Raw genomic sequence first — 288,358 nt, forward strand, 5'->3', positions numbered from 1 at the left:
CCGGGCCCTCCACGCCCGGGGCTGCTCGCCCCGGGCCCTCCACGCCCGGGGCTGCTCGCCCCGGGCCCTCCACGCCCGGGGCTGCTCGCCCCGGGCCCTCCACGCCCGGGGCTGCTCGCCCCGGGCCTCCACGCCCGGGGCTGCTCGCCATGGCTCACTATGACTGAAGCCGTTCCTGTACCTTAGAGAAGGGGTCACACAAACACAAACACCCTCCAGGCCCTCGGTTCGCTGCTCAGAAAATCCCGGGCAAGTTCCGAGGGATCGGATTCGCCAAATGGGTAGTGCTCCTGGTCGACCCGGGCCTCCACGCCCGGGGCTCTATCTTTCCATGGCGCATCAGGGCTGAAGCCTCTCCCTGTCAGTGACAGAAACGGGCCAGTGTTTCCCACACAGAGTCCAGACTTTGGGGTCTCATCTAAGAAACTTACGGGGAATTATGGAGAAGTGGGAGACACAGAATTCCAAGTAGCCCTACCAGGGACTATACTACAAGCCTAAAATCCCAAGGAGACATATGCCTCAATCCAGAAAAGCCAAAAACCCATCCTCTCCACTCCGGTACTCCCGGGTCAGGACCGAGGGATGCGAAACCCAGAATCCCAAACACCTGCTAGGAGCCCCGGCCTCCAGGCCCTGAGTCATTACGATGGCTCACCATGGCTGGAGCCTGAGAGAAGGCAGTCACCCTGTACCTGAGAGAAAGGGGTCACAGAACCCGAAACAGCCTCCAGACACTGGGGTCTCAGCTCAGAAACTCCCCGGAAAGTTCCGAGGGATTGGAGACACAGAATGGGAAGTGCCCCTCTCGCCCCGGGCCTCCACGCCCGGGGCTACTCACCATGGCTCACGAGGACTGAAGCCATTCCTGTACCTGAGAGAAGGGGTCACACAAACACAAACACCCTCCAGGCCCTGGGTTCCCTGCTCAGAAAATCCCGGGCAAGTTCCGAGGGATCGGATTCGCCAAATGGGTAGTGCTCCTGGTCGACCCGGGCCTCCACGCCCGGGGCTCTATCTTTCCATGGCGCATCAGGGCTCAAGCCTCTCCCTGTCAGTGACAGAAACGGGCCAGTGTTTCCCACACAGAGTCCAGACCTTGGGGTCTCAGCTCAGAAACTTACGGGGAAGGATGGAGAATTGGGAGACACAGAATTCCAAGCAGCCCTACCAGGGACTATACTACAATCCTAAGGTCCCAAGGAGACATATGACTGAATCCTAAAAAGCCAACAACCCTTCCTCTCCACTCCGGTACTCCCGGGTCAGGACCGAGGGATGCGAGACCCAGAATCCCAAACACCTGCTACGAGCCCCGGCCTAGGGCCCTGAGTCATTACGATGGCTCACCATGGCTGGAGCCTGAGAGAAGGCAGTCACCCTGTACCTGAGAGAAAGGGGTCACAGAACCCGAAACAGCCTCCAGACACTGGGGTCTCAGCTCAGAAACTCCCCGGAAAGTTCCGAGGAATTGGAGACACAGAATGGGAAGTGCCCCTCTCGCCCCGGGCCCCCAGGCCCGGGGCTGCTCGCCCCGGGCCCCCACGCCCGGGGCTGCTCGCCCCGGGCCCCCACGCCCGGGGCTGCTCGCCCCGGGCCCCCACGCCCGGGGCTGCTCGCCCCGGGCCCCCACGCCCGGGGCTGCTCGCCATGGCTCACTATGACTGAAGCCGTTCCTGTACCTTAGAGAAGGGGTCACACAAACACAAACACCCTCCAGGCCCTGGGTTCCCTGCTCAGAAAATCCCGGGCAAGTTCCGAGGGATCGGATTCGCCAAATGGGTAGTGCTCCTGGTCGACTCGGGCCTCCACGCCCGGGGCTCTATCTTTCCATGGCGCATCAGGGCTGAAGCCTTTCCCTGTCAGTGACAGAAACGGGCCAGTGTTTCCCACACAGAGTCCAGACCTTGGGGTCTCAGCTAAGAAACTTACCGGGAAGGATGGAGAAGTGGGAGACACAGAATTCCAAGCAGCCCTACCAGGGACTATACTACAAGCATAAAATCCCAAGGAGACATATGCCTGAATCCTGAAAAGCCAACAACCCTTCCTCTCCACTCCGGTACTCCCGTGTCAGGACCGAGGGATGCGAGACCCAGAATCTCAAACACCTGCTACGAGCCCCGGCCTCCAGGCCCTGAGTCATTACGATGGTACAGCAAGGCTGGAGCCTGAGAGAAGGCAGTCAGCCTGTACCTGAGAGAAAGGGGTCACAGAACCCGAAACAGCCTCCAGACACTGGGGTCTCAGCTCAGAAACTCCCCGGAAAGTTCCGAGGGATTGGAGACACAGAATGGGAAGTGCCCCGCTCGCCCCGGGCCTCCGGGCCTGGGGCCGCTCGCCCCGGGCCCTCCACGCCCGGGGCCGCTCGCCCCGGGCCCTCCACGCCCGGGGCCGTTCGCCCCGGGCCCTCCAGGCCCGGGGCCGCTCGCCCCGGGCCCTCCAGGCCAGGGGCCGCTCGCCCCGGGCCTCCAGGCCCGGGGCCGCTCGCCCCGGGCCTCCAGGCCCGGGGCCGCTCGCCCCGGGCCTCCTCGCCCGGGGCCGCTCGCCCCGGGCCTCCTCGCCCGGGGCCGCTAGCCCGGGCCTCCTCGCCCGGGGCCGCTCGCCCCGGGCCTCCTCGCCCGGGGCCGCTCGCCCCGGGCCTCCACGCCCGGGGCCGCTCGCCCCGGGCCTCCACGCCCGGGGCCGCTCGCCCCGGGCCTCCAGGCCCGGGGCCGCTCGCCCCGGGCCTCCAGGCCCTGGGCTGCTCGCCCCAGGCCTCCAGTTCCGAGGGAGTTCCGAGGGATCGGATTCGCCAAATGGGTAGTGATCCTGGTCGACCCGGGCCTCCACGCCCGGGGCTCTATCTTTCCATGGCGCATCAGGGCTGAAGACTCTCCCTGTCAGTGACAGAAACAGGCCAGTGTTTCCCACACAGAGTCCAGGCCTTGGGGTCTCAGCTCAGAAACTTACGGGGAAGGATGGAGAAGTGGGAGACACAGAATTCCAAGCAGCCCTACCAGGGACTATACTACAAGCCTAAAATCCCAAGGAGACATATGCCTGAATCCTGAAAAGCCAACAACCCTTCCTCTCCACTCCGGTACTCCCGGGTCAGGACCGAGGGATGCGAGACCCAGAATCCCAAACACCTGCTACGAGCCCCGGCCTCCAGGCCCTGAGACATTACGATGGCTCAGCATGGTTGGAGCCTGAGAGAAGGCAGTCACCCTGTACCTGAGAGAAAGAGGTCACAGAACCCGAAACAGCCTCCAGACACTGGGGTCTCAGCTCAGAAACTCCCCGGAAAGTTCCGAGGGATTGGAGACACAGAATGGGAAGTGCCACGCTCGCCCCGGGCCTCCAGGCCCGGGGCTGCTCGCCCCGGGCCCTCCAGGCCCGGGGCTGCTCGCCCCGGGCCCTCCAGGCCCGGGGCTGCTCGCCCCGGGCCCTCCACGCCCGGGGCTGCTCGCCCCGGGCCCTCCACGCCCGGGGCTGCTCGCCCCGGGCCCTCCACGCCCGGGGCTGCTCGCCCCGGGCCCTCCACGCCCGGGGCTGCTCGCCCCGGGCCCTCCACGCCCGGGGCTGCTCGCCATGGCTCACTATGACTGAAGCCGTTCCTGTACCTTAGAGAAGGGGTCACACAAACACAAACACCCTCCAGGCCCTCGGTTCCCTGCTCAGAAAATCCCGGGCAAGTTCCGAGGGATCGGATTCGCCAAATGGGTAGTGCTCCTGGTCGACCCGGGCCTCCACGCCCGGGGCTCTATCTTTCCATGGCGCATCAGGGCTGAAGCCTCTCTCTGTCAGTGACAGAAACGGGCCAGTGTTTCCCACACAGAGTCCAGACCTTGGGGTCTCATCTAAGAAACTTACGGGGAATTATGGAGAAGTGGGAGACACAGAATTCCAAGTAGCCCTACCAGGGACTATACTACAAGCCTAAAATCCCAAGGAGACATATGCCTGAATCCAGAAAAGCCAAAAACCCATCCTCTCCACTCCGGTACTCCCGGGTCAGGACCGAGGGATGCGAAACCCAGAATCCCAAACACCTGCTAGGAGCCCCGGCCTCCAGGCCCTGAGTCATTACGATGGCTCACCATGGCTGGAGCCTGAGAGAAGGCAGTCACCCTGTACCTGAGAGAAAGGGGTCACAGAACCCGAAACAGCCTCCAGACACTGGGGTCTCAGCTCAGAAACTCCCCGGAAAGTTCCGAGGGATTGGAGACACAGAATGGGAAGTGCCCCTCTCGCCCCGGGCCTCCACGCCCGGGGCTACTCACCATGGCTCACGAGGACTGAAGCCATTCCTGTACCTGAGAGAAGGGGTCACACAAACACAAACACCCTCCAGGCCCTGGGTTTCCTGCTCAGAAAATCCCGGGCAAGTTCCGAGGGATCGGATTCGCCAAAAGAGTAGTGCTCCTGGTCGACCCGGGCCTCCACGCCCGGGGCTCTATCTTTCCATGGCGCATCAGGGCTGAAGCCTCTCCCTGTCAGTGACAGAAACGGGCCAGTGTTTCCCACACAGAGTCCAGACCTTGGGGTCTCAGCTCAGAAACTTACGGGGAAGGATGGAGAATTGGGAGACACAGAATTCCAAGCAGCCCTACCAGGGACTATACTACAATCCTAAGGTCCCAAGGAGACATATGACTGAATCCTAAAAAGCCAACAACCCTTCCTCTCCACTCCGGTACTCCCGGGTCAGGACCGAGGGATGCGAGACCCAGAATCCCAAACACCTGCTACGAGCCCCGGCCTAGGGCCCTGAGTCATTACGATGGCTCACCATGGCTGGAGCCTGAGAGAAGGCAGTCACCCTGTACCTGAGAGAAAGGGGTCACAGAACCCGAAACAGCCTCCAGACACTGGGGTCTCAGCTCAGAAACTCCCCGGAAAGTTCCGAGGAATTGGAGACACAGAATGGGAAGTGCCCCTCTCGCCCCGGGCCCCCACCCCGGGGCTGCTCGCCCCGGGCCCCCAGGCCCGGGGCTGCTCGCCCCGGGCCCCCGCGCACGGGGCTGCTCGCCCCGGGCCCCCACGCCCGGGGCTGCTCGCCCCGGGCCCCCACGCCCGGGGCTGCTCGCCCCGGGCCTCCACGCCCGGGGCTGCTCGCCCGGGGCTGCTCGCCATGGCTCACTATGATTGAAGCCGTTCCTGGACCTTAGAGAAGGGGTCACACAAACACAAACACCCTCCAGGCCCTCGGTTCCCTGCTCAGAAAATCCCGGGCAAGTTCCGAGGGATCGGATTCGCCAAATGGGTAGTGCTCCTGGTCGACCCGGGCCTCCACGCCCGGGGCTCTATCTTTCCATGGCGCATCAGGGCTGAAGCCTCTCTCTGTCAGTGACAGAAACGGGCCAGTGTTTCCCACACAGAGTCCAGACCTTGGGGTCTCATCTAAGAAACTTACGGGGAATTATGGAGAAGTGGGAGACACAGAATTCCAAGTAGCCCTACCAGGGACTATACTACAAGCCTAAAATCCCAAGGAGACATATGCCTGAATCCAGAAAAGCCAAAAACCCATCCTCTCCACTCCGGTACTCCCGGGTCAGGACCGAGGGATGCGAAACCCAGAATCCCAAACACCTGCTAGGAGCCCCGGCCTCCAGGCCCTGAGTCATTACGATGGCTCACCATGGCTGGAGCCTGAGAGAAGGGAGTCACCCTGTACCTGAGAGAAAGGGGTCACAGAACCCGAAACAGCCTCCAGACACTGGGGTCTCAGCTCAGAAACTCCCCGGAAAGTTCCGAGGGATTGGAGACACAGAATGGGAAGTGCCCCTCTCACCCCGGGCCTCCACGCCCGGGGCTACTCACCATGGCTCACGAGGACTGAAGCCATTCCTGTACCTGAGAGAAGGGGTCACACAAACACAAACACCCTCCAGGCCCTGGGTTTCCTGCTCAGAAAATCCCGGGCAAGTTCCGAGGGATCGGATTCGCCAAAAGAGTAGTGCTCCTGGTCGACCCGGGCCTCCACGCCCGGGGCTCTATCTTTCCATGGCGCATCAGGGCTGAAGCCTCTCCCTGTCAGTGACAGAAACGGGCCAGTGTTTCCCACACAGAGTCCAGACCTTGGGGTCTCAGCTCAGAAACTTACGGGGAAGGATGGAGAATTGGGAGACACAGAATTCCAAGCAGCCCTACCAGGGACTATACTACAATCCTAAGGTCCCAAGGAGACATATGACTGAATCCTAAAAAGCCAACAACCCTTCCTCTCCACTCCGGTACTCCCGGGTCAGGACCGAGGGATGCGAGACCCAGAATCCCAAACACCTGCTACGAGCCCCGGCCTAGGGCCCTGAGTCATTACGATGGCTCACCATGGCTGGAGCCTGAGAGAAGGCAGTCACCCTGTACCTGAGAGAAAGGGGTCACAGAACCCGAAACAGCCTCCAGACACTGGGGTCTCAGCTCAGAAACTCCCCGGAAAGTTCCGAGGAATTGGAGACACAGAATGGGAAGTGCCCCTCTCGCCCCGGGCCCCCACCCCGGGGCTGCTCGCCCCGGGCCCCCAGGCCCGGGGCTGCTCGCCCCGGGACCCCGCGCACGGGGCTGCTCGCCCCGGGCCCCCACGCCCGGGGCTGCTCGCCCCGGGCCCCCATGCCCGGGGCTGCTCGCCCCGGGCCCCCACGCCCGGGGCTGCTCGCCCGGGGCTGCTCGCCATGGCTCACTATGACTGAAGCCGTTCCTGTACCTTAGAGAAGGGGTCACACAAACACAAACACCCTCCAGGCCCTGGGTTCCCTGCTCAGAAAATCCCGGGCAAGTTCCGAGGGATCGGATTCGCCAAATGGGTAGTGCTCCTGGTCGACCCGGGCCTCCACGCCCGGGGCTCTATCTTTCCATGGCGCATCAGGGCTGAAGCCTCTCCCTGTCAGTGACAGAAACGGGCCAGTGTTTCCCACACAGAGTCCAGACCTTGGGGTCTCAGCTAAGAAACTTACCGGGAAGGATGGAGAAGTGGGAGACACAGAATTCCAAGCAGCCCTACCAGGGACTATACTACAAGCCTAAAATCCCAAGGAGACATATGCCTGAATCCTGAAAAGCCAACAACCCTTCCTCTCCACTCTGGTACTCCCGTGTCAGGACCGAGGGATGCGAGACCCAGAATCCCAAACACCTGCTACGAGCCCCGGCCTCCAGGCCCTGAGTCATTACGATGGTACAGCAAGGCTGGAGCCTGAGAGAAGGCAGTCACCCTGTACCTGAGAGAAAGGGGTCACAGAACCCGAAACAGCCTCCAGACACTGGGGTCTCAGCTCAGAAACTCCCCGGAAAGTTCCGAGGGATTGGAGACACAGAATGGGAAGTGCCCCGCTCGCCCCGGGCCTCCAGGCCCGGGGCTGCTCGCCCCGGGCCTCCAGGCCCGGGGCTGCTCGCCCCGGGCCTCCAGGCCCGGGGCTGCTCGCCCCGGGCCTCCAGGCCCGGGGCTGCTCGCCCCGGGCCTCCAGGCCCGGGGCTGCTCGCCCCGGGCCTCCACGCCCGGGGCTGCTCGCCCCGGGCCTCCACGCCCGGGGCTGCTCGCCCCGGGCCTCCACGCCCGGGGCTGCTCGCCCCGGGCCTCCACGCCCGGGGCTGCTCGCCCCGGGCCTCCACGCCCGGGGCTGCTCGCCATGGCTCACTATCACTGAAGCCGTTCCTGTACCTTAGAGAAGGGGTCACACAAACACAAACACCCTCCAGGCCATGGGTTCCCTGCTCAGAAAATCCCGGGCAAGTTCCAAGGGATGGGATACGCCAAATGGGTTGTGCTCCTGGTCGACCCGGGCCTCCACGCCCGGGGCTCTATCTTAACATGGCGCATCAGGGCTGAAGCCTCTCCCTGTCAGTGACAGAAACGGGCCAGTGTTTCCCACACAGAGTCCAGACCTTGGGGTCTCAGCTAAGAAACTTACCGGGAAGGATGGAGAAGTGGGAGACACAGAATTCCAAGCAGCCTTACCAGGGACTATACTACAAGCCTAAAATCCCAAGGAGACATATGCCTGAATCCTGAAAAGCCAACAACCCTTCCTCTCCACTCCGGTACTCCCGGGTCAGGACCGAGGGATGCGAAACCCAGAATCCCAAACACCTGCTAGGAGCCCCGGCCTCCAGGCCCTGAGTCATTACGATGGCTCACCATGGCTGGAGCCTGAGAGAAGGCAGTCACCCTGTACCTGAGAGAAAGGGGTCACAGAACCCGAAACAGCCTCCAGACACTGGGGTCTCAGCTCAGAAACTCCCCGGAAAGTTCCGAGTGATTGGAGACACAGAATGGGAAGTGCCCCTCTCGCCCCGGGCCTCCACGCCCGGGGCTACTCACCATGGCTCACGAGGACTGAAGCCATTCCTGTACCTGAGAGAAGGGGTCACACAAACACAAACACCCTCCAGGCCCTGGGTTTCCTGCTCAGAAAATCCCGGGCAAGTTCCGAGGGATCGGATTCGCCAAAAGAGTAGTGCTCCTGGTCGACCCGGGCCTCCACGCCCGGGGCTCTATCTTTCCATGGCGCATCAGGGCTGAAGCCTCTCCCTGTCAGTGACAGAAACGGGCCAGTGTTTCCCACACAGAGTCCAGACCTTGGGGTCTCAGCTCAGAAACTTACGGGGAAGGATGGAGAATTGGGAGACACAGAATTCCAAGCAGCCCTACCAGGGACTATACTACAATCCTAAGGTCCCAAGGAGACATATGACTGAATCCTAAAAAGCCAACAACCCTTCCTCTCCACTCCGGTACTCCCGGGTCAGGACCGAGGGATGCGAGACCCAGAATCCCAAACACCTGCTACGAGCCCCGGCCTAGGGCCCTGAGTCATTACGATGGCTCACCATGGCTGGAGCCTGAGAGAAGGCAGTCACCCTGTACCTGAGAGAAAGGGGTCACAGAACCCGAAACAGCCTCCAGACACTGGGGTCTCAGCTCAGAAACTCCCCGGAAAGTTCCGAGGAATTGGAGACACAGAATGGGAAGTGCCCCTCTCGCCCCGGGCCCCCAGGCCCGGGGCTGCTCGCCCCGGGCCCCCACGCCCGGGGCTGCTCGCCCCGGGCCCCCACGCCCGGGGCTGCTCGCCATGGCTCACTATGACTGAAGCCGTTCCTGTACCTGAGAGAAGGGGTCACACAAACACAAACACCCTCCAGGCCCTGGGTTCCCTGCTCAGAAAATCCCGGGCAAGTTCCGAGGGATCGGATTCGCCAAATGGGTAGTGCTCCTGGTCGACCCGGGCCTCCACGCCCGGGGCTCTATCTTTCCATGGCGCATCAGGGCTGAAGCCTCTCCCTGTCAGTGACAGAAACGGGCCAGTGTTTCCCACACAGAGTCCAGACCTTGGGGTCTCAGCTAAGAAACTTACCGGGAAGGATGGAGAAGTGGGAGACACAGAATTCCAAGCAGCCCTACCAGGGACTATACTACAAGCCTAAAATCCCAAGGAGACATATGCCTGAATCCTGAAAAGCCAACAACCCTTCCTCTCCACTCCGGTACTCCCGTGTCAGGACCGAGGGATGCGAGACCCAGAATCCCAAACACCTGCTACGAGCCCCGGCCTCCAGGCCCTGAGTCATTACGATGGTACAGCAAGGCTGGAGCCTGAGAGAAGGCAGTCACCCTGTACCTGAGAGAAAGGGGTCACAGAACCCGAAACAGCCTCCAGACACTGGGGTCTCAGCTCAGAAACTCCCCGGAAAGTTCCGAGGGATTGGAGACACAGAATGGGAAGTGCCCCGCTCGCCCCGGGCCCCCAGGCCCGGGGCTGCTCGCCCCGGGCCCCCAGGCCCGGGGCTGCTCGCCCCGGGCCCCCACGCCCGGGGCTGCTCGCCCCGGGCCCCCACGCCCGGGGCTGCTCGCCCCGGGCCCCCACGCCCGGGGCTGCTCGCCCCGGGCCCCCACGCCCGGGGCTGCTTGCCCCGGGCCTCCACGCCCGGGGCTGCTCGCCATGGCTCACTATGACTGAAGCCGTTCCTGTACCTTAGAGAAGGGGTCACACAAACACAAACACCCTCCAGGCCCTGGGTTCCCTGCTCAGAAAATCCCGGGCAAGTTCCGAGGGATCGGATTCGCCAAATGGGTAGTGCTCCTGGTCGACCCGGGCCTCCACGCCCGGGGCTCTATCTTTCCATGGCGCATCAGGGCTGAAGCCTCTCCCTGTCAGTGACAGAAACGGGCCAGTGTTTCCCACACAGAGTCCAGACCTTGGGGTCTCAGCTAAGAAACTTACCGGGAAGGATGGAGAAGTGGGAGACACAGAATTCCAAGCAGCCCTACCAGGGACTATACTACAAGCCTAAAATCCCAAGGAGACATATGCCTGAATCCTGAAAAGCCAACAACCCTTCCTCTCCACTCCGGTACTCCCGTGTCAGGACCGAGGGATGCGAGACCCAGAATCCCAAACACCTGCTACGAGCCCCGGCCTCCAGGCTCTGAGTCATTACGATGGTACAGCAAGGCTGGAGCCTGAGAGAAGGCAGTCACCCTGTACCTGAGAGAAAGGGGTCACAGAACCCGAAACAGCCTCCAGACACTGGGGTCTCAGCTCAGAAACTCCCCGGAAAGTTCCGAGGGATTGGAGACACAGAATGGGAAGTGCCCCGCTCGCCCCGGGCCTCCAGGCCCGGGGCTGCTCGCCCCGGGCCTCCAGGCCCGGGGCTGCTCGCCCCGGGCCTCCAGGCCCGGGGCTGCTCGCCCCGGGCCTCCAGGCCCGGGGCTGCTCGCCCCGGGCCTCCAGGCCCGGGGCTGCTCGCCCCGGGCCTCCAGGCCCGGGGCTGCTCGCCCCGGGCCTCCAGGCCCGGGGCTGCTCGCCCCGGGCCTCCAGGCCCGGGGCTGCTCGCCCCGGGCCTCCAGGCCCGGGGCTGCTCGCCCCGGGCCTCCAGGCCCGGGGCTGCTCGCCCCGGGCCTCCAGGCCCGGGGCTGCTCGCCCCGGGCCTCCAGGCCCGGGGCTGCTCGCCCCGGGCCTCCAGGCCCGGGGCTGCTCGCCCCGGGCCTCCAGGCCCGGGGCTGCTCGCCCCGGGCCTCCAGGCCCGGGGCTGCTCGCCCCGGGCCTCCAGGCCCGGGGCTGCTCGCCCCGGGCCTCCAGGCCCGGGGCTGCTCGCCCCGGGCCTCCAGGCCCGGGGCTGCTCGCCCCGGGCCTCCAGGCCCGGGGCTGCTCGCCCCGGGCCTCCAGGCCCGGGGCTGCTCGCCCCGGGCCTCCAGGCCCGGGGCTGCTCGCCCCGGGCCTCCAGGCCCGGGGCTGCTCGCCCCGGGCCTCCAGGCCCGGGGCTGCTCGCCCCGGGCCTCCAGGCCCGGGGCTGCTCGCCCCGGGCCTCCAGGCCCGGGGCTGCTCGCCCCGGGCCTCCAGGCCCGGGGCTGCTCGCCCCGGGCCTCCAGGCCCGGGGCTGCTCGCCCCGGGCCTCCAGGCCCGGGGCTGCTCGCCCCGGGCCTCCAGGCCCGGGGCTGCTCGCCCCGGGCCTCCAGGCCCGGGGCTGCTCGCCCCGGGCCTCCAGGCCCGGGGCTGCTCGCCCCGGGCCTCCAGGCCCGGGGCTGCTCGCCCCGGGCCTCCAGGCCCGGGGCTGCTCGCCCCGGGCCTCCAGGCCCGGGGCTGCTCGCCCCGGGCCTCCAGGCCCGGGGCTGCTCGCCCCGGGCCTCCAGGCCCGGGGCTGCTCGCCCCGGGCCTCCAGGCCCGGGGCTGCTCGCCCCGGGCCTCCAGGCCCGGGGCTGCTCGCCCCGGGCCTCCAGGCCCGGGGCTGCTCGCCCCGGGCCTCCAGGCCCGGGGCTGCTCGCCCCGGGCCTCCAGGCCCGGGGCTGCTCGCCCCGGGCCTCCAGGCCCGGGGCTGCTCGCCCCGGGCCTCCAGGCCCGGGGCTGCTCGCCCCGGGCCTCCAGGCCCGGGGCTGCTCGCCCCGGGCCTCCAGGCCCGGGGCTGCTCGCCCCGGGCCTCCAGGCCCGGGGCTGCTCGCCCCGGGCCTCCAGGCCCGGGGCTGCTCGCCCCGGGCCTCCAGGCCCGGGGCTGCTCGCCCCGGGCCTCCAGGCCCGGGGCTGCTCGCCCCGGGCCTCCAGGCCCGGGGCTGCTCGCCCCGGGCCTCCAGGCCCGGGGCTGCTCGCCCCGGGCCTCCAGGCCCGGGGCTGCTCGCCCCGGGCCTCCAGGCCCGGGGCTGCTCGCCCCGGGCCTCCAGGCCCGGGGCTGCTCGCCCCGGGCCTCCAGGCCCGGGGCTGCTCGCCCCGGGCCTCCAGGCCCGGGGCTGCTCGCCCCGGGCCTCCAGGCCCGGGGCTGCTCGCCCCGGGCCTCCAGGCCCGGGGCTGCTCGCCCCGGGCCTCCAGGCCCGGGGCTGCTCGCCCCGGGCCTCCAGGCCCGGGGCTGCTCGCCCCGGGCCTCCAGGCCCGGGGCTGCTCGCCCCGGGCCTCCAGGCCCGGGGCTGCTCGCCCCGGGCCTCCAGGCCCGGGGCTGCTCGCCCCGGGCCTCCAGGCCCGGGGCTGCTCGCCCCGGGCCTCCAGGCCCGGGGCTGCTCGCCCCGGGCCTCCAGGCCCGGGGCTGCTCGCCCCGGGCCTCCAGGCCCGGGGCTGCTCGCCCCGGGCCTCCAGGCCCGGGGCTGCTCGCCCCGGGCCTCCAGGCCCGGGGCTGCTCGCCCCGGGCCTCCAGGCCCGGGGCTGCTCGCCCCGGGCCTCCAGGCCCGGGGCTGCTCGCCCCGGGCCTCCAGGCCCGGGGCTGCTCGCCCCGGGCCTCCAGGCCCGGGGCTGCTCGCCCCGGGCCTCCAGGCCCGGGGCTGCTCGCCCCGGGCCTCCAGGCCCGGGGCTGCTCGCCCCGGGCCTCCAGGCCCGGGGCTGCTCGCCCCGGGCCTCCAGGCCCGGGGCTGCTCGCCCCGGGCCTCCAGGCCCGGGGCTGCTCGCCCCGGGCCTCCAGGCCCGGGGCTGCTCGCCCCGGGCCTCCAGGCCCGGGGCTGCTCGCCCCGGGCCTCCAGGCCCGGGGCTGCTCGCCCCGGGCCTCCAGGCCCGGGGCTGCTCGCCCCGGGCCTCCAGGCCCGGGGCTGCTCGCCCCGGGCCTCCAGGCCCGGGGCTGCTCGCCCCGGGCCTCCAGGCCCGGGGCTGCTCGCCCCGGGCCTCCAGGCCCGGGGCTGCTCGCCCCGGGCCTCCAGGCCCGGGGCTGCTCGCCCCGGGCCTCCAGGCCCGGGGCTGCTCGCCCCGGGCCTCCAGGCCCGGGGCTGCTCGCCCCGGGCCTCCAGGCCCGGGGCTGCTCGCCCCGGGCCTCCAGGCCCGGGGCTGCTCGCCCCGGGCCTCCAGGCCCGGGGCTGCTCGCCCCGGGCCTCCAGGCCCGGGGCTGCTCGCCCCGGGCCTCCAGGCCCGGGGCTGCTCGCCCCGGGCCTCCAGGCCCGGGGCTGCTCGCCCCGGGCCTCCAGGCCCGGGGCTGCTCGCCCCGGGCCTCCAGGCCCGGGGCTGCTCGCCCCGGGCCTCCAGGCCCGGGGCTGCTCGCCCCGGGCCTCCAGGCCCGGGGCTGCTCGCCCCGGGCCTCCAGGCCCGGGGCTGCTCGCCCCGGGCCTCCAGGCCCGGGGCTGCTCGCCCCGGGCCTCCAGGCCCGGGGCTGCTCGCCCCGGGCCTCCAGGCCCGGGGCTGCTCGCCCCGGGCCTCCAGGCCCGGGGCTGCTCGCCCCGGGCCTCCAGGCCCGGGGCTGCTCGCCCCGGGCCTCCAGGCCCGGGGCTGCTCGCCCCGGGCCTCCAGGCCCGGGGCTGCTCGCCCCGGGCCTCCAGGCCCGGGGCTGCTCGCCCCGGGCCTCCAGGCCCGGGGCTGCTCGCCCCGGGCCTCCAGGCCCGGGGCTGCTCGCCCCGGGCCTCCAGGCCCGGGGCTGCTCGCCCCGGGCCTCCAGGCCCGGGGCTGCTCGCCCCGGGCCTCCAGGCCCGGGGCTGCTCGCCCCGGGCCTCCAGGCCCGGGGCTGCTCGCCCCGGGCCTCCAGGCCCGGGGCTGCTCGCCCCGGGCCTCCAGGCCCGGGGCTGCTCGCCCCGGGCCTCCAGGCCCGGGGCTGCTCGCCCCGGGCCTCCAGGCCCGGGGCTGCTCGCCCCGGGCCTCCAGGCCCGGGGCTGCTCGCCCCGGGCCTCCAGGCCCGGGGCTGCTCGCCCCGGGCCTCCAGGCCCGGGGCTGCTCGCCCCGGGCCTCCAGGCCCGGGGCTGCTCGCCCCGGGCCTCCAGGCCCGGGGCTGCTCGCCCCGGGCCTCCAGGCCCGGGGCTGCTCGCCCCGGGCCTCCAGGCCCGGGGCTGCTCGCCCCGGGCCTCCAGGCCCGGGGCTGCTCGCCCCGGGCCTCCAGGCCCGGGGCTGCTCGCCCCGGGCCTCCAGGCCCGGGGCTGCTCGCCCCGGGCCTCCAGGCCCGGGGCTGCTCGCCCCGGGCCTCCAGGCCCGGGGCTGCTCGCCCCGGGCCTCCAGGCCCGGGGCTGCTCGCCCCGGGCCTCCAGGCCCGGGGCTGCTCGCCCCGGGCCTCCAGGCCCGGGGCTGCTCGCCCCGGGCCTCCAGGCCCGGGGCTGCTCGCCCCGGGCCTCCAGGCCCGGGGCTGCTCGCCCCGGGCCTCCAGGCCCGGGGCTGCTCGCCCCGGGCCTCCAGGCCCGGGGCTGCTCGCCCCGGGCCTCCAGGCCCGGGGCTGCTCGCCCCGGGCCTCCAGGCCCGGGGCTGCTCGCCCCGGGCCTCCAGGCCCGGGGCTGCTCGCCCCGGGCCTCCAGGCCCGGGGCTGCTCGCCCCGGGCCTCCAGGCCCGGGGCTGCTCGCCCCGGGCCTCCAGGCCCGGGGCTGCTCGCCCCGGGCCTCCAGGCCCGGGGCTGCTCGCCCCGGGCCTCCAGGCCCGGGGCTGCTCGCCCCGGGCCTCCAGGCCCGGGGCTGCTCGCCCCGGGCCTCCAGGCCCGGGGCTGCTCGCCCCGGGCCTCCAGGCCCGGGGCTGCTCGCCCCGGGCCTCCAGGCCCGGGGCTGCTCGCCCCGGGCCTCCAGGCCCGGGGCTGCTCGCCCCGGGCCTCCAGGCCCGGGGCTGCTCGCCCCGGGCCTCCAGGCCCGGGGCTGCTCGCCCCGGGCCTCCAGGCCCGGGGCTGCTCGCCCCGGGCCTCCAGGCCCGGGGCTGCTCGCCCCGGGCCTCCAGGCCCGGGGCTGCTCGCCCCGGGCCTCCAGGCCCGGGGCTGCTCGCCCCGGGCCTCCAGGCCCGGGGCTGCTCGCCCCGGGCCTCCAGGCCCGGGGCTGCTCGCCCCGGGCCTCCAGGCCCGGGGCTGCTCGCCCCGGGCCTCCAGGCCCGGGGCTGCTCGCCCCGGGCCTCCAGGCCCGGGGCTGCTCGCCCCGGGCCTCCAGGCCCGGGGCTGCTCGCCCCGGGCCTCCAGGCCCGGGGCTGCTCGCCCCGGGCCTCCAGGCCCGGGGCTGCTCGCCCCGGGCCTCCAGGCCCGGGGCTGCTCGCCCCGGGCCTCCAGGCCCGGGGCTGCTCGCCCCGGGCCTCCAGGCCCGGGGCTGCTCGCCCCGGGCCTCCAGGCCCGGGGCTGCTCGCCCCGGGCCTCCAGGCCCGGGGCTGCTCGCCCCGGGCCTCCAGGCCCGGGGCTGCTCGCCCCGGGCCTCCAGGCCCGGGGCTGCTCGCCCCGGGCCTCCAGGCCCGGGGCTGCTCGCCCCGGGCCTCCAGGCCCGGGGCTGCTCGCCCCGGGCCTCCAGGCCCGGGGCTGCTCGCCCCGGGCCTCCAGGCCCGGGGCTGCTCGCCCCGGGCCTCCAGGCCCGGGGCTGCTCGCCCCGGGCCTCCAGGCCCGGGGCTGCTCGCCCCGGGCCTCCAGGCCCGGGGCTGCTCGCCCCGGGCCTCCAGGCCCGGGGCTGCTCGCCCCGGGCCTCCAGGCCCGGGGCTGCTCGCCCCGGGCCTCCAGGCCCGGGGCTGCTCGCCCCGGGCCTCCAGGCCCGGGGCTGCTCGCCCCGGGCCTCCAGGCCCGGGGCTGCTCGCCCCGGGCCTCCAGGCCCGGGGCTGCTCGCCCCGGGCCTCCAGGCCCGGGGCTGCTCGCCCCGGGCCTCCAGGCCCGGGGCTGCTCGCCCCGGGCCTCCAGGCCCGGGGCTGCTCGCCCCGGGCCTCCAGGCCCGGGGCTGCTCGCCCCGGGCCTCCAGGCCCGGGGCTGCTCGCCCCGGGCCTCCAGGCCCGGGGCTGCTCGCCCCGGGCCTCCAGGCCCGGGGCTGCTCGCCCCGGGCCTCCAGGCCCGGGGCTGCTCGCCCCGGGCCTCCAGGCCCGGGGCTGCTCGCCCCGGGCCTCCAGGCCCGGGGCTGCTGGCCCCGGGCCTCCAGGCCCGGGGCTGCTCGCCCCGGGCCTCCAGGCCCGGGGCTGCTCGCCCCGGGCCTCCAGGCCCGGGGCTGCTGGCCCCGGGCCTCCAGGCCCGGGGCTGCTGGCCCCGGGCCTCCAGGCCCGGGGCTGCTGGCCCCGGGCCTCCAGGCCCGGGGCTGCTGGCCCCGGGCCTCCAGGCCCGGGGCTGCTCGCCCCGGGCCTCCAGGCCCGGGGCTGCTCGCCCCGGGCCTCCAGGCCCGGGGCTGCTCGCCCCGGGCCTCCAGGCCCGGGGCTGCTCGCCCCGGGCCTCCAGGCCCGGGGCTGCTCGCCCCGGGCCTCCAGGCCCGGGGCTGCTCGCCCCGGGCCTCCAGGCCCGGGGCTGCTCGCCCCGGGCCTCCACGCCCGGGGCTGCTCGCCCCGGGCCTCCACGCCCGGGGCTGCTCGCCCCGGGCCTCCACGCCCGGGGCTGCTCGCCCCGGGCCTCCACGCCCGGGGCTGCTCGCCCCGGGCCTCCACGCCCGGGGCTGCTCGCCCCGGGCCTCCACGCCCGGGGCTGCTCGCCCCGGGCCTCCACGCCCGGGGCTGCTCGCCCCGGGCCTCCACGTCCGGGGCTGCTCGCCCCGGGCCTCCACGCCCGGGGCTGCTCGCCCCGGGCCTCCACGCCCGTGGCTGCCCGCCATGGCTCACTATGACTGAAGCCGTTCCTGTACCTTAGAGAAGGGGTCACACAAACACAAACACCCTCCAGGCCCTGGGTTCCCTGCTCAGAAAATCCCGGGCAAGTTCCGAGGGATCGGATTCTACTACAAGCCTAAAATCCCAAGGAGACATATGCCTGAATCCTGAAAAGCCAACAACCCTTATTCTCCACTCCGGTTCTCCCGGGTCAGGACCGAGGGATGCGAGACCCAGAATCCCAAACACCTGCTACGAGCCCCGGCCTCCAGGCCCTGAGTCATTACGATGGTACAGCAAGGCTGGAGCCTGAGAGAAGGCAGTCACCCTGTACCTGAGAGAAAGGGGTCACAGAACCCGAAACAGCCTCCAGACACTGGGGTCTCAGCTCAGAAACTCCCCGGAAAGTTCCGAGGGATTGGAGACACAGAATGGGAAGTGCCCCGCTCGCCCCGGGCCCTCCAGGCCCGGGGATGCTCGCCCCGGGCCCTCCAGGCCCGGGGCTGCTCGCCCCGGGCCCTCCAGGCCCGGGGCTGCTCGCCCCGGGCCCTCCACGCCCGGGGCTGCTCGCCCCGGGCCCTCCACGCCCGGGGCTGCTCGCCCCGGGCCCTCCACGCCCGGGGCTGCTCGCCCCGGGCCCTCCACGCCCGGGGCTGCTCGCCCCGGGCCCTCCACGCCCGGGGCTGCTCGCCCCGGGCCTCCACGCCCGGGGCTGCTCGCCATGGCTCACTATGACTGAAGCCGTTCCTGTACCTTAGAGAAGGGGTCACACAAACACAAACACCCTCCAGGCCCTCGGTTCGCTGCTCAGAAAATCCCGGGCAAGTTCCGAGGGATCGGATTCGCCAAATGGGTAGTGCTCCTGGTCGACCCGGGCCTCCACGCCCGGGGCTCTATCTTTCCATGGCGCATCAGGGCTGAAGCCTCTCCCTGTCAGTGACAGAAACGGGCCAGTGTTTCCCACACAGAGTCCAGACTTTGGGGTCTCATCTAAGAAACTTACGGGGAATTATGGAGAAGTGGGAGACACAGAATTCCAAGTAGCCCTACCAGGGACTATACTACAAGCCTAAAATCCCAAGGAGACATATGCCTCAATCCAGAAAAGCCAAAAACCCATCCTCTCCACTCCGGTACTCCCGGGTCAGGACCGAGGGATGCGAAACCCAGAATCCCAAACACCTGCTAGGAGCCCCGGCCTCCAGGCCCTGAGTCATTACGATGGCTCACCATGGCTGGAGCCTGAGAGAAGGCAGTCACCCTGTACCTGAGAGAAAGGGGTCACAGAACCCGAAACAGCCTCCAGACACTGGGGTCTCAGCTCAGAAACTCCCCGGAAAGTTCCGAGGGATTGGAGACACAGAATGGGAAGTGCCCCTCTCGCCCCGGGCCTCCACGCCCGGGGCTACTCACCATGGCTCACGAGGACTGAAGCCATTCCTGTACCTGAGAGAAGGGGTCACACAAACACAAACACCCTCCAGGCCCTGGGTTCCCTGCTCAGAAAATCCCGGGCAAGTTCCGAGGGATCGGATTCGCCAAATGGGTAGTGCTCCTGGTCGACCCGGGCCTCCACGCCCGGGGCTCTATCTTTCCATGGCGCATCAGGGCTCAAGCCTCTCCCTGTCAGTGACAGAAACGGGCCAGTGTTTCCCACACAGAGTCCAGACCTTGGGGTCTCAGCTCAGAAACTTACGGGGAAGGATGGAGAATTGGGAGACACAGAATTCCAAGCAGCCCTACCAGGGACTATACTACAATCCTAAGGTCCCAAGGAGACATATGACTGAATCCTAAAAAGCCAACAACCCTTCCTCTCCACTCCGGTACTCCCGGGTCAGGACCGAGGGATGCGAGACCCAGAATCCCAAACACCTGCTACGAGCCCCGGCCTAGGGCCCTGAGTCATTACGATGGCTCACCATGGCTGGAGCCTGAGAGAAGGCAGTCACCCTGTACCTGAGAGAAAGGGGTCACAGAACCCGAAACAGCCTCCAGACACTGGGGTCTCAGCTCAGAAACTCCCCGGAAAGTTCCGAGGAATTGGAGACACAGAATGGGAAGTGCCCCTCTCGCCCCGGGCCCCCAGGCCCGGGGCTGCTCGCCCCGGGCCCCCACGCCCGGGGCTGCTCGCCCCGGGCCCCCACGCCCGGGGCTGCTCGCCCCGGGCCCCCACGCCCGGGGCTGCTCGCCCCGGGCCCCCACGCCCGGGGCTGCTCGCCATGGCTCACTATGACTGAAGCCGTTCCTGTACCTTAGAGAAGGGGTCACACAAACACAAACACCCTCCAGGCCCTGGGTTCCCTGCTCAGAAAATCCCGGGCAAGTTCCGAGGGATCGGATTCGCCAAATGGGTAGTGCTCCTGGTCGACTCGGGCCTCCACGCCCGGGGCTCTATCTTTCCATGGCGCATCAGGGCTGAAGCCTTTCCCTGTCAGTGACAGAAACGGGCCAGTGTTTCCCACACAGAGTCCAGACCTTGGGGTCTCAGCTAAGAAACTTACCGGGAAGGATGGAGAAGTGGGAGACACAGAATTCCAAGCAGCCCTACCAGGGACTATACTACAAGCATAAAATCCCAAGGAGACATATGCCTGAATCCTGAAAAGCCAACAACCCTTCCTCTCCACTCCGGTACTCCCGTGTCAGGACCGAGGGATGCGAGACCCAGAATCTCAAACACCTGCTACGAGCCCCGGCCTCCAGGCCCTGAGTCATTACGATGGTACAGCAAGGCTGGAGCCTGAGAGAAGGCAGTCAGCCTGTACCTGAGAGAAAGGGGTCACAGAACCCGAAACAGCCTCCAGACACTGGGGTCTCAGCTCAGAAACTCCCCGGAAAGTTCCGAGGGATTGGAGACACAGAATGGGAAGTGCCCCGCTCGCCCCGGGCCTCCGGGCCTGGGGCCGCTCGCCCCGGGCCCTCCACGCCCGGGGCCGCTCGCCCCGGGCCCTCCACGCCCGGGGCCGTTCGCCCCGGGCCCTCCAGGCCCGGGGCCGCTCGCCCCGGGCCCTCCAGGCCAGGGGCCGCTCGCCCCGGGCCTCCAGGCCCGGGGCCGCTCGCCCCGGGCCTCCAGGCCCGGGGCCGCTCGCCCCGGGCCTCCTCGCCCGGGGCCGCTCGCCCCGGGCCTCCTCGCCCGGGGCCGCTAGCCCGGGCCTCCTCGCCCGGGGCCGCTCGCCCCGGGCCTCCTCGCCCGGGGCCGCTCGCCCCGGGCCTCCACGCCCGGGGCCGCTCGCCCCGGGCCTCCACGCCCGGGGCCGCTCGCCCCGGGCCTCCAGGCCCGGGGCCGCTCGCCCCGGGCCTCCAGGCCCTGGGCTGCTCGCCCCAGGCCTCCAGTTCCGAGGGAGTTCCGAGGGATCGGATTCGCCAAATGGGTAGTGATCCTGGTCGACCCGGGCCTCCACGCCCGGGGCTCTATCTTTCCATGGCGCATCAGGGCTGAAGACTCTCCCTGTCAGTGACAGAAACAGGCCAGTGTTTCCCACACAGAGTCCAGGCCTTGGGGTCTCAGCTCAGAAACTTACGGGGAAGGATGGAGAAGTGGGAGACACAGAATTCCAAGCAGCCCTACCAGGGACTATACTACAAGCCTAAAATCCCAAGGAGACATATGCCTGAATCCTGAAAAGCCAACAACCCTTCCTCTCCACTCCGGTACTCCCGGGTCAGGACCGAGGGATGCGAGACCCAGAATCCCAAACACCTGCTACGAGCCCCGGCCTCCAGGCCCTGAGACATTACGATGGCTCAGCATGGTTGGAGCCTGAGAGAAGGCAGTCACCCTGTACCTGAGAGAAAGAGGTCACAGAACCCGAAACAGCCTCCAGACACTGGGGTCTCAGCTCAGAAACTCCCCGGAAAGTTCCGAGGGATTGGAGACACAGAATGGGAAGTGCCACGCTCGCCCCGGGCCTCCAGGCCCGGGGCTGCTCGCCCCGGGCCCTCCAGGCCCGGGGCTGCTCGCCCCGGGCCCTCCAGGCCCGGGGCTGCTCGCCCCGGGCCCTCCACGCCCGGGGCTGCTCGCCCCGGGCCCTCCACGCCCGGGGCTGCTCGCCCCGGGCCCTCCACGCCCGGGGCTGCTCGCCCCGGGCCCTCCACGCCCGGGGCTGCTCGCCCCGGGCCCTCCACGCCCGGGGCTGCTCGCCATGGCTCACTATGACTGAAGCCGTTCCTGTACCTTAGAGAAGGGGTCACACAAACACAAACACCCTCCAGGCCCTCGGTTCCCTGCTCAGAAAATCCCGGGCAAGTTCCGAGGGATCGGATTCGCCAAATGGGTAGTGCTCCTGGTCGACCCGGGCCTCCACGCCCGGGGCTCTATCTTTCCATGGCGCATCAGGGCTGAAGCCTCTCTCTGTCAGTGACAGAAACGGGCCAGTGTTTCCCACACAGAGTCCAGACCTTGGGGTCTCATCTAAGAAACTTACGGGGAATTATGGAGAAGTGGGAGACACAGAATTCCAAGTAGCCCTACCAGGGACTATACTACAAGCCTAAAATCCCAAGGAGACATATGCCTGAATCCAGAAAAGCCAAAAACCCATCCTCTCCACTCCGGTACTCCCGGGTCAGGACCGAGGGATGCGAAACCCAGAATCCCAAACACCTGCTAGGAGCCCCGGCCTCCAGGCCCTGAGTCATTACGATGGCTCACCATGGCTGGAGCCTGAGAGAAGGCAGTCACCCTGTACCTGAGAGAAAGGGGTCACAGAACCCGAAACAGCCTCCAGACACTGGGGTCTCAGCTCAGAAACTCCCCGGAAAGTTCCGAGTGATTGGAGACACAGAATGGGAAGTGCCCCTCTCGCCCCGGGCCTCCACGCCCGGGGCTACTCACCATGGCTCACGAGGACTGAAGCCATTCCTGTACCTGAGAGAAGGGGTCACACAAACACAAACACCCTCCAGGCCCTGGGTTTCCTGCTCAGAAAATCCCGGGCAAGTTCCGAGGGATCGGATTCGCCAAAAGAGTAGTGCTCCTGGTCGACCCGGGCCTCCACGCCCGGGGCTCTATCTTTCCATGGCGCATCAGGGCTGAAGCCTCTCCCTGTCAGTGACAGAAACGGGCCAGTGTTTCCCACACAGAGTCCAGACCTTGGGGTCTCAGCTCAGAAACTTACGGGGAAGGATGGAGAATTGGGAGACACAGAATTCCAAGCAGCCCTACCAGGGACTATACTACAATCCTAAGGTCCCAAGGAGACATATGACTGAATCCTAAAAAGCCAACAACCCTTCCTCTCCACTCCGGTACTCCCGGGTCAGGACCGAGGGATGCGAGACCCAGAATCCCAAACACCTGCTACGAGCCCCGGCCTAGGGCCCTGAGTCATTACGATGGCTCACCATGGCTGGAGCCTGAGAGAAGGCAGTCACCCTGTACCTGAGAGAAAGGGGTCACAGAACCCGAAACAGCCTCCAGACACTGGGGTCTCAGCTCAGAAACTCCCCGGAAAGTTCCGAGGAATTGGAGACACAGAATGGGAAGTGCCCCTCTCGCCCCGGGCCCCCACCCCGGGGCTGCTCGCCCCGGGCCCCCAGGCCCGGGGCTGCTCGCCCCGGGCCCCCGCGCACGGGGCTGCTCGCCCCGGGCCCCCACGCCCGGGGCTGCTCGCCCCGGGCCCCCACGCCCGGGGCTGCTCGCCCCGGGCCTCCACGCCCGGGGCTGCTCGCCCGGGGCTGCTCGCCATGGCTCACTATGATTGAAGCCGTTCCTGGACCTTAGAGAAGGGGTCACACAAACACAAACACCCTCCAGGCCCTCGGTTCCCTGCTCAGAAAATCCCGGGCAAGTTCCGAGGGATCGGATTCGCCAAATGGGTAGTGCTCCTGGTCGACCCGGGCCTCCACGCCCGGGGCTCTATCTTTCCATGGCGCATCAGGGCTGAAGCCTCTCTCTGTCAGTGACAGAAACGGGCCAGTGTTTCCCACACAGAGTCCAGACCTTGGGGTCTCATCTAAGAAACTTACGGGGAATTATGGAGAAGTGGGAGACACAGAATTCCAAGTAGCCCTACCAGGGACTATACTACAAGCCTAAAATCCCAAGGAGACATATGCCTGAATCCAGAAAAGCCAAAAACCCATCCTCTCCACTCCGGTACTCCCGGGTCAGGACCGAGGGATGCGAAACCCAGAATCCCAAACACCTGCTAGGAGCCCCGGCCTCCAGGCCCTGAGTCATTACGATGGCTCACCATGGCTGGAGCCTGAGAGAAGGGAGTCACCCTGTACCTGAGAGAAAGGGGTCACAGAACCCGAAACAGCCTCCAGACACTGGGGTCTCAGCTCAGAAACTCCCCGGAAAGTTCCGAGGGATTGGAGACACAGAATGGGAAGTGCCCCTCTCACCCCGGGCCTCCACGCCCGGGGCTACTCACCATGGCTCACGAGGACTGAAGCCATTCCTGTACCTGAGAGAAGGGGTCACACAAACACAAACACCCTCCAGGCCCTGGGTTTCCTGCTCAGAAAATCCCGGGCAAGTTCCGAGGGATCGGATTCGCCAAAAGAGTAGTGCTCCTGGTCGACCCGGGCCTCCACGCCCGGGGCTCTATCTTTCCATGGCGCATCAGGGCTGAAGCCTCTCCCTGTCAGTGACAGAAACGGGCCAGTGTTTCCCACACAGAGTCCAGACCTTGGGGTCTCAGCTCAGAAACTTACGGGGAAGGATGGAGAATTGGGAGACACAGAATTCCAAGCAGCCCTACCAGGGACTATACTACAATCCTAAGGTCCCAAGGAGACATATGACTGAATCCTAAAAAGCCAACAACCCTTCCTCTCCACTCCGGTACTCCCGGGTCAGGACCGAGGGATGCGAGACCCAGAATCCCAAACACCTGCTACGAGCCCCGGCCTAGGGCCCTGAGTCATTACGATGGCTCACCATGGCTGGAGCCTGAGAGAAGGCAGTCACCCTGTACCTGAGAGAAAGGGGTCACAGAACCCGAAACAGCCTCCAGACACTGGGGTCTCAGCTCAGAAACTCCCCGGAAAGTTCCGAGGAATTGGAGACACAGAATGGGAAGTGCCCCTCTCGCCCCGGGCCCCCACCCCGGGGCTGCTCGCCCCGGGCCCCCAGGCCCGGGGCTGCTCGCCCCGGGACCCCGCGCACGGGGCTGCTCGCCCCGGGCCCCCACGCCCGGGGCTGCTCGCCCCGGGCCCCCATGCCCGGGGCTGCTCGCCCCGGGCCCCCACGCCCGGGGCTGCTCGCCCGGGGCTGCTCGCCATGGCTCACTATGACTGAAGCCGTTCCTGTACCTTAGAGAAGGGGTCACACAAACACAAACACCCTCCAGGCCCTGGGTTCCCTGCTCAGAAAATCCCGGGCAAGTTCCGAGGGATCGGATTCGCCAAATGGGTAGTGCTCCTGGTCGACCCGGGCCTCCACGCCCGGGGCTCTATCTTTCCATGGCGCATCAGGGCTGAAGCCTCTCCCTGTCAGTGACAGAAACGGGCCAGTGTTTCCCACACAGAGTCCAGACCTTGGGGTCTCAGCTAAGAAACTTACCGGGAAGGATGGAGAAGTGGGAGACACAGAATTCCAAGCAGCCCTACCAGGGACTATACTACAAGCCTAAAATCCCAAGGAGACATATGCCTGAATCCTGAAAAGCCAACAACCCTTCCTCTCCACTCTGGTACTCCCGTGTCAGGACCGAGGGATGCGAGACCCAGAATCCCAAACACCTGCTACGAGCCCCGGCCTCCAGGCCCTGAGTCATTACGATGGTACAGCAAGGCTGGAGCCTGAGAGAAGGCAGTCACCCTGTACCTGAGAGAAAGGGGTCACAGAACCCGAAACAGCCTCCAGACACTGGGGTCTCAGCTCAGAAACTCCCCGGAAAGTTCCGAGGGATTGGAGACACAGAATGGGAAGTGCCCCGCTCGCCCCGGGCCTCCAGGCCCGGGGCTGCTCGCCCCGGGCCTCCAGGCCCGGGGCTGCTCGCCCCGGGCCTCCAGGCCCGGGGCTGCTCGCCCCGGGCCTCCAGGCCCGGGGCTGCTCGCCCCGGGCCTCCAGGCCCGGGGCTGCTCGCCCCGGGCCTCCAGGCCCGGGGCTGCTCGCCCCGGGCCTCCACGCCCGGGGCTGCTCGCCCCGGGCCTCCACGCCCGGGGCTGCTCGCCCCGGGCCTCCACGCCCGGGGCTGCTCGCCATGGCTCACTATCACTGAAGCCGTTCCTGTACCTTAGAGAAGGGGTCACACAAACACAAACACCCTCCAGGCCATGGGTTCCCTGCTCAGAAAATCCCGGGCAAGTTCCAAGGGATGGGATACGCCAAATGGGTTGTGCTCCTGGTCGACCCGGGCCTCCACGCCCGGGGCTCTATCTTAACATGGCGCATCAGGGCTGAAGCCTCTCCCTGTCAGTGACAGAAACGGGCCAGTGTTTCCCACACAGAGTCCAGACCTTGGGGTCTCAGCTAAGAAACTTACCGGGAAGGATGGAGAAGTGGGAGACACAGAATTCCAAGCAGCCTTACCAGGGACTATACTACAAGCCTAAAATCCCAAGGAGACATATGCCTGAATCCTGAAAAGCCAACAACCCTTCCTCTCCACTCCGGTACTCCCGGGTCAGGACCGAGGGATGCGAAACCCAGAATCCCAAACACCTGCTAGGAGCCCCGGCCTCCAGGCCCTGAGTCATTACGATGGCTCACCATGGCTGGAGCCTGAGAGAAGGCAGTCACCCTGTACCTGAGAGAAAGGGGTCACAGAACCCGAAACAGCCTCCAGACACTGGGGTCTCAGCTCAGAAACTCCCCGGAAAGTTCCGAGTGATTGGAGACACAGAATGGGAAGTGCCCCTCTCGCCCCGGGCCTCCACGCCCGGGGCTACTCACCATGGCTCACGAGGACTGAAGCCATTCCTGTACCTGAGAGAAGGGGTCACACAAACACAAACACCCTCCAGGCCCTGGGTTTCCTGCTCAGAAAATCCCGGGCAAGTTCCGAGGGATCGGATTCGCCAAAAGAGTAGTGCTCCTGGTCGACCCGGGCCTCCACGCCCGGGGCTCTATCTTTCCATGGCGCATCAGGGCTGAAGCCTCTCCCTGTCAGTGACAGAAACGGGCCAGTGTTTCCCACACAGAGTCCAGACCTTGGGGTCTCAGCTCAGAAACTTACGGGGAAGGATGGAGAATTGGGAGATACAGAATTCCAAGCAGCCCTACCAGGGACTATACTACAATCCTAAGGTCCCAAGGAGACATATGACTGAATCCTAAAAAGCCAACAACCCTTCCTCTCCACTCCGGTACTCCCGGGTCAGGACCGAGGGATGCGAGACCCAGAATCCCAAACACCTGCTACGAGCCCCGGCCTAGGGCCCTGAGTCATTACGATGGCTCACCATGGCTGGAGCCTGAGAGAAGGCAGTCACCCTGTACCTGAGAGAAAGGGGTCACAGAACCCGAAACAGCCTCCAGACACTGGGGTCTCAGCTCAGAAACTCCCCGGAAAGTTCCGAGGAATTGGAGACACAGAATGGGAAGTGCCCCTCTCGCCCCGGGCCCCCAGGCCCGGGGCTGCTCGCCCCGGGCCCCCACGCCCGGGGCTGCTCGCCCCGGGCCCCCACGCCCGGGGCTGCTCGCCATGGCTCACTATGACTGAAGCCGTTCCTGTACCTGAGAGAAGGGGTCACACAAACACAAACACCCTCCAGGCCCTGGGTTCCCTGCTCAGAAAATCCCGGGCAAGTTCCGAGGGATCGGATTCGCCAAATGGGTAGTGCTCCTGGTCGACCTGGGCCTCCACGCCCGGGGCTCTATCTTTCCATGGCGCATCAGGGCTGAAGCCTCTCCCTGTCAGTGACAGAAACGGGCCAGTGTTTCCCACACAGAGTCCAGACCTTGGGGTCTCAGCTAAGAAACTTACCGGGAAGGATGGAGAAGTGGGAGACACAGAATTCCAAGCAGCCCTACCAGGGACTATACTACAAGCCTAAAATCCCAAGGAGACATATGCCTGAATCCTGAAAAGCCAACAACCCTTCCTCTCCACTCCGGTACTCCCGTGTCAGGACCGAGGGATGCGAGACCCAGAATCCCAAACACCTGCTACGAGCCCCGGCCTCCAGGCCCTGAGTCATTACGATGGTACAGCAAGGCTGGAGCCTGAGAGAAGGCAGTCACCCTGTACCTGAGAGAAAGGGGTCACAGAACCCGAAACAGCCTCCAGACACTGGGGTCTCAGCTCAGAAACTCCCCGGAAAGTTCCGAGGGATTGGAGACACAGAATGGGAAGTGCCCCGCTCGCCCCCAGGCCCGGGGCTGCTCGCCCCGGGCCCCCAGGCCCGGGGCTGCTCGCCCCGGGCCCCCAGGCCCGGGGCTGCTCGCCCCGGGCCCCCAGGCCCGGGGCTGCTCGCCCCGGGCCCCCAGGCCCGGGGCTGCTCGCCCCGGGCCCCCAGGCCCGGGGCTGCTCGCCCCGGGCCCCCAGGCCCGGGGCTGCTCGCCCCGGGCCCCCAGGCCCGGGGCTGCTCGCCCCGGGCCCCCAGGCCCGGGGCTGCTCGCCCCGGGCCCCCAGGCCCGGGGCTGCTCGCCCCGGGCCCCCAGGCCCGGGGCTGCTCGCCCCGGGCCCCCAGGCCCGGGGCTGCTCGCCCCGGGCCCCCAGGCCCGGGGCTGCTCGCCCCGGGCCCCCAGGCCCGGGGCTGCTCGCCCCGGGCCCCCAGGCCCGGGGCTGCTCGCCCCGGGCCCCCAGGCCCGGGGCTGCTCGCCCCGGGCCCCCAGGCCCGGGGCTGCTCGCCCCGGGCCCCCAGGCCCGGGGCTGCTCGCCCCGGGCCCCCAGGCCCGGGGCTGCTCGCCCCGGGCCCCCAGGCCCGGGGCTGCTCGCCCCGGGCCCCCAGGCCCGGGGCTGCTCGCCCCGGGCCCCCAGGCCCGGGGCTGCTCGCCCCGGGCCCCCAGGCCCGGGGCTGCTCGCCCCGGGCCCCCAGGCCCGGGGCTGCTCGCCCCGGGCCCCCAGGCCCGGGGCTGCTCGCCCCGGGCCCCCACGCCCGGGGCTGCTCGCCCCGGGCCCCCACGCCCGGGGCTGCTCGCCCCGGGCCCCCACGCCCGGGGCTGCTCGCCCCGGGCCTCCACGCCCGGGGCTGCTCGCCCCGGGCCTCCACGCCCGGGGCTGCTCGCCATGGCTCACTATGACTGAAGCCGTTCCTGTACCTTAGAGAAGGGGTCACACAAACACAAACACCCTCCAGGCCCTGGGTTCCCTGCTCAGAAAATCCCAGGCAAGTTCCGAGGGATCGGATTCTACTACAAGCCTAAAATCCCAAGGAGACATATGCCTGAATCCTGAAAAGCCAACAACCCTTATTCTCCACTCCGGTTCTCCCGGGTCAGGACCGAGGGATGCGAGACCCAGAATCCCAAACACCTGCTACGAGCCCCGGCCTCCAGGCCCTGAGTCATTACGATGGTACAGCAAGGCTGGAGCCTGAGAGAAGGCAGTCACCCTGTACCTGAGAGAAAGGGGTCACAGAACCCGAAACAGCCTCCAGACACTGGGGTCTCAGCTCAGAAACTCCCCGGAAAGTTCCGAGGGATTGGAGACACAGAATGGGAAGTGCCCCGCTTGCCCCGGGCCCTCCAGGCCCGGGGCTGCTCGCCCCGGGCCCTCCACGCCCGGGGCTGCTCGCCCCGGGCCCTCCACGCCCGGGGCTGCTCGCCCCGGGCCCTCCACGCCCGGGGCTGCTCGCCCCGGGCCCTCCACGCCCGGGGCTGCTCGCCCCGGGCCCTCCACGCCCGGGGCTGCTCGCCCCGGGCCCTCCACGCCCGGGGCTGCTCGCCCCGGGCCCTCCACGCCCGGGGCTGCTCGCCCCGGGCCCTCCACGCCCGGGGCTGCTCGCCCCGGGCCCTCCACGCCCGGGGCTGCTCGGCCCGGGCCCTCCACGCCCGGGGCTGCTCGCCCCGGGCCTCCACGCCCGGGGCTGCTCGCCATGGCTCACTATGACTGAAGCCGTTCCTGTACCTTAGAGAAGGGGTCACACAAACACAAACACCCTCCAGGCCCTCGGTTCCCTGCTCAGAAAATCCCGGGCAAGTTCCGAGGGATCGGATTCGCCAAATGGGTAGTGCTCCTGGTCGACCCGGGCCTCCACGCCCGGGGCTCTATCTTTCCATGGCGCATCAGGGCTGAAGCCTCTCCCTGTCAGTGACAGAAACGGGCCAGTGTTTCCCACACAGAGTCCAGACTTTGGGGTCTCATCTAAGAAACTTACGGGGAATTATGGAGAAGTGGGAGACACAGAATTCCAAGTAGCCCTACCAGGGACTATACTACAAGCCTAAAATCCCAAGGAGACATATGCCTGAATCCAGAAAAGCCAAAAACCCATCCTCTCCACTCCGGTACTCCCGGGTCAGGACCGAGGGATGCGAAACCCAGAATCCCAAACACCTGCTAGGAGCCCCGGCCTCCAGGCCCTGAGTCATTACGATGGCTCACCATGGCTGGAGCCTGAGAGAAGGCAGTCACCCTGTACCTGAGAGAAAGGGGTCACAGAACCCGAAACAGCCTCCAGACACTGGGGTCTCAGCTCAGAAACTCCCCGGAAATTTCCGAGGGATTGGAGACACAGAATGGGAAGTGCCCCTCTCGCCCCGGGCCTCCACGCCCGGGGCTACTCACCATGGCTCACGAGGACTGAAGCCATTCCTGTACCTGAGAGAAGGGGTCACACAAACACAAACACCCTCCAGGCCCTGGGTTCCCTGCTCAGAAAATCCCGGGCAAGTTCCGAGGGATTGGATTCGCCAAATGGGTAGTGCTCCAGGTCGACCCGGGCCTCCACGCCCGGGGCTCTATCTTTCCATGGCGCATCAGGGCTCAAGCCTCTCCCTGTCAGTGACAGAAACGGGCCAGTGTTTCCCACACAGAGTCCAGACCTTGGGGTCTCAGCTCAGAAACTTACGGGGAAGGATGGAGAATTGGGAGACACAGAATTCCAAGCAGCCCTACCAGGGACTATACTACAATCCTAAGGTCCCAAGGAGACATATGACTGAATCCTAAAAAGCCAACAACCCTTCCTCTCCACTCCGGTACTCCCGTGTCAGGACCGAGGGATGCGAGACCCAGAATCCCAAACACCTGCTACGAGCCCCGGCCTCCAGGCCCTGAGTCATTACGATGGTACAGCAAGGCTGGAGCCTGAGAGAAGGCAGTCAGCCTGTACCTGAGAGAAAGGGGTCACAGAACCCGAAACAGCCTCCAGACACTGGGGTCTCAGCTCAGAAACTCCCCGGAAAGTTCCGAGGGATTGGAGACACAGAATGGGAAGTGCCCCGCTCGCCCCGGGCCTCCGGGCCTGGGGCCGCTCGCCCCGGGCCCTCCACGCCCGGGGCCGCTCGCCCCGGGCCTTCCACGCCCGGGGCCGTTCGCCCCGGGCCCTCCAGGCCCGGGGCCACTCGCCCCGGGCCCTCCAGGCCCGGGGCCGCTCGCCCCGGGCCTCCTCGCCCGGGGCCGCTCGCCCCGGGCCTCCTCGCCCGGGGCCGCTAGCCCGGGCCTCCTCGCCCGGGGCCGCTCGCCCCGGGCCTCCACGCCCGGGGCCGCTCGCCCCGGGCCTCCACGCCCGGGGCCGCTCGCCCCGGGCCTCCAGGCCCGGGGCCGCTCGCCCCGGGCCTCCAGGCCCTGGGCTGCTCGCCCCAGGCCTCCAGTTCCGAGGGAGTTCCGAGGGATCGGATTCGCCAAATGGGTAGTGATCCTGGTCGACCCGGGCCTCCACGCCCGGGGCTCTATCTTTCCATGGCGCATCAGGGCTGAAGACTCTCCCTGTCAGTGACAGAAACAGGCCAGTGTTTCCCACACAGAGTCCAGGCCTTGGGGTCTCAGCTCAGAAACTTACGGGGAAGGATGGAGAAGTGGGAGACACAGAATTCCAAGCAGCCCTACCAGGGACTATACTACAAGCCTAAAATCCCAAGGAGACATATGCCTGAATCCTGAAAAGCCAACAACCCTTCCTCTCCACTCCGGTACTCCCGGGTCAGGACCGAGAGATGCGAGACCCAGAATCCCAAACACCTGCTACGAGCCCCGGCCTCCAGGCCCTGAGACATTACGATGGCTCACCATGGTTGGAGCCTGAGAGAAGGCAGTCACCCTGTACCTGAGAGAAAGAGGTCACAGAACCCGAAACAGCCTCCAGACACTGGGGTCTCAGCTCAGAAACTCCCCGGAAAGTTCCGAGGGATTGGAGACACAGAATGGGAAGTGCCACGCTCGCCCCGGGCCTCCAGGCCCGGGGCTGCTCGCCCCGGGCCCTCCAGGCCCGGGGCTGCTCGTCCCGGGCCCTCCAGGCCCGGGGCTGCTCGCCCCGGGCCCTCCAGGCCCGGGGCTGCTCGTCCCGGGCCCTCCAGGCCCGGGGCTGCTCGCCCCGGGCCCTCCACGCCCGGGGCTGCTCGCCCTGGGCCCCCACGCCCGGGGCTGCTCGCCCCGGGCCCCCACGCCCGGGGCTGCTCGCCATGGCTCACTATGACTGAAGCCGTTCCTGTACCTTAGAGAAGGGGTCACACAAACACAAACACCCTCCAGGCCCTGGGTTCCCTGCTCAGAAAATCCCGGGCAAGTTCCGAGGGATCGGATTCGCCAAATGGGTAGTGCTCCTGGTCGACTCGGGCCTCCACGCCCGGGGCTCTATCTTTCCATGGCGCATCAGGGCTGAAGCCTCTCCCTGTCAGTGACAGAAACGGGCCAGTGTTTCCCACACAGAGTCCAGACCTTGGGGTCTCAGCTAAGAAACTTACCGGGAAGGATGGAGAAGTGGGAGACACAGAATTCCAAGCAGCCCTACCAGGGAGTATACTACAAGCATAAAATCCCAAGGAGACATATGCCTGAATCCTGAAAAGCCAACAACCCTTCCTCTCCACTCCGGTACTCCCGTGTCAGGACCGAGGGATGCGAGACCCAGAATCCCAAACACCTGCTACGAGCCCCGGCCTCCAGGCCCTGAGTCATTACGATGGTACAGCAAGGCTGGAGCCTGAGAGAAGGCAGTCAGCCTGTACCTGAGAGAAAGAGGTCACAGAACCCGAAACAGCCTCCAGACACTGGGGTCTCAGCTCAGAAACTCCCCGGAAAGTTCCGAGGGATTGGAGACACAGAATGGGAAGTGCCACGCTCGCCCCGGGCCTCCAGGCCCGGGGCTGCTCGCCCCGGGCCCTCCAGGCCCGGGGCTGCTCGTCCCGGGCCCTCCAGTCCCGGGGCTGCTCGCCCCGGGCCCTCCAGTCCCGGGGCTGCTCGCCCCGGGCCCTCCACGCCCGGAGCTGCTCGCCCCGGGCCCTCCACGCCCGGGGCTGCTCGCCCCGGGCCCTCCACGCCCGGGGCTGCTCGCCCCGGGCCCTCCACGCCCGGGGCTGCTCGCCCCGGGCCTCCACGCCCGGGGCTGCTCGCCCCGGGCCTCCACGCCCGGGGCTGCTCGCCCCGGGCCTCCACGCCCGGGGCTGCTCGCCCCGGGCCTCCACGCCCGGGGCTGCTCGCCCCGGGCCTCCACGCCCGGGGCTGCTCGCCCCGGGCCTCCACGCCCGGGGCTGCTCGCCATGGCTCACTATCACTGAAGCCGTTCCTGTACCTTAGAGAAGGGGTCACACAAACACAAACACCCTCCAGGCCATGGGTTCCCTGCTCAGAAAACCCCGGGCAAGTTCCAAGGGATGGGATACGCCAAATGGGTTGTGCTCCTGGTCGACCCGGGCCTCCACGCCCGGGGCTCTATCTTAACATGGCGCATCAGGGCTGAAGCCTCTCCCTGTCAGTGACAGAAACGGGCCAGTGTTTCCCACACAGAGTCCAGACCTTGGGGTCTCAGCTAAGAAACTTACCGGGAAGGATGGAGAAGTGGGAGACACAGAATTCCAAGCAGCCTTACCAGGGACTATACTACAAGCCTAAAATCCCAAGGAGACATATGCCTGAATCCTGAAAAGCCAACAACCCTTCCTCTCCACTCCGGTACTACCGGGTCAGGACCGGGGGATGCGAGACCCAGAATCCCAAACACCTGCTAGGAGCCCCGGCCTCCAGGCCCTGAGTCATTACGATGGCTCACCATGGCTGGAGCCTGAGAGAAGGCAGTCACCCTGTACCTGCGAGAAAGAGGTCACAGATCCCGAAACAGCCTCCAGACACTGGGGTCTCAGCTCAGAAACTCCCCGGAAAGTTCCGAGAGATTGGAGACACAGAATGGGAAGTGCCCCGCTCGCCCCGGGCCTCCAGGCCCGGGGCTGCTCGCCCCGGGCCTCCAGGCCCGGGGCTGCTCGCCCCGGGCCCCCAGGCCCGGGGCTGCTCGCCCCGGGCCCCCAGGCCCGGGGCTGCTCGCCCCGGGCCCCCAGGCCCGGGGCTGCTCGCCCCGGGCCCCCAGGCCCGGGGCTGCTCGCCCCGGGCCCCCAGGCCCGGGGCTGCTCGCCCCGGGCCCCCAGGCCCGGGGCTGCTCGCCCCGGGCCCCCAGGCCCGGGGCTGCTCGCCCCGGGCCCCCAGGCCCGGGGCTGCTCGCCCCGGGCCCCCAGGCCCGGGGCTGCTCGCCCCGGGCCCCCAGGCCCGGGGCTGCTCGCCCCGGGCCCCCACGCCCGGGGCTGCTCGCCCCGGGCCCCCACGCCCGGGGCTGCTCGCCCCGGGCCCCCACGCCCGGGGCTGCTCGCCCCGGGCCCCCACGCCCGGGGCTGCTCGCCCCGGGCCCCCACGCCCGGGGCTGCTCGCCATGGCTCACTATGACTGAAGCCGTTCCTGTACCTTAGAGAAGGGGTCACACAAACACAAACACCCTCCAGGCCCTGGGTTCCCTGCTCAGAAAATCCCGGGCAAGTTCCGAGGGATCGGATTCGCCAAATGGGTAGTGCTCCTGGTCGACTCGGGCCTCCACGCCCGGGGCTCTATCTTTCCATGGCGCATCAGGGCTGAAGCCTCTCCCTGTCAGTGACAGAAACGGGCCAGTGTTTCCCACACAGAGTCCAGACCTTGGGGTCTCAGCTAAGAAACTTACTGGGAAGGATGGAGAAGTGGGAGACACAGAATTCCAAGCAGCCCTACCAGGGACTATACTACAAGCATAAAATCCCAAGGAGACATATGCCTGAATCCTGAAAAGCCAACAACCCTTCCTCTCCACTCCGGTACTCCCGTGTCAGGACCGAGGGATGCGAGACCCAGAATCCCAAACACCTGCTACGAGCCCCGGCCTCCAGGCCCTGAGTCATTACGATGGTACAGCAAGGCTGGAGCCTGAGAGAAGGCAGTCAGCCTGTACCTGAGAGAAAGGGGTCACAGAACCCGAAACAGCCTCCAGACACTGGGGTCTCAGCTCAGAAACTCCCCGGAAAGTTCCGAAGGATTGGAGACACAGAATGGGAAGTGCCCCGCTCGCCCCGGGCCTCCGGGCCCGGGGCCGCTCGCCCCGGGCCCTCCACGCCCGGGGCCGCTCGCCCCGGGCCTTCCACGCCCGGGGCCGTTCGCCCCGGGCCCTCCAGGCCCGGGGCCGCTCGCCCCGGGCCCTCCAGGCCCGGGGCCGCTCGCCCCGGGCCTCCAGGCCCGGGGCCGCTCGCCCCGGGCCTCCAGGCCCGGGGCCGCTCGCCCCGGGCCTCCTCGCCCGGGGCCGCTCGCCCCGGGCCTCCTCGCCCGGGGCCGCTAGCCCGGGCCTCCTCGCCCGGGGCCGCTCGCCCCGGGCCTCCTCGCCCGGGGCCGCTCGCCCCGGGCCTCCACGCCCGGGGCCGCTCGCCCCGGGCCTCCACGCCCGGGGCCGCTCGCCCCGGGCCTCCAGGCCCGGGGCCGCTCGCCCCGGGCCTCCAGGCCATGGGCTGCTCGCCCCAGGCCTCCAGTTCCGAGGGAGTTCCGAGGGATCGGATTCGCCAAATGGGTAGTGATCCTGGTCGACCCGGGCCTCCACGCCCGGGGCTCTATCTTTCCATGGCGCATCAGGGCTGAAGACTCTCCCTGTCAGTGACAGAAACAGGCCAGTGTTTCCCACACAGAGTCCAGGCCTTGGGGTCTCAGCTCAGAAACTTACGGGGAAGGATGGAGAAGTGGGAGACACAGAATTCCAAGCAGCCCTACCAGGGACTATACTACAAGCCTAAAATCCCAAGGAGACATATGCCTGAATCCTGAAAAGCCAACAACCCTTCCTCTCCTCTCCGGTACTCCCGGGTCAGGACCGAGAGATGCGAGACCCAGAATCCCAAACACCTGCTACGAGCCCCGGCCTCCAGGCCCTGAGACATTACGATGGCTCACCATGGTTGGAGCCTGAGAGAAGGCAGTCACCCTGTACCTGAGAGAAAGAGGTCACAGAACCCGAAACAGCCTCCAGACACTGGGGTCTCAGCTCAGAAACTCCCCGGAAAGTTCCGAGGGATTGGAGACACAGAATGGGAAGTGCCACGCTCGCCCCGGGCCTCCAGGCCCGGGGCTGCTCGCCCCGGGCCCTCCAGGCCCGGGGCTGCTCGTCCCGGGCCCTCCAGGCCCGGGGCTGCTCGCCCCGGGCCCTCCACGCCCGGGGCTGCTCGCCCCGGGCCCTCCACGCCCGGGGCTGCTCGCCCCGGGCCCTCCACGCCCGGGGCTGCTCGCCCCGGGCCCTCCACGCCCGGGGCTGCTCGCCCCGGGCCCTCCACGCCCGGGGCTGCTCGCCCCGGGCCCTCCACGCCCGGGGCTGCTCGCCCCGGGCCCTCCACGCCCGGGGCTGCTCGCCATGGCTCACTATGACTGAAGCCGTTCCTGTACCTTAGAGAAGGGGTCACACAAACACAAACACCCTCCAGGCCCTCGGTTCCCTGCTCAGAAAATCCCGGGCAAGTTCCGAGGGATCGGATTCGCCAAATGGGTAGTGCTCCTGGTCTACCCGGGCCTCCACGCCCGGGGCTCTATCTTTCCATGGCGCATCAGGGCTGAAGCCTCTCTCTGTCAGTGACAGAAACGGGCCAGTGTTTCCCACACAGAGTCCAGACCTTGGGGTCTCATCTAAGAAACTTACGGGGAATTATGGAGAAGTGGGAGACACAGAATTCCAAGTAGCCCTACCAGGGACTATACTACAAGCCTAAAATCCCAAGGAGACATATGCCTGAATCCAGAAAAGCCAAAAACCCATCCTCTCCACTCCGGTACTCCCGGGTCAGGACCGAGGGATGCGAAACCCAGAATCCCAAACACCTGCTAGGAGCCCCGGCCTCCAGGCCCTGAGTCATTACGATGGCTCACCATGGCTGGAGCCTGAGAGAAAGCAGTCACCCTGTACCTGAGAGAAAGGGGTCACAGAACCCGAAACAGCCTCCAGACACTGGGGTCTCAGCTCAGAAACTCCCCGGAAAGTTCCGAGGGATTGGAGACACAGAATGGGAAGTGCCCCTCTCGCCCCGGGCCTCCACGCCCGGGGCTACTCACCATGGCTCACGAGGACTGAAGCCATTCCTGTACCTGAGAGAAGGGGTCACACAAACTCAAACACCCTCCAGGCCCTGGGTTTCCTGCTCAGAAAATCCCGGGCAAGTTCCGAGGGATCGGATTCGCCAAAAGAGTAGTGCTCCTGGTCGACCCGGGCCTCCACGCCCGGGGCTCTATCTTTCCATGGCGCATCAGGGCTGAAGCCTCTCCCTGTCAGTGACAGAAACGGGCCAGTGTTTCCCACACAGAGTCCAGACCTTGGGGTCTCAGCTCAGAAACTTACGGGGAAGGATGGAGAATTGGGAGACACAGAATTCCAAGCAGCCCTACCAGGGACTATACTACAATCCTAAGGTCCCAAGGAGACATATGACTGAATCCTAAAAAGCCAACAACCCTTCCTCTCCACTCCGGTACTCCCGGGTCAGGACCGAGGGATGCGAGACCCAGAATCCCAAACACCTGCTACGAGCCCCGGCCTAGGGCCCTGAGTCATTACGATGGCTCACCATGGCTGGAGCCTGAGAGAAGGCAGTCACCCTGTACCTGAGAGAAAGGGGTCACAGAACCCGAAACAGCCTCCAGACACTGGGGTCTCAGCTCAGAAACTCCCCGGAAAGTTCCGAGGAATTGGAGACACAGAATGGGAAGTGCCCCTCTCGCCCCGGGCCCCCACCCCGGGGCTGCTCGCCCCGGGCCCCCAGGCCCGGGGCTGCTCGCCCCGGGCCCCCGCGCACGGGGCTGCTCGCCCCGGGCCCCCACGCCCGGGGCTGCTCGCCCCGGGCCCCCACGCCCGGGGCTGCTCGCCCCGGGCCCCCACGCCCGGGGCTGCTCGCCCGGGGCTGCTCGCCATGGCTCACTATGACTGAAGCCGTTCCTGTACCTTAGAGAAGGGGTCACAACAAACACAAACACCCTCCAGGCCCTGGGTTCCCTGCTCAGAAAATCCCGGGCAAGTTCCGAGGGATCGGATTCGCCAAATGGGTAGTGCTCCTGGTCGACCCGGGCCTCCACGCCCGGGGCTCTATCTTTCCATGGCGCATCAGGGCTGAAGCCTCTCCCTGTCAGTGACAGAAACGGGCCAGTGTTTCCCACACAGAGTCCAGACCTTGGGGTCTCAGCTAAGAAACTTACCGGGAAGGATGGAGAAGTGGGAGACACAGAATTCCAAGCAGCCCTACCAGGGACTATACTACAAGCCTAAAATCCCAAGGAGACATATGCCTGAATCCTGAAAAGCCAACAACCCTTCCTCTCCACTCCGGTACTCCCGTGTCAGGACCGAGGGATGCGAGACCCAGAATCCCAAACACCTGCTACGAGCCCCGGCCTCCAGGCCCTGAGTCATTACGATGGTACAGCAAGGCTGGAGCCTGAGAGAAGGCAGTCACCCTGTACCTGAGAGAAAGGGGTCACAGAACCCGAAACAGCCTCCAGACACTGGGGTCTCAGCTCAGAAACTCCCCGGAAAGTTCCGAGGGATTGGAGACACAGAATGGGAAGTGCCCCGCTCGCCCCGGGCCCCCACGCCCGGGGCTGCTCGCCCCGGGCCCCCACGCCCGGGGCTGCTCGCCCCGGGCCCCCACGCCCGGGGCTGCTCGCCCCGGGCCCCCACGCCCGGGGCTGCTCGCCCCGGGCCTCCACGCCCGGGGCTGCTCGCCATGGCTCACTATGACTGAAGCCGTTCCTGTACCTTAGAGAAGGGGTCACACAAACACAAACACCCTCCAGGCCCTGGGTTCCCTGCTCAGAAAATCCCGGGCAAGTTCCGAGGGATCGGATTCGCCAAATGGGTAGTGCTCCTGGTCGACCCGGGCCTCCACGCCCGGGGCTCTATCTTTCCATGGCGCATCAGGGCTGAAGCCTCTCCCTGTCAGTGACAGAAACGGGCCAGTGTTTCCCACACAGAGTCCAGACCTTGGGGTCTCAGCTAAGAAACTTACCGGGTAGGATGGAGAAGTGGGAGACACAGAATTCCAAGCAGCCCTACCAGGGACTATACTACAAGCCTAAAATCCCAAGGAGACATAGGCCTGAATCCTGAAAAGCCAACAACCCTTCCTCTCCACTCCGGTACTCCCGTGTCAGGACCGAGGGATGCGAGACCCAGAATCCCAAACACCTGCTACGAGCCCCGGCCTCCAGGCCCTGAGTCATTACGATGGTACAGCAAGGCTGGAGCCTGAGAGAAGGCAGTCACACTGTACCTGAGAGAAAGGGGTCACAGAACCCGAAACAGCCTCCAGACACTGGGGTCTCAGCTCAGAAACTCCCCGGAAAGTTCCGAGGGATTGGAGACACAGAATGGGAAGTGCCCCGCTCGCCCCGGCCCTCCACGCCCGGGGCCGCTCGCCCCGGGCCCTCCACGCCCGGGGCCGCTCGCCCCGGGCCCTCCACGCCCGGGGCCGCTCGCCCCGGGCCCTCCAGGCCCGGGGCCGCTCGCCCCGGGCCCTCCAGGCCCGGGGCTGCTCGCCCCGGGCCCTCCAGGCCCGGGGCTGCTCGCCCCGGGCCTCCAGGCCCGGGGCTGCTCGCCATGGCTCACTATGACTGAAGCCGTTCCTGTACCTGAGAGAAGGGGTCACACAAACACAAACACCCTCCAGGCCCTGGGTTCCCTGCTCAGAAAATCCCGGGCAAGTTCCGAGGGATCGGATTCGCCAAATGGGTAGTGCTCCTGGTCGACCCGGGCCTCCACGCCCGGGGCTCTATCTTTCCATGGCGCATCAGGGCTGAAGCCTCTCCCTGTCAGTGACAGAAACGGGCCAGTGTTTCCCACACAGAGTCCAGACCTTGGGGTCTCAGCTAAGAAACTTACCGGGAAGGATGGAGAAGTGGGAGACACAGAATTCCAAGCAGCCCTACCAGGGACTATACTACAAGCCTAAAATCCCAAGGAGACATATGCCTGAATCCTGAAGAGCCAACAACCCTTCCTCTCCACTCCGGTACTCCCGTGTCAGGACCGAGGGATGCGAGACCCAGAATCCCAAACACCTGCTACGAGCCCCGGCCTCCAGGCCCTGAGTCATTACGATGGTACAGCAAGGCTGGAGCCTGAGAGAATGCAGTCACCCTGTACCTGAGAGAAAGGGGTCACAGAACCCGAAACAGCCTCCAGACACTGGGGTCTCAGCTCAGAAACTCCCCGGAAAGTTCCGAGGGATTGGAGACACAGAATGGGAAGTGCCCCGCTCGCCCCGGGCCCCCAGGCCCGGGGCTGCTCGCCCCGGGCCCCCAGGCCCGGGGCTGCTCGCCCCGGGCCCCCAGGCCCGGGGCTGCTCGCCCCGGGCCCCCAGGCCCGGGGCTGCTCGCCCCGGGCCCCCACGCCCGGGGCTGCTCGCCCCGGGCCCCCACGCCCGGGGCTGCTCGCCCCGGGCCCCCACGCCCGGGGCTGCTCGCCCCGGGCCCCCACGCCCGGGGCTGCTCGCCCCGGGCCCCCACGCCCGGGGCTGCTCGCCCCGGGCCTCCACGCCCGGGGCTGCTCGCCATGGCTCACTATGACTGAAGCCGTTCCTGTACCTTAGAGAAGGGGTCACACAAACACAAACACCCTCCAGGCCCTGGGTTCCCTGCTCAGAAAATCCCGGGCAAGTTCCGAGGGATCGGATTCGCCAAATGGGTAGTGCTCCTGGTCGACCCGGGCCTCCACGCCCGGGGCTCTATCTTTCCATGGCGCATCAGGGCTGAAGCCTCTCCCTGTCAGTGACAGAAACGGGCCACTGTTTCCCACACAGAGTCCAGACCTTGGGGTCTCAGCTAAGAAACTTACCGGGAAGGATGGAGAAGTGGGAGACACAGAATTCCAAGCAGCCCTACCAGGGACTATACTACAAGCCTAAAATCCCAAGGAGACATATGCCTGAATCCTGAAAAGCCAACAACCCTTCCTCTCCACTCCGGTACTCCCGTGTCAGGACCGAGGGATGCGAGACCCAGAATCCCAAACACCTGCTACGAGCCCCGGCCTCCAGGCCCTGAGTCATTACGATGGTACAGCAAGGCTGGAGCCTGAGAGAAGGCAGTCACCCTGTACCTGAGAGAAAGGGGTCACAGAACCCGAAACAGCCTCCAGACACTGGGGTCTCAGCTCAGAAACTCCCCGGAAAGTTCCGAGGGATTGGAGACACAGAATGGGAAGTGCCCCGCTTGCCCCGGGCCCTCCAGGCCCGGGGATGCTCGCCCCGGGCCCTCCAGGCCCGGGGCTGCTCGCCCCGGGCCCTCCACGCCCGGGGCTGCTCGCCCCGGGCCCTCCACGCCCGGGGCTGCTCGCCCCGGGCCCTCCACGCCCGGGGCTGCTCGCCCCGGGCCCTCCACGCCCGGGGCTGCTCGCCCCGGGCCCTCCACGCCCGGGGCTGCTCGCCCCGGGCCCTCCAGGCCCGGGGCTGCTCGCCCCGGGCCTCCACGCCCGGGGCTGCTCGCCATGGCTCACTATGACTGAAGCCGTTCCTGTACCTTAGAGAAGGGGTCACACAAACACAAACACCCTCCAGGCCCTGGGTTCCCTGCTCAGAAAATCCCGGGCAAGTTCCGAGGGATCGGATTCGCCAAATGGGTAGTGCTCCTGGTCGACCCGGGCCTCCACGCCCGGGGCTCTATCTTTCCATGGCGCATCAGGGCTGAAGCCTCTCTCTGTCAGTGACAGAAACGGGCCAGTGTTTCCCACACAGAGTCCAGACTTTGGGGTCTCATCTAAGAAACTTACGGGGAATTATGGAGAAGTGGGAGACACAGAATTCCAAGTAGCCCTACCAGGGACTATACTACAAGCCTAAAATCCCAAGGAGACATATGCCTGAATCCAGAAAAGCCAAAAACCCATCCTCTCCACTCCGGTACTCCCGGGTCAGGACCGAGGGATGCGAAACCCAGAATCCCAAACACCTGCTAGGAGCCCCGGCCTCCAGGCCCTGAGTCATTACGATGGCTCACCATGGCTGGAGCCTGAGAGAAGGCAGTCACCCTGTACCTGAGAGAAAGGGGTCACAGAACCCGAAACAGCCTCCAGACACTGGGGTCTCAGCTCAGAAACTCCCCGGAAAGTTCCGAGGGATTGGAGACACAGAATGGGAAGTGCCCCTCTCGCCCCGGGCCTCCACGCCCGGGGCTACTCACCATGGCTCACGAGGACTGAAGCCATTCCTGTACCTGAGAGAAGGGGTCACACAAACACAAACACCCTCCAGGCCCTGGGTTCCCTGCTCAGAAAATCCCGGGCAAGTTCCGAGGGATCGGATTCGCCAAATGGGTAGTGCTCCTGGTCGACCCGGGCCTCCACGCCCGGGGCTCTATCTTTCCATGGCGCATCAGGGCTCAAGCCTCTCCCTGTCAGTGACAGAAACGGGCCAGTGTTTCCCACACAGAGTCCAGACCTTGGGGTCTCAGCTCAGAAACTTACGGGGAAGGATGGAGAATTGGGAGACACAGAATTCCAAGCAGCCCTACCAGGGACTATACTACAATCCTAAGGTCCCAAGGAGACATATGCCTGAATCCTGAAAAGCCAACAACCCTTCCTCTCCACTCCGGTACTCCCGGGTCAGGACCGAGGGATGCGAGACCCAGAATCCCAAACACCTGCTACGAGCCCCGGCCTAGGGCCCTGAGTCATTACGATGGCTCACCATGGCTGGAGCCTGAGAGAAGGCAGTCACCCTGTACCTGAGAGAAAGGGGTCACAGAACCCGAAACAGCCTCCAGACACTGGGGTCTCAGCTCAGAAACTCCCCGGAAAGTTCCGAGGAATTGGAGACACAGAATGGGAAGTGCCCCTCTCGCCCCGGGGCCCCCAGGCCCGGGGCTGCTCGCCCCGGGCCCCCACGCTCGGGGCTGCTCGCCCCGGGCCCCCACGCCCGGGGCTGCTCGCCCCGGGCCCCCACGCCCGGGGCTGCTCGCCCCGGGCCCCCACGCCCGGGGCTGCTCGCCCCGGGCCTCCACGCCCGGGGCTGCTCGCCATGGCTCACTATGACTGAAGCCGTTCCTGTACCTTAGAGAAGGGGTCACACAAACACAAACACCCTCCAGGCCCTCGGTTCCCTGCTCAGAAAATCCCGGGCAAGTTCCGAGGGATCGGATTCGCCAAATGGGTAGTGCTCCTGGTCGACCCGGGCCTCCACGCCCGGGGCTCTATCTTTCCATGGCGCATCAGGGCTGAAGCCTCTCTCTGTCAGTGACAGAAATGGGCCAGTGTTTCCCACACAGAGTCCAGACCTTGGGGTCTCATCTAAGAAACTTACGGGGAATTATGGAGAAGTGGGAGACACAGAATTCCAAGTAGCCCTACCAGGGACTATACTACAAGCCTAAAATCCCAAGGAGACATATGCCTGAATCCAGAAAAGCCAAAAACCCATCCTCTCCACTCCGGTACTCCCGGGTCAGGACCGAGGGATGCGAAACCCAGAATCCCAAACACCTGCTAGGAGCCCCGGCCTCCAGGCCCTGAGTCATTACGATGGCTCACCATGGCTGGAGCCTGAGAGAAGGCAGTCACCCTGTACCTGAGAGAAAGGGGTCACAGAACCCGAAACAGCCTCCAGACACTGGGGTCTCAGCTCAGAAACTCCCCGGAAAGTTCCGAGGGATTGGAGACACAGAATGGGAAGTGCCCCTCTCGCCCCGGGCCTCCACGCCCGGGGCTACTCACCATGGCTCACGAGGACTGAAGCCATTCCTGTACCTGAGAGAAGGGGTCACACAAACACAAACACCCTCCAGGCCCTGGGTTTCCTGCTCAGAAAATCCCGGGCAAGTTCCGAGGGATCGGATTCGCCAAAAGAGTAGTGCTCCTGGTCGACCCGGGCCTCCACGCCCGGGGCTCTATCTTTCCATGGCGCATCAGGGCTGAAGCCTCTCCCTGTCAGTGACAGAAACGGGCCAGTGTTTCCCACACAGAGTCCAGACCTTGGGGTCTCAGCTCAGAAACTTACGGGGAAGGATGGAGAATTGGGAGACACAGAATTCCAAGCAGCCCTACCAGGGACTATACTACAATCCTAAGGTCCCAAGGAGACATATGACTGAATCCTAAAAAGCCAACAACCCTTCCTCTCCACTCCGGTACTCCCGGGTCAGGACCGAGGGATGCGAGACCCAGAATCCCAAACACCTGCTACGAGCCCCGGCCTAGGGCCCTGAGTCATTACGATGGCTCACCATGGCTGGAGCCTGAGAGAAGGCAGTCACCCTGTACCTGAGAGAAAGGGGTCACAGAACCCGAAACAGCCTCCAGACACTGGGGTCTCAGCTCAGAAACTCCCCGGAAAGTTCCGAGGAATTGGAGACACAGAATGGGAAGTGCCCCTCTCGCCCCGGGCCCCCACCCCGGGGCTGCTCGCCCCGGGCCCCCAGGCCCGGGGCTGCTCGCCCCGGGCCCCCGCGCACGGGGCTGCTCGCCCCGGGCCCCCACGCCCGGGGCTGCTCGCCCCGGGCCCCCACGCCCGGGGCTGCTCGCCCGGGGCTGCTCGCCATGGCTCACTATTACTGAAGCCGTTCCTGTACCTTAGAGAAGGGGTCACACAAACACAAACACCCTCCAGGCCCTGGGTTCCCTGCTCAGAAAATCCCGGGCAAGTTCCGAGGGATCGGATTCGCCAAATGGGTAGTGCTCCTGGTCGACCCGGGCCTCCACGCCCGGGGCTCTATCTTTCCATGGCGCATCAGGGCTGAAGCCTCTCCCTGTCAGTGACAGAAACGGGCCAGTGTTTCCCACACAGAGTCCAGACCTTGGGGTCTCAGCTAAGAAACTTACCGGGAAGGATGGAGAAGTGGGAGACACAGAATTCCAAGCAGCCCTACCAGGGACTATACTACAAGCCTAAATACCAAGGAGACATATGCCTGAATCCTGAAAAGCCAACAACCCTTCCTCTCCACTCCGGTACTCCCGTGTCAGGACCGAGGGATGCGAGACCCAGAATCCCAAACACCTGCTACGAGCCCCGGCCTCCAGGCCCTGAGTCATTACGATGGTACAGCAAGGCTGGAGCCTGAGAGAAGGCAGTCACCCTGTACCTGAGAGAAAGGGGTCACAGAACCCGAAACAGCCTCCAGACACTGGGGTCTCAGCTCAGAAACTCCCCGGAAAGTTCAGAGGGATTGGAGACACAGAATGGGAAGTGCCCCGCTCGCCCCGGGCCTCCAGGCCCGGGGCCGCTCGCCCCGGGCCCTCCAGGCCCGGGGCCGCTCGCCCCGGGCCCTCCAGGCCCGGGGCCGCTCGCCCCGGGCCTCCTCGCCCGGGGCCGCTCGCCCCGGGCCTCCTCGCCCGGGGCCACTCGCCCCGGGCCTCCAGGCCCGGGGCCGCTCGCCCCGGGCCTCCAGGCCCTGGGCTGCTCGCCCCAGGCCTCCAGTTCCGAGGGAGTTCCGAGGGATCGGATTCGCCAAATGGGTAGTGATCCTGGTCGACCCGGGCCTCCACGCCCGGGGCTCTATCTTTCCATGGCGCATCAGGGCTGAAGCCTCTCCCTATCAGTGACAGAAACGGGCCAGTGTTTCCCACACAGAGTCCACTCTTGGGGTCTCAGCTAAGAAACTTACGGGGAAGGATGGAGAAGAGGGAGACACAGAATTCCAAGCAGCCCTACCAGGGACTATACTACAAGCCTAAAATCCCAAGGAGACATATGCCTGAATCCTGAAAAGCCAACAACCCTTCATCTCCACTCCGGTACTCCCGGGTCAGGACCGAGGGATGCGAGACCCAGAATCCCAAACACCTGCTACGAGCCCCGGCCTCCAGGCCCTGAGTCATAACGATGGCTCACCATGGCTGGAGCCTGAGAGAAGGCAGTCACCCTGTACCTGAGAGAAAGGGGTCACAGAACCCGAAACAGCCTCCAGACACTGTGGTCTCAGCTCAGAAACTCCCCGGAAAGTTCCGAGGGATTGGAGACACAGAATGGGAAGTGCCCCTCTCGCCCCGGGCCTCCACGCCCGGGGCTACTCACCATGGCTCACGAGGACTGAAGCCATTCCTGTACCTGAGAGAAGGGGTCACACAAACACAAACACCCTCCAGGCCCTGGGTTCCCTGCTCCGAAAATCCCGGGCAAGTTCCGAGGGATCGGATTCGCCAAATGGGTAGTGCTCCTGGTCGACCCGGGCCTCCACGCCCGGGGCTCTATCTTTCCATGGCGCATCAGGGCTGAAGCCTCTCCCTGTCAGTGATAGAAACGGGCCAGTGTTTCCCACACAGAGTCCAGACCTTGGGTTCTCAGCTAAGAAACTTACGGGGAAGGATGGAGAAGTGGGAGACACAGAATTCCAAGCAGCCCTACCAGGGACTATACTACAAGCCTAAAATCCCAAGGAGATATATGCCTGAATCCTGAAAAGCCAACAACCCATCCTCTCCACTCCGGTACTCCCGGGTCAGAACCGAGGGATGCGAAACCCAGAATCCCAAACACCTGCTACGAGCCCCGGCCTCCAGGCCCTGAGTCATTACGATGGCTCACCATGGCTGGAGCCTGAGAGAAGGCAGTCACCCTGTACCTGAGAGAAAGAGGTCACAGAACCCGAAACAGCCTCCAGACACTGGGGTCTCAGCTCAGAAACTCCCCGGAAAGTTCCGAGGGATTGGAGACACAGAATGGGAAGTGCCCCGCTCGCCCCGGGCCTCCAGGCCCGGGGCTGCTCGCCCCGGGCCTCCACGCCCGGGGCTGCTCGCCCCGGGCCTCCACGCCCGGGGCTGCTCGCCCCGGGCCTCCACGCCCGGGGCTGCTCGCCCCGGGCCTCCACGCCCGGGGCTGCTCGCCCCGGGCCTCCACGCCCGGGGCTGCTCGCCCCGGGCCTCCACGCCCGGGGCTGCTCGCCCCGGGCCTCCACGCCCGGGGCTGCTCGCCATGGCTCACTATGACTGAAGCCGTTCCTGTACCTTAGAGAAGGGGTCAGACAAACACAAACACCCTCCAGGCCCTGGGTTCCCTGCTCAGAAAATCCCGGGCAAGTTCCGAGGGATCGGATTCGCCAAATGAGTAGTGCTCCTGGTCGACCCGGGCCTCCACGCCCGGGGCTTTTTCTTTCCATGGCGCATCAGGGCTGAAGACTCTCCCTGTCAGTGACAGAAACGGGCCAGTGTTTCCCACACGGAGTCCAGACCTTGGGGTCTCAGCTCAGAAACTTATGGGGAAGGATGGAGAAGTGGGAGACACAGAATTCCAAGTAGCCCTACCAGGGACTATACTACAAGCCTAAAATCCCAAGGAGACATATGCCTGAATCCAGAAAAGCCAAAAACCCATCCTCTCCACTCCGGTACTCCCGGGTCAGGACCGAGGGATGCGAAACCCAGAATCCCAAACACCTGCTAGGAGCCCCGGCCTCCAGGCCCTGAGTCATTACGATGGCTCACCATGGCTGGAGCCTGAGAGAAGGCAGTCACCCTGTACCTGAGAGAAAGGGGTCACAGAACCCGAAACAGCCTCCAGACACTGGGGTCTCAGCTCAGAAACTCCCCGGAAAGTTCCGAGGGATTGGAGACACAGAATGGGAAGTGCCCCTCTCGCCCCGGGCCTCCACGCCCGGGGCTACTCACCATGGCTCACGAGGACTGAAGCCATTCCTGTACCTGAGAGAAGGGGTCACACAAACACAAACACCCTCCAGGCCCTGGGTTTCCTGCTCAGAAAATCCCGGGCAAGTTCCGAGGGATCGGATTCGCCAAAAGAGTAGTGCTCCTGGTCGACCCGGGCCTCCACGCCCGGGGCTCTATCTTTCCATGGCGCATCAGGGCTGAAGCCTCTCCCTGTCAGTGACAGAAACGGGCCAGTGTTTCCCACACAGAGTCCAGACCTTGGGGTCTCAGCTCAGAAACTTACGGGGAAGGATGGAGAATTGGGAGACACAGAATTCCAAGCAGCCCTACCAGGGACTATACTACAATCCTAAGGTCCCAAGGAGACATATGACTGAATCCTAAAAAGCCAACAACCCTTCCTCTCCACTCCGGTACTCCCGGGTCAGGACCGAGGGATGCGAGACCCAGAATCCCAAACACCTGCTACGAGCCCCGGCCTAGGGCCCTGAGTCATTACGATGGCTCACCATGGCTGGAGCCTGAGAGAAGGCAGTCACCCTGTACCTGAGAGAAAGGGGTCACAGAACCCGAAACAGCCTCCAGACACTGGGGTCTCAGCTCAGAAACTCCCCGGAAAGTTCCGAGGAATTGGAGACACAGAATGGGAAGTGCCCCTCTCGCCCCGGGCCCCCACCCCGGGGCTGCTCGCCCCGGGCCCCCAGGCCCGGGGCTGCTCGCCCCGGGCCCCCGCGCACGGGGCTGCTCGCCCCGGGCCCCCACGCCCGGGGCTGCTCGCCCCGGGCCCCCACGCCCGGGGCTGCTCGCCCGGGGCTGCTCGCCATGGCTCACTATGACTGAAGCCGTTCCTGTACCTTAGAGAAGGGGTCACACAAACACAAACACCCTCCAGGCCCTGGGTTCCCTGCTCAGAAAATCCCGGGCAAGTTCCGAGGGATCGGATTCGCCAAATGGGTAGTGCTCCTGGTCGACCCGGGCCTCCACGCCCGGGGCTCTATCTTTCCATGGCGCATCAGGGCTGAAGCCTCTCCCTGTCAGTGACAGAAACGGGCCAGTGTTTCCCACACAGAGTCCAGACCTTGGGGTCTCAGCTAAGAAACTTACCGGGAAGGATGGAGAAGTGGGAGACACAGAATTCCAAGCAGCCCTACCAGGGACTATACTACAAGCCTAAATACCAAGGAGACATATGCCTGAATCCTGAAAAGCCAACAACCCTTCCTCTCCACTCCGGTACTCCCGTGTCAGGACCGAGGGATGCGAGACCCAGAATCCCAAACACCTGCTACGAGCCCCGGCCTCCAGGCCCTGAGTCATTACGATGGTACAGCAAGGCTGGAGCCTGAGAGAAGGCAGTCACCCTGTACCTGAGAGAAAGGGGTCACAGAACCCGAAACAGCCTCCAGACACTGGGGTCTCAGCTCAGAAACTCCCCGGAAAGTTCAGAGGGATTGGAGACACAGAATGGGAAGTGCCCCGCTCGCCCCGGGCCTCCAGGCCCGGGGCCGCTCGCCCCGGGCCCTCCAGGCCCGGGGCCGCTCGCCCCGGGCCCTCCAGGCCCGGGGCCGCTCGCCCCGGGCCTCCTCGCCCGGGGCCGCTCGCCCCGGGCCTCCTCGCCCGGGGCCACTCGCCCCGGGCCTCCAGGCCCGGGGCCGCTCGCCCCGGGCCTCCAGGCCCTGGGCTGCTCGCCCCAGGCCTCCAGTTCCGAGGGAGTTCCGAGGGATCGGATTCGCCAAATGGGTAGTGATCCTGGTCGACCCGGGCCTCCACGCCCGGGGCTCTATCTTTCCATGGCGCATCAGGGCTGAAGCCTCTCCCTATCAGTGACAGAAACGGGCCAGTGTTTCCCACACAGAGTCCACTCTTGGGGTCTCAGCTAAGAAACTTACGGGGAAGGATGGAGAAGAGGGAGACACAGAATTCCAAGCAGCCCTACCAGGGACTATACTACAAGCCTAAAATCCCAAGGAGACATATGCCTGAATCCTGAAAAGCCAACAACCCTTCATCTCCACTCCGGTACTCCCGGGTCAGGACCGAGGGATGCGAGACCCAGAATCCCAAACACCTGCTACGAGCCCCGGCCTCCAGGCCCTGAGTCATAACGATGGCTCACCATGGCTGGAGCCTGAGAGAAGGCAGTCACCCTGTACCTGAGAGAAAGGGGTCACAGAACCCGAAACAGCCTCCAGACACTGTGGTCTCAGCTCAGAAACTCCCCGGAAAGTTCCGAGGGATTGGAGACACAGAATGGGAAGTGCCCCTCTCGCCCCGGGCCTCCACGCCCGGGGCTACTCACCATGGCTCACGAGGACTGAAGCCATTCCTGTACCTGAGAGAAGGGGTCACACAAACACAAACACCCTCCAGGCCCTGGGTTCCCTGCTCCGAAAATCCCGGGCAAGTTCCGAGGGATCGGATTCGCCAAATGGGTAGTGCTCCTGGTCGACCCGGGCCTCCACGCCCGGGGCTCTATCTTTCCATGGCGCATCAGGGCTGAAGCCTCTCCCTGTCAGTGATAGAAACGGGCCAGTGTTTCCCACACAGAGTCCAGACCTTGGGTTCTCAGCTAAGAAACTTACGGGGAAGGATGGAGAAGTGGGAGACACAGAATTCCAAGCAGCCCTACCAGGGACTATACTACAAGCCTAAAATCCCAAGGAGATATATGCCTGAATCCTGAAAAGCCAACAACCCATCCTCTCCACTCCGGTACTCCCGGGTCAGAACCGAGGGATGCGAAACCCAGAATCCCAAACACCTGCTACGAGCCCCGGCCTCCAGGCCCTGAGTCATTACGATGGCTCACCATGGCTGGAGCCTGAGAGAAGGCAGTCACCCTGTACCTGAGAGAAAGAGGTCACAGAACCCGAAACAGCCTCCAGACACTGGGGTCTCAGCTCAGAAACTCCCCGGAAAGTTCCGAGGGATTGGAGACACAGAATGGGAAGTGCCCCGCTCGCCCCGGGCCTCCAGGCCCGGGGCTGCTCGCCCCGGGCCTCCACGCCCGGGGCTGCTCGCCCCGGGCCTCCACGCCCGGGGCTGCTCGCCCCGGGCCTCCACGCCCGGGGCTGCTCGCCCCGGGCCTCCACGCCCGGGGCTGCTCGCCCCGGGCCTCCACGCCCGGGGCTGCTCGCCCCGGGCCTCCACGCCCGGGGCTGCTCGCCCCGGGCCTCCACGCCCGGTGCTGCTCGCCCCGGGCCTCCACGCCCGGGGCTGCTCGCCATGGCTCACTATGACTGAAGCCGTTCCTGTACCTTAGAGAAGGGGTCAGACAAACACAAACACCCTCCAGGCCCTGGGTTCCCTGCTCAGAAAATCCCGGGCAAGTTCCGAGGGATCGGATTCGCCAAATGAGTAGTGCTTCTGGTCGACCCGGGCCTCCACGCCCGGGGCTTTTTCTTTCCATGGCGCATCAGGGCTGAAGACTCTCCCTGTCAGTGACAGAAACGGGCCAGTGTTTCCCACACGGAGTCCAGACCTTGGGGTCTCAGCTCAGAAACTTATGGGGAAGGATGGAGAAGTGGGAGACACAGAATTCCAAGCAGCCCTACCAGGGACTATACTACAAGCCTAAAATCCCAAGGAGACATATGCCTGAATCCTGAAAAGCCAACAACCCTTCCTCTCCACTCCGGTACTCCCGGGTCAGGACCGGGGGATGCGAGACCCAGAATCCCAAACACCTGCTACGAGCCCCGGCCTAGGGCCCTGAGTCATTACGATGGCTCACCATGGCTGGAGCCTGAGAGAAGGCAGTCACCCTGTACCTGCGAGAAATAGGTCACAGAACCCGAAACAGCCTCCAGGCACTGGGGTCTCAGCTCAGAAACTCCCCGGAAAGTTCCGAGGGATTGGAGACACAGAATGGGAAGTGCCCCGCTCGCCCCGGGCCCTCCAGGCCCGGGTCTGCTCGCCCCGCGCCTCCACGCCCGGGGCTGCTCGCCATGGCTCACTATGACTGAAGCCGTTCCTGTACCTTAGAGAAGGGGTCACACAAACACAAACACCCTCCAGGCCCTGGGTTCCCTGCTCAGAAAATCCCGGGCAAGTTCCGAGGGATCGGATTCTACTACAAGCCTAAAATCCCAAGGAGACATATGCCTGAATCCTGAAAAGCCAACAACCCTTATTCTCCACTCCGGTTCTCCCGGGTCAGGACCGAGGGATGCGAGACCCAGAATCCCAAACACCTGCTACGAGCCCCGGCCTCCAGGCCCTGAGTCATTACGATGGTACAGCAAGGCTGGAGCCTGAGAGAAGGCAGTCACCCTGTACCTGAGAGAAAGGGGTCACAGAACCCGAAACAGCCTCCAGACACTGGGGTCTCAGCTCAGAAACTCCCCGGAAAGTTCCGAGGGATTGGAGACACAGAATGGGAAGTGCCCCGCTCGCCCCGGGCCCTCCAGGCCCGGGGCCGCTCGCCCCGGGCCCTCCAGGCCCGGGGCCGCTCGCCCCGGGCCCTCCAGGTCCGGGGCCGCTCGCCCCGGGCCTCCTCGCCCGGGGCCGCTCGCCCAGGGCCTCCTCGCCCGGGGCCGCTCGCCCCGGGCTTCCTCGCCCGGGGCCGCTCGCCCCGGGCCTCCACGCCCGGGGCCGCTCGCCCGGGCCTCCAGGCCCGGGGCCGCTCGCCCCGGGCCTCCAGGCCCTGGGCTGCTCGCCCCAGGCCTCCAGTTCCGAGGGAGTTCCGAGGTATCGGATTCGCCAAATGGGTAGTGATCCTGGTCGACCCGGGCCTCCACGCCCGGGGCTCTATCTTTCCATGGCGCATCAGGGAATGAAGCCTCTCCCTATCAGTGACAGAAACGGGCCAGTGTTTCCCACACAGAGTCCACTCTTTGGGTCTCAGCTAAGAAACTTACGGCGAAGGATGGAGAAGAGGGAGACACAGAATTCCAAGCAGCCCTACCAGGGACTATACTACAAGCCTAAAATCCCAAGGAGACATATGCCTGAATCCTGAAAAGCCAACAACCCTTCCTCTCCACTCCGGTACTCCCGGGTCAGGACCGAGGGATGCGAGACCCAGAATCCCAAACACCTGCTACGAGCCCCGGCCTCCAGGCCCTGAGTCATTACGATGGCTCACCATGGCTGGAGCCTGAGAGAAGGCAGTCACCCTGTACCTGAGAGGAAGGGGTCACAGAACACGAAACAGCCTCCAGACACTGGGGTCTCAGCTCAGAAACTCCCCGGAAAGTTCCGAGGGATTGGAGACACAGAATGGGAAGTGCCCCTCTCGCCCCGGGCCTCCACGCCCGGGGCTACTCACCATGGCTCACGAGGACTGAAGCCATTCCTGTACCTGAGAGAAGGGGTCACACAAACACAAACACCCTCCAGGCCCTGGGTTCCCTGCTCCGAAAATCCCGGGCAAGTTCCGAGGGATCGGATTCGCCAAATGGGTAGTGCTCCTGGTCGACCCGGGCCTCCACGCCCGGGGCTCTATCTTTCCATGGCGCATCAGGGCTGAAGCCTCTCCCTGTCAGTGATAGAAACGGGCCAGTGTTTCCCACACAGAGTCCAGACCTTGGGTTCTCAGCTAAGAAACTTACGGGGAAGGATGGAGAAGTGGGAGACACAGAATTCCAAGCAGCCCTACCAGGGACTATACTACAAGCCTAAAATCCCAAGGAGACATATGCCTGAATCCTGAAAAGCCAACAACCCATCCTCTCCACTCCGGTACTCCCGGGTCAGGACCGAGGGATGCGAAACCCAGAATCCCAAACACCTGCTACGAGCCCCGGCCTCCAGGCCCTGAGTCATTACGATGGCTCACCATGGCTGGAGCCTGAGAGAAGGCAGTCACCCTGTACCTGAGAGAAAGAGGTCACAGAACCCGAAACAGCCTCCAGACACTGGGGTCTCAGCTCAGAAACTCCCCGGAAAGTTCCGAGGGATTGGAGACACAGAATGGAAAGTGCCCCGCTCGCCCCGGGCCTCGAGGCCCGGGTCTGCTCGCCCCGGGCCTCGAGGCCCGGGTCTGCTCGCCCCGGGCCTCCAGGCCCGGGGCTGCTCGCCCCGGGCCTCCAGGCCCGGGGCTGCTCGCCCCGGGCCTCCACGCCCGGGGCTGCTCGCCCCGGGCCTCCACGCCCGGGGCTGCTCGCCCCGGGCCTCCACGCCCGGGGCTGCTCGCCCCGGGCCTCCACGCCCGGGGCTGCTCGCCCCGGGCCTCCACGCCCGGGGCTGCTCGCCATGGCTCACTATGACTGAAGCCGTTCCTGTACCTTAGAGAAGGGGTCAGACAAACACAAACACCCTCCAGGCCGTGGGTTCCCTGCTCAGAAAATCCCGGGCAAGTTCCGAGGGATCGGATTCGCCAAATGGGTAGTGCTCCTGGTCGACCCGGGCCTCCACGCCCGGGGCTTTTTCTTTCCATGGCACATCAGGGCTGAAGACTCTCCCTGTCAGTGACAGAAACGGGCCAGTGTTTCCCACACGGAGTCCAGACCTTGGGGTCTCAGCTCAGAAACTTATGGGGAAGGATGGAGAAGTGGGAGACACAGAATTCCAAGCAGCCCTACCAGGGACTATACTACAAGCCTAAAATCCCAAGGAGACATATGCCTGAATCCTGAAAAGCCAACAACCCTTCCTCTCCACTCCGGTACTCCCGGGTCAGGACCGGGGGATGCGAGACCCAGAATCCCAAACACCTGCTACGAGCCCCGGCCTCCAGGCCCTGAGTCATTACGATGGCTCACCATGGCTGGAGCCTGAGAGAAGGCAGTCACCCTGTACCTGCGAGAAAGAGGTCACAGAACCCGAAACAGCCTCCAGGCACTGGGGTCTCAGCTCAGAAACTCCCCGGAAAGTTCCGAGGGATTGGAGACACAGAATGGGAAGTGCCCCGCTCGCCCCGGGCCCTCCAGGCCCGGGGCTGCTCGCCCCGGGCCCTCCAGGCCCGGGGCTGCTCGCCCCGGGCCCTCCAGGCCCGGGGCTGCTCGCCCCGGGCCTCCACGCCCGGGGCTGCTCGCCCCGGGCCTCCACGCCTGGGGCTGCTCGCCATGGCTCACTATGACTGAAGCCGTTCCTGTACCTTAGAGAAGGGGTCACACAAACACAAACACCCTCCAGGCCCTGGGTTCCCTGCTCAGAAAATCCCGGGCAAGTTCCGAGGGTTCGGATTCTACTACAAGCCTAAAATCCCAAGGAGACATATGCCTGAATCCTGAAAAGCCAACAACCCTTATTCTCCACTCCGGTTCTCCCGGGTCAGGACCGAGGGATGCGAGACCCAGAATCCCAAACACCTGCTACGAGCCCCGGCCTCCAGGCCCTGAGTCATTACGATGGCTCACCATGGTTGGAGCCTGAGAGAAGGCAGTCACCCTGTACCTGAGAGAAAGGGGTCACAGAACCCGAAACAGCCTCCAGACACTGGGGTCTCAGCTCAGAAACTCCCCGGAAAGTTCCGAGGGATTGGAGACACAGAATGGGAAGTGCCCCGCTCGTCCGGGCCTCCGGGCCCGGGGCTGCTCGCCCCGGGCCTCCACGCCCGGGGCTGCTCGCCCCGGGCCTCCACGCCCGGGGCTGCTCGCCCCGGGGCCTCCACGCCCGGGGCTGCTCGCCCCGGGCCTCCACGCCCGTGGCTGCTCGCCATGGCTCACTATCACTGAAGCCGTTCCTGTACCTTAGAGAAGGGGTCACACAAACACAAACACCCTCCAGGCCCTGGGTTCCCTGCTCAGAAAATCCCGGGCAAGTTCCGAGGGATGGGATACGCCAAATGGGTTGTGCTCCTGGTCGACCCGGGCCTCCACGCCCGGGGCTCTATCTTAACATGGCGCATCAGGGCTGAAGCCTCTCCCTGTCAGTGACAGAAACGGGCCAGTGTTTCCCACACGGAGTCCAGACCTTGGTGTCTCAGCTCAGAAACTTATGGGGAAGGATGGAGAAGTGGGAGACACAGAATTCCAAGCAGCCCTACCAGGGACTATACTACAAGCCTAAAATCCCAAGGAGACATATGCCTGAATCCTGAAAAGCCAACAACCCTTCCTCTCCACTCCGGTACTCCCGGGTGAGGACCGGGGGATGCGAGACCCAGAATCCCAAACACCTGCTACGAGCCCCGGCCTCCAGGCCCTGAGTCATTACGATGGCTCACCATGGCTGGAGCCTGAGAGAAGGCAGTCACCCTGTACCTGCGAGAAAGAGGTCACAGAACCCGAAACAGCCTCCAGGCACTGGGGTCTCAGCTCAGAAACTCCCCGGAAAGTTCCGAGGGATTGGAGACACAGAATGGGAAGTGCCCCGCTCGCCCCAGGCCCTCCAGGCCCGGGGCTGCTCGCCCCGGGCCCTCCAGGCCCGGGGCTGCTCGCCCCGGGCCTCCACGCCCGGGGCTGCTCGCCATGGCTCACTATGACTGAAGCCGTTCCTGTACCTTAGAGAAGGGGTCACACAAACACAAACACCCTCCAGGCCCTGGGTTCCCTGCTCAGAAAATCCCGGGCAAGTTCCGAGGGTTCGGATTCTACTACAAGCCTAAAATCCCAAGGAGACATATGCCTGAATCCTGAAAAGCCAACAACCCTTATTCTCCACTCCGGTTCTCCCGGGTCAGGACCGAGGGATGCGAGACCCAGAATCCCAAACACCTGCTACGAGCCCCGGCCTCCAGGCCCTGAGTCATTACGATGGCTCACCATGGTTGGAGCCTGAGAGAAGGCAGTCACCCTGTACCTGAGAGAAAGGGGTCACAGAACCCGAAACAGCCTCCAGACACTGGGGTCTCAGCTCAGAAACTCCCCGGAAAGTTCCGAGGGATTGGAGACACAGAATGGGAAGTGCCCCGCTCGTCCGGGCCTCCGGGCCCGGGGCTGCTCGCCCCGGGCCTCCACGCCCGGGGCTGCTCGCCCCGGGCCTCCACGCCCGGGGCTGCTCGCCCCGGGGCCTCCACGCCCGGGGCTGCTCGCCCCGGGCCTCCACGCCCGTGGCTGCTCGCCATGGCTCACTATCACTGAAGCCGTTCCTGTACCTTAGAGAAGGGGTCACACAAACACAAACACCCTCCAGGCCCTGGGTTCCCTGCTCAGAAAATCCCGGGCAAGTTCCGAGGGATGGGATACGCCAAATGGGTTGTGCTCCTGGTCGACCCGGGCCTCCACGCCCGGGGCTCTATCTTAACATGGCGCATAAGGGCTGAAGCCTCTCCCTGTCAGTGACAGAAACGGGCCAGTGTTTCCCACACGGAGTCCAGACCTTGGTGTCTCAGCTCAGAAACTTATGGGGAAGGATGGAGAAGTGGGAGACACAGAATTCCAAGCAGCCCTACCAGGGACTATACTACAAGCCTAAAATCCCAAGGAGACATATGCCTGAATCCTGAAAAGCCAACAACCCTTCCTCTCCACTCCGGTACTCCCGGGTGAGGACCGGGGGATGCGAGACCCAGAATCCCAAACACCTGCTACGAGCCCCGGCCTCCAGGCCCTGAGTCATTACGATGGCTCACCATGGCTGGAGCCTGAGAGAAGGCAGTCACCCTGTACCTGCGAGAAAGAGGTCACAGAACCCGAAACAGCCTCCAGGTACTGGGGTCTCAGCTCAGAAACTCCCCGGAAAGTTCCGAGGGATTGGAGACACAGAATGGGAAGTGCCCCGCTCGCCCCGGGCCTCCAGGCCCGGGGCTGCTCGCCCCGGGCCTCCAGCCCCGGGGCTGCTCGCCCCGGGCCTCCACGCCCGGGGCTGCTCGCCCCGGGCCTCCACGCCCGGGGCTGCTCGCCCCGGGCCTCCACGCCCGGGGCTGCTCGCCCCGGGCCTCCACGCCCGGGGCTGCTCGCCCCGGGCCTCCACGCCCGGGGCTGCTCGCCCCGGGCCTCCACGCCCGGGGCTGCTCGCCCCGGGCCTCCACGCCCGGGGCTGCTCGCCCCGGGCCTCCACGCCCGGGGCTGCTCGCCCCGGGCCTCCACGCCCGGGGCTGCTCGCCATGGCTCACTATGACTGAAGCCGTTCCTGTACCTTAGAGAAGGGGTCACACAAACACAAACACCCTCCAGGCCCTCGGTTCCCTGCTCAGAAAATCCCGGGCAAGTTCCGAGGGATCGGATTCGCCAAATGGGTAGTGCTCCTGGTCGACCCGGGCCTCCACGCCCGGGGCTCTATCTTTCCATGGCGCATCAGGGCTGAAGCCTCTCTCTGTCAGTGACAGAAACGGGCCAGTGTTTCCCACACAGTGTCCAGACCTTGGGGTCTCATCTAAGAAACTTACGGGGAATTATGGAGAAGTGGGAGACACAGAATTCCAAGTAGCCCTACCAGGGACTATACTACAAGCCTAAAATCCCAAGGAGACATATGCCTGAATCCAGAAAAGCCAAAAACCCATCCTCTCCACTCCGGTACTCCCGGGTCAGGACCGAGGGATGCGAAACCCAGAATCCCAAACACCTGCTAGGAGCCCCGGCCTCCAGGCCCTGAGTCATTACGATGGCTCACCATGGCTGGAGCCTGAGAGAAGGCAGTCACCCTGTACCTGAGAGAAAGGGGTCACAGAACCCGAAACAGCCTCCAGACACTGGGGTCTCAGCTCAGAAACTCCCCGGAAAGTTCCGAGGGATTGGAGACACAGAATGGGAAGTGCCCCTCTCGCCCCGGGCCTCCACGCCCGGGGCTACTCACCATGGCTCACGAGGACTGAAGCCATTCCTGTACCTGAGAGAAGGGGTCACACAAACACAAACACCCTCCAGGCCCTGGGTTCCCTGCTCAGAAAATCCCGGGCAAGTTCCGAGGGATCGGATTCGCCAAATGGGTAGTGCTCCTGGTCGACCCGGGCCTCCACGCCCGGGGCTCTATCTTTCCATGGCGCATCAGGGCTGAAGCCTCTCCCTGTCAGTGACAGAAACGGGCCAGTGTTTCCCACACAGAGTCCAGACCTTGGGGTCTCAGCTCAGAAACTTACGGGGAAGGATAGAGAAGTGGGAGACACAGAATTCCAAGCAGCCCTACCAGGGACTATACTACAAGCCTAAAATCCCAAGGAGACATATGCCTGAATCCTGAAAAGCCAACAACCCTTCCCTCCACTCCGGTACTCCCGGGTCAGGACCGAGGAATGCGAGACCCAGAATCCCAAACACCTGCTACGAGCCCCGGCCTCCAGGCCCTGAGTCATTACGATGGCTCACCATGGTTGGAGCCTGAGAGAAGGCGGTCACCCTGTACCTGAGAGAAAGGGGTCACAGAACCCGAAACAGCCTCCAGACACTGGGGTCTCAGCTCAGAAACTCCCCGGAAAGTTCCGAGGGATTGGAGACACAGAATTGGAAGTGCACGCTCGCCCCGGGCCTCCAGGCCCGGGGCTGCTCGCCCCGGGCCTCCACGCCCGGGGCTACTCGCCATGGCTCACTATGACTGAAGCTGTTCCTGTACCTGAGAGAAGGGGTCACACAAACACAAACACCCTCCAGTCCCTGGGTTCCCTGCTCAGAAAATCCCGGGCAAGTTCCGAGGGATGGGATACGCCAAATGGGTTGTGCTCCTGGTCGACCCAGGCCTCCACGCCCGGGGCTCTATCTTAACATGGCGCATCAGGGCTGAAGCCTCTCCCTGTCAGTGACAGAAACGGGCCAGTGTTTCCCACACAGAGTCCAGACCTTGGGGTCTCAGCTCAGAAACTTACGGGGAAGGATGGAGAAGTGGGAGACACAGAATTCCAAGCAGCCCTACCAGGGACTATACTCCAAGCCTAAATTCCCAAGGAGACATATGCCTCAATCCTGAAAAGCCAACAACCCTTCCTCTCCACTCTGGTACTCCCGGGTCAGGACCGGGTGTGCGAGACCCAGAATCCCAAACACCTGCTACGAGCCCCGGCCTCCAGGCCCTGAGTCATTACGATGGCTCACCATGGCTGGAGCCTGAGAGAAGGCAGTCACCCTGTACCTGAGAGAAAGAGGTCACAGAACCAGAAACAGCCTCCAGACACTGGGGTCTCAGCTCAGAAACTCCCCGGAAAGTTCCGAGGGATTGGAGACACAGAATGGGAAGTGCCCGGCTCGCCTCGCCCCGGGCCTCCACGCCCGGGGCGGCTAGCCCCGGGCCTCCACGCCCGGGGCGGCTCGCCCGGGGCCTCCACGCCCGGGGCGGCTCGCCCCGGGCCTCCACGCCCGGGGCGGCTCGCCCCGGGCCTCCACGCCCGGGGCGGCTCGCCCCGGGCCTCCACGCCCGGGGCGGCTCGCCCCGGGCCTCCACGCCCGGGGCTGCTCGCCATGGCTCACTATGACTGAAGCCGTTCCTGTACCTTAGAGAAGGGGTCACACAAACACAAACACTCTCCAGGCCCTGGGTTCTCTGCTCGGAAATTCCCGGAGCAGTTCCACTGGGTAAGATACACCAAATGGGTAGTGCTCCTGGTCGACCCGGGCCTCCACGCCCGGGGCTCTATCTTACCATGGCGCATCAGGGCTGAAGCCTCTCCCTGTCAGTGACAGAAACGGGCCAGTGTTTCCCACACAGAGTCCAGACCTTGGGGTCTCAGCTAAGAAACTTAAGGGGAAGGATGGAGAAGTGGGAGACACAGAATTCCAAGCAGCCCTACCAGGGACTATACTACAAGCCTAAAATCCCAAGGAGACATATGCCTGAATCCTGAAAAGCCAACAACCCTTCCTCTCCACTCCGGTACTCCCGGGTCAGGACCGAGGGATGCGAGACCCAGAATCCCAAACACCTGCTACGAGCCCCGGCCTCCAGGCCCTGAGTCATTACGATGGCTCACCATGGTTGGAGCCTGAGAGAAGGCAGTCACCCTGTACCTGAGAGAAAGAGGTCACAGAACCCGAAACAGCATCCAGACACTGGGGTCTCAGCTCAGAAACTCCCCGGAAAGTTCCGAGGGATTGGAGACACAGAATTGGAAGTGCCACGCTCGCCCTGGGCCTCCAGGCCCGGGGCTGCTCGCCCCGGGCCTCCACGCCCGGGGCTACTCGCCATGGCTCACTATGACTGAAGCCGTTCCTGTACCTGAGAGAAGGAGTCACACAAACAAAAACATCCTCCAGGCCCTGGGTTCCCTGCTCAGAAAATCCCGGGCAAGTTCCGAGGGATGGGATATGCCAAATGGGTTGTGCTCCTAGTCGACCCGGGCCTCCACGCCCGGGGCTCTATCTTAACATGGCGCATCAGGGCTGAAGCCTCTCCCTGTCAGTGACAGAAACGGGCCAGTGTTTCCCACACAGAGTCCAGACCTTGGGGTCTCAGCTCAGAAACTTACGGGGAAGGATGGAGAAGTGGGAGACACAGAATTCCACGCAGCCCTACCAGGGACTATACTCCAAGCCTAAAATCCCAAGGAGACATATGCCTGAATCCTGAAAAGCCAAGAACCCTTCCTCTCCACTCCGGTACTCCCGGGTCAGGACCGGGGGATGCGAGACCCAGAATCCCAAACACCTGCTACGAGCCCCGGCCTCCAGGCCCTGAGTCATTACGATGGCTCACCATGGCTGGAGCCTGAGAGAAGGCAGTCACCCTGTCCCTGAGAGAAAGAGGTCACAGAACCCGAAACAGCCTCCAGACACTGGGGTCTCAGCTCAGAAACTCCCCGGAAAGTTCCGAGGGATTGGAGACACAGAATGGGAAGTGCCCCGCTCGTCCCGTGTCTCCAGGCCCGGGGCTGCCCGCCCCGGGCCTCCACGCCCGGGGCTCCCCGCCCCGGGCCTCCACGCCCGGGGCTCCCCGCCCCGGGCCTCCACGCCGGGGGCCCCCACCCGGGGCCTCCACGCCCGGGGCTGCTCGCCATGGCTCACTATGACTGAAGCCGTTCCTGTACCTGAGAGAAGGGGTCACACAAACACAAACACCCTCCAGGCCCTGTGTTCCCTGCTCAGAAAATCCCGGGCAATTTCCGAGGGATCGGATACGCCAAATGGGTAGTGCTTATGGTCGACCCGGGCCTCCACGCCCGGGGCTGTATCTTACCATGGCTAATCAGGGTTGAAGCCTCTCCCTGTCAGTGACAGAAACGGGCCAGTGTTTCCCACAAGGACTCCAGACCTTGGGGTCTCAGCTAAGAAACTTAAGGGGAAGGATGGAGAGGTGGGAGACACAGAATTCCAAGCAGCCCTTCCAGGGGCTATGCAGCCAGCCTAACATCCCAAGGAGACATATGCCTGAATCCTGAAAAGCCAACAACACTTCCTCTCAACTCTGAAACTCCTGGGTCAGGACCGAGGGATGCGAGACCCAGAATCCCAAACACCTGCTATGAACCCCGGCCTCCAGGCCCTGAGTCATTACGATGGCTCACCATGGCTGGAGCCTGAGAGAAGGCAGTCACCCCTGTACCTGAGAGAGGTGGGTCACAGAACCCGAAACAGCCTCCAGACACTGGGGTCTCAGCTCAGAAACTCCCCGGAAAGTTCCGAAGGATTGGAGACACAGAACGGGAAGTGCCCCGCTCGCCCCGGCCCTCCACGTCCGGGGCTGCTCGCCCCGGGCCTCCACGTCCGGGGCTGCTCGTCCCGGGCCTCCACGCCCGGGGCTGCTCGCCCCGGGCCTCCACGCCCGGGGCTGCTCGCCCCGGGCCTCCACGCCCGGGGCTGCTCGCCCCGGGCCTCCACGCCCGGGGCTGCTCGCCCCGGGCCTCCACGCCCGGGGCTGCTCGCCATGGCTCACTATGGCTGAAGCCATTCCTGTACCTGAGAGAAGGGGTCACACAAACACAAATACCCTCCAGGCCCTGGGTTCCCTGCTCAGAAACTCCCCGGGAAGTTCCGAGGGATAGGATACACCAAATGGGTAGTGCTCCTGGTGGATCCGGGTCTCCACGCCCGGGGATCTATCTTACCATGGCTCATCAGGGCTGAAGCGTCTCCCTGTCAGTGACAGAAACGGGCCATTGTTTCCCACACAGACTCCAGACCTCGTGGTCTCAATAAGAAACTTACGGGGAACGATGGAGAAGTAGGAGACACAGAATTCCAAGCAGCCCTTCCAGGGGCTATGCAGCAAGCCTAAAATCCCAACGAGACATATGCCTGAATCCTGAAAAGCCAACATCCCTTCCTCTCCACTCCGATACTCCCGGGTCAGGACCGAGGGGTTCGAGACCCAGAATCCCAAACACCTGCTACGAGTCCCGGCCTCCAGGCCCTGAGTCATTATGATGGCTCACCATGGCTGGAGCCTGAGAGAAGGCGGTCACCCTGTACCTGAGAGAAATGGGTCACAGAACCCGAAACAGCCTCGAGACACTGGGGTCTCAGCTCAGAAACTCCCCGGAAAGTTCCGAAGCATTGGAGACACAGAATGGGAAGTGCCCCGCTCGCCCCGGGCCTCCAGGCCCGGGGCTGCTCGCCCCGGGCTTCCAGGCCCGGGACTACTCGCCCCGGGCCTCCACGCCCGCGGCTGCTCGCCCCGGGCCTCCAGGCCCGCGGCTGCTCGCCCCGGGCCTCCAGGCCTCCCAGTTACTCCACCTCCCAGTTACACTTAACTGGAGATAGGGTGCTAGAAAGATCGTCGGTCAGGGCCCCTTCCACCTTGAGACAATGTTGAAGGCTGTTTCTTTTGTTTCACATAAATAACGTGAACAACAGCATGAATTGGAGTCTGTATGTCCTGATGAGCTTTCTTGTATTGGCTTTTGGATAAATGCTCAGACTAAATATGCTTTGATGAAAGAAAGCAGACATTTTTTCCTCTGTTTACAGGTCCCTTTATTCTTTTTTTTTTGTATTGTGAACTATAGTACTCAGTAAAGTAAATCCTTGTGAAATTTCACTCCTCTAATGTTATTTTATTAGTGTAACTCTGACACTTTGCAGCTCAATCCACATAGCGTTAACATTTCCCTTCCTCATTACTATAGTATTAGTCTCCTCAAGGTCGTTTCTTTTCATGAATACTTACATAATCCCTTGTCAGATACATAAGGCAGATGATATATACAGTACAGCACTTGAAAAATCCCACACATGCCTTGTAGAAAAGGACAGTGTGCTGTTCATGCTGACATTTACAGACATTATCTTAACTAAGCCATTCATATTTTAATTTTTAATCTGTGATGAATTGTCGTTTCCCATGATGTGTATTAGGAAACCCTTCTTTTAGTGTTGATTTCCAATGAATTGAGCCCTGACCTGTCCACAGTTGGCTGATTAAAAAGTATCCAAACAAAGCCTTCTGGTGCCTTCCTCAAGGCTCCCCTGAGTCCCAAGGGGTCACCTCTGTCATGTGGAAAGCCCTCTGTTTCTGGTAAGGGACCTGATTGTAGAAAGCAGTGCAAGATGTTGGAGGAAGGCACGGAGGTGTTTTGTTTTGTTTTGTTTTGTTTTGTTTTGTTTTGTATGTTTTTATTTCCATGCAGTCTATGCAAACCGGAAAAAACCTCCATCCCTTCTTTGGTCTCTATCAAATGCAGAACCTGGTGCAGCTTCTGTGAGAAACAAGAATTCAGTCCCTACTATGGACACAGAGAAGGTCAAGGGAAATGATACAACAATTTTCAGTTGTAACTCTCTCTCTGGAATCTTTTATCTCTTTATACAGCACTCTCTCCTGGTGTTGTCTCTAGGTTGTACGTTCTGACATATATCTATGGCGTTATTTACTGTACAAAGAGTAAAACTCTTTCTCAAGAGCCTACTGGCCTCTCTGTTCTTAGCTTGTTTGTCATCTTTGGTGGTGCCTATAGAAGCCATAAGTGTTTGGAGGCTGAGGACCACAGGGAAGCCGCTGTGTGTTTGTGGAAATAACATGAGGAGGATGACATCTCACATGACACTTAGGTCTCCTGGCCTGCCTCACTTCTTCCAGACCTCCTTTCATGGGAATATTCCTGAAAACTGAAACAGTTTAATTGTTGTTATTTTACTCCTTTTCTGTACAGAGCTAGTCATTAACCTGGTTAGAACATTGGTTGTCTAACTCACTAACTGAAAAACACGAAAAGTCCTACTTTCTGCGATATGCTTAGCAATTTTGAATGCTCTTAGTCAAAGGTTAATTTTTTCCAAATTTCATAATTCATCAGTTTTCCCATCTCTGGGAAATGTGCTTTTGCAGAGTCACTCCAGGGCTCTGTCCTGGACTTAAAGTCCATGCATTCTGCCCTTGAGCCACTGATGTCTGCAGGGCCCTCCTTCCTCCCAGGTTGTGGACACAACCAGCCCTCCAGAAACTTTGGGTTCATGGCTGGGCCACCAAGGGGTCAAGGTCTAGCTGTCCACATGCTTCCCAGGAGTGGTTGGAACAGCAATGCTGCAGTACAGGTCATCATGAGAAGCTTCTGTAAACAGGAGTCGCATACACTGTGATCAGGGCATGGGCTAAAAGATGACAGGAGAGAGGAGGACACAGGACATGTGGTGCCATGCTTCATGGACAGGGCTGCATAGAGCAGAAGGATGAGGGCCTGGGGAGAGGCAGAGAAAGAGACAGGCAGGGAGAGAGACAATGAGTCAGTGATGGGGGAACTGGGCATGTCTGAAGGAGTGAGAGGAAGAAACAGAGGGAGACGATAGAGAGAAGCAGTGACAAAGAGGAGGCAAGGAAGAAAGGATGGAGCTGGTCACAGTGTGTGGAGAGGGCGATGGGCCATCCAGGAGGGGCTCTGTGATGATGCTCTTAGTGTTGGAGGCAGAATGTGTAGGAACCCTGGGCATGACAGTTCCCTGAGTGCAAAGCTCCAACCTCACTGCGGCAACCTCTGTACAGGCCATTGCCCTTGAGAAGATGGGTGCCCCTCATTTTGCCTGGCGTGTTGGGGTCCTGTCTCTGTATCAGTCATGGAGATAAATGGCTTGAGGCAGCATGTGCAGCTTGTTAGCAGGTAAAGACCAGAGTGTGCCCCATGGCACCCTCGAATTATAGCTGTTAACCTGGGAAATGAGGGAGAATCCCTCACATCTATTAAGCAGAGGAACAGGGAGAGAGAGTCAGTGTCTCCTTTTAGTTGGGTTCTATCTCGGCTAGACCAATAAGGAAGGTCCTCTTCTGGAGGTTCCTCCTGATATCTGCTGGGTTTTGGGGACTTTCCCTTGTTGGGACACTTATTCTTTCTCATGTCCTTTCCCCTTGCAGTAGGATCATTGACCCCTTGCTAAGGAGGTTCTCGGCCTCCTCCCTTGCTGCTGGGCATATTTATGGTCTTATAAGCCCCCTGTTGTGATCTCCCTGAGACCCTCTGATATCAACCTATGTGGACCTGCATCTGGAGAGAACCTGCACCTGGCCGAGGGCACAATCTGGCCACAGGGCCTTGTGGGGGAGGGTTGTCTGGCACGGAGGGGAGGAAAATGGGTGGCTGCAGTGGCAGTGCCTTGGCTGGGGAGGCTGCAGCAGTGGCAGCAGTGGCAGCAGCCAGCCCGCTGGGGGAGGAGTTTCAAGCTCAGGGGAGGGGAGGGAAGCCTAAATTGTCATGAAGAGGGGAACATTAGGGGAGCAGTCTGTCGCTTCTTTGGCTCCCTGGGTGAGTCTCCGGGTAAAGCAGCCAAAACCTTTGCCTGGCTCTCCTTGCCCCATCCCGACTCCACAATTCTCCCGTGAGGCGGAGTCACAAAGACAGAGGGACAGGGGCGCCCCCTCCAATGAGGAGACCAGCCAGATGCTTGCCTGGCCATTTTCTGAAGGAACCCAGGTGACGCTCAGCCCCAGAGGTCCCAGCCTTGTAACACATGATCAGAAGCCATTCTTATATCACCACAGACCCAGTGCCATTCATTATGGAATCTCAGACAGGCCCACTCAGTCTCCATGGGCCCCTAGGGACCCCAAGGGTACCTGTCTGTGGAGCCACAGAAGCTTACTCAGCAGGCAAGCTAGACCGAATCGCACATTCACATTCACATACACACCAGATGTTATTATATTCCCTACCAGAGAATCCCTACCTGTGAGGCTTCTGAAGTCTTGGGGAGTAAACAGGTCCCCCTTCCACTCTTGTGAGCGGCCCTGACTAGATTGGCCCCAGCCTTACCGGTTCTGACCCTCGGGCCCAGTACCTCACCAGCCAAGTCTCCTCGTGTCCGGTGGGAATGCCGGTGAGGTGCTGGCCTGAATGGGACAGAGAAGGAGACTGCCGATATTTAGGCAGGTTGCTCACTCTACCTTATGATCCCTCATTCCGGTACCGCCTCGCTGTTCTCCCAAACTGGTGGCAACAATGAGCCAGCATGGTTGGGTTTCCTGCTCAGGGAACCAAATTTGTTATGGAACCAGGTTGGAACACTGGCGGAAAAACCAAGTGGCACTCAGAGATCTTGGGGGATTGGAGATTTATTTAACACAAGCGGGCTCAGAGGAGACCGTATGTCTCCAAAGATCTCAACCCCGATTGAGAGCAGGAAGGGTAATTTTTAGTTATCAGCCTCCGTATTTGTGTGTGTGTGTGTGGGGGGGGTGGTTAAATGTGCAGCAAACAAGGGAAGAAGAACCCGGAGGAGGGGGTCTCTAAGCTAGAGACCAGAGTTTGTTTTAGTTCAATCAGCTACCCTTAGTGTACCTTCTCCACTTCTCCAACAGAACTAGTTATGTGCAACATGATAGTGCATTGCTATTCTTACATCTACTGCTGATCTCTGGATTGCGGATTGTAAGTGAGAAGTTTAAAACACCACCCCTTTCTCTTACATGAAAAGAGAAATCTCTGTCTTCACCTAGCCTTCCTGTGATTGTGAAGACATGGCAATTATTATTTCAAGGCACAGTTATCTACCTATGAGTCTGATGGAACTTATTTCACACATCTTCATCCCTAAAGCACTTTTCATAGAAAATATTACCCATATAGAGGCAGGAAATTCATCACAGATGTGTAGCTCCCTCTAGGTATGCATTCTGACCTTGTCACATTTGTGTCATCAAACACATTGACACCGTGAAAAATAAGCTCTCAACATCAAGATGGTGACATTAGAGGATATGGTGTAAAAGGAATTTCATGTGTTCTCAATTAGAAATAAATTTTAATGGTGAAGGAGAAAGTTAAAGTATTGTCAAATTTTATTGACATATAGTAGACACACCATGTTGTATTAGTTTCAGGCGTATATCACCGTGATTCCGTGTGTATACAATATGCTCTCCATATACCTAGACAAGCGTAGCTATGATGTGAAAGCATGCAATATTTTCTTACAGGGTTGACTATATTCTATAACCTGTACATTGTATCCCAATGACATATTCATTTCATAGCTGGAAGCCTGTATCTCTTTCTCAAGGGTGTCAATTTTTTATTCAACCCATGTATTTTCATGGTAAATACCACTGCCTGTCGTTCATTCAGCATGTGTCAATTTGCAGTCCGTCTTTCTGGGAATGCTGCTTAAAGCATTACAAATTACATCATTGTATCAATAAATTCGGTTTCATTCCTTATTCAGTAAAAAGGAGAAGGAAAACATTTCTTTGTGTCTCAGGCCCTGTCACTAAGACCCTTCCCAATCTGGAGGACAGGCTTAACTGGACCAGCTACACCCTCAGTATCTCCAGCTGAGCGGCCATGGCTTTGAACATTGCAGGAATTCCCACGGCGGCCAGCAGAGGGCGCGCACACAGCACGCCCATGGAGGGGCCGGTCCTCTGCAGGCTCAGCGATAGCCAGAGAAGGCGCCCATTAGGCTTTTCTGATCCAGGGTGCCTCAGAGCTGGAAAGGCTTCCTTGCTCCTGAGGACCCAGTGCCTCAGAGTGTGGGCAAAGAGCCAGAGCTGGGTATCCATCAGGCTCCGCCCCCAGGCCTGGGGGAGACTCTGGAGGCTTCCCAGCCACTTGCAGTCTCCTCAGTGGTGGGGCTGAGTACTGGGGATGGGTGCTGGGCAGCTTCCAGGAAGCGCTGGATGGTCAGTGAGCAGCACAGTCCCTTGCATTCTCAGGGCTGTCCGTGGTTTTTTCCTCATTTCCCCTGCCGGTATGTGAACAAGATGTATTTCAGTCAAGGATGTGTGGATTCAGGGGGTCCCACGATGCCACGTCAGAGAGGCTGGGTTTTTTTTTGTTGTTGTTGTTCCAGATTCAAAATTGTTTTGGGGGAGAAATCCTGTCACAAATACGGAGGAACAGGAGTCGCTTTCACTTTGGAAGTAAAGACACCAAATGTTGACTCTCAGGACCTTCTAGAAGAATCAGCTGGGACCCACTCTTCCAAGTCCTGCTGGAAGCAGAGCCAGAGGTAAAAACACAATGTGCCCTCCACATCATACATGCTTTTATAATTTTCAGTGGGTATCTGTCCCCCAACAATGTTGTAGTCGCTGAAAACAACTGAAAACCTGACAGGTACTTTGTGTCAGGAACCTCCCGTTATTTGAATATTCAATATTATTCCTGCGTCAGAATTTGTTACAGTTATCCTTTCTTGTCTTCGTTGGAAGGAATCTCATCAATAATATCTTAAAAACATACTAGTTACCTTATGTCTTTTTCAGGTGAGATTTGGCATGTTTTTTAATTTCTCATGAACTCGTGAAAAACTGAAATACTTTTAAATTGATTGCAGTTTTTACTAAAAGCTGATTCACGCCATCCCTCTGAGACTGCTGCTGGTCAAAGAACTTACCAATGCCCCTTCTCAGTGTGGGAAAGATTGTACTAAGCAAGCATTGTGAGCCAAGTTTAGAAGAAAAAGCCTGAGCATAGTGTATCTCTATGAAAATTGATGCTTAGATCCCCTGTCTGATACATTTCCACTTTTTTTTATGTTTCTTTTTTGGCCCATTTTCTCATTCAGAGATTCGTAGACCTGCCTCAGTTTTACATTCACCACCCATTTTATTCTGGTGGACTTTTTTTTTGAGTACGTTGTTAGATTCTGTTTGCCAAATCTTGGTTGAGGACATTTGCATCTGTGTGCTTGAACGATACGGACCCATAGTTTTGTTTTTTCGTGGTGTCTTTATCTGGTTTTGGTATCAGGGTAATGCTGAATTAATTTGGATATTTTCTTTCCTGTTCTATTTTCTGGAATAGTTTGACAAGTATAGACATCAACTTTTCTTCAGATGTTTGATAGAATGTGCTTGTGAAGACGTCCGGTCCTGGACTGTTGTCTCTTAGGTGACATTTGATTACTGAATCTGTCTTCTTGCTAGTAAACCATCTGTTCAAATTTTTGATTTCATTCTGCTTCAGTTTTGGTAAGTTCCATGTTTCTAGGAATTGATCCATATAATCTGGTTTGTCCAGCTTGTTGGCATATAGTTTCTCATAATATTCTCTTACAATTGTTTGTATTTCTGTGGTGTTGGTTGTTCTCTGTCATTGTTATTTATAGGTGTCATTTCTGTTTTCTGATTAGTCTGGCTAGGGCTTATCAATTTCAATGTTCTTTTCATTGAAGCAGCTCCTAATTTCACTTACCTTGTTCTACTGTAGTTTTACCTTCTATATCACTTATTTCTCCTCTGCTTTTAATTATTTTCTTCATGCTGCTGTTTGGGGGTTTTGTTTGTTGTCCTTTGTCTGGCTTTTATAGTTATAAGGTTATGGAGTTTACTTCAGGGTATTTTGTTTTTTGTTTTTTCCTGAGGCAGACCTGTATTGCTATAAGCTTCCCTGTTAGAACTAGTTTTCTTGCTTTACAGAAGTTTGGATTGTTGTGTTTTCATTTTCATTTGTTTCCATGTTATTTCGATTTCATCTTTGATTTCTTGGTTGACCCATTGATTGTTTAGGAGCATGCTGTTTAACTTCCATGTTTTTGTGCCTTTTGCAGATTTTTTTTTTCTTGTTGGAGACTTCTACTTTCATAGCATTGTGGTCTGAAAAGACACATGGTATGACGTCGATTGGTTTGATTTTGTTTTGGCTTGTTTTATGACCTAATATTTTATTGAGTGTGGGGAATTTTCCATGTGCATGTGAAAAGAATGAGTATGGTGCTGTTTTAGGATGGAATGTCCTAAATATATCGGTTAAGTCCATCTGGTCTACTCTATCATTCAAAGTCACTACTTCCTTGTTGATTTTCTGATGGAATGATCTCTCCATGGGTATCATTGGAGTGTTAAAGTGCCCTACTATGATTGTATGACTATCAATACTTTAGGTTTTGACTGTTTTGTGTACTTGGATGCTCTCAGGTTGAGTGCGTATATGTTTACAATTGTTCTATCTTTTTTTGGATTGTACCTTTTATTATTATAGTGTCCTTCATTGTCTCTTGTTACAGTTTTCTTTTTAAATCTATTTTTTTCTGATATAGGTATGGCTACTGCAGTTTTCTTTTGATACTTTAGTTCTATAGTTAGCCTCTTGTAGGTAGAAGATAGATGGGTCCTATATTTTATTCATTCTATCACCCAGTGCCTTTTATTATGAAGAGAGAGTGCACAGGCATGGGATGGCAGGGTGGGGGAGTGGGGGAAGATAGAAGGAGAGCGAGAGAGAATGAGAGTGAGGATGTATCTTAAGCAAATCTCAAGCTCAGTGCAGAGCTCAGTTGGGACTCAATCCCAGGATCCTGGGATCATAGCCTGAGCCCAAATCAAGAGTCGAAATCTCAAGCGATGGAGCCATCCAGGTGCCCCTATCTGTCACCCAGTGCCTTTGATTTGAGCATGTATTCTGTTTCCGTTCAAAGTAATTGATAGACATACAGTTGTCCTTTTATTACTTGATGTTGGTTGTTTCTGAATCTGTCTGATCCTTTCTTCTCTTTCTCTTTTCTATGGTTTGCTGGGTTTATTTAGTAGTGCAGTTGAAATTGCTTGTCTTTATACTCTGCATATGTATTAGTGGTGTTTGATTTGTGGTTATTATTAGGTTTGTACCTAACCACTTCTGCATATAGAAGTCTATATTAAGTTGATAGTTGTTGAAGCTTGAACCAGTTCTTTACTCCTCTCCTCCCCGTGTTGTAGATATGTAGTGTCATATTTCAAAACCTTTCATATCGTGGATACCTTGGCTGATGTTTTACAGATATATTCATTTTTATTGCTTTTGCGTTTCGCACTTTAATACTGTCACTTTAGGTGTTTCTTTTCCACTTAAAGAGTCTCCTTTAACATTTCTTGCGGGGGTGGTTTGTGGCTTGTGAACTCGCTTAGTATTTATTTGGCAACCTCTTGATCTGTCCTTCCATCTGAATGATAGTGTTGTGGATAGACTCTCTTTGGCTGCAGATGTTTTCCATTCAGCAACTTTACCATACCTGCTGCTCACTTACGGTTTCAAACTTTCTTCTGAAAAACATCCAGTGATAAACTTATGGGGTTTTTTCTTGTAGGTAACTGTCATCTTTTCTTTTCCTGCTGTTAAAATTTTTCTTGATCATGACATTTTGGGTTTTAATTACTACATGACTTGGTGTAGATCTGCTTCTGCTGAATATTTTGGGGGTTCTTTGTGCCTCCTGCTTCTGAATCTGTTTCCTTCCCCGATTGAAGGAAGTTTTCATCTATTGTGTCTTCAAATAAATTTTCTGGTTCCATTTGTCAGAATTCTCAGAATGAGAAATAGGACAGGAAAGACCTATTGAAGCTTCTCTGATGAGTCACTGGATTTGCATGCGTGGAGGATACATTCGGGACTCAAATGAACAACCTACCTTTAATTTCAAAGAACTAGAAAAAGACAACAATCTACGTCCAATGTTCTCAAAACGGAGAAAGGAATACATATGAGAGTGGAAACCAATGAAATAGAGACCATGAAATCAATAGAAAATAGGAAGAAGACCAACAGTGGGTTTTCGAAAGAGTGAAACAAAATTGTCAAGACTATACATAGACTATGCTAAGACAGAGAGACGACCCAATTCAAAATAACTATAAATAAAAGAGAAGACATTACACCTGATACCAAAGAAATATAAAGGAAACAAAGAGGCGACTATGTGCAAATTAGATGCCAGCAAACCACTTACCTAGAAGAAATGGATAGGTTCTTAGAAACACACAACCTACCAAGACTGTATTAGGAAGATATAGAAGGTTTGCACAGACCCATTAAAGGAAGACTGCATCAATACAAGAAGATAACCAATGCAAGTAAATTGAGTTAGTAATGGAAATTCTCTCAGGGAAGAAAAGCCCAGGAACAGGTGCATTCACTGGTGAATTTGAACAACCGTTGTAGAAGAAACTAACAGCAGTCCTCTCACTGATTAAAAAGGGATAAACACCTCCAAACTCATTTCATGAGACTGGAATACCCTGGTAGGAAGCCAGAAAAGGATACTACTTGAACAGAAAACTATAGGCCAGTATCCCCGTGATGAATATAGATGAATAATTCCCAATAATATACAAGCAAACCAAATTCAGCATCACCTTAAAAGGATCATTGACCGTGATGAAGGGCTTTTTTCCCTGTAAAGGAAGGATGTTTCAGAAATGCAAATCAATAAATGTGACTCCTCACATACTTGAATGAAAAAAAATCAACCAGAAACCAGAATCTTAAGTATAAATAGCAAAGGCAGGGTTACTAGAAGGGAGGTGGGCAGGGGGATGGGTTTAATGGGTGATGGGCTAAGGAGGGCGCTAGTAGTGAGGAACACTTGGTGTTGTATGTAAGTGATGGATGACTACATTCTATACCTGAAACTAACACTACACTGTATGTTAACCAACTGGAATTTAATTAAACACTTGAACAAATAAATTCTAAAGAAATACATAAATAAATTTAACCTAAAATAAATAAATACATTTTAAAAATTAAAAAGAAAACTCATGTGACGATGTCAATAGACACAGAAAAAAAAAGTTCTGAGAAAATTTGGTATCCATTTGTGCTAAAAATCTCTTTAGAATTCTGTGTAGAAGGAACATATCTCAACATAAGAAAGGCCATGTATGTGAAGCCCACAGCTAACATCATACTCAATAGTGAGATTGTGAAAGATTTTCCTCTAAGATCAGGCACAAGACAAGGATGCCCTAGATATGTGAAGGGGATTGGTTGATGCAGGCTTCTGTTTATGGAATGAATAAATCACAGGTAGAAGACATAGCATAGGGAAAATAGAGAATGGTACTGGAGTGGTGATGCATGGTGAGAGACGATAGCTACACCTGTGTTAGCGTAGCAGCATGTATACACTTGTCCCATCACTATGTTGTTCATCTGAAACTAATGTAACACAGTGTGTCAGCTATTCCCAAATAACATGATTTTTTAAAAATAAGGTAAAGGAATGAAATAAAAAGTTTAATGTAAAAGAACCTGTTCCTATCTAATCAAGAAATGCAATAAAGTTCCAAAATAGAAAGTCACAGATCAAATTCTGTAGCATTCCTATACACTAACCAAATTATCTAAGAGGGAAAGAAAACAATCCCATTTACAATAGCATCAAAACCAATAAAATTTATAGGAACAAATTTAGCTAAGGAAGTGAAAGACCTCTCTACAGAAAACTGTAAAACCTGTGTGCAGAAATGGAAGAAATTCAATTTGTATGAAAGAAACAGGAGACTCCGCCCACCAACTCCAGTTATACACCACAGCACAGGAGAAGTGCCCTGCAGGTCCTCACCACACCAGGGACTATCCAAAATGACCAAGCGGAAGAATTCCCCTCAGAAGAATCTCCAGGAAATAACAACAGCTAAGGAGCTGATCAAAAAGAATTTAAATAATATAACAGAAAGTGAATTTTAGAATAATAGTCATAAAATTAATCGCTGGGCTTGAAAACAGTATAGCTGGCACAAAAACAGACACATAGACCAATGGAATAGAATAGAAACCCCAGAACTAGACCCACAAACGTATGGCCAACTCATCTTTGACAAAGCAGGAAAGAACATCCAATGGATGTAAGTTTTATGCAATTAGAAACACATATCTTCAAATGTATTTGGAACCACAAAAAGACCCCAAGTAGCCAATGCAAGAAAGAACAAAACAGGTGGCATCACACTTCTTGATTTCAAGCTGCATTCTAACACAAAGAAATCAGTTATGTCATTGGCATAGGCACACACACACAAGGCAATGGAATGGAAATTGAGAGCCCAAACTAAAGCCATGCATGCACAGTCAACTAGTATTTGACAAGGGAGTCAAGAATACTCAGTGGAGAAGAGTAGTCTCTTGAATAACTGGAGCTGGGAAAATTGGATAGTCACATGTATAAGATTAAAGCTTAGCACCTTATGTTACATCACTCCAAGAATTAACTTGAAATGGATTAAAGATGTAAACGAATGATATGAAAACAAAATTCTTCCTCACCATTTCAGCTCTTATTATGCCAAGACGTAGCTGTTGAAGTGGTGAAGGGCTGGATAGAGAGTAGTCCTGGAAATAGAAGCCTGTGTGTGTGAAACAGACTTTCTTTAGTAGTCTGTAATTATCCCCCTGATCCTTTAAGAGTAGCCACTTCCTTCCCTACATTTTCAGGCACAGCTAGTACCATGCTTGCTGCCAGCAATGCACTGCTTTGTCTCCACAAATGCCTAGAAGCTCTAGGTTGGACCCATTGGGAAGGGTGGAGTTTTGTGGCAGTAATGCTGCCCTGTTGAAACCAGGTGGAGGGGAAGGAGAGAGGTGCCATTCCGGCTTCACTGGGGTTCAGGTATATTAGTGTTGGTGTTGGATTTTTCACCTTTTACTCTAACACATCTCAAAAGTTTAATTTCTGTCCGGCATGTCAAAATGGCTTCCAGAACAGTTCCTCCTTTCTCAGAAGTGCCCTCCGTGTCATACCCCGTTGGGCTGCTCTTTATCACCATCCAGGGTCTTTGGGCCACCACCAACTTCTCCAACCTGGTGGCCTCTGGGACCTCACCCTCCACCTCCACCATCTGGAAAGATGATTGAAACAGTATGAGTTGACTTATAAAACACGTTTTGTCTTTTTACTTGTTGAGTGTTTGGAGAGGATGCAGTGATGGCACCACAGGGCTTTCAGGTTAGCCTGAGTGAGGACAGTGTAATGTGCTTCAAATTTCTCAGGAAATGAATGAAATGGGCAGTCGTTTCCACCCAGTGAGCTGGGCAACACATGTCTCTGAGAAGGAAAGAGGCCTTATACATGCTGACTCCCTAGGATGTAGCTTGTACAGAGACCATGTGCTGGGCTCTCTGAGGGATGAAACACACCCCTAACTTTATTTCTAGCTAGTTGAGACCTGAACTGTTCACAGATGCTTGATTAGTTATAAAAACTCCTGAACCAGGGCCATGTAGACCTTCCTCAAAGGACAGGATCAGATCTCCCTCTTGTCCTCAAGGGTCACCTGAGGCACCTGAAAAACCCTCTGCCCCTAGTACGGGACATGAGAATGTGAAAGAGTTGAATATAATGAAACCTGTTGCGGATGGTTTGTTTTTCTTGCACACAGTCTATGCAAGTCAGAATCAACTTCCATCCCCCTCCATCTTTTATGAGACCTAGGACATGGTGCAACTCCCATGGGGAATATCAGTTGTGTCTCTACCATGGATGCAGAGAAAGACAAGGTAAATTCTGTTGCCTATTTCAGTTGCAATGCTTTCTGGAAAATTTATCTGACCTTGTCTGGTTTTCTATGCCCTCTGGTATTTTTACTGTTTGATTTACATCCTCACAAGCCTCCAGACTTCTCAAGTTTAAGATCATCATGTTAGCTAGTGCCTCTGGACGCCACAAGTGTGTGGAGGTGGAGGACCACGTGGCTATCACTTTGTGTTTGTGGAAATAACTTGAGGAGAATGACACTTCACTGCACCCTCAAGTCTTCTGGAGCATGGGACACCTTTCTCACTTTCTTTGCATGGGATTATCCTGATTATTTTCATTTTTTTTCCTATTTCAGAGTAGGCCATGAATTTGTTCAGAATGTCTGCTATGAGCCTCGTGACTGGAAAAGATAACAACACTTTCCAACATTATATTGTGTGCTTTGTGCAGTGTTGAGGGTTCTTAGTTAAATTTCAGAACTCATTACTGGTCCTTCTGTGTTGGTCAATGTGCAATAGAGAAGTTCTCCCAAGCTTTGCGCAGTGGCAGTATCATAGCCAATGAGGTTTATCCGAGGCGCGATTATTGCTCATCGAGAATTTCTCCAGTTGTCCCCTAGGTGGAAATACTCTGAATTTTCAGAAGCGGCATGTGTAATCGAAAATGTACGTGGAACTTCAGTCGTGAAGGGAGAGAATCAGTGATTACCTGCAGGGCCAGTAACTCACAGAGTTCTTCAGTTGTATTTATATGAGCAGGTTCAATTGTGTCCCAGGAACAGTTGCAACTGGTACTTTGTCTCATGATGCCTTATGGGAGTTTTACACCTGAAATTGAGACATGTTTCTGTTCATTCTTTTACGTAGAATTTCTACCTCCCTTTTACAATGGGACAAAATAGCTCTGCAATTCATATTGTATTTAAAAGCTGAATTACCTGTGAATTAAGGTAAACACTCTTAAGACCATGAATGTGCACAGGTAACGTGTTTCTCTCAGAAAACACATTTCTAGGCCCCCTGCAGGACTCCAGGAATCCCCATCTCCTCAAAGGTCTCTGTGCCCTTGCACAGAAGATGTCTTTGTCAGTGAGGGAAGCAGAGTAAGGACATGAATGGGATGGCAATTTGAGCTTTGACCCTGGGGTGGCCCTGAATCTCTGTGTGGTGCTGGGCTTTTCTTTCATTCCTTCATGTTTTGTCTGTTCTCAATGTGTAAGTAAAAAGTCTGCAGATCTGGTGGAAGAGGGGTGTCCTGAACACAGATGCCTGCCTCTCTGGAATACGTTCCTTTATTAGACTGGCATTACTGCCATCAATCTTCAAGAATAGGATTCCTTGGCTTTCTGCATTTGTAACCATGTGCAGTGATGTGTGGAGACAGTAGTTTCTCCTTGTGCATCTGGTACCTTCAGGCTGTAGGTGGGACCTCATAGGAGGTCCTCGTGAGACCTTCAGGTTGTAAGTGGGATCTCGTGGGAGGGTAGAGTTTTCTGGCACTGATGCTGCATTCTACTAGAACCCGTGAATGAACAAGGGGCCAGGTGCTGACACCTGCTTCATTGTGTTTCAGCTCCTGTGGGCGTTCTACTTCTGTCTGTCATACCAACATACCTGTCGCTTCTGTTCTGTAGGTCCTTATGGTTGCAAGAGGACCTCCTCTTTTACCAGGTCCACCCTGCATGCCCTCCCCCACAGATCCCCTTTATCACTGTTCATGGACTCTATAAGTCACCACCAGCTCATTGGTGCCCTCAGTGACCTCCACCTCGACTATTTGTAAGATGATCTGAACAGTATGAGTTGACATGTTCAGCATATTCATCTACTGTCTTGTTGAGTCTCTGAGAAGATGTAGAGATGGCCTCACAGGCTTTTCAATGCAAGGGTGCTGCTGACTGAAACACTGTTAAGATTCCTCAAGTTTCTTAGGCCATACATATGTTGGGCTGTGCCTAAGTGTGTGTATCTCTGTGAGACTAAATGCGACGAAAGGTTGTAGATTAGCTGTGTGGCTTCCTTGGCTTCAGCCTGAGTCACACTCTTAGCGGGGAATTCAGGGTTGACCAGGAAATGCCCCTGCTGGACTCCTGTCACCGCAACCCTGAACCTACTTTCACCACCCTGCCTGAAGGTTTGCATCTCCGACACTTCCCTCACAATTTCCTGAGGCTTTGCGTGTGTTCCTCTTGTCTCAGACCTAATGCCAGCTCTCAGTGGGGAGAGCCTCAACTCAGAGCATCAGCTTTGTGATCTGAGAAGCAGGGATAATGTTGATCTCTGAGGTCAGCGCGATGAAGAGGTGGTTAAGCACATGAGGAATTTGTAAAATATATGGGATGAGTGAGCACTCACCCTTTTCAGCGTGGAAACGAATGTATCTGCACAGAGAAGATCATCAACAGATGTTCATTCAATTTCATGAAACTAAGGGTATAATGCCTGAGGCTGAGAGATTGGCAATTCTAGTTTCAAAGGATGCAACAAAGATTCCTGTGTGTTTTCTATTAAAATTCAGGTCCTACTTTACAAGGAAGGAAAAGATAAGTATGAGAATATGGATGTTCAGGGATCTGAAGATAATCCTCTTCCATTACAGGTAGACACACAAATGCACCCTGACAAATATGTGCTCATCCAAGGCCACAGATGTATCGAAGAAGAAAAAACGCATATAGAAGAACAGAAGATCCCTTTGCAATAACTCAATCACTTTGACATAGAGGGCAATCAGTTTGAAATTTGAAGAGCACACTGAACCATTACAAACCAGCTGTGGTTATTATATATTTAGAGATGGGGTCTAATCTACCCCTTGGTCTGAATGCTTTCCCTGTCCACCCCGTCCCCTCCACATTGTCCTTCCTAATATCCCCTAATACACTTGTCATAGTTGTGTTTCTATGTCAGCGTCTGCCTCCAGGAAAATCGACACTCATTCCCCATCAAGTGTACACTTTGGCGTTCTTGTATATGCAGTTAACAAACAGGTAGAATGTATAGTATTGGTGTACGAAGACAGATCATTGTTTGGGGTTGTATTGCCTGGAAGGGACCAATAGTTCCATCTGAGGGGTTGGATACATCCTTTAGGGAGATATGGTGGTGGTTGTTCATGTATAGATTGATGCTCATGAGCACATGGCACATGTGCTAGTTGATGTGGTTTGTGCTGATGAGCAGGGCAGGTGTCTGTCTCCAGGAAAGGGTCTCTTCTGATGGTGAGGAATGGATTCAGGAGACCAGTAAGGAGGCCCTGCATTAATTCAGCTTTTGCGCCCTTGTGCACCTTACCAGCTGCTACCAATAGCACCAATCCAGGTGGCCTCCAAGGGGGCAAATGGCACAATTTTTGTGGCGAGTCACATGGTGTCCCATAAAGCTCCCCCTGAAGCCATATTGAGGCATGGGGAGGGCAGAGGACCATGGTCTGAGAAAGGTTCCTTCAACACAATCCAGGGAGAGTTGGGTGTAAGCATACGGCTCCTTCTACATCAGCCAATCCAATCTACATCAGGGACCCTGAACCCTGTGAGCTTTTTTTTCCTTCCAGCTTAGGGAAGCAGCCAGCCCTCCAGCAGCTTTTGGGTCATGGCTGGGCCACCAACGGTAAATGTCTGGCTGTCCACATTCTGCCAGCATTGCTTTAGCAAATGTCAATATGAGCAGCTGCTGTATGGGGGATTCTCCTCCATTTTGATCAGGGCCTGGGACAAAACATGACGAGAGAGAGAGAGACAGGAGTTCCCTGTGCTCCTGGACAGGGCTGCAAGCACAGAGCAGATAGCCTGAAGCCTGGGGAGAGGTGGACAAAGAGGTAAGGAGAGAGAAACTGGATGAGTGATAGGGGAATTGGGCAAGACCTAGAGAGTGAAAGAAAGAAACACAGAGAGGTGTGGTTAGAGAGAAACAGAGACAAAGAGGAAGTACAAGGAGAAAATTGGAGCCCTGGTCCGGGTATGTGAACGGGGTGAGATGAGCCAGGGGAGAGGGGATGTGTGAAGTGGCTCTGAGTGCTGGGGCCGAAAGGGCTGGTATCATGGGCATCATAGTTTCATAACTCTAAGACTCCAACATCCCTGGGGTCAAGCTCTGCAGAGGCCATTGCAATTGAAAAGATGGGCATCCGTCATTTCTACTGGAATTGTGGGGCTCAGCGTTATGTTCTGTCATGGAGACAGATGTCTTCAGGGAGAATGTGCTGCTCTTTGGCAGCTAAACTCCAGAGCCCGCCCTGTGAGGAGGTGTCCCGGGGTCATCTCCCTCACTGCCCCAGGCCCTGTTGGATTTCCCCCCTCCCCCCCCCCCCAACCAGCTGGCGTTCCTCATGTTCTGAACCCAGGCATGAGACATTGTGTTGCCCCCAGGTTCTGCAGTCTGGACCTGGCAGAGGTGGACTGTTGATATTGATTAAAAAAAATATTTGACAATAAGGTCCATATTCTCCCTCTGGAACGAGCGGTGTGCATCCAAATCGTGGGTTGCTATCCTCCTGTCCACAACCAATCTGAGGATTCCAGAAGGTAGGTGAACCTTTTAAAACACCATAGTCTTCTCTTACCTCATTCAAAGACAATTTCTTTCCCAGTTTCTTTTAATTTTGAAGAGATGGCAATTCCTAATTGAAAGCATAATGGTCCTGTAGGAAATTGACCTACATGAGTGATGGGCATTATTTCATCCATCCGTATCCCTAAAGCACATTTCATTGGAAATATAAGCCATGGATACATGTCATAAATTCATAACAGATGTGTAGCTCCTGTAAGTTGCATTCTGACCTTGTCACATATGTGTCATCAGATATTATTAGTGACTTTTCAGATAAGCTCTAAACATCAAGATGGTCATGTTAGAGAATCTGGTATATATGGAATTTCACAGATTCTAAATTAGGAATGATTTTTCATTTTTAATGTTCCTATTTTTTTCCTTTTGTGAAAGAGCCCGAGCTGGGGATGGGGGAGAGAGTGGGAGATACTGAATCTGAGGCAGGCGCCAGACTCTGAGCTGTCAGGACACAGCGTGACGTGGGGCTCAAACTGATGGACTGCAAGATCATGACCTGAGTGGAAGTCGGACGCTTAACCAAGTAAGCCACCCAAGCGCCCCAGGAATGATAGTTTATTGGCAAAGAAAGAGAAATTAAAGATAGCGTAAAGGATGTCGACTTTTAATTGAAATATTCTTCACACATTTGTTGTATTAGTTTTAGACATACATTGTAGTCCTTCCATATGTCTATAAATTATGTTGTACTTAAGCACAAGTGTAGCTATCCTGTGAAAGTATGCAACAGTATTATTACAGGATTGACTCTCTTCCATTGGCTGTCCCTTGTATCCCTAGGACTCATTCATTCCGTAGCTGGAAGCCAGTATCTCTCTCTCAAAGGTGTCCATTCTTTATCTAACCTAAACACTTAGGTGGTAAACACAATAACCTCTTGTTCATCATGTGTAATTTGGTGGTCTATTTTTCTGGGAACATTGCTTAAAGCATTACAAATGATGCCATTACCTTAATAAATTTGGTTTCATTCTTCACTCACAAGAACGGAGAAGGAAAAGATTTCTTTGTGCCCTAGGTCCTGTCACTAAGACCCTTCCCAGTGTAGAGAACAGGCTTAGTGGCCCAGAGCACCTTCGGTCCCTCAGCTGAGCCACCAGGGTCTTCAACATTGCAGGAATTCCCATGGTGGCCAGCAGAGAGAGCTCGAGCACCACAGACCCCCGAGGGGCGGGTTCCTCTGCCTGGGCAGTGATGGCCAGTAGAGGGCGCAGCATCGGCTTTTCTGACCCAGGGCACCTCAGAGCAGGAAGGGCTTAGACTGCTCTCAGAGGACTCAGGCCTCTGCTGGTGCCTCAGTACAGAGAGCAGAGCTGCATTTCCAGCAGGTTCTGCCACCCGCCCCAGGGGAGACCTTGGGAGCTTAGCAGAAACTTGGCATCTCCTGAGTCGCCAGAGAGAAGCTGCCTTGTTGTACTGAGTGCTGAGGAGGGGGCGCCGGGTGGCTTCCCTGGTCAAGCTGGTCGCTGAGCTGCACAGGCCTTTGCATTTTCTGGGCTGTTCCCATGTTTCATTCCACCCCTTCCCAGACAGTTTTTGAACAAGACGTATTTTACCAAAGGACTTGTGGATTGAGGGGTCCCACGACATCACCTCATAGATGCAGTCGATGGTTTGTTCCAGATCCAGGCTTGTTTCCGACAAGGAACCCTAACAGAAATTCAGAAGCACGGGAGCTGCATTCAATTAGGACGTGGATACATGAAATGCTCGTCTCACGACCTTCTAGAAGAAGGAGCTGGGACCCATGTTCCGAGTCCTGCTGGAACCAGAGACCAAGGTAAGGGCACAAACTGTCCCACACATCATACATGCTTTTTAAAAATGTTCATGGTTATTTTCCCAACTTAGTGAAGTGATTGAAAACTACAGAAAACCTGGTAGGTAGGTGTCATTAACCTTATGTTATCTTTTAATTTAAATTCCAGTGAGTGAAGACACAGTGTAATGTTAGTTTCAGGTGTCCAATATAGAGCAACACTTCCACACGTCACCCGGTGCTCATCCCAGGTGAGCACCAGCAACAGCTTCTTAATCCCCAGCAGCTGTTTCACCCATTCCGTCACCTCACTGTGGAAGCCCTCAGTTTGTTTCCTAGTTAAGAGTCTGTTTGTTTGTCATTGTGTCCTTCACCGCCCCCCCCCTTAAATTTGTCTTATTTCCATGTGTTAGTGAAATCATCTGGTGTTTGTCTTTCTCTGACAGGCTTTTTTCACCCAGCATAACATTCTGTCGCTCCTCCAGCTCGTGGCAAATGACAAGATTTCATGTTTTTATGGCTAAATAATATTACATTCCATATACTACATCTCAATTTATTCATCAGTTGATGGATGCTTGGGAAGTTGCTGTAATTTGGTTGTTGTAGAAAATGCTGCTGTAAACATCATGGTGCATGTATCCCTTTGAAGAATTATTTTTGTATTCTTTGAGTAAATACCTCTTAGTGAAATTGCTGGATCTTAAGGTAGTTCCATTTCCATTTTTTTTTTATGAATCTCCATGATGTTTTCCAGTGTGGCTGCACCAGTTTGCATTCCTACCCACAGTGCAAGAGGGTTTCTCTTTCCTCACATCCTTGGCAACACCTGCTATTTCATCATTCATTGATTTTAGTCATTCTGAAAGATATGATGTGTTATCTCATTGTACTTTTGAGTTGTGTTTTCCTGAAGATCAGTATTGTTGAGCATCTTTTCATATGTCTCTTGGCCATGTGTATGTCTGCCTTGGGAAAATGTCCATTCGTGTCTTCTGCCCAGTTTTAATCGGAATTTCTCCTTTTTTTGGGTGCTGTATGACTTTATTTGTTTTGGACACTAAGCCTTAATCAGATGTCGTGTGCAAATAGTATTCTGTAGGTGTTTTAGTTTTGTTGATTATTTCCTTGGTGACAGAGCTTTTTATTTTTACGAAGTCCCATTATTTTTGCTTGTGTTTCCCTTAACTCAGGAGATATATCTGCAAAGATGTTTGTACAGCCAATGTCAAATAAGATACTGTCTGTGTTCATTATCCTCTGGGATTTTTATGGTTTCAGGTTTCACACATAGGTCTTTATCCATGTTGGATTTATTTTTGTGTATCTTGTAAGAAGGTGGTCCATTGTTGGTCTTGTTTGGTTTTGCAGGTTGCTGTCTAGTTTTTTCCAAAACCATATGTTGAGGAGATTCTTTTTAAGTGTATGTATTTATTTTTTAGAGACAGAGATAATGCAGAAGGGGGCAGAGAGAAATGGGGATTGAGAATCCCACACATGCTCTGCACTGCCCTGAGATCATGACCTGAGCTGAATCCCCAATCACACGCTTTGCAGCCTCCCATGTGTCCCAAGACTATCTTTTTTTTCCATTGGATATACTTTCCTGCTTTATTGAGAATTAATTGACCATATAGGTTTGAGTTCATTTCTGGGTTTCCGTTCTATTGATCTCTGCGTCTGTGTTGTTGTTGTTGTTGTTGTTGTTGTTGTTGTTGATGTTGTTGTTTTTTGCCAGTACCATACTGTTCTGTTCAGTACAGCTTTTTAATATAACCTGATGTCTGTAATTGTGATGCCTCCAGCTTTAGTTTTCTTCTTCAATTTTGTTTTTGCTGTTTGGAGTCTTTGTCGTTCCATACAAATCTTGGAATTATATGTTGTAGTTCTGTAACAAATGTTTTTGTTAATGTGATAGGGATTTCATTACATGTGTAGATTGTTTTGAGGAGTGTAGACATTTTAACAGTATTTTTGCTTCCCATCCATGAGGGTGAAATATATTTCCTTTTCTTTTCGTCCTCTTCCATTTCTTTCATCAGTGTTTCATAGCCTTTAGAGTACAGGTCTTTCACCTCTTTGGTTAGGTTCATTCTAGGTATCTTGGGGTATTTGGTGCACCTGTCAATAGGATTGATCCCTTACTTTCTCTTTCTGTTAATTCATTACTCGTCTATAGAAATGCAATAGATTTCTGTACATTGATTTCTGTATATTGTGATTTGTGGAATTCATATATAAATCCTAGAAATTTTCATTGGAGTATTTCATGGTTTTTATAGAGAGCATCATGTCAGTTCCAAACAGCGAAAGTTCTACTTCTTCCTTGCCAATTTGGATGCCTCATTTCTTTTTTTGTCTGATTGCTGTAGCTAGGACTTCTTGTACTATGTGGAATAATAGTGGTGACGGGTCATCCCTGTCTTGTCCCTGACCTTGGAGGAAACACTTTCAATTTTTCCCCATTGAGGATGAGCTGAGCTGTGGCTTTTTCCTAGGTGACCTTTATATGTGTAGGTAGGTTTAGTCCAAGTCTACTTTGCTGAGGGTTTTTATCATGAATGGATGTGACATTTTGTCAAATGGTTTTACCGCATCTGAGGAAAGCATCCTATTGTTCTTATCATTTCTTCTAATACTGTGGTGCATCATGTTGATTGATCGGCGAATGTGGAGCCACCCTTGCAGCCCAAGAATATATCCCACTTGATTATGGTAAATGATTCTATTAATGTATTGTTGACTTTAATTTGAAGGTATTTTAATGAGAATTTCTGCATACATACTCTCAGGCTATTGGTCTGCAGTTTTATTTTAAATTTTTAAACATTTTTTTAAAATGTTTATTTCTTTCCTTAGATAGAGTACATAAAAGTGAGGGAGGGGCAGAGAGACAGAGAGAGAGAATCCTGGCCATGCTCCACACTGTCAATGCACTGTCCAATGTGGGACTGGAACCCACGCCCCGCAAGATAATGTCCTAATCCAAAATTAAGACCTGGACAATAAACCAACTGAGCCACACAGGCGCCCCGGCAGTTTTCGGTTTTAGTGGAGGCTTTATCTGGGTTTGGTATCAGGGCAATGATGGCCTCATAAGATGAATTTGTAAGTTTTTCTTCTTTTTTATTTTTTGTAATCATTCGAGGAGAATACATATTACCTCTTCCTTAAATGGATGGTAGAATTAATCAGTGAAGCCCTCTGCCCTGAACTCTTGTATTGGGGGGAGTTTTTTTTTCTTATTGATTTGATTTCTTTCTGTTTTCAGATTTTATGTATCTTCCTGTTTCAGTTTTGGTAGTTTTTGTGTTTCTAGGAATTTGTCCATTTTTCTCAGAGTGTCCAATTTGTTGCATATAGTTTTTCATAATATTATCTTCTAACTGTATTTTTGTAGTGTTGACTGTTGTTTCTCCTTTCTTATTTGTGATTTTATGTATTTGAGTCCTTTCTCTCTTCTTTGTGAAAACTCTGCCTAGGAGGTTTTCATGTTGATTACTGTTTTCAAGGAACCAGCCCCTTGTTTCATTGATTTGGTTTAGTGTCTTTTTGGTTTGTATATCCCTCATTTCTGCCTTAATCTCTATTATTTCCTTCCTTCTGCTGTTCTTCTCATTCCTTTAGTTGTAAGTTAGGAGGGTTTGAGATTTTTCTTGCTCTTTAAGGTAGGCTTGTATTGCTATATACTTCCATCTTAGATTGCTTTTGCTGCATTCCAAAAGTTTTTACCAGTGTATTTTCATTTTCATTACTTTCAGTGTATTTTCTTATTGATTTCCTGTTTGACCCATTCATTTCGTAACATGTTATTTAACCTCCCTTTATTTGTGGCCTTTCCCCCTGTGTGTGTGTGTGTGTGTGTGTGTGTGTGTGTGTGTGTGTATGATTGTGGTTAACTTCAAGTTTCCTAGCGTGTGGTCAGAAAAGATGCTTGGTCTGATCTCTGTCTTTAGGTACCTGTTGAGGCCTGATTTGTTACCTAGAATGTGATCATTTCTGGAGAATGCCCCATGTGCGCTTGAAAAGAATGTGTACTCTGCCATTTTAGTATGGAGTGTTCTGAATATATCTGTTAAACGCATCTGGTCCAGTGTGTCATTCAAAGCCATTGTTTCCTTGTTGATTTTCTGTTTAGAGGTTCTGTCCATTGATGTGACAGATGTGTTAAAGTCCTCTATTATCATTATATTATTATAAATTCTTTTATGGTTTTGTTGAATGTTTTTGATATTGGTGATTGCATATTGGGTGCATCAAAATTTACAATCATTGGGTCTTTTTGTTTGGTTGTCCCCTTTAGTATGAGATAGTGTCTATCTTCGTCTCTTGTTACAGCTTTATTTATTTTTTTAATGTAAGTCTTAGTTGACATATAGTGCATTCTCTGTTTCAGGAATAGAATCCAGTGATTCATCCCTTACATACAACACCCAGTACTCATGACAACAATTGCTCTCCTTAATACTCGTCCGCCATCTAGCCCAGCGCCGACACATCTCCCTCTATCAACCCTCACTTTTTTTCCGCTATGGCTAAGAGACTCATGTGGTTTGTTACCACTCTTCTCTTTTCCTGCCCCCTTCCCATATTTTCATATGTTTTGTTTCTTAAATTCCACATGAGTGAAATCATATATGTGTCTTTCACTGATTGATATATTTCACTTAGCATAATACATTCTAGGTCCATCCATATCGTTGCAAGTGGCAGGGTTTCGTTCTTTATGAAGCTGAGTTTCATTTCATTGTATATATGTATGTATATTTGTATGTATATATGAACATACACGTGAGTACATATGCAAATACATGCACACACACACACACACAAGTTTATACCTTCATCAGTTGATGGATACTTGGGCTTTCTCCATAGTATGGCTACTGTTGATAATGCTGCTATAAATATTGGGTGTATGCATTTTACTACTAGGTATTGACCCAAAGGGTACCAAACTACACTCTCGGTTTTGAAGTTTATTTTGCCTAATATAAGTATTGCTACTGGCTTTCTTTTACATTATTGTCATGATAAACGTTTTTCATTCCCTCCTTTTAAATCTGCAGGTGACATATGTCCAAATAACGCTTTGTAAGCAGCATCTAGATAGGCCTTGTTTTGTTTTTGTTTTTGTTTCTTTCTTTTTTTTCTGTCCATTCTGACACCCTATCCTTGTCTTTTGATTGGAGCATGTAGTCGATTTACATTCAGAGTAATTATTGACAGGTATATATTTAGTGACATTCTACTAGTTGTTTTCCATTGTTTCTTGATGTTTTCTCTGATCCTTTCTTGTCTGTAACACTTTTGGTCTTTCATTTCCACTCCAAGAGTCTGATTTAAATATTCTTTTCTTTTGACTGGTAGTACATTTCTTTACTTATTTTTATATTTCTTCTTCGTTAAAATTTAAGCCCCAGTTAGTTACCTTATAGTGGAATACAGTTTCAGGATTAGAATTTAGTGATCCATCAGTTACAAAATATATCCAGTACTCATTCCAAGTGCCCCCCGGGTTCCCATCACCTATTTAGCCCACACCCCTATTCAGAAACCTTCCTGGAGTCCTGAGCTTCTTCCCTCTATTTAACAGTTTCTTATCGTTTGATTCCTTCTCTGTATCTTATTTTTGCTTTCCTTTCACTATGTTCATCAGTGTATTAAATGCCACAGATGAGAAAAATCATATGATGTGTGTCTTTCTCTGACATATTATGGTTAGCATAATAAAGTCTGGTTCCATCCACCTTGTTGCAAATAGCAAGATTCCACTCTTTTTGATTGCCGAGTAATATTCCACTGTATGAATATACCACATCTTCGTTATCCATTCATCTCTCAATGGTCATTTGGGCTCTTTGCATAATTTAGCTATTGTTGATAATCCTGCTATAAACATTGGAGTGCATGTGCCTCTTCGAGTCAGCGTTAGTGTGTCCTTTGGATAAATGCCTATTAGTGCAATTGCTGGGTTGTAGTGTAGTTCTCTTATTGTTTCTTGTAACGAATCTCCATACTATTTTCCAGAACGGCTACACCACTTTGCATTCCCACCAGCATTGCAAAAGCATTCCCTTTCTCTGCATTCTTGCCAACATCTGTCGTTTCCTGAGATGTTAATTTTAGCCATTCTGATAGGTGTGAGGGGATATCTCATTGTGGTTTTGATTTGTATTTCACTTATGATGAATGAGGTTGAGCATCTTTTCATGGTATGACCAATCTGGATGTGATCTTGTTAAAGTGTCTCTTCATGTCTTTTGCCCATTTCTTCACTGGGTTATTTGGTTTCTGGGTGTTGAGTGTGATATATTCTAGATATGGAAGAATGCTGATGTTATTTTGATAGGAATTACATTGAATTTGTCCATTGTTTTGGGTAGTATTGATATTTTAACAATATTTGTTCTTCCAATCCATGAGATGGGATGTTTTTCCATTTCTTTGTGTCTTCTTCAACTTCTTTCATAGATGTTGTATGGTTTGTTCTTTTATTTTTTTAATTTTTATTTATTTTTAAGAGAGTGAGCGAGTGAGCAAGAGCCCATGAGCAGGGGAAAGGCAGAGATAGGGAGACACAGAATCTGAAGCAGGCTCCAAGCTCCAAGCTGTCAGCACAGAGCCTGTCACAGGACTCAAACCCACAAACGTGGGATCATGTCCTGAACTGAGGTCGGCACTTAACCGACTGAGCCACCCAGGCACCCCTCTATTGTTTGAATGTACTGATCTTTTACCTCTTTGGTTAGATTTACCCCTGGGTATTTTATGCATTTCTGTGCAGTTGTAAATTAGATCAATTCCTTAACTTTCTTTCTGTTGATTCATTATTGGGGTATAGAAATGCAATCAACTTCTGTATATTGATTTTATACTCTGAGACTTTCCTGAATTCCTGTATCAGTCCTAGAAGTTTTTTGGTGGAGTCGTTTGGATTTTCCACGGAGAGTATCATATCTGTGAGGAGGGAAATTTTGACCCCTCCTTGCCAACTTGGACACCTTGTAATTCTTTTTGTCGTCTGATTGCTGAGGCTAGGACTTTCAAAAGAATGGTGGGGGCGCCTGGGTGGCACAGTCGGTTAAGCGTCCGACTTCAGCCAGGTCACGATCTCGCGGCCCGTGAGTTCGAGCCCCGTGTCGGGCTCTGGGCTGATGGCTCAGAGCCTGGAGCCTGTTTCCGATTCTGTGTCTCCCTCTCTCTCTGCCCCTCCCCCGTTCATGCTCTGTCTCTCTCTGTCCCAAAAATAAAAAAAAAAATAAACGTTGAGAATGGTGAATAACAGTGTTGAGAATGGACATCCCTGTCGTGTTCCTGACCTTAGGGGGAAAGCTCTCAGTTTTCCCCATTGAAGATATTATTAGCTGTGGGACTTTCATATCTGGACATTCTCACATTGAGCCACGACCCTTCCATCCCTCCTTTCATGAGGTGTTTTTTTTCCATCAAGAAAGGATGCTGCTGCGTTTTGTCAAATGTTTATTCTGCAACTATTGAGAGGATCATGTGGTTGTTATCCTTTCTTTTATCAACGAGATATATCACATCAGTTGATTTGCAGATATTGAGTCGGTTGTGCATCCCAGGAATAAAATCCACTTCATTGTGCTGAATAATTCTTTTAATGTATTTTTGAATCCAGTTTGCCACTTTTTGTTGAGATTTTTTGCATCCATGGTCATCAGGGAAATTTGTCTCTAGTTTTCCTTTAAAGTGGGGTCTTTGTTCAGTTCGGACTCAAGGCCATGCTGGCCTCATAGAATGAGTTTGGAAGTGTTCCCTCCATTTTTCTGCCCATGACCTTATCTTGTTCTTTCATTTGGGATGCCTCCCTCTTGTGTTGGAATTTTGGTTGAGTATTTGCCATCTCTGTGTTACCAAAGCTCATTGTGTTACCTGCCTATGAGTTGAATGGTTTTATGAAGAGGAGGTCATCCAATGTCCAGGGCCTGGCACATCACGGAGTGTCTGTGGTGTGTGTCGCATGCACTATTTTTTGTGTTCTGGCTGCACTATCCTTCAGGTCAGTTGTATGGGAAAGGTAGGGTCCTTGGCTAGAATGTGGTGAGTCTTACCGAGGTCGCAACTGGGATCCCTGGAAACTGCAGTACAGTCAGAACTGGGTTCACTGCATGGTGCAGTGCGCGGGCACTGGGTTCACTGGAGGGGGCAGTAAGTAATCTGAGGATTCCAGAAGGTAGGTGAACACTGTAAAACACTCTAGTCTTCTCTTACATCAAATTCAAAGACATTTTCTTGCCCCAGCTTTCTTTTAATGCTGAAGAGATTGCAATTAGTAATTGAAGGCATAATGGTCCTACAGGATATTTACCTATATGACTGGTGGACATTATTTCATCCATCCGTGTCCCTAAAGCACGTTTCATTGGAAATATTAGCCAAGGATACATACTGTAAATTCACAACTGATTCACAGCTCCCTGTAAGTTTCATTCTGACCTTGTCACATATGTATCATCAAAGATATTATTAGTGACTTTTCAGATACGCTCCCCACATCAAGATGGTGATGTTAGAGAATCTGGTATAAATGGAAATTCACAGGTTCCAAATTAGGAATTATTTTTCATTTTTAATGTTTCTTTTTTCTTTTTTTGAGATAGCCCGAGCTGGGGAGGGGGGAGAGAGTGGGAGATACCGAATCTGAGGCAGGCTCGAGGCTCTGAGCTCTCAGGACAGAGCCTGACGCGGGGCTCAAACTCATGGACTGCAAGATCACGACTTGCGTCAAAGTCGGACGCTTAACCGACGAAGCCACCCAAGCGCCCCAGGAATGATAGTTTATTGGCAAACAAGGAGAAATTAAAAATAGTGTAAAGGATGTCTATTTTTAATTGAAATATTGTTCACACATTTGTTGTATGAGTTTTCAGCATACATTGTAGTCATTCCATATGTCTATGAATTATATTGTACTTAAGCACAAGTGTAGCTATCCTGTGAAAGCATGCAACAGTATTACAAAATTGACTCCATTACATTGGCTGTCCCTTGTATTCCTAGGACTCATTCATTCCATAGCTGACGCCAGTATCTCTCTCAAAGGTGTTCATTCTTTATCTAACCTAAGTATTTTGGTGGTAAACACAATTACCACTTGCTCAGCAAGTGTAAATTGGTGGTCTATTTTTCTGTGAACATTGCTTAAACCATTACAAATGATGTCATTACGTTAATAAAGTCGGTTTCATTCTTCACTCACAAGAAAGGAGAAGGAAAAGATTTCTCTGTGTCCCAGGCCCTGTCATTAAAACCTTTCCCACTGTGGAGAACAGGTTTAGTTGCCCAGGGAACTTCAGTGTCTCAGCTGAGCAACCAGGGCCTTCCACATTGCAAAAGTACCCATGATGGCCAACAGAGAGAGCTCAAGCACCACAGACCCGGAGAGGCGGAGTCCTCTGCCCAGGCAGTGATGGCCACCAGAGGGCGTACCATCGGCTTTTCTGACCCAGGGCACCTGAGAGCAGGAAGGGCTTTGATTGCTCCCAGAGTACTCAGGGCCTTTTCAGCTGCCTGAGTACAGAGAGCAGAGCTGCATTTCCAGCAGGTTGTGCTGCCCGCCCCAGGGGAGATCTTGGGAGCTTTGTAGCAACTTGGCATCTCCTGAGTCGCCAGAGAGAATTTGTCTTATTGTACTGAGTGCTGAGGAGTGGGCTCTGGGTGGCTTCCCTGGGCAAGCTGGTTGCTGAGCTGCACAGGCCCTTGCGCTTTCTGGGCTGTTCCCGTGTTTCATTCCTCCCCTTCCCGGACAGTATTTGAACAAGACATATTTTACTAAAGGTCTCGTGGATTGTGGAGTCCCACGACATCACCTCATCGATGCAGTCGATGGTTTGTTGTTCCAGATTCAGGCTTGTTTCCGGGAAGAAACCCTGACAGAAATTCAGAAGAACGGGAGGTGCATTCCATTAGGACATGAATACATGAAATGCTCGTCTTAGGAACTCCTAGAAGAATGAGCTGGGACCCACTTTCCAAGTCCTGCTGGAACCAGTGACCGAGGTAAGGGCACAAACTGTCCCCCACATCATACATGCCTTTTAAAAAGTTTCATGGTGATTTTTCCAACTTAATTAAGTGATTGCAAACTACAGAAAACCTGGTAGGTACCTGTCATTAACGTACGTTATCTTGAATTTAAATTGCAGTGAGTAAAGATACAGTGTAGTATTAGTTTCAGGTGTAAAATATAGAGCAACCCTTCCACACGTCATCCGGTGCTCATCCCAGGTGCACTTCTTAATCCCCAGCAGCTGTTTCACCCATTCCCCACCTTGCTCTGGAAGCCCTCAGTTTGTTTCCTAGTTAAAAGTCTGTTTGTCACTGTCTCCTCCCCGCCCCCCCCCCACTTTGTTTTGTTTTATATCCATGTGTTAGTGAAATCATCTGCTATTTGTCTTTGTCTGAAAGGCTTATTTCACCCAGGATAACATTCTCTTGCTCCATCCAGCTCATGGCAAATTACAAGATTTCATGTTTTTATGGCCTAATAATATTACATTCCATAGACCACATCTCAATTTATTCATCAGTTGATGGATGCTTGGATAGTTTCTGTAATTTGGCTGTTGTAGAAAATGCTGCTGGAAACATCATGGTGCATGTATCCCTTTGAAGATTTTGTATTCTTTGTGGAAATACCTTGTAGTGAAATTGCTGGAACATAAGTTACTTCCATTTCCAGTTGTTGTTTTTTTTTTTTAGAAATCTCCATAATGTTTTCCAGACTGGCTGCACCGGTTTGCCTTCTTACCCACAGTGCAAGAGGGTTATTCTTTCCCCACATCCTTGGCAAAACCTGCTGTGTCATCCTTCATTGATTTTAGTCATTGTGACAGAAGTGATGTGTTATCTCATTGTACTTTTGAATTGTATTTGCCTGAAGATCAGTATTGTTGAGTATTTTTTCATGTGTCTCTTGGCCAGGTATATGTCTTCCTTCAGGAAATGTCCATTTTTGTCTTCTGCCCATTTTTAATCAGATTTTTCATTTTTTGGGTGCTGTATAACTGTATATATTTTGGGCACTAACCCTTTATCTGATGTCGTTTGCAAATATCATTCTGTAGGTGTTTTAGTTTTGTTGATTATTTCCTTGGTGATTGAAGGTTTTAATTTTTATGAAGTCTCATTGTTTTTGCTTGTGTTTCCCTTACCGGTAGAGATATATCTGCAAAGACGTTTGTACAGGCAATGTTAAATAAGATACTACCCGTGTTATCCTCTGGGATTTTTATGGTTTCAGGTTTCACATATAGTTCTTTATCCGTGTTGGATTTATTTTTGTGTATGTTGTAAGAAAGTGGTCCATTGTTGTTTTTGTTTTGTTTTGCAGGATGCTGTCCATTTTTTCCAAAACCATTTGTTGAGGAGCCTTTTTTTTTAAGTTTATTTACTTATTTTCGAGAGAGAGAGAGCATGCAGAAGAGGGGCAGAGAGAAATGGAGACAGAGAATCCCACGCATGCTCTGCACTGCCCTGAGATCATAACCTGAGCTGAATTCACAATCACACGCTTTGTTGACTGAGCCACCCCTGTGTCCCAAGACTATCTTTTTTTCCATTGGATGTTCTTTCCTGCTTTGTTGAGAATTAATTGACCATATAGGTGTGAGTTCATTTCTGCATTTATTTTCTATTGATCTATGCCTCTGTGTGTTGTTGTTGTGGTGGTGGTGGTGGTGGTGGTGGTGGTGGTGGTTCTTTTGCCAGTTCCACTGTTTTGATCAGTATAGCTTTGTAATATAACCTAAAGTCTGGAATTGTGATGTCTCCAACTTTGCTTTTCTTCTTCAAGTTTGTTTTGGCTGTTTGGGGACTTTTGTTATTCCATACAAATTTTGAGATTATTTGTTCTTGTTCTGTCACAAATGTTTTTGTTAGTGTGATAGGGATTTCATTATATGTGTAGATTGTTTTGAGGAGTGTAGACATTTTAACAGTATTTTGTGCCTCCCATCCATGAACATGAAATGTATTCCATTTCTTTGTGTCCTCTTCCATTTCTTTCATCAGTGTTTCATAGACTTTAGAGTACAGGTCTTTCAATTCTTTGGTTAGGTTTATTCCTGGTTTCTTGTGGTATTTGTGAGCCTGTCAATGGGATTGATCCCTTACTTTCTCTCTGTGTTAATTCATGATTTGTGTTAGAAATTCAATACATCTATGTTCCTTGATTTCTGTATATTGTGACTTGTGGAATTCATATATCAATTCTAGCCGTTTTTAAGGGAATATTTCATGCTTTTTAGAGAACACATCACGTCAGTTCCAAATAGCGAAAGTGCTACTTCTTCCTTGCCGATTTGGATGCCTCTTATTTCTTTTTGTTGTCTGAGTGCTGTGGTTAGGGTTCCTGTACTATGCGCAATAACAGTGGTGAGAGGGGTCATCCCTGTTTTGTCCCTGACCTTGGAGGAAATTTTTTCAATTTTTCCCCATTGAGGATGAGATGAGCTGTGGGTTTTTCCTAGATGACCTTTATTATGTGCAGGTAGGTTGACTCTCAATGTACTTTGCTGAGGGGTTTTATCATGAATGGATGTGACATTTTTTCAAATAGTTTTCCTGCATCTGTTGAAAGCATCGTATTGTTCTTATCCTTTCTTCTATTACTGTGGTGCATCATGTTGATTGATCTGTGAATGTGGAACCACCCTTGCAGCCCAAGAATATATCCCACTTGATTATGGTAAATGATTCTATTAATGTATTGTTGACTTTAATTTGAAGGTATTTTAATAAGAATTTCTGCATACATAGTCATCAGGCTATTGGGCTGCAGTTTTATTTTAAAAAATTTTAAACATTTTTTAAATGTCTATTTCTTTCCTTTGAGTACATAAAAGTGAGGGAGGGGCTCAGAGATAGGGAGAGAGAGAATCCTGGCCATGCTCCACACTGTCATGGCAGGGTCCAACATGGGACTCGAACCCACGCACTGCAAGATAATGTCCTAGTCCAAAATTAAGAGTTGGACAGTAAACAGCCCGAGCCACACAGGCGCCCCACCAGTTTTCGGTTTTAGTGGAGGCTTTATCTGGTCTTGGTATCAGGGTAATGATGGCCTCATAAGATGAATTTGTAAGTTTTCCTTCTTTTTTATTTTTCATAATAATTCAAGGAGAATACATATTAGCTCTTTCTTAAATGGATGGTAGAATTCATCAGTTAAACCATCTGGCCCAGAACTTTTGTGTTGGGGGGAGATTTTTGTTATTACTGATTTGATTTCTTTCTTTTTTCAGAATATATGTATCTTCCTGTTTCAGTTTTGGTAGTTTGTGTGTTTCTAGGAATTTGTCCATTTTTCTCAGTGTGCAATTTGTTGCATATAGTTGTTCATAATATTAACTTCTAACTGTATTTTTGTGGTGTGGACTGTTATTTCTCCTTTCTTATTTGTGATTTTATTTATTGGAGTCCTTTCTCTCTTCTTACTCAAAAGTCTGCCTAGAAGTTTTCATGTTGATTTCTGTTTTCAAAGAACCAGCCCCTGGTTTCATTGATTTGGTCTAGTGTCTTTTTGGTTTGAGTATCCCTTATTTCTGTCTGAATCTCTATTCCTTCCTTCCTTCTGCTCTTGTTCTTCTGATATGTGACCTAGAATATGATCAACTCTGGAGAATGTCCCATGTGCGCTTGAAAAGAATATGTACTCTGCCATTTTAGTATGGAGTGTTCTGAATATATCTGTTAAACCCATCTGGTCCACTGTGTCAATCAAAGCCATTGTTTCCTTGTTGATTTTCTGTTTACAGCTTCTGTCCATTGAAGTGAGCAATGGGTTAAAGTCCTCTACTATCGTTATATTATAAAAAATGAGTTCCTTTATGGTTGTTGTTAAATATTTTATATACTTGGTGATCGCATGTTGCGTGCATCAAAATTTATAATCATTGGATCTTCTTGTTTCATTGTCCCCTTTAGTATGAGATAGCGTCTGTCTTCATCTCTTGTTATACCTTTATTTATTTATTTATTTACTTACTTACTTATTTATTTATATTAATTTAAGTCATAGTTGACATAGTGCACTCTCGGATTCGGGAGTAGAATTTGGTGATTCATCCCTTACATACAATACCCAGTGCTCATCCCAACAAGTGCTCTCCTTAATACTCATCCCACATCTAGCCCAGCCCTGACCCATTTCCCTCCATCAACCTTCGGTTTTTTTCTCTAACATTAAGAGACTCATGTGGTTTGTTACCACTCTTCTCGTTTCCTGCCCCCTTCCCATGTTTTCATCTGTTTTGTTTCTTCAATTCCACATGAGTGAAATCATATATTTGTCTTTCACTGATTGACATATCTCACTTAGCATAATACATTATAGCTCCATCCACATCATTGGAAATGGCAAGATTTCATTCTTCTTGAAGTTGAGTTATATTTCTTTGTGTATACATATGTTTGTATATATGAACGTACACATGTGTACATCTGTATATATGCGTATACATACATACACACGCACACACACCACAACTTCTTTATACCTTCATCAGTTGATGGATACTTGGGCTTTCTCTATAGTTTTGCTACTCTTGATAATGCTGCTATAAATACTGGGTTCATGAAATGTCACTATTAGGTATTTACCCAAAGTGTACCAAAAAAGAGTCTCGGTTTTAAAGGTTATTTTGCCTGATATAAGTATTGCTACTGGCTTTCTTTTAACATTATTGGCATAATAAATATTTCTTCATTCCCTCACTTCAAATCTGCAGGAGACTTAAGTCCAAATAAGGCTTTGTAGGCAGCTTCTAGATAGACATTGTTTTTTGTTTGTTTGCTTGTTTGTTTGTTTGTTTTGTCCATTCTGACGCCCTATCCAATGTCTTTTGATTGGAGCATTTAGTCCATTTATATTCCGGGTGATTATTGATAGGTATATATTTAGTGCCATTCTACTAGTTGTTATGCCTTTGTTTTTTGATGTTTTCTCTGATCCTTTCTTGTCTGTAACACTTTTAGTCCTAGATTTCCACTCAAAGAGCCCGATTTAAATATTCTTTTCTTTTGACTGGTAGTACATTTCTTTACTTCTTTTTCATATTTCTTTTTTTTTAATTTAAGCCCAAGTTAGTTACTTTATAGTGGAATACAGTTTCAGCAGTAGAATTTAGTGATCCATCAAGTACAAAATATACCCGATACTCATCCCAAGTGTACCCGTAATGCCCATACCCATTTAGCCCATACCCCTATTCAGTAACCCTCCTGGAACCCTGAGTTTCTTCTCTGTATTTCAGAGTCTCTTATCGTTTGACTCCCTCTCTGTTTGTATCTTATTTTTGCTTTCCTTTCACTACGTTCATCAGTTGTATTAAATTCCACAGATGAGAGATATCATATGATGTTTGTCTTTCTCTGACATATTTTGCTTAGCATAATCAAGTCCGGTTCCATCCATGTTGTTTCAAATAGCAAGATTTCATTCTTTTTGACCGCCGAGTAAAATTCCATTGTATGAATATACCACATCTTCTTTATCCATTCATCTGTCAATGGTCATTTGGGCTCTTTGCATAATTTAGTTATTGTTGATAATGTTGCTATAAACATTGCAGTGCATGTTCCACTTGGACTCAACGTTAGTGTATCCTTTGGATAAATACGTAGTAGTGCAATTGCTGGGGTCTAGTGTAGTTCTATTTTTAGTTTTTCTGACAAATCTCCATACTATTTCCAGAGTGGCTACACCACTTTGCATGCCCACCAGCATTTCAAAAGCGTTCCCTTTCTCTGCATCCTTGCTAACATCTGTCTTTTTCGGAGATGTTAATTTTAGCCATTCTGATAGGTGTGTGGGGATATCTCATTGTGGTTTTGATTTGTATTTCAGTGATGACAAGTGAGATTGAGCATCTTTTCATGTGTGACCAATCTGGATGTCATCTTTCTTAAAGTGTCTGTTCATGTCTTTTGCCCATTTCTTCACCAGATTATTTGGTTTTTGGGTGTTGAGTGTGATAAATGTTTATAGATTTTGGATACTAACCCTTTATCTGATATGTCACCTGCAAATATCTTCTCCCACTTCATTCAGTGCCCTTTCAGTTTCGCTGATTATGTCCTCTTCTGTGCAGATGCTTTTTATCTCCAAGTCCCAATTGTTCACTTTGGTTTTCATTGCCCTTGCTTTGGAGACATGACAAGCAAGAGGTTGTTGTGGCCAGGATCAAGGAGGTAGATTGCGTGTTTTCTCCTCTAGGATTTTGATGGTCCCTTTCTTACATTTATATCTTTCATCCATTTTGAGGTGTGTGTGTGTGTGTGTGTGTGTGTGTGTGTGTGTGTGTGGTTTAAGAACATAGTCCAGGTCCAATCTTCTCATTGTTCAGTTTTCCCAGTACCATTTGCTGAAGAGACTTTTGTTTTTCCATTGGATATTCTTTCCAGTGTTATCAAAGATTACTCGGCCATATGTTTGAGCATCCATTTATGGGTTCCCTATTCCGTTCTATTGATGTCTGTGTCTGTTTATGTGCCCGTACCATACTGTCTTGATGATTGCGGTTTTCTAATGCACCATAAATTCCAGATTTTAATGTCTCCAGCTTTGTTTTCTTTTTCAACATGACTTTGGCGATTTGGGGTCTTTTCTGGCTCCCTACAAATTTTAGGGTTGTTCTAGTTCTGTGAGGAATGCTGGTGTTGTTTTGATAGGAATTGCATTGAATGTGTCGATTGCTTAGGGTAGTATTGACATTTTAATAATATTTGTTCTTCTCATCCATGAGCATGGAATGTTTTTCCGTTTCTTTGTGTTTCTTCCATTTCTTTCATAGATGTTGTATGGTTTGTTCCTTTATGTTTTTGATCTTTGTTCATTTTTGAGAGAGAGAGAGAGAAAGAGAGAGCACATGAGCAGGGGAAGGGCAGAAAGAGGGAGAGAGGGAGACACAGACTCTGAAGCAGGCTCCAGGCTCCGAGCTGTCAGGACAGTGCCCATCACGGGACTCAGACCCACAAATGCGGGATCATGTCCTGAATTGAAGTCGGCACTTAACCGACGGAGCCACCCAGGCGCCCCTCTATTGTTTTAAGTGTACTGATCTTTTACCTCTTTGGTTATGTTTACCCCTGGGTGTTTGATGGTTTTCAGTGCAGTTGTAAAGTACATCAATCCTTGATTTCTCTCTGCTGACTCATTATTGGTGTATAGAAATGCAATCAACTTCTGTATATTGATTTTATATCCTGAGACTTTCCTGAATTCCAGTATCAGTCCTAACAGTTTTTCCATGGAGTCTTTGGGATTTCCTTGAAAAGTATCATGTCTGCGAAGAGGGAAAGTTTGACCCTCCTTGCCAATTTGAACGCCTTGTATTTCTTTTTGTTGTCTTCTTGCTGAGGTTAGGACTTCCAACAGTTTGTGGAATAACAGTGGTGAGAGTGGACATCCCAGTCGTGTTCCTGACCTTAGGGGGAAAGCTCTCAGTTTTTCCTCATTGAAGATGATATTAGTTGTGGGACTTTCATATCTGGACATACTGATATTCAGACAAGATCTTTCTATCCTTCCTTTCATGTGTGCTTTTTTTCCATCAAGAAAGGATGCTGCATTGTGTCAAATGCTCTTTCTGCATCTATTGAGAGGATCATATGGTTGTTATCCTTTCTTTTCTCAATGTGATGTATCACATCAGTTGATTTGCAGATATTGAATTGGTGGTGCATCCCAGGAATAAATCTAATTCATTGTGGTGAATAATTATTTGTATGTATTGTTGGATCCGGCTTGCTACTTTTGTTGAGAATTTTTGCATCCAGGTTCATCAGGGAAATTGGTCTGTAGTTTTCCTTTCTGGTGGGATCTTTGTCCAGTTTGGACTCAAGGCCAAGCTGGCCTCATAGAATGACTTTGGAAGTGTTCCTTCCATTTCTCTGTCCATGACCTTATCTTGTTCTTTCATTTGGGATGCATTCCTCTTGTCTTGGCATTTTGGCTGAGTTTTTGCCTTCTCTGTGTTACAAACGCTCATTATGTTAGCTGCCTGTGAGATGAATGGCTTTAATAAAAGGAGGTCATCTAGTGTCCAGGGGCTGACACATCAGGGAGTGTCTGTGGTGTGTGTTGCATACATTGTTTTGTGTTCTGGCTGCACTGTCCTTCAGGCCAGTTGTATGGACAATGTATGGTCCTTGGCCAGAATGTGCTGAGTTTTGTCTAGGTCAGCTCCGATCTGCCTCTTAAATGAGACTTGAAATGACTGCCACTCGAAGCGAAGTTCTGCAGAACTGTCTGGTCAAGAGAGGTGGTGTGGTCATGGGCTTCCGCTGGTCACCTGCGGAAGGGGACACCTCCATTGGGACTGAGGCAAGCCTGATTGACCTAGAAGGCCAGTCTCACCAGAGCACAGGAATGTGGGGTTGGTGTTAGCATCTTAGGCAGCCAGTGTGGGGATGACATTGTTTCCAGCAGATGGCTCTGTGTCTATGCTGTGGGGAAGAGGAGGAAAATGGTCCCACACACTTCCTCTGTCCTGGCTCCTTTGTCCCCTTGTGAACACTGCCTCTCAGGGGTGCTCTATGAGAGTGTATAATCGCTCCACTGTGTACACCAGGCGATGTACAGGTCACTGTTTCCATACCGTCTGCCTGTATGTAGATTGCTGCCTTCTCTGAAGGATTAGGCCAGTGCCCTCAGGGATGTATCCCAGCCAAGCCTTCTGACCTTTGAAACTCCACATTCTCGGGGTCTGGATCGCTTGGTTAAGTGTCCGAGTCTTGATCCTGGCTCAGATCATGACCTCGTGGTAATGGGCTTCTCTCTCTCCCTCTATTCCTGCCCCTGCCTTGCTTGTGCTCTCTTTCTCTGTCTCTCTCTCAAAATAAACTTAAAACAAATTTAGTGGCATGGAATACCTTATTTAGGCGAGATTTCCTCCCTGAGGGAATGGCAGCCGTCTATCAGTCAAATTTCTGGCAATGAATAGGAATTTCACTGTTGACCTGTTAAAGGTTACATTCCTACAGGAGTAAATTTAGGGTTAGTGACATGAGGCCTTAACGTAAGTAACTCCATGATGGCAGGCACTGGGTTCATGGAGGCTGCATTGCCTCGGACAGTGGGTTCACTGTAGGCAGCAGTGCTTCGGACAGTGTGTTCACAGGTGTCAGCAGTGCTTCGGGTGGAAAATTTACTGGAGGCTGCAGTGACACTGGCAGCGGGTTCACTGGAGGCTTCACTGTGTCGGGCAGTGCGTTCACTGGAGGCTGCATTGCCCCAGGACTGGGTTCACTGGACAATGCAGTAGAGCGGGCACTGGGTTCACAGGAGGCTGCAGTGTCTTGTGTACTGAGTTCACTGCAGGCTGCAGTGCTGCGAGAACTGGTTTCACTGGTTCCTGCAGTGCCGCGGGCACTGGGTTCACTGGAGGCTGCAGTGCAGCGGTTACTGGATTCACTGGAGGCTCCAGTGCTGCAGGAACTGGCTTCACTGGAAGCTGCAGTGCCGCGGACACTGGCTTTACTAGAGTGTGCAGTGCCATGGGCACTGGTTCACTTGAGGCTGCAGTGGCGTGGACACTTGGTTCACTGGAGGGTGTAGTGCCACGGGCACTGGCTTCACTGGAGGGTGAAGTGCCAGGGACACAGCCTCACTGGAGGTAGAGACCCGCAGGCCCTGGGTTCACTGCATGCTGCAGTGCCGTGGTCACTGGGTTCACTGGAGGGTGCATTGCCGCAGGCAGTTTGTTCACTGAGGGATGCAGTGCCATGGGCACTGGGATCCCAGGAACCTGCAGTGGAGTCGGAAATGGGTTCACTGCAGGGTGCATTGCTATGGTCACTGGGTTCACTGCAGACTGCAGTGCATGGAACACTGGAATAACTGGAGGCTGCAGTGCAGTGGGCACGTGTTTCACTGGAGTCTGCAATGCCCTGGGCACTGGCTTTACTGGCAACTGCAGTGCGACGGACTCAAGGTTCAATGGAGAGTGCAGTACGGCGGACCCTGGCTTCAATGGAGGCTGCAGAGCCGCGGGCACTGGGTTCATAGGAGGCTGCAGTGCCGGGGCACATTGTTCCCTGGATGGTGTAGTGCCTTGGGCACTGGGTTCACTGGAGGGTGCATGGCCGCGGGCACTGGGTTGACTGGAGGGTGCAGTGTCACGGACAGTGTGTTCACTGGAGGGGGCAGTGTCGCAGGCAGTGGGTCACTGGAGGATGCAGTGTGTGGGCAGTGGGTTCACAGCATGCTCCAGTGCCACGGGTATTGAGTTCACTGGATGGTGCAGTGCCACGGGAACTGGGTTCACCGGAGGCTGCAGTACCCTGCGCAGTGGGTTCCATGCAGGATGCAGTGATGCGTGCACTGGGTTCAATGGAGGGTTCCGTGCCTCCCGCACTGGGTTCACTGGAGGCTGCAGTGCCGCGGCAGTGGGTTCACAGCAGGCTCCAGTACCATGGGTCCTGGGTTCACGGCATGGTGCAGTGCTGCGGGAACTGGGTTCACCGCAGGCTGCAATACCCTGGGCACTAGGTTCCATGCAGGATGCAGTGATGCGAGCAATGGGTTTACTGCAGGCTGCAGTACCCTGGGCAGTGTGTTCAATGCAGGATGTAGTGACACGCGCACTGGGTTCAATGGAGGGTGCAGTGCCGCGGGCACTGGGTTCACTGGAGGCTGATGTGCCGCAGGCAGTGGGTTCACAGTAGGCTCCAGTACAACGGGTACTGGGTTCACTGGATGGTGCAGTGCCGTGGAACTGGGTTCAGTGGAAGGGCAGTGTCTCAGGCAGTTGGTCCCTGGAGGTTGCAATGCCACAGGCAGTGGGTTCACTGGATGGGGCAGTGCCGCCAGATCTGGGTTCACTGGAGGCTGCAGTGCTGCGGGCAGTGTGTTCATTGGAGGCTGCATAAAAACTGGAACTGGTTCCACTGCATGCTGCAGTGCCCGGGCACTGGGTTCACAGGAGGCTACAGTGCAGTAGACACTGCCTTCACTGGCGGGTGCAGTGCTGCGGGACGTGGGTTCACTGGAGTCTCCAGTGCTGCGGGATCTGGCTTCACTGGAGGCTGCAGTGCTGCAGGCACTGTGTTCACTGCATGCTGCAGAGAAGCGGGAACTATGTTCACTGCATGGTGCAGTTACGAGGGCACTGGGTTTATTGGAGGGTGCTGTGTGGCAGGCACTGCCTCCAATGGAGGGTGCAGTGTTGCGGTCAGTGGGTTCACTGGAGGCTGCAGTGCGGCGGGCAATTGGTTTACTTGAGGCTGCATAGAAGCGGGAATTGGGTTCACTGCATGGTGCAGTGCTGCGGGCACCCTGTTCACTGGATGGTGTAGTGCCGTGGGCACTGGGTTCACTGGAGGGTAGAGACCCGCAGGCCCTGGATTCACTGCACACTGCAGTGCCACGGGCACTGGGTTCACTGGAGGGTGCATTGCCGGAGGCACTTTATTCACTGGAGGTTGAAGTGCCATGGGAACTGCGATCTTGGGAACCTGCAGTGCAGTCAGAACGAGGTTCACTGCAGGGTGCAGTGCTGTGGGCACTGGGTTCACTGCAACTGCAGTGCACGGATCACTGGGAAACTGGAGGCTGCATTGCTCTGGCACGTGTTTCACGTGAGGCTGCAATGCCGCAGGTACTGGCTTTAGTGGCGGCTGCAGTGCCGGGGACCCAAGGTTCAATGGAGAGTGCAGTACGGCGGGCACTGACTTCAATGGAGGCTGCAGAGCAGCGGGCACTGTGTTCATAGCAGGCTGCAGCGTGGCAGGAACTTTGTTCATGGGATGGTGTAGTGCTGTGTGCACTGGCTTCACTGCAGGGTGCAGTGCCAAGGGCACTGGCTTCACTGGAGGGTGCAGTGCCGCGGGCACTGGCTTCACTGGAGGGTTGAGACCCACAGGCCCAGGTTTCACTGCAGGCTGCAGTGCCGCATTCACTCGGTTCACTGGAGGGTGCATTCCCGCGGGCACTTTGTTCACTGGAGGCTGCTGTGTCATGGGGACAGGGATCCCTGGAACCTGCAGTACAGTCGGAACTGGGTTCACTGCAGGGAGCAGTGCTGTGGGCACTGGGTTCACTGCAGACTGCAGTGAACGGATCACTGGGATAACTGGAGGCTCCAGTTCAGTGGGCAGGGGTTTCCCTGGACGCTGCAATGCCATGGGCACTGGCTTTACTGGCCGCGACAGTGCTGCGGACCGAAGGTTCAATGGAGAATGCAGTATGGCAGGCACTGGCTTCACTGGAAGCTTCGGTGTCGTGGGCACTGGGTTCATAGCAGGCTGCAGTGCTGCTGGCACTTTGTTCACTGGATGCTGTAGTGCCCTGAGCACTGGGTTCCCTCAAGGGTGCAGTGCTGTGGACATTGTGTTCACTGGAGGGGGCAGTGTCGCAGGCATTGGGTTCCCTGGAGGGGGCAGTGCCGCCGGATCTGGGTTCACTGGAGTCTGCAGTGCTAAGGGCAGTGTGTTCACTGGAGGCTGCATAGAAGCTGGGACTGGTTTCACTGCATGGTGCAGTGCCGCGGGCACTGGGTATACAGGAGGCTACAGTGCGGCATGCACTGCATTCACTGGCGGGTGCAGTGCTGCGGGAAGTGGGTTCACTGGAGGCTCCAGTGCCGTGGTATCTGGGTTCACTGGAGGCTGCAGTGCTGCAGGCACTGTGTTCACTGCAGGCTGCATAGAAGTGGGAACTGGGTTCACTGCATGGTGCAGTTCCACGGGCAATGGTTTCACTGGAGTGTGCAGGGCGGAGCCACTGTTTTTTTTTTTTAACTTTTTTCTCAACGTTTATTTATTTTTGGGACAGAGACAGAGCATGAACAGGGGAGGGGCAGAAAGAGAGGGAGACACAGAATCAGAAACAGGCTCCAGGCTCTGAGCCATCAGCCCAGAGCCTGACGCGGGGCTCGAACTCACAGACCGCGAGATCGTGACCTGGTTGAAGTGGACGCTTAACCGACTGCACCACCCAGGCGCCCCAAGGAGGCACTGTTTCAATGTAGGGTTCAGTGCCACGTTCAGTGTGTTCACTGGAGGCTGCAGTGCGGCAGGCAATTGGTTTACTTGAGGCTGCATAGAAGTGGGAACTGGGTTCATTGCATGGTGTAGTGCTGCTGGCACTTTGTTCACTGGATGGTGTAGTGCCGTGGGCACCGGGTTCACTGGAAGTTGCAGTGGCACGGACACTTGGTTCACAGGAGGGTGCAGTGCTGCGGGCACAGGCTTCACTTGAGCCTGCATTGGCGCGGACACTTGGTTCACTGGAAGGTGCAGTTCTGTGGGCATTGGCTTCACTGGAGCGTGCAGTGCCAGGGACATTGGCTTCACTGGAGGGTAGAGATCCGTAGGCACTGGGTTCACTGCAGGCTGCAGTGCTGTGCCACTGGGTTCACTGCAGGGTGCAGTGCCGCGGGCACTGTGTTCACTGGAGGGTGCAGTGCCGTGGCACTGGCTTCATTGGACGGGGCAGTGCCAGGGACACTGGCTTACTGGATGGTAGAGACACGCAGGCCCAGGGTTCACTGCAGGCTTCCCTGCCACGGGAACTGGGTTCACTGGAGGGTGCATTGCCGTGGGCACTTTGTTCACTGGAGGCTGCAGTGACATATGCGCTGGGATCCCTGGAACCTTCACTGCAGTCAGAACTGGGTTCACTGCAGGGTGCAGGGCTGTGGGCACTGCGTTCACTGCAGACTGCAGTGCACCGATCACTGGGATAACTGGAGTGCTGTGCAGTTGGAATGTGTTCCACTACAGGCTGCAATTCTGCGGGCACTGGCTTTACTGGCGGCTGCGTGCCTCGGACACAACGTTCACTACAGAGTGCAGTATGGCAGGCACTGGCATTAATGGAGGCTGCAGATCCTTGGGCACTGAGTTCATAGCAAGCTGCAGTGTTGCAGGCACTTTGTTCCTGGGATGGTGTAGTGCCTTGGGCACTGGACTCACTGGATGGTGCAGTGCCGGGGACACTGGCTTTACTGGAGGGTAGAGACCCGCAGGCCCTGGGTTCACTACATGCTGCACTGCTGCCGGCACTGGGTTCACTGGAGGGTGCATTGCCCCAGGCACTTTGTTCACTGGAGGATGAAGTGCCATGGGCCCTGGGATCCTTGGAATCTGCAGTGCAGTGGGAACTGGGTTCACTGCAGGGTGCAGTGCTGTGGGCACTGGGTTCATTGCAGACTGCAGTGCATGGATCACTGGGATAAATGGAGGCTGCAATGCTGTGGGCACGGGTTTCACTTGAGGCCGCAATGCCACGGGCACTGGCTTTACTGGTGGCTGCAGTGCCACGGACCCAAGGTTCAATGGAGAATGCATTATGGCAGTCACTGGCTTCACTGGAGGCTGCAGAGCCGTGGGCACTGTGTTCATTGCAGGCTGCAGTGTCGCAGGCACTGTGTTCACGGATGGTGTAGTGCCGTGGGCACTGGGTTCACTGGAGGGTGCAGTGCCGCCGGCACTGGCTTCACTGGAGGGAGCAGTGCCAGTCTCACTGGCTTCACTGGAGGGTAGAGACCCGCAGGCCCTGGGTTCACTGCAGGCTGCAGTGCCTGGGTCAAAGGGTTTCCTGGAGGGTGCATTGCTGCGGGCACTTTGTTCACCGGAGGCTGAAGTGCCCTGCGCACTGGGATCCCTGGAACCTGTAGTGCACTCGGAACTGGGTTCACTGCAGGGTACAGTGTTGTGGGCACTGCGTTCACTGCAGACTGCAGTGCACGGATCACTGGGATAACTTGAGGCTCCAGTGCAGTGAGCACGGGTTTCACTGGACGCTGCAATGCCGCAGACACTGGCTTTACTGGGGGCCGCAGTGTCGCCGACCCTAGGTTCACTCGAGAGTGTGGTACGGTGGACACTGGCTTTAGTGGAGGCTGCAGATCCGCGGGCACAGGGTCCATAGCAGGCTGCAGTGCCACGGGCACTTTGTTCACTGGATGGTGTAGTGCCCTGGGAACTGGATTCGCTGGAGGCTGCAGTGCCGTGGGCACTGGGTTCACTGCAGGCTGCTTGCCGCCTGAACTCGTTTCAGTGTTGCCTGCAGTGCCACGGTCACTGGGTTCATTGGGGGCTCCACTGCAGCGGTCACTGGGTTCACTGGAGGCTCCAGTGCAGCGGGAACTGGCTTCACTGGAAGTTGCAGTGCCGCGGACACTGGCATTACTAGAGTGTGCTGTGCCGCGGGCACTGGCTTCACTTGACCTGCAGTGGCACGGACACTTGGTTCACTGGAAGGTGCAGTGCTGCGGGCACATGCTTCACTTGAGTTTGCATTGGCATGGACACTTGGTTCACTGGAAGGTGCAGTTCCGCGAAAACTGGCTTCACTGGAGCATGCACTGCCTGGGATACTGGCTTCACTGGAGGGTAGAGATCCGTAGGCACTGGGTTCACTGCAGGGTGCAGTGTTGTGCCACTGGATTCACTGCAGGGGGCAGTGCTGTGGGAACTGGGTTCACTGGAAGGTGCACGATCGCGGGCACTGGCTTCACTGGACGGTGGAGTGCCAGGGATATTGGCTTCACTGGAGGGTAGAGACACGCAGGCCCTGGGTTCACTGCAGGCTTCACTGCCGCGGGAACTGGGTTCCCTGGAGGGTGCATTACCGCAGGCACGTTGTTCACTGGAGGCTGCAGTGCCATATGCATTGGGATCCCTGGAACCTGCAGTGCAGTCAGAACTGGGTTTACTGCAGGGTGCAGGGCTGTGAGCACTGGGTTCACTCCAGACTGCAGTGCAAGGATCACTGGTATAACTGGAGGCTGCAGTGCAGTTGGCACGTGTTTCACTGGAGGCTGCAATGCTGCGGGCACTGGTTTTACTGGTGGCTGCCGTGCCGCGGACCCAAGGTTCAATGGAGAGTGCATTACGGCGGGCACTGGCTTCAATGGAGCCTGCAGAGCCGCCGGCCCTTTGTTCACTGGATGGTGTAGTGCCCTGGGCACTGGGTTAACTGGAGGGTGCCGTGCCAGGGACACTGGCTTCACTGGAGGGTAGAATCCCGCAGGCCCTGGGTTCACTGGAGGCTGCAGTGCAGCGGGCACTAGGTTCACTGGAGGGTGCATTGCCGCAGGCACTTTGTTCACTGGAGGCCAAAGTGCCATGGGCCCTGGGATAGTTGGAACCTGGGTGCATTCAAAACTAGGTTAACTGCAGGGTGCAGTGCTGTGGGCACTGGGTTTACTGCAGACTTCATTGCACAGATCACTGAGAAAACTGGAGGCTGCAGTGCTGTGGGCACGATTTTCACTTGAGGCTGCAATGCCGTGGGCACTGGCTTTACTGGCGGCTGCAGTGCCGTGGACCCTAGGATCACTTGAGAGTGCAGTACGGCAGGTGCTGGCTTCAATGGAGGCTGCAGAGCCACGGGCACTGGTTTCATTGCAGCCTGCAGTGTTGCAGGCACTTTGTTCACGGGCTGGTGTAGTGCCGTGGGCACTGGGTTCACTGGAGTGTGCAGTGCCAGGCTCACTGGCTTCACTGGAGGGTAGAGACCCGCAGGCCCTGGGTTCACTGCAGGTTGCAGTGCCGCGGTCAATGTGTTCCCTGGAGTTCATTGCCGCGGGCACTTTGTTCACCGGAGGCTGCAGTGTCATGCACACTGGGATCCCTGGAACCTGTAGTGCACTCAGAACTGGGTTCACTGCAGGGTGCAGTGTTGTGGGCACTGTGTTCAATGCCTACTGCAGTACACGGATCACTGGTCTAACAGGAGGTTCCAATGCAGTGGGCACGTGTTTCACTGGAGGCTGCAATGCCGCCGGCACTGGCTTTACTGGTGGCTGCAGTGCTGTGGACCCAAGGTTCACTACAGAGTGCAGTACGGTGGGCCCTGGAATCAATGGAGGCTGCAGAGCCACGGGCACTGGGTTTATCGCAGGCTGCAGTGTCGCAGGCACTTTGTTCCCGGGATGGTGTAGTGCCGTGGGCTATGGCTGCACTGGATGGTGCCGTGTCGCCAGCACTGGCTTCACTGGAGGTTGCAGTGCCAGGCTCACTGACCTCACTGGAGGGTAGAGACCCGCAGGCCCTGGGTTCACTGCAGGCTGCAGTGCCGCGGTCAATGGGTTCCTTGCAGGGTGCATTGCCACGGACACTTTGTTCCCCAGAGGCTGCAGTGCCATGTGCACTGGGATCCCTGGAACCTGTAATGCACTCGGAACTGGGTTCACTGCAGGGTGCAGTGTTGTGGGCACTGGGTTCACTGAAGACTGTAGTGCATGGATCACTGGGATCACTGGAGGCTCCAGTGCAGTGTGCACGGGTTTCACTGGACGCTGGAATGTCGCGGGCACTGGCTTTACTGGGGGCTGCAGTGCCGCCGAACCTAGGTTCACTCGAGAGTGGAGTACGACGGGCACTGGCTTCAATGAAGGCTGCAGAGCCACGGGCACTGGGTTCATAGAAGGCTGCAGTGTCACAGGCACTTTGTTCAGTGGATGGTGTAGTGCCCTGGGCACTGGGTTCACTGGAGGTTGCAGTGCCGCGGGCAATGGGTTCACTGCAGGCTACAGTGCCACGGGAAATGGTTTCCCTGGTGCCTGCAGTGCTGCGGGCACCTGGTTCACTGGAGGCTCCACTGCAGCGATCACTGGGTTCACTGGAGGCTCCAGTGCCGCGGGAACTGGCTTCACTGGAAGGTGTTGCACCACGGACACTGGCTTTACTAGAGTGTGCAATGCCGCGGGCACTGGCTTCACTTGAGGCTGCAGTGGCATGGACACTTGGTTCACTGGAGGGTGCAGTGCCGCGGGCACAGGCCTCACTTGAGCCTGCATTGTCACAGACACGGTTCACTGGAAGGTGCAGTTCCGAGGGCACTGGCTTCGTTGGAGCGTGCAGTGCCGGGGACACTGGCTCCATTGGAGGGTAGAGACCCTCAGGCACTGGGTTCACTGCAGGCTGCAGTGCTCTGCCACTGGGTTCACTGCAGGGTGCAGTGCCGCGGACACTGTGTTCAATGGAGGGTTCAGTGCCGCGGCACTGGCTTCACTGGACGGTGGAGTGCCAGGGACACTGGCTTCACTGGAGGGTAGAGACACGCAGGCCCTGGGTTCACTGCAGGCTTCACTGCCGTGGGAACTGGGTTCACTGGAGGGTGCATTTCTGCGGGCACTTTGTTCACTGGAGGCTGCAGTGCCATATGCACTGGGATCCCTGGAACCTGCAGTGCAGTCAGAACAGGGTTCACTGCAGGGTGCGGGGCTGTGGGCACTGGGTTCACTGCAGACTGCAGTACACGGATCACTGGGATCACAGGAGGCTGAAGTGCATTTGGCACGTGTTTGACTGGAGGCTGCAATGCCGCGGGCACGGGCTTTACTCACGGCTCCAGTGCCGCGTACCCAAGGTTCACTACAGAGTGCAGTATGGGCGCACTGGCATCAATGGAGGCTGCAGAGCCACGGGAACTGGGTTCATAGCAGGCTGCAGTGTTGCAGGCACTTTGTTCCCGGGATGGTGTAGTGCCGTGGGCACTGGGTTAACTGGAGGGTGCAGTGCCAGGGACACTGACTTTACTGGAGTGTAGAGACCTACAGGCCCTGGGTTCACTGCAGGCTGCAGTGCCGCGGGCACTGGGTTTACTGGAGGGTGCATTGCCCCGGGCACGTTGTTCACTGGAGGCTGAAGTGCCATGGGCACTGGGATCCTTGGAACCTGCAGTGTAGTCGGAACTGGGTTCACTCCAGGGTGCAGTGCTATGGGCACTGGGTTCACTGGAGGGGGCAGTGTCACAGGCATTGGGGGCCCTGGAGGGAGCAGTACCACCGCATCTGGGTTCACTGGAGGCTGCCGTGCTATGGGCAATGTGTTCACTGGAGGCTGCATACAAGCTGGAACTGGTTTCACTGCATGCTGCAGTGCCACGGGCACTGGGTACACAGGAGGCTACAGTGCAGCATGCACTGCATTCAATGGCGGGTGCAGTGCTGTGGGAAGTGGGTTCACTGGAGGCTCCAGTGCCATGGGATCTGGGTTCATTGGAGGCTGCAGTGCTGCGGGCACTGTGTTCACTGCAGGCTGCATAGAAGCGGGAACTGGGTTCACTGCATGGTGCAGTGCTGCGGGCACTTTGTTCACTGGATGGTGTATTGCCGTGGGAACTGGGTTCACTGGAGGGTGCAGTGGCATGGACACTGGCTTCACTGGAGGGTAGAGTCCTGCAGGCCCTGGGTACACTGCAGGCTGCAGTGCCACGGGCACTGGGTTCACTGGAGGGTGTATTGCTGCAGGCACTTTGTTCACTGGATGCTGTAGTGCCCTGGGCACTGGGTTCCCAGGAGGGTACAGTGCCGCGGACACTGGCTTCACTGGAGAGTGCAGTGCTACGAACACTGTGTTCACTGGAGGGGCAGTGTCGCAGTCATTGGGTTCCCTGGAGGGGGCAGTGCCGCCGGAACTGGTTTCACTGGAGGCTGCCGTGCTGCGGGCAATGCGTTCACTGGAGGCTGCATACAAGCTGGAACTGGTTTCACTGCATGGTGCAGTGCCGTGGTCAGAGGGTATACAGGAGGCTACAGTGCACCATGCACTGCATTCACTGGCGGGTGCAGTGCTGCGGGAAGTGGGTTCACTGGAGGTTCCAGTCCCATGGGATCTGGGTTCACTGGAGGCTGCAGTGCTGCAGGCACTGTGTTCACTGCATGCTGCATCGAAGCGGGAACTGGGTTCACTGCATGGTGCAGTGCTACGGGCACTTTGTTCACTGGATGGTGTAGTGCCGTGGGCACTGGGTTCACTGCAGGCTGCCGTGCTGCAAGCACTGGGATCACTGCAGGCTGAAGTTCTGTGGGCACTGGTTTCACTGGAGGCTGCAGGCCGCCAGCACTGAGTTCACTACAGGCTACAGTGCCGTGGGCACTGGGTTCACTTGTGGGTTCACTGGAGGGTGCAGTGCTGTGGCAGTGAGTTCACTGGAGGCTGCAGTGCGGTTGAACTGGGTTCACTGCAGGCTGCAGTCCCCCGGGCACTGGGTTCACTGCAGGATGCAGTTCCGCGGACACTTTTTTCACTGGAGGGTGCGGGTCCGAGGGCACTGGGCTCACTGGAGGCTCCAGTGCCGCGAGGACTGGGCTCACAGGAGGCTGCAGTGGGGCGGGCATTGGGCTCACTGATGGCGGCTGTTCTGCATGAACTGGGATCACTGGATGTTGCAGTGCCGAAGGCTCTGGGTATACTGGAGGCTCCAGTGCCACCGACACTGGGCTCACTGGAGGCTCCAGTTTCGCAGGCACAAGGCCCACAGGAGGCTTCAGTAATGCGGGCACTGTGGTCACTTGAGGCTGCAGTGCCGTGGAAACTGGCCTCAATGGAGGCTGCATTACCGCAGGCACTGGGCAAACTGGTTGCTCCAGTCGCTTGCACTTGGCTCACTGGAGGGTCCAGTGCCATGGGCAATGGGCTCACTGGAGTCTGCAGTGTTGCGGGCACTGGGTTCCCTGGAGGCCGCAGTGATGCGGTCACTGGGCTCTCATGAGGCTGCAGTGCTGTGGAGACTGGGCTCACTGGCGGCTACAGTGATGTGAGCACTGGGCCGACTGTAGGCTGCAGTGGCGCGGGCACTGGGTTCACTGGAGGCTCCAGTGCCGCATGCACTGGGCTCATTGGAGGATGCAGTGCCGTGGGCAGTGGCCTCACTGGAGGCTACAGTGCCGCGGGCACTGGGCTCCCTGGCAGCTGCAATGCTGAGGGCACTGGTTTCACTGGAGGGTGCAGTGCCGCGGTCACTGAGTTCACTGGGGGCTCCAGTGTCGCAGGTACCACGTTCACTGGATGCTGCAGTGCCTGGGTCACTGGGTTCACAGTAGGCTCCTGTGCTGTGGGCTCCTGTGCATGTGGGCATGCAGTGCCGGGATCACTGGGTTCACTGCAGGCTGCAGTGCCGGGATCACTGGGTTCACTGAGGCTGCAGTGCCACGGGCACTGGGTTCACCGGAGGATGCTGTTCTGCGGGCACTGGGTTCACCAGAGACTCCAGTGCTTTGGGCATGTGTTCATGGGAGGCTGCAGTGCCACGGGTACTGGGTTCACTGGAGGCTGCAGTGCTGCGGGCACTGTGTTCACTGGAAGCTGCAGTGCCTCGGGCACTGAGTTCACTGGGGGCTGCAGTGCCGCTGGCAGTTCACTGGAGCTGGAGTGCAGTGGGCATTTGAGCACTGGTCGTTCCAGTGCCATGGTCCCTGAGTGCCCGAACACTCGGGCACTGGAGCCTGGGGGTTGCTGCTTGGGATTTTGTGTCTCCATCTCTCACTGTCTTTCCCCGGGAGGCTCTCTGGTTTGAGCACAGACCTGGAGGCTGCATGGGATTCTGTGTCTCCCTCTTCCTCTGTCCTTCCCAGGAGTTTCTGTGCTGAGACCAAAGAGCCTGGAGGGTGCTTGGAATTCTGTGTCTCCTCTCTCTGTCCTTCTCCTCCAGTTCCTTCACGCACTGGGAAATAGGACTTCAGTCACTGGGAGTGACGACTGCAGTCATTAGAAGTAACTGCAGACATTGAGTGTGTCTTTGACTTCAGTCACTGGGAGTGACTATGACATCAGTCACTGGGAGTGACGTCAGGAGTGACTTCAGTTAGTGGGAGTGACTTCGGGAGTCTTCCGTCAGTGGGATGACTTCGAGAGGGCCTTCCATCACTGTGTGTGACTTCACGAGGGACTTCCGTCACTGGGAGTGACTTCAGTCATTGGGGGTGACTGACTTCAGTCACTGGGCATGCCCTCAGGCCTTGGGCATGCCTGTGCCCTTCAGGCAGTCTTCTAGCCTTCAGGCACAGGGTGAGAATTCAGGCATGGGGCAAGCCCTCAGGCATGGGGCCTGCCTTCAGGCAATGGGCGTGCCTTCAGGCACTGGGCGGGGCTTCATGCATGGGGCAAGGCTTCAGGCACGGGGCTTTCCTTCAGGCATGGGCCTTGCCTGCAGGCAAGGGGCTTGAGTACAGGCACCTGGAGCTGTTTCAGGCAAGAGGCATGCCTTCAGGCACAGGGAGCGGCTTCAGGCACAGGGAGTGGCTTCAGGCACAGGGAGTGGTTTCAGGCACAGGGAGCGGCTTCAGGCACAGGGAGAGGCTTCAGGCACGGGGCGCACCTTCAACCATGGAGCTTGTCTTCAGGCCCTGGGAGCACCTTCAGGTACAGTGAGCGGCTTCATGCACAGGGCGCAACTTCGGAAACGGGGAGACTCTGTGTTCTTCAGGCACAAGGCACGCCATTAGGCACTGTGCTCACCATCAGGCAAAGGGTGCACTCAGGCAAGCAGTGCGTTGTCGCCCATGGGGTGCTCTCTCAGAGAGTGCCTGTGCCTTTCAGGCAAAGGGAGTGCTTTCAGGAACGGCGAGTGCCAACAGGCATGGTGAGTGGTTTCAGCAACTGGAGGATCTGTGCTGGGAGCACTGGGGCCTGGAGGCTCTGTGCTTCGAGTATGGAGCCTGAAGGCTGCTTGGAATTCTGCGTCTCCCTCTCTCTCTGTCCTTTCCCTGCAGTTCCTTCAGGCACTGGGAGTGCTGCCTTCAGGGACTGGCAATGATGACTTCAGGCACTGGGATTGACAACTTCAGTCACTGGGAGTGACGACTGCAGTCACTAGGAGTAACTGCAGACACTGAGTGTGACTTTGACTTCAGTCACTGAGAGTGACTGTGACATGAGTCACTGGGAATGACTTTGACTTCAGTCCCTGGGAGTGACGTCAGGAGTGACTTCAGTCACTGGGAGTGACTTCTGGAGTGACTTCCGTCAGTGGGAATGACTTCTACAGGGACTTCCTTCACTGTGTGTGACTTCACGAGGGTCTTCCGTCACCGGGTGGGAATTCGCGAGGGACTACCATCACTGGGAGAGACTTCAGTCATTGGGGGTGACTGACTTCAGTCACTGGGCTTGCACTCAGGCACTGTGCATGCCTGTGCCCTTCAGGCAGGGGGCTAGCCTTCAGGCACAGGGTGAGAATTCAGGCATGGGGCAAGCCCTCAGGCATGGGGCCTGCCTTCAGGCAATGGGCGTGCCTTCAGGCACTGGGTGGGGCTTCATGCATGGGGCAAGGCTTCAGGCACGGGGCTTTCCTTCAGGCATGGGCCTTGCCTGCGGGCAAGGGGCTTGAGTACAGGCACCTGGAGCTGTTTCAGGCAAGAGGCATGCCTTCATGAACACGGGTGACTTCAGGCACATGGAGCGTTTTCAAGCACGGGGCGCATCTTCAACCATGGAGTTTGTCTTCAGGCACTGGGAGCATCTTCAGGTACAGTGAGAGGCTTCATGCACAGGGTGAGACTTCAGGCATGGGGAGCCTCTGTGCTCTTCAGGCACAGGTCGCTCCCTTAGCCACTGGGCTCGCCCTCAGGCACAGGGTGCACTCAGGCAAGGGGTGCGCAGTCACCCATGGGTGCGCCCTCAGAGAGTGCTTGTGCCTTTCAGGCAAAGGGAGTGCCTTCAGGAACGGTGAATGCCTTCAGGCATGGTGAGTGGCTTCAGGAACTGGAGGCTCTGTGCTGGGAGCACCGGGGCCTGGAGCCTCGGTGCTGGGAGCACAGAGCCTGGAGGGGCTGGAAGGGATTCTGTGTCTCCCTCTGTCTCTGTCCTTCCCTGGGAGTTTCCGTGCTGAGACCACAGAGCCTGGAGGCTGCTTGGAATTCTGTGTCTCGCTCTCTCTGTCCTTCCCCTGTGATTTCTTCAGGCACTGGGAGTGCCAACTTCAGGCACTGGCAGTGAAGACTTCAGGCACTGGTAGTAACCACTGCAGTCACTAGGAGTAACTTCAGACACTGTGTGTGACTTTGACTTCAGTCGCTGTGAGTGACTATGACATCAGCCACTGTGAGTGGCTTTGACTTCAGTCCCTGGGAGTGACTTCAGTCCCTGGGAATGACTTCGGGAGTGACTTCTGTCACTGGGAGAGGGACTTCCAGAGGGACTTCCGTCACTGGGAGTGAATTCGCGAATGACTTCTGTCACTGGGAGTGACATCGGGAGTGACTTCTGTCACAGGGAGTGACTTCAGGAGAGACTTCCCTCACTGGGAGTGACATAGTGAGTGATTTCCATCACTGGGCATGACTTCGGGAGAGGCTTCCATCACTTGGAATGACTTTGGGAGTAACTTCCTTCACTGGGAGTGACTTTGACTTCAGTCACTGGGAGTGACTTTGGGAGTGACTTCATGCACTGGGCATGACTCAGTCATTGGGGGTGACAGACTTCAGTCACTGGGCATGCCCTCAGGCACTGGGCATGCCTTGCCATTCAGGCATAGAGCAAGCCTTCAGGCATGGTGCGTGCCTTCAGACAAGGGGTGTGCCTTCAGGCACTAGGCGGGGCTTCATGCATGGGTCTTGTCTTCAGGCACTTGGAGCCCCTTCAGGTACAGTGAGCAGCTTCATGCACAGGGCGCGACTTCAGGCAAGGGGAGTTCTGTGCTCTTCAGGCACAGGGCGTGCCATCAGGCACTGGGCTCGCCATCAGGCACAGGGCGCCCTCAGCCCGGTGTGCGCCGTCAGGCATGGGGCGCGCCTTCAGGGAATGCCTGTGCCCTTGAGTCAAGTGGAGTGTTTTCTGGCATGGGGCTTGCCTTCAGGCATGTGGAGCATCTTCAGGCATGGGGTGCGGCTTCAGGCACAGAGAGCTCCTGTGCCATTCAGGTAAGGGGAGCACATGTGCCTTTCAACAAGGGATGCCCCATCATGCACAGGATGCTCATTGAGACTCACAGCATGCCCTCAGGCATGGGGTGCGCCCTCAGTACCTCTGCCTTTCAGGCAAAGGGAGTGCCTTCAGGCATGGTGAGTGGCTTCAGGAAGTGGAGCTGTGCAGGGAGCACAGGGCCTGGAGGCTTCATGAGATTCTGTCCCCCTCTCTCTCTGTCCTTCCCCGGGAGGCTCTGTGCTGAGACCACAGAGCCTGGAGGCTGTTTGGAATTCTGTGTCTCCTTTTCTCTGTGTCCTTCCCCTGCAGTTCCTTCAGGCACTGGGAGTGACGACTGCAGTCACTAGGAGTAACTGCAGACACTGAGTGTGACTTTGACTTCAGTCACTGTGAGTGACTATGACATCAGTCACAGGGAGTGACTTTGACTTCAGTCACTTGTCGTGACGTCAGGAGTGACTTCAGTCACTAGGAGTGACTTCCGGAGTGACTTCTGTCACAGGGAGTGACTTCAAGAGGGACTACCTTCACTGGGTGTGACTTGGCAAGGGACTTCGGTTTCTGGGAGTGACTTTGCCAGTGACTTCCATCACAGGGAGTGACTTTGTGAGAGACTTCCCTCTCTGGGAGTGACTTTGGGAGTCACTTTATTTACTGGGAGTGACTTTGACTTTAGTCACTGGGAGTGACTTTGGGAGTGTCTTCACTCACTGGGCAAGACCTCAGTCATTGGGAGTGACTGACTTCAATCCTTGGACATGTCCACAGTGCCCTCCAGGCAGGGGGCTAGCCTTCAGGCACAGGGTGAGAATTCAGGCATGGGGCAAGCCTTCAGGCATGGGGCAAGCCTTCAGGCATGGAGCGTGCCTTCAGGCAAGGGTGTGCCTTCAGGCACTGGGCGGGGCTTCATGCATGGGGCAAGGCTTCAGGCACAGGGCTTGCCTTCAGGCAAGGGGCTTGAGTACAGGCACGTGGAGCTGTTTCAGGCAAGAGGCATGCCTTCAGGAACAGGGAGCAGCTTCAGGCACAGGGAGCTTCTTTAGGCACGTGGCACACCTTCAACCATGGGGCTTGTCATCAGGCACTGGGAGCACCTTTAGGTACAGGGAGCAGCTTCATGCACAGGGCGCAACTTAAGGCACAGGGGGAGTCTGTGCTACAGGCACGGGGCGCCCTCTGGCGAGGGGTGCTCTGTCAGGCATGGTATGCGCCTTCAGGGAGTGCCTGTGCCTTTCATTCAAGGGGAGCGCCTTCAGGCATGGAACATGCCTTCAGGCACAGGGTGTGCCTTCAGGCACTGGGAGAGGCATGATGCATGGGCGCTGCTTCAGTCAATGGGCTTGCTGTCAGGCAGTGGGCTTGCCTACAGGCATACAGAGCTCTATCAGGCATGGGTCGTGTCTTCTGGAACAGGGAGTGGCTTCAGGCACAGGGAGCATCTTCAGGCAAGGGGTGCACCTTCAGCCATGGGGCTTGTCTTCAGGTACTGGGAGCGCCTTCAGGCACAGGGAGCAGCTTCATGCAAGGGGCGCGCCTTCAGGCAAGGGGAGCATCTGTGCTCTTCAGGCATGGGGCACGCAGTCAGGCATGGGGCGAACCATTAGGCATAGGGAGTGGCTTCAGGCATGGTGCATGGCTTCAGGCATGGGGCGCAGCTTCAGGCAAGAGGAGGTCCTGTGCCATTCAGGCAAGGGGAGCGCCTGTGACACTCAGGCACGGAATGCCCCATCCTGCGCAGGGAGCTCAGTCAGACTCAGGGCATGCCTTCAGGCATGGGGTATGCCTTTAGAGAGTGCTGGTGCCTTTCAGGCAAGGGGAGTGCCTTCAGACAAGGGGAGTGCCTTCAGGCATTGGAGGCTCTGTTCTGTGAGCACAGAGCCTGGGGGTTCTGTGCTGGGAGTACAGAGCATGGAGGGGCTTCTTGGGATTCTATGTCTCCCTCTCTGTCCTTCCCCAGGAGGCTCTGTGGTGAGAGCACAGAGCCTGGCGCCTGCTTGGGGTTCTGTGTCTCCCTCTCACTCTGTCCTTCCCCTGGAGTGTCTTCACGCACTGGGAGTGCCAATTTCAGGCACTGGGAGTGATGACTGCAGTCCCTGTGAGTGGAGACTCCATTCACTGGGAGTAACTGCAGACACTTAGAGTGACTTTGACTTCAGTCTCTGGGAGTGACTATGACATCAGTCACTGGGAATGACTTTGACTTCAGTCACTTGGAATGACTTCAGGAGCAACTTCAGTCACTGGGAGTGACTTCGGGCGTGACTTCAGTCACTGGGAATGACTTCGAGAGGGACTTCCCTCATTGGGAGTGACTTCGGGCATGACATTTGTCACTGGGAGTGATATCTGGAGTGACATCGGTCACTGGCAGTCACTTATTGAGTGACTTTCATCACTGGGAGTGACTTCGGGAGAGACTTCCATCACTGGGAGTGACTTTGGGATGACTTCCTTCACTGGGAGTGACTTTGTCTTCAGTCACTGGGAGTGACTTTGACTTCATTCCCTGGGATTGACTTTGGGAGTGACTTCATTCACTGGGCATGACTTCAGACATTGGGAGTGACTGACTTCAGGCACTGGGTATGCCCTCAGGCACTGGGCATGGCTAACCCTTCAGGCAAGGGGCGAGCCTTCTGGCATGGGTGGAGACTTCAGGCAAGGGGCGAGCCTTCAGGCAAGGGCGAGCCTTCAGGCAAGGGCGAGCCTGAAGGCATTGGACCTGCCTTCAGGCATGGGACATGGCTTCATGCTCCGGGCATGGCTTTAGGCAATGGGCTTGCCTTCAGGTAAGGGGCTTGTCTTTAGGCATGGGGCATGCCTTCAGGCACAGGGAGCGGCTTCAGGCAAGGGGCTTGCCTTCAGGTACTGGGAGCATCTGTGCCCTTCAGGACACTTTCCATGGAAAGTAATACTGCACCACTTCTGTCCCCACATGTGTGTGGTCATATCAGATTTAGGAATTTTGTCCTCATTGAGAGAGAGAGAGAGAGAGAGAGAGAGAGAGAGAGAGAGGGAGAGAGAGAGAGAGAGAGAGAGAGAGAGAGAGAGAGAGAGAGAGAGAGTCTTAGCTAGTGTTTGGGTTTGGGCCAGGGACTTAGATAGGGCTGAATGGACAGGAGACCCGTGATCACCCTGGAAGGCTGAAGTGAGGGCCCATGCACTAATGCGTGTAAGGTTTAGGATTATGGTAAGAGTTGGTGTGAACTTTAGGTTGAGGGGTATGGTGCGGGTCAAGGTTACTGTTAGGTTTAGGTCCCAGGAGGTTCTAGGCATTGAACCCCTAGCAGTGCAGTGGTCTCCACATAGGGTTGAATGGAGACTGCATGAAAGCCTCTAGTTCAGGCTTCGTCTTTCCATGCCAGAGCCAGCCTCCCGTGTGTGCCACTCTTCAGTTGGGCCTCAGCACCCTCCCTGTGCAACTCCATGCCGGCAGTGGAATTGACATGATGATGTTCCAATTCCATACCGAATAATACTTCAGGGGTCTGGGCCCTATGGGCGTGGTGTTCTCAGAATTAGGAACTCTATCCCCATTGGGAGAGAGCCATCGCTAAGGTTAGGGTATGTTCCAGCGCCATAAGCACGGCTGAAGCGACACCAGTCCGTTGAGCTACATAGGGGGCTGAATAGGGCACATGCACAGTTGCAGGTCAGATGTAGGGTTACGGTTAGAGTTGGTGAGGTGGGTGTGTATAGTTATGTTCATTGTTATAGTTCTGTTCATAGTTATGTTCATGGTGAGGTTGGTGTGTATAGTTATGTTCATTATTGGGTTTGGGGTTAAGTCCTAGGTGGCTCCTAGCGATAAGCCAACAGCAATGCAGTGAGCTTCCCGGAGGGCTCAGTGGAGGGCATATTGCAGGTTGTCCGTCATGCTTAGTCTTTGTTTGCCAGGGCAAGCCTCCATCGTGGGCCATTCTTTGAGCCTCAGTAAAACCACTTCTGCAGCAACATCTGGGCTTTGGATATTACATGGTGATATTCCACATTCCACGCCGAGTAATACTCCTCCTCCTCTGGACTCCATGTGTGTGGTATCCTCAGACTAAAGAATTGGGTCACCATCAGGAGAGAGCCTTAGTTTGAGTTAGGGTTTGCTTCAAGGCCATAAGCATGCTGAAGCAACACTACTCATGTTATCTACATGGGGTGTTGGCTGAGGGACCATGCGCATGTGAGGGCTGGTGTAGGATTAGCGTTAGAGTTGGAGTGAGGTTTAGGTTGAGGAGTACTGTGAGGGTCACGGTCAGGGTTAGGGTCCAGGAGGCCCTAGGTGCTGAAACCCAAGCAGTGCAGTGATCTCCCTGGAGGGCTGAGGGAGGTCGCATTGGAGGGTGCCGGCCAGGCTTAGTCTTTAGGGGCTAGGGCCAGCCTTGGATATGGACCACACTTTGGTTGGGCCTCAGCCACCCCCTTGTGCAGCTCCCTCTGGGCTTTGGCAATTACCTGGTCATGTTCCACGTTCCATGCCGAGGAATCCGGCTCCTTTTCTGAACCCCACATGTGTGGTTTGCACAGAAGTAAGTATTGGGTCACCATCGGGAGACAGCCTAAAATGGAGTTCGGGTTTGGTCCAGGGACGTAAGCAGGGCTGAAGCGACAGCAGTCCCGTGATCTCCCTGGAGGGCTGAAGTGAGGGTCCCTGCGAGGGTGCGGGTCAGTTGTAGGTTATGTTTAGGGGTGATGTTTAGGTTGAGGTGTACTTTGAAGGTCATGGTTATTGTTAGGTCTCATGAGGCTCTAGGTGCAACAACCCCAGGAAGGATATGGTCTCCAAGAGGGGCTGAGTGGATCCCACATGGGATTGTGCTGATCAGGCTTTGTCTTTGAGTGCCCGATCAAGCCTCCTGTGTGAGTCACTCTTCAGTTGGGCCTCAGGAACCCCCTTGTGCAGCTACTTGTGGGTAATGGAAATGACACGATTATGCTCCAAGATGCATGCCGAGGAATCCTGCAAAGCTTTGGGCCCCATGTGTGTGGTCTCTCAGAGTTAGGCATTGGATCACCATCGGGATTCAGCCACAACTAGGGTTAGGGTTCGGTCCAGGGAGGTAAGCAAGGCCGAAGCAACAGCAATCCCGTTACCTTCATGGAGGTTTCAATGAGGGCCCATGCGCGGGTGAGGGTCTGGTGTAGGGTGTCAGGTGAAGCCTTAGAGCTGGGGTGAGGTTGAGGTTGAGGAGTATGTTGATGGTCACGTTTACGGTTTGGGTTAGATTCCAGGAGGTACGAGGTGCTGTACCCCAAGGAGTCCAGTGGTCTCACTGGAGGAATCAGTGGAGGGCAAATGGTAGGTTGCCCTCAGGCTTAGTCTTTGGGTGCCGAAGCCAGCATCAGTTGTGGGGCAATCTTCGGATGGGCCTCAGCAAACCCTTTGTGCAGCTTCCTCTGGGCTTTGGAAATTACCTGTCGATGTTCCACGTTCCATGCGAGTAACGCTGCAGTGCTTCTGGGCCCCATATGCGTGGTGACTGAGACTTAGGAATTTGTTCCTCAATGAGAGAGAGTCATTACTAGGGTTAGGTATCGGCCCAGGGATGTCGATAGGGCCAAATCCACATGAGTCCGTGATCGTTCTGGAGGACTCCATAGGGCCCATGCTTGGGTGCGGGTCATGTGTAGGGTTAGCGTTAGAGTTGGTGTGAAGTTTAGGTTGAGGTGTATGGTGAGGGTCAAGTTTAGTGTTAGGGTTAGGTCCCAGGAGGTTCCAGGCAATGAATACCTAGCAGTGCAGTGGTCTCCACAGAGGGCTGAGTGGAAGCTGCATGCAAGTCTACAGTTCAGACTAATTCTTTGCATGCCAGGGCAGCATCCTATGTGTGACACTCTTCAGTTGGGTCTCAGCAACCTCTTTGTTCAGCTCCATCCCAGCAGTGCAAATGAAATGATGATGTTCCAATTCCATCCTGAAGTATACTGCAGGGGTTTGGACCCTATGTGCATGGTGTTCTCAGAGTTAGGAACTGTATCCCCATTGGGGGGAGCCATAGCTAGGGTCAGGATTCGGTCCAGGGACATAAGCAGGGCGAGGTGACACCAGTCCCATTATCTACATGGAGGGCTGTATGAGAGCCCATGCAGGGGAGCAGGTCAGGTGTAGCATTACCTTTAGAGTTGGGGTGAGGTTGAGGATGATGTGTATGGTTCTGGTCAATATAATGGTTAGGTTTTGTCCCAGGTCCCCCAGACGCTGAAGCACCAGCAGTGCTGGTCTTCCTGCAGGGTTCAGTGGTGAGCACATGGGAGGGTGTAGGTCATGCTTAGTCTTTGAAAGCCAGTGTGAGCCTCCTTTGCGGGCCACACTTTGGTTGAGCCTCAGGAACTGCTTCTGAAGCAACATCTGGGCTTTGGATATTACATGGTGATATTCCATGTTCCATGCCGAGGAATCCGCCTCTTCTTCTGGAAGGGAGGTATCCTCAGACTTAAGAATCGGGTCACCATCTGGAGAGAGCTTTAGATAGAGTTCGATTTCAGACCAGGGCCATAAGGGGGGCCACAGCTACCCCATTCCACTTACCTCCATGGGGTGATGAATGATAGCCAGTGTGCAGGTGAGGGTCAGTTGTAGGGTTAGCGTTAGTGTAGGAATGAGTTTGAGGTTCAGAGTATGGTGAGGGTCACGGTTAGTGTTAGGGTTAGTGCCCAAGTAATTCCAGGCGGTGAATCCCTAGCATCGCAGTGGTCTCCACAGAAGGCTGAGTGGTGGCTGCATGGGAGCCTTCAGTTCAGACTTATTCTTTGTGCTTCAAGGCCAGCCTCTTGTGTGTGCCACTATTCATTGGGTCTCAGTAGCCTCCTGGGGCAGCTCCACCCCAGCAGTGGAAACGAAATGATGATGTTCCACTTCCATACCGAATAATACTGTAGGGGTTTTGACCTATATGCATGGTGTTTCAGAATTAGGACCTGGATATCCATTGGGAGAGAACCACGGATAGGGTGAGGTTCTGTCCAGGGACATAAGCAGGGCTGAAGAGACACCGGTCCCGCTATCTCCATAAGGGCCTGTATGAGGGCCAATGCACGGGTGAGGGTCAGGTGTAGGGTTAGCATTAGGGTTGGGCTGAGGTATAGGTTGAGTAGTATGGGGAGGGTCACGGTTGGGGTTAGGGCTAGGTTCCAGGAGGCCCAAGTTGCCGAATCCATGGCAGTGCAGTTGTTTCCCTTGGGGACCCAGAGGAGGGTGCATGGGAGGGTGCCGGTCATGCTTATTCTTTGGGTGCCAAGGCCAGCCTCTTGTGTGGGCCACTCTTCAGTTGGTTCTCAGCAACCCCCTTGTGCAGGTCCCTCTGGGCTTTGGAAATGGCATGGTGTTGTTCCCCGTTCCATGCCAAGTAAGCCTGCACCGCATCTGGGGTACATGTGCGTGGTTTTCTCCGAGTTAGGAATTGGGTCCCCATCGGGAATGAGCCATAGCTAGGGCAAGGGTTTGATCCAGGGAAGGGATGTAAGCAAGGCCGAAGGAACAACAATTCTTTACCTCCATGAGGGCTGAATGAGGGCTCATGCACGGATGCGGGTCACGTGTAGGGTTAGCGTTAGACTTAGGGTGAGGTTCCGATTGAGGAGTATGGAGTGGGTCATGATTAGGGTGAGGGATAGCTCCAAGGAGTCCCCAGGTGATGAACCCCATGCAGTGCAGTGGTCTCCTGGGATGGCTCAGTGGAGGGCACACGGGAGGGTTCTGGTCAGGCTTAGTCTTTGGTTACCAGTGCCAGCCTTGCATGTGGGCCACTTTTGGGCCTCAGCAAGCACTTTGGCACCTCCCTCTGGTATTTGGACATGACATGGTGGTGGTCCATGCTCCATGTGGAGTAATCCTGCACCGCTTCTGGGCCACAGGTGCGTGATATTCTCTGCATTAGGAATTGGATCCCCATCGGGATAGAGAAATAGCTAGGGTTAGAGTTAGATCCAGGGACAAAAGCAAGGCCAAAGCAACAACAATCTATTTATCTCCAGTGAGTATGAATGAGGGCCATGTGCGGTAGCTGGTCAGGTGTAGGGTTAGTGTTAGAATTGGGGTGAGGTTTAGGTTGAGGAATACAGCGAGGATCATGGTTAGGGTTAGGGGTAGGTTCCAGGAGGCGCTTAAGTGCAGAAACCTAAGTAGTGCAGTGGTCTCCTAGAGGGTTGAGTGGAGGGCGCAAAGGATGGTGCCATTCCTTCTTAGTCTTAGGGTGTCAAGGCCACCCTTTGGTGTAGGACACTCCTTAGTTGGGCCTCAGCAGAGCCCTTGTTCAGCTCCCTCTGAGCTTTGGAAATGACATGGTGATGTTCCAGGTTCCAAGCCGAGTGATTTACACCATGAGCGTGCTGTTGTCAGTCATTGGAATTGGGTTCCCACGAGGAGGAGACTTAGCTAGGGTTAGGGTTCAGTGCAGGGACATCACCAGGCCAGACTGACTCCAGTCTCGTGAATTTCATGGAGGGCTTAAGTGAGAAACCTTGCGAGGGTACGGGTCTGGTATAGAGTTAGTGTGAGAGATGGGTTTCAGTTTAGGTTGAGGGCTAGGTTCAGGGTTCTGGTTACGGTTGGGGTTAGGTCCCAGGAGGCTCCAGATGCTGAACCCACAGCAGTGCAGTGGTCTCCCTGAAGTGCTGACTGGAGTACACAATGGATGCTGCGGGTCAGGGTTAGTCTTTCGGTTGCCAGGCCAGACAAGTGTTTCTGGCACTCTTCGGGTAAGCCTCAGGAATGCTCTCGGGCACAACGGAGGCTGCCGGTCAGGATTAGTCTTTGGGTTCCAAGGCTATACAAGTGTATTGGACACTCTTTGGGGGAGACCTCAGGAATCCTCTTATGCAGCAGCAGCTGGGCTTTGGAAATGACATGGTGATGTTCCACATTCCACGCCGAGTGATCCTGCACTGCTTCTCAACCCCATGTGCATTCTGTTGTCAGACATTGTAATTGGATACCCATGGGGAGTGAGTTATAGCTAGGGTTAGGGTTCAGTGCAGGGATGTGGCCAGAGCCAAAGGACTCCAGTCTCGTGATCTCCCTCGAGGGCTGAAGTGAGGGCACATGCGCTGGTGTGGGTCTGGTGTAGAGGTATTGTGAGATATATGGTCAGGTGAGATTGAGGGTTATCATCAGGGTTATGGTTAGGGTTAGGGTAGGTCAAAGAAGGATCCAGGCGCTGTACCCACAGCAGTGCAGTTGTCTCCCCGAAGGGCTGAGTCAGTGCACAATGGAGGCTGCTCATCAGAATTAGTCTCTGGGTTCCAAGGACGGACAACTCTGTAAGGTCTGGTGTAGATAGGTGGGTCTAGTGTGATAGAAACTGTTAGATTTAGGTTGAGGGTTATGGTTAGGGTTACGGTTAGGTTTACAGTTAGGTCCCAGGAGTCTCCAGGCATTGAACCCACAGCAGTGCAGTCGTCTCCTGGAAGGGTTGAGCGGAGTGCACAATAGAGGCTGCCAGTCAGGAATAGTCTTCGGTTTCCAAGGCCAGACAACGGTATTGGGCACGCTTCAGTTAGGCCTGTTGAATCCTCGAGTGCAGTGGCAGCCGGGCTTTTGAAATGACATGATGATGTTCCACATTCCACACCAAGTATTCCTGCACTGCTTCTCAATTTCATGTGCGTGCTGATGTCAGACTGTGAATTGGGTCCCCATGGGGAAGGAGCCTTAGCCAGGGTTAGGGTTCGGTGCAGGGAAGTCACCAGGGCCAAAGCAACTCCAGTCTAGTGATATCCCCCAAGGGCTGACCTGAGATCCCATGCGAGGGTGTGGCTCAAGTGTAGGGTTAGGGTTAGAAACAGGGTTACGATTAGGTTGAGGGTTATGGTTAGGGGTACAGTTAGGGTTTTCTTCGTTCCCAAGGCTCCATGCGCTGAACCCACAGCAGTGCAGTTGCCTCCACAAATGACTGAGTGGTGTGCACAACGAGGCTGCGGGTCAGGATTAATCTTTGGGTTCTAAGGACAGACAACTGTATCTGGTCTGGTGTAGATAGGTTTGTCTAGTGTGAGTGTTAGGGTTAGGTTTAGGTTGAGGGTTAGCATTGGGTCCTGGTTAGCATTAGGGTCAGGTCCCAGGATGTTCCAGGCACTGAAACCATAGCAGAGCAAGTGTCTCCCCAAAGGGCGGAAGGGCGTACACAAGGGAGGGTGCTGGTCAGGCTTAGTATTTTGGTTCCAAGGCCAGACAACTGTATGGGCCACCCATCGTTTAGGCCTCAGGAATCCTCTTGTGCAGCTGCAGCCGTGCTTTGGAAATACATGGAGATGTCCACATTCAATGCTGAGTGTTCCTGAACCGTTTCTGGTCCTGGTGTGTGTGCTGTTATTAGTCTTTCGATATGGATCCCCATGGGGAGAGGGCCTTAGGTTATAGTTTTAGATTTAGCGGGTAGAGTTAGAGCATTAGGATGAGGGTTTTAGGGTTAGAGTTAGAGGCTGATGGTTAGAGGGTTAGGGTAAGGTTAGGGTTAGTTAGGGTTATGTTTATGTTTACGGTTAGTTAGAGGTAGGACTAGGGTTAGGGGAAGGGTAGGGGCAGGATTTAGCATTAGGGTTATGGTTAGGGTTAGGTGTTAGGTTTAGGTGGTGGGATTTTGTTTAGTGATAGGGTTAGGAATTGGGCAAAGTGTAGGTCATGCTTGCATCCCCACTTTGAGCGGGAAGGTGTTCATGCGTGGACACCACCCTCCATGTTCAAGGGATTGTGTTCTTGCTATCGCCCCAGTCTCTCTGCACTGTAGGTTGTTCTTGCCTTGCCCATTCCAGCTTTGCTCTGGTGTTTTTCACACTGTCACCCCACCCCCTCTCGGTATGGTAAGAATTCACGTTCCACCCAATCGCTTTTGGTGCAAGGGGTGTGTTCACACATGCGACCCTCCACACCCTCTCCGTGCGATGGTGCAACCCATGAGCCTCACCGCTCCTTAGATTGGGATTACTGATGCCAGTATTAAATCTGATACTGATGCCAGTATTAAATCATGAATATCTCTTTTCTCTTTCACAACTGAAGAAGTAGGCGTTTCTTAAGGTAAGGTTTATGGTTAGGATTAATGTTAGGTGTCAGTTAAGGTTTAGGGCATGGTGCAATCCCTCTTGGTGTGGGATGGCTTCACGAATGTGTCCCATCTGCTTCCCTTTATCCGTGATGTAGCAGTGATATTCCTTGTAATTCAGATGTTTTCCTTGGCCCCTGGATGTCTCTGAGTTAAGCGTCCCACTTCATCTTGGTTCATGATCTCTCGGTTTCTGGTCTTGAGCCCTGGGTAGCTTCTGTGCTGATTGCTGGGAATCTGGAGCCTGCTTCAGATACTATCTGTCTCTCTCTCTCTCTCTCTCTCTCTCTCTCTCTCTCTCTCTCTCTGCCCATGCCCCACTTGTGTGCTTTGTGTCTTTCAAAAATTAATGTACCTAAAATCATTTGCAATCCGACATTTCCTGGATGGCTCTTTTCACTTTCATTGCTGAAGTAGCAGGCGTCTGTCTCGTTCATTGTTCTTTTGTTATCTTTGGCATAGCTGACAACATATACGACATTTCCCCAGCCAGCATCGGGGATGCACAGCATTTCTTCTACTAGCCGGACACCTCTCATCCACTGTAACACTGCATTCCTCTAGAGCATCCCACATGCTCTCGGAAACTGGACTGTAACTGTGGATGGTAGCAGTGTCCCATAGTCTTCTGATGGTATTTCAGGAGGTTTTTCATTCGTATCTTTGGTTACCTGAGTGTCTTCTGACATCTCTCATGTTTCCACTAGGCCGCCGCTATGATGCTCCACAGGGAACCTGAAGCACACAGGGATTCAGGAGCAGACCAACTACCGCTTGGCTCCCACAAATGGTCGCCTTGGAACTCTTTATGGAAGAGGAGAAAACACCCACCACCACCGTTTCATAACCCTGCACCGAATGTGGAGACAACAATCACCTACCCCCAAAGGAACTCTACCAGGGTACATGTATCAAACCTAAGGTGTTGGTTATGTATTTTGGGTCAATAAGTGAGGTTGTACTTTTGACTGGTAAGTGTACATCTAAATCCCTCAGAGGGGATATTCTCTGAGGTCACCCCAACCTAAATTGTTGGCCCATGGGGAGATGTGTTGTCCCTATTGACTGTATTGATGTTGTCTCTGTAGGCCAGTGAATTAAAGCTCCATAGGGTCTTGTCCTGTTCTTGCCTCTTCACGGGAATGTCCATTTCACCTATTGAAAAAGAGCAAGTGAGTAGTGTTGCCACTATTAAATCTGACGTTTCATGAATGAGTCTTTTCACTTTCATGGCTGAAGAAGCAGCATCTCTTATAATGAGGGTTAGGGTTTGGGTTACCCTGAGGATTAGGGTAAGGGTTAAGTCATGCTTGCATCCCCGTTTTGGCAAGGGAGGAACGTCACACCTGACCCCCGCCACCGTCCTTGCGGAACGGTGTTCAGGCATGCAGCCTGCCTCCCCTCCACAAGGGAGTAGTGATGCCACTACTTAATGTGTTGTTTCATGAATGGCTCTTTTCCCTTTCACAGCTGAGGAAGCAGGCATTTCTTAAGGTAGGTGTTACGGTTAGGATTGCCGTTCATGGTTAGGGTAAGGGATAGGCCATGCCTGCACCCTCCGTTGGAGTGGGAGGGCGTTCACACATGAGCCACACCCCCCTCATCTCGGGAGGGTGTTCACCAATAGGAACCAGTCCCCTTCAGCGGGGATGTTGATGTATGCGCCTGCACCCATCTCGTGTGCGAGGGTGTTCATGCATGGACACCACAACCCTTGGCGAGGGAGGGCATTTGTCCATGCACCATGCCCTCCTTGGCTCAGGAGGTGTTCACGCATGAGCACAGTGACCCCTTGGCTTGAGAAGGTGTTCAGGTAGGTGCATGAACCTGCCCCCCAGCGTGGGAGGGGGTTCACGCATGTGCCCTCCCCCCTCAGGCGCTGGAGGGGGTCACCTGTGCATAGCACCACTAGTCAGCAAGGGAGTAGTGATGCCACTATTAAATCTGACATTTCATGGACGGCTGCTTTCACTTTCACAGCTGAAGAAGCATGCTTCTCTTAAGGTCAGGGGTAGGGTTAGCATTACAGTTAGGGGTTAAGATAAGGGCTAGGTCATACTTGCTCTCCCCCCTCAGCACGGGAAGACTTCACGCATCACCCCACTAACCTGAGCAAGGGAGAGTGTTCACCCTTTCACCCCAATCCCTGAGAGTGGTAAAATATTGAAGCACGTGCTCCACTCCACTTCCGCTGGGGAGGGCTTTCACACATGCGTGGATCCCCCTTTCGGGACACATTGTTCACGTATGTGCATGACCACCTGTCGGGTCGGGAGGGTGTTCACTCATGGGCACACCCCACCTCTGCATGAGAGATGGTTCATGCATGTGTCTTGCTCACCTCAGCAGGGAGGGTTTTTACGCATGTGCACAGCCCCACCTTGGTGTGGGAGGAGGTCACCCATGCAGAGTGCCACCCTTCAATCAGGGAATAGTGATGCCATTATTAAATGTGACGTTTCATGAATGGTTCTTTTCAATTTCACAGCTGAAGTAGCAGACAACTCTTAAGGTAAGGGTCTGGGTTAGCATTACCATTAACAGTTAGGGTAAGGGTTAGGTCATGCTTCCACACCCACCCCCTCGTCTCCAGAGTGTATTCACGCAATAGCACCGCCCCTCAATGTGGGAGAATATTCATGCATGTGTCCTGCCCCCTTCAGGGTGGGAGGGTGTTCACACACGTGCCCCATCCTCTTCAGCTTGTAAGTGCGTTCACGCATTCTCACATTTGCACCACCCGTCCCAAGGTGAGGGAGGGTGTTGACACCTGTGCCCTGTCTCCCTCGGCATGGGAGGTGGTTCACACATGCTCCTCATCCCCTCGGTGATGGAGGGTGTCACCCATGAACAGTGCCACCCCTCGGAGAGGGAGTACTGTTGCCGCTATCAAATGTGACCTTTCATCAATGATTCTTTTCACTTTCACAGCTGAAGAAGCATGCATCACTTAAGGTAAGGGTTAGGGTTAGCATTACATTTAGGCTTTAGGGTAAGGGTTAGGTCATGCTTGCTCCCCCTCTCTGCACGACAGGTGTTTCACTAATACTCCATGCCCCCCCTGGCACAGATGGATACAGCCCTCCGTCCGTGTAGAAGGGTGTTCTCACGCACAACCCTCCTTGTTGACGGAGGGCGTTTGTGCACGCACCCTGCCCCATTAGTGCGGGAGTTTGTTCTCGTGTGTGTAAGGCCCCCTCCTGGCGGAAGGGCGTTCACCCATGTGCACCATCCCCCCACTTTGGCATGGGAAGGTGTTGACCTATGTGACGTGACACGTCAGCATGGGGGAATATTCACGCATCTGCCCCGCCCCCCTCTGCCTAGGAGGGTGTTCATGCATGAGCACAGCCACCAGTCAGTGAGGGACGGTATTCATGCATGCACACAACAACCCCTCCATGAAGGAGGGCAGTCACATACGCGTCATGCATCCCTCCACAAGGGAATGGTTCAAGCGTGTGCCGCATACGCATTTTGGCACAGGAGGGTGTTGACCTATGCACCTTACCCCCTCAGCACTGGAGGGTGTTCATAGATGTGCACAGCCTCCGTTGTGGCGAAAGTGTGAACCCCGGCTAGGGGAGGGATGCCATTCGCACGTAGGCCCCGCCCCATACCCCTGGGTGCTGTTCACACATGTGCACAGCTCTCCCTACTGGCGGAAGAGTGTTCACACATGCGCAAAACTCCTGCTCCAAGAGGTAGGGCGTTTCCACATGAGCACAATCCCCATCAGTGAGGGAGGGCATGCATGCATGCTCCTTGCCCACTACCACAGGAGGCTGTACAGGCATGCGCACAGCCCCCCCTACTGGTGTATGTTCACGCATGCACACAGCTCCCCTCAATGAGGGAAGGCATTTGCACATGTGCCCCCTTCCGCTGGGCAAGGAAGGGTGTTCAGGCATGCACAGAACCACTACCTCAGCCAGGGAGGTCGTTGGTGCATGCGCCCTGCCCCACTTAGCACAGGAGGTGGTTCAGGCTTCCGCCTGGCCCCCTGTCAGCATGTGAGTCGGTCACCCATGCACAGCGCCACCCCTCAGGGAGGAAGTACTGATGTCACTATTGAATGGGATGTTTCATGAATGGTTCTTTTCACTTTCACAGCTGAAGAAACACAGCTGAAGAAATGCGGCCAGGGAGGGCGTTGACGTATGCTCCCTGCTCCCCTCGCCAGGATGCTGTTCACGCAGGTGCAAAGTCCCCCTTCCCTGCCAAAGGGGGTTCAGGCATGCCCACAACCCCCGCTCTGTGAGGCAGACCATTTGTATAGGCACACAACCCTCCCTCGGCAAGGGACAGTGTTCATGCTTGGCCCCACTTACCTCGGTGGGAAGGGTGTTCACACATGCACATAACCCCCCTCAACATTGGAGGGCGTTCAAACATGTGCCCCACCCCACTTGACGCCAGAGGTGGTTCAGGATTCTGCCTTGCCCCTGGTTGGTGTGTGAGATGGTCACCCATGCACAGTGCCACCTTTTAGGGAGAGAGTAGTGGTGTCACTATTAAATGTGATATTTCACGAATGGTTCTTTCACTTTCACAGCTGAAGAAACACACATCTCTTAAGGTAAGTGTTAGGGTTGGCACTGACATAAGGGGTAGGGTAAGGCTTAGGTAGTACTTCCTCCACCCTGGGTATGAAAGGTTTTCAAGCATTATCTTTCCCCCCCTTTGGACAGGAGGGGGTTAACACTTGCGCCCTCCCACATCAAGGGAGGGGGTCACCATTGCACCACTGTCTCTGTGATGGAGGGGTGTCACTCATGTTCTTTCCCACACCTTGGCATGGGAGGGGATCATGCATGTGCCCCTTCTGCACCCCTTCATAGGCGATGTAGCCTTGATGTTCCTTTTAGGCCAGACGTATTTTGCACTGCCTTGGCCGCTCAGTGGATTAAGTGTCCCACTTCAGGTCATAGTCTCACGGTTTGTGGTTTTGAACCCTTGCTTCACCTCTGTGCTGATGACTCTGAACACGGAGCGTGCTTCAAATACTGTGTCTCACTTTCTGTCTGCCCCTTCCCCACGTGTGTTCTGTCTGTCTGTCTCTCTGTCTCTCTCTCAAAAAAACAGTGAAGCTAAAAACATTTTAAAGCAGCTCCATCAGTCTACTTGTCTTCTTGCCCTATATCCGCCTCTTCACGGGAAGGTCCATTTCACCGATTGGAAGAGACTAAAACCCTCGTGTGGCCATTCAAATGAGTCACTATTTAGGAAACAAGTGATTATGCTACTTTTCCACGGTCAGGATACCATGGCCATTTCATGAATGTCCCTAGGCAGGCGGGGCCTCTAAAACTAGAAATGCTAGAGGTGATTTTACTGGTAAACAGGTGGGGTTTGTGTTCGCTGAGTTCCTTTTACTTCGTTTCATCTTTCCTTGATTGCCTATCTGTGTTGGGTCAACAATTGGTTTGATATTGACTTTACAGTTAGGTTATTTTTATCTCATGGTTAACTGTCCATGGTTATCTGCTCTGATAGAGCTTAAGCAAGTACAAATATTTCGCGTGGCACATACTAGCATTAGTGTTTCCTGTGCACCTGCAGCTGTTTCTCCCGGCCCACGGGGAGCAATCACTTCCCATCCAGCACCACCTGCTTTGTCTTCCTATGCCTAGCAGTGCACGTGCCGGTGCCTGCAGAACTTCCCTTGTTTCTCTGTCAGCTGAGTCTGAATGGGCTTCCTCTCCCACTCGTCCCTACTTCTCATCTCTTTAATGGATGACACACATAGCTGAAGGTCACAGTGAAGTCTCAAACTTCAGTATGTGGATTACGTGGCACCATTTTACGGTCTCACTTGATTACCCCCTTTCTTTAAAAATTACTTCCTTCCTCCTCCCACCGTCTGGGCCGCTGCTCACCAGTGTCTGTGTTGGTAGGTCCTCATCTTCTTCCTGTCCCCAAACTGCTTTCCATCCGCCCTTACTCTGTGGTGATCTCAGCTAGCCTCAGGCTTCTATATGCCAGCATCTGGGGCCTCTAAGTCTTTATGTGCTGCCCACAGCTGTTCATGTCTCCAGACACCTGACTCCAGCTCTGCACCACACAGGTGCTACCCTCCCCAGACTCTGCTACCTCCCTGTAGGCTTCTCCTATTCCCCTCCCCTTTTTTACTGGGCTGCTGCCACACTGGCCCCTCCCTGTTCCCTGAGCTTGTCAGGCACATACTCCTGCTTCAGGTCTTTGCACTCACTTTGCCTCTCTCTGTCGGGGATATACTTCCACGTGCCAACAAGACATACTCCCTCATTTCTGTCATAACCTTGCTCTGACATCACCTGCTCAGTGGAGTCTCTGCTAGCTCTCTATGTAAAACTGAAAACTGTTCCTTCTCCGACCTGAACACCCCATATCCCTTTCCTGCATTCTTTTTCTTCCTGGCCCTTGGCACCATCTGTTTTTCTTTCTTGCTTGCTGGATGTCGCCTACTGTAGTCCCTGTCAGATTATCGGCTCCATGGGATCCAAAGACCAAACTAGCTTTGTTTAGGGCTGGTTCCTTAGGGCCCTCGAACAGTGCCCAACTCCTTCAAAGGCTCACACACTATTTGCTGAGCAAGTAAATATTAGGATTTCTTATTATTTTGCTGGGTCCGCCATCACAATGTACCACAGACTGGGTGGCTTAAGCAACAGAAATTGATTTATTTATTTTCTCACACTTCAGATCAAGGTGTGGCCAGGGTGGGTGTCCTCTCTCCATGACTGGTGGATGGCCTCCTTCCCACTGTCTTCACGTGGTCTTCCTTCTGTGTGTGTAGTTGCCCACTCTCTTCCTGTAGGACACCGGTTATCAGACTAGAGTCCCTCCCCACAAATGAGCTCATTCGACCTCCACTTTACCTTTCAAGATCTGGTATCCAAGTACAGTCCCATGGGTAGTTAAGACTTCAATGTATGGATTTTGGGGGCAAATCCATTCCATCACAGGTTTCTGTCTGTTGTACCTAGTCACTACCTACGTGGGTTTTTTTTTTTCTCTATGCCCTTGTGCCCGTTATTTGCTCACACAGTGCTAATCCCAGTTTGCCCTTAGCCCAAGTTATAACTCTATTTATTTGTATAGACTTGCATCTTCCCTCTACCTCTATACTCCACGTTCCTGGCTGGCACTGGAATTACATCTTTAGCACGGACATCATAACCTCCAGGTGAGGTAAGTATGATTATTTTCATTTTGAAAATCAACAATCTGAAGCTCAAAAGAGAGTAGGTCATGTTTCTGAGATCACAGTACTAGTAAGTGCTGTCCTTTGGAAAACTTTGTTCTTATGGGCTCCAAAGCCCACTTTCTTTCATCTACAATATGTCCCCAAGATGAACGGGGAAAAGCCATACTTCAGCCTGGTATGATATAAGCAATGGTACGTGTAAAGCTGGTGCAACAATTCAGGAAATGGGATTAAGTCTAGTATATGAGTAATTATACCCACAGGTTGAATTTCATTCTCACATCCTTTGATTTTTTACTGCTATAATTTCTGTTATCCTTAATGATTATATAAACGTATTATTCCCTTTGCAAAATTTAGCCAGTAAGAATACTGAGTGAGTTTGTTTCCTTTGTAACAGGTCTGAGTTATACAATGAATTCATAACGTCAAGATAATAGCGGTTATTTTTTTCCTACAATATGGAGGAAAAGGTCATTGCCTTTGTTGTAAGAGTTTACCATGTGTTCTTGGTAACATGACTGAGCTGTATTGGTGAAAACACGTTGTAGATTTTGAAAGTAAGTTATTTATAGTTAAGAGAGTATCGCTCTTTCTTTGGGTGCAGCTGATTGTTTGAAATAGAACTTAGGATTTTTCTGCATAGATTGTCTATTTCAGAATGATCTTTGTTTTAAAAAGTATGTTATATTTGCATTCATGCAAGTTGTACCATCATTAAATTGACAGGAAAGCAGCTGTTAATAGTTGTCATTTGGACATGTAGATGGAAATCCTAAGGGTCATGGTGTGACTCCTTACATGTGTTGAGCTCTGGTTTCATTTGGCATTTCCAAACCATTGCCATGACCTTATGAATGTTGATCAAGTGGCCATATAATGGTTGTTTTAAATTGGCATCAGGGGTGTAGAGATGATTCTTAAGTTGTGTATGAGGAAGCTGTTGGTTTCCTGCTTCTATGTCTGTGTAGCTCCTAAAAATAGAAGACTAGCGCATCTTATCAAAATTACTTTTGTTCAAAGTCATTGCAACTTGTGAATGAGCTAAAGGCTTAGATAATAGTCAGTACTTTTGGAGTCTGATATTTGCAAATTTAAAATAGGTCTTCGGGTATCTGTGTGGCTCCGTTGGTTAATCCTCTGACTTTGGCACAGGTCATGATCTCACTGTTGGTGACTTTGAGGTCCATGTTGGGCTCTGTGCTGGCAGCTGGGAGCCTGGAGCCTGATTGCGATTCTGTGTTCCCTCTCTCTGCCCTTCCCTGGCTCATGCTCTTTCTCTCTCTCTCAAATATAAACTTAAACATAGAAAATAGGTCTAGAATAAATCTGTAGACCATAACATATTTATAGTGACTGCTGATTGAAACAAAGAAATAGCCTGAAATTCCAAAAATACATTACTGTTGTTTCCCTAGGCTCCCATTAAATGCCAGGTTGACCATTAAGCTGAATACAATCAGTAATCTTTTAGTAACTTGGAAGAGATGAGCATACTATCATAGCTAGTAAGGTTTGGAATATGTCGTTTTGGTAGACCTATTTTCTTTAATGATGAAAAAATTGATTTGAGGTCTCTTTTATTTGGGTATTCAGGATTAAGAGAAGTTACCCAAGGCAAATGAATTAAGACCATTTTAGAACTGACCTGGACTTAAAAAACCAGAGACTGGAGTCATGATAAAGATAGTTTGAACATGCCATTTCATCAAATAAAAAAAAATACAGCTCCTGAATGACAACCATCACGTTGGAGGAGAGTTTCTGGTGTTCCCTCCACAAATGGTGCATGATTTTCAGTCAAGGATACAGCCTCACTGACTACTTTTACTGACATGATGGTTCAGATACCAACAATGTTGTCTGTTGGGATTGTCTTTTACAAAACTGATATCCTTTCAGTTTTCAGCTTAATTAATATACTAAGGAGAAAAAAATGTTTCCCTCTTTCTGAAAAATAATCCCATTTGTATTTAGAGTTATCATTAAACATAGTATTTCAAAAAATGGCTAATAAATTGGAAGTCAATATAAATTTGCTTGTGAAGTTATCAAATGGAAAACTGTTGCCAAAGCAGTTATTTTATGTTTTATAGGAAAACTAATCTTTTATGTCCTTACTGCATTTATGTTATATCCTATTCACTTTTGTTTCATGCTATTTGTGTGTGTGTGTGTGTGTGTGTGTGTGTGTGTGTGTGTGTGTGTTTGCAACTAGGTGAAATGTGCAATATTTGGTCATTTAAATAGATTCACTAATTTAGGCAAAGTCAGCCATAAACAAATGCAATACATTATGTCCAAAGTAGTCAAGCAGATTTTGCATCATGAGTAAAACTTGCTTTATGTTAAATGAATTTGCTTTTCTCTTTTCTTTTTAACAAGCCAAGTCAAAGGTGAATATATTCTTTCTGCTCACCTTGAGGCAGGGCAAGAGCAGATTTGTGTCAGAGCGCACTGTCCATATTTATGAGAAACTAGAGAAATTAAGAAAGCCACTTAGGTACAAACCTTAGTGAGGACTCATGACTGATACCTTTTCAACAATATTCTGTTGGGATGTCTTTTATTAACTGGGTTAATTTTTTTTAATTGTTAGTTAATTTATTTTTAAAATTTACATCCAACTTAGCATAATGTGGAACAATGATCTCAGTAGTAGATTACTTAAAGTCCCTTACCCATTTAGCACATCAGCCCTCCCACAGTCCTTCCAGTAACCCTGTTTATTCTCCACATTTAAGAGGTTTTCTTTAATGTTTTTGACCCCCTCCATGTTTTTATATTATTTTGCTTCCCATCCCTTATATTCATCTGTTTTGTATCTTAAAGTCCTCATATGTGTGAGGTCCTATAATATTTGTCTTTCTCTGACTAAATTCGCTTAGCATAATACCCTCTAGTTCCATCCATGCAGGTTAAATGGCAACATTTTATTCTTTTGGATTGCTAAGCAATACTCTATTGTGTGTGTGTGTGTGTGTGTGTGTGTGTGTGTGTGTGTGCGTGTGTGTGTGTGTGTGTGTGTGTGTGTGTGTGGTGTGTGTGTGTACACCACATCTTCTTTATCCATTCATCCATCGATGGACATTTGCGTTTTTTCTATACTTTAGCTGCTGTTGATGGTACTTCTATTACTTTGGGGTTCACCTTTCCCTTCAAAATAGCACATCTGTATCATTTGGATAAATACCTAGCAGTGCAACTGCTGGGTTGTAGGGTAGTCCTCTTTTTCATTTTGTGAGAAACCTACCTACTGGTTTCCAGAGTGACTGTGCCAGTTTGCATTCCCGCCAGCAGTGCAAGAGTTCCTCTTTCTCCGCTTCCTCACCAACATCTGTTGTTGCCTGAGTTGTTAGTGTTAGCCATTCTTACAGGGGTGAGGTGTTATCTCATTGTGTTTTTGATTTGTACTTCCATGATGATGAGTGATGTTGAGCATTTTTTCATGTTTCATTTGGCCATCTGGATGTCATCCTTGGAAAGTGTTTGCTCATGTCTTGGCTCATTTCTACACTGGATTACTTGTTTTTTGGGTATTGAGTTCAATATGTTCTTTATAGATTTTGCATACTAATCCTTTATCTCATATGTCTTTTGCAAATATCTTCTCCCATTCTGTTGGTTGCCTTTTAGTTTTGCTGATTGTTTCCTTCACTGTGCAGAAGCTTTTTATTTTGATGAGGTCCTAATTGTTCATTTTTGCTTTTGTTTCCCTTGCCTCTGGAGACTTGTTGACTAAGAAGTTGTGGAAGCAAACATCAAAGAGGTTTCTGCCAGCTTTCTCCTCGAGGGTTTTGATGGCTTCCTGTGTTACATTTAGGTCTTTCATCCATTTTGAGTGTCTTTCGTCCATTTTGAGTGTGAGAAAGTGGTCCAGACTCATTCTTCTGTATGTCGCTGTCCAGTTTTCCCAGCACTCTTGCTGAGGAGACTGTATTTATTCCATTGGATATTCTATCCTTTTTGTCAAAGATTAGTTGGCCGTACGTTTCTGGGTCCATTTCTGTGTTCGTATTCTCTTCCACTCATCTGGGTGTCTGTTCTTGTGCCAAGAGCATACTGTCTTGGTGATTACTGCTTTGTAATACAGCTTGAAGTCCAGGATTGTGATGCCTCCTACTTTGGTTTTCTTTTTCAAGATAGCTTTGGCTATTCAGGGTCTTTTCTGGTTCCATACATATTGTAGGATTCTTTGTTGTAGCTCTGTGAAGAATGATGGTGTTATTTTGATAGGTATTGTGTTGACTATGTAGATTGTTCTGGGTACTTTTGACATTTTAACACTATTTGTTCTTCCTATCCAGGAGCATGCAATATTTGTCTTTTCTGTGTGTTTGCCATCTGCAATTTCTTTCATAAGCTTTCTATAGTTTTCAGTGTATAGATTTTTCAACTACTTGGTTAGATTTATTCCTAGGTATTTTATGGGTTTTGGTGCAATTTTACATGGGATCGATTCCCTGATCCCTCTTTCTCTTGCTTCATTGTTGGTGCGTAGGAATGTAACTGATTTCTGTGCTTTGATTTTATATCCTGCCAGTTTGCTAAATTCCTGTATTATTTCTAGCAGTTTTTTGTTGACTATTGTGGGTTTTCCACATAGAGTTTCATGCCATCTATGAAGAGTGAAAGGTTGAGCTCCTCCTGGACGATTTGGATGCCTTTTATGTCTTTGTGTTGTTTGATTGCTGAGGCTAAGACTTCCAATATTATGTTGAATGCCAGTGGCGAGAGTGGACATCCTTGTCTTGTGCCTGACCTTAGGAGGAAAGCTCTCAGTTTTGCCCCTTTGAGGATATATTAGCGTCGGGTCTTTCATATATGCCTTTTATGATCTCGAGGTATGATCCTTCTATCCCTACGTTCTTGAGGGATTTTATCAAGAAAGGATGCTGTATTTTGTCAAATGCTTTCTCTGCATCTATTGAGAGGATCATGTGGTTCTTGTCCTTTCTTTTATCGATGTGATAACTCACATCGATTGTTTTGTGGATATTGAACCCGATTTGCATTCCAGGTATTAATCCCACTTGGTCGTGGTGAGTAACGTTTAAATGTATTGTTGGATCTGGTTGGTTCATATCTTGTGGAAGATTTTTGTATCCATGTTCATCATGAAAATTTGTGTATACTTCTCCTTTTTAGTGAGTCTTTTTCTGGTTTTGGAATCAAGGTAATGCTGGGTTCAGAGAAAACGTTTGGAAGTTTTCCTTCCATTTCTTTTTTTGGGACAGCTTCAAGAGCATAGGTGTTAACTCTTCCTTAAATGTTTGGTAGAATTCCCCTGGAAAGCCATCTGGCCCTGGGCTCTTTTCTTGGGAAATTTTTGATAACTAAGTCAATGTCTTTACTGGTTATGGGTCTGTTCAAATTTTCTATTTCTTCCTGTTTCAGTTTTGTTAGTTTATATATTTCTAGGAATTTGTCTCTTTCTTCCAGATTGTCCATTTTATTGGCATATATTTGCTGATAATATTCTCTTATTATTTGTATTTCTGCTGTGTTGGTTGTGACCTCTCCTCTTTCATTCGTGATTTTATTTCTTTGGGTCCTTTCCTTTTTCTTTTTGATCCAACTGGCGAGTGGTTTATCAATGTTATTAATTATTTCAAAGAACAAGCTTCTGGTTTCATTGATCTGTTCTACTCTTTTGTGTGTGGGTGGAGGGTGGTTATTTGTTGTTGTTTTTTCTGTGTGTGTTTTTGTTTTTGTCTTCAGTTTCGATAGCATTGATTTTTGCTGTAATCTTTATCATTTCTTGTCTTCTGCTGGTTTTGGTTTTATTTGTTGTTCTCTTTCCAGCTCTTTAAGGTATAACGTTGGGCTGTGTATCTGAGACCTTTTTACCTCTTTTGGAAGGCCTGGATTGCTATAAACTTCCTCTTAAGACTATCTTTGCTGAATCCCAGAGGCTTAGGGGTGCGGTGTTATCCGTTTCGTTGGCTTCCATGTATTTTTTAATTTTCTCTTTAACTTCTTGGTTCACCCATTCATTCCTTTTTTTTAATTTTATTTTTTATGTTTTAAAATTTACATCCAAATTAGTTAGCATATAGTGCAACAATGATTTCATGAGAATATTCCTTAATGCCCCTCACCCATTTAGCCCAACCCCCTCCCACATCCCGTCCAGTAACACTCTGTCTGTCCTACATAGTTATGAGTCCATTCTGTTTTGTCCCCCTCACTGTTTTTATTTTATTTTTGTTTCCCTTCCCTTATGTTCACATGTTTTGTCTCTTAAAGTCCTCATGTGAGTGAAGTAATATGATTTTTGTCTTTCTCTAATTTCACTTAACATAATACCCTACAGTTCTAACCACGTAGTTACAAATGGCAAGATTTCAGTCATATATATATATATATATATATACACACACACACACATATACATATATATCACTCATATATATGTGATATATATATATATCACCTATACATATCAATATATGTGTGTGTGTGTGTATATATGTGTGTGTGTGTGTGTGTGTGTATATATATATATATATATATATATATATATATATATATATATATCACTTCTTTATCCATTCTTCCATTGGTGGACATTTGGGCTCTTTCCATACATTGGCTATTGTTGACAGTGCTGCTATAATCATGGGGGTGGTGCATGTGTCCCTTCAAAACAGCACACCTGTATCCCTTCAATAAATGCCTAGCAGTGCAATTGTTGGGTCGTAGGGTAGTTTTGTTTTTAGTTTTTTGAGGAAACTCCATACTGTTTACAGAGTGGCTGCACCAGCTTGTATTGCACCATTCATTCTATAGTAGTATGTTCTTTAGTCTCCAAGTGTTTGTTATCTTTCCAAATTGTTTCTTGTGGTTGAATTTGAGTTTTATAGCATTGTGGTCTGATAATATGCACGGTATGATCTCGAACTTTTTGTACTTGTTGAGGGCTGATTTGTTTTCCAGTATGATATCTATTCTGCAGACGTTCCATGTGTCCTGGAGAAGAATGTACATTCTGCTGCTTTAGGATGAAATGTTCTGAATATAACTGCTAAATCCATCTGGTCCAGTGTCTCACTCAAATCCATTGTTTGTTTGTTGATTTTCTGTTTAAATGATCTTTCTGTTGTCATAATGGGGTGTTGAAGTCCCATACTATTATGGTTTTATTATCAATGAGCTTCTTTATATTTGTGATTAATTGATTTATATCTTTGGGTGCTCTCACATTGGGAGCATAAATGTTTACAATTGTTAATTCTTCTTGGTGGGTAGACCCCCTCAATTAAGATACAACACACTTATTCATCTCTTGTTACAGTCTTTATTTTGAAGTCTAGATTGTCTGATATGAGTAAGGCTACTCTGTCTTTCTTTGGCTATCATTAACATGATACAAGGTTCTGCAGCCCCTTACTTTCAATCTGAAGGTGTGTTTAGGTATAATATGGGTCTCTTGTAAACAGCATATAGATGGACCTTGCTTTTTCCCCACCCTGTTACCTTGTGTCTTTTGATTGGAGCATCTATGCCATTGACGTTTAGAGTGAGTACTCACAGATATGAGATTATTGCCATTATGTGTCTTGTAGCGCTGGATTTTGTGGTATTTGTTTGTGCTATCCAGTCTTTGGTACTTTTGGTGTTTTTTTATTTTTATTTTTATCTTTTCTCCCCTCAGGGAGCCCCCCTGAATATTCCTTGAGGAATTGCTTAGTGGTCACGAACTCCTTTAAGTTTTATTTGTCTGGGAAACTTTTAATCTGTCCTTCTATTTTGAATGACAGATTTGCTGGATAAGGAACTCTTGGCTGCATAGTTTTCTGATTCAGCACATTGAGTATATCTTGCCACTCCTTTCTGGCCTGCCAAGCCTCTGTGGGTAGGTCTGCTGCAAACCTGATCTTTGTTGTCTTCCCTTGTTGGTCAAGGACTTTTTTCCCTTGCTGCATTCATGATTCTTTCCTTGCCTGAGTATTTTGTGAATTTGAATATGATATTCCTTTTACTGGTGGATTTTTGTGGAATCTTATGAGAGTCCTCTGTGCTTCCTGGACATTAATGTCTGTGCCTTTTCCTAGGTAAAAAAAAATATATATATCCGCTATGATTTGCTGACTTAACACTTCTACCCCTTTGTCTCTCTCTTCATCTTCTGGGAGCCCTCTGATTCTGATGTGTCCTTTTTAATGAGACAGGGTTAGGTGTAGGTTGAGGGTTATGGTTAGGGTTAAGGTTAGGGTTAGACTTAGGACCCAGGATGCTCCAGCCACTGAAACCCCAACAGTGCACGCGTCTCCACGAAGGGCTGAGTGGAGTACACAAGGGAGGGTACCAGTCAGGATTAGTCTTTGGGTTCCAAGACCAGACAAATGTATGGGACGTTCTTCAGGTAGGCCTCAGAAATACTCTCTTGTAGACACACTCGTGCTTTGGAAATCACATGGTGATGTTTCAGGTTCCATGCCAAGTGTTTCTGCACCTATTTTCGAACCCGTGTGCGTGTTGTAGTCAGACTTTGGAGTTGGGTCCCATGGGGAGAGAGCCATAGCTACGGTTAGGGTTCGGACCAGGGACATCGACAGGGCTGAGGCGACACCAGTATCATGAATTCCATGGAGGACTGAGGTGACGGCACATGCACAGCTGTGGGCCTGCTGTAGAGTTAGTGTGATAGATAGGGTTAGGAGTAAGTTGAGGGCTAGGGTTAGGATTATGGTTAGGGTTAGGGTGTGTCCCAGGAGACTCCAGGACTGACCCCACATCAGAGCAACTGTCTCCCCGAAGGGCTGAGTGGAGTACACAAGGGAGGATGCCGGTCAGGATTAGTCTTTGAGTTCCAAGGCCAGACAAATGTATCGGTCACCCTTCAGGGAGGCCTCAGGAATCCCCTTGGGCAGCTGCAGCCAGGCCTTTGAAAGGACATGGTGATGTTCCAGGTTTTTTGCCGAGGGATTCTGTACCGCTTCATGCACCCAGACACGTGGCGTTTTCAGACTTTGGTATTGGGTCCCCATGGGGAGAGACCTTAGCTAAATTTGGGGTTTGATTGAGTGACATCACCAGTGCCAACGTGAATCCAGTCTTGTGATCTCCATAGAGGGTTGTATTGAGGGCCCATGCGAAGGTGCAGGTCATGAGTAGGCTTTGAATTGAGATAGGGTTAGGGATCTGTTGAAATCGTGGCTAGTGTTAGGGTTAGGGTTAGTTCCCAGGGGGATCCAAGCGCTGACCCCACAGCAGTGCAGTTCTCTCCCTGAAGGGCTGAGTGAGGGCACAGTGGATAGTGCTTGTCAGGATTAATTTTTGGTTTCAAAGGCCAGACAACTGTATGGGCCACTGGTCGGGTAGGCCTCAGGAATTCTCAGGGGCAGCTACAGTGGCGCTTGGAAACAACATAGTGATGTTCCAGGTTCTATGCCAGGTGATCTTGCACTGCTTCAGGACCCCAGGCACGTGGGGTTGTCAGACTTTGATATTGGGTACCCATGGGGAGAGAGCCGTAGCTAGGGTTAGGGTTCGATCCAGGGACATCGCCAATGTTGACGAGACCAGTCTCGTGACCTTCCTGGAGGGCTTAAGTGAGGACCCATGTGACGGTGCGCTTCAAGTGTATGCTTAGAGTTCGTATAGGGTTTGGGTTCGCCTGAGGGTTCTGGTTAGAGTTTCTGTTAGGTTTAGGTCTCAGGAGCCTCTAGACACTGAACCCAAGGTAGTGCAGATGTTTCCCCAAAGGGCTGAGTGGAAGACACAAGGGAGGGTGCCGGTCATGCTTAGCCTTTGGATTCTAGGCCACACATATATATGGGCCACCCTTCGGGTAGGCCTCAGTAAACCTCTCTTGCAGCTGCAGTCACCCTTAGAAAATGACATACTGATGTTCCACGTTCCATGCCGAATATTTCTGCACCGATGTTTGAACCCTTGAGCGGGCTGTTGTCAGACTTTTGAATTGGGTCCCCATGGTGACAGATTCTTAGCTAGGGTTAGGATTCGGTCCAGTGAAATAGACCCGGCTCCAGCGACTCCAGTTTTGTGATCTCCCTCAAGGGCTGAAATGAGGGCACACGGGAGGGTGCGCATCAAGTGTATGGTTAGTGTTAGAGAATGGGTTAAGTGTAGGGTGAGTGTTACAATTAGGGTTATGTTTAGGGTTAGTGTTAGGTCCCAGGAGGCTCCAGGCACTGACACCACAGCAGAGCCTCGTCTCCCCAAAGGGCTGAGTGAGGGACATGAGGGAGGGTGCTGGTCAGGATTAGTCTTTGGGTTCCAAGGCCAGATGAATGTATGGGCCATCCTTCGGGTAGGCCTCAGGAATCCTCTTGTGCAGATGCAGTCGCGCTTTGGAAACGACATGGTGATGTTACACGCTCCATACCGAGTATTTCTGCACCGATTCTTGAACCCGTCTGCGTGGCATTGTCAGACTTTGGAATTGGGACCCCATGGGAAGAGAAGCGTAGCTGGGTTTAGGATTGGGTCCAGCAAAGTTGCCAGGGCTGAAGCGACACCAGTGTTGTTAACTCCATGGAAGATGAAGTGAGGGAAAATGTGTGGCTGTGAGTCCACTATAGAGTTAGTGTGCTAGATAGGGTTAGGTGTAGGGTGAGGGTTATGGTTTGGGTCATGGATAGGGTTTGTGTTAGGTCCCAGGAGACTCCAGGCACTGAACCCACAGTTGTCTCCCTGAAGGGTTGAGCGCACTACACAAAGGAGGGTGCCGGTCAGCATTAGGCTTTGGGTTCCAAGGCCAGAAAAATGTTTTGGCCACCCTACACGTAGGCCTCAGGAATCCTCATGCAGCTGCAGTCGCGCTTTGCAAATGACATGGTGAATTTCCATGTTCCATGCCGAGTATTTTTGCACTGATTGTCGATCTCATGTGTGTGCTGTTGTCAGACTTGAAATTTATTCCACATGGGGAGAGAGCCTTAGCTAGGGTTAGGGTTCTGTCCTGGGAAGTCACCAGGGCTGAAGCGACTCCAGTTTCATGATCTTCCTAGAAGGCTGATTGAGGGCCATGCGAAGTTTCAGGAGAAGTACAGCGTTAGGGTTAGAGATAGGGTTAAGTGTAGATTGAGGGATATGGTTTGGGTTACGGTTTCGGGTAGTGTTAGGTCCCAGGAGGCTCCAAGCACTGATTCCACAAGAGTGCCATTGTCTCCCTGAGGGGCTGAGTGGTGCCCCCAGGGAGGATGTCAGTCAGGATAAGTCTTTGGGTTCCAATTCCAGACAAATGTATGGGGGACACTTCGGATATGCCTCAGGAATCCTCTCGTGCAGCTGCAGTCGTGCTTTGGAAATGACGTAGTGATAGTCTCTTGAATAACTGGTGCTGGGAAAATTGGATATTCATGTGTATAAGAATAAAGGTTAGCACCGTATGTTACACCACTTCTAAAGACTGAAAGGAAGAAACATAGAGAGATGTGGTTATAGAGAAACAGTGACAAAGAGGAAGGTAGACACCTGCTCGAGGTATGTGGATGGCGTTAGATGCATCAGGGGAGAGGGGATGTATGAGGTGGCTCTGAGTGCTGGGGAAAAAAGGGCTTGTATCATGGTCACCAGAGTTCCATGACCCCAAGACTCCAACATCCCTGGGTTCAAGCTCTGCAGAAGCCATTGGAATTGAACAGATGGGTATCCCTCATTTCTTCTGGAATTGTGAGGCTCAGCCTCATGATCTGTCATGGAGAGGGATGTCTTGAGGGAGATTGTGCTGCTCTTTGGCAGGTATACTCCAAGTCTGCCCTGTGGGGAGGTGTCCTGGGGCCATCTCTCTCACTGCCCCAGGCCCTGTTGGATTTCCCCCCTCCCCCACCAGCTGGCCTTCCTCAAGTTCTGAACCCAGGCATCATGTTGTCCCCAGGTCCGGAAGTCTGTACCTGGCATAGGTGGACTGCTGATATTGATTAAAAAAAAATTGACAATAAGGTCCATATCCTCCCTCTGGGACCAGCGATGTGCATCCCAATCGTGGGTTGCTATCCTCCTGTCCACAACTAATCTGAGGATTCCAGAAGGTAGGTGAACACTATAAAACACTCTAGTCTTCTCTTACATGAAATTCAAAGACATTTTCTTGTCCAAGCTTTCTTTTAATTCTGAAGAGATGGCAATTAGTAATTGAAGGCATAATGGTCCTATAGGATATTTACCCCTATGACTGGTGGACATTATTTCATCCATCCGTGTCCCTAAAGCACATTTCATTGGAAATATTAGCCAAGGATACATACTGTAAATTCACAACTGATTCATAGCTCCCTGCAAGTTTCATTCTGACCTTGTCACATATGTCATCAAAGATATTATTAGTGACTTTTCAGATAAGCTCCCCACATCAAGATGGTGATGTTAGAGAATCTGGTATAAATGGAATTTCACAGATTCCAAATTAGGAATTATTTTCATTTTTAATGTTTCTTTTTTCTTTTTTTGAGAGAGCCCAAGCTGGGGAGGGGGGAGAGAGTGGGAGATACTGAATCTGAGGCAGGCTCAAGGCTCTAAGCTCTCAGGAAAGAGCCTGACGCGGGGCTCAAACTCATGGACTGCAAGATCACGTCTTGTGTCAAAGTTGGACGCTTAACCGACGAAGCCACCCAAGCGCCCCAGGAATGATAGTTTATTGGCAAAGAAGGAGAAATTAAAGATAGTGTAAAGGATGTCTATTTTTAATTGAGATATTGTTCACACATTTGTTGTATGAGTTTTAGGCATACATTGTAGTCATTCCATATGTCTATGAATTATATTGTACTTAAGCACAAGTGTAGCTATCCTGTGAAAGCATGCAACAGTATTATTACAGGATTGACTCCATTCCATTGGCTGTCCCTTGTATCCCTAGGACTCATTCATTCCATAGCTGCTGCCGGTATCTCTCTCAAAGGGGTTCATTCTTTATCTAACCTAAGTATTTTGGTGGTAAACGCAATTACCACTTGCTCAGCAAGTGTAAATTGGCGGTCTATTTTTCTGTGAACATTGCTTAAACCATTACAAATGATGTCATTACGTTAATAAATTCGGTTTCTTTCTTCACTCACAAGAAAGGAGGAGGAAAATATTTCTTTGTGTCCCAGGCCCTGTCATTAAAACCTTTCCCAATGTGGACAACAGGTTTAGTTGCCCAGGCACCTTCAGTGTCTCAGCTGAGTGACCAGGGCCTTGCACATTTCAAAAATTCCCATGATGGCCAACAGAGAGAGCTCGAGCACCACAGACCCGGAGAGGCAGGTTCCTCTGCCCAGGCAGTGATGGCCAGCAGAAGGTGTACCATCGGCTTTTCTGACCCAGGGCACCTGAGAGCAGGAAGGGCTTTGATTGCTCCCAGAGTACTCAGAGCCTCTTCAGCTGCCTGAGTACAGAGAGCAGAGCTGCATTTCCAGCAGGTTTTGCCGCCCGCCCCAGGGGAGATCTTGGGAGCTTTGTAGCAACTTGGCATCTCCTGAGTCGCCAGAGAGAATTTGTCTTATTGTACTGAGTGCTGAGGAATGGGCGCTGGGTGGCTTCCCTGGGCAAGCTGGTTGCTGAGCTGCACAGACCCTTGCATTTTCTGGGCTGTTCCCGTGTTTCATTCCTGCCCTTCCTGGACAGTATTTGAACAAGACATATTTTACTAAAGGTCTTGTGGATTGCGGAGTCCCACGACATCACCTCATCGATGCAGTCGATGGTTTGTTCCAGATTCAGGCTTGTTTCCGGGAAGAAACCCTGACAGAAATTCAGAAGAACAGGAGCTGAATTCCGTTAGGACATGAATACATGAAATGCTCGTCTTGGGAACTCCTAGAAGAATGAGCTGGGACCCATTTTCCGAGTCCTGCTAGAACCAGAGACCAAGGTAAGGGCACAAACTGTCCCCCACATCATACATGCTTTTTAAAAAGTTGCATGGTTATTTTTCCAACCTAATTAAGTGATTGCAAATTACAGAAAACCTGGTAGATACCTGTCATTAACGTACGTTATCTTTAATTTAAATTGCAGTGAGTGAAGATACAGTGTAGTATTAGTTTCAGGTGTAAAATATAGAGCAACCCTTCCACACGTCATCCGGTGCTCATCCCAGGTGCACTTCTTAATCCCCAGCAGCTGTTTCACCCATTCCCCACCTTGCTCTGGAAGCCCTCAGTTTGTTTCCCAGTTAGAGTCTGTTTGTCACTGCCCACCCCCCGCTTTGTTTTGTTTTATTTCCATGTGTTAGTGAAATCATTGGGTATTTGTCTTTGTCTGAAAGGCTTATTTCACCCAGAATAACATTCTCTCACTCCATCCAGCTCATGGCAAATGACAAGATTTCATGTTTTTACGGCCTAATAATATTACATTCCATAGACTACATCTCAATTTATTCATCAGTTGATGGATGCTTGGATAGTTTCTGTAATTTGGCTGTTGTAGAAAATACTGGTGTAAACATCATGGTGCATGTATCCCTTTGAAGATTTTGTATTCTTTGTGGAAATACCTTGTAGTGAAATTGCTGGATCATAAGGTACTTCTATTTCCAGTTGTGTTTTTTTTTTTGAGAAATCTCCATAATGTTTTCCAGACTGGCTGCCCCAGTTTGCATTCTTACCCACAGTGCAAGAGGGTTATTCTTTCCCCACTTCCTTGGCAACACCTGCTGTTTCATCCTTCATTGATTTTCGTCATTGTGACAGATGTGCTGTGTTATCTCATTGTACTTTTGAATTGTATTTCCCTGAAGATCCGTATTGTTGAGTATTTTTTCATGTGTCTCTTGGCCAGGTATATGTCTTCTTTCGGGAAATGTCCATTCGTGTCTTCTGCCCATTTTTAATCAGATTTCTCATTGTTTGGGTGCTGTATAACTGTATATTTTGGGCACTAACCCTTTATCTGATGTCGTTTGCAAATATCATTCTGTAGGTGTTTTAGTTTTGTTGATTATTTCCTAGGTGATGGAAGGTTTGAATTTTTATGAAGCCTCATTATTTTTGCTTGTGTTTCCCTTACCTCTAGAGATATATCTATAAAGACATTTGCACAGGCAATGTCAAATAAGATACTACCCGTGTTATCCTCTGGGATTTTTATGGTTTCCGGTTTCACATATAGGTCTTTGTCCATGTTGGATTTATTTTTGTGTATGTTGTAAGAAAGTGGTCCTTGGGGCGCCTGGGTGGCTCAGTCGGTTGAGCGGCCGACTTCGGCTCAGGTCACGATCTCGCGGTCCGCGAGTTCGAGCCCCGCGTCGGGCTCTGTGCTGACGGCTCGGAGCCTGGAGCCTGCTTCCGATTCTGTGTCTCCCTCTCTCTCTGCCCCTCCCCCCTTCATGCTCTGTCTCTCCCTGTCTCAAAAATAAATAAAGGTTAAAAAATTTTAAAAAAAAAGAAAGTGGTCCATTGTTGTTTTTGTTTTGTTTTGCAGGATGCTGTCCAGTTTTTCCAAAACCATATGTTGAGGAGCCCTTTTTAAAGTTTATATACTTATTTTTGAGAGAGAGCATGCAGAAGAAGGGCAGAGAGAAATGGAGACAGAGAATCCTACGCATGCTCTGCACTGCCCTGAGATCATAACCTGAGCTGAATTAACAATCACACCCTTTGTTGACTGAACCACCCCTGTGTCCCAAGACTATCTTGTTTTCCATTGGATGTTCTTTCCTGCTTTGTTGAGAATTAATTGACCATATAGGTGTGAGTTCATTTCTGCGTTTCTATTCTATTGATCTATGCCTCTGTGTTTTTTTGTTGTTGTTTTGTCAGTACCATACTGTTCTGATCAGTACAGCTTTGTAATATTACCTGAAGTCTGGAATTGTGATGTCTCCAGCTTTGCTTTTCTTCTTCAAGTTTGTTTTGGCTGTTTGGGGACTTTTGTTATTCCATACAAATTTTGAGATGATTTGTTCTTGTTCTGTCACAAATGTTTTTGTTAGTGTGATAGGGATTTCATTATATGTGTAGATTGTTTTGAGAAGTGTAGACATTTTAACAGTATTTTGTGCTTCCCATCCATGAACATGAAATGTATGTCCATTTCTTTGTGTCCTCTTCCATTTATTTCATCAGTGTTTCATAGCCTTTAGAGTACAGGTGTTTCACCTCTTTGGTTAGGTTTATTCCTGGTTTCTTGTGGTATTTGTGAGCCTGTCAATGGGATTGATCCCTTACTTTCTCTCTGTGTTAATTCATGATTTGTGTTAGAAATGCAATACATCTATGTTGCTTGATTTCTGTATATTGTGACTTGTGGAATTCATATATCAATTCTAGCAATTTTTAAGGGAATCTTTCATGTTTTTTTATAGAACACATCATGTCAGTTCCAAATAGTGAGTGTGCTACTTCTTCCTTGCCGATTTGGATGCCTCTTATTTCTTTTTGTTGTCTGAGTGCTGTGGTTAGGGTTTCCCGTACTGTGTGGAAAAACAGTTGTGAGACGTGTCATCCCTGTTTTGTCCCTGACCTTAGAGGAAAAATTTTCAATTTTTCCCCATTGAGGATGAGATGAGCTGTGGGTTTTTCCTAGATGACCTTTATTATGTGCAGGTAGGTTGACTCTCAATGTACTTTGCTGAGGGGTTTTATCATGAATGGATGTGACATTTTGTCAAATAGTTTTCCTGCATCTGTTGAAAGCATCGTATTGTTCTTATCCTTTCTTCTATTACTGTGGTGCATCATGTTGATTGATCTGTGAATGTGGAACCACCCTTGCAGCCTAGGAATATATCCCACTTGATTATGGCAAATGATTCTATTAATGTATTGTTGACTTTAATTTGAAGGTATTTTAATAAGAATTTCGGCATACATACCCATCAGGCAATTGGGCTGCAGTGTTATTTAAAAATTTTTTAAACATCTTTTTAAATGCTTATTTCTTTCCTTAGATAGAGTACATATAGTGAGGGAGGGGCAGAGAGACAGGGAGAGAGAGAATCCTGGCCATGCACCACACTGTCATGGCAGGGTCCAACATGGGACTCGAACCCACGCACCGCAAGATAATGTCCTAGTCCGAAATTAAGAGTTGGACAGTAAACACCCCGAGTCACACAGGCACCCTGCCATTTTTCGTTTTTAGTGGAAGCTTCATCTCGTTTTGGTATCAGGGTAATGATGGCCTCATAAGATGAATTTATAAGTTTTCCTTCTTTTTTATTTTTCGGAATAATTTGAGGAGAATACATATTACCTCTTTCTTAAATGGGTGGTAGAATTCATCAGTTAAACCATCTGGCCCAGAACTTTTGTGTTGGGGGGAGATTTTTTTTTTATTACTGATTTGATTTCTTTCTGTTTTCAGATTTTATGTATCTTCCTGTTTCAGTTTTGGTAGTTTGTGTGTTTCTAGGAATTTGTCCATTTTTCTCAGTGTGCAATTTGTTGCATATAGTTGTTCATAATATTAACTTCTAACTGTATTTTTGTGGTGTGGACTGTTATTTCTCCTTTCTTATTTGTGATTTTATTTATTGGAGTCCTTTCTCTCTTCTTACTGAAAAGTCTGCCTAGAAGTTTTCATGTTGATTACTGTTTTCAAAGAACCAGCCCCTGGTTTCATTGATTTTGTCTAGTGTCTTTTTGGTTTGAATATCCCTTATTTCTGTCTGAATCTCTATTCCTTTCTTCTGCTGTTCTTCTTCTGATATGTGACCTAGAATATGATCAATTCTGGAGAATGTACCATGTGCGCTTGAAAAGAATATGTACTCTGCCATTTTAGTATGGAGTGTTCTAAATATATCTGTTAAACCCATCTGGTCCAGTGTGTCATTCAAAGCCATTGTTTCCTTGTTGATTTTCTGTTTACAGCTTCTGTCCTTTCATGTGAGCGATGTGTTAAAGTCCTCTACTATCATTATATTATAAATAATCAGTTCCTTTATGGTTGTTGTTAAATATTTTATATACTTGGTGATCGCATGTTGGGTGCATCAAAATTTACAATCATTGGATCTTCTTGTTTCATTGTCCCCTTTAGTATGAGATAGCATCCGTTTTCATCTCTTGTTAAAGCTGTATTTATTTATTTATTTATTTATTTATTTTAATTTAAGTCATAGTTGACATACAGTGCATTCTCGGATTTGGGAGCAGAATTTGGTGATTCATCCCTTACATACAATACCCAGTGCTCATCCCAACAAGTGCTCTCCTTAATACTCATCCCACATCTAGCCCAGCACTGACCCATTTCCCTCCATGAGCCTTCGTTTTTTTTTTTTCTCTAACATTAAGAGAGTCATGTAGTTTGTTACCACTCTTCTCGTTTCCTGCCCCCTTCCCATGTTTTCATCTGTTTTCTTTCTTCAATTCCACATGAGTGAAATCATGTATTTGTCTTTCTCTGATTGACATATTTCACTTAGCATAATACATGCTAGCTCCATCCACATCATTGCAAATGGCAAGATTTCATTCTTCTTGAAGTTGAGTTATATTTCTTTGTATATACACATGTTTGTATATATGAACGTACACATATGTACATATGTATATATCCGTATACATACATACACACACACACCACAACTTCTATATACCTTCATCAGTTGATGGATACTTGGGCTTTCTCTATAGTTTGGCTACTGTTGATAATGCTGCTATAAATACTGGCTTCATGAAATGTCATTATTAGGTATTTACCCAAAGTGTGCCAAAATAGAGTCTCGGTTTTAAAGGTTATTTTGCCTGATATCAGTATTGCTACTGGCTTTCTTTTGACATTATTGGCATAATAAATGTTTCTTCATCCTCTCACTTTAAATCTGAAGGTGACTTAAGTCCAAATAAAGCTTTGTAGGCAGCATCTAGATAGGTGTTGTTTTTGTTTGTTTGTTTGTTTGTTTGTTTGTTTGTTTTGTCCATTCTGACTCCCTATCCAATGTCTTATGATTGGAGCATTTAGTCCATGTACATTTAGAGTGATTATTAATAGGTATATATTGAGTGCCATTCTACTAGTTGTTTTGCCATTGTTTCTTGATGTTTTCTCTGATCCTTTCTTGTCTCTAACACTTTTAGTCCTAGATTTCCACTCAAAGAGCCCGATTTAAATATTCTTTTCTTTTGACTGGTAGTACATTTATTTACTTCTTTTTAATATTTCTTTTTTTTTAATTTAAGCCCACGTTAGTTACTTTATAGTGGAATAAAGTTTCAGCAGTAGAATTTAGAGATCCATCAAGTACAAAATATACCCAATACTCATCCCAAGTGCGCCCGTAATGCCCATCACCCATTTAGCCCATACCCCTATTCAGTAACCTTCCTGGAACCCTGAGTTTCTTCTCTGTATTTCAGAGTCTCTTATCGTTTGACTCCCTCTCTGTTTGTATCTTATTTTTGCTTTCCTTTCACTACGTTCATCAGTTGTATTAAATTCCACAGATGAGAGAAATCATATGATGTGTGTCTTTCTCTAACATATTTTGCTTAGCATAATCAAGTCTGGTTCCATCCATGTTGTTTCAAATAGCAAGATTTAATTCTTTTTACCACGGAGTAATATTCCATTGTATGACTATACCACATCTTCTTTATCCATTCATCTGTCAATGGTCATTTGCGCTCTTTGCATAATTTAGTTATTGTTGATCATGTTGCTATAAACATTGCAGTGCATGTTCCACTTGGACTCAGCGTTAGTGTATCCTTTGGATAAATACGTAGTAGTGCAATTGCTGGGTCCTAGTGTAGTTCTATTTTTAGTTTTTCTGACAAATCTCCATACTATTTCCAGAGTGTCTACATCACTTTGCATTCCCACCAGCACTTCAAAAGCGTTTATTTCTCTGCATCCTTGCCAACATCTGTCTTTTTCGGAGATGTTAATTTTAGCCATTCTGATAGGTGTGTGGGGATATCTCATTGTGGTTTTGATTTGTATTTCAGTGATGACAAGTGAGATTGAGCATCTTTTCATGTGTGACCAATCTGGATGTCATCTTAAAGTGTCTGTTCATGTCTTTTGCCCATTTCTTCACCGGATTATTTGGTTTTTGGGTGTTGAGTGTGATAATTGTTTATAGATTTTGGATACTAACCCTTTATCTGATATGTCACCTGCAAATATCTTCTCCCATTTCATTCAGTGGCCTTTCAGTTTTGCTGATTCTGTCCTCTGCTGTTCAGAAGCTTTTTATCTTGAGGTCCTAATAGTTCATTTTGGTTTTTATTGCCCTTGCTTTGGAGACATGACAAGCAAGAAGTTGTTGTGGCCAGGATCAAGGAGGTAGATTATCTGTTTTCTCCGCTAGGATTTTGATGGTCCCTTTCTTACATTTATATCTTTCATCCATTTTGAGGTGTGTGTGTGTGTGTGTGTGTGTGTGTGTGTGTGTGTGTGTCTGTGTCTGTGTGTGTGTCTGTGTGTGTGGTTTAAGAACATAGTCCAGGTCCAATCTTCTCACTGTCCAGTTTTCCCGGTACCATTTGCTGAAGAGACTTTTGTTTTTCCATTGGATATTCTTTCCAGTGTTATCAAAGATTACTCAGCCATATGTTTGAGGGTCCATTTATGGGTTCCCCATTCTGTTCCATTGATGTCTGTGTCCGTTTTTGTGCCCGTACCATACTGTCTTGATGATTGCGGTTTTCTAATACACCATAAAGTCCAGATTTTAATGTCTCCAGCTTTGTTTTCTTTTTCAACATGACTTTGGCGATTTGGGGTCTTTTCTGGCTCCCTACAAATTTTAGGGTTGTTTGTTCTAGTTCTGTGAGGAATGCTGGTGTTGTTTTGATAGGGATTGCATTGAATGTGTCAATTGCTTTGGGTAGTATTGACATTTTAATAATATTTATTCTTCTCATCCATGAGCATGGAATGTTTTTCCGTTTCTTTGTGTTTCTTCCATTTCTTTCATAGATGTTGTATGGTTTGTTCCTTTATTTTTTTAATCTTTGTTCATTTTTGAGAGAGAGAAAGAGAGAGCACATGAGCAGGGGAGGGGCAGAAAGAGAAAGAGAGGGAGGCACAGACTCTGAAGCAGGCTCCAGGCTCCGAGCTATCAGCACAGTGCCCATCACGGGACTCAGACCCACAAATGCGGGATCATGTCCTGAACCGAAGTTGGCACTAACCGACTGAGCCACCCAGTCGCTCCTCTATTGTTTTAAGTGTACTGATCTTTTACCTCTTTGGTTATGTTTACCCCTGGGTGTTTGATGGTTTTCAGTGCAGTTGTAAAGTACATCAATCCTTGATTTCTCTCTGCTGACTCATTATTGGAGTATAGAAATGCAATCAACTTCTGTATATTGATTTTATATCCTGAGACTTTCCTGATTTCCAGTATCAGTCCTAACGGTTTTTCCATGGAGTCTTTGGGATTTCCTTGGAAAGTATCACGTCTGCGAAGAGGGAAAGTTTGACCCTCCTTGCCAATTTGGATGCCTTGTATTTCCTTTTGTTGTCTGCTTGCTGAGGTTAGAACTTCCAACAGTTTGTGGAATAACAGTGGTGAGAGTGGACATCCCAGTCGTGTTCCTGACCTTAGGGGGAAAGCTCTCAGTTTTTCTCATTGAAGATGATATTAGTTGTGAGACTTTCATATCTGGACATACTGATATTCAGACAAGATCTTTCTATCCTTCCTTTCATGCGTGCTTTTTTTTTCATCAAGAAAGGATGCTGCATTGTGTCAAATGCTCTTTCTGCATCTATTGAGAGGATCATATGGTTGTTATCCTTTCTTTTCTCAATGTGATGTATCACATCAGTTGATCTGCAGATATTGAATTGGTGGTGCATCCCAGGAATAAATTCAATTCATTGTGGTGAATAATTATTTGTATGTATTCTTGGATCCGGTTCGCTACTTTTTGTTGAGAATTTTTGCATCCAGGTTCATCAGGGAAATTGGTCTGTAGTTTCCTTTTTGGTGGGATCTTTGTCCAGTTTGGACTCAAGGCCAAGCTGGCCTCATAGAATGAGTTTGGAAGTGTTCCTTCCATGTCTCTGGCCATGACCTTATCTTGTTCTTTCATTTGGGATGCATTCCTCTTGTCTTGGCATTTTGGCTGAGTTTTTACCTTCTCTGTGTTACAAAAGTTCATTATGTTAGCTGCCTGTGAGATGAATGGCTTTATGAAATGGAGGTCATCTAGTGTCCAGGGCCTGACACATCAGGGAGTGTCTGTGGTGTGTGTCGCGTACACTGTTTTGTGTTCTGGCTGCACTTTCCTTCAGGCCAGTTGTATGGACAATGTATGGTCCTTGGCCAGAATGTGCTGAGTTTTATCTAGGTCAGCTCCGATCTGCTTCTTAAATGAGACTTGAAATGACTGCCACTCGAAGTGAAGCTCTGCAGAACTGTCTGGTCAAGAGAGGTGGTGTGGTCATGAGCTTCCGCTGGTCTCCTGGGGAAGGGGACACTCCATTGGGACTTAGGCAAGCCTGATTGACCTAGAAGGCCAGTCTCACCAGAGCACAGGAATGTGGGGTTGGTGTAAGCATCTTAGGCAGCCAGTGTGGGGATGACATTGTTTCCAGCAGATGGCTCTGTGTTTATGCTGTGGGGAAGAGGAGGAAAATGGTCCCGCACACCTCCTCTGTCCTACCTCCTTTGTCCCCTTGTTCTGAACACTGCCTCTCAGGGATACTCTCCATGATGAGTGTATAATTGCCCCACTGTTTGCACCAGGTGGTGTACAGGTCACTGTTTCCATGCCATCTGCCTGTAAGTAGTTTGCTGCCTTCTCTCAAGGATTAGACCAGTGCCCTCAGGGCTGTATCCCAGCCAAGCCTGCTAACCTTTGAAACTCCACATTCTCGGGGTCTGGATCGCTTGGTTAAGTGTCCGAGTCTTGATCTTGGCTCAGATCATGACCTCGTGGTCATGGGCTTCTCTCTCTCCCCCTATTCCTGCCCCTCCCTTGCATGTGCTCTCTTTCTCTCTCTCTCTCTCTCAAAATAAATAAACTTAAAACAAATTTAGTGGCATGGAATACCTTATTTAGGCGAGATTTCCTCCTTGAGGGAATGGCAGGGGTCTATCAGTTAAATTTCCAGCAATGACTAGGAATTTCATTGCTGACTGGGTAAAGGTTACATTCCTACAGGAATGAATTTAGGGTTAGTGACATGAGGCCTTAACGTAAGGAACTCCATGATGGTCCTGTGAGTTTTCTTTACGTTCCAAACCCATATTTTTTCACATCAATTTTTTTATTAAAAACATAACCCTAAGTAATATTTTAGCCATCTACTGCTGGCCCAATGATCATATCCTGTAAATCTGTGACCATCTCCTAATCATAGATGGAGATCAACTCTGTGGCTCTAAGATTTTTGTGACTCTAAATTATATTGATGTATGTTACTAAGATCTTTGTGAGTCTAGGTTACTGCTGGCCTCCTGAAATCTTGACCGAGGGACACCCAGCCAGGTTTCTGAGCCATCACTTAGGCACAGAAGCACCCTTTCCAAGTCACCTCTTCCTAAAGCGTGTCTTTCCTTCTGGTACTTCTGGGTCTTACCCTTTTGCATATCACATGCTGTGATGGACAACCCCTCATGAAAACCTGTCAAAGTGGACGAGAGAAACCTGCTTGCCTGTGACTGCCACTTCATGGTCACATCTTTTCCTTCTGAAACCCCTTGAACACCCTATCATTCTTCCAGCCTTTGAACATCTCTTCGATTTGAAAATATTTCAGTCTCTTGTATTCCTGCTAAAAAAAATATGCGTGAAAATATTAAAGCAAGGATTCTTTACAATAAGTGAGCCAGTCACAATGATCCATCTGGCCGTGTGTACGTATGTTTTCTTTTTTGGACACTGTTCAGGCATGATGTGAAGTACATCCTGTAAAATCTGAGTATCATTCATTATCTAGGATAACCGCCTTTATGGAAAGCCATTTAATGACATGTTCATTCCAGATCCGAAAAACACTTAATTTACATACCACATAATACAGTGGTGTCTACATATGTTATTACCTTAAAATATGTAAAGTGGATGTTTCTATGAAGTGTATATCGTGCATTGAGTTTTCTGTACCATGAATGCTATTATTTAAATTACACAATAGTAAGAACAACAAGAATAGGTACATGGCCATCACTAGTAACTAATACTAGAACTAGTCATATAATATTAGGTGTTGAAAACATAAAACCATGATTACTAATCATCTTTTCAATCGTGGTGGGTTTCTAGTTACCAGAAAAATTGGGAAGATATTATTGAGTCTCCACATACATCAGAGTGTTTTCTGACTATTGATGTCCTCTAAGTTGATACATGATCACAATCAATATCCCAAAGAGATATGGTACTATTAACTAACTTTGTATTTGTATTCAGATTGCTTCAGTTTTAACCTCTTCTGTCCCAGACTCATCCCAGCTGGCACATGACAGTCATCCTGTCTCCTTCGGCTTCACTTGGCCATGGCGATTTTTAGATTTTTCCTTATTTTTCATAATCTGCAAAGTTTTGAGGGTACGTTTGTAGAATGTATTTTGTAGAATGATCCTTGGGTGGGATATGTCTAACGTTTGTACAAATGCTTAGGCTGACTACTGTGTTTTGGAGCAGAAGATCCAGAGGCATAGTTCCATCCATAATTATCACTTCACATAAAGGTTGTTTACTCTGAAGATTTGGGTCTTTTGTGGTTCTGTACAAATTTTAGGACCGTTCTAGTTCTATGAAAAATGTTGTTGCTATTTTGATGGCGATGGCATTAGTTGTGTCAGTTGCTGTGGGAAGTATAGACATTTCCATGAAATTTGTACTTCCGATCCATGAGTATGGAATATCCTTCCATTTTTTTGTGTCATCTTGTATTTCTTTCATCACTGTTTTATAATTTTCAGAGTATAGGTCGCTCACCAGCTTGGATAGATTTATTCATAGATACCTTATTATTTGGTGTACAACTGTAAATGGGACTGTTTTCTTAATTTCTCTCTCTACTGCTTCGTTATTGTCTAGAAAGGCAACAGATTTCTGTACAATGATTTTGTATCCGGTGACATTGCTGTATTCATTTATCACTTCTAGCAGTTATTGGGTGGACTCTTTAGGGTTTTCTATATATAATGTCATGTAATCTGCAAAGTGTGAAAGATTCACTACTTCCAGATTTGGATTAGTTTTTCTTTTCTTTTCTTTTCTTTTCTCTTTTCTTTTTTTTCTTTTCTTTTCTTTTACTTTAATTTACTTTATGTTGTTTTCTTTCGTTTCGTTTTGTTTGATTTATCTGCCGGCTGTACCTTGGACTTCCAATGCTATGTTTATTAAAAGTGGTAAGGGTAAACATCCTTGTGTTTTCCCTGACCTTATAGGAAAAGCTCTCAGATTTTCTCCATTAAGGTTGATTATAGCTGCAGGGTTTTCATAGAAAACATTTATTGCATTGATGTATGTTCCCTGTAAACCTACTTTGGGGGGTTATAATCATGAATGGATGTTGTAGTATGTCAAGTGCTTTTTCTTCATGTATTGAAATGACCGTATGGTTCTTTTCTTTTAACGTTTATTAATTTTGAGAGAGACAGAGTGTGAGCAGGGAAGGGGCAGAAAGAGAGTGGGAGACACAGAGTTCGATGGAGGCTCTTGGCTCTGAGCTTTCAGCACAGAGTCCGATGTGGGACTTGAACTCACGAGGCATGGGGTCATGTCCTGAGCTGATGTCGGACTGCTAAAGGATTGAGCCACCCAGGTGCCCCGATCATATGGTTCTTGTCCTTTCTCCTGTTGTTATATTGTATCACATTGATTGATTGGCAAATACTGAACCACCCTTGCAGCTTGGGAATAAATCCCACTTAATTGTGGGATATATTTATAGTTGTTATATCTCCTTTTGGACTGTACCCTTTACTGTTATATAACGTCCTCCTCTGTCTCTTGTTATGTACTTTAAGTGTATTTTTTCTGATACAAGTATTGTTACTCTAGTTTTTTTTCTCATCTGTTCTTACACCCTATGTCTCTAGATTGGAGCGTTCATTCCATTTACCTTCAAAGAAATGATTGCTATGTATGTATGTATGTATGTATGTATTGCCATTATATTACCTGTTTTCTTGTGGTTTCTAATGATTTTCTCCAATCCTTTCTTGTCTGTCTTTCATGTTTTGCTTATTTTCTTTAGTGAAGTATTTTAATTTATTTATCTTTATTCTTAGCATATTTGTGACTGGATTCTGATATATGGTTACTGCTGGGTTATGTATATAACCTCTTCTGCATTTAGCAGTTTGTATTAAGCTGATGGTCATTTACCTTGGAACCCATTATTTTCTCCTCCCTAAGTTTTTGGTAGATGTTATTATATTTCAAATCCATATCTGTGAGTTCCTTAACTATTTTTTACAAAAATATTCATGTTTTACTTGATTTGTGTCTTTTACGTCTATAGTGTCACTTTTGGTCTCTCCTTTCCACTCAAAGAGTCCCTCTTCATATTTCTTGCAGGACTGGTTTAGTGGTACAAACACCTTCAGTTTTTGTTTGGGAAAGTCTGTGTCTACTTCCATTCTGAATGATAGACTTGTTGGATAGAGTATTCTTGGCTGCTAATTTTTCCATTCAGCACTTTGAATATGTGATGTCACTTGCTTCTCGCTTGCCAAGTATCTGTTCAGAAATCTGGTAGCTAGCCTTATGGGTCTTCCCTTCTAAGTGAAGGTCTCTTTGTGTTGCTGCATTTAAGAGTTTTTCTTTATTGTCACTGTAATTTGCAAGTTTGCTTACAATATGTCTGCATGTTGGCCTGATTTTCTTCATTTCGATGTGAATTCTCTAGCCTCCCGGATGTGGACGTTTGTTTCCTCCCCCAATTAGGGCATTTTTCAGCTATTGTTTCCACAAATAAATTTTCTGCCCCCTTTTCTCTTTCTTCTGCGACTCCTACAATATCAATATTGTTATCTTTGCTGCAGTCACTGAGTTCCCTTAGTCTCATCTCACGTTGCAGAATTCTGTTCTCTCTCTTTGGTTCAATGTGATTCATTTCCATTACTCAGTCTTCGATGTCACTGGTTTGCTCCTCTGCTTCTTCCATCCCTTTGTTAGTTCCAGCAAGCGTGTCTCTCTTTTATTGTGTCCTCAATGTCTACTGTACTATTTCTTATCTCTAGTCAGGGGTCTCACTCTTCTACTCATTTCACAACTCTAATGAGTATCCTTATGATCATTGCTTTCAAATCTGTATCAGGTATGTTACCTACATCTCTTTGGCTTAGATCTCTGGTTGTGACTTTCACTAGGTCTTTCATTGTGGAAAAACATCTCTGTGTGTCCATTTTGTCTTTTTCTCTGTCTCTGTTTCTCTGTGTTAAGAAAGTCAGCTGTACCTTCTGCTCTTGAAACTAATAACGTTATGAAGAAGAGGTCCTGGAGAACTCAACAGTGCACGTCTCCATTTATAGGACCGGACCTTCAGGAGGCTATCGTATGGGTACTGTTCACAGCCTGCTGTTGTGTCTGGGTTACTTTTCCTTTTAGTGCAGGTGTCTGCACTGATTGCATGCTGTTGTGGGCTGTGCTTCGTCTCATTGGTTTTAGTGGGACCCAGGCAGGCCAGCTGTGGGGTGGTAGGCCTGCTGGATAACTTGGGCACAGGGCAGGAGTGTTAGCAAAATTTCACAGGGCTACAAGTCCTATGCCAGATTTCCCTATGTTCCTTGTTGGCTGGGGGCTGTGGACCAGCAGTAGAAGCTAGGGGCTTGAGGATATGCACAGAGCATGTCTGTGCCTGGGGACATGTGGCTTAGTGAGACAGATGAGGGTGCATGGATATGTACAGCTGGGTGAGGTGCAGACGCGCACAGCATGTTGTGGCAGCTATGCATGCAGCTTGTCAGACAGGGTGCCCTTGTGGTTTGAAAAATGTTTGGCCTGAGACCAGCAGGCTTGGTTTGGTGAGTCCCCTAGTGAACCCTTGGGACTAGCACACTGATAATGGGTTAGTTAGCAAGTGTCTGTGCAGCCTCACCCTCTTGTGGGTGCTTCTATGCTTATTCTGGGAGGCTGGGGGAGAAGAATAGTGCCTGTGAGCTCCCTCGTTGTTGGAGAAGTCCTCCAACACACTCCGGAATCAGCATGAATACATCTGTCTCCTGTTCCCTCAGCATTGTGCAACATGCCATGTTTACATTGCCTCTCTACACACGCAGGGATCTGGCTATCACTAATCCTCCTGGATCTCCCAGTGCTGGGTCATTGGACCTCCAAAGCTCCTGTATATGAACACAAAGGCATTCAGCCCCTCTAAGTTCTAATGCCCAATGTTATGGAGATTAGTCTTTCCTGTATGACCTCCCTGGTGTGGGGCTCACTTTTTCTGCCCCTTCTGCAGGCAGACAGCCTCCACCTTTCTGACATTCCTAACCTTTCTGATGCAGCTTCTCTCTACTTCGGTGTGGAGTTTGTTCTGCCAGTCTTTGGATCGCTCTTTGGTTCATGGACTTGGATGTGGATGTTATGCAGTTGAAAACATGGGACAGGGTGAGCTCAGGGTCCTCTTATTTTGCTATTATTAATTTTTTAAAAGTCTTATGATTTTGGATTTTTGAGACATGAGAAGACAGACTCATATCACACATGCACTTCAGGATTGGAAAGTAACTTTCCCACATTTGCTTCTATTATTTTATGTTTTGAAACTCTCTTTAATGAGGTATAATTACATCTAACAAACCTCAAGTTAAAGGGTATACTTTGATGAGATTGAGGGTACAGGACCATGGGTACAGCACCATGAAATCATATGGTTTCTCCCTAAACCTTCCATCATGATCTCTTTGTGTCTAATGCTAATGTTGCTTTTGAAGTAAGGACTACTTTTTTTTTCCCCCACGTTTTCACATATTGCCCAGGTGTCTGAAAGCTGGCATTGGGGTATCTCCTTTTCCAATAGTCTATATTCCCATAAGTTTTGCAGTCGGTTTACCTTTGGACTTTTGCTTCTATTGTATCTCTCTGTATGTTCACATACTCTCGTTGCAATACTTTAATGATGAGGTCTTCATCATCGCTTTAATTTTCACTAAATGGTATGAGCTGCAGTTCCACTTATGACAGAATGCACAGGCTTCCTATGATATGTATTCAAGAGCAAGGCAGATATCCTGAGCACTTGAGCTGAGAATGTCACCCTGTCTTTTGCCGGCCCTCTTCCCTTCCCTGCGAGACAAGAATCTCCTTTTGTTCACACAGAAATGTGGGTGAAGTCAGTAGAAAACATTGCCTTCTCTCCTCTTCCCTTTATCTCTCAAAATCCTTGCCACTATCTTCTGCCTTTCCCTTTCTCTGACTCAATATCCCAGGCCCACAGTTTCACTCCAGCCATGATCAGGGTGTCCTCCAGCTGCTGGCCTCTGCCCTGTCCATCCCTCAGTGAGAAATCTGGAGTAGGATTATGCATTTCACAAAACTGATCAAGAAATATGTGATCCTCAGAGACCTCCTGCACAAGGTTGCTGTCCGTGGAGACATGGTATCCCGAGGGAGGATCTGATTCCATGTGTGGCCTCCTCACTCATCTCCCACAGTCACTGCTGGTCCCTGATCCTTACCCACCATTACAAATCAGCCATATGCTAGGGTCAGGTACCTGTCTATCTGACCCCAAGCACCAGGAGTCAGTGAATATTTCTAAAATAAATGAGCACAGGCACCCCATGCATCTAGATATAGGAAGTTACCATCACCCCAGAAAACTCCCTCGGGCTCCTCTGCAAAAAAGGCGATCTTGCTACTATCCTACACCACTGCAACTTCTGCTAGTTTGTTACCTGTGTGTATAGGAACCACATTGTGTACATTCGATGGGGGGTGAGAGTAGGTCTTCCTAGAAGCAAACACTGAAACAGAGACAGAACAGTGAAAGTACTATTAAGGGATACTAAGAAAAACAAAGTGGAGAGCTCAGGGTTAGCAGAGAAAGCATGCAGGCAGATCTGACACATTTTTAAGATATATATAATCAACATACTCTGTCACCTCACACAGTCCTCTTCAAATTTCAAAATAGCTGTCGTATAAGGCAGTGAGATTTACGAGATTTGGGGTTATTTCCCTACGGTCTTATGTTTTCCTACATGCATTCCCTCTTCAGTACTTAATCTGTGGCCTCAGATGAACACTTTAGTGTGGATGCATCTGCGAGTCTATATGTAATGGAATATGATTGTCTTCAGATCTCAGATGTAGAACTCTGATATACACATTCTCGTAATTATCTTTTTCTTTCTTTGTCTGGCAGGGCCTGAATCTTAATACAATAAGTGTGCCATTGTCTTCTTTAAAGTGGCGATCCCCAATCCCTGGGCGGAGGCGTTAACCGCCTTAGTTTAATGAACTTCTGTGACCATCTTTTTTTGATGATCATTTGTGTGGCGATATCTTAATTGAAACTGTGAGTAGAGTGAGTGGATATTTCCCAGACATTTTGCAGATGCATTCTGTATTCAATGTCTTCTTTTCATTATGTCCTTAGAAACAAATATTACCCCTCTTTCACAGATAACCCATCTCAGGCTCTGTGTAGGTCCCACTGAGAATTGGTATTCTGGCTGAGATAGCAGGAACACAGGGAAACCCTCGGGATATTGTGAGAGAAGTTTAAGGAGATAGATGCAAAGCCATAGTCAGGTTATGTCAGGGGTCCAGCAGGGGTGGCATCTGGGCATCCCTGAATTGTAGGTTTACCCAGGCTAAAGGCCAATGCAGGCACTCAGCTGATCTAGATCCTTTCTTCACTTTTAATCTCACTGAAGGATATGAACTTATGCAGACAAGCATTTCCTTAAGACCAAGTTAAATTTTCTATATATCCAGGGCATTTTTTCACCCATAAATATCCAGAACCTTCAGACAACGCAGGGAGACAACAACCTTTTTAGATGATCACCTGGGTGCACTTTGACAAATATGACATTTTGGAGAGGAACCTTGCATTGTGCACTGAGAGTGATCCCACATAGTAGCTCCGTGTGGAACTCGTGCTCCCTGCTCAGGCTGTGGTCAGGAATGGGCTGCAACTGCATCTCACTGAACCCAGGACCCTCCCCTCTGCACTTCCTCAAAGTCTGCTTACTGTCCTCTAATTTCTCAAATTTCTATTCCTGTGTGATTCAAGTTTCCCCCACTCCTTCACTGGTGCTTTCAACATGGTGACCACAAGGTCTATGTCATATAATGCATGTGCCCCATTTCACACAGGACACCTAAGTCACCTACACTTAGGGGTGCATCTCATCCTTCACAGAACTCAAAGCATTGTGTCTGTAAAATATGCACCAGTACGCCCGATACATCTGTCTTTGTGTAAAAATCCTCTTTCTTGTTGACAGGAGAAACCTAAAGCTGACCTCATTACGGGGAAATGATACAGTCCATTGAACATATGTCCTGAGAAACTTGAGATATGTTACAAAGTCCTCAGGCAGTTTTGCAGTTGAATTGCCAAGCCCTAACAACCATCTCTACATTTTTCCCACAAAGTGTTTCACGAAGTAGATGAATATGCTTTAGAAATCCCTAACCACTTCAGTTTATCTACTCAAATAGAGGAGGTGGAGGATGGGGGGGGGTGGTTCATAGCCCATGACTGGTGATGAAGGACTGTCCATGGGGTTAGGGTTAGGGGTTAGGGTTAGCGGTTTGGGGTTAGGGTTAGGGTTAGATTAGATGGTTAGATTTAAAGGGTTGGGATTACGGTGAAGGTTAGGTTTAGGGTTTAGGGGCTAGGGTTGGGGAGTAGCTTTGGGTTAGGGTAGGGTTTAGGTGTTAGTGTTAGTATCAGCATTAGCTTCAGGGTCAGGGTCAGGGGATAGGGATTAGGATTTAGGTTTTATTGTTTAGAGTTTAGGTTTTAGGTTTTGGGGTAGGGGTTAAGTTTTCGTGGTTACGTGTTAGTGGTTAGGTTTTAGGGTTATGGTCAGGGTCAGTGTTTGGTTAGGGTTAGTGTTTAGTATTTATGATTTGGGGATTAGGGTTAGTGGTTAGTGTTCAGGTCTAAGGTTTAAGTTTATGGTTACAGTTAGGATTTGGATTCGGATTTGGGGTTTAGCGTTCAGCGTTTCGGTTAGGGTTTGTATTATTGTTGTGGATGGTGTTAATGTATATTAGTGGCATGGTTTGGGTTAGGGATAGGATTTAGGGCTAGGATTAAGGTTTGGGTTTGGGTTAGAGTTAGGGTTAGTAGTTAGGATTAGGGTCTAGGATATTGCAGGGGCTGAACCCACAGCATTGCAATTGTCTACCCTAAGTGCTCAGGTGAGGTTCCAAGGTCGGTTGCCTGTCACGATTAGTCTTTTGGTTCTAATCCAGACAACTGTATGGGAGAGTGGTCTGGTAGGCCTCAGGAATATTCTCAGGAAGCTGCAGCCAGGTTTTTGAAATGACATGGTGATGTTCCAGGTTCTAAGCCGAGTGATCCTGCACCACTTCTGGACCCCAGGGCGTGGTGTTGTCAGACTTTGTTATTGGGTCTGAATGGGTAGAGAGCCTTAACTAGGGTTATGGTTTGTTACAGGGACATCACCAGGATGTAAGCGACTCTAGTTTCGTGATCTCCCTCTAGGACTGAATTGAGGACCCATGCGACGGTGCTTTTCAACTGTAGGTTTAGGGTTGAGATAGTGTTAGGATTCAGTTGAGGGTTCTGTTTAGGTTTAGGCATGGTTTAGGGTTACGTTCCAGGAGACACTAGGCGCTGAAACCAGAGCAGTGCAGTTGTTTCCCCGAAAGTCTAATTTGAAGGAACAATGGATGGTGCCGATTAGGATTAGTCTTTGAGTTCCAAGGCTAGACAACTGTATGGGCCACTAGTTGGGTAGGCCTCTGGAAATCTCTCTGGATCTTCAACCGGTCCTTCAAAAGAACATAGTATATTACATGTCCTATGCGGAGTTATGCTGCACCGCTTTTGTTCCCCAGGCATGTGGTGTTGTCATACGTTGTTATTGGGTCTAATATCGAGAGAGCCTTATCTAAGGTTAGGGTTCTGTCCAGTGACATTTCCAGCTCCAAGCGAAACCAGTCTCGTCATCTCCCTCGAGGTCTGAAGTGAGGGCCAATATGACGATGCGGAGCAACTATAGGGTTTGGGTTCGAGTTAGGTTCGGTTTCAGTTGAGGGTTAGAAGTAGGGTCAGATTTTGTTCCCAGGAGGTTCAATGCGCTAAACACATAGCAGTGCACTTGTCTCCCTGAAGGGCTGAGTTGAGGGCACAAGGGAGGGTGCCGGTCAGGGCTTGTCTTTGGGTTCCAAGGCCAGACAACTCTATGGGCCACTGGTCGGTTAGGCCTCAGGAATACTTTTGAGTACCTGAAACCCAACCTTGGAAACGACATGGTGATGTTCCAGGTTCTATGTGGAGTGATCCTGCATCGCTTCTGGACCCCAGGCGCATGGTGTTGTCAGATTTTGGTATTTGGTCCCATGGGAAGAGAGCCTTAGCTAGGGTTAGGGTTTGGTCCAGGGACGTCACCAGAGCTGAAGCAACTCCCGTCTCGTGATCTTCCTTCAGGGCTGAAGTGAGGGCCTGGGTGATGGTACGGGTCAAGTGTACGGTTAGGTTTCGAGACTGGGTTAGGTTTTGGTTGGCGGTTCTGGTTGTGGTTAGGGTTACGGTTAGGTCCCAAGAGGCTCCAGGCACTGAACCTACAGCAGTGTGGTTGTCTACCCAACGGGCTGAGTTGAGGGCTCAAGTGAGGGTGCTGGTCAGGATTAGTCTTTGGGTTCTTATGCCAGATATCTCTATGGGCCCCTGGTTGGGTAGGCGTCAGGATTCCTCTCAGATAGCTGCAGTCGGGTTTTGGAAACCACATGGTGATGATCCAGATTATTTGTTGAGTGATCCTGCACCATTTCTGCACCCCAGGCACTTGGTGTTGCCAGACTTTGGTATGGGGTCCCCATTGGGAAAGAATCTTAGCTTGTGATAGGTTTCGGTCTAGGGACATCAACAGGGCCAAAGCAACTCCAGTCTTGTGATCTCCCTCGAGGGCTGAAGTGAGGGCCCATGCGACGGTGCAGCTCAACTGTAGGGTTAGTTTTCGAGATAGGGTTAGGTTTTGGTTGAGAGTTCTGGTTAGCGTTAGGTCCAAACAGGCTCCAGGAGCTGAAGCCACAGCAGTGCAGTTGACTCCCCGAAGGGCTGAATTGAGGGCACAGGGAGGGTGCCCTCAGGATGAGTCTTTGGATTCCAAGGCCAGACAACGCTGTGGGACAGTGTTCGGATATTTCTCAGGAATACTCTTGAACAGCTGCTACCGGGCCTTGGAAGTGACATGGTGATGTTCCAGATTCTCTGCTGAGTGATCCTGCACCGCTTCTGGACCATAGGCGCGTGGTGTTGTCACTTTGGTATTGGGTTCTTATGGGGAGAGAGCCTTATCTAGGGATAAGGTTCGGTCCAGAGACAACACCAGAGCCGAAGCGACTCCAGTCTCATGATCTCCCTCGAGGGCTGAATTGAGGGTCCTTGCAATGGTGTGAGTCATGGGTTTGGGTTCGAGATACCGTTAGGTTTCTCTTGAGGGTTCTGGTTAGGGTTAGGGTTCGGTCCCAGGATTCTCCCTGTGCTGAACCCACAGCAGTGCAGATGTCCCCCTGCAAGGCTGAGTTGAGGGCACAAGGGAGGGTGCCACTCAGGATTAGTCTTTGGGTCCCAGGCCATACAATTCTATGGATCACTCGTCAGTTAGGACCAGGAATTCTCTTGTGCACCTGTACTCAGGCCCTGGAAATGACTTGGTGATGTTCCAGTTTCTTTTTCTTTTTTTTTTTAATTTTTTTTCAACGTTTTTATTTATTTTTGGGACAGAGAGAGACAGAGCATGAACGGGGGAGGGGCAGAGAGAGAGGGAGACACAGAATCGGAAACAGGCTCCATGCTCTGAGCTGTCAGCCCAGAGCCTGACGCGGGGCTCGAACTCACGGACCGCGAGATCGTGACCTGGCTGAAGTCGGACGCTTAACTGACTGCGCCACCCAGGCGCCCCGTGATGTTCCAGTTTCTATGCTGAATGATCCTACATCGCTTCTGGACCCCAAGCACGTGGTGTTGCGAGACTTTGGTGGGTCCCAATGGGGAGAGAGCCCTAGCTAGGGTTAGGGTTTGGTCCAGGGATATCCCCAGATGCAAAGTGACTCAAGTCTCTTGATCTCCCTCGAGGGCTGAAGTGAGGGCCCATGTGACGGTGCGGGTCAAGTGTAGCATTAGGTTTCAGTTGAGGGTTCTGGTTAGGGGTAGGGTTAGGTCCCAGGAAGCTACTGGCTCTGAGTCCACAGCAGTGCAGTTGTCTCCCCGAAGGGCTGAGTTGAGGGCACATGGGAGGATGCTGATCATTTTTAGTATTTCCGTTCCATTTCCAGACAACTGTATGGGCCATTGATTGTGTAGGCCTCAGCAATCATTTCAGAAAGCTGCAGCCCGGCCTGAAAAACGACATGCTGAATTCCAGGTTCTATCTGGAATGATCCTTCACTGCTTCTGGACCCCAGGTGTGTGGTGTTGTCAGACTTTGGTTTTGGGTGCCCATGGGTAAGAGCCTTAGCTAGAGTATGGTTCCGTCCAGGGTTGTCGCCAGGCTGAAACAACACCACTGTTGTGAATTCATTGGAGGGCTGATGTGTAGCTGTGAGTCTGCTATAGAGTTAGTGTGCTAGATACGGTTAGGCTTAGGGTGAGGGTTATGTTTCGGTTCACCGTTAGTGTTAAGGTCCAGGTGAGTGAAGGCAGTGACTCTACAGCAAAGCAGTTGTCTTCCTGGGGGCCTGAGTGCAGTACAGAAGGGAGGGTTTTCGTTCGCATTAATCTTTGGGTACCAAAGCCAGACAAACATATGGCCCACCCTTTGGGTAGGCCTCAGGATTCTTCTCGTGCAGCTGCTGTCGTGCTTTGCATATGACATGGTGATGTTCCACATTTCATGCCTAGTATTTATGCACCGATTCTTGATCTCATGTATGTGCTGATGTCAGACTTTGTAAATGAGTCCCCCTGGGGATAGACAATTAGCTAGGGTCAGGGTTCAGTATAGGGAAGTCGCCAAGTCCGAAGCGACACCAGTGTTTTGAATTCCATGGAACGCTGAATTGAGGGCACATGCGTGGCTGTGAATCTGGTTTAGAGTTAGTGTACTAGATAGGGTTAGGGGTAGGGTGAAGGTTATGGTTAGGGTTATGATTAGGGTTAGGGTCAGGTCTCAGGAGGCTCTAGGCACTGAACCCACAACACTGGTGTTATCTCCACAAAGGGGTGAGTGGTGTCCCCAAGGGAGGGTGTCAATCAGGACTAGTCTTTGGGTTCCAAGGCCAGACAAATGTAAGGGTCACCCTTCGGGTAGGTCTCAGGATTCATCTCGTGCAGCTGCAGTCACGCTTTTGAAATGAGATAGTGATGTTCCACATTCCATGTCGAGTATTTCAGTACAGATTCTCGAAACCGTGTGCATGCTGTTGTCAGACTTGGAATTGGGTCCCGACGGGGAGAGAGCCTTACCTAGGGTTTGTGTTAGGTCCAGGGAAGTCAGCAGGAGCGAATCGACTCCAGTTTCGTGATCTCCCTCGAGGACTGAATTGAGGGCCCATGCGACAGTTCGGGTCAAGTGTAGGATTTGGGTTAATGTTAGGGTTAGGTGTAGGGTGAGGGTTATGTTTAGGGTTACGTTAGGGCTGGGGTTAGGTCCCAGGAGTCTCTAGGCACTGACCCCACCACAGAGCAGTTGTCTCCCCGATGGGCTGAGTGGAGTACACAAAGGAAGGTGCCAGTCAGGACTAGTGTTTGGTTTCCGTTGCCAAACAAATATTGGGCAAGCTTATATAGGCCTCAGAATCCTCTCGTTCAGCTGCAGTTCCTCTTTGAAAATGACATAGTGATGTTCCACGTTCCACATCGAGTATTTCTGTACCGTTACTCGAACCCATGTGCGTGCTCTTGTCAGACTTTGCAATTGGGTCCCCATGGGGACAGAGCCTCAGTTAGGGTTAGGTTTCGGTCCAGGGGAGTCACCATGGCAGAAGCCATAGCAGTGTTGTGAATTCCATGGGGGGCTGAAGTGAGGGTTGTGCGTGGCTATGGGTCTGGTGTAGCTTATCAAGGTTGATAGGGTTAGGTGTAGGGTAAGAATTATGTTTAGGATTAGGGTTAGGTTTAGGTCCCAGAAGACTCCAGACACTGATCCCACAGCAGAGCTGGTGTTAACCCGAGGGGCTGAGTGGAGTACCCAAGAGAGGGTGTCGGTTAGGATTAGCCTTTGACTTCCAAGGCCAGAGAAATGTATGTGTCACCCTTCGTGTAGGACTCAGGAAGCCTCTCGTGCAGCTGCAGTCGCGCTTTGGAAATGACATGGTGATGTTCCACGTTCCATGCCAAGTATTTCTTCACTGATTCTCGAGCCCGCATGCGTACTGTTGTCAGACTTTGGAATTGGGTCCCCGAGCCTTAGCTAGTGTTAGGGTTTGGTCCAGGGAAGTCGCCAGGCCCGAAGCAACTCCGGTTTTGTGATCTCCCTCGAGGGCTGAATTGAGGGCACATGCGAGGGTGTGGTTCAATGTAGGGTAGGGTTAGATATAGGGGTAGGTGTAGGGTGCGGGTAATTGTTAGGGGTACAGTTAGGGTTATGGTTTGGAAATAACATGGTGATGATATATATTCCATGCCAAGTATTTCTACACCTGTTTCGAACCCTTGTGTGTGCTATTGTCAGATTTTGGACTTGTTTCCCCATGGGAGAGACACTTAGATAGGTTCAGGGTTTGGTCCAGGAATGTCACCAGGGCCAAAGCAACTCCAGTGTTGTGAATTCCATGGAGCTCTGAAGTCAGGGCACATGCGCAGCTGTGGGTCTGGTGTAGACTTAATGAGATAGATAGGGTTCAGTGTAGGGTGATATTTATGGTTAGGGTTACTGTTAGGTTTAGGTTTAGGTCCCATGAGACTCCAGACACTGACCCCAAACAGAGCAGGTGTCAACCTGAAGGGCTGAGTGTAGTACACAAGGGAGGGTGCGCATCAGTCTTCGTAGTTGGGTTCCAAGACCAAACAAATGTATGGGCCACCCTTTGGGTAGGCCTCAGGATTCCTCCCCTGCAGCTGCAGTCGTGCCTTGGAAGTGACATGGTGATGTTCCAAGTTCCATGCCAACTATTTCTGGACCAATTCTTAAACCAGTGTGAGAGCTGTTGTCAGACATTGGAATTAGGTCCCAACGCATACAGAGCCATAGCTAGGGTTAGAGTTCATTCCAGCAGTGTGGCTATGGCCGAAGAGACTCCAGTCTCGTAATCTCGCTGCAGGGCTCAATTGAGTGCCCATGCGAGTGTGCGGGTCAAGTGTAGTGTTTGGGTTAGAGATAGGGTTAGGTGTAGGTTGAAGTTTACGATTAGGGTTAGGGTTAGGTCCTAACCCAGCAAGCTCCAGGCACTGAACGCACAACAGAACAATTGTCTCCCCGAAGGGCTGAGTGTAGGATACAAGGGAGGGTGCCTGTTAGGATTAGTCTTTGGGTTTCACAGCCAGGAAAATGTATGGGCCACCCTTTGGTTAGGCCTCAGGAATCCTCTTGTGCAACTGCAGCTGTTCTTTTGAAATGACATGGTTATGTTCCACGTTCCATGCTGAGTATTTTTGCACCGATTCTCGAACCTTTGTGGGTGGTGGTGTCAGATTTTAGAATTGGGTCCCCATGGGGAGAAAGCTTTAGGTAGGGTTAGGGTTCAGTTTAAGGAAGTCGACAGGGCTGAAGCGACTCCAGTCTCATGATCTCCATCGAGGGCTGTGTTGAGGGCCCTAGAAAAGGTGGGGGTCAAGTATAGGGTTCAATTACAGATAGGGTTAGGTGTAAGTTGAAGGTTATGTTTACGGTTATGGTTAGGGTTAGTTTTAGGTCTCAGGAGGCTCCAGGAACTGAACCCACAACTGTGCAGTTGTCTCTCCGAAGGGATGAATAGAGTACATAAAGGAGTGTGCCGGTCAGTATCACTTCATAGGATCCAAGGCCAGAGAGATGTTTGGGCCACCCTTGGAATAGGCCTCTGGAATCCTGTCGTGCAGCTGCAATCACACTTTGCAAAAGATATGGTGATGTTCCATGTTCCATGCCGAGTATTGTTGCACCGATTCTCGAACCTGTGTGCGTGCTGTTGTCAGACTTTTGAACTGGGTCCCCATGGGGATAGACACTTAGCTAGGGTAAGAGTTCTGTACAGGGAATTGCTAAGGCCGAAGCGACACCAATGTTGTCAATTCCATGGAGGGCTGAAGTGAGGGCACATGTGCGGCTGTTCATCTGGTTTACTTTTCATGTGCTAGATAGGGTAGGTTGAGGGTTATGTTTAGGGTTATGTTTACGGTTAGTGTTAGGTCCCAGGAGGCTCTCCATCCATGTAGTTTCAAATGGCAAGATTTTATTTTTTTTTGATGGCTAAGTAATATTCCATGGTGTGTGTATGTATGTAGGTGTATACACACACACGCGCACACACACACATAAACATACTATGTATGTATGTATGTATGTATGTATATATACCACGTCTTTATCCATTCCTCCATCGATGGACATTTGGGCTTTTTCCTTACTTCAGCTATTGTTGATAGTACTGCTATAAACTTTGGGGTTCACGTGTCCCTTCGAAGTAGCATATCTGTCTCCCTTGCATAAATACCTACTAGTGCACCTGCTGGGTTGTTGAACAGTATTCTTTTTCATTTTTTGAGGAAACTACATACTGTTTTCCAGAGTGGCTTCACCAGCAGTGCAAGCCAGTGCACCAGCAGTGCAAGAGTTCCTCTTTCTCCATTTCCTCGCCAACATCTGTTGTTGCCTGTGTTGTTAATGTTAGCCATTCTCACAGGGGTGAGGGGGTGTTTCATTGTGGTTTTAATTTGTATTTTCCTGATGAGGGATTTTGAGCATTTTTTCATGTGTTGGTTGGCCATCTGGATGTCTTCCTTAGAGGAGTGTTTGCTCGTGTCTTTGCCCATTTCTTCACTGGATTACTTGTTTTTTGGTATGTTCTCGAGTTTGGTATGTTCTTTATAGATTTTGAATACTAATCCTTTATCTCATATGTCGTTTGCAAATATCTTCTCCCATTCTGTTGGTTGCCTTTTAGTTTTGCTGATTGTTTCCTTCTCTGTGCAGAAGCTTTTTATTTTGATGAGGTCCTAATACTTCAGTTTTGCTTTTGTTTTCCTTGCTTCCGGAGATGTGTTGGGTAAGAAGATGTGGATGCCAACATTAAGAGGTTTTTGCCTGCTTTCCCCTTGAGGATTTTGACGGCTGCCTATCTTACATTTAGGTCTTACATCCGTTTTGAGTGTGTTTTATGTGAGAAAGTGGTCCAGGCTCATTCTTCTGCATATCACTGTCCAGTTTTCCCAGCACACTTGCTGAGGAGACTGTCTTTATTCCATTGGATCTTCTTTCTTTTGGTCAAAGATTAGTTGGCCATACATCTGTGGGTCCAATTCTGTGTTCCTGTTCTGTTCCATTGATCTGAGTGTCTGTTCTTGTGCCAGTACTGTACTGTCTTGATGATTACAGCTTTGTAATACAGCTGGAAGTCCAGGATTGTGATACCTCCTACTTAGGTTTTCTTTTTCAAGATTGCTTTGGCTATTCGGGGTCTTTTCTGGTTCCATACAAATTGAAGGATTGTGTTTTGTAACTCTGTGGAGAATGCTGGTGTTATTTCGATAGGCATTCAGTTGAATATATAGATTGCTTTGGGTACTATTGACATTTTAACAATAGTTGTTCTTCCTATCCAGGTGCATGGAATATTTTTCATTTTTGTGTGTTTGTCATCTTCAATTTCTTTCATAATCTTTCTATAGATTTCAGTGTATAGATTTTTCACCTCTTTGGTTAGATTTATTCCGAGGTATTTTATGGGTTTTGGTGCAATTGTAAACGGGATGGATTCTGTGATTTCTCTTTCTGTTGCTTCTTTGTTTGTGTATAAGAATGCAACTAATTTCTGGGCATTAATTTTATACTCTGCCACTTTGCTGAATTCATGGATCATTTAACAGTTTTTTGGTGGAACCCTTTTATCAAGAAAGGATGCTGTATTTTGTCAAATGCTTTCTCTGCATCTATTGAGTGCATCATGTGGTTCTTGTCCCTTCTTTTATTGATGTGATTAATAACATTGATTATTTTGTGGATATCGATCCAGCCTTGTATTCCAGGTTAAATCCCACTTGGTCGTGGTGAATAAAGTTTAAATGTATCGTTGGATCTGGTTGGCTAATATCTTGTGGAAGATTTTTGAACCCATGTTCATCATGAAAATTGGTCTATACTTCTACTTTTTAGTGGGATCTTTGTCTAGTTTTGGAATCCAGGTAATGCCGACTCATAGGAAGAGTTTGGATGTTTCCTTCCATTTCTATTTTTGGGACAGCTTCAAGAGAATAGGTGTTAACTCATCCTTAAATGTTGGGTAGAATTCCGCTGGAGAGCCATCTGGCCCTGGGCTCTTGTTTTTTTTGGAGATTTTTGATTACTATTTCAATTCTTTACTGGTTATGGGTCTGTTCAAATTTTCTATTTCTTCCTCTTTCAGTTTTCATAGTTTGTGTATTTCTAGGAATTTGTCCATTTCTTCCAGATTGTCCATTTTATTTGGTATATAATTGCTGATAATATTCTCTTATTCTTGTTTGTATTTCTCCTGTGTTGGTTGTGATCTCTCCTCTTTCATTCTTGATTTTATTTATTTGGGTCCTTTCTTTATTCTTTTTGATCCAACTGGCTGGTGGTTTATCAATTTTATTAATTATTTCAAAGAACTAGCTTCTGGTTACATTGATCTCTTCTACTGTTTGTGTGTGTGGGGGGGGGGTTGTTGTTTGTTTTTGTTTTCAGTTTTGAAAGCATTGATTTTTGCTGTAATCTTTATCATTTCTTGTCTTCTGCTGGATTTGGATTTTATTTGATGATCTTTTTTCCATTACTTTAAGGTATAAGCTTACGTTGTGTATCTGAGACTTTTCTTCCCTCTTTAGGAAGGCCTGGATTGTTAAACTTCCTCTTATGACTACCTTTGTTGCATCCCAGAGGTTTTGGACTGTGGTGTTATCAGTTTTATTGGCTTCCATGTACTTTTTAATTTTCCCTTTAACTTCTTGGTTCACCCATTCATTCTTTTTTTTTTTTAATTTTAGTTTTTATTATTTACAATTTACATCCAAATTAGTTACCGTATAGTGCAACAGTTATTTCATGAGTAGATTCCTTAGTGCCCCTTACCCATTTAGTCCATCCCCCCCACAACCCCTCCAGTAACCCCATGTTTGTTCTCCATATTTATGTGTGCTCTTCTTTTGTACACCTCCCTGTTTTTATTTTTGTTTCCCTTCCATTATATGTTCATCTGTTTTGTGTCTCAAAGACCTCCTATGAGTAAAGTCATATGATATTTGTCTTTCTCTGACTACTAATTTCACTTAGCAGAATACCCTCTAGTTCCAACCATGTAGTTACAAATGGCAAGATTTCATTCTTTTTGATTGCTGAGTAATACTCCATCACACACACACACACACACACACATACACACACACCCCACATCTTCTTTATCCATTCACCCATCAATGGACATTTGGGCTTTTTCCATACTTTGGCTATTGTTGATCGTGGTGCTATAATCATGGGGGTGCATGTGTCCCTTCAAAACAGCACACCTGTATCCCTTAGATAAATGCCTTGTATTGCAATTGCTGTGTCGTAGGATAGTTCTCTTTTTAGCTTTTTGAGGAGCCTCCGTACTGTTTTCCAGAGTGGCTGCAGCAGCTTGCATTCCACTATTCATTGTTCCATAGGATGTTCTTCAGTCTACAAGTATTTGTTATCTTTCCAAATTTTTTCTTGTGGTTGATTTAGAGTTTCATAGCATTGGGGTCTGAAACTGTGTATGGTATGATCTCTATCTTTTTGTATGTGTTGAGTACAAGTAAACATAAAATTATTTATGTTTATTTATTTTAGAGAGAGAGAGACGGGCAGAGAGAGAGGGAGACACAGAATCCAAAGCAGGCCTCAGGCTCTGAGCTGTCAGCACAGAGTCCGACACAGGGCTCAAACTCACAAACCATGAGATGACGACCAGAGCTGAAGTCAGATGCTTAACTGAATGAGCCTCGCAGGCACCCACTTTAGTGACATTTTAAATGACACCGTTCAAAGTGCACTTGCTACCTTGCAAACTCAGAGAGAGAGAAAGAAATGTGAAGAATCAGGAAGTAGTTAAGAGTTGGCTGCTGAGTTTTACCGTAATTTGGCTTTGGAGGGTTTTTGTTCATTGGGTGTAGTGAGCACAGCATATTTGCCTGCCATTTACCACAGTAGACAGCGGGCCTCTGGGAGCCAAAACTCTTTCTGACCAATGAGCTGGAATTTTACTAGGACCGCCAAGATGAGATTTGCTATTTCAAGGACTAGGAGTTATCTTTTATTTTCACAACTCAGTAATTATCACATCATTCAACTCTGCCCTCCAAGATATGTAGAAAATACCCAAATATAGTTGAGAGAGAAAGGGTGATAGCCAAAGTGTATAATCCTTTCCCTTTAAAAAATATGTTTAAATTATGCTTTATGATTTTTTTTAATTTTAGTGAGGGGGCATGCAAGTGGGGGAGAGGGAAAGAGAGAGAATCTTAAGCAGGATTCACTCTCAGTGTGGAGCCCAACACAGGTCTGGATCACATGATCCTACAATCGTGACCTGACACAAAATCAAGAATCTGATGCTCAACTGACTGAGCCACCCAGGTGCTCAATAGTCTCTTTCTCTCTGAATGCTGAATAGTAAATTTTCAACGTGAATGGGGGATAAACAGGCATACATACATACATACATACACCGCTAAGAAAGCCATGAGTTGTTAGACATGAACTATTTCCATCATCTTTGTCTTCTAGTTATATTCATGCCTCTAGTGTTTGTTGATTGCAATGCACGATCTTGCTGTGTGAGGTACAAATTGTTGTGTGATCAGTTTTCCGTGAAAGTCTTTCCTCATATCTGTCTTAACCACAAGGTGCCAATGTTGAATTTGAGGATGTAGAGCTAAGAGCCTTGAGGTCCAATAAGTGTCAACTAGAAGTTATATTTTCTGTTGGGGAGAAATCCCCATATGATGGCAATGACTTTGCATTGGTAAGGGAAAGAATACTTTCATGCCTTCATGGTTCTTGCGCTTTTTGTGTCTCACCAAAATCAAGACTCAGGTCATGTGCATGTTTATCAAGCAAACACCTTTTTTTTTTTTTTCCAGAAAATAAAAACGCCCTGGAAGACAAGTGTAATGCACTGAGGTCTGTGAAAGCCACAAAGGAAGCAAAAGTCAAACAGCTGAAAGAGAAAGCACATAACCTGGAAGAATTCTATGAACAAAGAAAAGTGCCTACAAAAAAAGTAAGATGGGGGCGCTTGGGTGGCTCAGTCGGTTGAGCGTCCAAATTCGGCTCAGGTCATGATCTCACAGTCCATAAGTTCAAGCCCCATGTCAGGCTCTGTGTTGACAGTTCAGAGCCTGGAGCTTGCTTTGGATTCTATATATTCCTCTGGCCCTACCCAACTCTCACTCTGTCTCTATCAAAAAAATGAATAAACGTTAAAAAAATTTAGAAAAGTAAGATGTTCATGTGAGAACTGTCACAAGGACCGTAATGTATGGGAGAACAGGGCAGCCAGTAGAGATAATTGTATTTCTTTTGGAACTGGGTCCAGAGTATTTTTGCCCAATGCATTCAGTAGAATTGGACCTTCCCTTCCTACCTTGCTTTTTGTAACGTAACCTGCATTTTCCTTTCTCCTAAGTGCTTGCCACACATTGTGTTATCTTTTGGGGGCGGCAGAGGGAAGGTACCATCATTAATAACGTTAATACCTGGATTCACTCTGGATCCATCTGCACTGTCCTATAGATTTCAATCGCATCACACTGTTTTGTCACCCAGCAGTTAGGTCATTTTTGTTCAGGACCAGACATGGGTCAAAAGTGTGTGGGGAAAAAAATGAATTCTCTTGCTGCAGAAACAATTGAAGTTGCTTTCTGGAAAGTGGGTAGGGGTACCAGCATCCATTATGCCAGTGAGATTGCTCACTGCAGGCCCAATCCCTAAGAACGTCAAGTTGTTTCCTGTCCCCTGATTTTTCAAGTGTAACTTTTCTGAGTCTTGGCCAAAGCCCGCAGCTTCACTAGGGATCATCTTTGCTGGCCTCCCCTGAGGGATGGCTTTGTCCTGGGCTTCCTTCTTCTCCATCTTGGTCTTGTGTGTCTTTGTGGGGTTGTCAGATACTTGGTGCATTCAGTCCCATGTTTCCTCCTTTGTACAGTATTTCCTTTTGTTCTCAGGAGGAGATGGGGGACTTTAGAGTCCCTCACTCGTGTTGGAAAGTGAAGACTTCTCTTCCCTGGAGACTCACCTTTATGTTCGTCCTTCCCACAGCTGGGGTTAGGGCTTGCTCTCACTGGCATCTTGTTTTTGTTAACTCGTAAGCTCTTTCTGTGAGTGGGTACAGCAACCTGACCACCTCTCTATCTTCAACCCCTTACAACAGAGCCACTACATTACAACCACGCCAGCAAGCATTTGCCCAAGGACTGCCTGAGAGACCAGAAGGAAATGCATGTGCCTTTCTCTGTCTAGTGCTTTTGTGTCATTTGCTAAGAGATTTTCAATTTTGCGTATGATTCTTGAGGACATCAAGTGTCAAGTTGAAACCATCTCAGTCAACACCACAAAGAAAATGGTCTGAGGGCAACACAACAACCCAGCCTTGCCAAGCGTTGCCTTCTGCTGCCTTCACTATCAATGGAATGAGTCTTGTTAAAGTAGATTTGGCTCCATGAAGTTGAGAGTTTTCCACCTGAAATCTCTTTCCTGGAAGTAAACCCAGACTGTTTGACAGTTCATATCAGGTTGTACGTCAGGAGATGAGGTTGTTCTAAGAATGGCCTTTTGAAGATGGAGGCAGGGGTTGCAGTCCTGAACGCTAGCGATGTCTGGGAGTGAGCTGCAATGTTAGTGAAACCATATTCTGGAAGGTCGTCTTTCAGGTGATTGCCTGTGTCATGGTACAACTTTTGGACTGAGAATCAGGGCTCCCCATGGAGGTGTAAGACTAGTGATGATCCCTTGGTTCATCCTAATGGGTACAGTTGGTCAGATACGGTTTTTCACTCACTGATGAAATGGGTCTTCGCCATATCAAACAAAAGACCAACTCTGGGAAGGCACAAAGTACAATGTTATTTGATGACTTTATGATAAAGGAGAGGAAACGAGAACTAGAAAGACAGTTCCAATAGTAGAGACGTGGCAGCAGACAGAAGTTGAATTTTCTTGAACTTAAATGGAGTGTTCACTTAATTTCTCTGATTCGGTTGTCAGTCTGTGCATTTATGGGAGAAGTGGGGGAAGGGATATTTGCATAGGCCTTCAAGAGTGCTGGGAGGTAAAAAGGGAGAACCTCTGGACCTTGTTCCTGACTGTGTATGTATCTTTCCCATCTTAGGAAGCTGAAAATGACACTGTGAACTGGCGGCAAAGAAGAATCAGCTAGCAGCTGCAGGTAAAATTTGAAAATAGCTACAGAAGGGGCGCCTGGGTGGCTCCATCATTTAAGCATCCAACTTCAGCTCAGGTCACAATTTCACAGTCCGGGAGTTCGAGCCCCGTGTCAGGCTCTGTGCTGACAGGTCAGAGCCTGGAGCCTGTTTCAGATTCTGTTACATCACTCTCTGTCCCTCCCCCACTCATGCATGTGCTCACTCTCTGTCCGTCTCAAAAATAAATAAACATTAGGAAAAAAATAGCTACAGAAGAAATAAACAAGTACAAGTGAGTTCAGCTAGTAATTACCCGGAGCTCATGAAACGGCTGTTATTTTTTGGTTTTTAATCTTTTTGAAAAGTTTGAAGTCAACATATGCATAGAGTATTAACAGATAAAAAAGGTAAGTTTTAGAAGGAATAAAATAATTAAGGTTCTAAACATTTGAAGATCTCAAGTAGTGAGCAGACTGTGTGGAAACTTTGTCCATGCTACCATTCCTCGGGGGTGGTGTCAAGTGTCATCATCTGTAGGAAAGCAGTGTGTCGTACAATGAATCATACCCATCAACGTGGTAGTGCCATTTCATGGCCCTTGTCTTTGCAACCCTGGGAAACATGGTGAGGATAAAAGTTATAAAAGAATAGATCTTTATGATAAAAGACACTTGTCACATGATGAATTAGAGAAAGATTGAAAATGGGAAGGAATTCCATGAACTCTGAACCCTACAGGCATGGGATAATGAGTAAGGAAAGGATGTAACAATAGCTTTGATCCTACTGTACATTGATAATCACGGGCAAAGTGTTTCATGTGTAAGAATAAATTGTATCAGGGGACAGATATGAGGTTGTTGGGATCGTGGGCAGCTTATTTAAAATCATACCCAATATTGGGCCTTATCTGACAAGAGCAATTGTAACTCACAGGCCACAAATTGAACAAACACGGGAACAGCTGCAGCAGGCAGAGCTCACCTTTAGATACCAGGTAACCTGAGTTCTGCCTGACATACTGAACCCTTAGCACCTCACGCAGGTAAGTGTAGTGGCCCTTGGAATCCCTCACCACGGGCTTTTCATTGTTGGCTTTTCCCGCTTGCAGTTCATGAGAAGAATGCTCAGGACAACTAGGTAAGTGTTTTCTTGTTTCCTCCTCTTTCTTTGGTGCACAGTGTGGCACCACCTTCCGACTGAAGGTGGGTGTGTTTTTTCTCCCCCAGATCAAGACTCAGATCTGGGACAGGGAGATGGCAGAGCAGGGCAGGGAGGTCGCTTACTTGAAATACAGGTGTGGTCATTTGACTTGCGTTTTTATGCGTGTTTCCAGGGATGACACCTGCACTGTTAGTTGTCTAGTAGACGACGTGGTGTTGCAACTCTTATACAAGTCCATTATTTTTCTGTATCCAAGACTGGACGGGGATGGAACCAAAGAGGCTGCCTGAGGGATACACGAGGCAGAAACCAATCACTGCAAGAACCCTTCAAGGAGAGGTAAGGAGCACGTTGTGATGTGCCGCAGTCCAATTTCTGCTGTGCAGCCTGTTCCTGTGTGTGATCATCGTGTGGTCTGGAAAGAATCACACGCACTAAGGACGGCAGGTGGTCTGAAGGGGTGACAGAAGGATGTTGTCCTCTGGTGCCACAGACAGTGAGGCACTTGTCCCTGTGACTGGTAGAGCTCATGCCCCTCCTCTGATGGTGACCCTCCCACCTCCTCTAGCATCCCCCTGTCTGAAGAGCCTGGAAACTTTCTTCCCACCCGGATACAATGTGAAGACTTTAGTTTATTTGAGGAGAAGGTCCTTTATTCACTAGTTTGAAGAGTCTTTCTTTTTGTTTGTTTTGGGAACTGTAGCCCTACATCCCGCCATTCAAGTTCCATAAAGCTTAGCTTAGTCCTCTGATGGTATCAGTGCAACTCTGCAGCTTCACTGCTAACTTCTCGCAGTTTTCCTTTTCTCAATAGTGTCAAATTAGTCTTTCCTTACATAATAACTGCTGTGGAAGGCAGCTTGTAGATAAGCTGGGAGATTGAACAAATTGCCTGAAGAAATGCACCCTTGTTGAGGACTCATTGAGGATATACACCAAACCAGTGTTCTCAGTGTTATTCTTTTTTGTTAAGTTTATTTATTTTGAGAGACGCATAGACAGAATGCCAAGCAGGCGTCACACTGTCAGTGAGGAACCCAACGCTGGGCTTGAATTCACAAGCTGTGAGATCGTGACCTGAGCCAAAATTAAGAGTCGGATGCTGAATCCAAGCATCCTCAGACTAATTCCTGATCTGTAATGAAATCGTGATTTCCCATGATGTATACTGAGAAAACTGTTTTACTGGTGAATTCTAAATTGCTAGTTGCACCTGACCTGTCCACAGTTACGTGATTAATGATGAAACATCATGAACTAGGGCACCGTGAGGTCTTTATCAAGGTGAGGGGACGGTTCTCCCCTTTTTCCTTGGGGGTCACCTGAGGCATTTGGGATACCCTCTGCCTCTGGTCAGGGACCTGACTGTAGGGAATAGTTTAAGATATTTGAGGAATGAGTTCAGGGATTGTTTTCATTCCGCACTGTTCTCTAAAAGCAGAATAAACCTCTGTCCCTTCTAGGGTCTTTAGTAGATCGAGAAACTGCTGAAACCTCTGTGGGTTACAGTGGCTCTGACTGTACCAAGAATGCAGACAAGGGCAAGGTAAATGCTGGGACCATTCTCAGTTGTAACTCTTTTGGGAAACCCTCATCTTTATGTACAGTATGCTCTCCTGGCCTTGTCTCGTTTTGCATGTTGTGTGCTATGTCTGTTTGTTCTTTCTTTTCCAAATGCACACTCATAACCCAGGAGCCCACAGGCTTCTCAATTTTTAGTCTGTCAGCTTTCTGTGGTACGTTTAGAAGCCAAAAGCGCTTAGAGACTGAGTACCTTAAGGTTTTTCTGTGAGTTTCAGGAAATAATGAGAGGAGGATGAGTGCACACTCCAAACCGATGTCTCCCGGCCTGGGTGATCCCTTCCAGACCTCACCTCTGTGGGAACAGTGTGGCTGCTGTGTCTTCCTTTCTTGATTCTGACTAGGAGATGAACCTGTTAGAAACGACATCATGACTCCAACTTTCTGTTATGTGCCCTGTGCCATTTAGAGTGGTCATAGAGAAAGCCAATATCATCACTCATCACCTTTCCGTCTTTGTTGGTAAATGACTTGTCTGGAATCCTCCAGCTATGCCTTAGGTAAATACAATTTGCACACTGTGTCCTTCAATTGTGTTTCTATGAGCAGTTTCTGGTTTTGTCCCGTCACTGTTAGAGCTGATATAGTCTCATGATACATACCAGTTTTATACCAAAACACTTGCATGAAATCTGTTATGTGAATTTCTCCCTCTTTTTTTCCATTGCACATAATGACTCTGTGTCCTGTAGTATGCTTAAAGTCAGAATTCCCTACGAATTAAGATGAACACATCTGAGCTTTGTAGACATTCACCACAAGTAACTTGTTCTTCACAGAAGACTCTCCTTCCCCTGCAAGATTCCAGGCATCCTCCACTCCCCAGAGGTCTCCGAGGCCTTTGACAACACTTCCAGAGGGAAGACTCCTTTCTCAGGGAGAGGAGCAGAGGAGGCACAGTGAGGGTCCGGCTGCAGAATATTTTGCCAGGAGTGGCTGTGATTCCACGAGCAGAATATGAGCCGTGTATTCCCACTCATTTTTTTGTGTGTGTTCTTAATATAGCAAAAGCAGAGCATCTGGAGTCGCTGTAGAGGAGGGATGCAGGGTGAACCTGGACATCGATGGCTGCCTGTCTGGAGAATGCTACTTCATTAGTCTGTAATTACTTCTGTTAACCCTCTAGGACAGGACCCTTGCCATTTTACTTCCGCAGACATGGGCAGTGATGTGTGGTATCCAGTGGCAGGGACAGAGTTTTCAGGTACTGATGCTATTCTCTTGGATCCTGGTGGCAGAGAAGGTGGCAGGTGCTGACACATTTTTCTCTGGGTTACAGCTGCTTTTGGTATTGGTTCTTTTGTCTGGAATATGGATGTAGCTTCACTTCTGTTCTGCAGGGCAGTCTGGATCCTGGGGACCTCCTCCGTTAACTGGACGATTCTGCATGCCCTACCCTGGAGACGCCCCACCCCCATGGACTATTAGGCACATACACCTCCTGAACCTTGGCAGCCCTGGGGCCACCCGAAACCCCTCCACCTGCAACACTTGGTAAGACGATCTGAGCACTAGGAGTTGACTTGTAAAACAAACTCACCTTATTTTGTTACTGTTAGGTCTTGGGCCAAGGTGCAGAGGCGGTACCACAGACCATTGTGATGCAAGGGGAATGTGTCTGCTGCCATTACCATATTCCTCAAGTTTCTCAGGATCTCATCTTTGTCCTTTCCCCCACCATGGGTTGGTACAGGCGTCTCTTGTAGGAAGGAATGGGGCCGTATGCAGAAAATCAGACATAGCGCTTCAGCAGAAATGCCCTGTACACAGTCCACATGCTGGGATTTGTGAGGCATGAGGCACAATGTAACGTACGTCCATCTACTTGTGCCCCCAGCCATCCATAGTTGTTCGATGAGTGATGAATACATCTGAGTCAGGGCTTTTAGGAGTCTTCATCAAGTTATAAGGGATGGTTCTTCAAGTTCTTTTTGGGTATCACCAGAGGCATGTGGGACACCCTGTGCATGTAATTTGGGATCTCACTGGGACAAAGAGTTGAAGTGGTCGGAAGTATGAGGGGAGGGTTTTTTGTTTTGTTTTTGACCTCCAAACAGTCTACTCAAATCAGAATAAGCCTGCATCCCTTCTGGGGCTTTTTGCAGATCCAGAAGTAGGTATCACAACCAAGAGTGACATCGACACTGGCTCTGCCAAAACTGCCGAGAAGCACAAAGTAAATGCTGTGGCCATTTTCAGTTCTAAGTCTTTACGGACTGCCACATCTTTCTGTACAGGACACTCTCCTGCCATTGTCTCTGGTTTGTGTGTCGTATGGTCTGTCTGCTGTTTTTTTTTTCCCCCAAATGCAAAACATTTACTGCCGAGTCTACGGGCTTCCCTGTTTCCCAGCTGGCATCATTTTGTGGTAACTTGAGCAGCTAAGCATGCCTAAAGGTGGGGGCCATAGGGCTTTTCTAATGTGTTCCTGGAATAAATCAAGGAGGATGACACCACACTCCACTTGGAAGTCTCCTACCTTGCCTCATTCTTTGTGGATCTCCTCAATGTGGAATCATTGCTCTTGCTGTGTCTTCCTCTCCTGTTTCCTTCTATTGAGGATTTTAACGTGCTCAGAAAAATCTGTGGGTATCGTTACAATTTGAAAATGCGAACTGACTTCACTCCAACTCATATTTTTGTATGTGTCCTTTACAATGGTCTTAGACAAAGTAAATTTCATACCCATCAGCATTTTGGTAAACATGCTGTCCAGAGTCCCTTCAGGTGTGTCCTGGGCACAAATATCTGAACTATAAGAGGTGGCATATTTGTCATGGAAAACATGCACTGGAACTTAAGTTGTGAAGAGAAAAAATCCAAAAGTACCTGTGTGGCAAGTGCCCACGGTGTCCTTCACTTGTGTTCACATGAGCACGTTCTCTCGTGTCCTGTGTCACAGGTACAGCTAAAACATGGAAACTTACACCAGACATCAAAGTGCATTTGTGTTAATTTTGTCTTTTAGAATTTCAGCTCATTTTTCCAGAGAACACAATTCCCCTGCAAAGTGTACTGCACTTAAGCTGAGAAGTACCTCTGAAGTAAAATAAATTAGTTGAACCCAACTAACATGTATAGGTTACCTGTTTCTCTAAGAGCCCACTTTCCCAGGTCCTCTGCAGGTCCTCAGAATCCCCATCTCCCCATGTGTCTCTGTGCCCATGGATAGCACTTCCAGAGAGGAGAAGACCCCATTGTCGGGACAGAAGTAGATTGGGCACAGGCAGGGGCTTAGAGGCAGAGCTTTGAGCCACGAGGACTATGATTCCATGTGTGGACACTGGTATTGTCATTCCTTCTCATTCTGTAGTTCTTCATATACACAATAAACAACCCTTGTGGTGAGGGGGAGAGTGATCCTGGACACAGATGTCTTCCTATCTGGAATATGCTACTTTTTAAAAAATCTTGTAGAAAAAGGGCCCGTGCTGTTTCTACGTTTCCAGACACGTGGGGACACTAGTATTCCCCACCCCAAAGCTGTAAGTGGAACCCAAAGTATGGGTAGAGATTTTGGTGCTGATGTTGCCCTCTTGGAACCTGGTGGTGGGGAAGCTAGTAGGATATGAGCACTGCTGCTTTGGGTTTCCGCTTTTTGCTGGTGTTGGTGCTCTGTTCTGTCCTATGAACATACCTCTCATTTCTTTTCCCCAGGCTATTTTGTATGCAAGAGTCCTGGTCCTTTCCCAGGATCGCCTTGCAGGCTGAACCCCGTGGACCACCCTTCACCACCAGTCATGGGCTATGGGCCAACTCCCCCTCCTCTACCAGCTCCTCCACCTACTCTATTTGTTAAGATGACCTGAACTGGCTGAGTGGCTGGTAAAGTATATTCATCTTCTTCATGATTGACTTTGTGGGAATGATGTAGAGACGGTTGTGAGTCTTGGCAATCCAACTACAAACTGCCTGAGGACACTGTAGCATATCTCAAGTTTCTCAGGCCATACATACAATGGGCAGTGGCATGTCCCTGTAATACAGTGAGCTATACGTTTCTCTTGCCAAATGAAAGAGGAGTTTTTACACAAAAGCAGATGTATCACCAGTACTGGGGCGTATGTTGGAGACACAATGTGTTGGGTTCTGTAATGAATGAGGTGCGCCCCTAACTTTTAGAGCACCAGGTGTCCTGTGTGACAGAGGGACATTCATTAAACGATGCAGACCTTGTGATCACCAACATGGAAACACCAGTGAGGATCCAGGGCAAAACCGGGGGAGCCTTGAATCATACAGGAATAGAAGGGAAGTTGAGCACAGTAAGCAGAGTTTGAGGACGTGCAGAGGGGAGGGTGTTAGGGTCAGGGAGATGCAGTTGGAGGTCATTCCGGCCACAGCCTGAGCAGGGAGTGTGAGGTCCATACAGAACTGCTATGTGGGATCGCTGTCAGTGCAAAGTGCACGCAGGTAATCACCTAAAAAGATTCTCATCTCCCTGGATTTTCCTGAAGGTTCTGGATATTTGTGGGGGGAAAAGAGCCCTGGATATATGGGGTATTTAACTTGGTCTTATGAAAAGGCTGTATGCCCAAGTTCATATTCCTCAAGAGACTAAAAGTGGAGACAGGGTCTAGATCAGCTGAGTCATCCTACAATTCAGGGCTGGCCAGATGACACCACTGCTGGACCCCTGTCATCGCCCTGACTACAGCTTTGCATCTCCTCAAACTTCGCTCACAATATTATGACAGCTGTGTTATCTGTGAAAACAGGGGTAATATTTGTTTCTAAGAACAAGAGAAAAAGAAGACATTCAGTGCATAAGGCGTCTGCAAAATCTCTGGGAAGGGTCCCCTCACGCTTCTCACAGTTTCCATTAAGATCTCTCCACACAATGATCCTCCAAAAAAGATGGTCACGGGAGTTCATTAAACTAAGACTGTTAACAACTCAGCCCAGGCAGTGGGAATCACTGTTTTAAAAAAGAAGACAATGTCCCTCATTTTTCTATTAGAATTCGGGCCCTGCCACACCATGAAAGAAAAGATAATTATGAGAATGTGTACATTCAGAGACCTAGATCTGAAGACAATCATTTTCTATTACACATCATCTCACAGATGCAGCCACACACTAAAATGTTCATCTGAGGCCACAGATAAACTACAGAAGACAGAATGCATGTAGGAAAACATAAGATCAGAGGGAAATAAACCAAAAATCTCTTTGCCTTGTAGGACAACTCTTTTGAAATTTGAAGAGGACTATGCACGGTGACAGACAATCGTGTTTGTATATACATTTTAAGAAGGTGTCAGATCTACCTGAATGCTTTCCCTGCCCATCCTGTCCCCTGCACTTTGTCCTTCCTACTGTCTCCTAATCTACCTTTCATCGTTTTGTCTCTGTGTCAGCGTCTGCTTCAAGGCCATCTACTCTCGCTCCCCATTGAGTGCACACAGTGGGGTTCCTGTACACACAGGTAACAAAGTGCCAGAAATGGTGGTGAGGGAGGATAGAAGCAAGATCACCCTTTGTGCAGGGGAACCTGAGGGAGTCTCCCGGGTGATGGGAACTACCTATATCTAGATTGATGGGGTGCTTATGCTCAATTATGTTGGAAATATTCCCTGACTCCATGGTGCCTTGGGGTCAGACAGGTATAATGGTGGAGAAGGGTGAGGACCAGCAGTGACTGTGGTAGAGGAGTGAGGGTCAGACCCATGCCCAGGATGCCAGGTCTCCACAGACAGTACCAAGTGTAGGAGGACTCTGGGGAGCAGAGATTTCTTGATCAGACCCATGGACTACATAATCATCCTGCAGTTTCCTCACTGAGCGATGGCCAGAGCACAAGGACAGCAGCTGGAGGACACCCTGATCATCGCTGGAGTGGAGCAGTGGGCCGGGGGGATTGAGTCAGGGAAAGGGACAGGCAGAAGGTAGTGACAGGGAGTCTGAGAGACAAAGAGAAGAGAAGGGACCCTTCTCTGCTGACTTCACCTACATTTCTGTGTGACCGAAACGAGACCTTTGTCTCGCAGGGAAGGGAAGAGGGCTGGCAAAACACCCAGTGACATACTCAGCTCAAGTGCCCAGGGTATCTGCCTTGCTCTTGAGTACCTAACACAGGAAGCACGTGCTTTCTGTCATGATTGGAACTGCAGATCGTAGCATTTAGTGAAAATCAATCCAATTATGCCTCCCTCAGCATTAAAGTACTCCAACAAAATTAAGTGAACACACTGAAAGATACAACGCAGGATAAAGTCCAAAGGTAGATCGACAGCAATACTTACGGGAATACAGTCTATCTGAAAAGGAGGTAGGTACCCTAGTGCAGATCTTCAGACACCTGGCCGATATCTGAAAACGTAAAAAAAATAAAAAAGTCCTTACTCCAAAAGCAACATTAGCGCTAGACACAAAGGGATCATGATTAAGGTTTAGAGAGCAACCATATGACTTCATGGTGCTGTATCCATGAGAACAAGTCTCATCAAATTATACCCTTTAATTTGAGGCTCTTTGTTATATGTACATTATACCTCATTAAAGAGAGTTTCAAAGCACAAAATACTAGAAGCAAATGTGGGAACGTTCCTTTCTAATCCTGAAGTGCATGGATGAGATGAGTCTGTCTCCCATGTCTCAAAAATCCAAAATAATACACTTAAAAAATTAATAATAGCAGACTAAGCAGACCCTGAGCTCACGCTGTCCCATGTTTTCAACTGCATAACATCCACATCCAAGTCCATGAACCAGCGAGGGATCCAAGACTGGCACAACAAACTCCACACCTAAATAGAAGCTGCAGCAGGAAGGTCAGAAAGCTGGAGGCTGGCTGCCTGCAGAAGGAGCAGAGAAAGTGAGCCCTCACACGGGGGAGCTGACACAGGGAAGACTAACCTCCATAACATTTGGTATTAAAACCCAGAGGGGCTGAATTCCCTTGAGTTTACATCCTGGTGCTTTGGAGGTCAGCCGACCCAGCACCGGGTGATCCAGAAGGATGAGTGATAGCCAGGTCCCTGCCTGTGTAGAGACGCAACGTAAACATGGCATTTCACACAATGCTTAGGCCACAGGAGACACATGTATTCATGCTGATTCTTGACTCAGCTGGCCTGCCTGGGTCCCACTGACATCACTGAGAGCAAGCAGAGCCCACAACAGACACGCAATCAGTGCAGACCCTTGCATGCACTGAAAGGAAAAGTAACCCAGACACAACAGCAGGGAGTGAGCAATACCCATACGATATCCTCCTGCAGGTCCAGGGCCTATAAATGGAGACGTGCACTGCTGAGGACTCCAGGACCTCTTTTTCATAAAGGCATTAATTTCAAGATCAGAAGGCACAGCTGACTTTCTTAACACAGAGAAATAGGGCCAGAGAGACAGACAAAATGGACACACAGAGATGTGTATCCACAATGAAAGACCTAGTCAAAGCCACAGCCAGAGATCTAAGCCAAAGAGATATAAGTAACGTACCTGATACAGAATTTAAAGGAATTATCACAAGGATACTCATTGGAGTTGTGAAATGAGTAGAAGAGTGAGACCCCTGACATAGAGATAAGAAATAACACAGTAGACACTGAGGACACAATAAAGGAGAAACATGCTTGCTGGAATGAACAGAGGGATGGAAGAAGCAGGCGAACAAACTAGTGACCTCGAAGACTGAGTGATGGAAATGAATCACATTGAACCAAAGAGAGAGAACAGAATTCTGCAACGTGAGATGACACTAAGGGAACTCAGTAACTACAAGAAACATAATAGTATTCATATTGTAGGAGTCCAGAAGGAAGAGAAAAGGGGGAAGAAAATGTATTTGAGGAAACAATAGCTGAAAACTTCCCTCATTGGGGGAGGGACACAAACATCCACATCCAGGAGACTAGAGAACTCCCGTCAAAATCAGGCCAACACACAAACCTACTGTAAACAAACTTACAAATTAGGGTGAGAATAAAGAAAAACTCGTAAAAGCAGCAAAACAGTCCTTAACTTACAAGGGAAGACCCATGAGGCTAGCTACATATTTCTGAACAGAAACTTGGCAAGCCAGAAGTGAGTGACATCACATATTCAAAGTGCTGAATGGAAAAATCAGCGGCCAAGAATACTCTATTCAGCAAGGCTATCTTTCAGGATGAAGGAGACACAGACTTTCCCAAACAAAAACTAAAGGAGTTTGTACCACTAAACCAGTCCTGCAAGAAATATTAAGAGGGATTCTTTGAATGGAAAGGAGAGACCAACAGTGACAGTATAGAGGTAGAAGACACAATTCAAGTAAAAAATGAACATTTCTGGAAAAAAATCTATTAAAGACATCAGAGAAATGGATTTGAACTATAATAACATCTACCAAAAACCTAGGGAGGAGAAAGTAATGGGTTCAAAGGTAAATGACCATCAACTTAATACAAACTGCTAAATGCAGAAGAGGTTATATAAACATCTAACAGTAGCCATATCCTAAAACCAGTCATACCTATGCTAAGAATAGAGATAAGGAAATAAAAATATATCACTAAAGAAAATAAGCAATACATGAAAGAAAGGCAAGAAAGGATCAGAGAAACTCATTAGAAACCACAACAAAACAGGCAATAAAATGGCAATACATATATACATATCAATCAATTTTGAGGGAAATGGAGTGAATGCTCCAATCTAGAGAGGTAGGGAGTAAGAATGGATGAAAAAACAAAACAGATTCAGATGCCTACAAGAGACCCACTTTACACCTCAAGAATGATAGTGAGGATAGAGAAACATCACACAAATGAATGTCAAAAGAAAGCTGGAGTAACAATACTTGCATCAGAAAAAAATACACTTAAAAAAGTACATAACAAGAGACAGAGGAGGACAGTCTATAACAGTAAATGGTACAATCCAAAAAGAAGACATAACAACTGTAAATATATCCCACAATTGAGTGGGATTTATTCCCAAGCTACAAAGGTGGTTCAATATTCGCAAATCCATCAATGTGATACAATACATCAACAGGAGAAAGGCTAAGAACCAGATGATCGGGGCATCTGGGTGGCTCATCCTTTAACAGTCTGAAATCAGCTCGGGTCATGACTTCATGATTCCTGAGTTCATGTCCCGCGTCAGACTCTGTGCTGAAAGCTCAGATCCAAGAGCCTCCTTCGAATTCTATGTCTCCCTCTCTCTCTGCCCCTCCCCTGCTCACGCTCTGCCTCTCTCAAAATTAATAAACGTTAAAAGAAAAGAACCATACAGTCATTTCAATACATGCAGAAAGGAACATTTGCAAAGTACAACATCCGTTCATGCATGTAACCCCCTAAAGTAGGTTTACAGGAAACATACATTAACGTCATAAAGGTTAACTATAAAAACCCTGCAGTTATAATCAACCTTAATGGGGAACATCTGAGAGCTTTTCCTGTAAGGTCAGGAAGAAGACAATGATGTTTACTCATACCACTTTTAGTAAACAAATGACTGGAAGTCCTAGCCACATCCAGCAGACAAACGAAACGAAACGATTTGCAGACTACATGACACTATATATAGAAAACCCTAAAGAGCCCACCCAATAACTCTTAGAACTGATAAATGAATTCAGCAATGTCACAGGATACAAAATCATTGTACAGAAATCTGTTGCATTTGTAGACAATACTGAAGCAGTAGAAAGAGACATTAAGAAAACAGTCCCATTTACAGTCATATGCCAAAAATAAGATATCTATGAATAAATCTAACCAAAGTGGTGAGCGACCTATACTCAGAAAAGTATAAAACAGTGATGAAAGAAATTCAAGATGACACAAAGAAATGGAAGGACATTCCGCACTCATGGATCAGAAATACAAATATAGTGAAAATGTCTATACTTCCCAAAGCAATGGACAGAATTCATGGAATTTCCATCAAATTACCGACAGCAGTTTTCACAGAACGACAACAGTCCTAAAATTTGTATGGAACCAAAAAAGCCCGCAATATTCAGAGTAAACAATCTTTATGTGAAGTGATAATTATGGATGGCACTATGCCTCTGGATCTTCTGCTCCAAAACACAATAACTCTGGCTTAAGCATTTGAACAAACGTTAGGCATATCCCAGCCAAGGATCATTCTACAAAATACATTGTACCAACGTACCCTCAACACTTTGCACCTTATGAAAAATATGGAAAAATCTAAAAATTGTCATGGCCAAGTGGAGCCTAAGGAGATGGGATGAGTCTGGGCTAGGAGAGGTTAAAACCGAAGCAATCTGAATACAAATATAAACTTTACTTCATACTACCATATCTCTTTGATACCTTGATTGTGATCATGTACCAACCATTATGACATCAATAGGGAGAAAACAGTCTGATGTATGTGGATACTCAGTATTATCTTCCCAATTTTTTTTGGTAACTAGAAACCCATCATGAGAGAATAGATTATTAGTAATCATGTTTTTTCTACACATAAGAGTATATAACTAGTTCCAGTATTAGTTACTAGTGATGTACATGTACCTATTCTTGTTCTTACTATTGTTTAATTTAAATAATAGCATTCATGGTACAGAAAACTGAATGCATGATAAACACTTCATAGAAACATCTGGCTTTACATATTTTAAGATAATAACGTATGTATATACCACTCTATTATGTGGTATGTAAATTGTTTTTCTGATCTTGAATGAGCATGTCATTGAATGGCTTTCCATAAAGGTGGTTATGCTAGATCATGAATGATTCTCAGATTTTATAGGATGTACGTCACATCATGCCTGAACATTGTCAAAAATAAAAACACACACGCGGACAGATGAAGCATTGTGACTGGCTCACTTATTGTAAAGAACCCTTGCTTTAATATTTTCACGTATACTTTTAGCAGGAATATAAGAGAATCAAATATTTCCAAATCAAGCAGATATTCAAAGACTGGAAGAATGATAGGGAGTTCAAAGGGTTTCAGAAGGATAAGATGTGACCATGAAGGGGGAGTCCACAGGCAAGCAGCTTTCTCTGGTCCACACTGACATGTTTGCATGAGGATATGTGACTTGCCAAAGGGTAAGTCCCAGAAGTACCAGAGGGAAAGACAACGCTTTAGGGCGGGGTGACGTGGAAAGGGTGCTTCTGTGCCTAAGAGATGGGTCAGCAACCTGGCTGGGGGTCCCTGCGTCAAAGATTTCAAAAGGCCAGCAGTAATCTAGACTCACAAAGATCTTAGTAACATAGATCAAAGTAACTTAGAGCCACAAAGATCTTAGAGCCACAGAGTCGATCTTCAACTATGATTAGGAGATGGTCAGAATTTCACAGGATACGATCTTTGAGCCGGCAGTAGATGGCTAAAATATTATTTAGGGCTATACATTTAATAAAAAAATGTATGTGTAAAAATTTGGGTTTGGAATGTTAAGAAAAATCACAGGCCCATCATGGAGTTACTTACGTTAAGGCCACATGTCACGAAACCTAATTTCATTCCTGCAGGAATGTAACCTTTCACCGGTCAGCAAATAATTTCCTAGTCAGTACTGGAAATTTAACTGATAGATCCCTGCCATTCCCCTCACAGAGGCAGTCTTGCCTAAATAAGGTATTCCATGCCACTTTTTTTTTAAAGTTTATTCAAGTTAGAGACAAAGAGAGCACATGCCAGAGAGGGGCAAGACAACAGGGAAAGAGAGAATCCCACAACCAAGAGGTCATGATCTGAGCCAAGATCAAGAGTCAGACACTTAACCAAGCCATCCAGGCACCCCGAGAATGTGGAGTTTCAAAGGTTAGCAGTCTTGGCTGGGATACAGCCATGATGGCACTGGCCTACTCCTGAAAAGAAGGCAGCCAACAACTTGCAGTCAGATGGCATTGAAACAGTGATCTGTACAACGCCTGGTGCACACACTGGAGAGATTATACACTGATCGGGGAGAACATCCCTGAGAAGCAGTGTTCACAATGAGGAGACAAAGAGCTAGGACAGGTGGGCTGCGTGGCACCATTTCCCTGTTCTGCACACCTCCCCCCCAGCAAAAAAAACACAGAGCCATATGCTGGAAACAAGGCAATCCCCACACTGGGTGCCTAAGCTGCTTACACCAACCCCAACTTCCTGTGTTCTGGAGAGACTGGCCTAGGTCATTGAAGCTTGCCTCTGTCGCAATGGACCTGGCCCATTCCCCAGAACACCAGTGGAAGCCCATGACCAGACCACCTCTCTTGACCAGACAGTTATGCTTCACTTCTAGTGGCAATCGTTTCAAGTCTCATTTAACAAGCAGATCGGAGCAGACCTAGATAAGTCTCACCACATTCTGGCCAAGGACCATACATTGCTCATACAACTGGCTTGAAGGATAGTGCAGCCTGAACATAAAACAGTGCATGCAACACACACCACAGACACTCCGTGATGTGCCAGGCCCTGGACACTTGATGATCTCCTCTTCATAAAGCCATTCATCTCAGAGGCAGGTAACACAATGAGCTTTGGTAACAGAGAAGGCAAATACTCAACCAAAATGCCAAGACAAGAGGAATGCATCCCAAATGAAAGAACAAGATAAGGTCATGGCCAGGGACATGGAAGGAACACTTCCAAACTCATTCTATGAGGCCAACATGGCCTTGAGTCCAAACTGGACAAAAACCCCCACCAGAAAGGAAAACTATAGACCAATTTCCCTGATGAACCTGGATGCAAAAATTCTCAACAAAAAGTAGCAAACCGGATCCAACAATACATAAAAAGGATTATTCAGGACAATGAGGTGGATTTTGTTCCTGGAATGCACAATAGATTCAATATCTGCAAATCAACTGATGTGATACATCACATTGATAAAAGAAAGGATAACAACCACATGATCCTCTCCATAGATGCAGAATAAACATTTGACAAAATGCAGCAGCATCCTTTCGTGGTGAAAAAAAAAAAAAAAAACCTCATGAAAGGAGGGATAGAAGTATCATGCCTCAACATGAGACTATCCAGATATGAAAGTCCCACAGCTCATATCATCTTCAATGGTGACAAACTGAGCTTTCCCCCTAAGGTCAGGAACACGATGGGGATATCCACTCTCAGCACTTTTATTCACCATACTGTTGGAAGTCTTAGCCTCAGCAATCAGACATCAAAAAGAATACAAGGTGTCCAAGTTGGCAAGGAGGAATCAATCTTTCCCTGCTCACAGACATGATACTCTCCGTGGAAAATCCGAATGACTCCACCAAAAACCATCTAGGATTGATACAAGAATTCAGGAAAGTATCAGAATATAAAATCAATATGCAGAAGTTGATTGCATTTCTATACACCAGTAATGAATCAACAGAGAAATCAAGGAATTGATGTCATTTACAACTGCACTGAAAACCATAAAATACCCAGGGATAAACCCAACCAAAGAGGGAAAAGATCAGTACAGTTAAAACAATAGAGGGTCTCCTGGGTGGCTCAGTCGGTTAAGTGCTGTCTTTGGTTCTGGGCATGATCCTGCATTTGTGGGATTGAGTCCCTTGACGGGCTCTGTGCTCACAGCTCAGAGTCTGGAGCCTGCCTCAGAGTCTGTGTCTCCCTCTCTCTCTCTGCCCCCCCCCCCACTCATGCACTGTCACTTGCTCGCTCACTCTCTCAAATATAAATAAACATTAAAAAAGTTAAAAGAACAAACCATACAACGTCTATAAAAGAAGTTGAAGAAGACACAAAGAAACGAAAAAAAAATCCCATGCACATGGATTAGAAGAACAAATATTGTTAAAATGTCAATACTACCCAAAGCAATTGACAAATTCAATGTAATTCCTATCAAAATAACACCAGCATTTTTCACAGAGCTAGAGACAACAATCCTAAAATTGTATGGAATCAGAAAAGACCCCAAGGAGCCAAAGTAATGTTGAAAAAGAAAAACAAAGATGGAGACATTCCAACTCTGGACTTTATTGTGCATTAGAAAGCCGCAATCATCAAGACAGTATGGTACGGGCACAAGAACAGACACATAGATCAAAGGACCAGAATAGGGAACCCAGAAATGGAGCCTCAAACATATGGCTGAATAATATTTCACAAAGCAGGAAAGAATATCCAAAGGAAAAAGAAGAGTCTCTTCAGCAAATGGTACTGGGAAAACTGGACAGTGAGAAGTATGAACCTGGACTATGTTCTTAAACTTCTCTCTCTCTCTCTCTCTCTCTCTCTCTCTCTCTCTCTCTCTCTCTCTCTGTCACACACACACACACACACACACACACACACACACACCTCAAAATGGATGAAAGATCTAAATGTAAGACAGGAAACCATCAAAATCCTAGAGGAGAAAACAAGCAACCTACCTCTTTGATCCTGACCGCAACAACTTCTTGCTTGTCATTTCTCCAGAAGCAAGGGCAATAAAACCAAAATAAACTATTGGGACCTCAAGATAAAAAGCTTCTGCACAACAGAGGACACAATCAGGAAAACTAAAAGGAAACTTAATGGAATGGGAGAAGATATTTGCAGGTGACATATCAGATAAAGGGTTAGTATCCAAAATCTATCAAGAACTTATCACACTCAACACCCAAAAACCAAATAATCCAGAGAAGAAATGGGCAAAAGACATGAAGAGACACTTTAACAAACAGGACATCTAGATTGGTCACACGTGAAAAGATGCTCACCCTCATTCCTCATAAGTGAAATACACATCAAACCCACAATGAGATATCCCCTCACGCCTATCAGAATGGCTAAAATTAACACCTCAGGAAACGACAGATGTTGGCAAGGATGCAAAGGGAAAGTTTTTCAATGCTGGTGGGAATGCAAAATGGTGTAGCCACTCTGGAAAATAGTATGGAGATTTGTTACAAAAAACAAAGTAGAACTGTACTAGGACCCAGCAATTGCCCTACTAGGTATTTACACAAAGGATACATTAATGCTGACTCCAAGTGGCACATACACTCCAATGTTTATAGCAGCATTATCAACAATAGCTACATTATGCAAAGAGGCCAAATGACCATTGACGGATGAATGGATAAAGAAGATGTATATTCATACAATGGAATATTACACGGCGATCAAAAGGAGTGAAATCTTGCTATTTTCAACAACGCGGAGTGAACTGGACTTTATTATAAGTAAAATATGTCAGAGAAAGACACACATCATATTAAATTCCACAGATGAGAGAATTCATAACACCGAAGAACATAGTGAAAGGAAAGCAAAAATAAGATACAAACAGAGATGGAGTCAAATGATAAGACACCATTAAATAGAGGGAAGAAGCTCAGGGTTCCTGGAGGGTTACTGAATAGGGGTATGTGCTAAATGGGTGATGGGCATTAGAGACAGCACTTGGGATGAGTACTGGATATATTTTTGTAATTGACGGATCACTAAATTCTAATCCTGAAACTGTATTCCACTATAAGGTAACTAACTTGGGGTTAACTTTTAAAAAAGAAGAAATATTAAAAATAAGTAAAGAAATATACTACCAGTCAAAAGAAAAGAGTATATAAATCGGGCTCTTTTAGTGGAAATGAAAGACCAAAATTGTTACAGATAAGAAAGGATCAGAGAAAAATCAAGATACAATGGTAAAACACCTAGTAGGGCACTAAATATATACCTATCAATAATTACTCTAATGTAAATCGACTAAATGCTCCAATCAAAAGACATTGGATAGGGGGTCAGAATGGACAAAGAAAGAAAAGAAAAGAAAAGAAAAGAAAAGAAAAGAAAAGAAAAGAAACAAACAAACAAAACAAGGCCTATCTAGGTACTGCCTACAAAGCCTTATTTGGACTTAAGTCACCTGCAGATTTAAATGGAGGGAATGAAAAAACATTTTTCATGCCAACAATATCAAAAGAAACCCAGTACCAATATTTATATCGGGCAAAAAAACTTTAAAATCGAGACTGTAGTTTGGTACCCTTTAGGTCAATACCTAGTAGTAAAATTGCATGCACCCAGTATTTATAGCAGCTTTATCAACAGTAGCTAAATTATGGAGAGCTCAAGTATCCATCAAGTGATGAAGGTATAAAGAAGTTGTGGGGTCTGTGTATGTGTGTGTCTGTGTATTCATGTATATGCATGTGTGTGTGTTTGTATATGTATATACATATGTATATACAATCTAATATGTATATACATATGTATGTACAATCTAATATGTCTCAGCTTCAAAACGAATGAAATCCTGCCATTTCCAACGATGTGGATGGATCTAGAATGTGTTATGCTAAGTGAAATATGTCAATCAGAGAAAGACAAATATATGATTTCACTCATGTGGAATTGAAGAAACAAAACAGATGAAAACATGGGAAGGGGGCAGGAAAAGAGAAGAGTGGTAACATACTACATGTGTCTCTTAATGATAGAGAAAAAAAAGTGAAGGTTCATGGAGGGAGATGGGTCAGTTCTGGGCTAGATGGGGGACCTATATTAAGAAGAGCACTTGTTGTGATGAGCACTGGGTGTTGTATGTAAGGGATGAATCACTGAATTCTACTCACGAATCCGAGAATGCACTGTATGTCAACTAAGACTTAAATTTAAAAAATAAATAAAGCTGTAACAAGAGATGAAGACAAACACTATCTCATACTAAAGGGGACAACCAAACAAGAAGATCCAATGATTATAAATTTTGATGCCCCAACATGCAACCACCAAGTATATAAAACATTTAACAACAACCATAAAAGAACTCATTTATAATAATATAACGATATTAGAGGACTTTAACACAAAACTCACATCGATGGACAGAACCTGTAAATAGAAATTCAACAAGGAAACAATGGCTTTGAATGACACACTGGACCAGATGGGTTTAACAGATATATTCAGAACACTCCATACTAAAATGGCAGAGTACACATTCTTTTCAAGTGCACATGGGGCACTCTCCATAATTGATCACATTCTAGGTCACAAAACAGGCCTCAACAGGTACCCAAAGACAGAGATCAGACCAAGCATTTTTTCTGACCACAAAGCTAAGAAACTTGAAGTTAACCACACTCACACTCACACACACACACACACACACACACACACACACACACACACACAGGGGGGAAGGCAGCTTCTCTCTGGCGACTCAGGAGATGCCAAGTTGCTGCTAAGCTCCCAAGGTCTCCCCTGGGGCGGGCGGCAGAACCCGCTGGAAACACAGCTCTGCTCTCTGTCCTGAGACAGTGGTAGAGGCCCTGTGTCCTCTGGGAGCAGCAGCAGCCCTTCCTGCTCTGAAGTGCCCTGGGTCAGAAAAGCCGATGGTGCGCCCTCTGCTGGCCATCACTGCCTAGGCAGAGGAGCCCGCCCCTCCAGGTCTGTGGTGCTTGAGCTCTCTCTGCTGGATACCATGGGAATTCCTGCAATGTTGAAGGCCCTGGTCGCTCAGCTGAGGGACTGAAGGTGCTCTGGGCAACTCCGCCTGTTCTCCACAATGGGAAGGGTCTTAGTGACAGGGCCTGGGACACAAAGAAATCTTTTCCTTCTCCTTTTTTTTGAGTGAAGAATGAAACAGAATTTATTAACATAATGACATCATTTGTAATGTTTTAAGCAATGTCCACAGAAAAATAGACCGCCAATTTACACATGCTGAGCAAGTAATTGTGTTTACCACCAGAGTAGTTAGGTTAGATAAAGAATTGACACCTTTGAGAGGGAGATAACTGCTTCCAGCTATGGAACGAATGAGTCCTAGGGATACAAGAGACAGCCAATGGAATAGAGTCAATCCTGTAATAATATTGTTGCATGCTTTCACAGGATAGCTACACTTGTGCTGAAGTACAACATAATTTATAGACATATGGAATGACTACAATGTATGCCTAAAACTAATACAACAAATGTGTGAAGAATATTTCAATGAAAAGTTGACATCCTTTACGCTATCTTTAATTTATCTTTTTTTGCCAATGAACTATCATTCCTGGGGCGCTTGGGTGGCTTAGTCAGTTAAGCATCCGACTTCCCCTCAGGTCATGATCTTGCAGTCCATGAGATTGAGCCTTGCGTCAGGTTCTGTCCGGACAGCTCAGAGCCTGGAGCTTGCCCCAGATTCCGTGTCTCCTGCTCTCTCCCCCCTCCCTCCCTCAGGCTCTCTCCAAAAAAGAAAAACAGAAACATTATAAATTAAAAACAATCATTCCTAATTTAGAATCTGTGAAATTCCATTTATACTAGATTCTCTAACATCACCATCTTGATGTAGAGAGCTTATCTGAATAGTCACTAATAATATCTTTGATGACACATATGTGGCAGGGTCAGAATGCAACTTACAGGGAGCTACACATCTGTTATGAATTTATTGTATGTATCCTTGGCTAACATTTCCAATGAAATGTGCTTTAGTGATACAGATGTATGAAATAATGTCCATCAGTCAATAGGTCAAATTCCTATAGGACCATTCATTATGCCTTCAATTACTAACTGCCATCTCTTCAAAATTAAAAGAAAGCTGGGACAAGAAAATGTCTTTGAATTTGATGTAAGACAAGACTATGGTGTTTTAAAAGGTTCACCTACCATCTGGCATCCTCAGTTTGGCAGTGGACAGGAGGATAAAAACCCACGATCTTGATGCACACCACTAGCTCCAGAGGGAGAATATGGACCTTCTTGTCAAATACTTTTTATCAATATCAGCAGTTCAACTCTGCCAGGTTCAGACTGCCGGCTCTGGGGGCAACACAATGCCTGATGCCTGGGTTCAGAACATGAGGAAGACCAGCTGGTAGGGAGCTGCGGGGAAATCCAACAGGGCCTGGGGAAGTGAGGGAGATGGGTCCGGCTTCCCTCCCCACAGGGCGGCTCTAGTGTTTACCTGCCAAAGAGCAGCACACTCTCCCTCAAGACATCCCTCCCCATGACAGAACATGAGGCTGTGCCCCCACAATTCCAGGAGAAATGAGGGATACCCATCTTTTCAAATGCAATAGCCTCTGCAAAGCTTGGCCCCAGGGATGTTGGAGTCTTGGAGTCATACAACACTGGTGCCCATGATACCTGCCGTTTCTGCCCCAGCACTCAGAGACACTTCATACATCCCCTCTCCCCTGGCCCATCTCACCCCATCCACATTCCTGGACCAGGTCTCTACTTTCTCCTTGTACTTCTTCTTTGTCTCTCTTTATCTCTAACCACATCACTCTCTATTTCTTCCTTTCACTCTCTAGGACTTGCCCAATTCCCCTATCACAAATTCAATGTCTCTCTCCCTGCCTGTCTCTTTCTCCACCTCTCCCCAGGCTTCAGGATATCTGCTTTCTGCATGGAGCCCTGTCCAGGAGCACAGGGCACTCCTGTCTCTCCCTCTCTCATGTCTTGTTTTGTCCCAGGCCCTGATCACAATGGAGGAGAATCCCCTGTACAGCAGCTGCTCATGTTGACATTTGCTAGAGCAATGCTGGCAGCATGTGGACAGCCAGACATTTACCCTTGGTGGCTAATCCATGACCCAAAAGCTTCTGGAGGGCTGGCTGCTTCCCTAAGCTGGGAGGAAAAAGGGGCTCAGAGGTTTCGGGGTGCCTGGGGCAAAGTGGATTGGCTTGGCCGATGTAGAAGGAGCCATATGCTTACCCACAACTCTCCTGGGTGGTGTCCAAGGAACCTATCTCAGACCATGGAGCTCTGCCCTCCCGATTCCTCAATAAGGCAACAGGGGAAGCTTTGTGGGACATCATGTGGGACTCACCACAAAAGCTGCGCCATTTGCCCCCTTGAGGCCACCTAGATTGGTGCTATTGGTGCTATTGGAAGCTGGTAAGGTGCACAAGGGCACAAGAGCTGAGTTAATGCAGGGCCTCCTTACCGGTCTCCTGAATCCATTACTCACCATCGGAAGAGACCCTTTCCTGGAGACAGATACCTGTCCTCCTCATCAGCACGAACCCCATCAACTAGCACGCACGCCATGTGGTCATGAGTATCTATCTACAGATATAACAACCATCACCAGATCTCCCTAAAGGATGTATCCAACTCCTCAGATGGAACTATAGGTCCCTTCCAGGCATTACAACCCCAAAGAATGATCTGTCTTCTTCCACCAATCCTGTACATGCTATGTGTTGGCTGACTGCATATACAGGAACCCCAAAGTGTACGCTTGATGGGGAACGAGTGTTATTTTCCTGGAAGCTGACGCTGACACAGAAACACAACTGTGACAAGTGTATTAGGGGACATTAGGAAGGACAAAGTGGAGTGGACAGGGTGGGCAGGGAAAGCATTCAGACCAAGGGGCAGATTAGACACCATCTCTAAATATATAATAACCATAGCTGGTTTGTAATGGTTCAGTGTTCTCTCCAAATTTCAAACGGATTGTCCTCTACGTCAAAGTGATTTTGACTTATTGCAAAGGGATCTTCTGTTCTCCTCTATGCATTTTGTCTTCTACAATACATCTGTGGCCTTGGATGAGCACATATTTGTGTGGCTGCATTTGTATGTCTACCTCAGATCTTAGATGTAGATGCCTGAATATACACATTCTCATACTTATCTTTTCCTTCTTTGTAAAGTAGGACCTGAATTTTAATGGAAAAAACACAGGGGTCGTTGTTGTATCTTTGGAAACAGGAATTGCCAATCTCCCAACCTCAGGCATTATACCCTTAGTTTCATGAAACTGAATGAACATCTGTTGATGATCTTCTGTGTGCAGATACATTCATTTCCACCCTGAGAAGGGTGAATTCACACTCATCCCATACATTTTACAAATTCCTTATGTGCTTAACCACCTCTTCATCGCACTGACATCAGAGACCAACATTGTTCCTGCTTCTCAGATTACAATGCTGAGGCTCTGAGATGGCCCCACTGAGAGCTGGCATTAGGGCTTAGACAGCAGGATCACAGGCAGTGCCTCTGGAAATTGTGAGGGAAGTTTCAGAGATGTACACCTTCATGCAGGGTCATGACAGTAGGTTCAGGGGTGCGGTGACAAGATTCCAGCAGGGGCGTTTCCTGGTCAACCCTGATTTCCCTGGTAAGAGTCTGATTCAGGCTGAAGGCCAAGGAAGCCACACAGCTAATCTACAACCTTTCATCACATTTAGTCTCACAGAGGCACACAAACTTAGGCAGACAAGCATCCCATAAGAACCAAGGAAAACTACAAATCTCCAGGGAATTCTTTCACAAGGATCCAGAATCTTCAGGAGAACCTCCAAGAGAAACAACAGTCTTTATTTAGATAATGAACTGGGTGCACTTTGGCCACAATGACATTTCAGAGATGATACCTGCATGGACTATCCTTGAACCCATACAGCAGCTCTGTGTGGATGCCGCTCTGCGCTCACTATCCCTGCCCAGGTTGTGGGCCCTGCCACAAATGGCCTCCAACTCGATCTCACTGAGTCCAACACCCTCCTCTCTGTACCATCTCAGCTCTCCCTTCTCATGCACAGTCTCCAATTCATTTCCATGAGTTTCATGTCTCCGTCTCTTGTACTTGAGGACCCATTACTGGAGCTGCCATTATTGTAGACCAGAAGCTCCATGTAATTTAACGCACGTGACTCTCTCCCCATTAGGACAGTTGAAGCCCCTGATGGTAAGGGTTTGCCTCATCTCTCACAGAGCCAGGGACATGGACTGTGTGCTGGGCACATCTGCAGAACTGATATGCCTGCTTTTCTATTAAAAGACTCTTTCCTTCTCCACAAATGATATATGCAGCCCAGCTCAGTAATGGAAATGACACAGCCCAACATATGTATGTCCTGAGAAACTTGAGGAATCTTAACAGTGTCCACATCCAGCAGCACCCTTGCATTACAAAGCGTGTGAGGCCATCTCTCCATCTTCTCAAAGACTCAACAACATAGAAGCTGAACATGCTGAACATGTCAACTCATACAGCTCAGTTTATCTCACAAATAGTCGAGGTGGAGGTGATGGGTACTGTCCCACCATCAAGGAGCTGGAAGCAGCCCATATGGCCCATGAACAGTGATAAATTGTATCTGTGCAGGGTGGACCTGGGAAAGAAGGAGGTCCTCTTGCATCCATAGGGACCTACAGAAGTGACAGGTGTGTTGGTATGACAGACAGAAGCAGAACGCCCACAGGAGCTGAAACACAATGAAGCAGGTGTCAGCACCTGGCCCCTTGTTCATTCATGGGTTCTAGTAGAACAGAGCATCAGTGTCAGAAAACTCTACCCTGCCATGAGGTCCCACATATATCCTGAAGGTACCAGATGCCACAAGGAAAAATGACTATCACCACACATCACTGCCCATGTTTAAAAATGCAGAAAGCCAAGGAGTCCTGTTCTAGAAGATTGATGGCAGTAATGCCAGTCTAATAAAGGAAAGTATTCCAGAGAGGCAGGCATCTGTGTCCAGGATCTCTCTGGTGTCCTCTTCCACCAGATCTGCAGACTTTTTCTTTGCACATTGAGAACAGACAGAACATGAAGGAATGAAAGAAATGACCAGAACCACACAGAGATCCAGGGCCGCCCCAAGGTCAAAGCTCTACCTGTGATCCCATGCCTGTCCTCACTCTGCTTCCCTCCCTTACAAACACATCTTCTGTGCAAGGCCACAAAGACCTCTGAGGAGATGGGGATTCCTGGAGTCCAGCATTGGGGCCTGGATATGAGTTTTCTGAGGGAGACACATTACCTGTGCATATTCATTGGTCTCAAGTATGTTTATCTTAATTCACAGGTAATTCAGATTTTAAATACAACATGAGTTGCAGAGCTATTTTGTGCCTTTGTAAAAGGGAGGTAGAAATTCTACGTAAAAGAATGAACACAAACATGTCTCAATTTCAGGTGAAAAACTCCCATAAGGTATCATGAGACAAAGTACCAATTACAACTGCTCCCGGGACACAAGAGAACCTACTCCTATAAACACAACTGGAGAACTCTATGAGGTATTGTCCTTGCAAGTAATCACTGATTCTCTGCAGTTCCACGTACATTTTTTATTACACATGCCACTTCTGAAAATTCAGAGTATTTCCACCTAGGGGACAACTGGAGAAATTCTCTATCGTACATTTGCCAACACAGAAGGACCAGTAATGAATTCTGAAATTTTTCTAAGAACCCTCAGCACTGCACAAAGCACACAATATAATGTTGGAAAGAGTTTTTATCAATTCCAGTCATGAGGCTCATAGCAGACATTCTGAACACATTCATGGCCTACACTTGAAAAGGAAAAAAAAAATGAAAATAATCAGGATAATCCCGTGTAAAGAAGGTGTGGAAGGAGTCAGACGCTCCAGAAGACTTGAGGGTGCAGTGAAGTGTCATCCTCCTCAAGTTATTTCCACAAACACTAAGTGAGAGCCAGGTGGTCCTCAGCCTCTATGCACTTGTGGTGTCCAGAGGCACTAGCTAACATGATGATGTTACATTGGAGAAGCCGGGAGGCTTGTGAGGACATAAATCAAACAGTAAAGACACCAGAAGACCAAAACAACAACAACAACAACAACAACAACAACAACAACAACAAAAAAAAACAACCCAAAAAACATACAAGGCCAGATAAAAGTTTCCAGAAAGTATTGCAACTGAAACTGGCAACAGAATTTACCTTGTCTTTTTCTGAATCCTTGGTAGAGACACAACTGATATTTCCCATTGGAGCTGCATCACGTCTTAGGTCTCATAAAGGATGGAGGCGGATGGAGGTTGCATAGACTGTGTGGAAGAAAAACAAACCATCCTGAACAGGTTTCATTATATTCAACTCATTCACACTCTCGGGTCCCTTACCAGGGACAGAGCGTTTTCCACGTGCCTCGGGTGACCCTTGAGGACAAGAGGGAGATCTGATCCTGTCCCTGGAGGAAGGCTTACAGGGCCCTGGTTCAGGTCTTTTTTTAACTAATCAAGCAGCTGTGAACAGCTCAGGTCTCAACTCGCTAGAAAGTATGTTAGGGGTGTGTTTCATCCCTCAGAGAGCCCAGCACATGGTCTCTGTACAAGCTACATCCTAGGGAATGCTATGTCTGTCAGCACGTATAAGGCCTCTTTCCTTCTCTATCAGAGACATGTGTTGCCCAGCTCACTACGTGGAAATGACTGCCCATTTCATGCATGTCCTGAGAAACTTGAAGAACCTTACAACGTCCTCACTCAGGCTGACCTGAAAGCCCTGTGGTGCCATCAATGCATCTCCTCCAAACACATAACAAGTAGAAGACACAACGTGTTTTATAAGTCAACTCATACTAGTCATATCATCTTTCCACATGGTGGAGGAGGAAGGTGAGGTCCCAGAGGACCCCAGTTTGGAGAAGGTGGGAGTGGTCCATAGCCCATGGGTGGTGATAAATGTCAGCCCACGGGGTATGACATGGAGGGCACTTCTGGGAAAGGAGGAATATCCTGGAAACCACGTGGACCTGCAGGACAGAAATTAAACTTTTGAGATGTGTTAGGGTAAAAGGTGAAAAATTCAACCCCAACCCCAACACTAACATACCTGAACCCCAATGAAGCCGAATGGCACCTGTCTCCTTCCTCTCCACCTGGTTTCAACAGGGCAGCATCAGTGCTTCTAAACTCCACCCTTCCCACTGGGTCCCACCTAGAATTTCTAAGAGTTGGAGGAGGCAAAGCAGTGCATTGCTGGCAGCATGGTACTAGCTGTGTCTGCAAATGTGGGGAAGGAAGTGGCTAGTCTTCAAGAATCAGAGGGATAATTCCAGACTACTAAAGAAAGTCTGTTCCACACACACACAGTCTTCTATGTCCAGGACTACTTTCCACCCAGCCCTTCACCACCTCAACAGCTCCGTCTTGGCATAGTAAGAGCGGAAACGATGAGGAAGAATTTTGTTTCCATACTATTCATTTACATCTTTAATCCATTTCAAGTTAATTCTTGGAGTGGTATAACATAAGGTGCTAAACTTTATTCTTATGCACGTGTATATCCAATTTTCCCAGCCCCAGTTATTCAAGAGAATACCCTTCTCCACTATGTATTCTTGACTCCCTTGTCAAATACTAGTTGACTGTTCGTGCAAGGGTTTAGTTTGGGCTCTCAATTTCCGTTCCATTGTCTTGTGTGTGTGCTTATGCCAGTGACATAACTGATTTCTTTGTATTAGAATGCAGCTAGAAATCGAGAAGTGTGATGCCTCCCATTTTGTTCTTTCTTGCGTTGGCTACTTGGGGTCTTTTTGTGGTTCCAAATACATTTTAGGATATGTTTTTCTAATGGCATAAAAATTGCATTGGAGTCTTGATAAAGATTGCACTGAATCTCTAGATGGCTTTGGGTAATATGGACATTGTATCTATATTAATTCCTCTGAAAGACAGACGTGGGATGGCTTTTCACTGACTTGTGTGTTCTCCTGTTTCTTTCATCCAAATTGAATTTCTTCCGTTTCAGTACATGGGTGTTATAGTTTTCTGTAGAGAGATCTTTCACTTCCTTGGCTAAATTTATTCCTATACAGTTTATTGTTTTTGATGCTATTGTAAATGGATTGTTTTCTTTTCTTCTTAGATAATTTGGTTAGTGTATAGGAAAGCTACAGGATGTGATATAGTGACTTTCTAGTTTGGAACTTTAATGTATTTCTTGATATTAACAAGTTCTTTTACACTGAACTTTATTTCATTCTTTTACCTTTTTAAAAAATCATGTTATTTGGGAATAGCTGATACAGTATGTTACATTAGTTTCAGATGAACAACAGAGTGAGTGGACAAGTGTATACATTCTGATACACTAACACAGGTGTAGCTACAATCTGTCACCATGCATCACTATTCCAGTACCATTCTCAATGTTCCCTATGCTATATCCTCTATCTATAATTTATTATTCCATAACCAGAAGGCTGAATCACCCAACCCCTTCACATATCTAGGGCATCCTTGTCTTGTTCCTGATCTTAGAGGACAATCTTTCACAATTTCACTATAGAGTATGATGTTAGATATGGGCTTCACATACATGGCCTTTCTTATGTTGAGATATGTTCCCTCTACGGGGAATTTTTAAAGAGTTTTTTAGCACAAATGGATACCAAATTTTCTCAGAACTTTTTTGTGTATCTATTGACATAGTCACAGCAGTTTTCTTTTTAATTTTTAAAATGTATGGGGTGCCTGGGTGGCTCAGTTGGTTGAGCGTCTGACTTGATTCACGTCATGATCTCACGGTCTATGGGTTTGAGCCCCGCATCAGGCTCTGTGCTGACAGCTCAGAGCCTGGAGCCTGCTTCGATTCTGTGTCTCACACTCTCACTACCCCTCCCCTGATCATGCTCGCTCGCTCTCTCTCTCTCTCTCTTTCTCTCTGTCTCTTTCTCTCTCTCTGTCAAAAATAAACATTAAGAAAAATTTAAAAAATGTATTTATTTTGTTAACTTTAAATTTATTTATGTATTTCTTTAGTATGTATTTTTTCCATGTTTTTATTTAAATTCTAGTTGGTTAACATACAGTGTAATGTTAGTTTCAGGAGTACAATGTAGTCATCCATCACTTACATACAACATCCAGTGTTCCTCACTACTAGCGCCCTCCTTAGCCAATCACCCATTTAACCCATCCCCCTGCCCACCTCCCTTCTAGCAATCCTCCGTTTGCTATTTATAGTTGAGTCTGGTTTCTGGACGATTTTTCTTTCATTCAATTATGTGAGGGGTCATATTTATTGATTTTCATTTCTGAAACATCCTTCCTTTACAGGGAAAAACCCTACATCGCAGTCAATGATCCTTTTTATGTGATGGTTAATTTGGTTTGCCTGTATATCACTGGGAATTATTCATCTATAGTCATCATGGGAATACTGGCCTATAGTTTTCTGTTCAGGTAGTATCCTTTTCTGGCTTCCTACCAGGGTAATTCCAGTCTCATGAAATGAGTTTATGGTGTTCATTCCTTTTGAATCAGTGAGAGGACTGCTGTTATTTCTTCTACAAACGTTTGGTCACATTCACCAGTGAATCTACCTGGTCCTGGGCTTTTCTTCCCTGAGAGAATTTCGATTACTGATTCAATTTACTTACTTTGGTTATCTTATTGTATTGATGCAGTCTTCCTTTAATGGGTCTGTGCAAAGCTTCTATTTCTTCCTGATACAGTCTTGGTAGGTTGTGTGTTTCTAAGAACCTATCCATTTCTTCTATGTAGGCGGTTTGCTGGCATCTAATTTAGCCATGGTCGCCTCTTTGTCTCCTTTATGTTTCTTTGGTATCAGGTGTAATGTCTGCCCTTTTATTTATAATTATTTTGAGTTGGGTCCTCTCTGTCTTAGCATAGTCTATGTATAATCTTGAAATTTTTGTTTCACTCTTCAGAAAACCCACTGTTGACCTTCTTCATATTTTCTATTGATTTCATGGTCTCAGTTTCATTGGTTTCCACTCTCATATGCATTACTTCCTCCCTTTTGAGAACATTGGACATAGGTAGATTGTTGTTTTTTTCTAGTTCTTTTAAATTAAAGGTAGGTTGTTCATTTGAATCCCAAATCTACCCTCCACACATGCAAAACCAGTGACTCATCAGAGAACCTTCAATAGGTCTCTTCTGCCCTATTTCTCATTCTCCAAACTCTGAGAAATGGAACCAGAAAATTTATTTGAAGACACAATAGATGAAAACGTCCTTAATGTGGGGAATGAAACAGATCCAGAAGTAGGAGGCACAAAGAACCCCCAAAATATTCAACAGAAGCAGATCCACATCAAGTCATATAGGAATTAAAATGCAAAATGTCGTGATAAAGAAACAATTTAATAGCAGAAAAACCAAAAGATGACAATTACCTACAAGAGAAGCCCCATAAGGTTATCACTGGATGTTTTTCAGAAGAAACTTTGAAACCGTAAGTGAGCAGCACAGTATGGTACAGGTGCTGAATGGATAACATCTGCATCCAGAGAGTCTATCCACAACACTATCATTCAGATGGAAGGAGAGATGAAGAGGTTCCCAAATAAATACTCGGCGAGTTCACAACCAACAAACCACCCCTGAAAGAAATGTTAAAGCGGACACTTTAAGTGGAAAAGAAACACCTAAAGTGACACTATTAACGTGCGAAACGCAAAAGCAATAAAAATGAGTACATCTATAAAACATCAGCCAAAGTATTCGCGATATGAAAGGTTTTGAAATATGACACTACATATCTACAACACGGGGAGGAGAGGAGTAAAGAACTGGTTCAAACTTAAACAACTATCAACTAAATATAGACTTCTATATGCACAAGTGGTTAGGTACAAACCTAATAATGACCACAAATCAAACACCACCAATACATATGCAGACTATAAAGACAAGCAATTTCAACTGTGGTACTAAAGAAACCCAGCAAACCATAAAAAAGAGAAAGAGAAGAAAGGATCAGAAAGATTCAGAAACAACAATCATCAAGTAATAAAAGGACAAGTATATGTCTATCAGTAACTTTGAAAGGAAACAGGATAAATGCTCAAATCAAAGGCACAGGGTGACAGATAGGGGCGCCTGGATGGCTCAATCACTTGAGATTTCAACTCTTGACTTTGGATCAGGCTATGATGCCAGGGTCATCGGAATGAGACCTAATTGAGCTCTGCACTGAGCAAGGAACTTACTTAAGATACATACTGAGTCTCATTCTCTCTCTTGCTCTCTGTCTTCCCCCATTTCCCCCAACCAGCCCTCCCATACCCGAGCTCTCTCTCCTCATAAAAAAAGGCACTGGGTGAGAGAATGAATGAAATATAGGACCTATCTATTCTCTACCTACAAGAGAGTAATTACAGAAGTAAATTATCAAAAGAAACAGCAGTAGCCATACCTATATCAAATACATTTAAAAATAAAACTCTGAGAGAAAGAAGGAAATATAATGAAAAAAGGTATAATCCAACAAAAGATACAACAATTGTAAACACATATGTGCTCAATCTGAGAGAATCCAATACACAAAACACTGAAAACCTAAAGTAAATAATTGATACTCATACAATCATAGAAGAGCAAAGACATCACCGCAAAGACATCAAGGGAGATATCATTCCATCAGAAAATACACATTTGTATATTTTCTAATAACAGCATGCACATGGGTTCCAGAATTGATGAAGAAATACTCGACATGGAACGTGGAATATCACCATGTCATTTCCAAAGCGAGACGGCAGCTGCACTGGAGGATACCTGTCGCCTACAGTAAGGGTGGCACATACATATGTCTAGCCTTGGAAACCACAGAATAATCTTGACCGGCACACACCCTTGTGACTCCACTCAGCCCTTTGGAGATACACCTGCTATGCTCTGGGGTAACAACCCAGAGCCTCCAGGGAGCTAACCCTAAACCTAATGGTAGCCCTAACTAGAACACTCACCCTACACCTAACCCTATATATCACACTAACTTTACAACACATCCATGTCAGAGCATGTGCCCTCATTTCAGCCTTCCATGGAATTCAAAACACTGATGTCGCTTCGACCCTGGCGACTTCCCTGGACCGAACTATAAACCTCTGACAACACCACGTGGCTGGGGTCCAGAAGCAGTAAAGGGTCACTCGGAAAGGAATGTGGAACCTCACCATGACATTTCCAGGCCTGACTGCAGCTGCCCGAGAGGATTCCTGAGACTTACCCTACAGGGGGCCATAGATTTGTGTGAAATAGGAAGCCACAGACTGGTCTTGATCGGCACCCTCCTGTACCCTCAACTCACACCATAACCCCACCACAAAAGGGGACCCTCTACAAAACTAAAGGGGGCCTAGAACCCTACCCTACACTTGAGCATCCCTGTGTCATAGGCCCTGACTTCAGCCCTCGAGGGATATCACAAGACCGGAGTCGCTTCGGGCTTGGCGACATCCCTGGACCGAACAATAACCCTAGCTAAAGCACTCTCCCCATGGGGACCCAATTCCAACGTCTAACAACACCACGTGCCTGGGGTCCAGAAGCGGTGCAGGCTCACAAGGCATGGAACCTGGAAGCTCAGCATGTCGTTTCCCAAGCCGGGCTGCAGCTGACCCAGAGGATTCCGGAGGCCTCCTCGACCAGGGGCCCATTGACGTGTGTGACCTTGGCAGCCAAAGACTGATACTGACCTGCACGCTCCCTTGTGCCCTCAACACAGCCCTTCGGGGAGACCACTGCCCTACTGTGGGTTCAGCACCTGGAGTCTCCTGGGACCTAAACCTAACCTTACCCAAAACCAGGACCCTGCATTGAAAACTATGCCAGCCTCGAACCCTAACCCTACACTTGAGCTGCCCCATTGCATGGGCCCTCACTTCAGGCCTCGAGGAAGAATATGAGACCGGAGTCGCTTCGGCCCTGGCGACGTCCCTGGACCGAACCCTAACCCTAGCTAAGGCTCTCTCCTCATGGGGACCCAATTCCAAGGTCGGACAGCATCACGCGCCTGCGGTCCAGAAGCGGTGCAGGCTGACTCGCCAAGGAACCTGGAAGCTCACCATGTCGTTTCCCAGGCCCGGCTGCAGCTCCCGAGAGGATTCCGGAGGCCTCCTCGACCAGGGGCTTATCGACGTGTGTGGCCTTGGCAGCCAAAGACTGATCCTGACCGGTAGTCTCCCTTGTGCCCTCAAGTCAGTCCTTCAGGGAGACCACTGGTCTGCTAAGGGTTCGGCGCATGTAGACTCCTGAAAACTAACCCAAACCCTAACCCTACCTCAAACCGGTTGCCTCCACTGAAAACTAAGCCGGCCTTGTAACCGAACCCTAAACTTGAGATGCCCCATCTCATGGGCCCTCACTTCAGCCCTCAATGGACATAACGAGAGCGTAGTCGCTTCGGGCTGGTGACGTCCCTTGACCAAACCCTAACCCTAGCTGAGGATCTCTCCCCATGGGGACCCAATACCAACGTCTGACAAAACCACGTGCCTGGGGTACACAATCGGTGCAGACTCACTCGGCATGGAACCTGGAAGTTCACCATGTCGTTTCCCAGGCTCGGCTGAATACGCCCGAGATGTTTCCAAAGGCCTCCCCGACCAGGGCCTGTCGATGTGTGTGGCCTTGTCAGCCAAAGACTGAATCTGACCGGCACCCTCACTTGTGCCCTTAACTCAGCCCTTCGGGGAGACCACAGCCCTGCTCTAGGTTCGGCGCCTGGAACCTACTGGGACATATCCCTAACCCTAAAACTACCTGGATCAGGGAACATCCAATGAAACTTAAGTGGGCCTCGAACCCTAACCCTACACTTCTGTCACCTGGTCGCACGGGCCCTCACTTCAGCACTCGAGGTAGGTCACGAGATCGGAGTCTTTTTGGCACTGGCGACGTCCCTGGACCGAACCCTAAACCTAGCTAGCCACTCTCCCCATGTGGACCCAATACCAAAGTCTAAAAACACCACGGGCCTAGGGGACACAAGAGGTGCAGGCTCACTCAGCATGGAACCTGGAAGCTCACCATGTCTTTTCCAAGGCCAGGCTGCAGCTGCGCGAGAGGATTCTGGAGGTGTCCTCGACTAGGAGCCCATCAACGTGTGTGGCCTTGACAGACAATGACTGAACCTAACCGGCAAACTCATTTATGCCCTCAACTCACCCCTTCGGGGAGACCACAGCCCTGCTGTAGGTTCGGCACCTGGAGCCTCTTGGGACCTAACCCTAAACCTAACACGACCCTTAACTGGGAGCGTCCACCAAAACGTAAGGCTGCCTTGAACCCTAACCCTGTACTTGAGCTGCCTTCTCACATGGGCTTTCACGTCAGCCCTGGAGTGAGATCACAAGACCTGAGTCGCTTCGGCATGGAGATGTCCCTTGACCGAACTCTGATCCTAGCTAAGGCTCTCTCCCCATGGGGATCCAATTCCAACCTCTGAACAAACCACGCGTCTGGGGTCCAGAAGCAGTGCAGGCTCACATGGCATGGAACGTGGAAGCTCAGCATGTCATTTCCCAGGCCGGGCTGCAGCTGCCCCAGAGGATTCCAGAAGCCTCCTCGACCAGGGGCCCATCAACGTGCGGGGCCTTGGCAGACAAAGACTGATCCTGGGTGGCACCATCCCTTGCCCACAATTATACCCTTCAGGGAGACCACTGCCCTCCTGTGGGTTCGGCGCCTGGAGACTCCTGGGACCTAACACTAACCGTAATCCTAGCCCGAACCGGGACACTCCACCGAAACCTAAGCCTGCCTCGATCCTAACCCTGCACTTGAGCTGCCTTGTCCCATCGTCTCTCAATTCAGCCCTGGAGGGAAATCATGAGACCGGAGTCGCATCAGCCCTGGCAACGTCCCTGAACCGTATCTTAAACTTACCTAAGACGTTCTCTCCAAGGGGACCCAATTCTTCCATTTGACAACACCACGTGCCTGGGGTACAGAAGCGGAGCAGGCTCAAAAGGCATGGAACATGGAAGCTCACCATGTCGTTTCCCAGGCCGGCTGCAGCTGCCCAAAAGGATTCCAGAGCCCTCCTCGACCTCGGGCGGAACAACATATGTGGCCTTGGCAGCCAAAGACGGATCCTGACCAGCACTGTCCCAGGTGCCCTCAACTCAGCCCTTCGGGGAGACCACAACCCTGCTGTGGATTCAGCGCCTGGAACCTCCTGGGACCTAACCCTAACCCGAAACCTAAGCCTGCCTCGATCCCTAACCCTGCAATTGACCGCCTTCTGGCATGGGCCCTCAATTCACCCTCGAGGGAGATCATGAGACCGCAGTCTCTTCGGCCGTGCCAGTCCCTGGACCAAACTCTAACCCTAGCTAACACTCAGTCCCCATGGGGACCCAATCGCAATGTCTGAAAACACCACACGCCTGGGGTCCAGAAGTGGTGCAGGCTCACGCGGAATAGAACCTGGATGCTCACCATGTTGTTTCCCAGGCCTGGTTGCAGCTGCCCAATAGGATTCCTGGGGCTCCTCGATCAGGGGCCGATCGACGTGTGGGGCCTTGGCAGCCAAAGACGGATCCTGACCGGCACAGTCCCTTGTGCCCTGAACTCAGCCCTTTGCAGAGACCACGACCCTGCTGTGGGTTTGGCGCCTGGAGCTCCTAGGAGCTAACCCTACCCCTAATACTACCCCGAACCGTTACCCTACACTGAAAACTAAGCCTGCCTCAATCCCTAACCCTACAATACAGCCGCCTTCTGGCATGGGCCCTCCCTTCATAACTCGAGGGAGATAACGAGACTGGAGTCGCTTCTGCCCACGCGACGTCCCTGGACCGAACCCTAACTGTAGCTGACGCTCTCCCCCATGGGGACGAATTCCAACGTGTTAAACACCACGCGCCTGAGGTCCAGAAGCAGTGCAGGCTGACTCGGCATGGACCCTGGAAGCTCACCATGTCGTCTCCCAGGCCCGGCTGCACCTAGCCGAAAGGATTCCGGAGGCCTCCTCGACCACGGCAGGAACAACATGTGTGGCCTTGACATCCAAAGAGGGATCCTGACTGGCACCGTCCCTTGTGCCCTCACCTCAGCCCTTCTCGGAGACCACTGCCCTGCTGTGGGTTCGGTGCATGGAGCCTCCAGGTACCCACCCTAACCCTAACCCTAACCCTAACCCGATCCGTGAACTTCCACCGAAACCTAAGCCTGCCTCGATCCCTAATCCTGCATATGAGCCGCCTTCTGGCATGGGCCCTCACTTCAGCCCTCTAGGGAGATCACGAGACCGGTCGCTTCGGTCCTGGCGACGTCCCTGGACCGAATCCTAAACCTAACTAAGGCTCTCTCCTCATGGGGACCGAATTCCAAGGTCTGAAAGCATCACGCGCCTGGGGTCCAGAAGCGGTGCAGGCTGACTCGGCAAGGAACCTGGAAGCTCATCATGTCGTTTCCAAGGCCCGGCTGCAGCTCCCAAGAGGATTCCGGAGGCCTCCTCGACCAGGGGCTTATCGGCGTTAGTGGCCTTGGCAGCCAAAGAGGGATCCTGACCGGTACCGTTTCTTGTACCCTCAACTCAGCCCTTCGGGGAGACCACTGCCCTGCTGTGGATTGGGCGCCGGGAGCCTTCAGGTACCCAACCCTAACCCTAACCCTACCCCGATCCGGGACCCTCCACCAAAACCTAAGCCTGCCTCGATCCCGAATCCTGCATTTCAGCCGCCTTCTGGTATGGGCCCTCACTTCAGCCCTTGAGGGAGGTCACGAGACCGGAGTCCCTTCAGCCCTGGCGATGGCCCTGGACCGAACCCTAACCCTAGCTAAGGCTCTCTCCTCATGGGGACCCAATTCCAAGGTCTGACACCATCAAGCGCCTGGGGTCCAGAAGCGGTACAGGCTGACTCGGCACAGAAACTGGAAGCTCACCATGTTGTTTCCCAGGCGCAGCTGCAGCTCCTGAGAGGATTCTGGAGGACTCCTCGAACAGAGGCATATCAAGATATGTGGCCTTGGCAGCCAAAGTCGGATCCTGACCGACACCATCCCTTGTGCCCTCAACTCAACCCTTCGTGGAGACCACGACCCTGCTGTGGCTTTGGTGCCTGGGGCTCCTGGGAGTTAACCCTAACCCTAACCCTACCCCGAACTGGGACCCTACACTGAAACCTAACCCTGCCTCGATCCCTAACCCTGCAATTGAGCACCCTTCTGGCATGGGCCCTACTTCAGCCCTCAAAGGAGATCACGAGCCTGGAGTCGCTTCGGCCCTGGCCACGTCCCTGGACCAAACCCTAACCCTAGCTGAGGCTCTCTACCCATGGGGACCCAATTCCAACGTCTGAGAACACCACGCATCTGGGGCCCTGAAGCGGTGCAGGCTGTCTCGGCATGGCACCTGGAAGCTCACCATGTGGTTTCCCAGGCCTGGCTGCAGCTGCCCGATAGGATTCCGGAAGCCTCCTCCACCACGGGAGGAACAACATGTGTGGCCTTGGCAGCCAAAGAGGGATCCTGACCGGCACCATCCCTTGTGCCCTCACCTCAGACCTTCGGGGTGACCACTGCCCTGCTGTGGTTTCGGCACCTGGATCCTCCTGGGAACTAACACTAACCCTAACCTACCCCAAACCTGGACCCTCCCCCGAAACCTAAGCCTGCCTCGATTCCTATCCCTGCAATTGAACCGCCTTCTGGCATGGGCCCTGTCTTCATCCCTCCAGGGGGATCACGAGGCTGGAGTCGCTATGGACCTGGCGACATCCCTTTACCTAACCCTAACCCTAGCTATGGCTCTTTCCCCATGGGGACCCAATTTTAACGTCTGACAACACCATGCGCCTGGGGTCCAGAAGCAGTGCAATCTGACTCAGCATGGAACCTGGAAGCTCACCATGTCGTTTCCCAGGCCCGGCTGCAGCTGCCCGAGTGGATTTTGTAGGCCTCCTCTACCAGGGGCCCAATCACGTGTGTGGCCTTGGGAGACCAAGACGGATCCTGACGGGCACCCTCCCTTGTGTCCTCAACCTAGCCCTTCAGGGAGACCGCTGTATTTCTGTGGGTTCGTCGTCTGGAGCTCCTGGGATCTAAACTTCACCCTAAACCTACCCTCTGTCAGAACCCTCCACTGAAATCTCATCCATCCTCAAAACCTAACCCTCTACTTGAGCCGCCCATCGCATGGGCCCTCATTTCAGGCCTTGAGAGAGATTACGCGATCAGCATGGCTTCGGCCCTGGCGATGTCCCTGGACCAAACCCTAATCCTAGCTAATGCTCTCTCCCCCTGGGGACCCAATCCCTACGTCTGACAACACCATACGCCTTGTGACCTGAAGGGTTGCATGGTCATTTGGTATGGTATCTGGAAGCTCACCATATCGTTTCCCATGCCTGTTGCAGCTGCCAGAGAGGATTCCTGAGTCTTCCCCGACCAGGGCTCATAGAGTTGTGTGGCCTTGGAAGAACAGATTCTGACCCTGCCCGGCACTCTCCCTTGTGCCCTGAACTCAGTCCTTCAGGGAGACCGCTGAAGTGTTCTGGCTTCAGCACCTGGGGCGTCCTGGGACGTAACCCCAAACCTACCCTTAACCAGACTCTCCTTCGAATCCTAAGCCGGCCTTGAACCCTATCCCTTCATTTTAACCTCACCTTCACATGAGCCCTCACTTCATCTCTCGAGGGAGATCTCGAGACTGGAGTCACTTCGATCCTGGCTACGTCCCTGGTCCAAACACTAACCGTAGCTAAGACTCTCTCCCCTTGTGGACCCAATACCAAGGTCTGGCAAAGTACGCGCCTAGGGTTCCAGAAGCGGCACAGTGTCCCTCGGCATGGTGCCTGGAACCTCACAATGTCATTCTGCAGGCCCGGCTGCAGTTGTCTGAGAGAATTCCTGAGGCCTACTGGACCAGTGTCCCATAGATTTGCGTGGCCAGGAAGCCAAAGACTGAACCTTCCCGGCCCTCTCCCCTGTGCCCTCAACTTAGCCCATTCGGGTGACCACTGCCCTGCTGTGGGCTCAGTACCTGGGGCCTCTTGGGTCCTAACCCAAACCCTACCCCTAACCGGAAACCTCAACCGAATCCTAACCCGATCTTGAAACCTATTCAAACAATTGACCCCCGCTGTCTCCTGGTCCCTTACTTCATTCCTCTAGGGAGATCACAAGACTGGAGTTGCTTTGGCCCTGGCAACGTCCTGGACCGAACCCTAAGCCTAGTTCAGACTCTCTCCCAATGGGGATGTAAGCAACAAACTATAAATCGTCTATGAGAAAAATTGAAGAAACCCAAAGAAATGGAAAACATTCCATACTCATATATTAGAAGAACAAACATTGTTAAGATGTCAATACTACCAAAGCAGTCGACACACTCAATGCAATCCCTATCAAAATAACACGAGCTTTCTCCACAGAGCTAGAACAAACAACCCTATAATGTGTAAGGATCCAGAAAAGATACCAAAAGCCAAAGTCATGTTGAAAAAGAAAACCAAGGTGGAAACATGACTATTTTGGATTTATGGTGTATTAGAAAGCTGCATTCATCAAGACAGTATGTACAGGCACAGAAACGGAGACAGACGTCAATGGAACAGAATATGGAACCCAGAAATATACCCTCAAACATAAGGTGAGTAATCTTTGTTAACACAGAAATAATATAGAATGGAATCAGAGTCTCTTCAGCAAATGGTACTCGGAATACTGGACAGTGAGAATGATGAACCTGGACACTGTCCTTAAACGACACACACACACACACACACACACACACACACACACACCTCAAAATGGATGAATTATCTAAATGTAAGTCAGGAACATTCAAAATCCTAGAGGAGATAACAGGCAATGTACCTCCTTGATCCTGGCCGCAGCAACTTCTCGCTTGTCATGTCTCCAGAAGCAAGAGCAATAAAAACCACAATGAACTATTGGGTCCTGAAGATAAAAAGCTTCTGCACAGCAGGGGACAAAATCAGCCAAACTAAAAGGCAACTGAATGAAATGGGAGAAGATATTTGCAGGTGACATATCAGATAAAGGGTTAGTATCCAAAATCTATAAAAAAAGTGATCACACTCAACACCCAGAAACCAAATAATCCCGTGAAGAAATGGGCAAAAGACATGAAGAGACACTTTAAGAAAGATGACATCCGGATTGGTCACACATGAAAAGATGCTCAATCTCACTGGTCATCACTGAAATACAAATGAAACCCACAATGAGATATCCCCTCACACCTATCAGAATGGCTAAAATTAACATCTCCGGAAACGACAGATGTTGGCAAGGATGCAGGGAAAGGGAACCCTTTTGCAATGCTGGTGCGAATGCAAAGTGCTGTAGCCATTCTGGACAATAGTATGGAGATTCGTCACAAACACAAAAAATAGAACTACACTAGGACCCAGCAATTGCACTACTACGTATTTATCCAAAAGATACACTAACGCTGACTCGAAGTGGCACGTGTACTCCAATATTTCTAGCAGCATTCTCAACAATAGCTAAGTTATGCAAAGAGCCCAAATGACCACTGACAGATGAATGGATAAAGAAGATATGGTATATTCATACAATGGACTATGACTCTGCGATCAAAAAGAATGAAATCTCGCTCTTTGCAACAACGGGGATGGAACCAGACTTTCTTAAGCTAAGCAAAATATGTCAGAGAACGACACACATCCTATGATTTCTCTCATCTGTCGAATTTAATGAAACTGATGAACATAGTGCGAGGAAAGCAAAAATAAGATACACACAGAGAGGGAGTCAAATGATAAGAGACTGTTAAATAGAGGGAAGAATCTCAGGGTTCCTGGAGGATTACTGAATAGGAGTATGGGCTAAATGGGTGATGGGCATTAGGGGTGGACCTTGGGATGAGTATTGGGTATATTTTGTACTTGATGGATCACTAAATTCTACTGCTGAAACTGTATTCCTCTATAAGGTAACTAACTTGGGCCTAAATTTTAAAAAGAAGAAATATTAAAAATAAGCAAAGAAATGTACCACCAGTCAAACGAAAAGAATATTTAAGTCGGGCTCTTGAGTGGAAAGGAAAGACTAAAAGTGTCACAGACATGAAAGGATCAGAGAAAATATCAAGAAACAATGAAAAAACAACTAGTAGAATGGGACTAAATGTATACTTATCAATAATCACTCTGAGTATAAATGGACTAAATGCTCCAATTCAAAGCCATTGGATAGGGCGTCAGAAAGGACAGAACAGACAAAGAAACAAGCAAACAAAAAACAATGTCTATCTAGATGCTGCCTACAAACCCTTATTCGGACTTAAGTCTCCTGCAGATTTGTTATTTTTAAAATTTTTTTTAATGTTTATTTATTTTTGAGACAGAGAGAGACAGAGCATGAATGGGGGAGGGTCAGAGAGAGGGAGAACAGAATCTGAAACAGGCTCCAGGATCTGAGCTGTCAACACAGAGCCCGACGCGGGGCTCGACCTCAGGGACTGCGAGATCATGACCTGAGCCGAAGTCGGCCCCTTAACCGACTGAGCCACCCAGGCGCCCCAAGTCTCCTGCAGATTTGAAGTGAGGGAATGAAGAAATATTTATCATGCCAATAATGTCAAAAGAAAGACAGTAGCAATACTTATATCAGGCAAAATATACTTTAAAACCGAGACTCTATTTTGGTACCCTTTGGGTAAATACCTAAGAGTGACATTGCATGAACCCAATATTTATAGCAGAATTATCAACAGTAGCCCAACTATGGGGAAAGCCTAAGTATCCATCAACTGATGAAGGTGTAAAGAAGTTGTGGTGTATGTACGTATATGTATGTATATGCATATGGACATATGTGTATGTTCATATATACATACATATGTATATACAATGAAATATAACTCAGCTTCAAGAAGAATGAAATCTTGCCATTTGCAACGATGTGGAAGGAGCTCGAATGTATTATGCTACGTGAAATACGTCAATCAGAGAAAGACACATATATGATTTCACTCATGTGGAAGTTAAGAAACAAAACACATGAAAACTAAGGAAGGAGCCAGGAAAAGAGAAGCGTGGTAACAAACGACATGAGTCTCTTAGAGAAAAAAAAAGTGAAAGTTGATGGAGGGAGATGGGTCAGCGCTGGGCTAGATGGAGGACGAGTATTAAGGAGAGCACTTGTTGTGATGAGCACTGGGTGTTCTATGTAAAGGATGAATCACCGAATTCTACTCCTAAACCCGAGAATGCACTGTATGTCAACTAAGACTTAAATTAAAATACATACATACATACATACATACATACAGCTATAACAAGAGATGAAGACAGACACGATCTGATACTAAAGGGGACAGCCAAACAAGAAGATCCAATGATTGTAAATTTCGGTGCACCCAACATGCGATCACCAAGTATACAAAACATTTAGCAACAACCGTAAAGGAACTCATTTATAATAATATGATGATAGTAGAGGACTTTAATACATCACTCACATCAATGGACAGAACCTATAAACAGAGTGTCAATAAGGAAACAATGGCTTTGAATGACACACTGGGCCAGAAGGGTTCAACAGATATATTCAGAACACTCCATACTAAAATGGCAGAGTACACATTCTTTTCAAGCATACCTGGGGCGTTCTACAGAATTGATCACATTCTAGGTCACAAATCAGGCCTCAAGAGGTACCCAACGACAGAGATCAGACCAAGCATCTTTTCTAACCACAAAGCTAGGAACCTTGAAGTCAACCACAAAAAGAGGCCGGTGGGGGGGTGGGGGGGGTGGGAAGGCCACAAATAAAGGGAGGTTAAGTAACATGCTACTAAATGAATGGGTCAAACAGGAAATCAATGAGAAAATACACTGAAACAAATGAAAATGAAAATACACTGGTAAAACCCTTTGGAATGCGGCAAAAGAAGTCTATGATGGAAGTATATAGCAATACAAGCCTACCTTAAAGAGCAAGAAAAATCTCAAAGAATCCTAACTTACACCTAAAGGAATGAGAAAAAGAGCAGCAGAAGGAAGGAAATAATAGAATTTAGGGCAGAAATAAGGAATATAGAAACCAAAAAGACACTAGACCAAATCAATGAAAGCAGGGGCTGGTTCATTGAAAGCAGTAATCAACTTGAAAACCTCCTAGGCAGACTCTTCACAAAGAAGACAGAAAGGACCCAAATAAATGAAATCACAAATAAGAAAGGAGAAATGACAGTCAACACCACAAAAATACAATTAGAAGATAATATTATGAACAACTATAGGCAACAAATTGGACACTCTGAGAAAAATGGACAACTTCCTAGAAAAACACACACTACCAAAACTGAAACAGGAAGATACCTAAAACCTGAAAACAGGCAGATACCCCATCAGTAATTGAAAAAATCTCCCCCCAACACAAGAGTTCATGGCCAGATGGCTTCGTGGATGAATTCTACCATCCATTCAAGGAAGAGGTAATATGTATTCTCATCGAATTATTACAAAATTAAAAAAAGAAGGAAAACTTACAAATTCATCGTATGAGGCCATCATTACCCTGATACCAAAACGAGATGAAGCCTCCACTGAAACCGAAAACTGCAGCAGCGCCTGTGTGGGTCGGTCGGTTTACTGTCCAACTCTTAATTTTGGATGAGGACATTATCTTGCGGTATGTGGGTTCAAGTTCTACGTTGGGCCCTGCCATGACAGTGTGGGGCATGGCCAGGATTCTCTCTCTCCTTGTCTCTCTGCCCCTCCCTCACTTTTATGTACTCTAAGGAAAGAAAGAAGCTTTTATAAAGATGTTTACAAGTTTTTAAATAAAACTGCAGAGCAATAGCCTGATGACTATGTATGCCGAAATGCTCATTTAAAAACCTTCAAATTAAAGTCAACAATACATTGATAGAATCATTTCCCATAATCAAGTGGTATATATTCCTGGGCTGCAAGCGTGTTTCCACATTCACATATCAATCAACATGATGCACCACAGTAATAGAAGAAAGGATAAGAACAATAGGATGCTTTCAACAGAGGCAGGGAAACTATTTGATAAAATGTCACATCGATTCATGATAAAAACCCTCAGAAAAGTACATTGGGACTCAACCTACCTGCACATAATAAAGGTCGTCTATGAAAAACCCACAGCTCATCTCATCCTCAATGGGTAAGAATTGAAAGTTTTTCTTCCAAAGTCAGGGACAAGCTAGGAATGACCCCTCTCACCACTGTTATCCCACATAGTACGGGAAACCCTAACCACAGCACTCAGACAACAAAAAGAAATAAGAGGCATCCAAATCGGCAAGGAAGAAGAAGCACTTTCGCTGTTTGCAACTGACATGATAGGTTCTATAAAAAACATGAAAGGCTCCCTTAAAAATTGCTAGAATCAATATATGAATTCGACAAGTCACAATCTACAGAAATCAAGGAACATAGATGTATTGAATTTCTAACACAAATCATGAATTAACACAGAGAGAAAGTAAGGGATCAATCCCATTGACAGGCTCACAAATACCACAAGAAACCAGGAATCAACCTAACCAAAGAGGTGAAAGACCTGTACTCTAAACGCTATGAAACAATGATGAAATAAATGGAAGAGGACACAAAGAAATGGACATACATTTCATGTTCATGGATGGGAAGCACAAAATACTGTTAAAATGTCTACACTCCTCAAAGCAATCTACACATATAATGAAATGAAGTGTGATAGGGATATCACACTCACAAAAGCATTTGTCACAGAACAAGAACAAATAATCTCAAAATTTGTATGGAATGACAAAAGTCCCCATACAGCCAACACAAACTTGTAAAAGAAAAGCAGAGCTGGAGACATCACAATTCCAGACTTTAGGTTATATTACAAAGCTATACTGATCAGAACAGTATGATCAGTATGCCCGTACTGAACAGTACTGACAAAACAACAACAAAAAGTAACAACAACAAACTCATATGCATAGATCAATAGCATGGACACCCAGAAATAAACTCACCCCTCTATGGTCAATTAATTCTCAACAAAGCAGGAAAGATAATCCAATGGAAGAAAAGATAGTCTTGGGACACATGGGTGGCCCAGGCAAGAAAGCGTGTGATGGTGGATTCAGCTCAGGTCATGATCTCAGGGAAGTGCAGAGCATGCGTGGGATTCTCTCTTTCCATATCTCTCTGCCCCACTTCTGCATGCTCTCACGCTCTCTCTCTCTCTCAAAAATAAATACATAAATTTAAAAAAAGGCTCCTCAACATATGGTTTTGGAAAAACTAGACAGCCATCTGCAAAACAAAACAAAAACAACGGACCACTGTCTTACAACATACACAAAAATAAATCCAACATGGACAAAGACCTCTATGTGAAACCTGAAACCATAAAAATCCCAGAGGATAACACGGGTAGTATCTTACTTGACATTGCCTGTACAAACGTCTTTGTAGATCTATCTCTAGAGGTAAGGGAAACACAAGCAAAAATAATGAGACTTTATAAAAATAAAACCTTCCGTCACCAAGGAAAAAATCAACAAAACGAAATCACCAACAGAATGATATTTGCAAACGACATCGGATACAGGGTTAGTGTCCAAAATATATACAGTTATACATCACCCCAAAAATGAGAAATCTGATTAAAAATGGGCAGAAGACACGAGTGGACATTTCCCGAAGGAAGACATATACATGGCCAAGAGACACATGAAAAAATGCTCAACAATACTGATCTTCAGGGAAATACAATTCGAAAGTACAATGAGAGAACACATCACCTCTGTCACAAAGGCTAAAATCAATGAAGGATGACACAGCAGGTGTTGCCAAATATGTGGGGAAAGAATAACCCTCTTGCACTATGGGTAGGAATGCAAACTGGTGCAGCCACTATGGAAAACCACATGGAGATGTCAAAAACAAAACAAAACTGGAAATAGAAGTACCTTACAATCCAGCAACTTCACTACAAGGTATTTCCACAAAGAATACAAAATCTTCAAAGGGATATATGCACCGTGATGTTTACAGCAGCATTTTCTACAAAAGCCAAATGACAGAAACTATCCAAGCACCCATCAACAGATGAATAAATTGAGATGTGGGCTATGGAATGTAAGATGATGTAGCCGTAAAAACGTGAAATCTTGCCATTTGCCACGAGGTGGATGGAGAGAGAGAATGTTATGCTGGGTGAAATAAGCCTGTCGGAGAAAGACAAATACCCAATGATTTCACTAACACATGGCAAGAAAACAAAACAAAGGGGCGGGGGGAGGAGACAAACGGACTCTTAACTAGGAAACAAACTGAGGAGTTCCACAGCGAGGTGAGGGAATGGGTGAAACAGCTGATGGGGATTAAGAAGTGCACCTGGGATGAGCACCGGGTGACGTGTGGAAGTGTTGCTCTATATTGGACACCTGAAACTACTATTACACTGTGTCTTCACTCAGTGGAATTTAAATTAAAAGATAACATAAGGTTACTGAGACTTACCTACCGGGTTTTCGGTAGTGTTCAATCACTTCACTAGGTTGGAAAAATAACCATGAAATTTTTTAAAAAGCATGTATGATGTGTGGGACAGTTTTTGCCCTTACCTTGGTCTCTGGGTCCAGCAGGACTCGGAACATGGGTCCCAGCTCCTTCTTCTAGAAGGTCGTGAGACGAGCATTTCATGAATCCACGTCCTAATTGAATGCAGCTCCCGTGCTTCTGAATTTCTGTTAGGGTTCCTTCCCGGAAACAAGCCTGGATCTGGAACAAACCATCGACTGCATCTATGAGGTGATGTCGTGGGACCCCGCAATCCACAAGTCCTTTAGTAAAATACGTCTTGTTCAAACACTGTCCGGGAAGGGGTGGAATGAAACACGGGAACGGCCCAGAAAATGCAAAGGCCTGTGCAGCTCAGCGACCAGCTTGACCAGGGAAGCCACCCGGCGCCCCCTCCTCAGCACTCAGTACAACAAGGCAGCTTCTCTCTGGCGACTCAGGAGATGCCAAGTTGCTGCTAAGCTTCCAAGGTCTCCCCTGGGGCGGGTGGCAGAACCTGCTGGAAGTGCAGCTCTGCTCTCTGTACTCAGGCACCAGCAGAGGCCTGAGTCCTCTGAGAGCAGTCTAAGCCCTTCCTGCTCTGAGGTGCCCTGGGTCAGAAAAACAGATGGTGCGCCCTCTGCTGGCTATCACTGCCCAGCAGAGGAACCCGCCCCTCGGGGGTCTGTGGTGCTTGAGCTCTCTCTGCTGGCCACCATGGGAATTCCTTCAATGTGGAAGGCCCTGGTTGCTCAGCTGAGAGACCGAAGGTGCTCTGGGCAACTAAGCCTGTTCTCCTCATTGGGAAGGTCTTAGTGACAGGGTCTGGGACACAAAATCTTTTCCTTCTCTTTCTTGTGAGTGAAGAATGAAACCGAATTTATTAACGTAACGACATCATTTGTAATGTTTTCAGCAATATTCACAGAAAAATAGACCACCGATTTACACATGCTGAACAAGACGTAATGTTGTTTACCACCAAAATACTTAAGTTAGATAAAGAATGGACACCTTTGAGAGAGAGAGATACCGGCGTCCAGCGATGGAGTGAATGAGTCCTAGGGATACAAGGGACAGCCAATGGAATGGAGTCAATCCTGTAACAATATTGTTGCATGCTTTCACAGGATAGGTACACTTGTGGTTGAGTAAAACATAATGTAGAGACAAATGGAATGACTACAATGTATGCCTAAAACTAACACAACTAATGTGTAAACAATATTTCATTTAAAAATAGACATCCTTTACACTATCTTTAATTTATTCTTCTTTGCAACTAAACTATCCTTCCCGGGGCGCTTGGGTGACTTAGTCGGTTAAGCGTCCGACTTTGAGTCAATATATATTTTACCAATATTACTAGTCCACCTCTGCCAGGTCCAGACTGCAGGACCTGGGGGCAACGCAATGCCTGATGCCTGGGTTCAGAACTTGAGGAAGGCAGGCTGGCGGGGGAGGGGGGAAATCCAACAGAGCCTGGGGCAGTGAGGGAGATGGCCCTGGGACACCTCCCCACAGGGCAGGCTATGGAGTTTACCTGCCAAAGAGCGGCACACTCTCCCTCAAGACATCCCTCTCCATGACAGAACGTGAGGCTGAACCTCACAATTCCAGAAGAAATGAGGGCTACCCATCTTTTCAATTCCAATGGCCTCTGCAGAACTTGGACCCAGGGATGTTGGAGTCTTGGGGCCATGGAACCCTGATTCCCATGATAGAAGCCCTTTCTGCCCCAGCACTCAGAGCCACTTCCTACATCCCCTCCCCCCTGGCCCATCTAACTGTCTCCCCATACCGGACCAGGTCTCTACTTTCCTTCTTATACTTCCTCTTTGTCTCTATTTCTCTCTAACCACATCTCTCTCTATTTCTTCCTTTCACTCTCTAGGGAGTGGTGTATTATACGGTGCTAAACTTTGTTCTTGTACATGGGAATATCCAATTTTCCTAGCACCAGTTATTCAAAAGACTACTCTTCTCCACTGTGTATTATTGACTCCCTTGTCGAATACTAGGTGACTGTGATGCATGGGTTTAGTTTGGGTTCTCAATTTCTGTTCCATTGTCTTGTGTGTGTGCTTATGTCAGTGACATAATTGATTTCTTTGTGTTAGAATGACGCTTGAAATCAAGAAGGGGGATGCCTCCTGTTTTGTTCTTTCTTGCGTTGGCTACATGGGGTCTTTTGGTGGTTCCAAATAAATTTTAGGATATGATTTTCTAATTGCATAAATATTGCATCGGAGTCTTGATAGAGATTGCACTGAATCTCTAGATGGCTTTGGGTAATATGGACATTGTATCTGTATTAATTCCTCCGAAAGTTGGACATGGGATGGCTTTTCACTGACTTGTGTGTTCTCCACTTTCTTTCACCCAAATTGAATTTCTTCCATTCCTGCACACAGGTTTTATAGTTTTCTGTAGAGAGATTTTCATTTCCTTGGCTAACGGTATTGCTATAATTTTTATTGTTTTTGATGCTATTGTAAATCGGATTGTTTTCTTTACTTCTTCTGAGATAATTGGGTTAGTGTATAGGAATGATACAGAATATGATATGGTGACTTTATAGTTTGGAGCTTCACTGCATTTCTTGATTAGATATTAACAGGTTCTTTTACATTAAACTTTTTATTTAGGTCCTTTACCTAGTTAAAAAAAACAACAACATGTTATTTGGGAATAGCTGACACACTACGTACATTAGTTTCATATGAAAAACATAGTCATTGGCAAATGTATACATTCTGCTACGCTAACACAGGTGTAGCTATCACCCAGTGATCTTCACTACTAGTGCCCTCCATAGCCCATCACCCATTGAACCCATCCCCCTATGCCACCTCCCTGGCGACGTCCCTGGACCGAAACCTAACCCAAGCTATGGCTCTCCCCCATGGGGACCCAATTCCAACGTTTGACAACACCACGCAACTGGGGTCCATAAGCGGTGCAGGCTGACTCGGCATGGAACCTGGAAGTGCACCATGTCGTTTCCCAGGCCCGGCTGAAGCTACTAAGAGGATTCTGGAGGCCTCCTCGACCAGGGGCAAATCGTCGTCTGTTGCCAAGGCAGCCAAAACAGATCCTGCACGGAACCATCCCTTGTGCCCTCAGTTCAGACCTTTGGGGAGACCACTGCCCTGCTGAGGGTTCGGCGCCTGGAGCCTGCGGGGACCTAACCCTAAACCTAACCCTACCCCGAACCGGGACCCTCCACACAAAACTAAGCCTGCCTCGATACCTAAGCCTGGAATTGAGCTGCCTTCTGGCATGGGCCCTCAATTCAGCCCTCGAGGGAGATCACAAGACTGGAGTCACTTCGGCACAGGCTATGTCCCTGGACCGAACACTAACAGAGCTAAGGCTAAGTCCCCATGGGGACACTATTCCAACGTCTGACAACACCACGGGCCTGGGGTCCAGAAGAGGTGCAAGCTGACTCCGCCTGGAACCTGGAAGCTCACCATGTCGTTTCCCAGGCCTGGCTGCAGCTGCACGATAGGATTCCGGAGTCCCGTCGACCAGGGGCCGATCGACGTGTGTGGCCATGGCAGCCAAAGAGGGATCCTGACCGGCACCGTCCCTTGTGCCCTCAACTCAGCCCTTCGGGGACACCACTGCTCTGCTGTGGGTTCGGCGCCTGGAACCTCCTGGGACCTAACGCTAACCCTCACCATACCCCGAACCGGGAACTTCCACTGAAACCTAAGCCTGCCTCGATCCCTAATCCTGCATTTGAGCCGCCTCCTGGAATGGGCCCTCACTTCAGCCCTCGAGGGAGATCATGAGACCGGAGTGGCTTCGGCCCTGGCGACGTCCCTGGACCGAACCCTAACCCTAGCTAAGGCTCTCTCCTCATGGGGACCCAATTCCAAGGTCGGACAGCATCACGCGCCTGGGGACCAGAAGCGGTACAGGCTGACTTGGCAAGGAACCTGGAAGCTCACCATGTCGTTTCCCAGGCCCGGCTGCATCTCCTGAGAGGATTCCGGAGGCCTCCTTGACCAGGGGCTTATCGAAGTGTGTGGCCTTGGCAGCAAAAAAGGGATCCCCCCTGGCACCGTCCCTTGTGCCCTCAACTCAGCCCTTCGGGGAGACCACTGCCCTGCTATGGGTTCAGCACCTGGAACCTCCTGGGACCTAACCCAAATCCTAACCCTACCCCGAACCAGGACCATCCACCGAAACCTAAGCCTGCCTCGATCCCTAATCCTGCATTTGAGCCGCTTTCTGGCATGGGCCCTCACTTCAGCCCTCGAGGAAGATCACGACACCGGAGTCGCTTCGGTCCTGGCGACGTCCCTGGACCGAACCCTAACCCTAGCTAAGGCTATCTCCTCATGGGGACCCAATTCCAAGGTCGGACAGCATCACGCGCATGGGGAACAGAAGCAGTGCAGGCTGACTCGGCATGGAACTTGGAATCTCACCATGTCGTTTCCCAGGCCCGGCTGTAGCTCCCGAGAGGATTCCGGAGGCTTCCTCACCAGGGGATTAACGACGTGTGTGGTCTTGGCAGCCAAAGAGGGACCCTGATTGGCACCATCCCTTGTGCCCTCAACTCAGCCCCTCGGGGAGACCACTGCCCAGCTGTGGGTTTGGCGCCTGGAACCTCCTGGGACCTAACCCTAACCCTAACCCTACCCCGAACCGTTTCCCTCCACCGAAACCTAAGCCTCCCTCGTTACCTTATCCTGCATTTGAGCCGCCTTCTGGCATGGGCCCTCATTTCAGCCCTCGAGGGAGATCACGAGACCGGAGTCGCTTCGGCCATGGCGTCGTCCTTGGACCGAACCCTAAACCTAGCTTAGCCTCTCTCCTCATGGGGACCCAATTCCAAGGTCGGACAGCATCACGCGCCTGAGGTCCAGAAGCGGTGCAGGCTGACTCGGCAAGGAACCTGGAAGCTCACCATGTCGTTTCCCAGGCCCGGCTGCAGCTCCCGAGAGGATTCCGGAGGCCTTCTCGACCAGGGGCTTATCGACGTGTGTGGTGGCAGCCAAAGAGGGACCCTGACCGGCACCGTCCCTTGTGCCCTCAACTCAGCCCTTCGGGGAGACCACTGCCCTGCTGTGGGTTCGGCGCCTGGAACCTCCTGGGACCTGAGCCTAACCCTAACCCTACCCCGAACCAGGACCCTCCACCGAAACCTAAGCCAGCCTCGATCCCTATTCCTGCATTTGAGCGGCCTTCTGGCATGGGCCCTCACTTCAGCCTCGAGGGAGATCACGAGACCGGAGTCACTTCGGCCCTGGCGACGTCCCTGGACCGAACCCTAACCCTAGATAAGGCTCTCTCCGCATGGGGACCCAATTCCAAGGTACGACAGCATCACGAGCCTGGGGTCCAGCAGCGGTGCAGGCTGACTCGCCAAGGAACCTGGAAGCTCACCATGTCGTTTCCCAGGCCCGGCTGCAGCTCCCGAGAGGATTCCGGAGGCCTGCTCGACCAGGGGCTTATCGACGTGTGTGGCCTTGGCAGCCAAAGAGGGATCCTGAACGGCACCGTCCTTTGTGCCCGCAACTAAGCACTTCGGGGAGACCACTGCCCTGCTCTGAGTTCGGCGGCCGGAACCTCTTGGGACCTAACCCTAACCCTAACCCTACCCCGAACCAGGACCCTCCACCGAAACCTAAGCATGCCTCGACACCTAATCCTGCATTTGAGCCGCTTCCTGGCATGGGCCCTCACTTCAGCCCTCGAGGGAGATCACGAGTCCGGAGTCGCTTCGGCCCTGGCGTCATCCCAGGATTGAACCCTAACCCTAGCTAAGGCTCTCTCCTCATGGGGACCCAATTTCAAAGTCGGACAGCATCAAGCGCCTGGGGTCCAGAAGCGGTGCAGGGTGACTCGCCATGGAACCTGGAATCTCACAATGTCGTTTCCCAGGCCCGGGTGCAGCTCCCGAGAGGATTCCGGAGGCCTCCTCGACCAGGGGCTTATCGACATGTGTGGCCTTGACAGCCAAAGAGGGACCCTGACCGGCACCGTCCCTTGTGCCCTCAACTGAGCCCTTCGGGGAGACAACTGCCCGGCTGTGGGTTCGGCGCCTGGAACCTCCTGGGACCTAACCCTAAACCTAAACCTACCCGGAAACGTTACCCTCCACCGAGACGTAAGCCTGCCTCGTTCCCTTATCCTGCATTTGAGCCGCCTTCTGGCATGGGCCCTCACTTCAGCCCTTGAGGGAGATCACGAGACCGGAGTCGCATGGGCCCTGGCGTCGTCCCTGTACCGAACCCTAACCCTAGCTAAGGCTCTCTCCTCATGGGGACCCAATTCCAAGGTCGGACAGCATTACGCGCCTGGGGTCTAGAAGCGGTGCAGGCAGACTCGGCAAGGAACCTGAAAGCTCACCACGTCGTTTCCAGGCCCGATTGCAGCTCCCGGGAGGATTCCGGAGGCCTCCTCGAACAGGGGCTTATCGACGTGTGTGTCCTTGACAGCTAAAGAGGGACCCTGACCGGCACCGTCCCTTGTGCCCTCACCTCAGCCCTTCGGGGAGACCACTGACATGCTTTAGGTTCGGGGCCTGGAACAACCTGGGACCTAACCCTAACCCTAACCCTACCCTGAACCAGGACTCTCCACCGAAACCTAAGCCAGCCTCGATGCCTATTCCTGCATTTGAGCCGCATTCTGGCATAGGCCCTCACTTCAGGCCTAGAGGGAGATCACGAAAACGGAGTCGCTTCGGCCCTGGCGACGTCCCTGGACCGAACCCTAACCCTAGCTAAGGCTCTCTCCGCATGGGGACCCAATTCCAAGATCAGAGAGCATCACGCGCATAGGGAACAGAAGCGGTGCAGGCTGACTCAGCAAGGAATCTGGAAGCTCACCATGTCGTTTCCCAGGCCGGGCTGCAGCTTCCGAGAGGATTCCGGAGATCTCCTCGACCAGGGGCTTATCGACGTGTGTGGTCTTGTTAGCCAAAGAGGGACCCTGACCGGCATCGTGCCTTGTGCCCTCAACTCAGCCCTTCGGGGAGAACACTGCCCTGCTGTGAGTTCAGCGCCTGGAACCTCCTGGGACCTTACCCTAACCCTAACCCTACCCCGAACCAGGACCCTCCACCGAAACCTAAGCATGCCTCGACACCTAATCCTGCATTTGAGCCGCCTCCTGGCATGGGCCCTCACTTCAGCCCTCGAGGGAGATCACGAGACCGGAGTCGCTTCGGCCCTGGCGACGTCCCTGGACCGAACCCTAACCCTAGCTAAGGCTGTCTCCACATGGGGACCCAATTCCAAGGTCGGACAGCATCACGTGCCTGGGGTGCAGAAGCGGTGCAGGCTGACTCGGCATGGAACTTGGAATCTCCCCATGTCGTTTCCCAGGCCCGGCTGCAGCTCAAGAGAGGATTCCGGAGGCCTCCTCGACCAGGGGCTTATCCACGTGTGTGGCCTTGACAGCCAAAGAGGGACTCTGACAGGCACCGTCCCTTGTGCCCTCAAGTCAGCCCTTCGGGGAGACCACTGCCCTGCTGTGGGTTCGGCGCCTGGAACCTCCTGGGACCTAACCCTAACCCTAACCCTACCCCGAACCGTTACCCTCCACCGAAACGTAAGCCTGCCTCGTTCCCTAATCCTGCATTTGAGCCGCCTTCTGGCATGGGCCCTCACTTCAGCCCCAGAGGGAGATCACGAGACCAGAGTCGCTTCGGCCCTGGCGACGTCGCTGGACCGAACCTTAACCCTAGCTAAGGCTCTCTCCTCATGGAGACCCAATTCCAAGGTCGTACAGCATCAAACGCCTGGTGTCCAGCAGCGGTGCAGGCTGACTCGTCAAGGAACCTGGAAGCTCACCATGTCGTTTCCCAGGCCCAGCTGCAGCTCCCGAGAGGATTCCGGAGGCCTCCTCTACCAGGGGCTTATCCACGTGTGTGGCCTTGAGAGCCAAAGAGGGACCCTGACTGGCACGGTCCCTTGTGCCCTCCACTCAGCCCTTCCGGGAGAGCACTACCCTGCTGTGGGTTCGGCGCCTGGAACGTCCTGGGACCTAACCCTAACCCTAACTCCACCGCGAACCGTTACCCTCCACTGAAACCTAAGCCTGCCTCATTCCCTTATCCTGCATTTGAGCCGCCTTCTGGCATGGGCCCTCATTTCAGCCCTCGAGGGAGATCACGAGAGCGGAGTCGCTTCGGCCCTGGCATCGTCCCTGGACCGAACCCTAACCCTAGCTAAGGCTCTCTCCTCTTGGGGACCCAATTCCAAGGTCGGACAGCATCACGCGCATAGGGAACAGAAGTGGGGCAGGCTGACTCGGCAAGGAACCTGGAAGCTCACCATGTCGTTTCCCAGGCCCGGCTGCAGCTCCCGAGAGGATTCCGGAGGCCTCCTCGACCAGGGGCTTATCGACGAGTGTGGCCTTGGCAGCAAAAGAGGGATCCTGACCGGCACCGTCCTTTGTGCCCGAAACTAAGCCCTACGGGAAGAACACTGCCCTGCTGTGAGTTCGTTCTCTGGAACCTCTTGGGACCTAACCCTAATCCTAACCCTTCCCCAAATCGTTACCCTCCACCGAAACCTAAGCCTGCCTCATTCCCTTATCCTGCATTGGAGCCGCCTTCTGGCATGGGCCCTCACTTCAGCCCTCGAGGGAGATCACGAGACCGGAGTCGCTTCGGCCCTGGCGACGTCCCTGGGCCGAACCCTAACCCTAGATAAGGCTCTCTCCTCATGGGGACCCAATTCCAAAGTCGGACAGCATCACGCGCCTGGGGTCCAGAAGCGGTGCAGGGTGACTTGCCAAGGAACCTGGAAGCTCACCATGTCGTTTCCCAGGCCCTGCTGCAGCTCCAGAGAGGATTCCGGAGGCCTCCTCGACCAGGGGCTTTTCGACGTGTGTGGTCTTGGCAGCGAAAGAGGGACCCTGACCGGCACCGTCCCTTGTGCCCTCAACTCAGCCTTTCGGGGAGACCACTGCCCTGCTGTGAGTTCAGCGCCTGGAACCTCCTGGGACCTAACCCTAACCCTAACCCTACCCCGAACCAGGACCCTCCACCGAAACCTAAGCATGCCTCGACACCTAATCCTGCATTTGAGCCGCCTCCTGGCATGGGCCCTCACTTCAGCCCTCGAGGGAGATCACGAGACCGGAGTCGCTTCGGCCCTGGCGACGTCCCTGGACCGAACCCTAACCCTAGCTAAGGCTGTCTCCACATGGGGACCCAATTCCAAGGTCGGACAGCATCACGTGCCTGGGGTGCAGAAGCGGTGCAGGCTGACTCGGCATGGAACTTGGAATCTCCCCATGTCGTTTCCCAGGCCCGGCTGCAGCTCAAGAGAGGATTCCGGAGGCCTCCTCGACCAGGGGCTTATCCACGTGTGTGGCCTTGACAGCCAAAGAGGGACTCTGACAGGCACCGTCCCGTGTGCCCTCAAGTCAGGCCTTCGGGGAGACCACTGCCCTGCTGTGGGTTCGGCGCCTGGAACCTCCTGGGACCTAACCCTAACCCTAACCCTACCCCGAACCGTTACCCTCCACCGAAACGTAAGCCTGCCTCGTTCCCTAATCCTGCATTTGAGCCGCCTTCTGGCATGGGCCCTCACTTCAGCCCCAGAGGGAGATCACGAGACCAGAGTCGCTTCGGCCCTGGCGACGTCGCTGGACCGAACCTTAACCCTAGCTAAGGCTCTCTCCTCATGGAGACCCAATTCCAAGGTCGTACAGCATCAAACGCCTGTGTCCAGCAGCGGTGCAGGCTGACTCGTCAAGGAACCTGGAAGCTCACCATGTCGTTTCCCAGGCCCGGCTGCAGCTCCCGAGAGGATTCCGGAGGCCTCCTCGACCAGGGGCTTTTAGACGTGTGTGGCCTTGGCAGCCAAAGAGGGATCCTAACCGGTACCGTCCTTTGTGCCCGCAACTAAGCCCTTCGGGAAGAACACTGCCCTGCTGTGAGTTCTGCGTCTGGAACCTCTTGGGACCTAAACCTAACCCTAACCCTTCCCCGAACCTTTACCCTCCACTGAAACCTAAGCCTGCCTCGTTCCCTTATCCTGCATTTGAGCCGCCACCTGGCACGGGTCCTCACTTCAGCCATTGAGGGAGATCACGAGAGCAGAGTCGCTTCGGCCCTGGCATCGTCCCTGGACCGAACCCTAACCCTAGCTAAGGCTCTCTCCTCATGGGGACGCAATTCCAAGATCAGACAGCATCATGCGCCTGGGGTCCAGAAGCGGTGCAGGCTGACTCGGCATGGAACTTGGAATCTCACCATGTCGTTTCCCAGGCCCGGCTGCAGCTCCAGAGAGGATTCGGGAGGCCTCCTCGACCAGGGGCTTATCGACGTGTGTGGCCTTGACAGCCAAAGAGGGACCCTGACCGGCACCGTCCTTTGTGCCCGCAACTGAGCCCTTCGGAAAGAACACTGCCCTGCTGTGAGTTCGGCGTCTGGAACCACTTGGGACCTAATCCTAACCCTAATCCTACCCGAACCAGGACCCTCGACCGAAACCTAAGCCTGCCTCGACACCTAATCCTGCATTTGAGCCGCCTTCTGATATGTGCCCTCACTTCAGCCCTCGAAGGAGATCACGAGACCGGAGTCGCTTCGGCCCTGGCGACGTCCCTAGCCGAACCCTAACCCTACCTAAGGCTCTCTCCTCATGGGGACCCAATTCCAAGGTCGGACAGCATCACGCGCCTGGGGTCCAGAAGCGGTGCAGGCTGACTCGGCATGGAACTTGGAATCTCACCATGTCGTTTCCCAGGCGCGGCTGCAGCTCCAGAGAGGATTCCGGAGGCCTCCTCGACCAGGGGCTTATCGACGTGTGTGGCCTTGACAGCCAAAGAGGGACCCTGATTGGCACGGTCCCTTGTGCCCTCCACTCAGCCCTTCCGGGAGAGCACTACCCTGCTGTGGGTTCGGCGCCTGGAACGTCCTGGGACCTAACCCTAACCCTAACTCCACCGCGAACCGTTACCATCCACCGAAACTTAAGCCTGCCTCGTTCCCTTATCCTGCATTTGAGCCGCCTTCTGATATGGGCCCTCACATCAGCCCTCGAAGGAGATCACGAGACCGGAGTCGCTTCGGCCCTGGCGTTGTCCCTAGCCGAACCCTAACCCTACCAAAGGCTCTCTCCTCATGGGGACCCAATTCCAAGGTCGGACAGCATTACAAGCCTGGGGTCCAGAAGCGGGGCAGGCTGACTTGCCAAGGAACCTGGAAGCTCACCATGTCATTTCTCAGGGCCGGTTGCAGCTCCCGAGAGGATTCCGGAGGCCTCCTCGACCAGGGGCTTATCGACGTGGGTGGCATTGGCAGCCAAAGAGGGATCCTGACCGGCACCGTCCTTTTGCCCGCAACTAAGCCCTTCGGGAAGAACACTGCCCTGCTGTGAGTTCGGCGTCTGGAACCTCTTGGGACCTAACCCTAACCCTAACCTTTCCCCGAACCGTTACCCTCCACTGAAACCTAAGCCTGCCTCGTTCCCTTATCCTGCATTTGAGACGCCTTCTGGCATGGGCCCTCACTTCAGCCCTCGAGGGAGATCACGAGAGCGGAGTCTCTTCGGCCCTGGCATCGTCCCTGGACCGAACTCTAACCCTAGCTAAGGCTCTCTCCTCATGGGGACACAATTCCAAAGTCGGACAGCATCACGCGCATAGGGAACAGAAGTGGTGCAGGCTGACTCGGCAAGGAACCTGGAAGCTCACCATGTCGTTTCCCAGGCCCGGCTGCAGCTCCCGAGAGGATTCCGGAGGCCTCCTCGACCAGGGGCTTATCGACGTGTGTGGTCTCGGCAGCCAAAAAGGGACCCTGACCGGCACCGTCCTTTGTGCCCTCAACTCAGCCCTTCGGGGAGACCACTGCTCTGCTGTGAGTTCAGCGCCTGGAACCTCCTGGGACCTAACCCTAACACTAACCCTACCCCAAACCAGGACCCTCCACCGAAACCTAAGCCTGCCTCGACACCTAATCCTGCATTTGAGCCGCCTCCTGGCATGGGCCTTCACTTCAGCCCTCGAGGGAGATCACGAGACCAGAGTCGGTTCGGCCCTGGCGACGTCGCTGGCCTGAAACTTAACCCTAGCAAAGGCTCTCTCCTCATCGGGACCCAATTCCAAGGTCGTACAGCATCAAACGCCTGGTTCCAGCAGCGGTGCAGGCTGACTCGTCAAGGAACCTGGAAGTTCACCATGTCGTTTCCCAGGCCCGGCTGCAGCTCCCGAGAGGATTCCGGAGGCCTCCTCTACCAGGGGCTTTTAGACGTGTGTGGCCTTGGCAGCCAAAGAAGGATCCTGACCGGTACCGTCCTTTGTGCCCGCAACTAAGCCCTTCGGGAAGAACACTGCCCTGCTGTGAGTTCTGCGTCTGGAACCTCTTGGGACCTAAACCTATCCCTAACCCTTCCCCGAACCTTTACCCTCCACTGAAACCTAAGCCTGCCTCGTTCCCTTATCCTGCATTTGAGCCGCCATCTGGAACGGGTCCTCACTTCAGCCCTCGAGGGAGATCACGAGAGCGGAGTCGTTTCGGCCCTGGCGTCGTCCCTGGACTGAACCCGAACCCTAGCTAAGGCTCTCTCCTCATGGGGACCCAATTCCAAGGTCAGACAGCATCACGCGCATAGGGAACAGAAGCGGTGCAGGCTGACTCGGCAAGGAACCTGGAAGCTCACCATGTCGTTTCCCAGGCCCGGATGCAGCTCCCGAGAGGATTCCGGAGGCCTCCTCGACCAGGGGCTTATCGACGTGTGTGGTCTTGGCAGCCAAAAAGGGACCTTGAACGGCACGGTCCCTTGTGCCCTCAACTCAGCCCTTCGGGAAGAACACTGCCCTGCTGTGAGTTCGGCGTCTGGAACCTCTTGGGACCTAACCCTAACCCTAACCCTACCCCGAAACAGGACCATCCACCGAAACCTAAGCCTGCCTCGATCCCTAATCCTGCATTTGAGCCGCCTCCTGGCATGGGCCCTCACTTCAGCCCTCGAGGGAAATCACGAGACCGTAGTCGCTTTGGCCCTGGCGACGTCCCTGGATCGAACCCTAACCCTAGCTAAGGCTCTCTCCTCATGGGGACCCAATTCCAAGGTCGGACAGCATCACGCGCCTGGGGTCCAGAAGCGGTGCAGGCTGACTCGGCATGGAACTTGGAATCTCACCATGTCGTTTCCCAGGCCCCGCTGCTGCTCCAGAGTGGATTCCGGAGGCCTCCTCGACCAGGGGCTTAACGACGTGTGTGGCTTTGAGCCAAAGAGGGACCCTGACCGGCACCATCCCTTGTACCCTCAACTCATCCCTTTAGGGAGACCACTGCCCTGCTGTGAGTTCGGCGCCTGGAACCTCCTGGGTCCTACCCCTAAACCTAAACCTAACCCGAACCGTTACCCTCCACCGAAACCTAAGCCTGCCTCGATTCCTAATCCTGCATTTGAGCCGCCTCCTGGCATGGGCCCTCACTTCAGGCCTCGAGGGAGATCACAAGACCAGAGTCGGTTCGGCCCTGGCGACGTCGCTGGCCCGAAACTTAACCCTAGCAAAGGCTCTCTCCTCATGGGGACCCAATTCCAAGGACGGACAGCATCACGCGTTTGGTGTCCAGAAGCGGTGCAGGCTGACTCGTCAAGGAACCTGGAAGCTCACCATGTCGTTTCCCAGGCCCGGATGCAGCTCCCGACAGGATTCCGGAGGCTTCCTCGACCAGGGGCTTATCGACGTGTGGCCTTGGCAGCCAAAGAGGGATCCTGACCGGCACCGTCCTTTGTGCCCGAAACTAAGCCCTTCGGGAAGAACACTGCCCTGCTGTGAGTTCGGCGTCTGGAACCTCTTGGGACCGAACCCTAACCCTAACCCTTCCCCGAACCGTTACCCTCCACTGAAACCTAAGCCTGCCTCATTCCCTTATCCTGCATTTGAGCCGCCTTCTGGCATGGGCCCTCATTTCAGCCCTCGAGGGAGATCACGAGAGCGGAGTCGCTTCGGCCCTGGCATCGTACCCTGGACCGAACCCTAACCCTAGCTAAGGCTCTCTCCTCTTGGGGACCCAATTCCAAGGTCGGACAGCATCACGCGCATAGGGAACAGAAGTGGGGCAGGCTGACTCGGCAAGGAACCTGGAGCTCACCATATCGTTTCCCAGGCCCGGCTGCAGCTCCTGAGAGGATTCCGGAGGCCTCCTCGACCAGGGGCTTATCGACGAGTGTGGCCTTGGCAGCCAAAGAGGGATCCTGACCGGCACCGTCCTTTGTGCCCGAAACTAAGCCCTACGGGAAGAACACTGCCCTGCTGTGAGTTCGTTCTCTGGAACCTCTTGGGACCTAACCCTAATCCTAACCCTTCCCCGAATCGTTACCCTCCACCGAAACCTAAGCCTGCCTCATTCCCTTATCCTGCATTTGAGCCGCCTCTGGCATGGGCCCTCACTTCAGCCCTCGAGGGAGATCACGAGACCGGAGTCGCTTCGGCCCTGGCGACGGCCCTGGGCCGAACCCTAACCCTAGATAAGGCTCTCTCCTCATGGGGACCCAATTCCAAAGTCGGACAGCATCACGCGCCTGGGGTCCAGAAGCGGTGCAGGCTGACTTGCCAAGGAACCTGGAAGCTCAACATGTCGTTTCCCAGGCCCGGCTGCAGCTCCAGAGAGGATTCCGGAGGCCTCCTCGACCAGGGGCTTTTCGACGTGTGTGGTCTTGGCAGCGAAAGAGGGACCCTGACCGGCACCGTCCCTTGTGCCCTCAACTCAGCCTTTCGGGGAGACCACTGCCCTGCTGTGAGTTCAGCGCCTGGAACCTCCTGGGACCTAACCCTAACCCTAACCCTACCCCGAACCAGGACCCTCCACCGAAACCTAAGCCTGCCTCGACACCTAATCCTGCATTTGAGCCGCCTCCTGGCATGTGTCCTCACTTCAGCCCTCGAGGGAGATCACGAGACCGGAGTCGCTTCGGCCCTGGCGACGTCCCTGGACCGAACCCTAATCCTAGCTAAGGCTCTCTCCTCATGGGGACCCAATTCCAAGGTCAGAAGGCATCACGAGCCTGGGGTCCAGAAGCGGTGCAGGCTGACTCGGCATGAACTTGGAATCTCACCATGTCGTTTCCCAGGCCCGGCTCCAGCTCCAGAGAGGATTCCGGAGGCCTCCTCGACCAGGGGCTTATCGACGTGTGTAGCCTTGAAAGCCAAAGAGGGACCCTGACCGGCACGGTCCGTTGTGCCCTGAACTCAGCCCTTCGGGGAGACCACTGCCCTGCTGTGGGTTCTGCGCCTGGAACCTCCTGGGACCTAACCCTGACACTAACCCTACCCCGAACCAGGACCCTCCACCGAAACCTAAGCCTGCCTCAATCCCTAATCCTTCATTTGAGCCGCCTCCTGGCATGGGCCCTCACTTCAGGCCTCAAGGGAGATCACGAGACCAGAGTCGCTTCGGCCCTGGCGACTTCGCTGGACCGAACCTTAACCCTAGCTTTGGCTCTCTCCTCATGGGGACCCAATTCCAAGGTCAGACAGCATCACGCGCCTGGGGTCCCGAAGCGGTGCAGGTTGACTCGTCAAGGAACCTGGAAGCTCACCATGTCTTTTCCCAGGCGCGGCTGTAGCTCCCGCGAGGATTCCGGAGGCCTCCTCGACCAGGGGCTTATCGAAGTGTGTGGCCTTGGCAGCCAAAGAGGGATCCTGACCGGCACCGTCCCTTGTGCCCTCAACTCAGCCCTTCGGGGAGGCCACGCCCTGGCTGTGGGTTCGGCGCCTGGAACCTCCTGGGAACTAACCCTAACCCTAACCCTACCCCGAACCAGGACCCTCCACCGAAACCTAAGCCAGCCTCGATCCCTAACCCTGAATTTGAGCCGCCTTCCGGCATGGGCCCTCACTTCAGCCATCGAGGGAGATCACGAGAGCGGAGTCGCTTCGGCCCTGGCGTCGTCCCTGGACCGAACCCTAACCCTAGCTAAGGCTCTCCGCATGGGATCCCCATTCCAAGGTCGGACAGCATCACGTGCCTGGGGTCCAGAAGCGGTGCAGGCTGACTCAGCAAGGAACCTGGAAGCTCACCATGTCGTTTCCCAGCCCCGGCGGCAGCTCCCGAGAGGATTCCGGAGGCCTCCTCGACCAGGGGCTTATCGACGTGTGTGGCCTTGACAGCCAATGAGGGACCCTGACCGGCACCGTCCTTTGTGCCCGCAACTAAGCCCTTTGGAAAGAACATTGCCCTGCTGTGCGTTCGGCGTCTGGAACCTCTTGGGACCTAACCCTAACCCTAACCCTACCCCGAAACGTTACCCTCCACTGAAACCTAAGCCTGCCTCGTTCCCTTATCCTGCATTTGAGCCGCCTTCTGGCATGGGCCCTCACTTCAGGCCTCGAGGGAGATCACGAGAGCGGAGTCGCTTCGGCCCTGGCATCGTCCCTGGACCGAACCCTAACCCTAGCTAAGGCTCTCCTCTCATGGGAACCCAATTCCAAGGTAGGACAGCATCACGGGCATAGGGAACAGAAGCGGTGCAGGCTGACTCGGCAAGGAACCTGGAAGCTCACCATGTCGTTTCCCAGGCCCGGCTGCAGCTCCCGAGATGATTCCGGAGGCCTCCTCTACCAGGGGCTTAACGCCGTGTGTGGTTTTGGCAGCCAAAAAGGGACCTGACCGGCACCGTCCCTTGTGCCCTCAACTCAGCCCTTCGGGGAGACCACTGCCCTGTTGTGAGTTTAGCGCCTGGAACCTCCTGGGACCTAACCCTAACCCTAACCCTACCCCGAACCAGGACCATCCACCGAAACCTAAGCCTGCCTCGAGACCTAATCCTGCATTTGAGCCGCCTCATGGCATGGGCCCTCATTTCAGCCCTCGAGGGAGATCACGAGACCGGAGTCGCTTCGGCCTTGGCGACGTCCCCGGACCGAACCCTAACCCGAGCTAAGGCTCTCTCCTCATGGGGACCCAATTCCAAGTTCGGACAGCATCACGCGCCTGAGGTCCAGAAGCGGTGCAGGCTGACTCGGCATGGAACTTGGAATCGCACCATGTCGATTCCCAGGCCCGGCTGCAGCTCCAGAGAGGATTCCGGAGGCCTCCTCGACCAGGGGCTTATCGACGTGTGTGGCCTTGACAGCCAGGGAGGGACCCTGACCGGCACCGTCCCTTGTGCCCTCAACTGAGCCCTTCGGGGAGACCACTGCCCTGCTTTGGGTTCAGCGCCTGGAACCTCCTGGGACCTAACCCTAACCCTAACCCTAACCCGAAACAGGAACCCCCACCAAAACCTAAGCCGGCCTCGATCCCTATTCCTGCATTTGAGCCGCCTTCTTGAATGGGCCCTCAATTCAGGTCTCGAGGGAGAACACGAGACCGGAGTCGCTTCGGCCCTGGCGACGTTCCTGGACCGAACCCTAAACCTAGATAAGGCTCTCTCCGCATGGGGACCCAATTCGAAGGTCGGACAAAATCATGAGCCTGGGGTCCTGACGCGGTGCAGGCTGACTTGCCAAGGAACGTGGAAGCTCACCATGTCGTTTCCCAGGCCCGGCTGCAGCTCTCGAGAGGATTCCGGAGGCCTCCTCGACCAGGGGCTTATCGCCGTGTGTCATCTTGGCAGCCAAAGAGGGACCCTGACCGGCACCGTCCTTTGTCCCCGCAACTAAGCCCTTCGGAAAGAACACTGCCCTGCTGTGAGTTCGGAGTCTGGAACCTCTTGGGACCTAACCCTAACCCTAACCCTTCCCCGAACCGTTACCCTCCACTGAAACCTAAGCCTGCCTCGTTCCCTTATCCTGCATTTGAGCCGCCTTCTGGCATGGGCCCTCACTTCAGCCCTCAAGGGAGATCACGAGAGCGGAGTCGCTTCGGCCCTGGCGACGTCGCTGGACCGAACCTTAACCCTAGCTAAGGCTCTCTCCTCATGGGGACCCAATTCCAAGGTCGGACAGCATCACGCGCCTGGTGTCCAGAAGCGGTGCAGGCTGACTCGTCAAGGAACCTGGAAGCTCACCATGTCGTTTCCCAGGCCCGGTTGCAGCTCCCGAGAGGATTCCGGAGGCTTCCTCGACCAGGGGTTTATCGACGTGTGTGGCCTTGGCAGCCAACGAGGGATCCTGACCGGCACCGTCCTTTGTGCCCGCAACTAAGCCCTTGGGGAAGAACACTGCCCTGCTGTGAGTTCGGCGTCTGGAACCCCTTGGGACCTAACCCTAACCCTAACCCTACCCCGAACCGTTACCCTCCACTGAAACCTAAGCCTGCCTCGTTCCCTTATCCTGCATTTGAGCCGCCTCCTGGCATGGGCCCTCACTTCAGCCCTCGAGGGAGATCACGAGACCGGAGTCGCTTCGGCCCTGGCGACGTCCCTGGACCGAACCCTAACACTAGCTAAGGCTCTCTCCTCATGGGGACCCTCTTCCAAGGTCGGACAGCATCACGCGCCTGGGGTCCAGAAGCGGTGCAGGCTGACTCGGCATGGAACTTGGAATCTCACCATGTCGTTTCCCAGGCCCGGCTGCAGCTCCCGAGAGGATTCCGGAAACATCCTCGACCAGGGGCTTATCGTCGTGTGTGGTCTTGGCAGCCAAAAAGGGACCCTGACCGGAACCGTCCCTTGTGCCCTCAACTCAGCACTTCGGGGAGACCCCTGCCCTATTGTGACTTCAGCGCCTGGAACCTCCTGGGACCTAACCCTAACCCTAACCCTACCCCGAACTAGGACCCTCCACCGAAACCTAAGCCTGCCTCGACACCTAATCCTGCATTTGAGACGCCTCCTGGCATGGGCCCTCACTTCAGCCCTCGAGGGAGATCATGAGACCGGAGTCGCTTCGGCCCTGGCGTCATCCCAGGACCGAACCCTAACCCTAGCTAAGGCTCTCTCCTCATGGGGACCCAATTACAAGGTCGGACAGCATCACGCGCCTGGGGTCCAGAAGCGGTGCAGGGTGACTCGCCATGGAACCTGGAATCTCACCATGTCGTTTCCCTGGCCCGGCTGCATCTCCCGAGAGGATTCCGGAGGCCTCCTCGACCAGGGGCTTATCGACATGTGTGGCCTTGAGGGCTAAAGAGGGACCCTGACCGGCACCGTCCCTTGTGCCCTCAACTGAGCCCTTCGGGGAGACCACTGCCCGGCTATGGGTTCGACGCCTGGAACCTCCTGGGACCTAACCCTAACCCTAACCCTACCCCGAAACGTTACCCTCCACTGAAACCTAAGCCTGCCTCGTTCCCTTATCCTGCATTTGAGCCGCCTTCTGGCATGGGCCCTCACTTAAGCCCTCAAGGGAGATCACGAGACCAGAGTCGCTTCGGCCCTGGCAATGTACCTGGACCGAACCCTAACCCTAGCTAAGGCTCTCTCCTCATGGGGACCCAATTCCAAGGTCGAACAGCATCACGCGCCAGGGGTCTAGAAGCGGTGCAGGCTGATTCGGCATGGAACTTGGAATCTCACCATGTCATTTCCCAGGCCCGGCTGCAGTTCCAGAGAGGATTCCGGAGGCCTCCTCGACCAGGGGCTTATCCACGTGTGAGGCCTTGACAGCCAAAGAGGGACTCTGACAGGCACCGTCCCTTGTGCCCTCAAGTCAGCCCTTCGGGGAGACCACTGCCCTGCTGTGGGTTCGGCGCCTGGAACCTCCTGGGACCTAAACCTAACCCTAACCCCACCCCGAACTGTTACCCTCCACCGAAACTTAAGCCTGCCTCGTTCCCTTATCCTGCATATGATCCGCCTTCTATCATGGGCCCTCACTTCAGCCCTCGAGGGAGATCATGAGACCGGAGTCGCTTCAGCCCTGGCGACGCCTTTGGACAGAACCCTAACCCTAGCAACGGCTCTCTCCTCATGGGGACCCAATTCGAAGGTCGGACAGCATCACGCGCATAGGGAACAGAAGCGGTGCAGGCTGACTCGGCAAGGAACCTGGAATCTCACCATGTCGTTTCCCAGGCCCTGCTGCAGCTCCCGAGAGGATTCCGGAGGCCTCCTCGACCAGGGGCTTAACGACGTGTGTGGTCTTGGCAGCCAAAGAGCGACCCTGACCGGCACCGTCCCTTGTGCCCTCAACTCAGCCTTTCGGGGAGACCACTGCCCTGCTGTGAGTTCAGCGCCTGGAACCTCCTGGGACCTAACCCTAACCCTAACCCTACCCCGAACCAGGACCATCCACCGAAACCTAAGCCTGCCTCGACACCTAATCCTGCATTTGAGCCGCCTCCTGGCATGGGCCCTCACTTCAGCCCTCGAGGGAGATCACAAGAGCGGAGTCGCTTCGGCCCTGGCCTCGTCCTTGGACCGAACCCTAACCCTAGCTAAGGCTCACTCCTCATGGGGACCCAATTCCAAGGTCGGACAGCATCACCCGCATAGGGAACAGAAGCGGTGCAGGCTGACTCGGGAAGGAACCTGGAAGCTCACCATGTCGTTTCCCAGGCCCGGCTGCAGCTCCAGAGAGGATTCCGGAGGCCTCCTCGACCAGGGGCTTATCGACGTGTGTGACCTTGACTGCCAAAGAGGGACCCTGACCGGCAAGGTCCCTTGGGCCCTCAACTCAGTCCTTCGGGGAGACCACTGCCCTGCTGTGGGCTCGGCGCCTGGAGATTCCTGGCACCTAACCCTAACCCTAACCCTATCCCGAACCAGGAACCTCCACCGAAACCTCAGCCTGCCTCGATCCCTAATCCTGCATTTGAGCCACCTCCTGGCATGGGCCCTCACTTCAGCCCTCGAGGGAGATCACGAGACCGGAGTCGTCTCGGCCCTGGCATCGTACCTGGACCGAACCCTAACCCTGGCTAAGGCTATCTCCTCATGGGGACCCAATGGCAAGGTCGGACAGCATCACGCGCCTGGGGTCCAGAAGCTGTGCAGGCTGACTCGGCAAGGAACCTGGAAGCTCACCATGTCGTTTCCCAGGCCCGGCTGCAGCTCCCTAGAGGATTGGGGAGGCCTCCTCGACCAGGGGCTTATCGACGTGTGTGGCCCTGACAGCCAAAGAAGGACCCTGACCGGCACCGTCCCCTGTGCCCTCAACTCAGCCCTTCGGGGAGACCACTGCCCTGCTGTGGGTTCGGCGCCTGGAACCTCCTGGGACCTAACGCTAAACCTAACCCTACCCCGAACCAGGACCTTCCACCGAAACCTAAGCCTGCCTCGATCCCTAATCCTGCATTTGAGACGCCTCCTGGCATGGGCCCTCACTTCAGCCCTCGAGGGAGTTCACGAGACGGGAGTTGCATCGGCCCTGGTGACGTCCCTGGACCGAACCCTAACCCTAGCTAAGGCTCTCTCCTCATGGGGACCCAATTCCAAGGTCGGACAGCATCACGCGCCTGGGGACCAGAAGCGGGGCAGTCTGACTCGCCAAGGAACCTGGAGGCTCAGCATGTCATTTCCCAGGTCCGGCTGCACCTCCTGAGAGGATTGCGGAGGCCTCCGCGACCAGGGGCTTATCGACGTATGTGGTCTTGTCAGCCAAAGAGGGATCCTGACCGGCACCGTCCTATGTGCCCTCAACTCAGCCCTTCGGGGAGACCACAGCCCTGCTGTGGGGCCGGCGCTTGGAAACTCCTGGGACCTAACCCTAACCCTAACCCTACCCCGAACCAGGAACCTCCAACGAAACCTAAGCCAGCCTCGATCCCTAATCCTGCATTTGAACCGCCTTCTGGCATGGGCCCTCACTTCACCCCTCGAGGGAGATCACGAGACCGGAGTCGCTTCAGCCCTTGCATCGTCCCTGGACCGAACCCTAACCCTAGCTAAGGCTCTCTCCTCATGGGGACCCAATTCCAAGGTCGGACAGCATCACGTGCCTCGGGTCCAGAAGCGGTGCAGGCTGACTCGCCATGGAACCTGGAATCTCACCATGTCGTTTCCCAGGACCGGCTGCGGCTCCCGAGAGGACTCCGGAGGCCTCCTCGACCAGGGGCTTAACGACGTGTGTGGCCCTGACAGCCAAAGAAGGACCCTGACCGGCACCGTCCCCTGTGCCCTCAACTCAGCCCTTCGGGGAGACCACTGCCCTGCTGTGGGTTCGGCGCCTGGAACCTACTGGTACCTAACCCTAAACCTAACCTAACCCCGAACCAGGACCCTCCACCGAAACCTAAGCCTGCCTCGATCCCTAAGCTTGCCTCGATCCCTAATCCTGCATTTGAGACGCCTCCTGGCATGGGCCCTCACTTCAGCCCTCGAGGGAGTTCACGAGACCGGAGTTGCATCGGCCCTGGCGACGTCCCTGGACCGAACCCTAACCCTAGCTAAGGTTCTCTCCTCATGCGGACCCAATTCCAAGGTCGGACAGCATCACACGCCTGGGGTCTAGAAGCGGTGCAGGCAGATTCGGCAAGGAACCTGGAAGCTCACCATGTCGTTTCCCAGGCCCGGCTGCAGCTCCAGAGAGGATTCCGGAGGCCTCCTCGACCAGGGGCTTTTCGACGTGTGTGGCCTTGACAGCCAGGGAGGGACCCTGACCGGCACCGTCCCTTGTGCCCTCAACTCAGCCCTTCGGGGAGACCACTGCCCTGCTGTGGGTTCGGCGCCTGGAACCCCCTGGGACCTAACCCTAACCCTACCCGGGACCCTCCACTGAAACCAAAACTTGCCTCGATCCCTAATCCTGCATTTGAGCCGCCTTCTGGCATGGGGCCTCACTTCAGTCCTCGAGGGAGGTCACGAGACCCGAGTCGCTTCGGCCCTGGTGACATACCTGGACTGAACCCGAACCCTAGCTAAGGCTCTTTCCTCATGGGACCCAATTTCAAGGTCGGACAGCATCACGCGCCTGGGTTCCAAAAGCGGTTCAGGCAGACTCGGCAAGGACCTGGAATCTCAACATATCGTTTCCCAGTCCCGGCTGCAACTCCCGAGCGGATTCTGGATGCCTCCTCGACCAGGGGCTTATCCATGTGTGTGGCCTTGGCTGTCAAACAGGGATCCTGACCGGCACCGTCCCTTGTGCCCTCAACTCAGCCCTTCGGGGAGACCACTGCCCTGCTCTGAGTTCGGCGCTTGGAGACTCCAGGTATCCAACCATAACCCTAACCCTACCCTGATGCGGGACCCTCCACCGAAAGCTAAGCCTGTCTCGATCCCTAATCCTGCATCTGAGCCGCATCTAGCATGGACCCTCACTTCACTCCTGGAAAGAGATCACGAGACCAGAGTCGCTTCGGCCCTGGCAACGTCCCTGGAACGAACCCTAACCCTAGCTAATGCTCTCTCCTCATGGGGAGCCAATTCCATGGTCTGACAGCATCAAGCGCCTGGGTTCCAGATGCGGTGCAGTCTGACTCGGCAAGGAACCTTGAAGCTCACCGTGACGTTTCCCAGGACGGCTTCAGCTCCCGATAGGAGTCCGGAGGCCTCCTGGACCAGGGGCTTATCGACGTGTGTGGCCTTGGCAGCCAAAGAGGGAACCTGACCCGCACAGTCCTTTGTACCCTCAAATCAGCCCTTCAGGGAGACCACTGCCCTGCTGTGGGTTCGGCGCCTGGAGCCTCCAGGTTCCCATCACTAACCCTAACCAAACCCCGATCCGGGACCCTCTACCAAAACCTAAGCCCTCCTCGTTCCCTAATCCTGCAATTCAGTCGCCTTCTGGCATGGGCCCTGACTTCAGCCCTCGAGGGAGATCACGAGACTGGAGTCACTTTAACCCTAATGACGTCCCTGGACCGAACCCTAACCCTACGTGGGCTCTCTCCCCAAGGGCACCCAATTCCAACGTCTGACAATACTAGGCGCCTGGGGTCCAGAAGCTGTGCAGCCTTACTCGGCATGGAATTTGGCAGCTCACCATTTCGTTTCCCAGGCCCGACTGCAGCCCTTGAGAGGATTCACGAAGCCTCCTCCTCCAGGGGCGGATCGATGTGTGTGGCCTTGGCATCCAAAGAGTCATCCTGACCGACACCTTCCCTTGTGCCCTCAACTTAGCCCCTCGGGGAGACCACTGCCCTGCTGTGTGTTCGGCGCCTGGAATCTCATGGTCCTAACCCTAACCCTAACCCTTCCCCCAACCCGGGACCCTCCACCAAAACCTTGGCCTGCCTTGATCACTGACCCTGCAAGTGAGCCTCCTTCTGGCATGGGCTCTCACGTCAGCCTTAAACGAGATCACGAGACCGCTGTCGTTTCGAACCTGGCCATGTCCCTGGACCGAATTCTAACCCTATCTAACGCTCAGTCCCCATGGGGATCCAATTCCAACATCTGAAAACTCCACGTGCTTCGGGTCCAGAAGCGGTGCAGGCTCACATGGCATGGAACCTGGAAGCTCACCATGTCGTTTCACAGGCCTCACTACAGCTGCCCTAGAGGATTCCAGAGGCTCCTCGTTCAGGGGCCGTTCGACGCATGTGGCCTTGGCAGCCAAAGACGGATCCTGACTAGCACCATCCCTTGTGCCCTCAACTCAGCCCTTCGGGGAGACCATCGTTTTGCTGTAGGTTCCGTGCCTGGAGCCTCCTGGGACGTAACCCTAACCTTAACGCCACTTCTAACCGGGTCCCTCCACAGTAATCTAAGCATGCCTCGAACCCTAACCCTGCACTTGAGCCGCCTTCTGGCATGGGCCCTCAATTATTCCTGAGGGAGGTCACGAGCCTGGAGTCGCTATGGGCCTGGCGATGTCCCTTTACCGAAACCTACCCCTAGCTTAGGCTCTCTCCCCATGGGGACCCAATCCCTACGTCTCACAACACCATACGCCTTGGGTCATTGTGGGTTGCATGGTCACCTGGTATGGTATCTGGAAGCTCACCATATCGTTTCCCATGCCTGTTGCAGCTGCCAGAGAGAATTCCTGAGTCTTCCCCGGCCAGGTGCTCATAGAGTCTGACCCTGCCCGGAACTCTCCCTTGTGCCCTGAACTCAGTCCTTCGGAGAGACCGCTGAAGTGTTCTCGCTTCAGCACCTGGGGCCTCCTGGGACGTAACCCCAACCCTACCCTTAACGAGACCCTCCTCCTAATCCTCAGCCGGACTTGAACCCTATCCCTTCATCTTAACCTCACCTTCACATGAGCCCTCACTTCATCTCTCGAGGGAGATCTCGAGACAGGAGTCACTTCGATCCTGGCTACGTCCCTGGTCCAAACACTAACCGTAGCTAAGGCTCTCACCCCTTGTGGACCCAATCGCATGGTCTGGCAACACCACGTGCCTGGGGTTCCAGAAGCGGGGCAGTGTCCCTCAGCATGGTGCCTGGAACCTCACAATGTCATTCTGCAGGCCCGGCTGCAGTTGTCTGAGAGAATTCCTGAGGCCTACCGGACCAGTGGCCCATAGAGTTGCATGGCCAGGAAGCCAAAGACTGAACCTTCCCGGCCCTCTCCCCTGTGCCCTCTACTTAGCCCATTCGGGTGACCACTGCCCTGCTGTGGGCTCAGTACCTGGGGCCTCTTGGGTCCTAACCCAATCCCTAACCCTAACGGAAACCTCAACCGAATCCTAACCCGATCTTGAAACCTAATCAAACAATTGACCCCCGCTGTCTCCTGGTCCCTTACTTCATTCCTCTAGGGAGATCACGAGACTGGAGTTGCTTTGGCCCTGGCAACGTCCTGGACCCAACCCTAACCCTAGCTCAGACTCTCTCCCAATGGGGATGTAAGCAAGAAACCATAAATCGTCTATGAGAAAAATTGAAGAAACCCGGAGAAATGGAAAACATTCCATGCTCACGTATTAGAAGAACAAACATTTGGGGTGTCTGGGTGGCACAGTCGGTTAAGCGTCCGACTTCTACCAGGTCACGATCTCGCGATCCGTGATATCGAGCCCCATGTCAGGCTGTGGGCTGATGGCTCAGAGCCTGGAGCCTGTTTCCTATTCTGTGTCTCCCTCTCTCTCTGCCAATCCCCGGTTCATGCTCTGTCTCTGTCTGTCCCCCAAAAATAAATAAACGTTGAAAAAAAAAAGAAGAAGAACAAACATTGTTAAGATGTCAATACTACCAAAGCAATCGACACACTCAATGCAATCCCTATCAAAAAACACGAGCTTTCTCCACAGAGCTAGAACAAACAACCCTAAAATGTGTAAGGATCCAGAAAAGATACCAAAAACTAAAGTCATGTTGAAAGAGAAAACAAAGGTGGAAACATGACTATTTTGGATTTATGGTGTATTAGAAAGCTGCATTCATCAAGACAGTATATACAGGCACAGAAACGGAGACAGACGTCAATGGAACAGAATATGGAACCCAGAAATATACCCTCAAACATAATGTGAGTAATCTTTGTTAACACAGAAAGAATATCCAATGGAATAAGAGTCTCTTCAGCAAATGGTACTAAGAATACTGGACAGTGAGAAGGATGACACTGGACACTGTTCTTAAACGACACACACACACACACACACACACACCTCAAAATGGATGAATTATCTAACTGTAAGTCAGGAACCATCAACATCCTAGAGGAGATAACAGGCAATGTACCTCCTTGATCCTGGCCGCAGCAACTTCTCGCTTGTCATGTCTCCAGAAACAAGGGCAATACAAACCACAATGAACTATTGGGTCCTGAAGATAAAAAGCTTCTGCACAGCAGGGGACAAAATCAGCTAAACTAAAAGGCAACTGAATGAAATGGGAGAAGATATTTGCAGGTGACATATCAGATATAGGGTTAGTATCCAAAATCTATAAAAACTGATCACACTCAACACCCAGAAACCAAATAATCCAGTGAAGAAATGGGCAAAAGACATGAAGAGACACCTTAAGAAAGATGACATCCAGATCGGTCACACATGAAAAGATGCTCAATCTCACTGGTCATCACTGAAATACAAATGAAACCCACAATGAGATATCCCCTCACACCTATCAGAATGGCTAAAATTAGCATCTCCGGAAATGACAGATGTTTGCAAGGATGCAGGGAAAGGGAACCCTTTTGCAATGCTGGTGCGAATGCAAAGCGGTGTAGCCATTCTGGACAATAGTATGGAGATTCGTCACAAAAACAAAAAATAGAACTACACTAGGACCCAGCAATTGCACTACTACGTATTTATCCAAAAGATACACTAACGCTGACTCGAAGTGGCACGTGTACTCCAATATTTATAGCAGCATTCTCAACAATAGCTAAGTTATGCAAAGAGCCCAAATGACCACTGACAGATGAATGGATAAAGAAGATATGGTATATGCATACAATGGACTATCACTCGGCGACCAAAAAGAATGAAATCTCGCTCTTTGCATCAACGTGGATGGAACCAGACTTTCTTAAGCTAAGCAAAATATGTCAGAGAACGACACACACCCTATGATTACTCTCATCTGTCGAATTTAATAAAACTGATGAACATAGTGCAAGGAAAGCAAAAATAAGATACATACAAAGAGGGAGTCAAATGATAAGAAACTGTTAAATAGAGGGAAGAACCTCAGGGTTCCTGGAGGGTTACTGAATAGGGGTATTGGCTAAACGGGTGACGGGCATTAGGGGTGGACCTTGGGATAAGTATTGGGTATATTTTGTACTTGATGGATCACTAAATTCTACTGCTGAAACTGTATTCCTCTATAAGGTAACTAACTTGGCCCTAAATTTTAAAAAGAAGAAATATTAAAAATAAGTAAAGAAATGTACCACCAGTCAAAAGAAAAGAATATTTAAGTCGGGCTCTTGAGTGGAAAGGAAAGACTAAAAGTGTTACAGACAAGAAAGGATCAGAGAAAACATCAAGAAACAATGACAAATCAACTACTAGAATGGGACTAAATATATACCTAGCAATAATCACTCTGACTATAAATGGACTAAATGCTCCAATCCAAAGACATTGGATAGGGCGTCAGAATGGACAAAACAAACAAACAAACAAGCAAACAAAAAACAATGTCTATCTAGATGCTGCCTACAAAGCCTTATTTGGACTTAAGTCTCCTGCAGATTTCTTATTTTTTTTAATTTTTTAATGTTTATTTATTTTTGAGACAGAGAGAGACCGAGCATAAACGGGGGAGGGTCAGAGAGAGGGAGACACAGAATCTGAAACAGGCTCCAGGCTCTGAGCTGTCAGCACAGAGCCCGACGCGGGGCTCGACCTCACGGACCACGAGATCATGGCCTGAGCCGAAGTCGGCCCCTTAACCGACTGAGCCACCCAGGCGCCCCAAGTCTCCTGCAGATTTGAAGTGAGGGAATGAAGAAATATTTATCATGCCAATAATGTGAAAAGAAAGCCAGTAGCCATACTTATATCAGGCAAAATAAACTTTAAAGCCGAGACTCTATTTTGGTACCCTTTGGGTAAATACCTAAGAGTGACAATGCATGCACCCAATATTTATAGCAGAATTATCAACAGTAGCCCAACTATGGAGAAAGCCCAAGTATCCATCAACTGAGGAAGGTGTAAAGAAGTTGCGGTGTGTGTATGTATACGTATGTATATGCATATGGACATACGTGTATGTTCATATATACATACATACGTATATACAATGAAATATAACTCAGCTTCAAGAAGAATGAAATCTTGCCATTTGCAACGATGTGGATGGAGCTCGAATGTATTATGCTACGTGAAATACGTCAATCAGAGAAAGACACATATATGATTTCACTCATGTGGAAGTAAAGAAACAAAACACATGAAAACTAAGGAAGGAGCCAGGAAAAGAGAAGCCTGGTAACAAACCACATGAGTCTCTTAATGTTAGAGAAAAAAAAAGTGAAAGTTGATGGAGGGAGATGGGTCAGCGCTGGGCTAGATGGAGGACGAGTATTAAGGAGAGCACTTGTTGTGATGAGCACTGGGTGTTGTATGTAAAGGATGAATCACCGAATTCTACTCCTAAACCCGAGAATGCACTGTATGTCAACTAAGACTTAAATTAAAATACATACATACATACATACATACAGCTATAACAAGAGATGAAGACAGACACGATCTGATACTAAAGGGGACAGCCAAACAAGAAGATCCAATGATTGTAAATTTTGATGCACCCAACATGCGATCACCAAGTATACAAAACATTTAGCAACAACCGTAAAGGAACTCATTTATAATATGATGATGATAGTAGAGAACTTTAACACATCACTCACATCAATGGACAGAACCTATAAACAGAACGTCAACAAGGAAACAATGGCTTTGAATGACACACTGGACCAGAAGGGTTTAACAGATATATTCAGAACACTCCATACTAAAATGCCAGAGTACACATTCTTTTCAAGCATACCCGGGCCGTTCTCCAGAATTGATCACATTCTAGGTCACAAATCAGGCCTCAAGAGGTACCCAACGACAGAGATCAGACCAAGCATCTTTTCTAACCACAAAGCTAGGAAACTTGAAGTCAACCACAAAAAGAGGGCGGGGGGGGGCGGGAAGGCCACAAATAAAGGGAGGTTAAGTAACCTGCTACTAAATGAATGGGTCAAACAGGAAATCAATGAGAAAATACACTGAAATAAATGAAAATGAAAATACACTGGTAAAACCCTTTGGAATGCGGCAAAAGCAGTCTATGATGGAAGTATATAGCAATACAAGCCTACCTTAAAGATCAAGAAAACTCTCAAAGAATCCTAACTTACACCTGAAGGAATGAGAAAAAGAGCAGCAGAAGGAAGGAAATAATAGAGTTTAGGGCAGAAATAAGGAATATAGAAACCAAAAAGACACTAGACCAAATCAATGAAACCAGGGGCTGGTTCATTGAATGCAGTAATCAACTTGAAAACCTCCTAGGCAGACTCTTCACAAAGAAGACAGAAAGGACTCAAATAAATCAAATCACAAATAAGAAAGGAGAAGTGACAGTCAACACCACAAAAATACAATTAGAAGATAATATTATGAACATCTATATGCAACAAATTGGACACTCTGAAAAAAATGGACAACTTCGTAGAAACTCACACACTACGAAAACTGAAACAGGAAGATACCTAAAATCTGAAAACAGAAAGATACCCCATCAGTAATTAAAAAAATCTCCCCCCAACACAAGAGTTCATGGCCAGATGGCTTCATGGATGAATTCTACCATCCATTCAAGGAAGAGGTAATAGGTATTCTCCTCGAATTATTACAAATTTAAAAAGAAGGAAAACTTACAAATTCATCGTATGAGGCATCATTACCCTGATACCAAAACGAGATGAAGCCTCCACTAAAGCCAAAAACTGCAGCGGCGCCTGTGTGGGTCGGTCGGTTTACTGTCCAACTCTTAATTTTGGATGAGGACAATATCTTGCGGTACGTGGGTTCCAGTCCCACGGTGGGCCCTGCCATGACAGTGTGGGGCGTGGCCAGGATTCTCTCTCTCCCTGTCTCTCTGCCCCTCCCTCACTTTTATGTACACTATCTAAGGAAAGAAATAAGCATTTAAAAAGATGTTTAAAAAATTTTAAATAAAACTGCAGAGCAATAGCCTGATGTCTATGTATGCCGAAATTCTCATTAAAATACCTTCAAATTAAAGTCAACAATACATTGATAGAATCATTTCCCATAATCAAGTGGGATATATTCCTGGGCTGCAAGCGTGGTTCCACATTCACATATCAATCAACATGATGCACCACAGTAATAGAAGAAAGCATAAGAACAATAGGATGCTTTCAACAGATGCAGGGAAACTATTTGATAAAATGTCACATCCATTCATGATAAAAACCCTCAGCAAACTACATTGAGACTCAACCTACCTACACATAATAAAGGTCGTCTATGAAAAACCCACAGCTCGTCTCATCCTCAATGGGTAAGAATTGAAAGTTTTTCTTCCAAAGTCAGGGACAAGCTAGGAATGACCCCTCTCACCACTGTTATCCCACATAGTACGGGAAACCCGAACCACAGCACTCAGACAACAAAAAGAAATAAGAGGCATCCAAATCGGCAAGGAAGAAGTAGCACTTTCGCTGTTTGGAACTGACATGATAGGTTCTATAAAAAGCATGAAAGGCTCGCTTAAAAATTGCTAGGATCGATATATGAATTCGACAAGTCACAATCTACAGAAATCAAGGAAGATAGATGTATTGAATTTCTAACACAAATCATGAATTAACACAGAGAGAAAGTAAGGGATCAAAACCATTGACAGGCTCACAAATACCACAAGAAACCAGGAATAAACCTAACCAAAGAGGTGAAACACCTGTACTCTAAAGGCTATGAAACACTGATGAAATAAATGGAAGAGGACACAAAGAAATGGACATACATTTCATGTTCCTGGATGGGAAGCACAAAATACTGTTAAAATGTCTACACTCCTCAAAGCAATCTACACATATAATGAAATGAAGTGTGATAGGGATATCACGCTAACAAAAACATTTGTCACAGAACAAGAACAAATAATCTCAACATGTGTATGGAATGACAAATGTCCCCAAACAGCCAACACAAACTTGTAGAAGAAAAGCAAAGCTGGAGACATCACAATTCCAGACTTTAGGTTATATTACAAAGCTATACTGATCAGAACAGTATGATCCGTATGTCCGTACTGAACAGTACTGACAAAACCACAACAAAAAGTAACAACAACAACAAACTCATATGCATAGATCAATAGCATGGACACCCAGAAATAAACTCACACCTCTATGGTCAATTCAATCTCAACAAGCAGGAAAGAACATCCAATGGAAAAAAAAGATAGTCTTGGGACACATGGGTGGCCCAGTCAAGAAAGCGTGTGATGGTGGGTTCAGCTCAGGTCATGATCTCAGGGCAGTGCAGAGCATGCGTGGGATTCTCTCTCTCCATATCTCTCTGCCCCTCTTCTGCATGCGCGCTCTCTCTCTCTCTCTCTCTCTCTCTCTCTCAAAAATAAATACATAAATTAAAAAAAAGGCTCCTCAATATATGGTTTTGGAAAAACTGGAAAGCAATCTGCAAAACAAAACAAAAACAACGGACCACTGTCTTACAACATACACAAAAATAAATCCAACATGGACAAAGACCTCTATGTGAAACCTGAAACCATAAAAATCCCAGAGGATAACACGGGTAGTATCTTACTTGACATTGCCTGTACAAACGTCTTTGTAGATATATCTCTAGAGGTAAGGGAAACGCAAGCAAAAATAATGAGACTTTATAAAAATTAAAACCTTCCGTCACCAAGGAAATAATCAACAAAACGAAAACATCAACAGAATGATATTTGCAAACGACATCGGATACAGGGTTAGTGTCCAAAATATATACAGTTATACAGCACCCAAAAAATGAGAAATCTGATTAAAAATGGGCAGAAGACACGAGTGGACATTTCCCGAAGGAAGACATATACATGGCCAAGAGACACATGAAAAAATGCTCAACAATACTGATCTTCAGGGAGATACAATTCGAAAGTACAATGAGAGAACACATCACATCTGTCACAATGGCTAAAATCAATGAAGGATGACACAGCAGGTGTTGCCATGGATGTGGGGAAAGAATAACCCTCTTGCACTGTGGGTAGGAATGCAAACTGCTGCAGCCACTCTGGAAAACCACATGGAGATGTCCAAAAACAAAACAAAACTAGAAATAGAAGTACCTTACAATCCAGCAACTTCACTACAAGGTATTTCCACAAAGAATACAAAATCTTCAAAGGGATACATGCACCGTGATGTTTACAGCAGCGTTTTCTACAATAGCCAAATGACAGAAACTATCCAAGCACCCATCAACGGATGAATAAATTGAGATGTGGTCTACGGAATGTAATATGATTTAGCCGTAAAAACATGAAATCTTGCAATTTGCCACAAGGTGGATGGAGAGAGAGAATGTTATGCTGGGTGAAATAAGCCTCTCGGAGAAAGACAAATACCCAATGATTTCGCTAACACATGGCAAGAAAACAAAAGAAAGGGGCGGGGAGAGGAGACCAATGGACTCTTAACTAGGAAACAAACTGGGGAGTTCCACAGCGAGGTGAGGGAATGGGTGAAACAGCTGATGGGGATTCAGAAGTGCACCTGGGATGAGCACCGGGTGACGTGTGGAAGTGTTGCTCTATATTGGACACCTGAAACTACTATTACACTGTGTCTTCACTCAGTGGAATTTAAATTAAAAGATAACATAAGGTTAATGAGACTTACCTACCGGGTTTTCGGTAGTGTTCAATCACTTCACTAGGTTGGAAAAATAACCATGAAATTTTTAAAAAAGCATGTATGATATGTGGGACAGTTTGTGCCCTTACCTTGGCCTCTGGGTCCAGCAGGACTCGGAACATGGGTCCCAGCTCCTTCTTCTAGAAGGTCGTGAGACGAGCATTTCATGGATCCACGTCCTAATTGAATGCAGCTCCCGTGCTTCTGATTTTCTGTTAGGGTTCCTTGTCGGAAACAAGCCTGGATCTGGAACACACCATCGACTGCATCTATGAGGTGATGTCGTGGGACCCCGGAATCCACAAGTCCTTTAGTAAAATACGTCTTGTGCAAACACTGTCCGGGAAGGGGTGGAATGAAACACGGGAACAGCCCAGAAAATGCAAAGGCCTGTGCAGCTCAGCGACCAGCTTGACCAGGGAAGCCACCCGGCGCCCCCTCCTCAGCAGTCAGTACAACAAGGCAGCTTCTCTCTGGCGACTCAGGAGATGCCAAGTTGCTGCTAAGCTTCCAAGGTCTCCCCTGGGGAGGGTGGCAGAACCTGCTGGAAATGCAGCTCTGCTCTCTGTACTCAGGCACCAGCAGAGGTCTGAGTCCTCTGAGAGCAATGAAAGCGCTTCCTGCTCTGAGGTGCCCTGAGTCAGAAAAGCAGATGGTGCGCCCTCTGCTGGCTATCACTGCCAAGCAGAGGAACCCGCCCCTCGGGGGTCTGTGGTGCTTGAGCTCTCTCTGCTGGCCACCATGGGAATTCCTTCAATGTGGAAGGCCCTGGTTGCTCAGCTGAGAGACCGAAGGTGCTCTGGGCAACTAAGCCTGTTCTCCTCGTTGGGAAGGTTTTAGTGACAGGGCCTGGGACACAAAATCTTTTCCTTCTCTTTCTTGTGAGTGAAGAATGAAACCGAATTTATTAAAGTAACGACATCATTGGTAATGTTTTAAGCAATATTCACAGAAAAATAGACCTCCGATTTACACATGCTGAACAAGAAGTAATTTTGTTTACCACCAAAATACTTAGGTTAGATAAAGAATGGACACCTTTGAGCGAGAGAGATACCGGCGTCCAGCGATGGAGTGTATGAGTCCTAGGGATACAAGGGACAGCCAATGGAATGGAGTCAATCCTGTAACAATATTGTTGCATGCTTTCACAGGATAGCTACACTTGTGGTTGAGTACAACATAATGTAGAGACAAATGGAATGACTACAATGTATGCCTAAAACTAACACAACGAATGTGTGAACAATATTTCAATTAAAAAGAGACATCCTTTACACTATCTTTAATTTCTTCTTCTTTGCCACTAAACTATCCTTCCTGGGGCGCTTGGGTGGCTTAGTCGGTGAAGCGTCCGACTTTGAGTCAAGTCAGGATTTGGCAGTCCATGAGTTTGAGCCCTGCATCAGGCTCTGTCCTGAGAGCTCAGAGCCTCGAGCCTGCCTCATATTCCATGTCTCCCACTCTATCCCCCTCCCCAGCTCGGGTTCTCTCAAAAAAAGAAATATTAAAAATGAAAAATCATTCCTCATTGAGAATCTGCGAATTTCAACGTTTATTTATTTTTGGGACAGAGAGAGACAGAGCATGAACGGGGGAGGGGCAGAGAGAGAGGGAGACACAGAATCGGAAACAGGCTCCAGGCTCTGAGCCATCAGCCCAGAGCCCGACGCGGGGCTCGAACCCACGGACCGCGAGATCGTGACCTGGCTGAAGTCGGACGCTTAACCGACTGCGCCACCCAGGCGCCCCGAGAATCTGCGAATTTCCATTCATACCAGATTCTCTAGCATCACCTTCTTGGTGTTGAAAGCTTATCTGAAAAGTCACGAATAATATCTTTTTTTTTTAAATTTTTTTTCAACATTTTTATTTATTTCTGGGACAGAGAGAGACAGAGCATGAACGGGGGAGGGGCAGAGAGAGAGGGAGACACAGAGTCGGAAAGAGGCTCCAGGCTCCGAGCCATCAGCCCAGAGCCTGACGCGGGGCTCGAACTCACGGACCGTGAGATCGTGACCTGGCTGAAGTCGGACGCTTAACCGACTGCGCCACCCAGGCGCCCCACGAATAATATTTTTGATGATACATTTGTGACAACGTCAGAATGCAACTTACAGGGAGCTACACATCAGTTGTGAATTTACAGTGTGTATCCTTGGCTAATATTTACACTGAAATGTGCTTTAGGGATACGGATGGATGAAATAATGTCCATCCGTCATATAGGTCAATTGCCCATAGGACTATTATGCCTTCAATTAGTAATTGCCATCTCTTCAGAACTAAAAGAAAGCTGGGTCAAGAAAATGTCTTTGAATTTCATGTAAGAGAAGACTAGGGTGTTTGAAAGGGTCCACCTACCTTCTGGATTCCTCAGATTGGTTGTGGAGAGGAGGATAGCAACCTATGATTTGGATGCACACCGCTAGTCCCAGAGGGAGGATGTGTACCTTATTGTCAAATATAGATATATATTTTACCAATATTACTAGTCCACCTCTGCCAGGTCCAGACTGCAGGACCTGGGGGCAACGCAATGCCTGATGCCTGGGTTCAGAACTTGAGGAAGGCAGGCTGGCGGGGGAGGGGGGAAATCCAACAGAGCCTGGGGCAGTGAGGGAGATGGCCCTGGGACACCTCCCCACAGGGCAGGCTATGGAGTTTACCTGCCAAAGAGCGGCACACTCTCCCTCAAGACATCCCTCTCCATGACAGAACGTGAGGCTGAACCTCACAATTCTAGAAGAAATGAGGGCTACCCATCTTTTCAATTCCAATGGCCTCTGCAGAACTTGGGCCCAGGGATGTTGGAGTCTTGGGGCCATGGAACCCTGATTCCCATGATAGAAGCCCTTTGTGCCCCAGCACTCAGAGCCACTTCCTACATCCCCTCTCCCCTGGCCCATCTAACCGTGTCCACATACCCGGACCAGGTCTCTACTTTCCTTCTTGTACTTCCTCTTTGTCTCTGTTTCTCTCTAACCACATCTCTCTCTATTTCTTCCTTTCACTCTCTAGGGAGTGGTGTATTATACGGTGCTCAACTTTGTTCTTATACATGGGAATATCCAATTTTCCTAGCACCAGTTATTCAAAAGACTACTCTTCTCCACTGTGTATTATTGACTCCCTTGTCGAATACTAGGTGACTGTAATGCATGGGTTTAGTTTGGGCTCTCAATTTCTGTTCCATTGTCTTGTGTGTGTGCTTATGCCAGTGACATCATTGATTTCTTTGTGTTAGAATGACGCTTGAAATCAAGAAGGGGGATGCTTCCTGTTTTATCCTTTCTTGCGTTGGCTACATGGGGTCTTTTTGTGGTTCCAAATAAATTTTAGGTTATGATTTTCTAATTGCATAAATATTGCATCGGAGTCTTGATAGAGATTGCACTGAATCTCTAGATGGCTTTGGGTAATATGGACATTGTATCTGTATTAATTCCTCCGAAAGTTGGACATGGGATGGCTTTTCACTGACTTGTGTGTTCTCCCCTTTCTTTCACCCAAATTGAATTTCTTCCATTCCTGCACACAGGTTTTATAGTTTTCTGTAGAGAGAGTTTCATTTCCTTGGCTAACGGTATTGCTATAATTTTTATTGTTTTTGATGCTATAAATGGGATTGTTTTCTTTACTTCTTCTCAGATAATTGGGTTAGTGTATAGGAATGATACAGAATTTGATATGGTGACTTTATACTTTGGAACTTCACTGCATTTCTTGATTAGATATTAACAGGTTCTTTTATATTAAACTTTTTATTTCAGTCCTTTACCTAGTTAAAAAAAAACAACATATTATTTGGGAATAGCTGACACACTATGTTACATTAGTTTCATATGAAAAACATAGTCATTGGCAAATGTATACATTCTGCTACGCTAACACAGGTGTAGCTGTCATCTGTCACCATGCATCCCTACTCCAGTACCATTCTCTATGTGCCCTATGCTATATCTTCTATCTGTGATTCATTCATTGCATAACCAGAAGCCTGCATCATCCAATCCCCTTCACATATCTAGGGAATCCTTGTCTTGTGCCTGATCTTAGCGGAAAATCGTTCACAATTTCACTACTGAGTATGACATTAGCTGTGGGCTTCACATACATGGCCTTCGTTATGTTGAGATCTGACCCTTCTACACAGAATTTTAAAGAGATTTTTACCACAAATGGATACCAAAGTTTCTCAGAACGCTTGTTCTGTGTCTATTGACATCCTCACATGAGTTTCCTTTTTCCTTTTTAACATGTATTTATTTAGAGCAGTTTAAACGTATTTATGTGTTTTTTTTGTACTCATTTTTCAAGTGTTTATTTAAATTCCAGTTGGTTAACATGCAGTGTAATGTTAGCTTCAGGTAAGGAATGTAGTCATCCATCACTTACATACAACACCCAGTGATCCTCACTACTAGTGCCCTCCATAGCCCATCACCCATTGAACCCATCCCCCTATGCCACCTCCCTGGAGACATCCCTGGACCGAACCCTAAGCCAAGCTATGGCTCTCCCCCATGGGGACCCAATTGCAACGTTTGACAACACCACGCGCCTGGGGTCCATACGCGGAGCAGGCTGACTGGGCAAGGAACCTGGAAGCTCACCATGTCGTTTCCCAGGCCTGGCTGCAGCTCCCGAGAGGATTCCGGAGGCCTCCTCGACCAGGGGCTTTTCGACGTGTGTGGTCTTGGCAGCCAAAGAGGGACCCTGACCGGCACCGTCCCTTGTGCCCTCAACTCAGCCCTTTGGGGAGACCACTGCCCTGCTGTGAGTTCAGCGCCTGGAACCTCCTGGGACCTAACCCTAACCCTAACCCTACCACGATCCAGGACCATCCACCGGAACCTAAGCCTGCCTCGACACCTAATCCTGCATTTGAACCGCCTCCAGGCATGGGCCCTCACTTCAGCCCTCGAGGGAGATCACGAGACCGGAGTTGCTACGGCCCTGGCGACGTCCCTGGACTGAACCCTAACCCTAGCTAAGGCTCTCTCCTCATGGGGACCCAATTCCAAGGTCGGACAGCATAACGCACCTGGGGTCCAGAAGCGGTGCAGGCTGAATCGGCATGGACCTTGCAATCTCACCATGACGTTTCCCAGACCCGGCTGCAGCTCCCGAGAGGATTCCGGAGGCCTCCTCGACCAGGGTCTTATCGACGTGTGTGGCCTTGACAGCCAACGAGGGACCCTGACCGGCACGATCCCTTGTGCCCTCAACTCAGCCCTTCGGGGAGACCATTGCCCTGCTTTGGGAAAGGCGCCTGGAACTTCCTGGGACCTAACCCTAACCCTAACCCTACCCCGAACCAGGACCCTCCACCGAAACCTAAGCCAGCCTCGATCCCTATTCCTGCATTTGAGACGCCTTCTGGAATGGGCCCTCACTTCAGTCCTCGAGGGAGATCACGAGACCGGAGTCGCTTCGGCCCTGGCGACGTCCCTGGACCGAACCCTAACCCTAGTTAAGGCTCTCTCCGCATGGGGACCCAATTCCAACGTAGGACAGCATCACGAGCCTGGGGACCAGAAGCGGTGCAGGCTGACTTGCCAAGGTACCTGGAAGCTCACCATGTCGTTTCCCAGGCCCAGATGCAGCTCCCGAGAGGATTCCGGAGGCCTGCTCGACCAGGGGCTTATGGACGTGTGTGGCCTTGGCAGCCAAAGAGGTATCCTGACCGGAACCGTCCTTTGTGCCCGCAACTAAGCCCTTCGGAAAGAACACTGCCCTGCTGTGAGTTCGGCGTCTGGAACCTCTTGGGACTTAACCCTAACCCTAACCCTTCCCCGAAACGTTACCCTCCACTGAAACCTAAGCCTGCCTCATTCCCTTATCCTGCATTTGAGCAGCCTCCTGGCATGGGCCCTCACTTCAGCCCTCGAGGGAGATCACGAGACCGGAGTCGCTTTGGCCCTGGCGTCGTCCCTGGACCGAACCCTAACCCTAGCTAAGGCACTCTCCTCATGGGGACCAAATTCCAAAGTCGAAGAGCATCACGCGCATAGGGAACAGAAGCGGTGCAGGCTGACTTGCCAAGGAACTTGGAATCTCACCATGTCGTTTCCCAGGCCCGGCTGCAGCTCCCGAGAGGATTCCGGAGGCCTCCTCGACCAGGGGCTTTTCGTCGTGTGTGGACTTGGCAGCCAAAAAGGGACCCTGACCGGCACCGTCCCTTGTGCCCTCCACTCAGCCCTTCGGGGAGACCACTGCCCTGCTGTGAGTTCAGCGCCTGGAACCTTCTGGGACCTAACCCTAACCCTAACCCTACTCCGAACCAGGACCCTCCACCGAAACCTAAGCCTGCCTCGACACCTAATCCTGCATTTGATCCGCCTCCTGACATGGGCCCTCATCTAAGCCCTCGAGGGAGATCACGAGACCGGAGTTGCTTCGGCCCTGGCGACATCCCTGGACCAAAGCTAACCCTAGCTATGGCTCCCTCCTCATGAGGACCCAATTCCAAGGTCGGACAGCATCACGCGCCTGGGGTCCAGAAGCGGTGCAGGCTGACTCGGCATGGACCTTGGAATCTCACCATGTCGATTCCCAGGCCTGGCTGGAGCTCCCGAGAGGATTCCGGAGGCCTCCTCGACCAGGGGCTTATCGACGTGTGTTGCCTTGACAGCCAAAGAGGGTCCCTGACCGGCACGGTCCCTTGTGCCCTCAACTCAGCCCTTCGGGGAGACCACTACCCGGCTGTGGGTTCGGCGCCTGGAACCTCCTGGGACCTAACCCTAACCCTAACCCTACCCCGAAAAAGGACCCTCCACCGAAACCGAAGCCAGCCTCGATCCCTATTCCTGCATTTGAGCTGCCGTGTGGCATGGGCCCTCATTTCAGGCCTCGAGGGAGATCACCAGACCGGAGTCGCTTTGGCCCTGGCGACGTCCCTGGTCCGAACCCTAACTCTAGATAAGGCTCTCTCCGCATGGGGACCCAATTCCAAGGTAGGACAGCATCACGAGCCTGGGGTCCAGAAGCGGGGCAGGCTGACTTGCCAAGGAACCTGGAAGCTCACCATGTCGTTTGCCAGGCCCGGCTGCAGCTCCCGAGTGGATTCCGGAGGCCTCCTCGACCAGGGGCTTATCGACGTGTGTGGTCTTGGCAGCCAAAGAGTGACCCTGACCGGCACCGTCCCTTGTGCCCTCAACTCAGCCCTTCGGGGAGACCACTGCCTTGCTGTGAGTTCAGCGCCTGGAACCTCCTGGGACCTAACCCTAACCCTAACCCTACCCCGAACCCGGACCCTCCCCCGAAACCTAAGCATGCCTCGACACCTAATCCTGCATTTGAGCCGCCTTCTGGCATGGGCCCTGACTTCAGCCCTTGAGGGAGATCACGAGACCGGAGTCGCTTTGGCCCTGGCGACGTCCCTGGACCGAACCCTAACCCTAGCTAAGGCTCTCTCCTCATGGGGACCGAATTCCAAGGTCGGACAGCATCATGCGCCTGGGTTCCAGTAGCGGTGCATTCTGACGCGGCATTGAACTTGGAATCTCACATGTCGTTTCCCAGGCCCGGCAGCAGCTCCAGAGAGGGTTCCGGAGGCCTCCTCGACCAGGGGCTTATCGACGTGTGTGGCCTTGACAGCCAAAGAGGGACCCTAACCGGCACGGTCCCTTGTGCTTCAACTCAACCCTTCGGGGAGACCACTGCCCTGCTGTGAGTTCAGCGCCTGGAACCTCCTGGGACCTAACCCTAACCCTAAACCTACCCCGAACCAAGACCCTCCACCGAAACCTAAGCCAGCCTCGATCCCTATTCGTGCATTTGAGCCGCCTTCTGGCATGGGCCCTCACTTCAAGCCTCAAGGGAGATCACGAGACCGGAGTCGCTTCGGCCCTGGCGACGTCCCTGGACCGAACCCTAACCCTAGATAAGTCTCTCTCCGCATGGGGACCCAATTCCAAGGTAGGACAGCATCACGAGCCTGGGGTCCAGAAGCGGTGCAGGCTGACTTGCCAAGGAACCTGGAAGCTCACCATGTCGTTTCCCAGGCCCGGCTGCAGCTCCCGAGTGGATTCCGGAGGCCTCCCCGACCAGGGGCTTATCGACGTGTGTGGCCTTGGCAGCCAAAGAGGGATCCTGACCGGCACCGTCCCTTGTGCCCGCAACTAAGCCCTTCGGGAAGAACACTGCCCTGCGGTGAGTTTGGCGTCTGGAACCTCTTGGGACCTAACCCTAACCCTAACCCTTCCCCGAACCGTTACCCTCCACTGAAACCAAATCTGCCACGTTCCCTTATCCTGCATTTGAGCCGCCTTCTGGCATGGGCCCTCACTTCAGCCCTCGAGGGAGATCACGAGACCGGAGTCCCTTCGGCCCAGGCGTCGTCCCTGGACCGAACCCTAACCCTAGCTAAGGCTCTCTCCTCATGTGGACTCAATTCCAAGGTCGGACAGCATCAGGCGCATAGGGAACAGAAGCGGTGCAGGCTGACTCGGCAAGGAACCTGGAAGCTCACCATGTCGTTTCCCAGGCCCGGCTGCAGCTCCCGAGAGGATTCCGGAGGCCTCCTCGACCAGGGGCTTATCGACGCGTGTGGTCTTGGCAGCCAAAGAGGGACCCTGACCGGCACCGTCCCTTGTGCCCTCAACTCAGCCCTTCGGGGAGACCACTGCCCTGCTGCGAGTTCAGCGCCTGGAACCTCCTGGGACCTAACCCTAACCCTAACCCTACCCCGAACCGTTACCCTCCACCAAAACGTAAGCCTGCCTCGTTTCCTTATCCTGCATTTGAGCCGCCTCCTGGCATGGGCCCTCACTTCAGCCCCCGAGGGAGATCACGAGAGCGGAGTCGCTTCGGCCCAGGCATCGTCCCTGGACCGAACCCTAACCCTAGCTAAGGCTCTCTCCTCATGGGGACCCAATTCCAAGGACGGACAGCATCACGCGCATAGGGAACAGAAGCGGTGCAGGCTGACTCGGCAAGGAACATGGAAGCTCACCATGTCGTTTCCCAGGCCGGCTGCAGCTCCCGAGAGGATTCCGGAGGCCTCCTCGACCAGGGGCTTATCGACGTGTGTGGTGTTGGCAGCCAAAAAGGGACCCTGAGCGGCACCGTCCCTTCTGCCCTCAACTCAGGCCTTCGGGGAGACCACTGCCCTGCTGTGAGTTCAGCGCCTGGAACCTCATGGGACCTAACCCTATCCCTAACCCTACCCGAACCAGGACCCTCTACCGAAACCGAAGCCTGCCTCGATCCCTAATCCTGCATTTGAGCCGCCTCCTGGCATGGGCGCTCACTTCAGCCCTCGAGGGAGATCACGAGACCGGAGTCGCTTCGGCCCTGGCGACATCCCTGGACCAAACCCTAACCCTAGCTATGGCTCTCTCCTCATGAGGACCCAATTCCAAGGTTGGACAGCATCACGCGCCTGGAGTCCAGAAGCGGTGCAGGCTGACTCGGCATGGAACTTGGAATCTCACCATGTCGTTTCCCAGGCCCGGCTGCAGCTCCCGAGAGGATTCCGGAGGCCTCCCCGACCAGGGGCTTATCGACGTGTGTGGCCTTGGCAGCCAAAGAGGGATCCTGACCGGCACCGTCCTTTGTGCCCGCAACTAAGCCCTTCGGGAAGAACACTGCCCTGCTGTGAGTTCGGCGTCTGGAACCTCTTGGGACCTAACCCTAACCCTAACCCTTCCCCGAACCGTTACCCTCCACTGAAACCAAATCTGCCACGTTCCCTTATCCTGCATTTTAGCCGCCTTCTGGCATGGGCCCTCACTTCAGCCCTCGAGGGAGATCAGGAGACCGGAGTCGCTTCGGCCCTGGCGACGTCCCTGGACCGAACCCTAACCCTAGCAAAGGCTCTCTCCTCATTGGGACCCAATTCCACGGTCTGACAGCATCACGCGCCTGGTGTCCTGAAGCGTTGTAGACTGATTCGGGAAGGAACCTGGAAGATCACCATGTTGTTTCCCAGGCCCGGCTGCAGCTTCTGAGAGGGTTCCGGAGGCCTCCTCGACCATGGGCTTATCGACATGTGTGGCCTTGGCAGCCAAAGAGGGATCCTGACCGGCACCGTCCCTTGTGCCCTCAACTCAGCCCTTCGGGGAGACCACTGCCCTGATGTCGGTTCGGCGCCTGGAACATCCAGGTACCCAACCCTAACCCTAACCCTACCCCGAACCAGGACCCTCCACCGAAACCTAAGCCTGCCGGGATCCTTAATCCTGCATTTGAGCCGCCTTCTGGCATGGGCCCTCACTTCCACCCTCGAGGGAGATCACGAGATAGGATTCTCTTCGACCCTGGCGACGTCCCTGGTCCGAACCCTAACCCTAGCTAACGCTCTCTCCTCATGGGGACCCAATTCCAAGGTCTGACAGCATCACGCGCCTGGGGTTCGGAAGCAGTGCAGGCTGACTCGGCTAGAACCTGGAAGCTCACCATGTCGTTTCCCAGACCCGGCTGCAGCTCCCGAGAGGATTCCGGAGGCCTCCTCGACCAGGGGCTTATCGACGTGTGTGGCCTTGGCAGCCAAAGAGGGATCCTGACTGGCACCGTCCCTCGTGCCCTCAACTCAGCCCTTTGGGGAGACCACTGCCCTGATGTGGGTTTGGTGCCTGGAGCCTCCAGGTACACAACCCTAACCCTAACCCTACCCCGATCCGGGACCCTCCTACGAAACCTAAGCCTACCTCGATCCCTAATCCTGCATTTGAGCCGCCTTCTGGCATGGAACCTCACTTCAGCCCTCGAGGGAGATCACCGGACAGGAGTCGCTTCGGCCCAGGCGACGTCCCTTTACGGAACCCTAACCCTAGCTAAGCCTCTCTCCTCATGGGGACCCAATTCAAAGGTCTGACAGCATCTCGCACCTGGGACCAGAAGCGTTGCAGGCTGACTCGGCAAGGAACCTGGAAGATCACCATGGCTTTTCCCAAGCTCGGCTGCAGCTCCCGAGAGGATTCCGGAGGCTCCTCCATCAGGGGCCGATCGACGTGTGTGGCCTTGGCAGCCAAAGACGGATCCTGACCGGCACCGTCACTTGTGCACTCAACTCAGCCCTTCGCCTAGACCACCACCCTGCTGTGGGTTCGGCGCCTGGAGGTCCTGGGAGCTAACCCTAACCCTAACCCTACCACGAACCGGGACCCTCCACTGAAACTTAAGCCTGTCTCGATCCCTAACCCTGCAGTTGAGCCGCCTTCTGGCATGGGCCCTCACTTCAGCCCTCGAGGAAGATCACGAGACCGGAGTCGCTACGGCCTTGGCAACGTCCCTGGACCGAACTCTAACCCTAGCTAAGGCTTTCTCCCCATGGGGACCCAATTCCAACGTCTGACAACACCACGCGCCTGGCGTCCCGAAATGGTCAGGCTAAGTCGGCATGGAACCTGGAAACTCACCATGTCATTTCTCAGGCCCAGCTGTAGCTGCCCAAGAGGATTCCTGAGGCTCCTCCATCAGGGCCGATCGACGTGTGTGGCATTGGCAGCCAAAGAGGGATCCTGACCGGCACCGTCCCTTGTGATCTCAACTCAGCCCTTCAAGGAAACCACGACCCTGCTGTGGGTTCGGCGCCTGGAGCTCCTGGGAGCTAACCCTAACCCTAACCTACCCCAATCCTGGACCCTCCACCGAAACCTAAGCCTGCCTCGAACACTACCCATGCAATTGAACCACCTTCTGGCATGTGCCCTGACTTCAGCCCTCGAGGGAGATCACGAGACTAGAGTCGCCACTGACCTGGTGACGTCCCTTACCGAACCCTAACCCTAGCTAAGGCTCTACCCCATCGGGACCCAATTTTACCGTCTGAAATCACCATGCGCCTGGGGTCCAGATGCGGTGTAAGCTGACTCGGCATGGAACCTGGAAGCTCACCATGTCGTTTCCCAATCCCGGCGCCAGCTGCCCGAGTGGATTCTGGAGGCCTCCTCGATCAGGGGATGTGTTGCCTTGGCAGACCAAGACGGATCCTGACGGGCACCCTCCCTTGTGTCCTCAACCTAGCCCTTCAGGGAGACCACTGTATTTCTGTGGGTTCGTCGTCTGGAGCTCCTGGGATTTAAACTTCACCCTAAACCTACCCTCTGGAGGTTTCTACAGCTATCCTCAAATCCTAACCCTCTCAGCCATCCTCAAATCTCAGCCATCCTCAAATCTCAGCCATCCTCAAATCCTAACCATCTCAGCCATCCTCAAATCCTAACCTTCTACTTGAGCCGCCCCATTGCATGGGCCCTCATTTCAGGCCTTGAGAGAGATTTCGGGCTCAGTGTGCCTTCGGCCCTGGTGACGTCCCTGGACCAAACCCTAATCCTAGGTAAGGCTCTCTCTCCGTGGGGACCCAATCCCTACGTCTGACAACACCATACGCCTTGGGACATGAAGGGTTGCATGGTCACTTGGTATGGTATCTGGAAGCTCACCATATCGTTTCCCATGCCTGTTGCAGCTGCCAGAGAGGATTCCTGAGTCTTCCCCGACCAGGCGCTCATAGAGTTGTGTGGCCTTGGAAGAACAGAGTCTGACCCTGCCCGGAACTCTCCCTTGTGCCCTGAACTCAGTCCTTCGTGGAGACCACGTGTGTGTTCTGGCTTCAGCACTTGGGGGCTCCTGGGACGTAACCCCAATCCTACCCTTAACCGGACCCTCATCCAAATCCTAAGCTGGACTTGAACCCTATCCCTTCATTTTAACCTCACCTTCACCTGAGCCCTCACTTCATCTCTCGAGGGAGATCTCGAGACTGGAGTTACTTCGATCCTGGCTACGTCCCTGGTCCAAACACTAACCGTAGCTAAGTCTCTCTCCTCTTGTGGACCCAATCCCAAGGTCTGGCAACACCACGCGCCTGGGGTTCCAGAAGTGACGCAGTGTCCCTCGGCATGGTGCCGGGAACCTCACAATGTCATTCTGCAGGCCCGGCTGCAGTTGTCTGAGAGAATTCCTGAGGCCTACCACCAGTGGCCCATAGATTTGCGTGGCCAGGAAGCCAAAGACTGAACCTTACCAGCCCTCTCCCCTGTGCCCTCAACTTAGCCCATTCGGGTGACCACTGCCCTGCTGTGGGTTCAGTACCTGGAGCCTCTTGGGTCCTAACCCAAACCCTACCCCTAACCGGAAACCTCAACCGAATCCTAACCCGATCTTGAAACCTAATCAAACAATTGACGCCCACTGTCTCCTGGTCCCTTACTTCATTCCTCTAGGGAGATCACGAGACTGGAGTTGCTTTGGCCCTGGCAACGTCCTGGACCGAACCCTAACCCTAGCTCAGACTCTCTCCCAATGGGGATGTAAGCAACAAACTATAAATCGTCTATGAGAAAAATTGAAAAAAACCCAAAGAAAAGGAAAACATTCCATGCTCACGTATTAGAAGAACAAACATTGTTACGATGTCAATACTACCAAAGCAGTCGAAACACTCAATGCAATCCCTATCAAAATAACACGAGCTTTCTCCACAGAGCTAGAACAAACAACCCTAAAATGTGTAAGGATCCAGAAAAGATACCAAAAAGTAAAGTCATGTTGAAAAAGAAAACAAAGGTGGAAACATGACTATTTTGGATTTATGGTGTATTAGAAAGCTGCATTCATCAAGACAGTACGTACAGGCACAGAAACGGAGACAGACGTCAATGGAACAGAATATGGAACCCAGAAATATACCCTCAAACATATGGTGAGGAATCTTTGTTAACACAGAAAGAATATCGAATGGAATCAGAGTCTCTTCAGCAAATGATACTCGGGATACTGGACATTGAGAATGTTGAACCTGGACACTGTCCTTAAACGACACACACACACACACACACCTCATAATGAATGAATTATCTAAATGTAATTCAGGAACATTCAAAATCCTGGAGGAGATAACAGGCAATGTACCTCCTTGATCCTGGCCACAGCAACTTCTCGCTTGTCATGTCTCCAGAAGCAAGGGCAATAGAAACCACAATGAACTATTGGGTCCTGAAGATAAAAATCTTCTTCACAGAAGGGGACAAAATCAGCCAAACTAAAAGGCAACTGAATGAAATGGGAGAATATATTTGCAAGTGACATATCAGATAAAGGGTTAGTATCCAAAATCTATAAAAAACTGATCACACTCAACACCCAGAAACCAAATAATCCAGTGAAGAAATGGGCAAAAGACATGAAGAGACACTTTAAGAAAGATGGCATCCAGATCGGTCACACATGAAAAGATGCTCAATCTCACTGGTCATCACTGAAATACAAATGAAACCCACAATGAGATATCCCCTCACACCTATCAGAATGGCTAAAATTAACATCTCCTGAAATGACAGATGTTGGCAAGGATGCAGGGAAAGGGAACCCTTTTGCAATGCTGGTGCGAATGCAAAGCGGTGTAGCCATTCTGGACAATAGTATGGAGATTCGTCACAAAAACAAAAAATAGAACTACACTAGGACCCAGCAATTGCACTACTACGTGTTTATTCAAAAGATACACTAACGCTGACTCGAAGTGGCACGTGTACTCCAATATTTATAGCAGCATTCTCAACAATAGCTAAGTTATGCAAAGAGCCCAAATGACCACTGACAGATGAATGGATAAAGAAGATATGGTATATGCATACAATGGACTATCACTCGGTGACCAAAAAGAATGAAATCTCGCTCTTTGCATCAACGTGGATGGAACCGGACTTTCTTAAGCTTAGCAAAATATGTCAGAGAACGACACGCATCCTATGATTTCTCTCATCTGTCGAATTTAATAAAACTGAACATAGTGCAAGGAAAGCAAAAATAAGATACATACAGAGAGGGAGTCAAATGATAAGAAACTGTTAAATAGAGGGAAGAACCTCAGGGTTCCTGGAGGGTTACTGAATAGGGGTATGGGCTAAATGGGTGATGGGCATTAGGGGTGGACCTTGGGATGAGTATTGGGTATATTTTGTACTTGATGGATCACTAAATTCTACTGCTGAAACTGTATTCCTCTATAAGGTAACTAACTTGGGCTTCAATTTTAAAAAGAAGAAATATTAAAAATAAGTAAAGAAATGTACCGCCAGTCAAAAGAAAAGAATATTTAAATCGGGCTCTTGAGTGGAAAGGAAAGACTAAAAGTGTTACAGACAAGAAAGGATCAGAGAAAACATCAAGAAACAATGACAAAACAACTAGTAGAATGGGACTAAATGTATACCTAGCAATAATCACTCTGACTATAAATGGAATAAATGCTCCAATCCAAAGACATTGGATAGGGCGTCAGAATGGACTAAACAAACAAACAAACAAGCAACAAAAAACAATGTCTATCTAGATGCTGCCTACAAAGCCTTATTTGGACTTAAGTCTCCTGCAGATTTGTTATTTTTTTAAATTTTTTTAATGTTTATTTATTTTTGAGACAGAGAGAGACCGAGCATGAATGGGGGAGGGTCAGAGAGAGGGAGACACAGAATCTGAAACAGGCTCCAGGCTCTGAGCTGTCAACACAGAGCCCGACGCGGGGCTCGACCTCATGGACCGCGAGATCATGGCCTGAGCCGAAGTCGGCCCCTTAACCGACTGAGCCACCCAGGCGCCCCAAGTCTCCTGCAGATTTGAAGTGAGGGAATGAAGAAATATTTATCATGCCAATAATGTCAAAAGAAAGCCAGTAGCCATACTTATATCAGGCAAAATAAACTTTAAAGCCGAGACTCTATTTTGTACCCTTTGGGTAAATACCTAATAGTGACATTGCATGCACCCAGTATTTATAGCAGAATTATCAACAGTAGCCCAACTATGGAGAAAGCCTAAGTATCCATCAACTGAGGAAGGTGTAAAGAAGTTGTGGTGTGTGTATGTATACGTATGTATATGCATATGGACATATGTGTATGTTCATATATACATACATACGTATATACAATGAAATACAACTCAGCTTCAAGAAGAATGAAATCTTGCCATTTGCAACGATGTGGATGGAGCTCGAATGTATTATGCTACGTGAAATAGGTCAATCAGAGAAAGACACATATATGATTTCACTCATGTGGAAGTTAAGAAACAAAACACATGAAAACTTAGGAAGGAGCCAGGAAAAGAGAAGTGTGGTAACAAACCACATGAGTCTCTTAATGTTAGAGAAAAAAAAAAGTGAAAGTTGATGGAGGGAGATGGGTCAGCGCTGGGCTAGATGGAGGACGAGTATTAAGGAGAGCACTTGTTGTGATGAGCACTGGGTGTTGTATGTAAAGGATGAATCACCGAATTCTACTCCTAAACCCGAGAATGCACTGTATGTCAACTAAGACTTAAATTAAAATACATACATACATACATACATACAGCTATAACAAGAGATGAAGACAGACACTATCTGATACTAAAGGGGACAGCCACACAAGAAGATCCAATGATTGTAAATTTCGATGCACCCAACATGCGATCACCAAGTATACAAAACATTTAGCAACAACCGTAAAGGAACTCATGTATAATATGATGATGATAGTAGAGGACATTAACACATCACTCACATCAATGGACAGAACCTATAAACAGAACGTCAACAAGGAAACAATGGCTTTGAGTGACACACTGGACCAGAAGGGTTTAACAGATATATTCAGAACACTCCATACTAAAATGCCAGAGTACACATTCTTTTCAAGCATACCTGGGGCGTTCTCCAGAATTGATCACATTCTCGGTCACAAATCAGGCCTCAAGAGGTACCCAACGACAGAGAACAGACCAAGCATCTTTTCTAACCACAAAGCTAGGAAACTTGAAGTCAACCACAAAAAGAGGGCGGGGGGGGGCGGGAAGGCCACAAATAAAGGGAGGTTAAGTAACATGCTTCTAAATGAATGGGTCAAACAGGAAATCAATGAGAAAATACACTGAAACAAATGAAAATGAAAATACACTGGTAAAACCCTTTGGAATGCGGCAAAAGCAGTCTATGATGGAAGTATATAGCAATACAAGCCTACCTTAAAGAGCAAGAAAACTCTCAAAGAATCCTAACTTACACCTGAAGGAATGAGAAAAAGAGCAGCAGAAGGAAGGAAATAATAGAGTTTAGGGCAGAAATAAGGAATATAGAAACCAAAAAGACACTAGACCAAATCAATGAAACCAGGGGCTGGTTCATTGAATGCAGTAATCAACTTGAAAACCTCCTAGGCATACTCTTCACAAAGAAGACAGAAAGGACCCAAATAAATGAAATCACAAATAAGAAAGGAGAAATGACAGTCAACACCACAAAAATACAATTAGAAGATAATATTATGAACAACTATAGGCAACAAATTGGACACTCTGAGAAAAATGGACAAATCCCTAGAAACACACACACTACCAAAACTGAAACAGGAAGATACCTAAAAGCTGAAAACAGAAAGATACCCCATCAGTAATTAAAAAAATCTCCCCCCAACACAAGAGTTCATGGCCAGATGGCTTCATGGATGAATTCTACCATCCATTCAAGGAAGAGGTAATAGGTATTCTCCTCGAATTATTACAAAAAATAAAAAAAGAAGGAAAACTTACAAATTCATCGTATGAGGCATCATTACCCTGATACCAAAACGAGATGAAGCCTCCACTAAAACCGAAAACTGCAGTGGCGCCTGTGTGGGTCGGTCGGTTTACTGTCCAACTCTTAATTTTTGATGAGGACATTATCTTGTGGTACGTGGGTTCGAGTCCTACGTTGGGCCCTGCCATGACAGTGTGGGGCATGGCCAGGACTCTCTCTCTCCCTGTCTCTCTGCCCCTCCCTCACTTTTATGTACACTATCTAAGGAAAAAATAAGCATTTAAAAAGATGTTTAAAAAATTTTAAATAAAACTGCAGAGCAATAGCCTGATGACTATGTATGCCGAAATTCTCATTAAAATACTTTCAAATTAAAGTCAACAATACATTGATAGAATCATTTCCCATAATCAAGTGGGATATATTCCTGGGCTGCAAGCGTGGTTCCACATTCACATATCAATCAACATGATGCACCACAGTAATAGAAGAAAGGATAAGAATAATACGATGCTTTCAACAGATGCAGGGAAACTATTTGATAAAATGTCACATCCATTCATGATAAGAACCGTCAGCAAAGTACATTGAGACTCAACCTACCTGCACATAACAAAGGTCGTCTATGAAAATCCCACAGCTCATCTCATCCTCAATGGGTAAAAATTGAAAATTTTTCTTCCAATGTCAGGGACAAGATAGGAATGACCCCTCTCACCAATGTTATCCCACATAGTACGGGAAACCCTAACCATAGCACTTAGACAACAAAAAGAAATAAGAGGCATCCAAATCGGCAAGGAAGAAGTAGCACTTTCGCTGTTTGGAACTGACATGATAGGTTCTATAAAAAACATGAAAGTTTCCCTTAAAAATTGCTAGAATCGATATATGAATTCGACAGGTCACAATCTACAGAAATCAAGGAACATAGATGTATTGAATTTCTAACACAAATCATGAATTAACACAGAGAGAAAGTAAGGGATCAATCCCATTGACAGGCTCACAAATACCACAAGAAACCAGGAATAAACCTAACCAAAGAGGTGAAAGACCTGTACTCTAAAGACTATGAAACACTGATGAAATAAATGGAAGAGGACACAAAGAAATGGACATACGTTTCATGTTCATGGATGGGAAGCACAAAATACTGTTAAAATGTCTACACTCCTCAAAGCAATCTACACATATAATGAAATGAAGTGTGATAGGGATATCACACTCAAAAAAACATTTGTCACAGAACAAGAACAAATAGTCTCAACATGTGTATGGAATGACAAATGTCCCCAAACAGCCAACACAAACTTGTAGAAGAAAAGCAAAGCTGGAGACATCACAATTCCAGACTTTAGGTTATATTACAAAGCTATACTGATCAGAACAGTATGATCAGTATGTCCGTACTGAACAGTACTGACAAAACAACAACAAAACAAAACAACAACAACAAACTCATACACATAGATCAATAGCATGGACACCCAGAAATAAACTCACACCTCTATGGTCAATTAATTCTCAACAAAGCAGGAAAGAACATCCAATGGAAAAAAAAGATAGTCTTGGGACACATGGGTGGCCCAGTCACGAAAGCGTGTGATGGTGGGTTCAGCTCAGGTCATGATCTCAGGGCAGTGCAGAGCATGCGTGGGATTCTCTCTCTCCATGTCTCCCTGCCCCTCTTCTGCATGCTCGCTCTCTCTCTCTCTCTCTCTCAAAAATAAATACATAAATTAAAAAAAGGCTCCTCAATATATGGTTTTGGAAAAACTTGACTGCAATCTGCAAAACAAAACAAAAACAACGGACCACTGTCTTACAACATACACAAAAATAAATCCAACATGGACAAAGACCTCTATGTGAAACCTGAAACCATAAAAATCCCAGAGGATAACACGGGTAGTATCTTACTTGACATTGCCTGTACAAACGTCTTTGTAGATATATCTCTAGAGGTCAGGGAAACGCAAGCAAAAATAATGAGACTTTATAAAAATTAAAACCTTCCGTCACCAAGGAAATAATCAACAAAACGAAAACATCAACAGAATGATATCTGCAAACGACATAGGATACAGGGTTAGTGTCCAAAATATATACAGTTATACAGCACCCAAAAGATGAGAAATCTGATTAAAAATGGGCAGAAGACACGAGTGGACATTTCCCGAAGGAAGACATATACATGGCCAAGAGACACATGAAAAAATGCTCAACAATACTGATCTTCAGGGAGATACAATTCGAAAGTACAATGAGAGAACACATCACATCTGTCACAATGGCTAAAATCAATGAAGGATGACACAGCAGGTGTTGCCAAGGATGTGGGGAAAGAATAACCCTCTTGCACTGTGGGTAGGAATGCAAACTGGTGCAGCCACTCTGGAAAACCACATGGAGATGTCAAATACAAAACAAAACTGGAAATAGAAGTACCTTACAATCCAGCAACTTCACTACAAGGTATTTCCACAAAGAATACAAAATCTTCAAAGGGATACATGCACCGTGATGTTTACAGCAGCGTTTTCTACAAAAGCCAAATGACAGAAACTATCCAAGCACCCATCAACTGATGAATAAATTGAGATGTGGTCTATGGAATGTAATATGATTTAGCCGTAAAAACGTGAAATCTTGCCATTTGCCACGAGGTGGATGGAGAGAGAGAATGTTATGCTGGGTGAAATAAGCCTGTCGGAGAAAGACAAATACCCAATGATTTCACTAACACATGGCAAGAAAACAAAACAAAGGGGCGGGGGGAGGAGACAAACGGACTTTTAACTAGGAAACAAACTGAGGAGTTCCACAGCGAGGTGAGGGAATGGGTGAAACAGCTGATGGGGATTAAGAAGTGCACCTGGGATGAGCACCGGGTGACGTGTGGAAGTGTTGCTCTATATTGGACACCTGAAACTACTATTACACTGTGTCTTCACTCAGTGGAATTTAAATTAAACGATAACATAAGGTTAATGAGACTTACCTACCGGGTTTTCGGTAGTGTTCAATCACTTCACTAGGTTGGAAAAATAACCATGAAATTTTTAAAAAAGCATGTATGATGTGTGGGACAGTTTGTGACCTTACCTTGGTCTCTGGGTCCAGCAGAACTCGGAACATGGGTCCCAGCTCCTTCTTCTAGAAGGTCGTGAGACGAGCATTGTATGGATCCACGTCCTAATTGAATGCAGCTCCCGTGCTTCTGAATTTCTGTTAGGGTTCCTTCCCGGAAACAAGCCTGGATCTGGAACAAACCATCGACTGCATCTATGAGGTGATGTCGTGGGACCCCGCAATCCACAAGTCCTTTAGCAAAATACGTCTTGTTCAAACACTGTCCGGGAAGGGGTGGAATGAAACACGGGAACAGCCCAGAAAATGCAAAGGCCTGTGCAGCTCAGCGACCAGCTTGACCAGGGAAGCCACCCAGCGCCCCCTCCTCAGCACTCATTACAACAAGGCAGCTTCTCTCTGGCGACTCAGGAGATGCCAAGTTGCTGCTAAGCTCCCAAGGTCTCCCCTGGGGCGGGTGGCAGAACCTGCTGGAAATGCAGCTCTGCTCTCTGTACTCAGGCACCAGCAGAGGCCTGTGTCCTCTGAGAGCAATCGAAGCCCTTCCTGCTCTGAGGTGCCCTGGGTCAGAAAAGCAGATGGTGCGCCCTCCGCTGGCTATCATTGCCCAGCAGAGGAACCCGGCCCTCGGGGGTCTGTGGTGCTTGAGCTCTCTCTGCTGGCCACCATGGGAATTCCTTCAATGTGGAAGGCCCTGGTTGCTCAGCTGAGAGACCGAAGGTGCTCTGGGCAACTAAGCCTGTTCTCCTCGTTGGGAAGGTCTTAGTGACAGGGCCTGGACACAAAATCTTTTCCTTCTCTTTCTTGTGAGTGAAGAATGAAACCGAATTTATTAACGTAACGACATCATTGGTAATGTTTTAAGCAATATTCACAGAAAAATAAGACCACCGATTTACACATGCTGAACAAGAGGTAATGTTGTTTACCACCAAAATACTTAGGTTAGATAAAGAATGGACACCTTTGAGAGAGAGAGATACCGGCGTCCAGCGATGGAGTGAATGAGTCCTAGGGATACAAGGGACAGCCAATGGAATGGAGTCAATCCTGTAACAATATTGTTGCATGCTTTCACAGGATAGCTACACTTGTGGTTGAGTACAACATAATGTAGAGCATATGGAATGACTACAATGTATGCCTAAAACTAACACAACGAATGTGTGAACAATATTTCAATTAAAAATAGACATCCTTTACACTATCTTTAATTTCTTCTTCTTTGCCACTAAACTATCTTTCCTGGGGCGCTTGGGTGGCTTAGTCGGTGAAGCGTCCGACTTTGAGTCAAGTCAGGATTTGGCAGTCCATGAGATTGAGCCCCGCATCAGCCTCTGTCCTGAGAGCTCAGAGCCTCGAGCCTGCCTCAATTCGGTGTCTCCCACTCTATCCCCCTCCCCAGCTCGGGTTCTCTCAAAAAAAGAAACATTAAAAATGAAAAATCATTCCTCATTGAGAATCTGCGAATTTCCATTCATACCAGATTCTCTAACATCACCTTCTTGGTGTTGAAAGCTTATCTGAAAAGTCACGAATAATATCTTTGATGACACATATGTGACAACGTCAGAATGCAACTTACAGGGAGCTACACATCAGTTGTGAATTTACAGTGTGTATCCTTGGCTAATATTTACACTGAAATGTGCTTTAGGGATACGGATGGATGAAATAATGTCCATCCGTCATATAGGTCAATTGCCTATAGGACTATTATGCCTTCAATTACTGATTGCCATCTCTTCAGAACTAAAAGAAAGCTGGGTCAAGAAAATGTCTTTGAATTTCATGTAAGAGAAGACTAGGGTGTTTGAAAGGGTCCACCTACCTTCTGGATTCCTCAGATTGGTTGTGGAGAGGAGGATAGCAACCTATGATTTGGATGCACACCGCTAGTCCCAGAGGGAGGATGTGTACCTTATTGTCAAATATAGATATATATATATATTTTACCAATATTACTAGTCCACCTCTGCCAGGTCCAGACTGCATGACCTGGGGGCAACGCAATACCTGATGCCTGGGTTCAGAACTTGAGGAAGGCAGGCTGGCGGGGGAGGGGGGAAATCCAACAGAGCCTGGGGCAGTGAGGGAGATGGCCCTGGGACACCTCCCCACAGTGCAGGCTATGGAGTTTACCTGCCAAAGAGCGGCACACTCTCCCTCAAGACATCCCTCTCCATGACAGAACGTGAGGCTGAACCTCACAATTCTAGAAGAAATGAGGGCTACCCATCTTTTCAATTCCAATGGCCTCTGCAGAACTTGGGCCCAGGGATGTTGGAGTCTTGGGGCCATAGAACTCTGATCCCCTGATACAAGCCCTTTTTGCCCCAGCACTCAGAGCCACTTCCTACATCCTCTCTCCCCTGGCCCATCTAACCGTGTCCACATACCCGGACCAGGTCTCTACTTTCCTTCTTGTACTTCCTCTTTGTCTCTGTTTCTCTCTAACCACATCTCTCTCTATTTCTTCCTTTCACTCTCTAGGGAGTGGTGTATTATACGGTGCTCAACTTTGTTCTTATACATGGGAATATCCAATTTTCCTAGCACCAGTTATTCAAAAGACTACTCTTCTCCACTGTGTATTATTGACTCCCTTGTCGAATACTAGGTGACTGTAACGCATGGGTTTAGTTTGGGCTCTCAATTTCTGTTCCATTGTCTTGTGTGTGTGCTTATGCCAGTGACATCATTGATTTCTTTGTGTTAGAATGACGCTTGAAATCCAGAAGGGGAATGCTTCCTGTTTTGTTCTGTCTTGCGTTGGCTACATGGGGTCTTTTTGTGGTTCCAAATAAATTTTAGGTTATGATTTTCTAATTGCATAAATATTGCATCGGAGTCTTGATAGAGATTGCACTGAATCTCTAGATGGCTTTGGGTAATATGGACATTGTACTGTAGTAATTCCTCCGAAAGTTGGACATGGGATGGCTTTTCACTGACTTGTGTGTTCTCCCCTTTCTTTCACCCAAATTGAATTTCTTCCATTCCTGCACACAGGTTTTATAGTTTTCTGTAGAGAGAGTTTCATTTCCTTGGCTAACGGTATTGCTATAATTTTTATTGTTTTTGATTGTATAAATGGGATTGTTTTCTTTACTTCTTCTCAGAGAATTGGGTTAGTGTATAGGAATGATACAGAATTTGATATGGTGACTTTATACTTTGGAACTTCACTGCATTTCTTGATTAGATATTAACAGGTTCTTTTACATTAAACTTTCTATTTCAGTCCTTTACCTAGTTAAAAAAAACAACATAGTATTTGGGAATAGCTGACACACTATGTTACATTAGTTTCATATGAAAAACATAGTCATTGGCAAATGTATACATTCTGCTACGCTAACACAGGTGTAGCTGTCATCTGTCACCATGCATCCCTACTCCAGTACCATTCTCTATGTGCCCTATGCTATATCTTCTATCTGTGATTCATTCATTGCATAACCAGAAGCCTGCATCATCCAATCCCCTTCACATATCTAAGGCATCCTTGTCTTGTGCCTGATCTTAGCGGAAAATCTTTCACAATTTCACTACTGAGTATGACATTAGCTGTGGGCTTCACATACATGGCCTTCGTTATGTTGAGATCTGACCCTTCTACACAGAATTTTAAAGAGATTTTTACCACAAATGGATACCAAAGTTTCTCAGAACGCTTGTTCTGTGTCTATTGACATCCTCACATGAGTTTCCTTTTTCCTTTTTAACATGTATTTATTTAGATCAGTTTAAACGTATTTATGTGTTTTTTTTTGTACTCATTTTTCAAGTTTTTATTTAATTCCAGTTGGTTAACATGCAGTGTAATGTTAGCTTCAGGTAAGGAATGTAGTCATCCATCACTTACATACAACACCCAGTGATCCTCACTACTAGTGCCCTCCATAGCCCATCACCCATTGAACCCATCCCCCTATGCCACCTCCCTGGCGACATCCCTGGACCGAACCCTAACCCAAGCTATGGCTCTCCCCCATGGGGACCCAATTGCAACGTTTGACAACACCACGCGCCTGGGGTCCATAAGCGGTGCAGGCTGACTCGGCATGGAACCTGGAAGCTCACCATGTCGTTTCCCAGGCCCGGCTGAAGCTACTAAGAGGATTCTGGAGGCCTCCTCTACCAGGGGCAAATCGTCGTCTGTGGCCAAGGCAGCCAAAACAGATCCTGCACGGAACCATCCCTTGTGCCCTCAGTTCAGCCCTTTGGGGAGACCACTGTCCTGCTGAGGGTTCGGCGCCTGGAGCCTGCGGGGACCTAATCCTAAACCTAACCCTACCCCGAACCGGGACCCTCCACCGAAAAATAAGCCTGCCTCGATACCTAACCCTGGAATTGAACTGCCTTCTGGCATGGGCCCTCACTTCAGCCCTCGAGGGAGATCAGAAGACTGGAGTTGCTTTGGCACAGGCTACGTCCCTGGACCGAACCCTAACAGAGCTATGGCTCAGTCCCCATGGGGATCCAATTCCAACGTCTGAAAACACAACGGGACTGGGGTCCAGAAGTGGTGCAACCTGACTCCGCAAGGAACCTGGAAGCTCACCATGTCGTTTCCCAGGCCTGGCTGCAGCTGCGCGAGAGGATTCCGGAGGCCTCCTCGACCAGGGGCCGATCGACGTGTGTGGTCTTGGCAGCCAAAGACGTATCCTGACCGGCACAGTCCCTTGTGCACTAAACGCAGCCCTTCGCGGATACCACTGCCCTGCTGTGTGTTCGGCGCCTGGAGACTCCTGGGACCTAACTTTAACCCTAACCCTACCCCGAACCGGGACTCTCCACCGAAACCTAACCCTGCCTCAATTCCTAACCCTGCAATTGAGCCACCTTCTGACATGGGCCCTCACTTCAGCCCTCTAGGGGGATCACGAGACTGCAGTCGCTTCGACCCTGGCGATGTCCTTGGACCAAACTCTAACTCTAGCTCATGTTCAGTCCACATGGGGACCCAATTCCAACGTCTGACAACACCACCCGCCTGGGGTCCAGAAGCGATGCAGGCTGACTCGGCAAGGAAACAGGAAGCTCAACATGTCGTTTCCCGAGCCTGGCTACCGCTGTCCGAGAGGATTGCGGAGGCCTCCTCGATCAGGTGCCAATAGACCTGTGTGGCCTTGGCAGCCAAAGAAGAATCCTGACCGGCACCGTCTCTTGTGCCCTCAACTCAGCCCTTTGCGGAGACCACTACCCTGCTGTGGGTTCGGCGCCTGGAGTTCCTGGGACGTAACCCTAAACCTAATCCTACCCCGAACCGGGAACCTCCACTGAAACCTAAGCCTACCTGGATCCCTAACCCTGCGATTGAGCCGCCTTCTGGCATGGGCCCTCACTTCAGCCCTCGAGGGAGATAACGAGACTGGAGTCGCTTCCGCCCTGGCAACGTCCCTGGAAGGAACCCTAACCCTAGCTAAGGCTCTTTCCCCATGGGGACCCAATTCACAAGTCTGACAACACCACCTCCTGGATGCGGTTTTTCCGCCTCCTGGATGCGGTTTAATTCCCAAGGTTTCCAGGGATGAGCAAACCTTCACAAAGAGAGAAAGCACAGGCCAGGCCAGCCAGACTCCTTATTCTGTCGAGGAACAAAGTGCCAGCCTGGTGGCACCAGGAACCAGCACCAGCACGGCGCTGCCTGCCCCACCATCCAGACCATCCAGAGCGGGAAGCTGGCCTACGCTCCCTGCTCAGCCCCAGAACGCATCCCCAAGACCAGAGGCTGCACGCACAGCCTCAGGGAGGAACCGGCGGTGGGCCTACATCTCTCCTCTCTGTGCCTGAAGCTGCGCAGTAGGTTCTGGGTCCGTGCCTCCTTGACTTTGGCTTTCTTAGAGGCCAGCTTCTTCCGCTTCTTGGGAGGGTGGACGAGACGATGCAGAGCAGGAGGGACAAGATAGTCAGGGACATGGGCCAGGTGGGGCTTCACCACAGCAGGGTGTAAGGCAGTTCATGCCACAGCAGCTGGAGGTCAGGGGGGTTGTCTTCGAAGTATGTCTTGTGCCTCTCTGAATGCAGAAGTTCACCACTCCTGGGGTCCAGAAGCAGTGCATGCTGACTCGGCATGCAACCAGGAAGCTCAACATGTCATTTCCAGGCCCGGCTGCAGCAGCCCGAAAGGATTCCGGAGGCCTCCTCGACCACGGGAGGAACAACATGTGTGGCCTGGGCAGCCAAAGAGGGATCCTGACCGCCACCATCCCTTGTGCCCTCAACTCAGCCCATCGGGGAGATCACTGCCCTGCTGCGGGTTCGGCGCCTGGAACCTCCTGGGACCTAACCCTAACCCTAACCCTACCCCGAACGGGGACCCTCCACCAAAACCTAGGCCTGCCTCGAACCCTAATCGTGCATTTGAGCCGCCTTCTGGCATGGGCCCTCACTTCAGGCCTCGAGGGAGATCACGAGACCGGAGTCGCTTCGGCCCTGGCGACGTCCCTGGACCGAACCCTAACCCTAGCTAAGGCTCTCTCCTCATGGGGACCCAATTCCAAGGTCGGACAGCATCACGCGCCTGGGGTCCAGAAGCGGTGCAGGCTGACTCGGCATGGATCTTGGAATCTCACCATGTCGTTTCCCAGGCCCGGCTGCAGCTCCCGAGAGGATTCCGGAGATCTCCTCGACCAGGGGCTTATCGACGTGTGTGGCCTTGAAAGCCAAAGAGGGTCCCTGACCGGCACGGTCCCTTGTGCCCTCAACTCAGCCCTTCGGGGAGACCACTGCCCGGCTGTGGGTTCGGCGCATGGAACCTCCTGGGACCTAACCCTAACCCTAACCCTACCCCGAACCAGGACCCTCACCGAAACCTAAGCCAGCCTCGATCCCTATTCCTGCATTTGAGCCGCCATCTGGCATGGGCCCTCATTTCAGGCCTCGAGGGAGATCACCAGACCGGAGTCGCTTCGGCCCTGGCGACGTCCCTGGACCGAAACCTAACCCTAGATAAGGCTGTCTATGCATGGGGACCCAATTCCAAGGTAGGACAGCATCACGAGCCTGGGGTCCAGAAGCGGGGCAGGCTGACTTGCCAAGGAACCTGGAAGCTCACCATGTCGTTTGCCAGGCCCGGCTGCAGCTCCCTAGAGGATTCCGGAGGCCTCCTCGACCAGGGGCTTATCGACGTGTGTGGCCTTGGCAGCCAAAGAGGGATCCTGACCGGCACCGTCCTTTGTGCCCGCAACTAAGCCCTTCGGAAAGAACACTGC

At 51.1% G+C, this 288,358-nt stretch overlaps 1 pseudogene; it reads left to right on the forward strand.

The window, feature by feature from the left end:
- Positions 1 to 75,652: 75,652 nt before the first annotated feature.
- Positions 75,653 to 75,805, forward strand: LOC125159880 (uncharacterized; annotated as a pseudogene).
- Positions 75,806 to 288,358: the final 212,553 nt, after the last annotated feature.

This window comes from Prionailurus viverrinus, unplaced genomic scaffold, assembly GCF_022837055.1.
Source record: "Prionailurus viverrinus isolate Anna unplaced genomic scaffold, UM_Priviv_1.0 scaffold_77, whole genome shotgun sequence".
Lineage (NCBI taxonomy): Eukaryota > Metazoa > Chordata > Mammalia > Carnivora > Felidae > Prionailurus > Prionailurus viverrinus.